We start from the raw sequence: 242,481 nt of genomic DNA, 5'->3' as shown, positions 1-242,481 counted from the left end.
ACTGCTCAGTGGTGGGAAACACACCCACAAACCTGCCGTTGCAAGTGCCGTGTGCTACCAGCTGAGCCACACGGGGTTTGCAGCCTTTGTTGCCATTAATGTCCATTAGTTGATTAGGCCTACATGCATTGATTTCAAATGCTGTTTGCAGTGGTGATTTTGCATGTAAATCTTGTTGGGGCAAACCACAAAAAATGTTTTTAGACACATGCCAGCAAAGCCACTACACAACAGTAAACAATACATTAATTGCACTATAACGATGACAAACGGTGCCCACATGGCCTACTTAAAGCTGTCCCCGAAAGCAGAGCTTTCTTTTCAGCACCATGTAGTGTACAGTAACACTGCCACACCTGGCTATCATCAGAGCCTTGTGTGGCAGCGAAACTGTTCATTCAGCCTCATTTACTGCTTTTTTAAAAACATAGCTGATATGGCTGACTTGCTCAAACAAATGTTGTTTCTGCTGACAATTGAGATGCACAAACTATGGCATAAAGGGACGACAAGCGAATAAGAGGCAATCCGTAATTTCAACAGAAATGAGCGAGCTACGACGGACGCAGTCAATATAACTATTTGCTCAGTACTTTGAAATGCACAGCGACAGAATTCAGAACATTGGCCATTCTTACACTATTCTCCCTGTATACCAAGTCAGAACCATAGGATAAATAAAGAGGGCATATAAGCAGACAACAAAAGCTCTTACAATATTCAATGATTACATTTCTTGAAATGTCTTTAACGGGACCAAATTATTAGGGTGAGGCATATGGGCTACTAACAGTTTACTACACACACTTAGTATTGCATTCTTATCTACAGTATATATATCTCCCTGGCATATTGCATAATTTATGCAGCAGCATACAATACATTTTTTGACTCACCTTGTTGTCCTTTACTCACTTGAACAGGAAGGTGTTGCGGCGGTCCTTCGTGGGCAATTACTGTCATGAAACTTTGTCATCAAAGTCGGGCAGTCCCTGGATTTATGGTGCTTTCAAGACAACTGGGAACTCTGAAAAAACAAGGTCAAATCATGAAGTCAGTGATCTTCAGGTTGGAGCTCTAAAAAAGAGGCCTGAGTTCCTGACTTGGAATTCCAAGTTAGATGACCATATTTTCCCAGTCGGAGCTCGTTTTTTTCTGAGTTCCCAGTTGTCTTGAACTCACTGAAGTCTGAGATTTCCCAGTACTGAGTTTCCAGTTGTTTTGAACGCGGCAGAAGTCATGCTGGATTGACAGCATGGCCAATGTATTCAACCTTTTATGTCCCATGATGTTGAATATTTATCCTTTTAAACTTGGAAAAAAGACCCTTAAACCCAGACTTGGACCACAAACCCACTCCACTGAATAGCAGGCTAGTAATTGATGGTGAGATGGCGCCGACAGATAGAGCAGCCGTGCTACAAAATCATTCTTAGCCAAGAAATGATTTTGTATTATTACATACAATCTGAAATAACTTTAGGATATGCGAGCGGCGGTATCTCACCAGCATTAGCAGCATTACAACCAGGAATACGAATTTCCCGAATTGGATCCTTTGTTCATACCCCCCAGGGAAATGTAACTATTCCAAAGGATCATCAAAAACAACTCCGGCAGAGAAGAGGTTCTCTTTCCAGAGCGACATCAGGGATTGTTACATACTCTGTTTCATGGAAACATGGCTCTGTTGGGATATACTGTTTGTGTCAGTACAGCCAGTTGGGTTCCAGTTCATCGCGCAGACAGGAAGAAAGATCTCCCCGGGAAGAAGAAGGGCGGGGGTATTTGTTTCATGATTAACTACTCATGGTGATAACATACAGAAACTCAAGTCCTTTTGTTCACCTGACCTAGAATACCTCATAATCAAATGCCGACTGTATTACCTCCCAAGAGTATTCTCTTCGGTTAGAGTCACAGCCGTGTATATTCCCCCTCAAACTGATACCACGACGGCCCTCAAAGAACTACAAACTGGAAACCACATATCCTGAAGCCGCATTTATTGTAGCCAGGGATTTTAACAAAGCTAATCTGAGGAAAACGTTACCAAAGTTCTACCAACACATTGACTGTAGCATTCGCTCAGAGAAAACATTGGACCACTGCCACTCAACTTTTCGAAATGCCTACAAGCACCCCCCCCCCCCCCCTTGGTTACTTTGAGGGATAGGTTGTTATTTTGGCACCAACCGGTCAGGTCTCTGACCTCTCCCTATAGGCTGCCTCGTCATTGTCAGTGATCTGGCCTACCACTCTTGTGTTGTCTGCAAACTAAATGATGGTGTTGGAGTCGTGCCTGGCCATGCAGTCGTGGGTGAACAGGGAGTAAAGGAGGGGACTGAGCAAGTGTTGTTGAGGATCAGTGTTGAGGATCAGTGTGGCAGATGTGTTTCTACCTACCCTCACCACCTGAGGGCGGCCCGTCAGGAAGTCCAGGATCCAGTTGCAGAGGGAGGTGTTTAGTCCCAGGATCCTTAGCTTAGTGATGAGCTTTGAGGGGACTATGGTGTTGAACGCTGAGCTGTAGTCAATGAATTGTCATGTTATGTATTGTCCCTGTGCTTTCTCTTCTCTTCGTTTCCCCCTGCTGGTCGTATTAGGTTACTATCTCTCTCTCTCTCTATCGTTCCGTTCCTGCTCCCAGCTGTTCCCCATTCTCCTAACGACCTCGTTTACTCTCTCACACCTGTCTCCTCTTTTGCCCTCTGATTAAGTCTCTATTTCTCTCTCTGTTTCTGCTTCTGTCCTTGTCGGATTCTTGTTTGCTTTGCCCTTGTCCCGTCCTGTCGTAATCTGCCTCTTCATCAGATGCTGCGTGTGAGCAGGTGTCTCTGTCCTCTACGGCCCGCGCCTACCCAGAGGGACCTGCAGTCTGTTGCCGCTAGCCCTGCAATTCTCCTCTACTACTAGAAGGAGGACTCTCCTGCAAAGATAGAGGATTTATGTTTTCCCTGTTTGGACATTAAAAGACTCTGTTTCTGTTGAATCGCTGTTGGGTCCTCACTCACCTGCATAACAGAAGAATCCGACCAAGAATGGACCCAGCGACTTCGGATCCTCTCTACTCAGCCGTCGAGATCCAGGGAGCGATGCTAGGCAGACACGAGCAGGAATTGTCTGCTGCTCAACATGCCGTTGAGACCCTGGCCGCCCAAGTCTCCGACCTCTCGAAACATATTCACAATCTCCGCCTCGATCCACCGGCTACTTCCAGGGCTTCCGAGTCTCCGGAGCCCAGAATTAATAACCCACCGTGTTACTCTGGGGAGCCCACTGAATGTCGCTCGTTCCTCACCCAGTGTGATATTGTGTTCTCTCTCCAGACCAACACGTACTCCAGGGGTACAGCTCGTATCGCCTACGTCATATCTCTCCTTACTGGACGGGCTCGTGAGTGGGGCACGGCAATCTGGGAGGCAAGGGCTGAGTGTACTAACCAGTATCAGAACTTTAAGGAGGAGATGATATGGGTTTTTGATGTTCAGTTTTTGGAAAGAAGCTTCCAGGGCCTTTAAGGAGGAGATGATATGGGTTTTTGATCGTTCAGTTTTTGGAAAGAAGCTTCCAGGGCCTTGTCTTCCCTATGTCAAGGTAATCGATCCATAACGGACTACTCTATAGAGTTTCGCACTCTTGCTGCCTCCAGTGACTGGAAGGCCGTTGTTTTATGTTGCTCGCTCGTTTTCTGGAGGGTCTCCACGCGGAGGTAAAGGATGAGATTCTCTCCCGGGAGGTTCCTTCCAGCGTGGATTCTTTGATTGAACTCGCTATTCGCATAGAACGACGGGTAGATCTTCGTCACCGAGCTCGTGGAAGAGAGCTCGCGTTATCCGTTTCCCCCTCTCCGCATCACTACCATCTTCCTCTACTGGCTCAGGTGCTGAGCCCATGCAGCTGGGGGTATTCGCATCTCGACTAAGGAGAGCCCCTGCGTGGAACGGAGAATCACCAACCGAACTGCTCTTTCAGGCATTAGTGAATGATGTACGCCATCCGCTTAGCCCTAGGCGAATGGCGACAGTGGTTGGAGGGGCGACCGTTCCTTTTGTCGTTTGGACTGACCATAAGAACCTTGAGTACATCCGTTCTGCCAAACGACTTAATGCGCGTCAGGCTCGTTGGGCGCTGTTTTTCGCTCGTTTCGAGTTCGTTATTTCTTATCGTCCGGGCTCTAAGAACACCAAGCCTGATGCTTTGTCCCGTCTCTTCAGTTCTTCAGTAGCCTCCACCGACCCCGAGGGGATTCTCCCTGAGGGCGTGTTGTCGGGTTGACTGTCTGGGGAATTGAGAGGCAGGTAAAGCAAGCACTCACTCACACTCCGTCAAGCCGGTCGTTTCCGCTAGGGAGCTTTGATCTCCTCAAGAAGCTGTCCTAGGAACCTTCTTTTCGTTCCCGTTCCTACTCGTCTGGCCGTTCTTCAGTGGGCTCACTCTGCCAAGTTAGCCGGCCATCCCGACCATAAGAACCTTGCGTTCGGGGTACGCTTTCGCTTCTATTCGCCAGCGTTTCTGGTGGCCCACTCAGGAGCGTGACACGCGTCGTTTCGTGGCTGCTTGTTCGGACTGCGCGCAGACTAAGTCCGGTAACTCTCCTCCTGCCGGCCGTCTCAGACCGCTTTCCATTCCCTCTCGACCGTGGTCTCACATCGCCTTAGACTTTATTACCGGTCTTCCTTCGTCAGCGGGGAAGACTGTTATTCTAACGGTTGTCGATAGGTTCTCTAAGGCGGCTCATTTTATTCCCCTCGCTAAGCTTCCTTCTGCTAAAGAGACGGCACAAATCATCATTGAGAATGTTTTCAGAATTCATGGCCTTCCGTCAGACGCCGTTTCGGACAGGGGTCCGCAATTCACGTCTCAATTTTGGAGGGAGTTTTGCCGTTTGATTGGGGCTTCCGTCAGTCTCTCTTCCGGTTTTCACCCCCAAACTAACGGTCAAGCAGAACGGGCCAATCAGACGATTGGTCGCATCTTACGCAGTCTTTCCTTTCGAAACCCTGCGTCTTGGGCAGAACAGCTCCCCTGGGCAGAATACGCTCACAACTCGCTTCCTTCGTCTGCGACCGGGCTATCTCCTTTTCAGAGTAGCCTCGGGTACCAGCCTCCTCTGTTCTCGTCCCAGCTCGCCGAGTCCAGCGTCCCCTCCGCTCAGGCTTTTGTCCAACGTTGTGAGCGCACCTGGAAGAGGGTCAGGTCTGCACTTTGCCGTTATAGGGCGCAGACTGTGAGAGCCGCTAATAAGCGTAGGACTAAGAGTCCTAGGTATTGTCGCGGTCAGAGAGTATGGCTCTCCACTCGTAACCTTCCCCTTATGACAGCTTCTCGCAAGTTGACCCCGCGGTTCATTGGTCCGTTCCGTATTTCTCAGGTCGTTAATCCTGTCGCAGTGCGACTTCTTCTTCCGCGACATCTTCGTCGCGTCCACCCGGTCTTCCATGTCTCCTGTGTCAAGCCTTTTCTTCGCGCCCCGTTCGTCTCCCCCGTCCTTGTCGAGGGCGCACCTATCTACAGGGTCCGGAAGATTATGGACATGCGTCCTCGGGGCCGTGGTCATCAGTACCTAGTGGATTGGGAGGGTTACGGTCCTGAGGAAAGGAGTTGGGTTCCATCTCGGGACGTGCTGGACCGTTCGCTGATCGATGATTTCCTCCGTTGCCGCCAGGTTTCCTCCTCGAGTGCGCCAGGAGGCGCTCGGTGAGTGGGGGGGTACTGTCATGTTATGTCTTGTCCCTGTGCTTTCTCTTCTCTTCGTTTCCCCCTGCTGGCCCTTTTGGTTACTATCTCTCTCTATCTCTCTCGTTCCGTTCCTGCTCCCAGCTGTTCCCCATTCTCCTAACGACCTTGTTTACTCTCTCACACCTGTCTCCTCTTTTGCCCTCTGATTAAGTCTCTATTTCTCTCTCTGTTTCTGCTTCTGTCCTTGTCGGATTCTTGTTTGCTTTGCCCTTGTCCCGTCCTGTCGTAATCTGCCTCTTCATCAGATGCTGCGTGTGAGCAGGTGTCTCTGTCCTCTACGGCCCGCGCCTACCCAGAGGGACCTGCAGTCTGTTGCCGCTAGCCCTGCAATTCTCCTCTACTACTAGAAGGAGGACTCTCCTGCAAAGATAGAGGATTTATGTTTTCCCTGTTTGGACATTAAAAGACTCTGTTTCTGTTGAATCGCTGTTGGGTCCTCACTCACCTGCATAACATGAATAGCATTCTCACATAAGTGTTCCTTTTGTCCAGGTGGGAAAGGGCAGTGTGGAGTGCAATACAGATTGCATCATCTGTGGATCTGTTTGGGCGGTATGGAAATTGGAGTAGGTCTAGGGTTTCTGAGATAATGGTGTTGATGTGAGCCATTACCAGCCTTTCAAAGCACTTCATGGCTACGGACGTGAGTGCTACGGGTCTGTAGTCATTTAGGCAGGTTGCCTTTGTGTTCTTGGGCACAGGGACTATGGTGGTCTGCTTGAAACATGTTGGTATTACAGACTCAATCAGGGACATGTTGAAAATGTCAGTGAAGACACCTGCTAATTGGTCAGCACATGCCCGGAGCACATGTCCTGGTAATCCGTCTGGCCCCGCAGCCTTGTGTGTGTTGACCTGTTTTAAGGTCTTACTCACGTCGGCTATGGGGAGCGTGATCACACAGTCGTCCAGAACAGCTGATGCTCTCATGCATGCCTCAGTGTTGCTTGTCTCGAAGCAAGCATAGAAGTAATTTAGCTCGTCTGGTAGGCTCGTGTCACTGGGCAGCTCACGGCTGTGCTTCCCTTTGTAGTCTGTAATAGTTTGCAAGCCCTGCCACATAAGACGAGCGTCAGAGCCGGTGTAGTATGATTCAATCTTAGCCCTGTATTGATGCTTTGCCTGTTTGATGGTTCATCGCAGGGTATAGCAGGATTTCTTTTAAGCTTCCAGGTTAGAGTCCCACACCTTGAAAGCAGCAGCTCTGCCCTTTAGCTCAGTGTGAATGTTGCCTGTAATCCATGGCTTCTGGTTGGGGTATGTACGTACAGTTACTGTAGGGACGACGTCCTCGATGCACTTATTGATAAATCCAGTTACTCCTGCCTTTCTATAGGCAGAAAGTCAAACAGGAATTACCTGTGCTACAGAATATTCAACGGTGGTCTGACCAATCCATGCTTCAAGATTGATTTGATCACATGGACTGAGATATGTTCTGGGTAGCCTCTGAGAATAATATCAACAAATACACAGATACGGTGACGGAGTTTATCAGGAAATATATAGGAGATGTTGTTATCACTGTGACTATTCAAATCTACCCAACCAGAAACCTTGGATAGATGGCAGCATTCGCGCAAACTGAAAGCGCAAACCACTGCATTTAACCATGGTAAGGTGACTGGGAATATGGCTGAATACGGATTCCCTCCGTAAGGCAATCAAACAGTCAAAACGTCAGTAGAGAGACAAAGTGGATTTGCATTTCAACAGCTCAGACACGAGACGCATGTGGCAGGGTCTACAGACAAGACACTGATGTCTTGCTTCCGGACAAGCTAAACACCTTTAATTCGCCTGCTTTGAGGATACACAGTGCCACCAACGTGTTCAGCTACTAAGGACTGTGGGCTCTCCTCCGTGGCCGACCTGAGTAAGACATTTATTAAGCGTGTTCACACTTACAAGGCTGTCGGCCCAGAGGGCATCCCTATTCCTTCAGAGCATAGCAGACCAGCTGGCTGGAGTGTTTACAGTCATATTCAATCTCTCCCTATCCCAGTCTGTTGTCCCCACATGCTTCAAGTGGAGACAACCACTCTTCCTGTACCCAAGAAAGTAAAGGTAACTGAACTAAATTAGTATCGCCCCGTAGCACTCACCTCTGTCATCATGAAGTGCTTTGAGAGACTAGTTAATGATCATATCACCTTTAACTTACCTGACACCCCTAGACCCACTTCAATTTGCTTACCGCCCCAATATATTCACAGACAATGCAATCGCCATGGCACTGCACTATCTGATCTGGACAAGAGGAATGCCTATGTAAGAATGCTGTTCATTGACTATAGCTCAGCATTCAACACCATAGCACCCTACAAACTCATCATTAAGATTGAGGCCCTGGGTCTGAACCCCACCCTCTGCAATTGTGTCCTGGACTTCCCGATGCACCATCTTCTAGGTGTTAAAGGTAGGAAACAACACCTCCACTTCGCTGATCCTCAACACTGGGGCCCCACAAGGGTACGCGCTCAGCCCCCTCCTGTACTCCCTGTTCACCCATGACGGCATGGCTAAGCACACCTCCAACTCAATCATCAAGTTTGCAGACAACACAACAGTAGTAGGCCTGATTACCAACAATGACGAGACAGCCTACAGGGAGGAGGTGAGGGCCCTGGGAGTGTGGTGCCAGGAGAATAACCTCTCACTCAACGTCAACAAAACAAAGTGGCTGATCGTGGACTTCAGGAAACAGTAGAGGGAGCACCACCCTATCCACATCGATGGGACCGCAGTGGAGAAGGATGAAAGCTTGAGCAGGCATGATCCTCTGCGTATAAATCACTGACAAACTGAAATGGTCCACCCACACAGACAGTGTGGTGAAGAAGGCGCAACAGTGCATCTTCAACCTCAGGAGGCTGAAGAAATTTGGCTTGGCACCTAAAACCCTCACAAACTTTTTCAGATGCACAATGGAGAGCATCCTGCCGGGTGGTATCACCGCCTAGTACGGCATCTGCACTGCCCGCAACAGCAGGGCTCTCCAGAGGGTGGTGCAGTCTGCCCAAAGGATCACTGGTGGTGCAAACTACCTTCCTTCCAGGACAACAACCACTGCCTGTTCACCCTGCTATCATCCAGAAGGCGAGGTCAGTACAGGTGTATCAAAGCTGGGACTGAGAGACTGAAAAACAGCTTCTATCTCAAGGCCATCAGACTGTTAAATAGCCATCACTAGCACATTAGAGGCTGCTGCCTATATACATAGACTTGAAATCACCTGCCACTTTAATAATGGAACGCTAGACACTTACATTTTTTTAAACATACATGTCTTTTGCATTATTCATCTCATATGTATATACTGTTTTCTATTCTACTGTATTTTAGTCTAAGCCGCTACGACATTGCTCATCCAAATATTTATACATTCTTAATTCCGTTCCTATACTTTAGATGTGCGTGTATTGTGTGCATTTTTTTAAATTCTCATTTAAAAAAATATATATGTATATCTGTTTTAACCTTTATTTAACTTGGCAAGTCAGTTAATTAAGAACAAATTCTTATTTACAATGACGGCCTACCCCGACCAAACCCGGACGACACTGGGCCAATTGTGGGCCGCCCTGTGGGACTCCGAATCACAGCCAGATGTGATACAGCCGAACCAGGGACTGTAGTGACGCCTCCTGCACTGAGATGCAGTGTCTTAGACAGCTGTGCCACTTGGGAGTATTGTGTGTATTGTTGTGGAATTGTTAGATATTATTGCACTGTTTTGGATGAGTGTAATGGGGGCAACTCGCCCCCACTTACTAGGGGGTAACTGGCTGCTGGGGGCTAGTTGCCTCTTTATGGTTGTGAATGTTTTTCTACCTGTCATTTAGACAATGACTAGCCCAGTTAGCGCTAGTTTATGCTAACTTGCTAGCTAGCAAATTCACTAGCAGTAAATGCTAGCCAGCTAGCATAAGTTGCTAGGAGTGCTAGTTAGCAACCTTAACTACCAGATCGTCTGATGTAAAATACATTAAAAAGATAATGTAACTTAATTGCAGTTGTAAATGTTTCCACTAGTGACTGATAGCTTTAGAGTTAATGTGACTTCATAGCCTTTTAGCTGTTTTATGCAGAATTTTCAGAGACCAGCAAGATTTACTGGCCAATGATGAGGAGTGCTTATGAGCCGGTTCCAATTACCAAGAGCTGTTCTTTTGGATCTGTGCTGTACTGGGCCCAGCTTTACAGAGAAGCACCCGCAGAAACCAAGCAGTGCTTGTCCCACTTCAACTCCTTGGCAACCTCGTTAATAGCGTCAATGCGTTTGCAGGACTGCATCTGTGAGGACGCACGAGGTGCAGTGGAGATCCCGGGGCTGGGCGCACTCAGCTCCTGCTCAGCTGCAGCACCACCCCCCCGGTGGAACACTCAGCTCCTGCTCAGCTGCAGCACCACCCCCCCGGTGGAACACTCTGCTCCTGCTCAGCTGCAGCACCACCCCCGGTGGAACACTCAGCTCCTGCTCAGCTGCAGCACCACCCCCGGTGGAACACTCAGCTCCTGCTCAGCTGCAGCACCACCCCCCCGGTGGAACACTCAGCTCCTGCTCAGCTGCAGCACCACCCCCCCGGTGGAACACTCAGCTCCTGCTCAGCTGCAGCACCACCCCCCCGGTGGAACACTCAGCTCCTGCTCAGCTGCAGCACCACCCCCGGTGCAACACTCAGCTCCTGCTCAGCTGCAGCACCACCCCCGGTGGAACACTCAGCTCCTGCTCAGCTGCAGCACCACCCCCGGTGGAACACTCAGCTCCTGCTCAGCTGCAGAACCACCCCCGGTGGAACACTCAGCTCCTGCACCACCCCCTGGTGGAACACTCAGCTCCTGCTCAGCTGCAGAACCACCCCCCCGGTGGAACACTCAGCTCCTGCTCAGCTGCAGCACCACCCCCCTGGTGGAACACTCAGCTCCTGCTGAAAAAAAAAATCTTGCTTCAACCTCCCCTACAAGAACTTCCATTTCACACTGGGTGAAATTTCTTTTTTTAGCCTTTCTGTAGGGATTTGCCGTCACTGTCTTCGTGCAGTCAGTATGGATGAATATTAATTAGGGGCGTTTCACTGACTATTTAGATGAATTCTGTGGTAGCCATGCAGGTTAAGTGTGCCTTGAATTATAAATAAGTCACTGACAAAGCACACCCACACCTCCTCCTCCATGCTTCACGGTAGATCTACACATGCAGATATCATCCATTTACCTACTCTGCATCTCACAAAAATACGGCTGTTGGAACCAAAATTCTAACAATGGGACTCATCAGACCAAAGGACAGATCTCCACCGATCTAATGTCCATTGCTCGTGTTTCTTGGGCCAAGTAAGTCTCCTCTTTTTTTTAGTAGTGTTTTCTTTGCAGCAATTTGACCATGAAGGTCTGATTCACACAGTCTCTTCTCAACAAATCAAATCAAATCCAATTTTATTTGTCACATACACATGGTTAGCAGATGTTAATGTGAGTGTAGCGAAATGCTTGTGCTTCTAGTTCCGACAATGCAGTAATAACCAACAAGTAATCTAGCTAACAATTCCAAAACTACTACCTTATAGACACAAGTGTAAGGGGATAAAGAATATGTACATAAAGATATATGAATGAGTGACAGTTGATGTTGAGATGTATCTGTTACTAGAACTCAGTGAAGCATTTATTTGGGCTGCCATTTCTGAGGCTGATAACTTTAATTAACTTATCCTCTGCAGCAGAAGTAACTCTAGGTCTTCCTTTCCTGTGGCGGTCCTCCTGAGAGCCAGTTACATCATAGCGCTTGATGGATTTTAAAAATTTTTCCGGGATTGACTGACACAGAACCCAAACCGGCTGTGTGCGTGCGCTACCATGCATAAATGTATTTTGTCCCCCCACACCAAATGCGATCACGACACGCAGGTTAAAATATTTAAAAAAACTCTGAACCAATTATATTAATTTGGGGACAGGTGTCACACCCTGACCTTAGAGATCCTTTAAATTCTCTATTTGGTAGGTCAGGGTGTGACTAGGGTGGGAAATCTATGTTTATATTTCTTTGTTGGCTGAGTATGGTTCCCAATCAGAGGCAGCTGTCTATCGTTGTCTCTGATTGGGGATCATACTTAGGCAGCCCTTTTTCCCACCTTCTGTTGTTGATCTTGTCTTTGGTTGTTGCATGTGTTTGCACTCCTAGCTTTATGTTCATTGAGTTGTTTATTGTTTTTGGTGGAACATTTATAATTAAAAGAAAATGTACGCCTACCATGCTGCACCTTGGTCTTCATTTAATGACGGACGTTATAACAAGTCAAAACGTATTAAAACTTTATGGCAATTTAGCTATCTAGCTTGCACTTGCTAGCTAATTTGTCCTATTTAGCTAGCTTTCTGTTGCTAGCTAATTTGTCCTGGGATATAAACATTGAGTTGTTATTTTACCTGTAATGCACAAGGTCCTCTACTCCACCAATTAATCCACACATAAAATGGTCACCCGAATCGTTTCTAGTCATCTCTCCTCCTACCAGGCTTTTTCTTCTCTTGACTTTATATTGCGATGGGCAACTTTCGTAAATTAGGTGCATTACCGCCACCGAGCTATTTCGCCTTTCAGTCACCCACGTGGGTATAACCAATGAGGAGATGGCACATGGGTACGTGCTTCTATAAACCAATGAGGAGATGGGAGAGGCAGGACTTGCAGCGTGATTCTATTTTAGCCCTTGGTATCGCAGACGCTCGTTGGCTTGCGTGAGCAGTGTAGTCTGCCTGGAACTTTCATGTCTTAAAGTAACGATGGACTGTCGTTTTTCTTTGCTGTTCTTGCCATAATATGGTCTTTTACCAAATAGGGCTATCATCTGTTTACCACCCCTACCTTGTCACAACACAACTGATGGGCTCAAATGCATTAAGAAGGAAATACATTTCACAAATGAACTTTCAACAAGGCACACATGTTAATTGATATGCATTCCAGGTGACTACCTCATGAAGCTGGTTGAGAGAATGCCAAGTGTGTGCAAAGCTGTCATCAAGTCAAAGGGTGGCTACTTTGAAGAATCTGAAATATAAAAGTTATTTTGATTTGTTTAAAACTTTTATTTACTATATGATTCCATGTGTGCTATTTCATAGTTTTGATGTCTTCACTATTATTCTACATTGTAGAATGAGTAGGTGTGTCCAAGATTTTGTCTGGTACTGTACATTTGAACTTACTCTACGGGTTGGCTGCGTGGTTGGTCCTTTTGTGGTTAGGGATTTGAGACAATATATACACAGGAAAGTATAATTAAACCGAATTTTCAACGAGTTGGTTTCAGCCATTGGAGTCAGACACGTGAATGGTAGGCTACGCCATGTCAAGTTTGGGCTGACTTAAATAGTAGCTAAATAAATCAGCTTAAGTGTGAAATGACACTAAGCCAAAGTATATTTTCTTATTTTTTTATTGGATCTTGATGGCATGAATGCAGTTGTGATTACTCTCTGCACCTTTAGGCTATTCAATAAATCCCACACCAATTGCAAATCATCTAGCCTCCCGTGACTATCAACTCCCTTAGTACTGAGACACAGTACCCTTTGACACAAAGCATGCTGCTTCCCATCTATTCACAGAGCTAGATACCTGCTTTTACCATCCTCACCCAGGCCAACAACAATCCTTCATTGTTTAATTAGGCTTCGAATTACTTCATAAACCTCTGACAATTACACCAGCCCATCCTGTAGGCATGTAGGCCCATTGTCTGTCGTTGTGGTCCCTATCATTGATCAGTTACATTTTATAATGTCATTTTTTTGTCTGCAGATGGCGCACTAAGACACACTTGCAAGGCCCTACGGCCATTCTGTAACATCTCAATTATCGCCCACCCTCGCTGTATCCCGACACGCCCATGCAATTATTTTGATAACAGCATGTGTCACTGTGAGCTCATTCCCCAGAGCGGGTGTCCACAGGTGATTTCACATTGGTTCTTTATCCAATAGTCCCCAGCAATAGAAGTGCAGTTCAGGTGTCCAGAGCATTTGATCTAATAATATAGCAGCACGAATCGCTCTTAGAGGCATATGAGATTCCTGTGGGCGTTTTGGGAACAGAAAGAAGGAAACATTAACTTCATTCTGCTGTATTTTTGGAAGCGATTCGCGCGCAAGGGGTGGAGTGTTTCTGGTCCTGCGCTCTTTTCGGGTATTTTGGTGGTGTCGCCTATGAGTTTTTCACTTGAGATATTCTTCAGGAGAGCACCGTTGTTGGATCTGCAGGTGTACGGACACAATTCCACTATTACTGATTGCTGATCAACTGCCTTGATTTAGGTAAGGTTTAGGTAATTGCTATAGGCTACTTATGTGAGTCTCTCATTTACCTGTCAGTTCACGCTAATAATAGGCAACATTAATTTCATTCAATTATTTGGTAATTCATATTATTTACTCAAACAATTTTTAAAAATGTATTTGAATTTCTGCAATTTTTAAAGGCCTATACCTATGAACATTGGATACAAGGGTTCTTGGTGATGTTGTCAAATTGTCTGTACACCCTGGTTGATATAATTATTCGCTTGATTGCTACTTTTAGTTGCCCTAGCCATCTGAACAGGAACATTTTTGTTTTGTGTATCTTGGATTTATACCCAAACTCATAACAGCCTTGCCTCTGTCTTAGACCCTCATCAGTTTGTTTGACAGTTGGTTTGCCAGGAGGAATAGTTGCCACCAACAACATTATATTTCATTATGGCATGGACACACATTAGGTGGGTGAAACTGTGGATGCAGTGATGCAGTATGATCATGATGGATGCAGTGATGCAGTATGATCATGGTGGATGCAGTATGATCATGGTGGATGCAGTATGATCATGATGGATGCAGTGATGCAGTATGATCATGGTGGATGCAGTAATGCAGTATGATCATGGTGGATGCAGTATGCAGTATGATCATGATGGATGCAGTGATGCAGTATGATCATGGTGGATGCAGTAATGCAGTATGATCATGATGGATGCAGTGATGCAGTATGATCATGGTGGATGCAGTGATGCAGTAATGCAGTATGATCATGATGGATGCAGTGATGCAGTATGATCATGATGGATGCAGTGATGCAGTATGATCATGATGGATGCAGTGATGCAGTGATGCAGTATGATCATGATGGATGCAGTGATGCAGTATGATCATGATGGATGCAGTGATGCAGTATGATCATGATGGATGCAGTGATGCAGTATGATCATGATGGATGCAGTGATGCAGTATGATCATGATGGATGCAGTGATGCAGTATGATCATGATGGATGCTTGGTACAGTAGGATCATGATGGATGCTTGGTGCAGTAGGATCATGATGGATGCTTGGTACAGTAGGATCATGATGGATGCTTGGTACAGTATGTGTTCAATGTAGCATAATGTACTTCCATGTTGACTGATGATTACGAAGGGAAATTAACTTAAGATCCCACGCTTCACACAGTGCATCACCGAAAGCCCTGCCTTCCACAGGTGAAACCCGAGGCACGGATACATTCATTAAATTCTTCCACTCTTCACCTCGAGCTGGGCAGAACAATTCACACATTTCTTCAAAAACAAACATTGGAATGCAAGATGTGCCAGGCTTTACTCCAACTTAAATGGATGCTTTGTCCTCCTGGACATTTTGTGGTAAAGTTTGGAAACTATTTTTGTGAAGTTCCCTACAAATGTGTTAGTTATTCGTTTGCCTGTTTAGCCACACTAACTGATTGTAAGTAAGATGACTAGCACGAACAAAGGCTGTTAAGCTGGGGTTCGAGTTCACAACCTTGCCCACAGTCATGCGGTTTCACCATATTTTTGAATAATATTCATTTTTATTTATTCATATTTTTTTTATTTCACCTTTTATTTAACTAGGTAAGCTAGTTGAGAACAAGTTCTCATTTACAACTGCGACCTGGCCAAGATAAAGCAAAACAGTCTGACACAAACAACAACACAGAGTTAAACATGGAATAAACAAGCATACAGTCAATAACACATTAGAAAAAAAGTCTATCTACAGTGTGTGCAAATGGCATGAGGAGGTAAGGCAATAAATAGGCCTTAGTAGCGACGTAATTACAATTTAGCAAGTTAACACTAGAGTGATAGATGAGCAGATGGTGATGTGCAAATAGAAAAACTGGTGTGCAAAGAGCAGAAAAGTAAATAAAAACAATATGGGGATGAGGTAGGTAGATTGGGTGGTCTATTTACAGATGGGCTATGTACAGCTGCAGTAATCGGTTAGCTGCTCAGATAGCTGATGTTTAAAGTTAGTGAGGGAAATATAAGTCTCCAGCTTCAGCGATTTTTGCAATTAGTTCCAGTCATTGGCAGCAGATAACTGGAATGAAGGGTGGCCAAAGGAGGTGTTTGCTTTGGGGATGACCAGCGAGATATACCTGCTGGAGCGTGTGCTACGGGTGGGTGTTGTTATCGTGACCAGTGAGCTGAGATAAGTTGGAGCTTTACCTAGCATAGACTTATAGATGACCTGGAACCAGTGGGTCTGGCGACGAATATGTAGCGGGGGCCAGACGACAAGAGCATACAGGTTGCAGTGGTGGGTGGTTTAAGGGGCTTTGGTGACTGCATCCAGTTTGCCGTGTAGAGTATTGTAAGCTATTTTGTAAATGACATCGTCGAGGATCGGTAGGATAGTCAGTTTTACGAGGGTATGTGGGTGGTGTGAGTGAAGGAGGCTTTGTTGCGAAATAGGTAGCCGATTCTAGATTTAATTTTGGATTGGAGATTTTTAATATGAGTCTGGAAGGAGAGTTTACAGTCCAGTCAGACACCTAGGTATTTGTAGTTGTCCACATATTCTAGGTCAGAACCGTCCAGAGTAGTGATGCTAGTCGGGTAGGCGGGTGCGGGCAGCAAACGGTTGAAAAGCATGCATTTGGTATTACTAGTGTTTTAAGAGCAGTTGGAGGCCAGTTGTATGGCATTGAAGCTTGTTTGGAGGTTAGTTAACACAGTGTCCAAAGAGGGGCCAGATGTATACAGAATGGTGTCGTCTGTGTAGAGGTGGATCAGAGAATAAACCGCAGCAAGAGCGACATCTTTGATATATACAGAGAAAAGAGTCGGCCCGAGAATTGAACCCTGTGGTACCCCATAGACTGCCAGAGGTCCAGAAAACAGGCCCTTCGATTTGACACACTGAACTCTGTCTGAGAAGTAGCTGGTGAACCAGGCGAGGCAGTCATTTGAGAAACCAAGGCTGTTGAGTCTGCCGATAAGAATACGGTGATTGACAGAGTCAAAAGCCTTGGCCAGGTCGATGAAGACGGCTGCACAGTACTGTCTTTTATCGATGGAGGTTATGATATCGTTTAGTACTTTGAGCATGGCTGAGGTGTTCCTGTGACCAGCTCGAAAACCAGATTGCACAGCGGAGAAGGTACGGTGGGATTCGAATTTTTTTTTTTAATTATTTTTTTTTTTACCTTTATTTTACTAGGCAAGTCAGTTAAGAACAAATTCTTATTTTCAATGACGGCCTAGGAACAGTGGATTAACTGCCTGTTCAGGGGCAGAACGACAGATTTGTACCTTGTCAGCTCGGGGATTTGAACTTGCAATCTTTCGGTTACTAGTCCAATACTCTAACCACTAGGCTACCCAGTGATCTGTTTATTAACCTGGCTTTCGAAGACTTTAGAAAGGCAGGGCAGAATGAATATAGGCCTATAACAGTTTGGGTCTAGAGTGTCACCCCCTTTTGAAGAGGGGGATGACCGTGGCAGCTTTCCAATCTTTAGGGATCTCAGACGATACGAAAGAGGTTGAACAGACTGGTAATAGGGGTTGCAACAATGGTGGCGGATAATTTTAGGAAGAGAGGGTCCAGATTGTCTAGCCCAGCTGATTTGTACGGGTTGAGGTTTTGCAGCTCTTTCAGAACATCTGCTATCTGGTTTTGGGTGAAGGAGAAGCTGGGGAGGCTTGGGCAAGTAGCTGCGGGGGTGCAGAGCTGTTGGCCGGGGTTGGGGTAGCCAGGAGGAAAGCATGGCCAGCCGTAGAGAAATGCTTATTGAAATTCTCGATTATTGTGGATTTATCGGTGGTGACAGTGTTACCTAGCCTCAGTGCAGTGGGCAGCTGGGAGGAGGTGCTCTTATTCTCCATTGGACTTTACAGTGTCCCAAAACTTTTTGGATTTAGAGCTACAGGATGCAAATTTCTTTTTGAAAAAGCTAGCTTTTGCTTTCCTGACTGACTGCGTGTATTGGTTCCTGACTTCCCTGAAAAGTTGCATAACGCGGGGACTATTCGATGCTAGTGCAGTCCGCCACAGGATGTTTTTGTGCTGGTCATGGGCACTCAGGTCTGTAGTGAACCAAGGGCTATATCTGTTCTTAGTTATGCATTTTTTGAAAGGGGCATGCTTATTTAAGATGGTGAGGAAACTACTTTTAAAGAACAACCAGGCATCCTCGACTGACGGGATGAGGTCAATATCCTTCCAGGATACCCGGGTCAGGTCGATTAGAAAGGCCTGCTCGCAGAAGTGTTTTAGGGGCCATTTGACACTGATGAGGGGTGGTCGTTTGACCGCGGATCCATAGCGGATGCAGGCAATTAGGCAGTGATCGCTGAGATCCTGATTGAAAACAGCAGAGGTGTATTTGGAGGGCAAGTTGGTCAGGATAATATATATGAGGGTGCCCATGTTTTAGGGTTGTACCTGTACCTTCATGAGTGTTGTCTTGTATGTTTTTGGCTGGGTGCATGCTCAGGCAGCCCTGGATCGAACCATCTTGTGCGACCACTATCGCCTGCTGTGTACAAGCTCTCTCAAGAGGCGTGTGGGACTGAGTTTGACTTTCCTCTCCTGGGTGCCTGTACCTTTGGCGGAGTCTGAGTTGCAGGATACGGGGTTGGATCTGGGCTCGTGGTTTGATCCCATTGAGCTATCCTCCCAGCATGGCGATATAGAGCCATCTGATATCGCGTCTCCTTCGGTGTACTGGGCGTGGCGGCCCGGTCCCTGAACACAGTCACAATGCTGCAGGTTTACCACACTGAGTTGTTAGTTGACCTGGCCACGATTCTGTGGATCCCCACGCAGAGCTCCTAGATGAGATTCGTGCTACGGCTGATTTCGTCTCTTGCATGTCCTGTTGCATCGTCTCAGAGCTCGGGAGAAGCATGGGGGCTGACTTTGGTTCACTCTGTTGTAAGTTCCGGAGAGAGACAGGCTGTTGTACATGGATTAGCCGATTTCTCCTACGGGGTTGTTTGGCTCGGCCCTGGAGTCTGAGCAGTCAGAGGCCCAGGATGGTTGGTACAGACAGTATTTCCTGGTTCTCAAAAGGGGCAGGACTTTGTGTCCCATTTTAGAGCTTGTGCCCTAAACAAGCAGATCAAGGTTTAGAAATTCAGAATGCTAATGTACAGCCGGTTGTTACAATCAGTGCGCCCGGGTGATTGGTTCCCCTCCATCAACCTGATGTATGTGTACTTTCATGTGGCCATATCCCTCTCACAGAAAGTTGTGGAGGTGGTTTTGGCACCTATGAAGTGTCTGGGGCTCAGGATAATGGACTACCTGGCTGAGTCGAGGGAGCAGGTGGTGTTACACACATCCATGCTGATTTCCCATGTTAAGTCTCTGTTTGACTCCATCTCAGTGGAGTGCGTTCTTGCTTCGCCCAATGCAACGAGTATCCCTGGGTGCCCAAACACAGGTGCAGCTCTGCTATCCAGGGTGGGGCCTGCTCTCGGGAGTGGAGGTTGCACCCCTAAGTGGTCTCCTAGATATGGGAAATGTTTGGCAAGGCCAACGTAAATCTTTACACATCGTGAGAAATGCACGATGTCGGCTGTTTTTCTTGATAAGGGGCCTGAGCGTTGGGAATGGATGCTCTCGTGCACCAGTGGCCTCAGACCCTTCTTTACACATTTCCTTCTGTGGAGCTGATTCAGTCCACGCTTGGGAGGGTACTTCGAAAGGGCTTGTCCTTGATCCTTGTGGCTCTCTGTCTCGCATCTTATAGTTGGGGACCCGTGGCAACTCCCGTTGCACGTTCATTTCCCACCCGGAAGGTGTATATGGCAGCTATTTCAGTGGGAATTGATGGTGCCACTTCAGGGGCTCATCCCCTGGAGGTGTCTTTTTTAAATGTTGTGTGCCGTCAGGCCAGTTTCTTATCAACCTTTTGTGCCCATTTGGATCTGTCTTCGGTATTGAATGTGCTGTTTGAGGACCCCTTTGAAGTAATGGAGTCTGTGGATCTGAAGATCCTCTCCTACAAGACCGCTCTGCTTATGACTTATGACATTAGAGATCTCCACGCGTTCTGTTCACTCCTCCTGTATAAAGTTCGCCCTTGGCGACTCTAAGGTGACATTACGCCCTAATACGGTCTTCACCCCTAAGGTCATGACTATGTCCTACAGGTCCCTTTTTGTCTCTTCCTCCTTCTGAGGATCATCGGAGGTTACATTCACTGTGTCCGGTACAAGCGTTACGCATTTACATTGAGCAGACCAGGGGTGTCTGTTTGTGTGATCAACTTTTTGACTGTTTTGCTAATTCTGCTTGTGTTAGAGCGCTTTTTTAAGCAGCGTCTCTCCCACTGGCATATGGCAGGAATGACCTAATGGTGTACACGCCCACTTCAGCAGGGTTCTGGCAGTGTCTTGGGCGTTGTTGAAAGGGTTGCCTGTAGGATATATTTGTGCTGCTGTGATTTGGGCATCACCACACACTTTTGTGATGTTTTATCAGCTTGGATGTCACTGGCCCCAGTGTAGCCCACATTGAGCTAACGCCTGGGGCAGGACAGGGTTGTTAGGCAGCATGTAGATTGCTCAATATCCGGGTACCGCAGGTGTTCCTGTCAGGTTCGAACTCTGGGTGGTGTGTCATTTCATTCTGTGTCAGCTGGGGTGGGCATGGGGCGTGATTTCATATCCCCATTGCTGTGTAGTGCTGAATTTACAGACTGAAAGGGAACGTACAGTTATGATAATAAATACTGCTCGCTGAATGAGCAAAACAAGTTACAACACCTGTTCAGCCCTGTGCCGCCAGCTCGGTGAAGACTGGTACTTTATTGAAGGAATTAATACGTGCCTCGGGTTTATCATCTGTGGAAGGCGGGGCGTCCGGTGAGGCAGGGTATTCATTGTCCTTGTCTGGCGTGATTCGAATGTTCTTCAGTAGAGGGTGATAGTGCGCAAACCCCCCTGCAGCTGTGTTGTACCTTGTTTCCCTCCTTCAGAGAACAGTAGTTATAGTCATAACTGCATTTTTTTTAGGGGTACAGGTTTTTAAAAAACTATAAAAGAGAAGAGCACAAAGATAACTCCAACCCATTGCCACCCTCAGTCCCCATCCACCCGCCCGCATCCTCTCTCCTCACCCGAAGAAAGAATGCCTTCCACCCCTTCACATCCCAACCAGCAACCGAGGTTGCCCATCAGTCCCCACCCCCCTTTAAACCTTAAAATGTATCACAAAATTATAATCTTGAGAAATGACTTTGTCAAACCAACAAAATAACTAGGGCTTTACAATGATGGTGCAAACTGGGATAAATGAGGATGCACAGAGGCACATGTCAAAAAGCAGAATTTTGGCACTTTAGCAAGTCTTTATTCATATTAAAAATCACATGTATTGAATTTTTATTGGATCTATATTAAAGGGCACTTCATGTAATATAACAGGCTTTTAAAGTGCAATATTTGTGCACAATATCTACATAAAATATCAAAGGGACACGAAAGGCACTCATTTCCAAAATTAAATCTAGAATGGGCTTCCTATTTCGCAACAAAGCCTCCTTCACTCATGCTGCTAAACATACCCTCATAAAACTGACTATCCTACCGATCCTTGACTTCAGCGATAGCATTTACAAAATAGCCTCCAACACTCTACTCAGCAAACTGGATGTAGCCTATCACCGTGCCATCCAAAGCCCCATATAGTACCCACCACTGCGACCTATATGCTTTCATTGGCTGGTCCTCACTACATATTCGTCGCCAAATCAACTGGCTCCAGCATCTATAAGTCTATGATAGGTAAAGCCCCGCCTTATCTCAGCTCACTGGTCACCATAGCAACACCCACCCGTAGCACTTACTCCAGCAGGTATATTTCACTGGTCAGGTCACCCCCAAAGCCAACACTTACTTTGGACACCTTTCCTTCCAGTTCTCTGCTGCTAATGACTGGAACAAATAGCATAAATCACTGAAGCTGGAGTCATATCTCCCTCTCTAACTTTAAGCATCAGCTGTCAGAGCAGCTTACTGATCACTGTACCTGTAACACAGCCAATCTATAAATAGCACACCCAACCATCTCATCCCCATATTATTACTTACCCTCTTGCTCTTTTGCACCCCAGTATCTCTATCTATCATTCCAGTGTTAATGCTAAATTGTAATTATTTTGCCTCCATGGCCTATTTATTTCCTACCTCCCTACTCTTCTACATTTGCACACACTATACATATATGTTTCTGTTGTGTTATTGACTGTACGTTTGTTTATGTGTAACTCTGTGTTGTTTTTGTTGCACTGCTTTGCTTAATCTTGGCCAGGTCGCAGTTGTAAATGAGAACTTGTTCTCAACTGGCCTACCTGGTTAAATAAAGGTTAAATTAAACACATTTGTGGAACGACCCTGTGGCTCAAGTTCAAGCCAGCATCTCAGGAATGTTTCACCTCTAATATGCCCAAACCAAGCCATTCAGACAACTTGGATTGAACCTGTAATGTGCAGACTATTATTTGGTATTTTGAATGGGTGGGAAAAAGCTTTCCCAGGACTCACGTGCTTCCCAAGCACCATTCAAATCCCGGCCCCTATACCCCCCCCCCACCCCCACCCCCTGACTGCCGTTTGTGCTGCACTGTACCAGTACCTCTCCATTGTTTTTGTTCTCTGCAACCTTCCATGTGCCTCTTGTTTTCAATTGTGTCTGTTTCCTGATGACTCTGCTGTTCTGGGTGTGCTGGGCCGTGGCACCACAAACAATCCACAGACTGAAACAGACCACTGTAATTTTGGACAAGTAATAGCGTTTTTGAGAATGCAGGACAATGGCCAACGAATTTAGCTGCTCGCGACTTTGTGGAAACATTTGATTTGTTTGGCCATTCCTCTTGTTTTTTCAATATGCTAACCATGCCTCTATATTATTGGTATGGTTTGAATAAGGACGTTTTCTCCTGAGCCCTTACTCAGTTTGTTATATGCTCTTTTGCATAGGGCTTTTTCTCTGAATCACAAGGAGAATCATGAACTGGTATGCTGTTGTTCTGCCGGAAGTTACACTCCGATACAATCTGGTGGAGTTTGTATGATGAAAGCTTCACTGTTGCTTGTTTTCTTGTTTCTGATAGCTTTGTGGTTTTCTCAGTGTCTGTCTTTGACGAGACGGATGCGTGTCACTGGATGACTGCCTCATGTCGAGTCCTTTTCACATCTAGTTTCAGTTCAATATACATTCATAGACTTTCTATGTGGCTCCTTTAATAGCACAGTTCCTGTTCTCTGTAAGATGTCTCCCAGTAAGAAAAATAACATTGAAAATACATCTTTTAGAGGTATTTTCCAGATGTTGACATCATGTCCATTTCAAGCGCTGAATGAAAGGTTGGAAGATGTTTTTGCCGGACGTCGAAGAGATGTCTTGTGTCTGGACTGCACCCCCCCCCCCCAAAGAAAAATTAAGACTCTGTTAGTAAATGCTTAGTGGGCAGTAATGATGTTTCACAGTCATGGCTGCCATCCCATTCATGACACCAATGTAGCGGATGACAAATTCGGGTCGTGTCGTGAAAGGCAAACACCCTACTGGACCAATTATAGATGTCTATATTTGGGCCAAATCAAGGCCGGACCGGACCAAATCTGATCCAATCAAAAGGCATCTTTTTGGGGGCCAAATTAACGCTAGCACGGACTGGACCAAATCTGGACCAATGGACGTCTGTTTGCCAAGTTTGAACAGCACAGTATATGATTGGTTCAGATTTTGTCCGGACCTGATCAAATCTGAACCAATCATAGATGTCTATGTTTGTGGGTTTGTGGATGTTGACATGAAGGCCGGCCCAGCCCAAGTCAAATCTAAACCAATTATAGACGGACCAAAAATCAACGTCCGGGGATAATGCTTGATGGTAAATGCTTAGTAGGCTGCTCTGCTCAGTGTTTGTGTGACCATTGGGACCATTGCCTGAGATGGCTTTAGAGTTTGAATGGGCTGCGGAGATACATCATTGCAAAACAATTTTGAAAACGTGCATGTGATGAACATGATAAAGCAGTGGTAAACGTTCCTGTGTCTCCCTCAGTGGATCTGAAGGCTTAATGGCCCGCGTAGGGGATGTGGTAAGGTGGCCTGATTGCTGTGCGAAGTGGGGAGTCTGTCTGAATCTGCTTAGTGCTAACACCAGTAACATGATCCTCATACGATGCTGTTGAGAGAGAAGTGGAGCCAGTTCTTTCTGAAGCCACACCACTGACATAACCATGGCTAATGTACCTAGTAGTAACAACCGTAACAATAGCTTCTATTGTTTTGACACTATTGCCACAGTTTTGATGACAAGATATAAAGAACATATTTTATCCAATAATTAAGTCCCTTTCATAACCGGTTCAATTAATGATTACATTGAAATCAATGAAATGCCAGAGCTAATTTATTAGAGAGATATATTAGCGTATACATTTAACCTGTCACTTTTTCCTTTTAAGTGTGAGGAACCTGCAGCTCATTCTTCGACGATAATAGTAGTCTCGCAACCTAGGAACGTCTCAGTCACTCATCTTCCTTCAACAACACCCCATTCTTTTAATATCGCATCTGTTATTGTCATCACCTTAGTGATGGCAGTTTTACTTGATCAAATCACTGTGTGGTTAGTGTGAGAATGTTATTCCACATCATTTAACATGGGGAGAGGCTTTCCATGGCATTCCTCTGTCTATTCAGTGGGTGTGTGACCGGGCAGGCAGCAGGACAGGTGTCCTATCAACCACATTCCTCCTCACGAAAAGGAGTGTGCTTGGAAACATTATAGGGCATAGCCATCAGCCAAACAAGAGCACTCACAAAAGCTATGGAAGTTCAGAGCTAAATGGCCAGAAGCAAGAGATTTGTAAAGTGTGAATCATACACAGAGCATTCCGCTGCAACCACAACAGTGGATGGTGTGTGTTTCCTAAAGTTCAGGCCTGGGTATAACCTGGTTCTGCAATAACCAGGTGAAAGGTGAAGAGTGTGAGCTGAGTATGGTACATAAGCAGACATGTTCATATCCAGGCCTGGCATCTTCTCTGTGCCAGCCAGCAAGACTTGTCTTCAAAGCGCATAATCAGAGTAGAGCAACCCTGCCATAATTGTGGTTTAGCGACACGCATGAAACCCAAGACTCACCCAAGGGTGTGTTAGAGTAATCTTACTATGCTTACCTATGCTAAACTGTAGATGATTTCACAGACCTGTTTTAGCAGGTCTCACACACACATTCACAATTACGTAGTTTGAAGTGACGGTTAACAAAGGAGAATGTACAGCGAGATGAGGCTAATTGACTGTAATCTGCTTGTCTGTTGAACACTGCTGGCACCATGCGTGTTTGAGCATTGAGCAACAGTCTGGAACCCAGCACCTGGATACGAGAGCTGTTCTCCACTCTCCTCTGTGTTTCTCCCACCTTTACCCGAAGGGGCTGCTCTCTCAAAGACATGACAAGTGCCTGGGGGCTTTTTCATGTATGACAGTTTGAACTCTCCATAGAGATCATTCTCCACTTGGAAACTGAATGCAGCCTTCAAGTCTGTCTGTGCAATTGATTTCACCAACCTTAATCAAAGTCATTATTGCTTCATTCACCTTTGATACTCTAGATTTCACAACTGAAACTCTGGATGATAAAGTGTTGTAAAGTAGATCATGGCAATATACGGTATACCATGATCAAATATTTATGGTATTAGGTAGACCGGTGTAGCACAGCGGAAGTGAGAGTATTTGACTGGACCGACCAGTTTCTAGTTCTTCTGAACTGTGGTTACCTGATGTGTGGAGACGTGAGCCAGATGGAATACCTACTTGATATAATTTCTCCTCATTGTGTGGGTGTGTTTTATTGTGCTGCCATTGCTGCTTGGTAGCCAAAGCAACGAGTTCTCACCAGAATATAATCCACCACTGGGCTCAGTTTAAAACATGATTTTTTCCCCTATGCATTTGAAATATGGACCTATACTATTACACATTAATTATATTGTGTTTCATCGCTTATTTTTTTAAGCTCCATTTAACACCTGGTGCAAATGTATTATCATAGTGATCTGTTTGGTAACAACTGGAGAGTTTCAGGTCAATAGCGCTCTTCCAAATGTAAGCAGCTTTCACCCTTACATTGCCTGACAATAAATAGCAAGCAGCTTTACAGTGATAACAGTTGTTCCATAAATCATAAATTAGCGCTGTGCCTTGTTGATAATGATTCCAGTTAAGCAGGAGACATGCTGATCCTGGCCCATTGGACTAATTAAACAGCCCAGAAACCGAGAACGTTAGGGTGTCTGTCTGTCCCCAGAGATTACAGCAGGAACAACAACTGGCGCCTCGGCTGTTTCTCATGTCCACAGCAATTAAGGGCGGTTAATGATGGTGAGCCTGGTAACCACGCTAATTGCCTGAATGTGCTAATGACTGGGTGGGTTTGTGCTGATTGTTCCAGACCCTTGTGGAATGTACAGACAGACGGCTGTAGATGGCTGAAATGGGCCAGTGTAGAGAGGGAGAGATGTCCTAGATCCTGACTGGGTTCACTGTTTGCTCTGTTTCTGTATGGATAGCTGTGGAACCAGCCTTGGGGCCTAACGGTAGATGATCCCTTCAATTCTAACACTATGGTGTATGGAACTAGACGGATCATATTTACAGGAAGATTTAAGACCAGTGAGAGCATGTCCAGTCACAGTGCATTCTCCACCAATGATCAGTTCTTATTCCAGATTCGTTGCCTATGACGATAAGATTAAGCCTGCGGCCATGTGGTGCACCAAGGTTCAGTTATTGATATGACCAAGTATGTTTTGTCTCAAACTCTGACCTACATATACACAGTAATGCTGGAAAGTTACATAACAGGGGCCTGTGAAGACAGAATTGGGAAACATCAGCTTTTTGTTGTAGGATCTGTCAGCATTTTCTTCTTGGTCAAACATGTTTTGTCAGAAGTTCACAGATTTCAACAGAGACTCAAACCAGATAACGTCTTCATTTCTCAATACATATTTGCGAGACTGAGCATGCTTTCAATTCTATATTTACCTTGATGTTCTGCAATAAGGCTGCTGTCAGATATGTGAAATTGAATTAATTGAGCCTACACTAAATAGACTTAATAACGACACTATTTCCCTTTCTGTTTCTCTGTTTTCTGCAACAGTGCTTTCCCTTATTTTATGGTGTGTTGTGAATAGTTGTATGGTTGTGGTAGCACTTAACCAGGTATTAATAAGAGCATTGCTGTGTAGTTGCAGTGCCTCTCTACTAAAGCAGCAGCAGCAGTTTGTGTGAGAGCGAGAAAGAGAAACTATGCTGCCCTGTGGTGGGGTCTGTGTGTCTGCCGGTCGGGCCGGAGTTCCACCTCCTCCTCGTCTCCTCACCACAGCATGAATTACCAAAGAGCAGGAGAGCTGTCAGTGTCTCAACACAAGCACATGTGCAAATGAAAAACACTACAGCCAACACTATGCATGAGAAGGGCAGAATTATGGGGGCCAACTGTATACTGTACCCAGCTGACGCATAGACCTTACTGTAAAACGGACACATCCTAGCAGCATCCTGTGCTATGATCCCAATTAAAATACAAGGGAAGTCCATGGTTAAAAATGAGTTACACTATATATACAAAAGTATGTGGACACCACTTCAAATTAGTATATTTGGCTATTTCAGCCACACCCGCTGACAGGTGTATAAAATTGAGCACACAGCCATGAAATCTCCATAGACAAACATTTGCAGTAGAATGGCTTTAGTGAAGAGCTCGTTGACTTTCAACGTGGCACCAACAAGTCAGTTCATCAAATTTCTGCCCTTCTGGAGATGCCCCGGTCAACTGTAAGTGCTGTTATTGTGAAGTGGAAACGTCAAGGAGCAACAACGGCTCAGCCACGAAGTGGTAGGCCACACAAGCTCACAGAACAGGACCGCTAAGTGCTGAAGTGCGTAGCGCTTACAAATTGTCTGTCCTCGGTTGCAACACTCACTACCGAGTTCCAAACTACCTCTGGAAGCAACGTCAGCACAATAACTGTTCGTTGGGAGCTTCATGAAATGGGTTTCCATAGTCTAAGATCACCATGCGCAATGCCAAGTGTCGGCTAGAGTGGCGTAAAGCTCGCCGTCATTGGACTCTGGAGCAGTGGAAACACGTTCTCTGGATTGATGAATCGCGCTTCACCATCTGGCAGTCCGACAATCTGGGTTTGGCAGATGCCAGGAGAACGCTACCTGCCACAATGCATAGTGCCACCTGTAAAGAGGAATAATGTTCTGGGGCTGTTTTTCATGGTTTGGGCTAGGCCCCTTAGTTCCAGTGAAGGGAAATCTTAACGCTACAGCATACAATGACATTTTAGATTGTTTTGTGCTTCCAACTTTGTGGCAACAGTTTGGGGAAGAAACTTTCCTTTTTCAGCATGACAATGCACCGTGCACAAAGCGAGGTCCATACAGAAATGGTTTGTTGAGATTGGTGTGGAAGAACTTGACTGGCCTGCACAGAGCTCTGACCTCAACCCCATTGAACACCTTTGAGATGGATTGGAACGCCGACTGCGAGCCAGGCCTAATCGCCCAACATCAGTGCCAGACTTCACTAATGCTCTTGTGGCTGAATGGAAGCAATTCCCTGCAGCAATGTTCCAACATCTAATGGAAAGCCTTCCCAGAAGAGTGGAGGATGTTATAGCAGCAAAGGGGGACCAACTCCATATTAATGCCCATGATTTTTGGAATGAGATGTTTGACTAGAAGGTGTCCACATACTTTTGGTCATGTAGTGTATGTGGATCTACTAAACATAAATGTTTGAATATTATTTTACTGTGGTATAATACAACTTTTTTGGGGGTGTGTGTTTTTTTTTTCTCATTTGGACTTCATGAAATTGAGGGTGTGCAAGAACTTCAATGTCGTGGCAGGTAGCCTAGTGGTTAGAGCATTGGGCTAATAACCGAAATGTTGCTAGATCAAATCCTTGAGCTGACAAGGTAAAAATCTGTCATTCTGCCTCTGAACAAGGCAGTTAACCCACTGTTTCTAGGCCATCATTGTAAATAGGAATTTGTTCTTAATTAACTGACTTGCCTAGTTAACTAAAGGTTAAAAAAATATGGTTTAATCTAGTCATGTGTCGTTGGTTTTCAGATTCCTCCCATTTCTTTTATATCAAGAGGATCTAATCAAGTAGGAGATAAAAGGCAGACGTTGCAGGTGACCTCAGTTCTAACGTATTTATCTTATATAGTCACTGCAGCAAAAAAAAGCATGACTGATGACGGAATCTCTCTCTCCCTCTCGCTCTCCTTTACAGGGTTTGAGCAGGCAGTCGGTGGCGACCTCTGGTCACGTGATGGCGCTGACAGTAAACCTGATTGGTCCGTCTCCATGGGGCTTTAGAATATACGGAGGAAGAGACTTCAAGAAGGTGATAACCGTTTCCAAGGTAATCGCTAATGACCTTAATGCTCAGTCACACCATATCCTCTGTAAAGGAAAACATGCAATGCCTACTCAACTTCCTCAGTCTCTGCTGTACTTCTCTGCTCCTCTCATTGTTTCTCAATTGGCTGCCTTCTACCTGTTTCCTTAACAACTGTATCCAGTCAGATTGGAGTAAAAGCTGCATCAGGAAGAAACCAGTTATTACAGTTAGGGTTGAGTGGTGTGCCGTGTGTGTGTGTGTGTGCGCGCGTGTGTGTGTGTGTGTGTGTGTGTGTGCGTGCGGCGCATGTGTTAGTGCACATGTTGTTTTACTATTCTTGATTTTCTAAGCTTGTGAGGAAACAACAGGAAGATCGAGCTGTAGAAGGCAAGATATTAGCAGTTCTACTCCGTAAACAGACTCAGGATATCCAGGGCAGACTGCTCCCTGCCACAGCCACTCTGAAACCCAGGGAGACTGCTCCCTGCCACAGCCACTCTGAAACCCAGGGAGACTGCCCCCGCCACAGCCACAGACAAAAATAGCTGTTTTCTTGTGATGATGGGCATTCCTTCTCATTCACTCCCTCTACCATGTAGCCAACAACACCAGCATGCAGGGAACACTGGGAACTGTGTCTCAAATATCAAACAGTCTCATAGAAGAAACAGAGGTCCATGCTGTGCGGGGAGACCTCATCAGTGAAAGTGGTTGTAAAACCCACTTGGAGAAGCAACATGTTTCCCTCCCTTCCTCCACCTCCCTCCTTCTCTTTGGTTAAGCAGCTATGGCTTTGGACTGTCTGAAGTGGTTGCATCTTGGCACTGAAACAACATGGATGCCCCATCTTTTCCCATTCTGTTGGCCTGAGAAGAGAGCTTCCCAATGTTTTTGCAGGGCATAGCCCCCTGTAAAAATCTGCACCCTTAGTTTATGTGAAGTGAGGCGTGCCCTGATCAGAAAAGGCATGTATCATTGTGGGTTGCCAGAGCAACGCTTAATTGCCACTTGAGTAGACCCACAGACATGACACCTCTGCCATCTTGCTTCGCAAAAGGGACAAACGCCTTGTAGCCTGGCATTCTCTCTGCAATCTGCCATGTTTCTGTTGGAGATGTGTGAAGGAGACCTCTTCATCTTCACTGATTGTGTCTTTTTAATTTTCCTCTTTCTGTTTTTAATTTTGGGCCAGCCTTGTTGATGCCGCTCTTAAAGGGTAGGTAGCATAAACGTAACCACATGTAATATATGGTTTTGCATTAGAATACATATTAAAAGTCCCAATGCAAAGTTATACCACACTATTATATTTGAGTTAGTGCATAAAACTGATCAGTTTCAATAAAATCTTCAGCCCACTTACAAACAAATACTTTGAATGTATTATTACAAGTCAGCTTGCAAGGTTGCTAGCCAACTAGTCTGCTAATGTTAGCCCTACTGGCCTGCTAATGCTATGTTAGCAACTGGCTGACTCAAGCAGTGCCATCAACACCTAGCTTACAACTACATCAAATCAAATCAAATTGTATTTGTCACATACACATGGTTAGCAGATGTTAATGCGAGTGTAGCGAAATGCTTGTGCTTCTAGTTCCGACAATGCAGTAATAACCAACAAGTAATCTAACTAACAATTCCAAAACTACTGTCTTATACACAGTGTAAGGGGATAAAGAATATGGATATATGAATGAGTGATGGTACAGGGCAGCATACAGTAGATGGTATCGAGTACAGTATATATATATGAGATGAGTATGTAAACAAAGTAAACAAAGTGGCATAGTTAAAGTGGCTAGTGATACATGTATTACATAAGGATGCAGTCGATGATATAGAGTACAGTATATACGTATGCATATGAGATGAATAATGTAGGGTAAGTAACTTTATATAAGGTAGCATTGTTTAAAGTGGCTAGTGATATGTTTACATAATTTCCCATCAATTCCCATTATTAAAGTGGCTGGAGTTGAGTCAGTGTGTTGGCAGCAGCCACTCAATGTTAGTGGTGGCTGTTTAACAGTCTGATGGCCTTGAGATAGAAGCTGTTTTTCAGTCTCTCGGTCCCAGCTTTGATGCACCTGTACTGACCTCGCCTTCTGGATGATAGCGGGGTGAACAGGCAGTGGCTCGGGTGGTTGATGTCCTTGATGATCTTTATGGCCTTCCTGTAACATCGGGTGGTGTAGGTGTCCTGGAGGGCAGGTAGTTTGCCCCCGGTGATGCGTTGTGCAGCCCTCACTACCCTCTGGAGAGCCTTACGGTTGAGGGCGGAGCAGTTGCCGTACCAGGCGGTGATACAGCCCGCCAGGATGCTCTCGATTGTGCATCTGTAGAAGTTTGTGAGTGCTTTTGGTGACAAGCCAAATTTCTTCAGCCTCCGGAGGTTGAAGAGGCGCTGCTGCGCCTTCTTCACGATGCTGTCTGTGTGAGTGGACCAATTCAGTTTGTCTGTGATGTGTATGCCGAGGAACTTAAAACTTGCTACCCTCTCCACTACTGTTCCATCGATGTGGATAGGGGGGTGTTCCCTCTGCTGTTTCCTGAAGTCCACAATCATCTCCTTAGTTTTGTTGACGTTGAGTGTGAGGTTATTTTCCTGACACCACACTCCGAGGGCCCTCACCTCCTCCCTGCACAATTGAGAGCATCCTTTCCAAAGTTTTCCAAAGTTTTGGAAATGCATAATGCCATCCATCTAAAGTTAGTTGGCTAGGCTAGCTAGCATGATAAAATAACTAACTAGCCAACCACCACGGTCTGCATAGCTAAGTAGTAAGCCAGAGAACAACTAGTCTAGCATAGGCAGAAAGCCACAGAACACGCACACAACAACAAAAAAGCCAACGGAATAAAGTAGAGAGTGGAAACTTACCGATTGACTGCTGAGTTAGCTACCAAAGTCAAAGAAGAGACAAGGAGAGGCCTTCAGAGGGAGAGTCGGCTAGCTAATCCAATAGCGATATAGTGAGGTAAATCCACATTGAATTTACCCGGTTTATTTCCATCATTGCTGACACTTACGATCTGCCGGTAGGTCGGGAGAAAATTGAGGTTGCAGGTATCACATTCACGCTCCGCACAGCACCTGATTTGAGTCTCATTTCGAATCCTGCCTTCCACTGGCCTAGTGGTTAGAGCGTTGGATCAGTAACCGAAAGGTTGCTGGATTGAATCCCTGAGCTGACAAGGTAGAAATCTGTTGTTGTGCCCCTGAGCAAGGCAGTTTAGCCACTGTTCCCCGGGTGCCGAAGACATGGATGTTGATTAAGGCAGTCCCCCGCACCTCTCTGATTCAGAGGAAGACGTCATAAATGTGGAAGACACATTTCTGTTGAAGGCAATCAGTTGTACAACTGACTAGGTATCCCCTTCCCTTAAACTGAGCTATCGAAGTCCTCCAGGGTGAAATGAGCATCGCATACAGTAGACATGCGCATGGTTCCCATTCTCCAATCTGCTTGCTTCAACCGGACAAACCATTCCAACTTCAAAGCTTGCTTCTTATTTTTGGGCCACAAAGGATTGGGCATCGAAATTAGTCATAACCCTGTCCTTGTGGGTATTACTGCACTATCTACAAATGACGCTCATTCGACTATAACTACCAAAAACGCACAGGAGAAAAAGATTTACAGTTTTTCACATTAATTTATAGGGTTTCTTTATCGTGGATGTACATAGTAGTTCACCAGTGCAAACACTTGGTTTGAAATGCATTTACATGCTAGCATGGCTAGTACCTAACATTAGCCAGCTGGAACTAGCTAGGTAGCACCGGTTCTCCATATGATGTTGAGAAATAGTGCATTGTGGGTAGTTCCAATATATCCAGAAACAAGTTTATAAATATGCTAAAACATAACTGTTTGTAGTTATAGGTAACCAGATCGTGACTACAACTAAGTTGCTAAGTCTTTGACCACACTGTCAAATAAAATGTTATTGGTCACATACACGTGTTTAGCAGATGTTATTGTTGGGTGTAGTGAAATGCTTGTGTTTTCAGCTCCGACAGTGCAGTAATATCTATCAATTTCACAACATATACCCAATACATACAAATATAAGTAAAGGAATGGATTAAGAATATATAAATATATGGATAAGCAATGTCAGAGCGGAATAGACTAAGATACAGTAGAATATAATACAGTATATGCATATGAGATGACAAATGCAAAATATGTCAACATTATTAAAGTGACTAGTGTTTCATTTATTAAAGTGGCCAGTGATTTGAAGTCTATGTATATAGGCAGCAGCCACTAATGTGCTAGTGATGGCTATTTAACAGTCTGATGGCCTTGAGATTGAAAAACAACTTCTGTCTCTTGTTCCCAGCTTTGATGCACCTGCACTGACCTCGCCTTCTGGATGATAGTGGGGTGAACAGGCAGTGGCTCGGGTGGTTGTTGTCCTTGATGATCTTTTTGGCCTTCCTGTGACATCGGGTGCTGCAGGTGTCCTGGAGGGCAGGTAGTTTGCCCCCAGTGATGTGTTGGGCAGACCGCACTACCCTCTAGAGAGCCCTGCAGTTGCGGGCAATGCAGTTGCAGTACCAGGTGGTGATACAGCCTGACAGGATGCTCTCAATTGTGCACCTGTAAAAGTTTGAGGGTTTTAGGTGCCAATCAAATTTCTTCAGCCTTCTGAGGTTGAATAGGTGCTGTCACGCCTTCATCACAGTCTCTGTGTGGGTGGACCGTTTCAGTTTGTCAGTGATGTGTACGCCAAGGAACTTGAAGCTTTCCACCTTCTCCACTGCGGTACCGTTGATGTGGATAGCGGGTGCTCCCTCTGCTGTTTCCTGAAGTCCACGATCAGCCCCTTTGTTTTGTTGATGTTGAGTGTGAGGTTATTCTCCTGGCACCACCCTTAACTCCTCTCTGTAGGTTGTCTCGTCATTGTTGGTAATCAAGCCTACTACTGTTGTGTCGTCTGCAAACTTGATTGAGTTGGAGGTGTGCGTGGCCACGCAGCCATGGGTGAAGAGTATTGTGGAGAGGAGTGCAGGAGGGTGCTGAGCACTCACCCTTGTGGGGCCCCAGTGTTGCGGATCAGCAAAGTGGAGGTGTTGTTTCCTACCTTCACCACCTGGGGTGGCCCATCAGGAAGTCCAGGACCCAGTTGCACAGTGTGGGGTTCAGACCCAGGGCCTCAAGCTTAATGATTAGCTTGTAGGGTACTATGGTGTTGAAGGCTGAGCTATAGTCAATGAACAGCATTTGCACATAGGTATTCCTCTTGTCCAGATGGATGGGGCAGTGCGATGGCGATTGCATTGTCTGTGGATCTATTGGGGTGGTAGGCAAATTGAAGTGGGTCTAGGGTGACAGGTACGTTAGAGGTGATATGATCCTTGACTAGTCTCTCAAAGCACTTCATGATGATAGAAGTGAGTGCTATGGGGCGAAAGTAATTCAGTTCAGTTACCTTTGCTTTCTTGGGTACAGGAACAATGGTGGCCATCTTGAAGCACGTGGGGACAGCAGACTGGGATAGGGAGAGATTGAGTATGTCCATAAACATGCCAGCCAGCTTGTCTGCGCATGCTCTGAGGACGCAGATAGGGAATGCCGTCTGGGCTGGCAGCCCTACGAGGGTTAACATGCTTAAATGTCTTACTCGCGTTGGACACGGAGAAGGAGAGCTCACAGTCCTTGGTAGCGGGTCGCGTTGGTGGCACTGTGTTATCATCAAAGCGGGCGAAGGTGTTTAGCTTGTCCAGAAAGCATGACATCGGTGTCTGCGACGTGGCTGGTTTTCCTTTTGTAGTCTGTGATTGTCTGTAGACCCTGCCACATACAGTACATCTCGTGTCTGAGACGTTGAATTGTGTTGTTACATTGGTGAGTAGAAACTCATGCTTCCTACCCTTTAAGTGCTCACAAGTGCTCAATTATCCTGATTTAAACTCCTAATTTGGGTTTTTGTGTTTGTATGGTGTGGTATAGTGTTTGTGTGTGCCTGAGAGAGACTGAGTGAGTGTTGCTGGTGTGTGTTTGTTCCATTAGGCTGGAATTCCCCCTAATGCAGGCAGTAGACCATTGGCATGTGGTGAGGTTGGAGGCAAAGGTCAGGCCAGAGTGGTCAACCCCACAGTCTCACTGATGACTTTTCCCTCAAGGTGTCATGAATCCTCACACTGTCAAGGTGTGCCATGTGGTGTCTGTTAACGTTTATTGCAACCAAAATATAATGTAATCACCAGCTAGAGCCCTGTAACAACTGATTGACACCTGGCAGGCAAACTGAAGAAAACAACCCATCTCTTCATCACAGTCTCATGTTATTACAATCATGTCTTCACTGTTTTGTCATAGTGATTGTTCATCAGTGTATCTGTCAGCCCTTGACAAAAATTCCAACACTCGATATGCAGCATTTCGTTCAGGCTTGCTGGTTATTTACGTTGCTGATAGCATCATGTCTGCACCAAGTCCACAGGCCGTAGAGCGAGTCTGACTGCATCTCTTACCTCTGGCCCACAGGTCAATGGGGGCAGCAAGGCCGAGTTGGCCGCCCTGCAGCCTGGTGATGTCATCCTGGAGATCAATGGAGAGAACACAGTGGACATGCTCAATGTGGAGGCCCAGAACAAGATCAAAAACTCCAAAACTCAGCTGCAAATGCTGGTGGAGAGGTAGGGTTCACTACAGTGCACAGTTCAAATCAAATTGTATTGGTCACATACACATGGTTAGCAGATGTTATTGCGAGTGTAGTGAAATGCTTGTGCTTCTAGTTCCAACCCTATTGTACTGTATCTAAACCCAGCAAAAAAAGTCAACTGCGTTTATTTTCCGCAAATTTAACATGTGTAAATATTTGTATGAACATAAGATTCAACAACTGAGACACAAACTGAACAAGTTCCACAGACATGTGACTAACAGAAATGGAATAATGTGTCCCTGAACAAAGGGGGGATCAAAATCAAAAGTAACAGTCCGTATCTGGTGTGGCCACCAGCTGCATTAAGTACTGCAGTGCATCACCTCATGGACTGCACCAGATTTGCCAGTTCTTGCTGTGAGATGTTACCCCACTCTTCCACCAAGGCACCAGCAAGTTCCCTGATGTTTCTGGGGGGAATGGCCCTAGCCTTCACCCTCCGATCCAACAGGTCCCAGACGTGCTCAATGGGATTGAGATCCAGGCTCTTCGCTGGCCATGGCAGAACACTGACATTCCTGTCTTGCAGGAACTCACGCACAGAATGAGCAGTATGGCTGGTGGCATTGTCACGCTGGAGGGTCTTGTCAGGATAAGCCTGCAGGAAGGGAGGAGGATGTCTTCCCTGTAAAGCACAGCGTTGAAATTGCCTGCAATGACAACAAGCTCAGTCCGATGATGCTGTGACACACCGCCTTCTCATTTTGTAGCTGCCTTACTCAAGAGAGTATGCGGCTTTATTAACTCAATTATATTTTTTACATTGTTTGCAAACTGATATGTAACAAGAATTAATGTCAAAATATGTTTTTTAGCTAAACATTTGGGGCTCTGCCTCACCTGCCCTGAATGACGGGTCGCCACTGAGATGGGGTCACCACACCATGGCATACAGACCACATCTGTGCTCTCTGGTCAGCTTACATCTGCTGATTGCTTATATTTGTGCTAGTGCCACAGTTGCCACATCCTCTCTGCCACTTTCCACAATTATAGTGTTTGTTATTAATGTCTTAAGATGTCCCATCTCTCTCTCCCTACAAAGGACCTGTGGCTTCATTCTGGGGGAATACCAGAATGGGTCATAATTATCTTGCCAAGATGAACTGTTTGTTCCATTTCCCATGTTAATAAACATTGTTTAAAAGTTAGCTGAGAACTTTTTAGGGTGGCAGAGAATTGGCTCCACAATGGACCCTTTCCTGTGAAGTGAGGGTATTGGTTGGCGAGTCCTTGCTCTGTCTCTGTCTTTCTGTCTCTGCCTCTCTCAGTGAATTCTCACACTAAATTCTTCATACACACACACACACACACACACACACACACACACACACGCACGCTTCCTCTTTGCATGCCCCAGGTCGATGTGAGTGGATTTTTCCCTGCTGACCTCATGTCTCCTTCCGAGCCAGAAACAACTCTGTGACTCCCTGGCTTCCCAGGACAATGGCACTCTATCTCCACCAGCCACTCTGCTCCATCTGCCCCTAGACCCACTGTTCTACTGGCAGAGGCAAACAGGATAGGAAAGGTAGTGAAGGGTGGTTTGCACTATCAAGGTCCTACTGTCTTTAGATGGCAGGCAGAACCATGTCTCTCTTATCAATACTAGTCCAGCACCCCTCTAGCCACCTCCAATCAACTACAGTATTTCGCCCCGTGTTGGTCAATCTGCAGCATTATGCAATGTGTTGTTCTTAACAGTAAATTAACTCCCATGAAGAATCATGAAAACTACACACGTAATGTCTGATGATCTGAAGTATAGTGTAAGAGAGGAACCTGGTAAATGGGTTTACAGCCCTGCAGATCACTGCAGCTGGATTACAGCTGGGTTTGCCCATGGGCAGAAGTTGGCATCAGCTCACCCTTAGAATAAGAGTGTTGGTTAAGGTGTGCCTGTCTTAAACTGAGGAACTGCACCAAATACCCATATGTACAATAACCTGACTTGTGCACTCTTTGAGGTACTTTTTGATTTCAGATTGATATCTGCAGCTGAGTGGAGATTTTACTGTGACACTAAAAAGAAAAACACCAGCAGTATCTTGTCATTCATACTGTCATTTATCCTCCATTGTCCTCAGCTGCCTCTTAATGAATCCATTGTTCACTGACCATGTGGGCATGATGTCATGTCCCTCTGATCTTATTGGTCCTTGTAATGTGATGTTACTGAGCAACTGCAGATGGGCATTGGGATATTGCCCAATGGCACTTACAGTGGGGCAAAAAAGTATTTTGTCAGCCACCAATTGTGTAAGTTCTCCCACTTAAAAAGACGAGACCTGTAATTTTCATCATAGGTACACTTCAACTATGACAGACAAAATTAGAAAAAAAAATCCAGAAAATCACATTAGGATTTTTTATGAATTTATTTGCAAATTATGGTGGAAAATAAATATTTGGTCACCTACAAACAAGCAAGATTTCTGGCTCTCACAGACCTGTAACTTCTTTAAGAGGCTCCTCTGTCCTCCACTCGTTACCTGTATTAATGGCACCTGTTTGAACTTGTTATCAGTATAAAAGACACCTGTCCACAACCTCAAACAGTCACACTCCAAACTCCACTATGGCCAAGACCAAAGAGCTGTCAAAGAACACCAGAAACAAAATTGTAGACCTGCACCAGGCTGGGAAGACTGAATCTGCAATAGGTAAGCAGCTTGGTTTGAAGAAATCAACTGTGGAAGCAATTATTAGGAAATGGAAGACATACAAAACCACTGATAATCTCCCTCGATCTGGGGCTCCACGCAAGATCTCACCCCGTGGGGTCAAAATGATCAGAACCACACAGGGGGACCTTGTGAATGACCTGCAGAGAGTTGGGACCAAAGTAACAAAGCCTACCATCAGTAACACACTACGCCGCCAGGGACTCAAATCCTGCAGTGCCAGACGTGTCCCCCTGCTTAAGCCAGTACATGTCCCGTATGAAGTTTGCTAGAAAGCATTTGGATGATCCAGAAGAAGATTGGGAGAATGTCATATGGTCAGATGAAACTAAAATATAACTTTTTGGTAAAAACTCAACTCGCCGTGTTTGGAGGACAAAGAATGCTGAGTTGCATCTAAAGAACACCATACCTACTGTGATGCATGGGGGTGGAAACATCATGCTTTGGGGCTGTTTTTCTGCAAAGGGACCAGGACGACTGATCCGTGTAAAGGAAAGAATGAATGGGGCCATGTATCGTGAGATTTTGAGTGAAACCCTCCTTCCATCAGCAAGGGCATTGAAGATGAAATGTGGCTGGGTCTTTCAGCATGACAATGATCCCAAACACACGGGCAACGAAGGAGTGGCTTCGTAAGAAGCATTTCAAGGTCCTGGAGTGGCCTAGCTAGTCTCCAGATCTCAACCCCATAGACAATCTTTGGAGGGAGTTGAAAGTCCGTGTTGCCCAGCAACAGCCCCAAAACATCACTGCTCTAAGAGGAGATCTGCATGGAGGAAAGGGCCAAAATACCAGCAACAGTGTGTGAAAACCTTGTGAAGACTTACAGAAAATGTTTGACCTCTGTCATTGCCAACAAAGGGTATATAACAAAGTATTGTTATTGACCAAATACTTATTTTCCACCATAATTTGCAAACAATTTCATAAAAAATCCTACAATGTGATTTTCTGGATTGTTTTTCTTCTCATTTTGTCCGTCATAGTTGAAGTGTACCTATGATGAAAATTACAGGCCTCATCTTTTTAAGTGGGAGAACTTGCACAATTGGTGGCTGACTAAATACTTTTTTGCCCCACTGTATATAGGCTACTATATAGGCAGCCCTATTCAGTCATGTTTCTTTCTAATCTTTGGCACCACATTCAATGTCTCAGGTCTGTGCATACTGTACAAGTGAGAAGGTACGTGCCTTGGTCAATGTGAACAGTGTGTGAATGGAATTCAAGATAGCTATAAGACAAGACCGTGGTATGTTTATTCTAATAGTTCACTGTATTGTCACTGTTCTCTTCTATTAATCTGCTCTGTTTTGTTTTCATCATTAATCTGAAGGTCAGAGGGCAGACAGAATAGATTGCATAGATTCCTATCTGTCTCAAGAATGCTTGGCAGGCAAACTCCCAGTACCCAATTATGACAAAGATCAACATGCTGTTCCTTTGCTGATCGGTGATGTTACGTCCCTGTTCCATGCAGAGATCAGACAGCTCTCTAGAGGAGAGACGAGCATCTTCACCTCTCCATGGTTTATGACAACAGCCACTCCTCTCTGCCCATGCTCATCCATCTACTGCTGTACATGAGGCCTGTGACAGAAGGCCATGGTTAAATTACAGGTCACATTATATAAGGCCTAGTAGTTAACCTTGTATGCATCTCATTGTCGGAAGGACATAAGTTAACTTTATCCTCATCTCTCTCAATCAGAGGAGCTGAACTGGATACACATAGCGGAAATGTTACTTTAATTTGTGAATTCCAAGTGAAAACACAGTCATTTCCTTACAGGGAAGTTATTTTGAAGCCCAATTAACCATCCATTATGTTCTGTTTTATCCATTAAGTTTCACATCTTCTCACTGCTGTAGCACAGGGAGCCTGTTTTCCTCTTCCAGCCGTTCTCCTGGTTGGATGTGCCCCTGCAGCACATGTGGAGTATTCAGATACTGTTCAGCAGGGCCAAGGTCTGGGCTGTTAGAGGTGTGTTTCTGGGCGATTTACCACAGGCATCCAGGGCCTTCCTGTGCGCCTCATTACCCTGTACTGAGGCTTAGCTGAGAGGAGAGGCAGGCAGTCCTACAGCCCTACAGTGAGGGGGGACACTACTGTAGTTGTTTACATTGGGTCATACAGTCCAAAATGTTCCACTCAGAACTGGGTATAAGTTTCATTAAAGTGAGCACAGTGAAAGAGGTTTGAACGATGAGGCTCTGCTAGGAGAATCATGTTAAAGAGCTTGAATTGTTTTGAAAGTTCTCTTGAGATACCAGAGGTTGTACTGACAGTACTTTGGCGTAGGGGAACCAAAAGTAGGGGAACCAAAATAAGGTGTCTGATTCGAAGATTCTTTAGACTTTTGCCAGTGTGCACTTACATATCAGTGTTTTCTCACACTCAGGTTTTCAGTCTCACTCTTATCTCTTGTGACTTGATATATATATATATATATCAAGTCTCACTCTTATCTCTTGTGACTTTATATATATATATATATATATATATATATATATATATATATATATATATATATATATATATCAAGTCACAAGAGATAAGAGTGAGACTGAAAACCTGAGTGTGAGAAAACACTGATATGTAAGTGCACATATATACACACACACATATATATATATATATACACACACACATGTCCTCCGGCACTCACATAATATCTGAATTGAAAAGTGTACGTGCATATTATGTCACGAGATCTAACAATGACGGAAAACCTGAGAGTGAGAAAGCACCGATGTGCAAGTGCACACTGGCAAAAGTCTAAAGAATCTTCGAATCAGACACCTTATTTTGGTTCCCCTATGCCAAAGTACTGTATGTTGTTTTGATTTTAAAAAATAACCTTCAAAACAATTCTTAAGCTCTTTAAAACTTCTTGATGCACCCATCCCGTTAGCGGGATCATTTACGTCAACATCAGCTGGATTGCAGCGCGCCAAATTCAAATTAAATTACTACAAATATTTAATTTTCATGAAATCACAAGTGCAATATAGCAAAACACAGCTTAGCTTGTTGTTAATTCACCTGGCGTGTCAGATTTCAATAAAGCTTTTCGGTGAATATGTAAGAACATCTCTCTCCGTAGACTAAATATTACAAACAGCTGGCGGCTAATTCCAATATATCAACCGGGTCTTTAGCTTCGTCAATAGGAGAGAGAGACACAATGGCTGCTCCAAACTGTTGTGCAAGCAAAACTCTGGGGACACCCAGCTATACACTGACGTGTTCTCGCTCATTTTTCAAAATAAAAGCCTGAAACTATGTCTAAAGACTGTTCACAACATAGGGAAGCCATAGGAAAAGGAATCTGGTTGATATCCCTGTACATGGAGGGAAGGCATTCAATGGAACATGGAGCTTTCAAAATAGAGGCCACTTCCTGGTTGAATTTTCCTCAGGTTTTCGCCTGCAATATCAGTTCTGTTATACTCACAGACAATAGTTTGACAGTTTTGGAAACTTTAGAGTGTTTTCTATCCTAATCTGACAATTATATGCATATTCTAGATTCTGGGCCTGAGAAATAGGCAGTTAAATGTGGGTACGTTTTTCATCCAAAAATCAAAATACTGCCCCCTACACTCAACATGTTAAAATGATTCTCCTAGCAGAGCCTCATCTTTCCAACTCTTTCACTGTGTATAGTGATATAGCCAAATCAAATCAGACCATTCTACTCGACATGTTAATGAATAATATGAGACATTACATAAAATTATGTTATCAGTGCTTCCAAGCTATCATTGTAGGGAATACTTTGACATGGTTCAAGTCATCTAAGAGACCTGATTAGAATCACTGGTGTAAGTTACTGTAGTTGACCTTGGTCCATGTCTTTTGAAGTACAGCTTGGTCTATAATGTGTGGTTTTGGCTTGTATCCTTTAATGCAGTAATGTCTGCAAGCTTTCTTACTCATGGTTTTAACAACTAAGGTTAAGCAATCATGATTTTGAGTATTTGTTTAGGGCGTGACATAGGTGAATTATGTGGTACTGAAGACAATGTTTCTCTACTGGGCCAGTCTTGCCCTCTCCTAGGATGTGGCGACCATTCTCCTGCTTGATTAAAGGTTAGGTATGCGTTTGTTCATGTGTGTCGTCCATTAAACTCCAGTGTGTCTCTTTTTCTACAGGCCTGAGCCCCCCATCCCTGAACAGACCAATGGAACCACCACCCCAGAACAGCTCACTGGACACTTCCAGGTCAGTCACCCATGCTCTCTATCTATCTCCTTATGCAGGAGCTTCCATCTTTGGTCTGTAAATTCCCTTTGGGACAGCTTTCATGCTGAAAAGTTTCACTATAATGTTATTTAAACACTTCATTTGTGAATCCGCACTTTGTTGATGGGCATATGATGGATGTAAGGCCTATTAAAAGTCCTTAGGCCTTCATTGAGTGACCTTTGGAGACATTATTTGATATAGTTTTTATCCCAGTATCCTCTGGTATTTTGTTACATCAGCATCATATCTCTACATGATTATTCCTGTCTTAATGTTTTTGTTTCATGGCTGATGCCTGAGAGCCATGCAGACGCTGGGTCTGCTTCATATTCACAGATTGCATGGTGTCTGCTTATCAATGATTTATTAGAGGTCCAGATGAGCTGGAATGAGACATCCTAGTGTGACTGTAGAGATATTCCATAACTCTAGGATAACTCTGTGGCCCTGTGACAGTGGAAACATGGGAGAGGAACCAGGGGATGCTGTAAATCAGCTGATGTTCCTGTGTTTTATAGGGCGACAGAACTACTGCTGGATCTCCGTGGTAACACTGGCAGAATACAAGCCCATGCCAGGCCCAAGGCTTAGGAAAGAATACTGACTCGTCATTCTAACATGGGGATATTACATACCTGATTTCCACAAACCTGTATTGACTTACCTCAGGATGTGCAGCTCTAACATGACTGTACATTATACCTGATGTGTATTGCCCTCTTTTTGAAGAGTTTTATGAAGCATATACAGTACCAATCAAAGGTTTGGACACACCTACTCATTCAAGGGTCTTTCTTTCTTTTTACTATTTTCTACATTGTAGAATATTAGTGAAGACATCAAAACTATGAAAAGACCCATATGGAATCATGTAGTAACCAAAATCTATTTTATATTTGAGATTCTTCAAAGTAGACACCCTTTGCCTTGATGATAGCTTTGAACACTCTTGGCATTGTCTCAACCAGCTTTACCTGGAATGCTTTTCCTGACGGAGTTCCCACACACCACCTCCTAGCTTCCCACTGCACTGAGGATAGGAAACTCTGTCACCACCGACAAATCCACTATAATTGAGAATTTCAATACGCATTTTTCTACGGCTGGCCATGCTTTCCACCTGGCTACCCCTACCCCGGTCAACAGCACTGTACCCCCCACAGCAACTCGCCCAAGCCTTCCCCATTTCTCCTTCTCCCAAATCCAGTCAGCTGATGTTCTGAAAGAGCGGAAAAATCTGGACCCCTACAAATCAGCCGGGCTAGACAATCTGGAACCTCTCTTTCTAGAATTATCTGCTGAAATTGTTGCAACCCCTATTACTAGCCTGTTCAACCTCTCTTTCGCGTCGTCTGACATTCCCAATGATTGGAAAGCAGCTGCGATCATCCCCCTCTTCAAAGGGGGGGACACTCTTGACCCAAACTTTTACAGACCTATATCCATCCTACCCTGCCTTTCTAGGGTCTTCGAAAGCCAAGTCAATAAACAGATTACCGACCATTTCGAATCCCACCGCACCTTCTCCGCTATGCAATCTGGTTTCAGAGCTGGTCGTGGGTGCACCTCAGCCACACTCAAGGTCCTAAACGATATCTTAACCACCATCGATAAGAAACAATACTGTACAGCTGTATTCATTGACATGTCAATCACCACATCCTCATTAGTAGACTCGATAGCCTTGGTTTCTCAAATGATTGCCTCGCCTGGTTTACCAACTACTTCTCTGAGAGTTCAGTGTGTCAAATCGGAGGGCCTGTTGTCCGGACCTCTGGCAGTCTCTATGGGGGTGCCACAGGGTTCAATTCTTGGGCCGACTCTCTTCTCTGTATACATCAATGATGTCGCTCTTGCTGCTGGTGAGTCTACGCAGACGACACCGTTCTGTATACTTCTGGCCCCTCTTTGGACACTGTGTTAACTAACCTCCAGACGAGCTTCAATGCCATACAACTCTCCTTCCGTGGCCTCCAACTGCTCTTAAATACAAGTAAAACCAAATGCATGCTCTTCAACCGATCGCTGCCTGCACCTGCCCGCCTGTCCAGCATCACTACTCTGGACGGTTCTGACTTAGAATATGTGGACAACTGCAAATACCTAGGTGTCTGGTTAGACTGTAAACTCTCCTTCCAGACTCGCATCAAACATCTCCAATCCAAAGTTAAATCTAGAATTGGCTTCCTATTTCGCAACAAAGCATCCTTCACTCATGCTGCCAAACATACCCTCATAAAACTGACCATCCTACCGATCCTCGACTTCGGCGATGTCATTTACAAAATAGCCTCCAATTCCCTACTCAATAAATTGGATGCAGTCTATCACAGTGCCATGCGTTTTGTCACCAAAGCCCCATATACTATCCACCACTGCGACCTGTACGCTCTCGTTGGCTGGCCCTCGCTTCAGACTCGTCCCTCCAGGTCATCTACAAGACCCTGCTTGGCAAAGTCCCCCCTTATCTCAGCTCGCTGTCACCATAGCAGCACCCACCTGTAGCGCGCACTCCAGCAGGTATATCTCTCTGGTCACCCCCAAAACCAATTCTTCCTTTGGCCGCCTCTCCTTCCAGTTCTCTGCTGCCAATGACCGGAACGAACTACAAAAATCTCTGAAACTGGAAACACTTATCTCCCTCACTAGCGTTAAGCACCAGCTGTCAGAGCAGCTCACAGATTACTGCATCTGTACATAGCCCGTCTATAATTTAACCCAAACAACTACCTCTTCCCCTACTGTATTTATTTATTTATTTTGCTCCTTTGCACCCCATTATTTATATCTCTACCTTGCACATTCTTCCACTGCAAATCTACCATTCCAGTGTTTTACTTGCTATATTGTATTTACTTCGCCACCGTGGCCTTTGTTTTGCCTTTACCGCTCTTATCTCACCTCATTTGCTCACATTGTATATAGTATTTTCTACTGTATTATTGACTGTGTTTGTTTTACTCCATGTGTAACTCTGTGTTGTTGTACGTGTCTTGGCCAGGTCGCAATTGCAAACGAGAACTTGTTCTCAACTTGCCTACCTGGTTAAATAAAGGTGAAATGAATATATATATATATATATATATATATATGCTGAGCACTTGTTGGCTGCTTTTCCTTCACTCTGCGGTCCAACTCCCAAACCATCTCAATTGGGTTGAGGTTGGGTGATCTGATGCAGCACTCCATCACTCTCCTTCTTGGTCAAATAGCCCTTACACAGTCTGGAGGTATGTTGGGTCATTATCCTGTTGAAAAACAAATGATAGTCCCGCTAAGCACAAACCAGATGAGATGGTGTTTACAAAGACAAGCTGGTTGGAACCAAAAATCGCAAATTTGGACTCATCAGACCAAAGGACAGATTTCCACTGGTCTAATGTCCATTGCTCGTGTTTCTTAGCCAAGCAAGTATTTTCTTCTTATTGGTGTCCTCTAGTAGTGGCTTATTTGCAGCAAATTGACATCGAAGGCCTGATTCACGCAGTCTCCTCTGAACAATTGATGTTGAGATGTGTCTGTTACTTGAACTCTGTGAAGCATTTATTTGGGCTGCAATCTGAGGTGCAGTTAACTCTAATGAACTTATCCTCTGCAGCAGAGGTAACTCTGGGTCTTCCTTTCCTGTCGCGGTACTCATGAGAGCCAGTTTCATTATAGCACTTGATGGTTTTTGCGACTGCACTTGAAGAAACTTTCAAAGTTCTTGAAATGTTCCGGATTGACTGACCTTCATGTCTTTAAGTAATGAGGGACTGTCATTTCTCTTTGCTTATTTGATCTCTTTGCTTATTTGTTCTTGCCATATTATGGACTTAGTCCTATTTGGTAAAAGACCATCTTCTGTATGCCACCCCTACCGACACAACACAACTGATTGGCTCAAATGCATTAAGAAGGAAAGAAATTCCACAAATTAACTTTGAACAAGACACACCTGTTAATTGAAGTGCATTCCAGGTGACTACCTCATGAAGCTCGTTGAGATAATGCCAAGAATGTGCAAAGATGTCATCAAGGCAAAGGGTGGCTGCTTTGAAGAGTCTCAAATATAAAATATATTTAGATTTGTTTAACAATTTTTTTGGTTACTACGTATTCCATGTGTTATTTCAATGTAGAAAATAGTAAACATAAAGAAAAACCTTTTGAATGAGTATGTGTTCCCAAAATTTTGACTTCTCAAACACCTTATCAACAACGTCTGAACACCCACTAAAAGTGCAATGAGACAAATGTTTTATTTACATCGTGAATCCATTTCTTAAGCATGGTTGCAAGACAAGTTATTTTAGGAATATGGATTAGCAGTTTGTCACAGTTTTGTGTGGATAAATACATTAAATTGATCATGCAGACTGTGTGTCATGCCCTGTTCTGTTGTAGGAGGCGGTGCTGGTGAGTCGAGATGAGAACCAGAACTACAGAGGGTACTCCATCTCCAGCCCAGCCTCTCTGTCACCTGGACTCTACTCCCCAGAGGCTCCGTCCAGTCCTGAGGGAAAGAGAGAGAGGCTCACACCCACCGGCACCAAGAGGTATGCTACAGCATCCACCAGCACCACAATCTGACCTCCCTCTAAAGGACCAGGAGATGCATGTGTTGCTTGAGAATAGAAGAGTGAATACCTGAATGGATAGTCAGTGATAGTAGGTTTCCACAGTTATCCAGGTGCTTTTAAATAAGTTGGAGATGGGGGTAGGGTAGACTACTAGAGCATCCACTTATTGTAAGTGCTCCTTTGAGTCCCACACAGGACCAGAGTGAATAGGTACAAGAGTAACTGGCAGAAAATGGAGCCATGGGATTGTGTGGTAGTAACAAAGGATGTGCACAGCATATCACATTCCCCTCTGTTAATTTACAGCAACAAAGGGCCAGGCTGTGGAACATTCACCACCCTGCTCTGCTCTGTCTGTAGGCCTAGCTTCTATTCTCCTGAGTCACTTTGTAGGTCACAGTTCAAACCTTACCTCTGGGTCAATTGAATGCCTGACAAACTACCCAACGCCTTGACATCTTCCCCCTCTCTCCAAATGAAATCCTGTGACTAGTGAGGTCCGGCCCCCGACAACATTCCCGCTCGACTCATCCCCTCCTCCCTTCTCCAGACCATCTCTGGAGACCTTCTCCCATTCCTCCCTCTGACTTCATGATGGCCTGAGCTGCTCCCCCACTCAAGAAACCAACACTTGACTCCACTGATGTCAAAAACTACTGACCGGTATCCCTTCTTTCCAAAACACTTGAGCAGGCTGTCTCTGACCAACTCTTTCACTATGTCTCCGAGACTTATCTTCTTGACCCTAATCAGTCAGGCTTCAAGATGTGTCACTCAACTAAGACTGCTCTTTTCTATGTCATGGACCCTCTCCTCAATGCTCCTCTGTTCTCATCCCCCTAGATCTATTTGCTGCCTTCAACACGGTGAACCATCAGATCCTCCTCTCCACCCTCTCAGGGCTGGGCGTCTCAGGCTCTGCACACTCTTGGATTGCATCCTACCTGGCAGGCCGCTCCTACCAGATGACATGGAGAGGATCTGTGTCTGCACCAAGTACTCTCACTACTGGTGTCCCCCAGTGCTCGGTTCTAGGCCCTCGACTTCTCTCTATACATAGTCACTCGGCACCGTCATATCCTCACATGGTCTCTCCTATCATTGCTATGCGGATGACAATCAACTACTTTTCTCCTTCCTCCCTTCTGACCCAGGTGGCAACACGCATCTCTGCGTGCCTGGCAGATATCTGAACTTGTATGTTGGCCCACCACCTCAAGCTCAACCTCGACAAGACAGAGCTGCTCTTCCGCCCGGGGAAGGCCTGCCCGCTCCAAGACCTCTCCATCATGTTTGACACCTCCACGGTGTCCCCCTCCTAGAGTGCAAAGAACCTTGGCGTGACGCTGGACAACACCGTGTCGTTCTCATCAAAAATCAAAGCATTGACTTGCACCTGCAAGTTTATTCTCTACAACATCAGTAGAGTACGACCCTACCTCACACAGGAAGCGATGCAGGTCCTATTCTAGGCACTTGTCATCTCCTGTCTGGACTACTGCAACATGCTGTTCGCTGGGCTCCCCACTTGTGTCATCAAACCCCTGCAACTTATCCAGAACCCTGCAGCCTGCCTGGTGTTCAACATTCCCAAGTTCTCCCATGTCACCCCGATCTTCCTCACATTCCACTGGCTTCCAGTCGAAGCTTGCATTTACTACTAGACCATAGTACTTGCCCATGGAGCAGCAAGAGGGACTGCCCCTCCCCATCTTCAGACTGTGCTCACACCCTACATCCCAACCCGATCATTCTGTTCTGCCACCTCTGGTCTTTTGTCCCTCAGCAGCGCCCGCTCAGCCCAGTCCAAGCTCTTCTCGGTCCTGGCACCCCAAAGTTGGAACCAGCTTCCCCCTGAAGTTAGGATATCAGAGTCCCTGCCCATTTTCTGAAAACCTGAAACCCTACCTCATCAAATACTTTCTTAAATAATCCCAAAATACACATAAAAAGCCTTTGTGAACACTCGCACTTTACTTTTCCCCCCCTTACTAGCACTTTTATTGGGGAAAAATGTACTTTCTATCACTGTGATATGTGAACACACCAACTGTAAGTCGCTCTGGGTAAGAGAGTCTGCTAAATGACTAGCATTTCAATGTAAAAAACAAATTAAGGGCTGTTCGACTATCCTTATCTATTCCTGTTCTAGTAATCTTGAGTCCTAGTAAATATGATCCCATGACCCTAAACACGCACATTTTTATAAATTAATATGAAAGGTAATGAGAAGTGTTATACCATGTTTATGTTATCCATTTTTAAGCACTTTTTATTACATTTTGGTCAAGTATTTCGATTGAGACCATTCTGGTTATTTTGGAAGAGATGGCAAACACCATTATCAGTGTAATCTTTCTCTGTCGTTTCATAGCATCCAGCTGCGTTCGTGGTCTCCAGAAGAGAAGACATCGAGTCACAGACTGTCCAGACCACTGTCACAGGTAGGTCTGTCTCATACTAGGGGACAAGGTCCCATAGCAGACCCTTTCCTTCCTATGTTATTTCAACGTACGTAACCCATCAGTGTGAACGTAGACCTCCAAAGAACTGCACAGCTTGATGATTGAAGTTTCCAAGGCCATTTGGACGTTACAATGTAGACACTCCACAGCAAGAAAGACAGGATGCAGACATCATTTGATATTTTTCATTGCCGGGGGAACTGAAAGGTCACTTTTTAAAGATCTGACATTACATTGGGATACAATCTGGAAATGGTTTGTTCAAATAGCAATGTAAGGAAGAGAATGATTAGCTCGCAGGGAAACAATATACTTGACCTTTTTAGTGGTTTGCTACAGTATATTAGACTCATTAGTGCAATATTCACTTGTCTCACTAGCAGTAAAATATGGGGTTGGGATATAAGCTGATTTCTTCATGAATTCACTCTGCTTATTTACTATTCCAGCAACTAAAAGAGGCGTCTGGAAAGTGAGTCAAAGGAGAGCGAATGTTGTGGGAAAGTTCATCTTAAGATATTCCAGCTATGTATAACGGCCCCAGTCCTAAGTATTGGCCTTACAGAAGACACAACATGGGAGATGACAGAGCAGGAAAAACAGACAAGACCTTTAATGGCTGGGAGACGGGGAATGGAATTCCATTCATTTTATAAGTTCTGTGAATATTTCTTGGAGCTAGATAAATATGGTCTCTTTGGCCTGGAAAATGAAGATTGAACTCAGCTCTTCATCTAAGGGGCAGATGACTTGAGCAGAGGCCACTCTGAAACTTCTGATCTGATATGGGATATTCTCTTGAGTTATTTTAATGATGAGTCTGGTCCCATCGCTGCCAGCCAAGTAACTTGTACTGTTCAGTATACTCTAATGATCTCTCTGAGAGCACATAGCTGACAGATGTTACAATTATCATCACTATCAAGCTGTCTGTCAACACTCCTTTGGGGTGTCTGGTCAATCCTCTCCCCTTTTGTGGTTTGTCTGTCCTATTTCTAGAACAGGAGTTTTTGACTGGGAAATAAATCAGCTTATGTTGCAAGCTGCATTCCTTCAATTTCAGTCAAATTCAGTCACTCTATCTTACGTGATTTAAGAGTATTAGCTGTGCATGTTGGCATACTCCAAAAGGTTGTGCTGAGCAGGGGAGGGGTGCAGAGATGCCTGTCTGTGCAGACATGAATCACTTTCCTGATTGGATCACCATGCAGAGCAGACCGTTCCTAAGGACACTGTTTTGTTATGAGATGTTCTTTGTGAACATTAGAAGCTATGTATCACAGACGCCCCAGGCAGACTGGGGTGTCGACTATTAAGAACTATTTAGTTGTCTGAGATCTTTATCTGCAGCCTTTAATGAAAGCACTGACTTACATGCTCCTCTGTCATTCGTGGCTCTCTGAGATGACCTTACATGTATGTGGTATTTATGAAGGCAGGTGGGCCAAAGGGTCTAGAATCTTTACTCAACTTTTTCGGACAATTTCAGGATAAGCTCACCCTTTTCCCTCATTCTTCATCTCAAGTTTGGAATCCATTTCCCCTCTCTCACCCCCTCTGGGTGCCATCACATTCCTTCTGTCTCACTCCAGTATCAACTTGTTTCCCCCCCCCCCCCTGTTTAACCAAATGTTTGGAGTCACACACTACCGTGTTTTTGAACTGAAGAGACATGACATGCTAGATACATGTTTTTGGTTGTTTGTCAGACCTGTAAATGTAACACATGTTAACAGTATTAGTGTCCTCTCCTTGCTGTGGTTTGACAGGGCTGACCTACTGTTTACAGACAGTACCCTGGGAGCCCTCATTCACCACTTCACCCACTCCACCTCCACTGTGGCTTGGCTGGAGCCTGTCTTGTAGAGCTCTCTCTGTCCTCTCCTCAAAGCCTGACAGCTTGCTGTTAACTAGGATCCACACCGGTGGATGAGAGGGGATTTTGGTGGGGCTCTTCCTCCAGTGGAGGCCTCTCTGGTCTGAAAGAGGAGACGAGCCTCCCACCCAGGATGTGGGATTAGTGAGTGGAGCCCTTTCAGTATGCTCGGCGGGTATACGGCTGGGAAGAGGACTGCCCTGCCTGCATGGACACACTGTGTTGTAGTGTTGTGCTGCTCTCGACTTGCTGGCAGGAACACTGCAGCCCTGTGAGCAGCGGGGCCTCCGCTCCCCTGACAAGGACCTCTGTCCCGCCTGAGAGGTGCAGAGTACTGCTGTATCAGGTGATCAGCCACTCTGAAAAGCGTCTAAAAGGCTTTTCCACCCATGTTTTGGCTTTCCAAGTGAGGAAACTGGGATGTGCTGGATCGCCCATTTACCGGAGTGTTGGATATCCTGAGAAAATGCCCTGTACAATAGTGGCTCTAATGGCAGGGCCTCTGGGAGGCTGGTGTTGGCTTTCCCCAGCCTTACAAGGCCTGCCGTTGTGTGATGGGGCACTTGGGGAGCTCTAGGAGATGGGCAAGGAAGGTGGAGAGAGGCAGAGGGACACTTGGGATATGGGAGGGCCTCTGCCATTCCCAAACAATTCCCCAGAACCATCACTCCCCTCCCTTATACGATACAACCAGCTCCAGCACAGAGATACCCATTGTACCCGACCCAGAAACCCACACTGGAACGATGAGGAGACTGAGCAGAGTTGACAGCATCATACGTCACTCATGCACAATGGATTCAGAACATAGAGCACAGTAGCTGTGTATAGGCCCATATTCAGCCACCATTACTGATGACAATAGCCTTCCATTGAGCTAGATAATGCGCTTGATAAAGATCTCAAATGTACAGTTATGTTAATGCACAAAAAAAGCTTCATTTTGTTTTGGGTTGGATGATTCATTAGCCTGGCTCCCAAATTGATGGGTGGAGATAATTTCCATGTATTGAATTACAGAACATGGAAAGTTGTTCCTGCAATCTAAGTATCTTATTTTGCCACATTTTGTCATGGTGCATGACTGCTTTTGCCCTGTGCTAGCTACTAGCTAGCCAATCTGCTGGACCAGCACACCATGACAAAAGGAAGAGACCAGCCTACTAAAGACGACAGTTGGATCAGGTCCCGGATTCCTCCCAGGATACCCTGAGCCAAGCCTGGAGCTGTTGAGTTGGCCCCGCTGCTGGCCACCTCCAGGAATCAGTAGGAAGCAGCATGTCTGTTCATAACATCAAGTGACCACAACAGCATCCCTGTTGGGACGAGCGAGGCCAAAACCAAGCTTCTTTTTCAGAAGACATGGCTCGTCATTGGGCCATTAGGGGCAGGATCACCGGTCTGGGTTTCCAGTTCTACACTCTGCGGTTCCTGAGGGTAGCCTTGGTGGGCTGCCTCATCCTGTGTCAGGGACGGGATGGTTACTGTATAAACCATCATACTGGGGGATGGCCAACTGCACTGTGACACTCACCATGTTCCCCACTAAACTCTTTATCCAGGGGAGGAAAACCCCTGCATCCTCCCATCCCTCCATCTATCTGTCTATCCCTCCTTCCACCCATACTGTACGTCCCGATGGGCAGACAGGCTCGCAGCAGCCCAGCCTTCACACAAGCCACTGGTTTCACCCCAGTCTATTTTGGGGGGTGTGGCAGGTTGGAGTGCAAAGTTGTGGTTGTTGCTGTGGAGCAGAGAGATGGCGGCTTGGCATACAGCAGTAGGAATGTCACTAGATGTTGTTCAAGTCCAAGGTTTTTACTTGAAATGACTCTCTCTGCTTTCTTTAGCCTGAGATAATAAAAAATAAAAATCAGAAAGCGCTCTTCCAGATCAACGTCTAAAATATACCTTTGCCAATCAGTCTCCCCTCTCCTCCTTGCTGTCTCCCCCAGTCTCCCTGCTCTTCCTCCCCACCACCATATCCAAACAGATTGAGAAGACATCGCTGGGACTGATGTGCTATTTCAGGTCTGACATGAGCAGAGCTGCTGTCTGGTTTGGCAGGCCTGGGGTGTGCTGTCTGACGGGCAGGCTAAAGCTAGTGTGGGGGTGGTGGAGGCAGGAGAGTGGAGTACGAGGGAGGGGGATGTTTTCTCTTCTCCACAGAGTGAGGGCTGTGAGCTGACAGAGCCAGGCCTTTTCACTTGGGCTCTGGCCGCTCTGCCCATTAAGCCAGGGTCCATTGTGGCCCCTCGGCGGGCAGCATGCCTCTCCACATCCCCACTGATTGATCAGCGCCATTGTTTTTCTTTCCCCTGAAGTGGAAAAGTTAACTGGGACACTTCAGATTCCCCCTGTCTGCCTCCCAGGCCCCTAGGCTGGGCTCACTCTCCACCGAGCCGGGGACGATGCAGGCCCCACTCGCTTTATGGGGGGATTTTGGCCAGGAGAGATGGACCTTTTTATTAGTTGGTGCGGTTTGCTCAGGCGTTCAAATGGTATGTGAACATTCCGTAAGTTGTTGTCAAGGTAACCGTGTGGATAACTGCCCCTTGCTCCAGCAGAAACTGACACGTCAGCATATATTCTCTAGTTTACGCAGGATATCAATTTGAATTTGGGATAAGGGTTGTCATGGATCCATTTGTTTGTCATAAATCATAATTGTTAGTCTGGTAAAAGTGTCCCTCCAGGTACAAATGTAAAGCACAACGTTGCTGTAGTCATACTGTAAATGTCTGTCCAGTTGAATACTAGCCATGGGATTAATGAGGAAACAGCAGAAATATTGATTTATGAAGATCGCTCCAAATTATCCACTCATTAAAATAGGTTATTTTAGAAGTAATGGGATATAGAACAATATGAACATTTCTTCAACTAAAACATTCAGTGGAATCTCCCAATACATGAGCACAATTCTGTTTTTCCAAGTCTTAAATTGGTATGTGCATCTTGTTTTTTTTCTTCAGTGGTGCCTCTCATTGTTATGCAGTGTACAATTTGTTTTTTTTCCCTCATCAATCTACACACAATACTCCATAATGACAAAGCAAAAAAATTGAAATATAACATTTACATAAGTATTCAGAACTTTCACTCAGGACTTTGTCGAAGCACCTTTTGCAGCGATTACAGCCTCATGTCTTCTTGGGTATGACGCTACAAGCTTGGCACACCTGTATTTGGGAGGTTTCTCCCATTCTTCTCTGCAGATACTCTCAATCTCTGTCAGGTTGGATGGGGAGTGTCACTGCCCAGCTATTTTCAGGTCTCTCCAGAGATGTTCGATCAGGTTCAAGTCCGGGCTCTGTCTGGGCCATTCGATGACGTTCAGAGACTAGTCCGAAGCCACTCCTGTGTTGTCTTGGCTGTGTGCTTAGGGTTGTTGTCCTGTTGGAAGGTGAACCTTTGCCCCAGTCTGAGGTCCTGAGCGCTTGGAGCAGGTTTTCATCAAGGATCTCTGTACTTTGCTCCATTCATCTTTCCCTCAATCCTGACTAGTCTCCCAGTCCTGACTAGTCTCCCAGTCATCCCCACAACATCATCCTGCCACTACCATGCTTCACTATAGGGATGGAGCCAGGTTTCCTCCAGATGTGATGCTTGGCATTCAGGCCAAATCTTGGTTTCATCAGACCAGAGAATCTTGTTTCTCATGGTCTGAGAGTCCTTTTGGTGCATTTTGGAAACTCCAAGCGGACCATCATGTGCCATTTACTAAGGAGGGGCTTCCATCTGGCCACTACCAGATGGATTGCTGCAGAGATGGGAGAATCTTCCAGAAGGACAACCATCTCCACAAAGGAACTCTGGAGCTCTGTCAGAGTGACCATCGGGTTCTTATTCACCTTCCTGACCAAGGCCCTTTTCGCCCGATTACTCAGTTTGGCCGGGCGGCCAGCTCTAGTAAGAGTCTTGGTGATTCCAAACTTCTTCCATTTAAGAATGATGGAGGCCACGGTGTTCTTGGGGACCTTCAATGCTGCATAAACTTTTCTGTACCCTTCCCCAGATCTGTGCCTCGACACAATCCTGTCTCAGAGCTCTACGAACAATTCATTTTGACTTCATGGCTTGGTTTATGCTCTGACATGCACGGTCAACTGTGGGACCTTCTATAGATAGGTGTGTGCCTTTCCAAATCATGTCCAATTGAATCTTCCACAGGTGGACTCCAATCAAGTTGTAGAAACATCTCAAGTATGACCAAAGGAAACAGGATGCACCTGAGCTCAAGTTTGAGTCTCGCAGCAAAGGGTCTGAATACTTCTATAAATAAGAATACTGAATACTTATATATTTCAGTATTTTGGGGGCAAAATAAAAACAACTTTGCATTTATGGGGTAGTGTGTAGATTGATGAGGATGTTTTATTTAATCCATTTTAGAATAAGGCTGTAACATAACAAAATGTGGAAATAAGGGGTCTGAATACAAATGCACTGTATATGAAAGGATGGATTCTGACGATCATTGATTGCCGATCATAAATTAAATGTCCAACGATTTAACAAAACCATAATGAGCTCCAGATGAGTTTGATATGCAGCTTCAGTTGGAGCCTTGTGGGGAATTTAATAGGGTTGAAAAATGTGTTGCTCATAGCTCCCTCCAAGGATAAATAAACTCTCTCTCGGCCTGCCTGGCATCGGTTTTCTCACTGTATCTGGGCCTGTTGGTGGCAGCCCGGCTAATGGCTGGGTGGACTGCTCCCCTTATGAGACCAGTTACAGTATATGAGACCACCTATGATCTCACCATAACATTTACATTTACATTTACATTTAAGTCATTTAGCAGACGCTCTTATCCAGAGCGACTTACAAATTGGTGCATTCACCTTATGACCTCCAGTGGAACAGTAGTGCATCTAAATCTTTTCAGGGGGAGGGGGGGTGAGAGGGATTACTTTATCCTATCCTAGGTATTCCTTGAAGAGGTGGGGTTTCAGGTGTCTCCGGAAGGTGGTGATTGACTCCGCTGTCCTGGCGTCGTGAGGGAGTTTGTTCCACCATTGGGGGCCAGAGCAGCGAACAGTTTTGACTGGGCTGAGCGGGAACTGTACTTCCTCAGTGGTAGGGAGGCGAGCAGGCCAGAGGTGGATGAACGCAGTGCCCTTGTTTGGGTGTAGGGCCTGATCAGAGCCTGGAGGTACTGAGGTGCCGTTCCCCTCACAGCTCCGTAGGCAAGCACCATGGTCTTGTAGCGGATGCGAGCTTCAACTGGACGCCAGTGGAGGGAGCGGAGGAGCGGGGTGACGTGAGAGAACTTGGGAAGGTTGAACACCAGACGGGCTGCGGCGTTCTGGATGAGTTGTAGGGGTTTAATGGCACAGGCAGGGAGCCCAGCCAACAGCGAGTTGCAGTAATCCAGACGGGAGATGACAAGTGCCTGGATTAGGACCTGCGCCGCTTCCTGTGTGAGGCAGGGTCGTACTCTGCGGATGTTGTAGAGCATGAACCTACAGGAACGGGCCACCGCCTTGATGTTAGTTGAGAACGACAGGGTGTTGTCCAGGATCACGCCAAGGTTCTTAGCGCTCTGGGAGGAGGACACAATGGAGTTGTCAACCGTGATGGCGAGATCATGGAACGGGCAGTCCTTCCCGGGAGGAAGAGCAGCTCCGTCTTGCCGAGGTTCAGCTTGAGGTGGTGATCCGTCATCCACACGGATATGTCTGCCAGACATGCAGAGATGCGATTCGCCACCTGGTCATCAGAAGGGGAAAGGAGAAGATTAATTGTGTGTCGTCTGCATAGCAATGATAGGAGAGACCATGTGAGGTTATGACAGAGCCAAGTGACTTGGTGTATAGCGAGAATAGGAGAGGGCCTAGAACAGAGCCCTGGGGACACCAGTGGTGAGAGCACGTGGTGTGGAGACGGATTCTCGCCACGCCACCTGGTAGGAGCGACCTGTCAGGTAGGACGCAATCCAAGCGTGGGCCGCGCCGGAGATGCCCAACTCGGAGAGGGTGGAGAGGAGGATCTGATGGTTCACAGTATCGAAGGCAGCCGATAGGTCTAGAAGGATGAGAGCAGAGGAGAGAGAGTTAGCTTTAGCAGTGCGGAGCGCCTCCGTGATACAGAGAAGAGCAGTCTCAGTTGAATGACTAGTCTTGAAACCTGACTGATTTGGATCAAGAAGGTCATTCTGAGAGAGATAGCGGGAGAGCTGGCCAAGGACGGCACGTTCAAGAGTTTTGGAGAGAAAAGAAAGAAGGGATACTGGTCTGTAGTTGTTGACATCGGAGGGATCGAGTGTAGGTTTTTTCAGAAGGGGTGCAACTCTCGCTCTCTTGAAGACGGAAGGGACGTAGCCAGCGGTCAGGGATGAGTTGATGAGCGAGGTGAGGTAAGGGAGGAGGTCTCCGGAAATGGTCTGGAGAAGAGAGGAGGGGATAGGGTCAAGCGGGCAGGTTGTAGGGCGGCCGGCCGTCACAAGACGCGAGATTTCATCTGGAGAGAGAGGGAGAAAGAGGTCAGAGCACAGGGTAGGGCAGTGTGAGCAGAACCAGCGGTGTCGTTTGACTTAGCAAACGAGGATCGGATGTCGTCGACCTTCTTTTCAAAATGGTTGACGAAGTCATCTGCAGAGAGGGAGGGGGGGGGAGGAGGATTCAGGAGGGAGGAGAAGGTTGCAAAGAGCTTCCTAGGTTAGAGGCAGATGCTTGGAATTTAGAGTGGTAGAAAGTGGCTTTAGCAGCAGAGAGAGAAGAGGAAAATGTAGAGAGGAGGGAGTGAAAGGATGTCAGGTCCGCAGGGAGGCGAGTTTTCCTCCATTTCCGCTCGGCTGCCCGGAGCCCTGTTCTGTGAGCTCGCAATGAGTCGTCGAGCCACGGAGCGGGAGGGGAGGACCGAGCCGGCCTGGAGGATAGGGGACATAGAGAGTCAAAGGATGCAGAAAGGGAGGAGAGGAGGGTTGAGGAGGCAGAATCAGGAGATAGGTTGGAGAAGGTTTGAGCAGAGGGAAGAGATGATAGGATGGAAGAGGAGAGAGTAGCGGGGGAGAGAGCGAAGGTTGGGACGGCGCGATACCATCCGAGTAGGGGCAGTGTGGGAAGTGTTGGATGAGAGCGAGAGGGAAAAGGATACAAGGTAGTGGTCGGAGACTTGGAGGGGAGTTGCAACGAGGTTAGTGGAAGAACAGCATCTAGTAAAGATGAGGTCGAGCGTATTTCCTGCCTTGTGAGTAGGGGGGAAGGTGAGAGGGTGAGGTCAAAAGAGGAGAGGAGTGGAAAGAAGGAGGCAGAGAGGAATGAGTCAAAGGTAGGCGTGGGGAGGTTAAAGTCGCCCAGAACTGTGAGAGGTGAGCCGTCCTCAGGAAAGGAGCTTATCAAGGCATCAAGCTCATTGATGAACTCTCCGAGGGAACCTGGAGGGCGATAAATGATAAGGATGTTAAGCTTGAAAGGGCTGGTAACTGTGACAGCATGGAATTCAAAGGAGGCGATAGACAGATGGGTAAGGGGAGAAAGAGAGAATGACCACTTGGGAGAGATGAGGATCCCGGTGCCACCACCCCGCTGACCAGAAGCTCTCGGGTGTGCGAGAACACGTGGGCAGACGAAGAGAGAGCAGTAGGAGTAGCAGTGTTGTCTGTGGTGATCCATGTTTCCGTCAGTGCCAAGAAGTCGAGGGACTGGAGGGAGACATAGGCGGAGATGAACTCTGCCTTGTTGGCCGCAGATCGGCAGTTCCAGAGGCTACCGGAGACCTGGAACTCCACGTGGGTCGTGCGCGCTGGGACCACCAGATTAGGGTGGCCGCGGCCACGCGGTGTGGAGCGTTTGTATGGTCTGTGCAGAGAGGAGAGAACAGGGATAGACAGACACATAGTTGACAGGCTACACAAGAGGCTATGCTAATGCAAAGGAGATTGGAATGACAAGTGGACTACACGTCACGAGTGTTCAGAGAGTTAAGCTTACGTAGCAAGAATCTTATTGACTAAAATGATTAAAATGATACAGTACTGCTGAAGTAGGCTAGCTGGCAGAGGCTGCGTTGTTGACTAAGTAGGCTAGTTGGCATTGGCTGCGTTGTTGACACTACACTAATCAAGTCGTTCCGTTGAGTGTAATAACATGAGTGGGCTTTGCCTAGAGACAAGAGTTTTAGGGAGCTCAAGTTCTGTGTGTATGAGAAGCTAGCCACAAAGTTGGGGGTGAAGTTCCTATTTAAAGTAATCATCCCCATAAGGACTCTGTGACTATGATATGAAATGCCCTTTCTTCCTCAGTCTAATGATGCTACTTTGCTGGTGGTAATGGAAAAACATACACTCCTACAGCTCACACAGTCTCTGCTAGAAAGTTTGTTGGCCCAGAGAGATTGCAGTGCATCACTCAGGTGGGTGTTAAGCTTTTGAGTCCATCAGCCTCTTAGACATGTTCTCATTGTGACTAGGCAGGGTCCTGTCAGAACCAATTATGTATATTTACCCTGAATTGCTGATGCTATGTATTGACCACTGAGAGACTTTGAAGCCACCATGGTGACTGTGATATTGGAATTGACACCCCACAGTGTCCGAGCACAGCCAGAGTCAACCAGAGTCGACCTCCTACTGAGACTCAATCAGCCATCAGCAGTCAGCCCCCGCCATTATCACTAGGGAATGTCTGACTCTTAATGTATGTTATTATATGTAAATATTGAGAAAAACTGACATTTTATTTCACCTTTATTTAACCAGGTAGGCTAGTTGAGAACAAGTTCTCATTTGCAACTGCGACCTGGCCAAGATGAAGCATAGCAATTCGACACATACAACAACACAGAGTTACACATGGAATAAACAAAACATACAGTAGAACATTTTTTTTTAAAGTCTATATACAGTGAGTGCAAATGAGGTAGGTTAAGGCAGGAAATAGGCCATGGTGGCGAAGTAATTACAATATAGCAATTAAACACTGGAATGGTAGATAGAGATCGAGATACTGTGGTGCAAAGGAGCAAGATAAATACAGTATGGGGATGAGGTAGGTAGATAGATGGGCTGTTTAGAGATGGGCCATGTGCAGTGATCTGTGAGCTGCTCTGACAGCTGGTGCTTCAAGCTAGTGAGGGAGATATGAGTCTCCAGCTTAAGAGATTTTTGTTCCAGTCATTGGCAGCAGAGAACTGGAAGGAAAGATGGACAAAGGAGGAATTGGCTTTGGGGGTGACCAGTGAGATATACCTGCTGGAGTGGGTGCTTCTATGCTTCTATGTTTACCAGTGAGCTGAGATAAGGCGGGGGTTTACCTAGCAGAGACTTGTAGATAACCTGTAGCCAGTGGGTTTGGCGACGAGTATGAAGCGAGGGCCAACCAATGAGAGCGTACAGGTCGCAATGGTGGGTAGTGTATGTGGCTTTGGTGACAAAACGGATGGCACTGTGATAGACTGAATTCCGTTTGTTGAGTAGAGTGTTGGAGGCTATTTTATAGATGACATCACCGAAGTCGAGGATCGGTAGAATGGTCAGTTATACGAGGGTATGTTTGGCAGCGTGAGTGAAGGATGCTTTGTTGTGATATAGGAAGCCAATTCTAGATTTCATTTTGGATTGGAGTTGCTTAATGTGAGTCTGGAAGGAGAGATTACAGTCTAACCAGACACCCAGGTATTTGTAGTTGTCCACGTATTCTAAGTCAGAGCCGTCCAGAGTAGTGATGCTGGACGGGTGAGCAGGTGCGGGCAGTGATCGATTGAATAGCATGCATTTAGTTTTACTTGCGTTTAAGAGCAGTTGGAGGCCACGGAAGGAGAGTTGTATGGCATTGAAGCTTGTCTGGAGGTTAGTTAACACAGTGTCCAAAGAGGGGCCAGAAGTATACAGAATGGTGTCGTCTGCGTAGAGGTGGATCAGAGAATCACCAGCAGCAAGAGCAACATCATTGATGTATACAGAGAAGAGAGTCGGCCCGAGAATTGAACCCTGTGACACACCCATAGAGACTGCCAGAGGTCCGGAGAACAGGCCCTCCGATTTGACACACTGAACTCTAACAGAGAAGTAGTTGGTAAACCAGGCGAAGCAATCATTTGAGAAACCAAGGCTGTCGAGTCTGCCAATAAGAATGTGGTGATTGACAGAGTCGAAAGCCTTGGCCAGGTCGATGAATATTGCTGCACAGTAATATCTCTTATCGATGGTGGTTATGATGTCATTTAGGACCTTGAGCGTGGCTGAGGTGCACCCACGACCAGCTCTGAAACCAAATTGCATAGCGGAGAAGGTACGGTGAGATTCGAAATGGTCGGTAATCTGTTTGTTAACTTGGCTTTCGAAGACGTTAGAAGGACAGGGTAGAATAGATATAGGTCTGTAGCAGTTTAGGTCTAGAGTGTCACCCCCTTTGAAGTGGGGGATGACCGCGGCAGCTTTCCAATCTTTGGGAATCTCAGACAATACGAAAAAGGTTGAACAGGCTAGTAATAGGGGTTGCAACAATTTTGGCAGATCATTTTAGAAAGAGAGGGTCCAGATTGTCTAGCCCGGCTGATTTGTTGGGGTCCAGATTTTGCAGGTCTTTCAGAACATCCGCTATCTGGATTTGGGTGAAGGAGAAATGGTGTGGGCATTGGCGGTTTGCTGTGGAGGGTGCCGGGCAGTTGCCCGGGGTAGGGGTAGCCAGGTGGAAAGCTTGGCCAGCCGTAGAGAAATGCTTATTGAAATTCTCAATTATAGTGGATTTATCAGTGGTGACAGTGTTTCCTAGCCTCAGAGCAGTGGGCAGCTGGGGGGGAGGTGCTCTTATTCTCCATGGACTTTACAGTGTCCCAGAACTTTTTTGAGTTAGTACTACAGGATGCAAATTTCTGTTTGAAAAAGCTAGCCTTAGCTTTTCTAACTGCCTGTGTATATTTGTTCCTAACTTCCCTGAAAAGTTGCATATCACAGGGGCTATTCGATGCTAATGCAGAACGCCACAGGATATTTTTGTGCTGGTCAAGGGCAGACGGGTCTGGAGTGAACCAAGGACTATATCTATTCCTACTTCTAACTTTTTTGAGTGGGGCATGCTTATTTAAGACTGTGAGGAAGGCACTTTTAAAGAATAGCCAGGCATCATCTACTGACGGGATGAGGTCAATGTCATTCCAGGATACCCCGGCCAGGTTGATTTAGAAAGGCCTGCTCGCAGAAGTGTTTTAGGGAACGTTTGACAGGGATGAGGGGTGGTCGTTTGGTCGCAGACCCATTACGGATGCAGGCAATGAGGCAGTGATCGCTGAGATCTTGATTTAAAACAGCAGAGGTGTATTTGGAGGGCGAGTTAGTTAGGATGACATATATGAGGGTGCCCATGTTTACGGATTTGGGGTTGTACCTGGTAGGTTCATTGATAAATTGTGTGAGATTGAGGGCATCAAGCTTAGATTGTAGGGTGGCCGGGGTGTTAAGCATGTCCCAGTTTAGGTCACCTAGTAGCACGAGCTCAGAAGATAGATGGGGGGCAATCAATTCACATATGGTATCGAGGCCACAGCTGGTGGCAGAGGGAGGTCTATAGCAAGCGGCAACAGTGTTGTTGTTTCTGGAAAGGTGAATTTTTAGAAGTAGAAGCTCGAATTGTTTGGGTACAGACTTGGATAGTAATACAGAACTCTGCAGGCTAGATTGCAACAAAGCCCCCTTTGGCAGTTCTATCTTGGCAGAAAATGTTATAAATAGCGATGGAGATTTCAGGGTTTTTGGTGGTTTTCCTAAGCCAGGATTCAGACACAGCTAGGACATCCGGGTTGGCAGAGTGTCCTAAAGCAATGAGTAAAACAAACTTAGGGAGTAGGCTTCTAATGTTAACATGCATGAAACCAAGGCTTTTACGGTTACAGAAGTCAAAAAATGAGAGCACCTGGGGAATGGGAGTGGAGCTTGGCACTGCAGGACCTGGATTAACCTCCACATCACCAGAGGAGAAGTAGAATAAGGGTACGGCTAAAGCCTATACGAACTGGCCGTCTAGCACGTTTTGAACAGAGAGTAAAAGGAGCAGGTTTCTGGGCACGATAGCATAGATTCAAGGCATTATGTACAGACAAAAGTAAGGTAGGATGTGAGTACATTGGAGGTAAACCTAGGCATTGAGTAATGATGAGAGAGATATAGTCTCTAGAGACGTTTAAACCAGGTGATGTCATCGCATTTGTTGGAGGTGGAACAACATGGTTGGTTAAGGCATATTGAGCAGGGCTAGAGGCTCTACAGTGAAATAAGACAGCAATCACTAACCAGGACAGTAACGGACGAAGCATATTGATATTAGAGAGAGGCATGAGTAACCAAGTGAACATATGGGTCCAGTGAGTGGTTGGGCTGACTGGGGACACGGCGATTCAGACAGTTAGCAGGCCGATACTAACAAGCTAACAGTTAGTAGGCCGGGGCTAAACAAGCTAGCAGTTAGCAGACCGGGGCTAAACAAGCTAGCAGTTAGCAGACCGGGGCTGGCAAGCTAGCAGTTAGCAGACCGGGTTAGCAAGCAAGCATTTGGCAGACCGGGGCTAGCAGTTAGCAGAGCGGAGCAGGTAAGCTAGCAGTTAGCAGACCAGGGCAAGCAAGCTAGCAGTTAACAGACCGGTGCTAGCAAGTTCGCCTTTGGGGGACGTCGCGATGGTGGTAAGTCTGTTTTTGCCTCTTCGTGTGGTGACGTCGATAGACCAGTCGTGGAATTAGTAGGGTTCCAGGTAGCTCTAGGTAGCTAGTAGGCCGCGGTAAGCAGAATGGGCCTTCAGCGGACGTCGTGCCTGAGGGGCCTGTTGGAATCCTCGGGCAGATTATGTCGGTATTCCAGTCGTAGAGGATCGGCGGGGTTCCGCCCTGTACCGGCAGTAGAAGGGGTCTGGATATTGTAGCCCAGGAGTGGGCTTCGGTGGTATCACAGGAGCCCTGGCCGGGCTAGCTTCAGGCTAATTGGTGCTTGCTCCGGGATGGAAATGCTAGCCAGGAGTAGTCACCCGGGATTGCGATTAGCTAGTTGCGAAGATCCAGATGAAAATGTTCAGAGTTTGAGGTAGGAATCCGGGGATATGGGGGGGGAAAATAAAATAATAATAGGTACGTTGTGCTCTGGTTTGAGTCACGTTGTTCGAACTGGCGAGAGCTTTCTGAGGTAAAGTTTAGCTGATGACCGCTAGCAATGGTTTGCTGACTGATAACTGGTAGGTAGTTAGCTGGCTAGCTTCAGTTGAGGGATTCCAGATCCGAAGTAAATAGAAATACTTTAGAAGAAAAAAACAGCTCCACACCACATTGAGTGAGGCGGGTTGCAGGAGAGTATTTAGAAGTTGAGGTTTAGGAAAATATTTTTAAAAGATATGCGAAGAAAAGGATGTAAAAAGATATATACAAGGGACACGACAGGACAAAGATGTCTGACTGCTACGCCATCTTGGATTGATGGATTGCCATCTATTTCTTTCAAATACTTAGGAGTATCATATATCTTATTTAGCTCAGTATGGTGTTTTGGTACAGTAGTTCACCTCTGAATACTGTAACCGTAATAACAGAGTTGAGGCAGTGGTGACGGAGGATAAAAAGCAGGTTAGTCTGCCTCAGGTGTTTACAGGAGACCTCCATGCATAGACGGTACACATACTGCAGAATATATACAGTACGCATATATCTCCCTTCAAACCCGAGGACTCCTGCCACCCCCTGGATAATTGTCCCATATTTATGTTCATGTAAAGTGTTTTCATACAGCAGTCCCCAAAATATAGTTGTATCGTCTTCTGTGTGTCATCTACCCCTGTCTGCTGGCCCATGCCCTGTATTTGAAGCTGCATGGTGGTATTAATGATGATGATGCTCAGTGGCCCCGATTGGAGCCAGACAGAGAGCTTCTCCTCTCCCAAAATGTAAAAGAGATGCCAATTTCCCGTGTCTCCCATGGGCCCTGATCTGAAACAGCTGCCCCTGCTTCCAATTCTCCATTTCCTGTTTGTTTGTGTCTCCAATTCCAGACTGAGGCATGTTTGTGTCTCCAATCCCAGACTGAGGCATGTTTGTGTGTCCGATTCAGAACTCTCTCTTTTGTGCTCTCTCACTCATGCTTTTTCTTCCTCTCTCTGTCACTCTCTCTCTCTTTCTGTCTCTTTCTCTCTTTCATTTATTAATTAATTCACTCACTAACTCCATCCTCCTTCCATGTCCTGGGATTGAGATATGGCTTGGCCCTGGATTGTCTTTCTTCCTTAGGTTTTTCCTAGAGCATTTGGAATAAGCACATAACTGTATTCGCTGTAGTTGATTTCTTTAATCAAATATGACAGCAGATTTCAGTGTCAAAATTGAAAATAGCAGCAAGACGAGAGTGGCATCGTCTGAGTGGCATGTAGATTCAAAAGTTAACTTCAAGTTCAAAGTTTGGCTTTGAAGTGTAATTTGTCCTGTGCACAACTCGCTTTGTGCAACAGGCAGGCAGGCTCTTTGATGACCCAGAGCTAGTTAAGAGCTTATGATCACAGTTCAGAGCAGGTCTAATCAGGGAGGGCTTCCTCCCCAAATGTTATGTTCCCCTAGCTTTTGACATTCCCAAAACCATTCACCTTCTCCAAGACAAATGTGCCATTGTGCCCGGCTGGCGGTACCCCTCTGCCAGTGAGTGGCATCCCCTGGGGCATCCGCAGGGGGATTCGCTGCAATCTGAGGTGACATGGCTGCTTCTATAAAAGGTCAGGAGAATGGAGGGAAATGGAGCGGTGTTGTTGATGCCCAAACTCCACTACTTCTCCATACCAAGCTGCCGAGCCCATCTATGGTCAAACTCAATCACAGCTGCTTAGTCCCTGTCGTCGTCCAACCTTTGTTTTTCCTTGCCTGTTTGTTGCTTTTGTTGAACTTTTTTCTTTATTCCTTCTTTCCTCTCATGCCTCATGGATCACAGCTGTAATTAAAGTGCTCACTCACTTGACTAGCTAAAAAAACTTGTTTCTGAAAACATGGCTTCAGTTGGTATCTGATACTGACAGGAGACTTCATCGAATCTCAGAGGAAATAACGATGTTCTCTATGATGTAACGCTCCCTGATTTGGACTCTTACTTCTTCATTAGCAAGATGTTTATAAAAGTACAACTACAGGTTAGCCCAAGATGACATGTAGCCGTTAGAAAGGATTTCAATAGGAAAAGACTGACATTTTGACTGCTGTAGCCAATAGTAGGAGGAGAAGGGAGAAGTTTTCTGCACTTTTTCAAAGATGACATGGAGAAGGTGACAACTAACAATATCTGGCCCTTGTTTCTGGGGAAATAATGACCCTGAGAGGAATTACAGTGAGGAATGCCACTGATCGTTCCGGGTAAAAGCTTCCTGGCATAGAGCAGTGAGCAGTGATCTGCACAAGCACTGGAAAAATAAATGGAAAACTGGACCGATTGAGAGCAGAGCCATTGTTCAAAGAGCTGCTGAATTGGAAGCGGCTGCTGGTGGTTATGGAGACAGAGAGTCCCTGGCTCCACCAGTGCCCATGCCTCAGTCAGCTTCAGGCCCCAGGCCTGTTCTGTTGCTGAAGTGGAGAGGGGTGGGGTGGAGACGCAGCTTTTCCTGGGATGGGTTTGTGGGGGCATTGATGCCAACTGATGACGAGGATGGAAAGGGAGTCACATAAATAATAATAATTAGGTGGGCGCTTATATTTGTCCTATTTGACATTATACAGTGCTTTCAGAAAGTATTCAGACCCATTGACTTTTTCCACATTTTGTTATGTTAGCCTTATTCTAAAATGTTACGTATTTTTTTGTTTTTTCCTCATTAATCTACACACAATACCCCATAAGGACAAAGTGAAAACAGGTTTTTAGAAAAAAGTATTCAGACCTTTTGCTGTGAGCTCAGATGCATCCTGTTTCCATTGATCACCCTTTGGATGTTTCTACAACTTGATTAGAGTCCACCTGTGGTAAATTCAATTGATTTAACATGGTTTTGAAAGGCACACACCTGTCCATATAAGTTCCCACAGCTGACCATGCAAGTCAGAGCAAAAACCAAGCCATGAGGTCGAAGGAATTCTCTGTAGAGCTCAGAAACAGGATTGTGTTGAGGCACAGATCTGGGGAAAGGTACCAAAACATTTATGCAGCATTGAAGGTCCCCAAGAACACAGTGGCCTCCATAATTCTTAAATGGAAGACGTTTGGAACCACCAAGATTCTTCCTAGAGCTGACCGCCCTGCCAAACTGAGCAATCGGGGGAGAAGGGCCTTGGTCAGGGAGGTGACCAAGAACCCTATGGTCATTCTGACAGAGCTCCAGAGTTCCTCTGTGGTGTTGGGAGAAGGACAACCATCCAACCTTGGTTCCAGAAGGACAACCATCTCTGCAGCACTCCACCAATTGCGCCTTTATGGTAAAGTGGCTAGACGGAAGCCACTCTTCAGTAAAAGGCACATGACAGCCTGCTTGGAGTTTGCAGGCACCTAATGGACTCTCAGACTATGAGAAACAAGATTATCTGGTCTGATAAAACCAAGATTGAACTCTTTGGCCTGAATGCCAAGTGTCACGTTTGGAGGAAACCTGGCTCCATCCCTACGGTGAAGCATGGTGATGGCAGCATCATGCTGTGGGGATGATTTTCAGTGGCAGGCACTGGGAGACTAGTCGGGATCGAGGGAAAGATGACCGGAGCAAAGTACAGAGAGACCCTTTATGAAAATCTCCTCCAGAGCGCTCAGGACCTCAGAATGGGTCGAGGGTTCACCTTCCAACAGGACAACGACCCTAAGCACACAGCCAAGACAACGCAGGAGTGGCTTCAGGACAAGTCTCTGAATGTCCTTGAGTGGACCAGCCAGAGCCCGGATTTGAACCCCATCTCTGGAGAGACCAGACAATAGTTGTGCAGCGAAGCTCCCTATCCAACCTGACAGAGCTTGAGAGGATATACAGAGAAGAATGGGAGAAACTTCTCAAATACGGGTGTGCCAAGTTTGTAGCGTCATACCCAAGAAGACTCCAGGCTGTAATCATTGCTGAAGTACTTTGTTGAAACGACTAAGTGAAGGGTTGTATACTTATGTAAGTGTAATATTTCAGTTTTTGACTTTTAATATATTTGCCAAAAAAATCACTGTTTTTGCTCTGTCATTATGGGGTATTATGTTTAAATTGAGGGGTAAAAAACGATTTAATACATTTTAGAATAAGGCTGTAACGTAACAAAATGGGGGAAAAATCAAGGGGTCTGAATACTTCCTGAATGCATTGTTGTTTATTTTGCTCTGAAAAATTGAGGGGCCAAATAAAATCAGCCATGGGACAAATTCACCCCGTGGGACGCCTTTTGGTGAACCCTGATCCTTATTCTAACCCTAACCCTAACCATAACCCTTACCCTAACCATAACCATAACCCTAACCCTAACTCTAACCATTACCCTAACCCTAACCCATACCCATACCCTAACCCTTACCCTAACCATAACCCTAACCCTTACCCTAACCCTTACCCTTACCCTAACCCATACCCATACCCTAACCATAACCATTACCCTAACCTTATCAAGCAGTTGCTTATCAGCATATAGTTTGATGGTATGACCATCTGTAGAGCATAAATAAAGTGACTGATCTTTTTTGTAGTGTTCACTTTTCAAGCTTCATTTCACATTTGATTTAACTGAATACCCCATAGAAAATAAATATTTTGTTGCGTGTCTGAGAGACTTTTAGAATTGGATCTCAGGTGGTCACAGTTAGATGCAGTGCATAGCACTGTAGTAAAATCGAACTGTTTTCTGGGATTCCTGACAGTAAAAGTGTCTGGGCTGAGTTATGAGTTGCTCAGAAGTGGACCAGGTGTGTGCACTGTGTTCTGGGTGCCCCATGTCCCTGGGGTGAAATTCTCTTCGAACCGACACCACATAGGAAACGCATAATACCATTAAACTTGCACACGTGTGCATACCAAACGCACGCTCAAACTCATGCATACACACACAGCCATTCAGTCCCATGTTTTCAGGATCTCTAAGGATCTACTGCTTGGCTGTAACCAATGATGTCACTCTAGCTCCCTCTTGTGGCTTAATAAAAGCAGTAGCTAGAGACCGAAGAGAAGGCGAGACATCTCACAGGCTCATTTTTGGGCAGGTGTTATTGGGCAGTTTCACATTGAAAAAAATCCTGTCTGTGTCAGTGGGTGTTCCCTTTCTCTAGTGAGCTTGCCAGAGATTATGAAGGAACTGTATGTTCACCCGAAGGAAGGATAGACCGCTTACACAGACGGGAACCTTGACCATTTTCTTTCAATGGTAAACGGCCATAATGAGACACATTCATAATCCACCATCATTGGCAGTAGCTTCCTGCCAAGCTGGTACTCTAGTAGTGAGCAGTTAGGTAATGGAAGTAGGAAGCATTGTCAGTAAACCATATCATGCCGAGGTGAATAAGTTGCTAAAGTTTGGCATTTGCTCTTTCCCAATGCGGTATAATGGTTTATAACTGCCATGCATAATTGTAGGACATCTGGCGTCCACGATGGAAGTACACGTTGGCTCTCCCCTTCTATTCAAACAAACAAGAGAGCCAATGCCAAACATCTGTTACCATGCGAACAGCATCTCCGTCATCAGGCCTGTGGGCTGAGTCCCAGCTTAGATATAAATAGCAATCAAAAGCTAACAAGGTTGACAAAAGCGGGCAGGCAGGCAGCCTGCACGTGGAGTTAGGGCTGGGAGATAAATGAGAGCTTGATAAGGAGGGACGAGTTAGGTAAAGGACAGGAATGCTGGGAGTGTCTCATGATCACTCCATTGAAACCCGCAGTATGGGAAGGGCAGGAGGAAAACCATGACAAATCAGCCTTTATTAGCACCAGTCATGGTGACTGTAGCAACCTTCCGCCATGGCTACCAGAATTAGAACTGTTAGTTCATTACTGTACACAAATAAGGTTGAGGAAGTGTGTGTGTGTGTGTGTGTGTGTGTGTGTGTGTGTGTGTGTGTGTGTGTATTCTGAACATCTGGGGTGTATTCAGTAAGGTAAAAACTTAACAGATACTGTAGAATGAAATTAATAGAGCTGACTTGATTCTACATGACAGACAATCCGCACAATACATTTCATCATTGTATTTTCTATCAGAAAGTAAGCCTTGAGTTTTGTAGATCGATGCATTGTGCTCTTTTTATCTTTAAAGCCCTCTTACGTAAACTTCTGCCATAGCTTTACCATAGCTTTGTTAACCTTCAGATGTATACGTTACCAGACCCCGGACTCAGGGATGGCTAACCCTGGAGATCTCTTAAATTTCCACCAAGTTAGGTAAATCTGCTTTGTGGATTGATCTCCAAAAGTCCTTAAAGTCGGTGCCACTAGGGCAGGGGTCATCAACTAGATTCAGCCGCGGGCCAATTTTTTTTCTTGAGCGGATGGTCTGGGGGCCAGAACATAATTATAAATCATTTGTACCCTGCAAATTAACCCAAGACGCCCACAAATATATTGTATTTGACAAAAACATAATCATTTCAAACCTTTACACTGGTACATGATCATTGCACCCAACTGAACTGGCCCCGGGAGGTCATTTCTGTCACCTGTTCACATAGAGCCCTCCCTTTCTGACCTTGACTGTTCCTATTCATGTGGACCTGTCCAGCTCTTTGTCTGTCTATTCGCTTAAAGAACGCTTTCCCCATCCAGGCTCATCTCTTTCTTTAGTTGTTGTGATTCTTCTGAACATTCTCTTCAATGCCAATCCACCCTTGATGAAGCAACGTTTTTGAAACAACATGAAATAAAATCCAGTAAGTGAAAGGAATATAGCCATTTCTTTATCTGACTTCTTTATTGAGATATTGCATCACATGGTGCTTTCTTTCTCATGGTCTCATCAGGTTTCTCAACTCTATAAACTCGTTCCACTCTATAAAGTGCATGTCTGGGTTTCAGCATCTGCAGGTGGTTTGACCGAGCAGAAGGAGATGATCCATGCAGATCAGACCAGTCTGACCTGTACATCTCTTTGTCTCCACAGGAGTTCTCTTCTCCGGACTTCAGGACTAACTCTGTGACCAGCCGAACCCCCACCCCTCCAGGACATTACTCGCCCCACAGCCCTATTGACCGCGAGCTGTCTGTCTCCCCCAGACGCAGGTATGAACATTCTCAATCCTCGGCTCCTCTACAGATCTACCATGATGTACAGTACAAATTTACCCACTCTAACGTATGTTGATGTTGTGTATTTTGAATATGTGATTATGACTTACTACAAACAGGCTTAGGGTAAAACAAACTCCTGTAGCAATTCAGTAACGTGTAAAAACGCATAACGCAGCACTTAGTTAACCAAAACAGATGTGGTTGATCTTGGAGCTACAAGTCAGACTATTAGTGTGCATTGAAGGGTTCAGCTGTCTTCATCAAACATTGACTTAATTGATTCGACATTTTGATTGTACCTTACTCTGAGAGTCAATGCTCTCATACTGTAGTGCTATTTACTCAACAGCCAAAAAGAAGAAAAGTAGAGATTTTTCAAACCTGTTCCTTACAAAGCCTCTCAGGTAGTCTGTTTTTAGTGTTCCTCCCTTCTGGAAAGGTTGGGGTGTGTCTGTGTGCAGTTCTTAAAGAGCCTCACTTTTCTGCTGGTCATGTGACATGTCAGAATATGGCATCAGACCCATCCACCTCAGGCTCTTACTCTTATCCCCCAAAATGTCTTATTTCACTTCTTCCCTTAATTGCCCCCCCTTTCTGTAGTCCCCAGGCTTCACATCAAGCCCCCCTCTGACTCAGCCAATCACAGGCTAAGAGACACCCCCTGAGACGCTTCTTTTCTCTCCAGGCCAATGAGTGGCAGCCGAAAGGCACACTTTTCAGTCCGAAACTCAATCTTCTCCTGCTCCTGTTTGGTGTGTATATAAATATATATAGGTGTGTGCCTCTGCGTGTGTTTGCTGGGTTACCACAGCTGAGGATAGACGTGCAGCCAAGAACAACTGTTACATCTGAAAGCAAAGATTATCTAGTTGTAAAGGAATTCTCCTCTTTGTTCCCTCTTTATTTCTGAGGTGAGTTATTTCTGACTTTTATTGTATTTGGTAATGAGTTTAGGGGCAACTGGCTTTAATTAGTATGGCTGTGTTTTTGAATGAAGCAATGCAAACAACACCAACATCCCTATTGTTCTCACACTGGAGAATGCTGTTGGAGCTGGCAGCAGTGATAGCATCTGTTTTGACTGAGGCTTGTTTAAAGACATGCATTTTCACTCGAGGAAGATCAGGTGTTCTCTGTGGCTGTGGAAACATGAAAAGGACGCTTTTTCCATGTGCACATTTCTCGAGTGGTTTCTTAAAAACATTCTGACTGTTGTGGAGTCTACAAAGTACTTACTGGAAAGCCAACTAACAATATTATTTCCAGATACTGTGTGTTATGTGTAGCCTATTCCAGTTGTACTCTTCTTTTGAGTATGCATACATGCAGTATATTATGATATAGCTTAGTTATGGCTGTTTTTGTAACAGATTTCCCTCCATCTGTAAGTTTCTGCAGTTCACTGTTCTGCCGTTATGTTTGCTTTGCTCCCATGCTTTTGTGCTCTTAGTACATTTGACCCAGTATGCCCATTGGTTTGAAGATGTAATGTGAATGAGGGGGAAATGGATTTAGCAGGGTGGAGTGGAGCACGATGAAGACTTTGAGGGTGTGTTGGAGAGTCTGTTTTCAATTTAAACCATGTTCTATAATGCAAAGGAAAGAGTTTAAGCATTGAGGTTTGTCTCATCGTTTTGCCATCTCCTGTTTCAGCTGATGAAAGGCAGGCACGAACTCCAGTCCACATGAATGCATGCACACACGTCTCTCCATTTCCATAGTGCCTTCAACAGGATTAGCCATGTGAATGATTATTATTTTCCATGGTGTTGTCTTAGATTAGATCAGCACAGGGGGAATTTATACAGTCAGTGTTTTTGACAGATGTGCTATAACCTGGCATATGATAACACAGAGAGAGATCCAGCTGATGAGAATTGGCAGACTTTTACTGACAGTTTAGCAGGGATGTTCTGCTCAATTCTCTGAAGGTGAATGGCAATACACCACACCTGTGGACTGAGTGTCTGTCTGACCGGTTTCACACACAACCTGACTGACTGAAATGCTCCCTCCAGGCAAACAATGTTGACTACAGTATTCTGTGCATAGGTCCGTGTGTACATTTGACTGTCATCTTTCTGTCCATTTTTTTTCTCTCAGTTGTTGCTAGGCAATGAAAATATAACAATGGCAACCACACACAGTTGCTGTTGAATGAACAATAAAGTGAACCACTTTTTCAATCCACCACCCCAGTGGCTAAGAATGTGGTGCTCATAAACCTGTAAGTGCAGTGCTACTGTGCTGCTTGCTAGTCTGCTAATTAGCTAGGCAGCAGAGAAACTACCCTGATGGGTTCACTCTTAAGACTATGTCCCATCACAAGCACTCCCATTGGTCCAAAACAAAACATGCATTGGCTTGAGTTGCCTCATAAGTTATCTTGCCTCAAAGCTAAAAGGTGTCCATTGGCTCCAGTGGGTCATAAATGTAATGATGGCATGAGAGAGGGGTAGTGGTACATGATAGAAATGACACGTCTCTGTCATTTTCCATCCAGGAATGCCTGGAGTCAAACTGCAGGATTGCCCACTTTATTTGGCCAATCATGGCTGCTGTGGTGGTGGGTATCTGGAAAGCTTTAGCCACAGTTCTACTTTACTAGCCATAAGCTAGAATGTCTTCACCTTAATACCCAAACACTACACCAATAATGTATGCTACTTAGTTGATAACATGGCACCGTCTACTCTACACAGGCGTTTTTCAATATGTGTTCTTTACCTTGCCTGCAGGACATTTTCAGACTAGAGCAGTTGCTGCTGTAAGTGGATAGCAAGGTGATCCAGTTCGGTTGTGAATGTTTGGACTGAGATTGGAGGATGGCTTTGGCGACTTTCCTGGGGGTATGCAATGTAGACTTTGGGCTGGAAGGTCAGTCACGAAGCTGACTGCTGCCCCCATCTTAATTTCCTCTGGATTCTCTCAAACTAACCCCACATAAGTTCTCCACAATGTACACATCACCTTGAACATATGTGGACATTATTACACCGTCTACCGTACACGGAATGTACACATGTACAGTATGTAGATAGAACATAGATTGTACATGGAATGTATATGGATATGGGTCGACTGACCAGTCTATTTATCAGAGTGGTTACGTAATAGGTAATAGTTACATCCCCTCCCTCTCCCACTGCAGTTCTGGCTCGGACTTTGCCATGCAGCGGTTTGACCGGGATTCAGAGGTCTACAAGATGATCCAGGAGAACAAGGAGTCTCGCACGGCCCCTCGACAGTCCAACACCTTCCGCATGCTGCAGGAGGTTCTGGAGTCTGATGAGAAGGGTGAGCAGATCCTCCCATAAACAGACTCGTCTTCACTCTCTCTCTCTCTCTCTGTGACACGCTGGTCTAATAAACAGGTGTGTAGGATGTACTGTCCCGTTTGAAACCTATTTAAGGGTCAACTGGATGTCAACTCTGAGGTCGATAGAGGTTATTTGTAGATAACTGTTATTGTCAAATTCAACACAATTTACCACAATTTTACTCAATTGTTTCATCAACCTTGTATTCTTTTCTGGCTACTCAGACAGTTATTTGATATCGATAGAAACATCAGGCCATCCCCTGGTTCAGAGCAGTTATAAAGTCCGATAAAGAAACTCTTGCATAGAAACTCTGACTTAGAGCATTGTTTTCAATGGACAGCAGAGTGTGAGTGTTGTTTTTACTTTTACAAGCGGAGATGGTAATAAGAGTTTTATGAAGTGATAACAACCAGCATATGTCACTGGTGTCATGAAGTGTGTGACCCGGATCATAAACTGGTGGTGTTCAGACAAACGGTGTCGGCTCTGTCTGACTCTGCTCTCCTGTTGCTCTCTGGTTTGTTCTATGCAGAGGCAACTGTGCGGTTCCCAGGACTCTCGCCCAAACCCACCCCTCTCAAGCCCACATCACCCGGGGGCGGAGTCCCCAAGTACCACACCTGTGAGAAGTGTGGCACCAGCATTGTGTAAGAGTCACCTCATGTCACATGCTGTCTCCATGTCCACAGGGGTAATTGTGACATGTTCTCTCTGTCCATAGGGGTAATTGTGACATGTTCTCTCTGTCCACAGGGGTAATTGTGACATGTTCTCTCTGTCCACAGGGGTAATTGTGACATGTTCTCTCTGTCCACAGGGGTAATTGTGACATGTTCTCTCTGTCCACAGGGGTAATTGTGACATGTTTTCTCTGTCCATAGGGGTAATTGTGACATGTTCGCTCTGTCCACAGGGGTAATTGTGACATGTTCGCTCTGTCCACAGCGGTAATTGTGACATGTTCTCTCTGTCCACAGGGGTAATTGTGACATGTTCTCTCTGTCCACAGGGGTAATTGTGACATGTTCTCTCTGCCCACAGGGGTAATTGTGACATGTTCTCTCTGCCCACAGGGGTAATTGTGACATGTTCTCTCTGCCCACAGGGGTAATTGTGACATGTTCTCTCTGCCCACAGGGGTAATTGTGACATGTTCTCTCTGCCCTTAAGGGTAATTGTGACATGTTCTCTCTGCACGTAGGGGTAATTGTGACATGTTCTCTCTGCACGTAGGGGTAATTGTGACATGTTCTCTCTGTCCACAGGGGTAATTGTGACATGTTCTCTCTGCCCACAGGGGTAATTGTGACATGTTCTCTCTGCTCACAGGGGTAATTGTGACATGTTCTCTCTGCCCACAGGGGTAATTGTGACATGTTCTCTCTGCCCACAGGGGTAATTGTGACATGTTCTCTCTGCCCACAGGGGTAATTGTGACATGTTCTCTCTGCCCACAGGGGTAATTGTGACATGTTCTCTCTGCCCACAGGGGTAATTGTGACATGTTCTCTCTGCCCACAGGGGTAATTGTGACATGTTCTCTCTGTCCATAGGGGTAATTGTGACATGTTCTCTCTGTCCATAGGGGTAATTGTGACATGTTCTCTCTGTCCACAGTGGTAATTGTGACATGTTCTCTCTGTCCACAGTGGTAATTGTGACATGTTCTCTCTGCCCACAGGGGTAATTGTGACATGTTCTCTCTGCCCACAGGGGTAATTGTGACATGTTCGCTCTGTCCATAGGGGTAATTGTGACATGTTCTCTCTGCCCTTAGGGGTAATTGGGACATGTTCTCTCTGCACATAGGGGTAATTGTGACATGTTCGCTCTGTCCATAGGGGTAATTGTGACATGTTCTCTCTGCCCTTAGGGGTAATTGTGACTTGTTCTCTCTGTCCATAGGGGTAATTGTGACATGTTCTCTCTGTCCATAGGGGTAATTGTGACATGTTCTCTCTGTCCACAGGGGTAATTGTGACATGTTCTCTCTGTCCACAGGGGTAATTGTGACATGTTCTCTCTGCCCTTAGGGGTAATTGTAACTTGTTCTCTCTGTCCACAGGGGTAATTGTGACTTGTTCTCTCTGTCCATAGGGGTAATTGTGACATGTTCTCTCTGTCCACAGGGGTAATTGTGACATGTTCTCTCTGCCCTTAGGGGTAATTGTAACTTGTTCTCTCTGTCCACAGGGGTAATTGTGACTTGTTCTCTCTGTCCATAGGGGTAATTGTGACTTGTTCTCTCTGTCCATAGGGGTAATTGTGACATGTTCTCTCTGTCCACCGGGGTAATTGTGACATGTTCTCTCTGTCCATAGGGGTAATTGTGACATGTTCTCTCTGTCCACAGGGGTAATTGTGACATGTTCTCTCTGTCCACAGGGGTAATTGTGACATGTTCTCTCTGTCCACAGGGGTAATTGTGACATGTTCTCTCTGTCCACAGGGGTAATTGTGACATGTTTTCTCTGTCCATAGGGGTAATTGTGACATGTTCGCTCTGTCCACAGGGGTAATTGTGACATGTTCGCTCTGTCCACAGCGGTAATTGTGACATGTTCTCTCTGTCCACAGGGGTAATTGTGACATGTTCTCTCTGTCCACAGGGGTAATTGTGACATGTTCGCTCTGCCCACAGGGGTAATTGTGACATGTTCTCTCTGCCCACAGGGGTAATTGTGACATGTTCTCTCTGCCCACAGGGGTAATTGTGACATGTTCTCTCTGCCCACAGGGGTAATTGTGACATGTTCTCTCTGCCCTTAAGGGTAATTGTGACATGTTCTCTCTGCACGTAGGGGTAATTGTGACATGTTCTCTCTGCACGTAGGGGTAATTGTGACATGTTCTCTCTGTCCACAGGGGTAATTGTGACATGTTCTCTCTGCCCACAGGGGTAATTGTGACATGTTCTCTCTGCTCACAGGGGTAATTGTGACATGTTCTCTCTGCCCACAGGGGTAATTGTGACATGTTCTCTCTGCCCACAGGGGTAATTGTGACATGTTCTCTCTGCCCACAGGGGTAATTGTGACATGTTCTCTCTGCCCACAGGGGTAATTGTGACATGTTCTCTCTGCCCACAGGGGTAATTGTGACATGTTCTCTCTGTCCACAGGGGTAATTGTGACATGTTCTCTCTGTCCATAGGGGTAATTGTGACATGTTCTCTCTGTCCACAGTGGTAATTGTGACATGTTCTCTCTGTCCACAGTGGTAATTGTGACATGTTCTCTCTGCCCACAGGGGGTAATTGTGACATGTTCTCTCTGCCCACAGGGGTAATTGTGACATGTTCGCTCTGTCCATAGGGGTAATTGTGACATGTTCTCTCTGCCCTTAGGGGTAATTGGGACATGTTCTCTCTGCACATAGGGGTAATTGTGACATGTTCGCTCTGTCCATAGGGGTAATTGTGACATGTTCTCTCTGCCCTTAGGGGTAATTGTGACTTGTTCTCTCTGTCCATAGGGGTAATTGTGACATGTTCTCTCTGTCCATAGGGGTAATTGTGACATGTTCTCTCTGTCCACAGGGGTAATTGTGACATGTTCTCTCTGTCCACAGGGGTAATTGTGACATGTTCTCTCTGTCCACAGGGGTAATTGTGACATGTTCTCTCTGCCCACAGGGGTAATTGTGACATGTTCTCTCTGCCCACAGGGGTAATTGTGACTTGTTCTCTCTGTCCATAGGGGTAATTGTGACATGTTCTCTCTGTCCACAGGGGTAATTGTGACATGTTCTCTCTGTCCACAGGGGTAATTGTGACATGTTTTCTCTGTCCATAGGCGTAATTGTGACATGTTCGCTCTGTCCACAGGGGTAATTGTGACATGTTCGCTCTGTCCACAGCGGTAATTGTGACATGTTCTCTCTGTCCACAGGGGTAATTGTGACATGTTCTCTCTGTCCACAGGGGTAATTGTGACATGTTCTCTCTGCCCACAGGGGTAATTGTGACATGTTCTCTCTGCCCACAGGGGTAATTGTGACATGTTCTCTCTGCCCACAGGGGTAATTGTGACATGTTCTCTCTGCCCACAGGGGTAATTGTGACGTGTTCTCTCTGCCCTTAAGGGTAATTGTGACGTGTTCTCTCTGCACGTAGGGGTAATTGTGACATGTTCTCTCTGCACGTAGGGGTAATTGTGACATGTTCTCTCTGCCCTTAGGGGTAATTGTGACATGTTCTCTCTGCACATAGGGGTAATTGTGACATGTTCGCTCTGTCCATAGGGGTAATTGTGACATGTTCTCTCTGCCCTTAGGGGTAATTGTGACTTGTTCTCTCTGTCCATAGGGGTAATTGTGACATGTTCTCTCTGTCCATAGGGGTAATTGTGACATGTTCTCTCTGTCCACAGGGGTAATTGTGACATGTTCTCTCTGTCCACAGGGGTAATTGTGACATGTTCTCTCTGTCCACAGGGGTAATTGTGACATGTTCTCTCTGCCCTTAGGGGTAATTGTAACTTGTTCTCTCTGTCCACAGGGGTAATTGTGACTTGTTCTCTCTGTCCATAGGGGTAATTGTGACATGTTCTCTCTGCACATAGGGGTAATTGTGACATGTTCTCTCTGCCCACAGGGGTAATTGTGACATGTTCTCTCTGCCCACAGGGGTAATTGTGACATGTTCTCTCTGCCCACAGGGGTAATTGTGACATGTTCTCTCTGCCCACAGGGGTAATTGTGACTTGTTCTCTCTGTCCACAGGGGTAATTGTGACATGTTCTCTCTGTCCACAGGGGTAATTGTGACATGTTCTCTCTGTCCACAGGGGTAATTGTGACATGTTTTCTCTGTCCATAGGCGTAATTGTGACATGTTCGCTCTGTCCACAGGGGTAATTGTGACATGTTCTCTCTGTCCACAGGGGTAATTGTGACATGTTCTCTCTGTCCACAGGGGTATTTGTGACATGTTCTCTCTGCCCACAGGGGTAATTGTGACATGTTCTCTCTGCCCACAGGGGTAATTGTGACATGTTCTCTCTGCCCACAGGGGTAATTGTGACATGTTCTCTCTGCCCTTAAGGGTAATTGTGACATGTTCTCTCTGCACGTAGGGGTAATTGTGACATGTTCTCTCTGCACGTAGGGGTAATTGTGACATGTTCTCTCTGTCCACAGGGGTAATTGTGACATGTTCTCTCTGCCCACAGGGGTAATTGTGACATGTTCTCTCTGCTCACAGGGGTAATTGTGACATGTTCTCTCTGCCCACAGGGGTAATTGTGACATGTTCTCTCTGCCCACAGGGGTAATTGTGACATGTTCTCTCTGTCCATAGGGGTATTTGTGACATGTTCTCTCTGTCCATAGGGGTAATTGTGACATGTTCTCTCTGTCCACAGTGGTAATTGTGACATGTTCTCTCTGTCCACAGTGGTAATTGTGACATGTTCTCTCTGCCCACAGGGGTAATTGTGACATGTTCTCTCTGCCCACAGGGGTAATTGTGACATGTTCGCTCTGTCCATAGGGGTAATTGTGACATGTTCTCTCTGCCCTTAGGGGTAATTGTGACATGTTCTCTCTGCACATAGGGGTAATTGTGACATGTTCGCTCTGTCCATAGGGGTAATTGTGACATGTTCTCTCTGCCCTTAGGGGTAATTGTGACTTGTTCTCTCTGTCCATAGGGGTAATTGTGACATGTTCTCTCTGTCCATAGGGGTAATTGTGACATGTTCTCTCTGTCCACAGGGGTAATTGTGACATGTTCTCTCTGTCCACAGGGGTAATTGTGACATGTTCTCTCTGTCCACAGGGGTAATTGTGACATGTTCTCTCTGCCCTTAGGGGTAATTGTAACTTGTTCTCTCTGTCCACAGGGGTAATTGTGACTTGTTCTCTCTGTCCATAGGGGTAATTGTGACATGTTCTCTCTGTCCACAGGGGTAATTGTGACATGTTTTCTCTGTCCATAGGCGTAATTGTGACATGTTCGCTCTGTCCACAGGGGTAATTGTGACATGTTCGCTCTGTCCACAGCGGTAATTGTGACATGTTCTCTCTGTCCACAGGGGTAATTGTGACATGTTCTCTCTGTCCACAGGGGTAATTGTGACATGTTCTCTCTGTCCACAGGGGTAATTGTGACATGTTCTCTCTGCCCATGGGGTTCTGACATGTTCTCTGCCCACAGGGGTAATTGTGACATGTTCTCTCTGCCCACAGGGGTAATTATGACATGTTCTCTCTGCCCACAGGGGTAATTGTGACATGTGTCCTCTGCACAGGGGTAATTGTGACATGTTCTCTCTGCACGTAGGGGTAATTGTGACATGTTCTCTCTGCACGTAGGGGTAATTGTGACATGTTCTCTCTGTCCACAGGGGTAATTGTGACATGTTCTCTCTGCCCACAGGGGTAATTGTGACATGTTCTCTCTGCTCCACAGGGGTAATTGTGACATGTTCTCTCTGCCCACAGGGGTAATTGTGACATGTTCTCTCTGTCCCACAGGGGTAATTGTGACATGTTCTCTCTGTCCATAGGGGTAATTGTGACATGTTCTCTCTGTCCATAGGGGTAATTGTGACATGTTCTCTCTGTCCACAGTGGTAATTGTGACATGTTCTCTCTGTCCACAGTGGTAATTGTGACATGTTCTCTCTGTCCACAGTGGTAATTGTGACATGTTCTCTCTTGGGGTGACATGTTCTCTCTGCCCACAGGGGTAATTGTGACATGTTCGCTCTGTCCATAGGGGTAATTGTGACATGTTCTCTCTGCCCTTAGGGGTAATTGTGACATGTTCTCTCTGCACATAGGGGTAATTGTGACATGTTCGCTCTGTCCATAGGGGTAATTGTGACATGTTCTCTCTGCCCTTAGGGGTAATTGTGACTTGTTCTCTCTGTCCATAGGGGTAATTGTGACATGTTCTCTCTGTCCATAGGGGTAATTGTGACATGTTCTCTCTGTCCACAGGGGTAATTGTGACATGTTCTCTCTGTCCACAGGGGTAATTGTGACATGTTCTCTCTGTCCACAGGGGTAATTGTGACATGTTCTCTGCCCTTAGGGGTAATTGTAACTTGTTCTCTCTGTCCACAGGGGTAATTGTGACTTGTTCTCTCTGTCCATAGGGGTAATTGTGACATGTTCTCTCTGTCCACAGGGGTAATTGTGACATGTTCTCTCTGCCCACAGGGGTAATTGTGACATGTTCTCTCTGCCCACAGGGGTAATTGTGACATGTTCTCTCTGCCCACAGGGGTAATTGTGACATGTTCTCTCTGCCCCCACAGGGGTAATTGTGACATGTTCTCTCTGCCCCCACAGGGGTAATTGTGACATGTTCTCTCTGCCCACAGGGGTAATTGTGACATGTTCTCTCTGCCCACAGGGGTAATTGTGACTTGTTCTCTCTGTCCATAGGGGTAATTGTGACATGTTCTCTCTGTCCATAGGGGTAATTGTGACATGTTCTCTCTGTCCACAGGGGTAATTGTGACATGTTCTCTCTGTCCACAGGGGTAATTGTAACATGTTCTCTCTGTCCACAGGGGTAATTGTGACATGTTCTCTCTGCCCTTAGGGGTAATTGTAACTTGTTCTCTCTGTCCACAGGGGTAATTGTGACTTGTTCTCTCTGTCCATAGGGGTAATTGTGACATGTTCTCTCTGTCCACAGGGGTAAATGTGACATGTTCTCTCTGTCCACAGGGGTAATTGTGACATGTTCTCTCTGCCCTTAGGGGTAATTGTAACTTGTTCTCTCTGTCCACAGGGGTAATTGTGACTTGTTCTCTCTGTCCATAGGGGTAATTGTGACATGTTCTCTCTGCACATAGGGGTAATTGTGACATGTTCTCTCTGCCCACAGGGGTAATTGTGACATGTTCTCTCTGCCCACAGGGGTAATTGTGACATGTTCTCTCTGCCCACAGGGGTAATTGTGACATGTTCTCTCTGCCCACAGGGGTAATTGTGACTTGTTCTCTCTGTCCACAGGGGTAATTGTGACATGTTCTCTCTGTCCACAGGGGTAATTGTGACATGTTCTCTCTGTCCACAGGGGTAATTGTGACATGTTTTCTCTGTCCATAGGCGTAATTGTGACATGTTCGCTCTGTCCACAGGGGTAATTGTGACATGTTCGCTCTGTCCACAGCGGTAATTGTGACATGTTCTCTCTGTCCACAGGGGTAATTGTGACATGTTCTCTCTGTCCACAGGGGTATTTGTGACATGTTCTCTCTGCCCACAGGGGTAATTGTGACATGTTCTCTCTGCCCACAGGGGTAATTGTGACATGTTCTCTCTGCCCACAGGGGTAATTGTGACATGTTCTCTCTGCCCTTAAGGGTAATTGTGACATGTTCTCTCTGCACGTAGGGGTAATTGTGACATGTTCTCTCTGCACGTAGGGGTAATTGTGACATGTTCTCTCTGTCCACAGGGGTAATTGTGACATGTTCTCTCTGCCCACAGGGGTAATTGTGACATGTTCTCTCTGTCCATAGGGGTAATTGTGACATGTTCTCTCTGTCCACAGGGGTAATTGTGACATGTTCTCTCTGCCCACAGGGGTAATTGTGACATGTTCTCTCTGCCCACAGGGGTAATTGTGACATGTTCGCTCTGTCCATAGGGGTAATTGTGACATGTTCTCTCTGCCCTTAGGGGTAATTGTGACATGTTCTCTCTGCACATAGGGGTAATTGTGACATGTTCGCTCTGTCCATAGGGGTAATTGTGACATGTTCTCTCTGCCCTTAGGGGTAATTGTGACTTGTTCTCTCTGTCCATAGGGGTAATTGTGACATGTTCTCTCTGTCCATAGGGGTAATTGTGACATGTTCTCTCTGTCCACAGGGGTAATTGTGACATGTTCTCTCTGTCCACAGGGGTAATTGTGACATGTTCTCTCTGTCCACAGGGGTAATTGTGACATGTTCTCTCTGCCCTTAGGGGTAATTGTAACTTGTTCTCTCTGTCCACAGGGGTAATTGTGACTTGTTCTCTCTGTCCATAGGGGTAATTGTGACATGTTCTCTCTGTCCACAGGGGTAATTGTGACATGTTCTCTCTGCCCACAGGGGTAATTGTGACATGTTCTCTCTGCCCACAGGGGTAATTGTGACATGTTCTCTCTGCCCACAGGGGTAATTGTGACATGTTCTCTCTGCCCCCACAGGGGTAATTGTGACATGTTCTCTCTGCCCCCACAGGGGTAATTGTGACATGTTCTCTCTGCCCACAGGGGTAATTGTGACATGTTCTCTCTGCCCACAGGGGTAATTGTGACTTGTTCTCTCTGTCCATAGGGGTAATTGTGACATGTTCTCTCTGTCCATAGGGGTAATTGTGACATGTTCTCTCTGTCCACAGGGGTAATTGTGACATGTTCTCTCTGTCCACAGGGGTAATTGTAACATGTTCTCTCTGTCCACAGGGGTAATTGTGACATGTTCTATCTGCCCTTAGGGGTAATTGTAACTTGTTCTCTCTGTCCACAGGGGTAATTGTGACTTGTTCTCTCTGTCCATAGGGGTAATTGTGACATGTTCTCTCTGTCCACAGGGGTAATTGTGACATGTTCTCTCTGCCCACAGGGGTAATTGTGACATGTTCTCTCTGCCCACAGGGGTAATTGTGACATGTTCTCTCTGCCCACAGGGGTAATTGTGACATGTTCTCTCTGCCCTTAGGGGTAATTGTGACATGTTCGCTCTGTCCATAGGGGTAATTGTGACATGTTCTCTCTGCCCTTAGGGGTAATTGTGACATGTTCTCTCTGCACATAGGGGTAATTGTGACATGTTCGCTCTGTCCATAGGGGTAATTGTGACATGTTCTCTCTGCCCTTAGGGGTAATTGTGACTTGTTCTCTCTGTCCATAGGGGTAATTGTGACATGTTCTCTCTGTCCATAGGGGTAATTGTGACATGTTCTCTCTGTCCACAGGGGTAATTGTGACATGTTCTCTCTGTCCACAGGGGTAATTGTGACATGTTCTCTCTGCCCTTAGGGGTAATTGTAACTTGTTCTCTCTGTCCATAGGGGTAATTGTGACTTGTTCTCTCTGTCCATAGGGGTAATTGTGACATGTTCTCTCTGTCCACAGGGGTAATTGTGACATGTTCTCTCTGTCCACAGGGGTAATTGTGACATGTTCTCTCTGTCCACAGGGGTAATTGTGACATGTTCTCTCTGTCCACAGGGGTAATTGTGACATGTTATCTCTGTCCATAGGGGTAATTGTGACATGTTCTCTCTGTCCACAGGGGTAATTGTGACATGTTCTCTCTGCCCACAGGGGTAATTGTGACATGTTCTCTCTGTCCACAGGGGTAATTGTGACATGTTCTCTCTGTCCACAGTGGTAATTGTGACATGTTCTCTCTGCCCACAGGGGTAATTGTGACATGTTCTCTCTGTCCACAGGGGTAATTGTGACATGTTATCTCTGTCCATAGGGGTAATTGTGACATGTTCTCTCTGTCCACAGGGGTAATTGTGACATGTTCTCTCTGCTCACAGGGGTAATTGTGACATGTTCTCTCTGCCCACAGGGGTAATTGTGACATGTTCTCTCTGTCCACAGGGGTAATTGTGACATGTTCTCTCTGCTCACAGGGGTAATTGTGACATGTTCTCTCTGCCCACAGGGGTAATTGTGACATGTTCTCTCTGCCCACAGGGGTAATTGTGACATGTTCTCTCTGCCCACAGGGGTAATTGTGACATGTTCTCTCTGTCCACAGGGGTAATTGTGACATGTTATCTCTGTCCATAGGGGTAATTGTGACATGTTCTCTCTGTCCACAGGGGTAATTGTGACATGTTCTCTCTGCTCACAGGGGTAATTGTGACATGTTCTCTCTGCCCACAGGGGTAATTGTGACATGTTCTCTCTGTCCACAGGGGTAATTGTGACATGTTCTCTCTGCTCACAGGGGTAATTGTGACATGTTCTCTCTGCCCACAGGGGTAATTGTGACATGTTCTCTCTGCCCACAGGGGTAATTGTGACATGTTCTCTCTGTCCATAGGGGTAATTGTGACATGTTCTCTCTGTCCATAGGGGTAATTGTGACATGTTCTCTCTGTCCACAGTGGTAATTGTGACATGTTCTCTCTGTCCACAGTGGTAATTGTGACATGTTCTCTCTGCCCACAGGGGTAATTGTGACATGTTCTCTCTGCCCACAGGGGTAATTGTGACATGTTCGCTCTGTCCATAGGGGTAATTGTGACATGTTCTCTCTGCCCTTAGGGGTAATTGTGACATGTTCTCTCTGCACATAGGGGTAATTGTGACATGTTCGCTCTGTCCATAGGGGTAATTGTGACATGTTCTCTCTGCCCTTAGGGGTAATTGTGACTTGTTCTCTCTGTCCATAGGGGTAATTGTGACATGTTCTCTCTGTCCATAGGGGTAATTGTGACATGTTCTCTCTGTCCACAGGGGTAATTGTGACATGTTCTCTCTGTCCACAGGGGTAATTGTGACATGTTCTCTCTGTCCACAGGGGTAATTGTGACATGTTCTCTCTGCCCTTAGGGATAATTGTAACTTGTTCTCTCTGTCCACAGGGGTAATTGTGACTTGTTCTCTCTGTCCATAGGGGTAATTGTGACATGTTCTCTCTGTCCACAGGGGTAATTGTGACATGTTCTCTCTGCCCACAGGGGTAATTGTGACATGTTCTCTCTGCCCACAGGGGTAATTGTGACATGTTCTCTCTGCCCACAGGGGTAATTGTGACATGTTCTCTCTGCCCACAGGGGTAATTGTGACATGTTCTCTCTGCCCCCACAGGGGTAATTGTGACATGTTCTCTCTGCCCACAGGGGTAATTGTGACATGTTCTCTCTGCCCACAGGGGTAATTGTGACATGTTCTCTCTGCCCACAGGGGTAATTGTGACTTGTTCTCTCTGTCCATAGGGGTAATTGTGACATGTTCTCTCTGTCCATAGGGGTAATTGTGACATGTTCTCTCTGTCCACAGGGGTAATTGTGACATGTTCTCTCTGTCCACAGGGGTAATTGTGACATGTTCTCTCTGTCCACAGGGGTAATTGTGACATGTTCTCTCTGCCCTTAGGGGTAATTGTGACTTGTTCTCTCTGTCCACAGGGGTAATTGTAACTTGTTCTCTCTGTCCACAGGGGTAATTGTGACTTGTTCTCTCTGTCCATAGGGGTAATTGTGACATGTTCTCTCTGTCCACAGGGGTAATTGTGACATGTTCTCTCTGCCCACAGGGGTAATTGTGACATGTTCTCTCTGCCCACAGGGGTAATTGTGACATGTTCTCTCTGCCCACAGGGGTAATTGTGACATGTTCTCTCTGCCCCCACAGGGGTAATTGTGACATGTTCTCTCTGCCCCCACAGGGGTAATTGTGACATGTTCTCTCTGCCCACAGGGGTAATTGTGACATGTTCTCTCTGTCCATAGGGGTAATTGTGACATGTTCTCTCTGTCCATAGGGGTAATTGTGACATGTTCTCTCTGTCCACAGTGGTAATTGTGACATGTTCTCTCTGTCCACAGTGGTAATTGTGACATGTTCTCTCTGCCCACAGGGGTAATTGTGACATGTTCTCTCTGTCCACGGGGGTAATTGTGACTTGTTCTCTCTGTCCACGGGGGTAATTGTGACTTGTTCTCTCTGCCCACGGGGGTAATTGTGACTTGTTCTCTCTGCCCACGGGGGTAATTGTGACTTGTTCTCTCTGTCCATAGGGGTAATTGTGACATGTTCTCTCTGTCCATAGGGGTAATTGTGACATGTTCTCTCTGTCCACAGGGGTAATTGTGACATGTTCTCTCTGTCCACAGGGGTAATTGTGACATGTTCTCTCTGTCCACAGGGGTAATTGTGACATGTTCTCTCTGCCCTTAGGGGTAATTGTAACTTGTTCTCTCTGTCCACAGGGGTAATTGTAACTTGTTCTCTCTGTCCACAGGGGTAATTGTGACTTGTTCTCTCTGTCCATAGGGGTAATTGTGACATGTTCTCTCTGTCCACAGGGGTAATTGTGACATGTTCTCTCTGCCCACAGGGGTAATTGTGACATGTTCTCTCTGCCCACAGGGGTAATTGTGACATGTTCTCTCTGCCCACAGGGGTAATTGTGACATGTTCTCTCTGCCCCCACAGGGGTAATTGTGACATGTTCTCTCTGCCCCCACAGGGGTAATTGTGACATGTTCTCTCTGCCCACAGGGGTAATTGTGACATGTTCTCTCTGTCCATAGGGGTAATTGTGACATGTTCTCTCTGTCCATAGGGGTAATTGTGACATGTTCTCTCTGTCCACAGTGGTAATTGTGACATGTTCTCTCTGTCCACAGTGGTAATTGTGACATGTTCTCTCTGCCCACAGGGGTAATTGTGACATGTTCTCTCTGTCCACGGGGGTAATTGTGACTTGTTCTCTCTGTCCACGGGGGTAATTGTGACTTGTTCTCTCTGCCCACGGGGGTAATTGTGACTTGTTCTCTCTGCCCACGGGGGTAATTGTGACTTGTTCTCTCTGTCCATAGGGGTAATTGTGACTTGTTCTCTCTGTCCATAGGAGTAATTGTGACATGTTCTCTCTGTCCACAGTGGTAATTGTGACATGTTCTCTCTGTCCACAGTGGTAATTGTGACATGTTCTCTCTGCCCACAGGGGTAATTGTGACATGTTCTCTCTGTCCACGGGGGTAATTGTGACTTGTTCTCTCTGTCCACGGGGGTAATTGTGACTTGTTCTCTCTGCCCACGGGGGTAATTGTGACTTGTTCTCTCTGCCCACGGGGGTAATTGTGACTTGTTCTCTCTGTCCATAGGGGTAATTGTGACATGTTCTCTCTGTCCATAGGGGTAATTGTGACTTGTTCTCTCTGTCCATAGGAGTAATTGTGACATGTTCTCTCTGTCCATAGGGGTAATTGTGACATGTTCTCTCTGTCCACAGGGGTAATTGTGTAACTGATGACAAATAATAAGTAATAATAAGCTGCTGACAAATACAAGCCCTGACATTGATACCTTTCCCTAAGGTGCAGGTTATTCCTCATAAATACAGAGGAGCTGAATTAATAAGCCTTCCTACAGTGTTTGTGTGTGTAATGTACAAAGATTAAAATATGCAGAAACAATGTTTGTGTTGAGTACGACTGTGTCCATCTGTCTGCAGTACACAGGCGGTGCGCATCATGGACGACCGCTTCCGTCACCCAGCGTGCTACACCTGTTCTACACCAGAGTGCGGGCTCAACCTGAAGATGCGAGGTCACTTCTGGGTGGGAGAGGAGATGTTCTGTGAGAAGCATGCCCGCCAGAATTACCAGGGCCTTGGCACTGCCCCCTGTGCCACCGTCTCACCCGGCCACTGAGGCTCAGAGCAATAGACCATGGGCTGGGGAACGGGAGTGGGAGTGCCGACACATCAGAGGTTGTGCCTTTTCTATAGCATTTAACTATTCTCTCCAGTTTTCTAATTCAGTTACTATGAGGTTTGGATGGAACTTTTCTTTTGCCAGGCCCTCCCGGTTTAGCCCTTATAGATGTATTGTTATCGCTAATGTACAGCTGTATCAGGCGGCAGGTAGCCTAGTGGTTAGAGCGTTGGATTAGTAACCGAGAGGTTGCATGATCGAATCCCTGAGCTGACAAGGTAAAAAAACTATTGTTCTGCCCCTGAACAAGGCACTTAACCCACTGTTCCTAGGCCGTCATTGAAAATAAGAATTTGTTCTTAACTGACTTAGTTAAATAGTTGCTGCCTAGTTAAATAAAGGTTAAAAAAGATATAGATATAATATCTCATTCAGACAACTTAGTGGGCTACTACACCTGCCACATTTACACCAACTTATTACAAAACAGAACTGGTATATGAATCAGATCAATGACAGAGCGTAACATTTTAATCCTTTAAACAGCATTGAGTCTCCTGCTGACCTGTTCGGGGGAAGGGAAATAAACTCTTCATTTGAATTCCAAGGCATTTGAAAGACAGAAGACATAAATATGCAAAGGGAGAACTTTCATCTGTGTCAAAATTTGTACTATATTTGTGGTTGTGTGCATTTGTGTGTGCGTGTGTGCTTGCGTGCGTGTGTTTGTGGAATTCAACTTGAGTAAGAGTTTTGATCATTCCTTTTGAAGTGATGGTTTAAGTGCCTGCGTTGCTGCCATTTCTCCCTGCTATTGGGATCACTATTGAAAGGTTTCAGTGGATTCAGCTTTAGAATGTCAGGCCGAGCCTGTTGGGTTTGTTTTTGCCTCGTGGGAGCACATCAGTTTAGTTGGAATTATGAAATGCGTATTTGCTTTATTGCTTTTTAAAATTTGAAATAAGGGAATATAAAGATGTGATGTATAAATAAAAACATTTTTGTGAATGTTTCTTTTATAGAACAATATATAGTACCATATCATATGACGTGTATGCATAGGGCTGCATGACTTGTAGTACTGTTTTAGTGTGAAGAGGTTTGCTGATGCTATTGCTGTATATTCTGTTTCTTCACAGCAGCACCCACACTAAGACAGTGTCACACTTCATAAAAACACATCAATGTTTTTGAAAAATATGTAAGGATAAAACTACATGTATCTTGCTTGGCCTTTTGTATAGTTAGCTATGCAATTGTACCATCAACAGCTTGTGTTGTTGAAAATGATGTCATGTAGGCTAAACCTTCCAGCTCCCTGGACAATAAACACCATGTGGATCCCTTCTCATCCTGTAGATCATCCTATAGATGGGTACATTTGGCCTACTGGTCCCACCTCTGTCTATCTACCTGGGAAATCATTGTGGACACACAGTCAGGTTAATTTGTGCTATAACCTGGCTGTACTGGGAACAACATTCAGAATTTATAAAACAAGCTTGGAAGTAGGTCTTCTATTCTCTGTAAATTGGTGATAATGCAGAAAAAAATCTGCTCATGTTTTGTAAGAATAAATTGTATCTTTGATGCTCTTGAAATTGGGTTTTCAGTAGATTTGGTCATTTTGTGTTACCTACAGATCCTAAAATGGATCTCATGCTTGTAAGATTTCTTAAATATGTAATGCATGTAGACTCAAATATCCTTAGAGCTTTTGCATGAACCATGTGGCCAAGTAATTGTGATTATATATGAAAAGTTATGCAAATCTAATATAAACACACATATTATCTTTCCTCAAATAAAAAGGTACATCAGTGAATCAAAATAAAATATTGGCTTTTATCCCACACATAAAATGGCTATGACTTGAAGGCAGTAAGCTTTAAAGCATTCCTTTGGGCACTGTGCTCCGTCTGTCATTTACAGAGATACGGGAAGTAGTTCATTATCTGTACAACATAGTTCATCTGATAATACTTGTTGAATATATTTTCCCGATTTTTTTTTATTTATACTTTGCAAATGGACTCATTTCTATGTGAAAACAGAAATGGTCTATTCATTCCTTTTCAGTAGACGCTCTTATCCAGAGCAATTTACAGTAGTGAGTGCATACATTTACAGACTGGTCCCCTGTGGGAATCAAACCCTAGCACCATGCTCTACCAACTGAGCCACATCATCACAAAGCACTTGATGTCTCACTGTACTCAATTACTGTCTTGTTCATTGATCTTCTTCATGGTGATGGAAATTCTACAGGTACAAACCTAGATGACCAACCTATGTACAATACAGTAATGTACATTGAGTGGTTTGTAAGGATGGTAAATTAATACTGTGTAAAAAGTGGATGTTTTCCATGTTATTTGACCCTCAGCCTCTCTACTTCCTGTGACTATGGTCATTTATACTTCAGACTGTTTTTCACAGGTACTGCTGTTTTATCTTCCTCCCAGAAGGGGGCCACGTTGTCACAGTTAAAGTTTTGCATCATACTGAGGCTCTCCGACATATCATCTTTGGTATGTATTGTACTGGGGTTTACAACACAGTATGCTGATTCTGTGTAGTAGGACTTGTACTGGGGTTTACAACACAGTATGCTGATTCTGTGTAGTAGGACTTGTAAAAAAAAAAACTCAAGTAAATAACTTTAAAAGACCAACAGATTCACAAAAATGTATACAATCCAATACCTTCAAGTACTGTACGCTACTGTACTACACTATTTTACTTATTTTTTGTGCAATAACTTCAAGGCAGCCAATGATGAGATGTCCACAATGAAGTTATTTAATAGATAGTGGTTATAAAGACATTTTGAAGTATTAATATGTATTGTTTTTAGCAACTGGAATAATCCCACAGATTCAGTGGTCTAGGTTGAGGATATATGGGTGTGGTTCCTGTGGGTTTTGCATGGAAGTCAGCCATTAGCAGCTTCAATGTTGTCATTGAATCCACCATTAGATGTCATCGCTTCCTCAAGAAAGGAACAACATCAGACCTCATGATGATACAGTACAGCAGTAGTTTGTATTTAGTTTTACACTGTAATGGTTACCACTGGTAGTAATGCTAAGATCATTTCTACCTTATTTTCTTGAAGATACTGTATCTAGTTAACTTGTTTTGTTACGGCTATAGAAACCTGTGATTGTGTTAGCCACTTTGAATACGACAGTGCTCGTTGTACTGGTGTGTAATGTGAGGTTGGGAAGAGCCAGTGGAAATGCCCAAGAGGGATCATCAAATTCCTACTCCATCCTGACGTCACTTCCACCCGACCTCTTTCAACACTGAATCTCACTCTTCTCTCCTCAGATCTTCAGCTTCTCAGTTGGTCCCTCCACCTTTCCTTCCTTCCGTTCCCCCTCTTACCATATTCCACCTGGAATGGAGTCCAGATGTGGAATGGAGAGAGGGAGAGATTGCAATTGGGGGGTATGCAGAGAGAATCTTGGAACGACATTAAAGTTTGTCTGGATGCCATTAAGTACAATTTGATGTTATGTGCCGTTTGGGATGTGAAACTGTGCTCTCCAGATGAGAGAGATTTTTGGGCTGGTGAGCGGGAGTTGGAGGGGGTGTTGTTCTTGAAGCCTTATTTAACGGCTTGGATAAATAGCCCTCTGTTTCATCGCTGAGCAGGCACCCATCCACTCTTTCTGGTTTCCTTAAGAAATCATGCTGTCTCTCTGAGCCTGCTCCAGTGTACAGTATCACATACAGGAATAACAAACCGGGGATCTGCAGGGTGGGTCAGAGCACACTGCACCATTGTACGACCGGGCATGCTAGCATGACTTGAGGTGCCTGCCTTTTGGATATGTCTGTGAATACATGTTACCGGCCAATTGCACCAAGACCCCTTTCAAATACTCTCCTGGTTCACCTTTTCATATTTCAAAATGCACTCCAGATTTGAAACTGTAAAGATTCATTCCTCCCCTGCCTCTCATACTGTATATCAGCAAGTATTTTTAAACAGAGTTGCAGCACTGTTGGGATTTTTTAAAGACAAAGACAGACTTGTTGAAATGGACGCCTGCAGAAAGTTTCATGTTTATTTTTTGAGTGTTCAAAATTTCTTTAGGATAGAAAAAGTCTTACCGGGCTCTATAACATTTTATTCTTTGCTCTCAGCAAAACATCCTTTTAGAGTTGGAGGAATTGTAATGGCATTGCCATGGAATCTCGATTTCAACCCATCAGGATCAATAACCATCACAACCTGATATAGTCTACCTTGAAAGCAACTGCAAAACGTACATTTATCTGTAACTTTTAAGCTATGCTTCTTTCTCCCACAAAAATTATTCATCTTTCTTTAGATAGGTGATCAATGTGGTTGCCCTTACAATAATGTGGATAACGAACTAAAGCAGACACTTTCATTGGTGATGGGCATAAGCATTAGTTGGGGTCATAATGCTATGAAAACAGTGCCATGAACTAAATCACAACTGCTCACTGGAAGTAAAAGGGACCATCTATTTCAATGACCAGTAGTATAGTAAGTACTACTGCTTGCTCACTGGAATGACCAGTAGTGTAGTAAGTACTACTGCTTGCTCACTGGAATGACCAGTAGTGTAGTAAGTACTACTGCTTGCTCACTGGAATGACCAGTAGTGTAGTAAGTACTACTGCTTGCTCACTGGAATGACCAGTAGTGTAGTAAGTACTACTGCTTGCTCACTGGAATGACCAGTAGTGTAGTAAGTACTACTGCTTGCTCACTGGAATGACCAGTAGTGTAGTAAGTACTACTGCTTGCTCACTGGAATGACCAGTAGTGTAGTAAGTACTACTGCTTGCTCACTGGAATGACCAGTAGTGTAGTAAGTACTACTGCTTGCTCACTGGAATGACCAATAGTGTAGTAAGTACTACTGCTTGCTCACTGGAATGACCAGTAGTGTAGTAAGTACTACTGCTTGCTCACTGGAATGACCAATGGTGTAGTAAGTACTACTGCTTGCTCACTGGAATGACCAGTAGTGTAGTAAGTACTACTGCTTGCTCACTGGAATGACCAGTAGTGTAGTAAGTACTACTGCTTGCTCACTGGAATGACCAGTAGTGTAGTAAGTACTACTGCTTGCTCACTGGAATGACCAGTAGTGTAGTAAGTACTACTGCTTGCTCACTGGAATGACCAGTAGTGTAGTAAGTACTTCTGCTTGCTCACTGGAATGACCAGTAGTGTAGTAAGTACTACTGCTTGCTCACTGGAATGACCAGTAGTGTAGTAAGTACTACTGCTTGCTCACTGGAATGACCAGTAGTGTAGTAAGTACTACTGCTTGCTCACTGGAATGACCAGTAGTGTAGTAAGTACTACTGCTTGCTCGCTGCCTTTTCTTATTTTTGTTTTTGTTTAAAGCATACGGTGACTCATGGATAAGGCCCCATAATATTGCTTGCTATAGCAACAGGCAATTGGCAGTAGCAGTACAGTCATTAACCTGTAAAACTCTCTAAACACAATGGTATAGTATTCACTAGGAATATAATGTTTGCAATAAAAGCAATGTTCACTCAACATGTTATTTCAGTTGCAAATATCCAGTCATGTATAGACCTACAGTGGCAAGAAAACATATGTGAACCCTTTGAAATTACCTGGATTTCTGCATAAATTGGTCATACAATTTGATCTGATCATCTAAGTCACAACAATAGACAAACACACTGTGCTTAAACTAATAACACACAAATTATTGTATTTTTCTTGTCTATATTGAATACATAATTTAAACATTCACAGTGTAGGTTGGGAAAAGTATGTGAACCCCTGGGCTAATGACTTCTCCAAAAGCTAATTGGAGTCAGGAGTCAACAAACCTGGAGTCCAATCAATGAGACGAGATTAGAGATGTTGGTTAGAGCTGCCTTGCCCTGTAAAAAACACTCACACAATTTGAGTTTGCTATTCACAAGAAGCATTGCCTGATGTGAACCATGCCTCAAACAAAAGAGATCTCAGAAGACATAAGATTAAGGATTGTTGACTTAAATAAAGCTGGAAAGGGTTACAAAAGTATCTCTAAAAGCTTTGATGTTCATCAGTCCATGGTAAGACAAATTGTCTATAAATGGAGAGTGCAGCACTGTTGCTACTCTCCCTAGGAGTGGCCGTCCTGCAAAGATGACTGCAAGAGCACAGCACAGAATGTTCAATGAGGTTAAGAAGAATCCTAGTGTCAGCTAGACTTACAGAAATCTCTGGAACATGTTAACATCTCTGTTGACAAGTCTACGATACCTAAAACACTCAACAAGAATGGTGTTCATGGGAGGACACCACAGAAGAAGCCATCGCTGTCCAAGAAAAACATTGCTGCACGTCTGAAGTTTGCAAAAGTGCACCTGGATATTCCACAGTGCTACTGGCAAAATAGTCTGTGGACAGATGAAACTACAGTTGAGTTGTTTGCAAGGAACACACAACACTATGTGTGGAGGAAAAAAGGCACACCAACATCCAAAACGTATCCCAACTGTAAAGTATGGTGGAAGGAGCATCATGGTTTGGGGCTGCTTTGCTGCCTCAGGACATGGACAGCTTGCGCTCGTCGATGGAAAAATAAATTCCCAAGTTTATCAAGACATTTTGCAGAAGAGGCTGTCTGCAAATTGAAGCTCAACAGATGTTGAGTGATGCAACAGGAAAACTAAACCAAAACACAGAAGTAAATCAACAACAGAATGGCTTCAACAGAAGAAACTACGCCTTCTGCAGTGGCCCAGTCAGAGTCCTGACCTCAACCCAATTGAGATGCTGCGGCATGACCTCAAGAGAGCGGTTCACACCAGACATCCCAATAATATTGCTTTTACAATTTATTTATTACAATTTTATAAAGAGGAATGGTCCAAAATTATTCCTGACCGTTGTGCAGGTCTGATCCGCAACTACAGAAAACATTTGGTTGAGGTTATTGCTGCCAAAGGAGGGTCAAGAGTTCACATCCAAGAGTTCACAAACATTTTCCACCCTGCACTGTGAATGTTTACACGGTGTGTTCAATAAAGACATGAACACGTATACTTGTTTGTGTGTTATTAGTTTAAACAGACTGTGTTTGTCTATTGCTGTGACTTAGATGAAGATCAGATAAAATTGTATGACCAATTTATGCAGAAATCCAGGTAATTCCAAAGGGTTCACATACTTTTTCTTGCCACTGTACCAGGCCAATTTATCTGACCCATCGAGAAAGGCTGATTTAAGCTCCTCAAGCTGTGACCTTAGCTTCTAACATGATAGCCCTCATAACATTATGGCCTCACTACATTCTTCCTAAAGCTGGGAGGAGTTGATTTATGTGAATATGACCTCTCCTGATGGGCAAAAGCAAAAGATCAGAAAACCCTTTTGTATTGTAAGAAACATGTCAGAATCATCTGTTAACAAGTCACGTTTAGAGGTTTCTTTTGCACTCATAACCCATATGCTCATTGAAGCAGTCTTCTATAACCCTGCTCACACACAAGATCTTGGGTGGATTGAAGTCCATGGGAAACTTGCAAATGAGCACTAGTGCCCAAAGATTGGTAAGGGGAAGATGCATATGAATGGCCAGCTTCTTCTTACCGCATGTGTTGAAATCCAGCAGCAAGGCAAATCCCTGGATGTTGGCTTGTATAAATACGACATCTACTGGCAAACGTATTCCAGCAACAGGGGATCATGCATAATCAAATGCATCGTTATTAAAAGAGTGTAGTCAGTCAGAGAGTCACTTGTACATCTGGGGTGTCGTTTGCAAGTTTTTGTTATCTATTCATCACCTGATAACCAATACTGTAGATCTACTTTTAAAGACAAGTATTGCATTTCTGCTGTACTTCAGAGCAAGCTACACTGTGGGATATGGTAGTTCATGAAGTATTTGATGTGTGAGTACTGTATTGATGAAAATATAAATTGTCATTGTTAATTAACTAAAGGCTTGTCTATGACTATTTATGTCATATTGATATTACAGTTATCAATTGAACTCTTCTTTACAAATGTCAATTTATGGCACATGAAAATGGATTATCCAGCCTCGTTTCATGTCATCGGTAGTCCTTCATATGTTTATGAACGTCAGTGCACCCCCTTCAATTGCAGATCTACTTTCAGACAGACTGTAGTCTGGCTACCATAGACATTAAGGCTGGCTACCGGTGACACAAAAGAATTGAGAGCAGACAAGTTAAACTTTCAAGAGGTATCTGCGCTAGGACCCTGCGTATCAGCGCGAACAGGCGACGGAATGCGCGCGCTGGGGTAGTAACTGAATTTCAGTGTGACAGAGTGGCAAGCAAAACCGCTAGATTTTGTGAATACAGAGTATCCGATCAGGACCAGTTCTACCGTCTTCCAAATTAACTCAGTTACTAATTTAAGTTGACACCCGGAGATATCTTCAGAACATCGTGCCAAACGTATTTCTACATCTATGAATAAACTTAAACGGTGGAGGGCATCAGATCTTATTCAATTCAGTATGGAATTTGATTAAAACCACTGAAGTTTGGATATAGGTGGCTTGGACAGATAATGGTAACCAAATTATATTTGTGACAATCAAATCCAGTGTTGACGCGTCGAAGTGTGTATCAAGGAGATACAAAGTGACGGAAAATTGGACAAATACTTAATCTTCATCTCGAATCTTCACATTTCAAGTAGAGTTTTAGTTCAGGACAACTGAACGGGGTGAGCTTTACTGGTATTTTCTTATAGATGAAAGCCACATAGCACTATGCGCGCACGAACTTGACATGGCATAATGGAAAGCTAGAATACTGGGAATGCCTTATTACTAGTAAGTTTCTAGCATCTTTGAATTTGAATTTAAACGGAAATTGGCAATTTGTCACACATTTGTAAAAAAAAAAAAAAAAGTTTAAAAAAAGCTGTTTTCTTCCTGTCATCGCCCCAGGCACCTTCGGTGGTGGAGAAATGGGATGACAGGGGGCAGATGAGGTGAGACTGATAAGGACAATGATTGTGCCCGGCGTTGGCATCCCGCTCCCGGAGCGTCTGTTGCTGATGTTGGTCCTGCTGTCTGTCTCTGAGTCGAGGCTCACTCAAGCTTGCCCTGGGCTCATCACTAGTGGCTGCAGCTGTACCGATGACCGCTCCAAAGCACACTCCACTCAGACTGTTCGGAAAAGAGTCCGCTGCGGTAACGAAGAACTTTCTGAAACTCCAGAGTCCGGTCTGCTACCGAACCAGACCGTTACTTTGTAAGTCATACATGCTTATTTTTTCCCCGCTTAAAACTGTGAATTTAAAATTAAAATCAATTTGATCCAAACGGAGGAGATGTGGTCTGGGCATCATGAGTGTCCAAACCAAAATTCCAAACACTGTAGACTGATGTATCACTAGCATGATGTAGATAATATATAAAATAATGTTGATAGGGCTACATCTTCATCATTAAGAAACTCAGTTGGGCTTTATTATAGCCCAGAACTGAGTAAGAAAAAAACATTTGAGAAAATAATTCTAGAGGATGATAGACGGGGCAAAGTGCCCATGTGTAAATGGATTATGGGAAATCTACACCTTAGAGGATAGTTGAAGTTGTGGCAAATGTTGGTATCCTATTCATCTTAACAGTGTTATACACTGACTATAACTGAATATACACATGAGAAAATACTTTATAAACTAGTGTTCACATGCTATGGTAGTATCCACCTTTAGTAGTTGCTGGACCCTTGACATTATGAACATTTGAACACTTTATGCATGGCATATGCCGATAAACCCTCCAAACCTGACCTTGCAGTCTCAGTTATGATGGTATTTAATGACTGCCTGAGATCATGGACATGGTTTCGGCCCATAAAGACCATAAGTTTACAGCAGCATAGTAACAGACCACATGAGCTGAAAGCTCAAGTCCAATGTCAGTTGTGTCTCTGAAAAGCACAATGTAGGGAGTCTGGTCTGGACTGGTGTGGATCCTGACAGAAGACTTTGTGAAGTAAAGCCATAATCTGACCCTGCCCCTTTGTCACAACTCTGTCACTTTAAATCTGCTTCTGGCGCAAGGAAACACACTGGGGTTCAGTTCCCTCCTCCCTCCTCGCTCCCCATACCCACCCCACAATCCAGCTGACTTGGCCTTGCTAAACTAGAATAAACAGAAACACATTTCTTCTCTTTTTATCCTCCCTCTCTGTGCTTTAATGGCGGCTTGGCTCCTTCCTTTAATATCATAACTTCCCAGCAATCTCAGACAGCCGCCTCACAATCGCCTTCTGTTCAGGAAGGAAGGCTGACTGACAGACCGTTGTCCAGCCGACCGGCCCATGATGAGACCTCACACTGCTGTCTGACACTTCAATCATCCTGTATTACTGTTAGTCTGATAGGCTATTCATGTATGGCAGACAATCTCAATTGCTATGATCGATGTGTCTATTCACCATCAAGGGTGGATTTACATGAGTAAAATATGTCTTGTGAGATCTATCTCGCTTCAACATCAGATTTGCAACTTTTCATTTTACACAAGCCTTGGATGTGTTGTGGCCATAGCCATATTCCTGCTTAAGACGTCCACATACAGTGCCTTCGGAAAGTATTCAGACACCTTGCCTTTATCCAAATGTTGTTATGTTGAAGCCTTGTTCTAAAATGGATTAAATAAAAAAAAATCCTCACACAATACCCCATAATGACAAAGCAGAAACAGGTTTTTAGACATTTTTGCAAATGGATTAAAAAAACTAAAAAACGTTTTTTTTTAACATATTTAAATAAGTATTCAGACCCTTTGCTATGACACTCGAAATTGAGCTCACGTGCATCCTGTTTCCATTGATCATCCTTGAAATGTTTCTACAACTTGATTGGAATCCACCTGTGGTCAATTCTACATGTCCATGTAAGGTCCCACAGTTGACAGTGCAAGTCAGAGCAAAAAATAAAAAATAAATACATATACAAATAAAATATACAAATAAAATAAAACCCATGAGGTCGAAGGAATTGTCTGTTGAGCTCTCAGACAGGATTGTGTTGAGGCACAGATCTGGGGAAGGGTACCAAAAAATGTCTGCAGCATTGAAGGTCCCCAAGAACACAGTGGCCTCCATCATTCTTAAATGGAAGAAGTTTGGAACCACCAAGACTCTTCCTAGAGCTGGCTGCCCGTCCAAACTGAGCAATCAGGGGAGAAGGGCCCTGGTCAGGGAGGTGACCAAGAACTCAATGGTCGTACTGAGAGAGCTCTAAAGTTCCTCTGTGGAGATGGGATGTCACGCTCTGACCTTAGTTTTCTATGTTTTATGTTTTATTTTGAGCAGGTCAGGGTGTGACAAGGGTGTGTATGCTTGTTTACCCTGTCTAGGGTTTTTTGTATATCTAGGGGTGGTTGTTAGTCTAGGTTTATTATAAGTCTATGGTGGCCTGAATTGGTTCCCAATCAGAGACAGCTGTTTATCGTTGTCTCTGATTGGGGATCCTATTTAGGTTGCCATTTTCCATTTTGGTTTTGTGGGTTATTGTCTATGTGTAGTTGCATGCCAGCACTCGTTCTATATAGCTTCACGTTCGTTTTGTTGTTTTGTTAGTTTGTTTAGTGTTCTTTCTTTACTAAAAGAAGAATGTATTCATATCACGCTGCGCCTTGGTCTCCTCTATACGACAAATGTGACAGAATAACCCACCAAACCAGGACCAAACAGCGTGAAAAGGAGGAAAAGCTCTTAATGGGGAAATGGACCTGGGAGGAGATATTAGTTGGAGCAAGACCCTGATCGCAGCCGGGGGAGTATCGCCATCCTAAGGAAGAGATAGAGGCAGCGAAAGCGGAACGGCGATACTACGAGGAGAAATACCGGAGAATAAAGCTACAGCGACGATATGAAAGTACACGGCTAGCACGGAAGCCCGAGAGGCAGCCCCAATAAAAACAATTTTGGGGGCACACGAGGAGATTGCATGAGTCAGGTCGGAGACCTGAGCCAACTCCTCGTGCTTACTGTGGGGAGCGTGTTACTGGTCATGCACAGTGTTATGCGGTAGAGCGCACGGTGTCTCCAGTGCGCTATTCTAGCCCGGTGCGCTCTATTCTATTCTATTTAAGGTGAACGCACCAATTTGTAAGTCGCTCTGGATAAGAGCGTCTGCTAAATTACTTAAATGTAATGTAAATGTATTCCAGCTCCTCTCATTGGCCGGGCTAGAATGGGCATCCAGCCAGGAAGGAGGGTGCCGGCTCAGCGCTCCTGGTCTCCAATATACCTCTTTGGACCCAGATATCCTGCGCCGGCTCTGTGTACTGTGTCTCCGGTGAGTCCGCACAGCCCAGTGTGTCCTGTGCCAGCAGGGCGAAAATAAACATCCAGCCAGGACGGGTTGTGTCCGGTAACAGTACCCAGTCCAGAGCGTCCCGCGACAGTACCCAGACCGGAACCTCCAGCGACGGGCCACAGTCCGGAACCTCCAACGACGGGCCACAGTCCGGAACCTCCAGCGACGGGCCACAGTCCGGAACCTCCAACGACGAGCCACAGTCCGGAACCTCCAACGACGAGCCACAGTCCGGAACCTCCAACGACGAGCCACAGTCCGGAACCTCCAACGGCAGGCCACAGTCCGGAACCTCCAACGACGAGCCACAGTCCGGAACCTCCAACGACGAGCCACAGTCCGGAACCTCCAGCGACGGGCCACAGTCCGGAACCTCCAACGACGAGCCACAGTCCGGAACCTCCAACGACGAGCCACAGTCCGGAACCTCCAACGGCGGGCCACAGTCCGGAACCTCCAACGACGAGCCACAGTCCGGAACCTCCAATGACGGGCCACAGTCCAGAACCTCCAACGGCGGGCCACAGTCCGGAGACTCCAGCGACGGGCCACAGTCCGGAACCTCCAACGGCGGGCACACATTTCAGGAGTTTCTCCCATTCTTCAACAAAGTACTGAGTAAAGGGTCTGAATACTTATGTAAATGTGTCATTTCTGTAAAAATGTTTTTTCTAAATTAGCTAACATTTCTAAAAAACTGTTTTTGTTTTTTAATTATGGGATATTGTGTATAGAAAAACGATTTAATACATTTTAGAATAAGGCTGTACATTTTGAAAAAGTCAAGGTGTCTAAATACTTTACAAAGGCACTGTACATATATTTGGGTTGCTCCTAGCAGAACTAGGCAAAGGGACCATCTGTGCTCTCATACTCCCTCAGGGATGGTTAGAAATGTACAGAATGGGGCCCTGGAGGAAAATGGGGTCATGCTTTTTCAATTTCAGTCAGGGGGAGGGTTTAGTCTTTTTTTTACATCTAGTCCAGTGGAGGGTCATGTAATGTAATTTGTAATTCATGAAATTCCTATATTTCTCAGTGTTTTAGAATTAGTTGCTTATTAGTCTATATATACAATATATCGATGTGTGCTAGGGGCGCAATATCAAGTGTGTGTATTGGCTAATTAGTGTGGTCTCAATCAAATGATTAATATCAATTTCTATCTATCTGCGTGCGATTATGATTTTCATATGCACATTTTCGTGGAACAGATTTGTTACAATAATAACGTTTTAATTTCGCAAAATCATTGTCACGTGGTTAATCATAAAAAAATGAATTAAAATTATGAAAATCTACAAATCTACAAATTCGGCTAATGTGACCATCAGCCTCTGCCATGTGGACACATTGATACACCAAGTGCCATTGGTAGCTAAAGAAATGAGCGCATGGAACTCAGAGATAGTCTATAGGCCAAGGCAGCAGTAGTCCTATAACTTCCATTGTCAACTAAATATCCTAATGAAAATCTAGGTTCATTCAATCGCATTCATCTCTCTACTCCACCTGTCTGCCTCCCTTTCTTTCTATCTTGACTAGCTATTGCTTGTGAAGTGCAATTTTTTAAATCAAATCAATCAACTGAGTTCAGCCCGAAGCTGTTGCTAGCAAACTTGCAACAATGTATCAACTAGCCTGTTCCGGGCCCTCAAGACTTTCCCATGCACACTGCTGTGAGAAGTGTTGAACTATTTTATCACGTTTCCACTAGATATATGGGATCATCAGAGCATTTCATTTGGCTCTTTCACACCAAGAATTGTGATTATCAAGGGCGAGAGTTTTGGAAAGATTTTTCAAATAGGCTACTGTAAGGAACTATTATCATGAGCAATAGATGTAAAAAATAAATATATATATATAGTGTTGAAGTCGGAAGTTTACATACACCTTAGCCAAATACATTTAAACTCAGTTTTCCACAATTCCTAACATTTAATCCAAGTAAAATGGCCCAGTCCACCTGGCCGTGCTGCTGCTCCAGTTTCAACTGTTCTGCCTTATTATTATTTGACCTTGCTGGTCATTTATGAACATTTGAACATCTTGGCCATGTTCTGTTATAATCTCCACCCGGCACAGCCAGAAGAGGACTGGCCACCCCACATAGCCTGGTTCCTCTCTAGGTTTCTTCCTAGGTTTTGGCCTTTCTAGGGAGTTTTTCCTAGTCACGGTGCTTCTACACCTGCATTGCTTGCTGTTTGGGGTTTTAGGCTGGGTTCCTGTACAGCACTTTGAGATATCAGCTGATGTACGAAGGGCTATATAAATACATTTGATTTTGATTTGATTTAAACATTCCCTTTCTTAGGTCAGTTAGGATCACCACTTTATTTGAAGAATGTGAAATGTCAGAATAATAGTAGAGAGAATGATTTATTTAATATTTTATTTCTTTCATCACATTCCCAGTGGGTCAGAAGTTTACATACACTCAATTAGTATATGGTAGTGTTTCCTTTAAATAATTTAACTTGGGTCAAACATTTCAGGTACCCTTCCACAAGCTTCCCACAATACATTGGGTGAATTTTGGCACCTTCCTCCTGACAGAGCTGGTGTAACTGAGTCAGATTTGTAGGCCTTCTTGCTCGCAAATGCTTTTTCAGTTCTGCCCACACATTTTCTATAGGATTGAGGTCAGGGCTTTGTGATGGCCACTCCAATATATTGACTTTGTTGTCCTTAAGCCATTTTGCCACAACTTTGGAAGTATGCTTGGGGTCATTGTCCATTTGGAAGACCCATTTGCGACCATGCTTTAACTTCCTGACTGATGTCTTGAGATGTTGCTTCAATATATCCACATCATTTTCCATCCTCATGAAGCCATCTATTTTGTGAAGTGCACCAGTCCCTCCTGCAAAAAGCACCCCCACAACATGATGCTGTCACCCCCGTGCTTCACGGTTGGGATGGTGTTCTTCGGCTTGCAAGCCTCCCCCTTTTTCCTCCAAACAAAACGATGATCATTATGGCCAAACAGTTCTATTTTTGTTTCATCAGACCCGAGGACATTTCTCCAAAAAGTACAATCTTTGTCCCCATGTGCAGTTGCAAACTGTAGTTGGACTTTTTTTTATGGCGGTTTTGGAGCAGTGGCTTCTTCCTTGCTGAGCGGCCTTTCAGGTTATGTCGATATAGGACTCGTTATACTGTGGATATAGATACTTTTGTACCGGTTTCCTCCAACATCTTCACAAGGTCCTTTGCTGTTGTTCTGGGACTGATTTGCACTTTTCGCACCAAAGTACGTTCATCTCTAGGAGACGAAACATGTCTTTTTCCTGAGCGGTATGATGGCTGCGTGGTCCCATGGTGTCTATACTTGCGTACTATTGTTTGTACAGATGAATGTGGTACCTTCAGGTGTTTGGAAATGGCTGGATGAACCAGACTTGTGGAGGTCTACAATTTGTTTCTGAAGTATTGGCTAATTTCTTTTGATTTTGCCATAATGTCAAGCAAAGAGGCACTGAGTTTGAAGGTAGGCCTTGAAATACATCCACAGGTACACCTCCAATTGACTCAAATGATGTCAATTAGCCTATCAGAAGCTTCTAAAGCCATGACATTTCTCTGTAATTTTCCAAGCTGTTTAAAGGCACAGTCAACTTAGTGTATGTTAACTTCTGACCCACTGGAATTGTGTGACATAATCTGTCTGTAAACAATTGTTGGAAAAATGACTTGTGTCATGCACATAGTAGATGTCCTAACCGACTTGTCAAAACTATAGTTTGTTAACAAGAAATTTGTGGAGTGGTTGAAAAACGAGTTTTAATGATTCCAACCTAAGTGTATGTAAACTTCCTACTTCAACTGAATGACTTTGATGACTTACTGTGTGAGGTGAAGAAGAAATGACTGAGAAGCTCAGCTTATTAGTGGTGGATGTGGTGAGTTAAGACAATTAGAAATCTGACCTCCCCAAAAGGGCACGTTCCTACATTTGCATGCAGCAGGCCAGGTACATCTATGCATGCTCAAGCACTCACTCCATCAACATTAACAGGACAGAGAAACCAGATACATGCTCATTGCTCACATAGAGCACTCCAAACAAAATAATAATAATTATGTATGAAATAAACCTAAACTTGTTTCTCACAGGTGTAGCAGGTTGTGAACTTTGCAAACAACTTTTCCACTCTGAGAATGAGAACTGTAAATTACTGTAGGCCTAATTAATACATGCTTTAACTGAAATGAATGCACAAAATGACAGGGAGTAATGGCACATGTACTACTGGTGGCATATATAATGGGGAATTTATCAAATATGAACAAACAAAGGCCAAACAGTTCACACAATGAAACAATGAATGCGCACGGACTGGCGAAAGACAGCTAAGCACATTCTGAAGAGCTGAGATCATTCTGGATTGAAACATGACTGTATCTTACCTACACACATCTTCTTGTCTCAACTTTGTAAATTATACCCAAGACACATTACCTTCACATATGTTTTAGATTATTTTCTCTGACAGCCACAACTCAATAATCACCTAGGCTGTTTGTCATGCACGCTGCCCAAATTGTGGGCTCCCCAACTAGGCAAAGGCCTACGTGCTTGTGATTTGAAACAATCCACAGCATTTTTTTTAAAGGACCTAATGATCCTCTGTGGCTAAGTCATGCTCTCTGGAGAAGTATTTTGAATTATTTTATAAAAATTTACTAGGGGAAACTAAGTTTGGAGTTATGTTTATAAGAATATGTACTTCCATCCCGAGTCTTTTGCGCAGCTGGGATGGTGTAAATAAAACTGGGCTGCATTACACACTGTTATGGGTATTCCAAGGAGATCAACTTTGATGGCTTGCTATAATTGATTTGAATAAAAACAATATGTTTCTTGCCCATGAGGTATTTATCAGAGTTATTGACCTCACAAAATGCCAGATTCGAGTAACCTGTGACTTCTGTGTCTACACAGGCAGCCCAATTCGGATCTTTCTCCACTAATTGGTCTTTTGACCAATCAGATTGGATTATTTACCAATAATTGGGCAAAATATCAGAAATTGGGATGCCTGTGTAAACGCAGCTATTGTGGTGCTGAAACTTAAAGCGGCAGCAATCATTAGGAATTGGACAGCTCATGGTGCTGAAAGTAGGCAAGTTCGAGTAGGCATAATTAATTTAAACCGTGTTCATTTTCATTTGACTTTACAAACACCAAGAGGGCTTTGTGTTGGAGGTTACTTCTTCCTATTTACGTAGGTAGGCCTACGTGTTTGACAGATGAATTTAGGCTATAGGTTGGTAGCCATAGATTTGTTGGTCAATTCCTTTACCCACCATGCACTCTTTAAATAGCCTACTGTACCTCTGTGTCAGTGAAGGGCTGTTAAAACCACAACTCAAATTGAGGGGGTATGAGAGAGTATGCCATAGGCCTACCTTTTATTAAAGAACATTGCATTGCATTGCATACCCATTGTTAAATAAAGATTTGGAAGGAGATTTAAGAGATCAAATTATATAAAGTCATTTATAGAAGCGCTTTGGGTCTGCGATGCTTTATGCTAGAAACAAGCTGTAAAATGCGTTGGAAAGATGTGACTCCGATGCATATGGGGATATCGTTGTTTAGTTTCTTTGACATTCAGAAGCTGAGCTACAGCTTCTATAGCCAAGGAGCCAAAAATGTACTTTGCTTGGGAAGTAATCTCATTCTGTCACTGTCAATTGATTAAGTTGTTCGCTCTCTGTACAATAGAAGATGATCAAACCCAGAAAGCTTTTAGGGACTTGTGACCTTCTCACAAGGTGACCTTCTCTTGTTGGGTTAAGCCACGGAACAAGAGTAGCTAGCAGTTAAAGCTTACATTTTTCTGTGTTGGTAGGCCTACTCTGTCTGGGATGGAAATTACATCTCAGATTTAATTATTTGCTAACAGGGAGAGTTTCGTTGCAAACAAGACACAGTGTTTTGGTACTGGAGAAATATGATAAGATGAACGCATATGCCAAGATGAACGTCTCTCTGTCCATTTTTTGCCTATAATTTCAGTAATTTCTGTGGTATTCTGCTAAGGTCTCCAGACATAAAATTACGTAGAATTGCATGAAATGTATATAAAAGGAAAATATGATGATAGATTCAGTGCTTTTACTATAAAGGAGATTTTTCCATCATTACTCTTGTCCATGGTGGTCTACGAACCCACATGGTGGCCCGCAGCACTGTGCGCTATCAAAATGCCTGTGTTGTCATGTAATGCTTACAGTAGGAAGAACAGTTTCTAAAACTGTGCAAGTGATATAAAACACAAAATATTCATTGATATGCTGTAATGTGTAAATACTTTACCAAGTAGCCAACCTGCTTGAACCAAACCCTTGTAATTACAGTAAAATACTGTGAAATGCAATAGGTAGGTAGCCTAGCAGTAGGTAGCCTAGTGGTTAAGAGCGTTGGGAGAGTAATCGACCTGGACCCATTGCTGCTGACACGGAGCCCCGCAGATCCATCATGACTGGTCTGCCGATGTAACCGTCCGAGGGGGTTTTAACAGGCTCTTCCGTTCCGACGTCCCCCTGAGGCCCATCTGCTAGCCTGCTGCTATCCCCGGCCTGCTAGCTGTCTAAATCGCCGTGTCTTCAGCTCGCCTAGCTACTCACTGGACCCTATGATCACTCGGCTACACATACCTCTCCCTAATGTCAATATGCCCTGTCTATTCCTGTTTTGGTTAGTGATTATTGTCTTATTGGCTTATGGTACCTCTAGAGACAAAACCTCTCTCATCGTCACTCAATGCCTAGGTTTACCTCCACTGTACTCACATCCTACCATACCCTTGTCTGTACATTATGCCTTGAAATCTGTTCCTTTAACTCTCTGTTCCGAATGCACTAGACGACCAGTTCTTCTAGCCTTTAGCCATACCCTTATCCTACTCCTCCTCTGTTCCTCTGGTGATAGAGGTTAACCCAGGCCCTGCAGCCCCCAGCATCACTCCCATTCCCCAGGCACTCTCATTTTTTGACTTCTGTAACCATAAAAGCCTTGGTTTCATGCATGTTAACATTAGAAGCCTCCTCCCTAAGTTTGTTTCATTCACTGCTTTAGTACACTCTGCCAACCTGGATGTCCTAACCGTGTCTGAATCCTGGTTTAGGAAGGCTACCAAAAATCCTGAAATTTCCATCCCTAACTATAACATTTTCCGACAAGATAGAACTGCCAAAGGAGGCGGAGTTGCAATCTACTGCAGAGATAGCCAGCAGAGTTCTGTCATACTATCCAGGTCTGTGCCCAAACAATTCAAGCTTCTACTTTTAAAAATCCACCTTTCCAGAAACAAGTCTCTCACCGTTGTCGCTCGTTATAGAACCCCGCCAGCCCCCAGCTGTGCCCTGGACACCATATGTGAATTGATCGCCCCCCACTATCTTCAGTTTGTACTGTTAGGTGGCCTAAACAGGGACATGCTTAACACCCTGGCTCTCCTACAATCTGAAATAGATACCCTCAATCTCACACAAATTATCAATGAACCTACCAGGTACAACCCTAAATCCATAACCATGGGCACCCTCTTAGATATCATACTGACCAACTTGCCCTCTAAATACACCTCTGCTATCTTCAACCAGGATCTCAGTGATCACTGCCTCATTGCCTGCGTGCGTAATGGGCCCCCGGTTAAACAACCCCCTCATCACTGTCAAACGCTCCCTAAAACACTTCAGCGAGCAGACCTTTCTAATCGACCTGGCCCGGGTATCCTGGAAGGATCTTGACCTCATCCCGTCAGTAGAGGATGCCTGGTTGCTTTTCAAAAGTGCTTTCCTCACCATCTTAAATAAGCATGCCCCGTTCAAAAAATGTAGAACTAAGAACAGATATGGCCCTTGGTTCAACACAGACTTGACTGACCTTGACCAGCACAAAAACATCCTAAGGCTAGCTTTTTCAAACATAAATTTGCTTCCTGTAGCACTGATTCCAAAAAGTTTTGGGACACTGTAAAGTCCATGGAGAATAATAGCACCTCCTCCCAGCTGCCCACTGGACAGAGGATAGGAAACACTGTCACCACTGATAAATCTACGATAATCGATCATTTCAATAAGCATTTTTCGACGGCTGGTCATGCTTTCCAGCTGGCTACCCCTACCCCGGCCAACATCTCAGCACCACCTGCAGCAACTTGCCCAAGCCCCCCCCCCCCTGCTTCTCCTTTGCCCAAATCCAGACAGATGATGTTCTGAAAGAACTGCAGAATCTGGATCCCCACAAATCAGCTGGGCTAGACAATCTGGACCCTTTCTTTTTTTAAATTTCCTCCCCCAAAAATACACCACTATTACTCGCCTGTTCAATCTCTCTTTCCTATCGTCTGAGATCCCCAAAGATTGGAAAGTTGCCGCGATTATCCCCCTCTTCCAAAGGGGGAGACACTCTAGCCCCAAACTGTTATAGACCTATATCCATCCTGCCCTGCCTTTCTAAAATCTTCGAAAGCCAAATTAACAAACAGATCACCGACTATTTCGATTCCCACCGTATCTTCTCCACTATGCAGTCTGGTTTGCGAGCTGGTCATAGGTGCATCTCAACCACGCTCAAGGTCCTAAACGATATCATAACCGCCATCGATTGGCTTCTCAAATGGCTTTCTTGGCTTCTCAAATGACTGCCTCATCTGGTTCACCAACTGCTTCTCAGATAGAGTTCAGTGTGTCAAATCAGAGGGCCTGTTGGTCAGACCTCTGGCAGTCTCTATGGGGGTGCCACAGGGTTCAATTCTCGGGCCAACACTTTTCTCTGAGTACATCAATGATGTCGCTCTTGCTGTTGGTGATTCTCTGATCCACCTCTACGCAGACGACACCATTCTGTATACATCTGGCTCTTCGTTGGACACTGTGCTAACAAACCTCGAAATGAGCTTCAACGCCATACAACACTCCTTCCTCCAACTGCTTTTAAATGCTAGTAAAACTAAGTGCATGCTCTTCAACCGATTGCTGCCTGCACCCTCCCGCCAGACTAGCATCACTACTCTGGACGGTTCTGACCTAGAATATGTGGACAACTACAATACCTAGGTGTCTGGTTAGACTGTAAACTCATTAAGCATCTCCAATCCCAAATTAAATCTAGAATCGGCTTCCTGTTTCGCAACAAAGCCTCCTTCACTCACGCTACCAAACATAGGCTCGTAAAACTGACTACCGTTCCTACCGATCTACAAAATGGCCTCCAACACTCTACTCAGCAAACTGGATGTAGTCTATCACAGTGCCATCCGTTTTGTCACCAAAGCCCCATACACCACCCACCACTGCGACCTGTATGCTCTCGTTGGCTGGCCCTCACTACATATTCGTCGCCAGACCCACTGGCTTCAGGTCATCTATAAGTCTTTGCTAGGTAAAGCACCGCCTTATCTCAGCTCACTGGTCACCATAGCAACACCCATGCGTAGCACGCGCTCCAGCAGGTATATTTCACTAGTCATCCCCAAAGCCAACACTTCCTTTAGCTGCCTTTCCTTCCAGTTCTCTGCTGCCAATGACTGGAACGAATTGCAAAAATCACTGAAGCTGGAGTCATATCTCCCTCTCTAACTTTAAGCATCAGCTGTTAGAGCAGCTTATTGATCACTGTACCTGTACACAGCAAATCTGTAAATTGCACACCCAACTACCTCATCCCCATATTATTACTTACCCTCTTGCTCTTTTGCACCCCAGTATCTCTACTTGCACATCATCATCTGCACATCTACCACTCCAGTGTTAATGCTAAATTGTAATTATTTTGCCTCTATGGCCTATTTATTTCCTACCTCCCTACTCTTCTACATTTGCACACACTATACATAGATTTTTCTATTGTGTTATTGACTGTACGTTTGTTTATGTGTAACTCTGTGTTGTTGTTTTTGTCGCACTGCTTTGCTTAATCTTGGCCAGGTCGCAGCTGTAAATGACAACTTGTTCTCAACTGGCCTACCTGGTTAAATGAAGGTGTTCTCAACTGGCCTACCTGGTTAAATGAAGGTGTTCTCAACTGGCCTACCTGGTTAAATGAAGGCGATATAAAAAATAAAATAAATTGACCAAGGCACTTAAACCTATTTGTAAGTTGCTTTGGATAAGAGTGTCTGCTAAAATGTCAAATGTAAAATGTAAATGTAATACAAACCCCTCCCCTCAATTCATTTCATTAATTCATCCATCCATTCATTCATTAATGATTATAGTAGCATTTACTTTTTTACCGTATAATACAGTCAATACACAGTAATTGTTTTTATACCGTATTTATATTACAGTAGGTGCACTGTAATATTAGATACCGAATTTTGTTTTCCACCGAGCTGCCTCCAAAGAACACAATGTTTTTACTCATTTAAGTGTTTCCCAAGGTACTCCGCTCCTCCACAATCCCACAATACTCCTTTTCTCTGACCCAGTGGGAGCATCACTCGCCTTCATATGGCGCAGTAAAACCTCATACAGGGCCATTGGTGCATGCAAAGGAGGTACATCCAGAGGATTTATGCCAGAGGGAGCCCAAGGCGGTTAGCGGTCCATTTATAGGGCCTTGTGTTTTTGCTTAATAAAGGCAGCATAAACATCTGCGGAACACGTTTCTCAGAACTAGAGGAGAGGAAAGAATTTTAAAAATTGCCTAGGTGGCAGCAGTGGAGGTGATTGAAGATAATATCGCATCCCTGCACCTACTAATTTCACTTTATTTGTTTTCCTACACATGTTTAGCATACTGTGACACTTTTATGTTGTTGTGTATTAGGAGCAAACAATTCCAAAACTGTCCAAGGCCATCCTTACCATTTCTTTACTGAAATACGAGGTGACTGGTAAGGTAATTTACCAGAAAGCTTATAATGAATTGCTCCAAACACTGATGCTCTCATCCTCGCCCATGACATTAGCTCCAGATGAGGAATGTGAAAAGTCGTGTTGATATTCCTGTTATTCCTGACATTCCTTACTCTGTGCAGACTGTATCCTAGGTGCAGTAGGGGGGCTCAGCCTTTGCCTGCTCTGCATCATTCCCTCCCCAGATTTGGTTACCTGTCACCCAGGCCCTCTCCTGGGGCAGGTTAGAGGAATATCCTGCTCCATGTTTCCATGCAGCCAGCGGTGGACAGGGCTATGGTGCTAGAGGACACCAGGCCTGACCCAGGTCTTCTGGGGCTGACTGCTACGTTTAATGCAGAACAGCTGGCCCTCATGAACATTCCAGCTGAGGCCGCTCAGCCCATGGGAAATCCCAACGGGGGTTTGTTTATTAAAAGTATTAGTTGGATGTTTGTTGTTCCTGTGGAGCATAAAGGAACAAACTGTGAGCCTAACACTGTCACCTCCTCCTGCGACTCACCACACCTTGTGGGCTTTGGATTGGTTGAACATTGTGTGGGAAATTTAAATCAGTTAGGTTGAAGTATATCATATAGCATTGGATATCCTCCATTGGTGTACGTTAAAATATTTTAAATGGCTGCCCTTTGGTACATTTTTCATTGACTTACAACTTATCAGTGGTTTAGGGTTACAATTCTATTCCCAGCCTATTCCCAGCCAATTCTCCATGAGTTAGTCATCTTTTCCCTCATTCTCTCTATCTCTCCCTCTTTCTCTCCCTCCCTCCCCACCCCTCTATCATGAGTTCATCCACACACAGTAACTCTCAACATAAATATTTAGCCGTCTTGGTAGGATACTGCCATGTCTAAACTCCTTCCAGATGTGAGCCTGCTCAGGGCTGGGCTGTGTTTAGGGCTAATTGCACACGGCTGTGAAGGCGAGGGATAGCAGGGAGAGGGAGAGAAGAGGTATAGCAAAGGGAAGAGGGGAGAGAGGGAGAAGAGGTAGAAAATAGGTATAGCAGAGGGAAGAGGGAAGAGAGGGAGAAGAGGAAATAGGGGAGAGAGGGAGAAGAGGAAATAGGGGAGAGAGGGAGAAGAGGAAAGAGGGGAGAGGGAGAAGAGGTAGAGAAGGGCGAGAATGAAGGAGAAGAGAGAGAAGAGGTACAGCAGAGGAGAGAGAAAAATGGTAGAACAGAGGGAGAGAGAGAAAAGAGAGAGGGAAAGGCTGAGTCTACAGGCTTGGCAGCATTGTCGGTCGGTGCCGTTTAAGATTAGGGAGGACAATTTGTTTTTAATGAGCATGGCCTTATTTCTATTACTGGATGATTGTCATTCATATTCCATTCACCTAGCTCAATGTAACTACGTGATACTCAAACTTGCCCTATACCCATCAGGAAGTTTACAACGTGGGTGCACAGATCGAGAGAACAATTGGAGTAATCAAGGTGACAGACAGTGACACATTCAATAACGCCTTGCACGCTCTTGCCTGCATCTAGCTGAACTGGGGTGTCAACATAGGTCCAAAAAGTTCAAATTCAGGTAGGTCCATCCCCGTTTTGTTCCGTATGCGTGCGTTTAAGAAACGTTTTGCAACAGAATCGACGGAATTAATACGACCCTGATCACCCGCACACATAGTTCACTTTCAAAGCAGCCACATACAGCATCATCACTTTGCTAGTAGTATAATTCCTTCTGGCATCTACGCACTGTCCTCGTCTCACCTTTTCCCTTCTCTTGTGGACTTCAGTGCACTACACAACAGCTGTCTGTGACCAGACAAAAAAATCTCTCCAAGCCAAACTTTCCTACGATAACTGTTAACCGCTACACGTCCTACATCGTTGTTACCATATTAGCCAACGTCATTGTCAACACAATCCAATCCATGTGTACAATCACACAGTGCAGTGTACAGCAAGCAGTTTAGCAGTTCATAGGTGGGCCCCGGTGGCAATAAATTAATAAAACCAAAAGATTACCTTGACTGGCTGTGTTGGATAGCCTTAGACAGCTAGCTAACATAAAGACCTTTGTGGAAGTTGTCATAATTACTATGTAAGTCTAAGGAAGGGCCCGTGAACCATGATGCGCTTAGGTTTGGTTTTGAAGTCAATGTACCCAGAGGAGGATGGAAAATATATGTCCTCCAGCTACACCATGGTGCTACTCTACAAAGTGCTGTTGAAGTTACTATAGACCTTAATTGCAAAACAGTGTGTTTTAATAGTTACTTGGTGATGTGGATATATTTAGTTTAGTTTTATCTAAAAAAGGATCACTTTTTGTACTTTTCTTAAATTCACTGAGTAGAATGGTCCTCCCCTTCCTCCTCTGAGAAACCTCCACTTATTCATAGGGATGTGGCCCAGGAGGCTGACTGCTCCCCAGTCTCTGCCTCTCTCTTTGCCCACCGGACCTCAGGCACTGGGGGAAGAGCCAGGGAAGAGACTAAACCTATAGTATAGTTTCGATACAGTAGCATCATTTCATGAAAAGTAATTTGACGTTAACCACCCGGTAATTAGTATTTATTTATTTATTTTGTCAAATATTAGGACTAGTTTTGGGAACGTGTGTGTGTTTGGTTGTGTGTGTGTGTGTGTGTGTGTGTGTGTGTGTGTGTGCGTGCATACCTGTGTGTTATGTAGTTTAGCACTTTGTGAAGGATACGTAGCACTGAGTTGGTGAAAACACATCTTCAGTGGGAGGGAGTGTACTGTCTATAAGTCTGGGTGGTTGTAATTTATGCTTTTATAAAATCCCCTCCTTTGCCATTTGTTTTCACTGTTGCCTGTTACTGGTGACCTTGGTCCAGCAAGTGCCAACCCAAAGGAGTGGCCGCAGATGTGAGGGGTGGCAGGCTGGGCGGCACCAATGCCTGTCCTTGGCCGTCAGCAGGCACTGAAAGGAATGTGTAGCAGCAGGACACCCCCTCAGACAGCTGCAGTGAGGCTGCTCTCTGCCTGCGAGGGCACAGTAGGGCCTAGGTTCTGTCCCTACTGTACACCACTGTCTATATGGATTCTAATGGGAGTGTTATAGTGTCTCCCATCCATCCAACATTGTGATCTTCAAGTTTAAAGTTTTATTTGTCGTATGTACCATCGTCGGTCACGAGTCATGAAGGTAGTCAAATTCCACATGACCTTTAAGTCATGGTAATTATGCTTCTCCAAGCTCTGATGCTCCTGATGGTCAATAGTAGCCTACCAAACTTTCTAACTGCCTGGTATTCAGCACTCTATTGTTCCTCTAATCACTCTGACATCACTGCAAATGTCATCAAAAATATAATCAAATACTTCATGAGAGCCTATGAGCTCATGTTGCGCAACATTTCAATAGGCTATGCAATTGCACGAGAAAACAGAGTGATGGTATCACATTTCAGGTAAGACCCAAATGCAGACTTTGTTGAAGTAACAATGTTTATTACAGCAACAGGGGCAGGCAAACGACAGGTCAAGGCAGGCAGGGGTCGATAATCCACAGTAGTGGGTCAAAGGTACAGGATGGCAGGCAGGCTCAGGGTCAGGTCAGGCATAGGTCATTAATCCAGAGTAGGGGCAAAGGTACCGGACAGCAGGCAGGCTCAGGGGCAGGCAGAGTGGTCAGGCAGGCGGACACAGAGTCAGGACAGGCAAGGGTCAAAACCAGGACGGCGAGAAAAAGAGTTGAACAAACAAGACAAACTGGCAAAAGACAAACAGAAAACACAGGTATAAGTACCCAGGGGATAATGGGGAAGATGGGCGACACCTGGAGGGGGGTGGAGACAAGCAGAAGGACAGGTGAAGCAGATCAGGGCATGACAGATGGCCTCTACTAAAAATTGGAGGATCAGCTTTTTATAGGCTAGGCCTACCATATTTATTTCTCAACTTTCCTAATATTAAGCTCATTTCTTATATGTACAACAGGAGTATAGCCTACCTGGCTGGCATGAAAATATACCACTGGGAAAAGTGTCCTCCACTTGTTATTTAAGTGCATATATTCCTTTTGTTTTTATTCCCACTGACCCTGTTTCGATACAGGTGCTTGATAAAGGTCCATTCTAAATCAAAACAAATTTCAAACATATATTACTTAATATATGTAAAGACAAGATTAAATCAAGAATAGTCTGATGGGTGAAAATATTAGCCTATCACATGTGAATTAAATATTATCACTTGTGAATGATTCCCAGCATAAGAAACAATGTATTTTTTTGGGCAACTTTTTCAAATCATAGCCGCACGCACACCTCACGTAGCCTAGCTCATAGGCCTATATATTTTATAAAGGTTTGTATCACAACTAAAGTGGCCAAATAACTTTTTTAAATTAAGCACATTCGCTTTACAAGGGGTGTAGAGCCTAACTGGCATGCACGTGAGTTTCAAGTTTTGGAAGATCATTTTCACCATAAAAATGTATGGGGAAAAACTTGATAATGGTGTTTTCCACTAATGGAACATTCGTGCTTATAGCCTACTACCATGTGCGCATTTCTGTGCTTGTAATGTGATGAAATAGCCTAATAGTCTATCAACATTTTAAGCTAAATGTTCTGATCTGTTGCGTCAGCCACATTGCGTAAAAAAGTTTTTGTTGATGCTAGTGGTTGTTGTATTAATTTAGGATCTATTGCATCCCACAACTGTCCCAGACTGTTTGGAACATTTATTTCTCGCATAGAATAGAATAGCTGAACCTTTGTACTATGAGGGATAGTAGATTGACATAGGCTAGTGTTTTTGCTGTTCTTTAGGCCTACTCATCTTGTTGGCTGACGAATAGTAAATGTGGACAGTTCTTCTAATATCTTCAATATGCACCTCGGAATTGGACAAGGACGCAGGCAGTTACATCCCCAATGTGTCTGTCTTCACTTATAGCCTGTGTGAAAGACCCGATCATGTGATGGAGTGTGCAGAACTCAGGGAGAAGTGCACAATGGCCACTGGCCGCAAAAGGCATGGATTTCTTTTGAATGTATTACGGCCCCACAAAGTGGTTGCCGCCGGGAAATTCTAGGCATTATCAAGTGCTTGTCAAATTGGGAATGAGTGACTGTTGTAGTGTGTACAGCCGGCGCAAAAAAACAATGCAGAGCTCATGTCTTCCAAGCGACTTTTTTCAAATCATCATTAGAGTCACATCAGGCAGCCTTACAATGTATTAAAACCCGGCTGACGAAATTGTGTGACCACCACAGCCCTAGGTGGGGCACTGGTCAGCAATAAATAAAAACAAAGTCCTGACACTGGATACCCAGGGCGCTATGTACAGCCTCAGCACCTGTCAATGCCACACATACCCTGGACCCCTGCCTGACTGGGGGCTCAAGGGAAAAGTCACAGCTCTAGAAATAACACTTCTTTGATATCTACTGTATATTTCCGTTTATCCATCTCTGATGAATTCATACATTTACATTTTAGTCATTTAGCAGGCTCTCTTATCCAGAGAGACTTACTGATAGTGCATTCATCAGCTAATTCCACCATTGGGGTGCCAGGACAGAGAAGGTCTTTGACTGGGCTGAGCGGGATTTAACCTCCCCGTAAGGGTGGGATGGCCAAGAGACCAGAGGTGGCAGAGCGGAGTGCTCTGGTTGGGGTGTAAGATTTAAGTAATAGTCAGGAGGGAAGAAGTTCCCCTTGCAGCTCCATAGGCAAGCACCATGGTTTTGTAGTGGATGCGAGCTTTGACTGGAAGCCAGTAGGAGGACTTGGGAAGGTTGAACACCAGACGGGCTGCGACATTCTGGATAAGTTACAAGGGTGTACATAGTTCATTCATCACTTGAGATTGTTGCTCAAAATGCCACGATCTTCAGACTTGACAAAAACAGAGAAATATGTTGTCATGGCAACATTACACCCTTGATTGACTTTTGTTATTATAGTGTTTCCTTTCATACAGCTCCTTCTTATCTTACTCCAAAAAGTAAATGACTCTCTGGTTATTCTTCTCCAGATATAGCCCCCACCCGTCTGTCTGTCTTCCCCTTCCCCTCTCTTCCCCGTGCTGAACCACAGAAATGGCCTCCAGAGTTTCTGTTTTGGGAGCAGTAGACTGCAGACCCACAGAATAAGGCGGTGGGTGTCCGTGCTGAGAATGCATGCAGTCACAAGTTTGTGTGTGTGACCACTTCTGTGTAAGTGTTGTGTGATACTGAGTATTGATATCTGAAGATAGTAAGAATATCCACCCGTATGTTTAGTGTTGGACATATTTCAGATAGTTCTACTTAATTTGCCAAATGTTTATAATATGTCAAAATGTACCCTCATCAGTTCTGATTTACTGGTTGAAATGAATCATTGAATTAGTGAAAAAGAAAACGATGCATTTGCTCTCTTTTGAACTAAAACATGATTATGTTTGATAAATGGGTTAAATGTGTCATAAAAACAAATGGTTCTTCGACTATAATGATACAAACTGAGATATCATCGTTGTAAAAGCTTTACACTAAGAACATCTTTCTGGTGGATTATATGAGAACCATTTGCATGGTGTGAAAATTGGTCCAATTTAACAAATTCTAAGGGAACAATGGCTTTACAGACGCCTGTTTCTCAGTAATTGGAGTGGAGTTCTGAAACCTGTTGATTGTATTCCACTTTACGTTACAGAGCCACTCAATAAGACAACACCCATTTCTACTGTAGATATTTATTGCATGAAACAAACAGTGTCTAACTCACCATCTAGCCAAACAGCATTGTTAAGTTATTTGGGTCAGAATGATTTTGGCCCTATCCTTTGTAAAAGCAAACCCATTTCCCAGCAGTCTTTGCATTGGAGCAGAAAACAGAGCTTGGTTATGAGACAGAACAATGAGACAATGTTAGTCAGGCATGGACCACATTCCACTTGTTTGAAAAGCCTAGATTCACTAAATTGCCTCATTAAAAGAACAAACTTTACACAGTGATGGAGTTGCTGACTTGATTAGACTTTGCAGTTTGTTACATTCTCTTGTGTAAATCTTAGTTATACTTTCATCATTTACTTGCTGTGTTTTACCCTTGATTGTTAGGATTCTAGGCAGCCACTGGCTTACATTTTTCATCTTTCAGTCTTTGTTGGATGCCCAGGTTTAAAATATGTTGCGCAACTAAAAGGAAATACTGAATAAAAACTATGTAGAATTAAAAACCCACATGTCATAGAAGTTGCTTTCTCATTAATTGATAGTGTTGCTGCTTGAATTGTCCTGAGACTGTTTCCATGTGGGAGACCATCTCTGAACACAGGAGCCATGTGTGTGTGTGTGTGTGTGTGTGTGTGTGTGTGTGTGTGTGTGTGTGTGTGTGTGTGTGTGTGTGTGTGTGTGTGTGTGTGTGTGTGTGTGTGCTTGTGTGTGTGTGTGTGTGTGTGTGTGTGTGTGTGTGTGTGTGCTGTGTGTGTGTGTGTGTGTGTGTGTGTGTGTGTGTGTGTGTGTGTGTGTGTGTGTGTGTGTGTGTGTGTGTGTGTGTGTGTGTGTGTGTGTGCGCACATGCGGGAAGGGCGTGCACGGCCACAGCATCCAAAATAGTATTCCATCCTCCCCTCTCTAATTAGAGACTGTTTATAAATCCCCAATTATCATTTTAGACTGAGGAATTGCTGAAGGACTGCTTGCCATTTTACACACACACATACACTCAAACATATGTATATGCTGTTGCATACATCTGACTGTCTCTCTCTCTCTCTCTCTCTCTCTCTCACACACACACACACACACACACACACACACTCACACACACACACACACACACATGCAACCACACACACATGTAACCACAAACCATAAAGACTCCCTTGCCCTGCCTGGTTACCCAAGCACAATGCAGTATACTCTATAATAAGCACTTCTACAATACAAATCATATGAAAAAGCTCACTACACTATCCAGCTTCAAGATGAGACACATTGCAATCAACTGTCACAATATAGTTTCAATTTTATATTCATCTTTAATTTCTTTGTTTTCCTGAGTCTTGGAAAACAAATATTGTACATAGCATCTTAGATATACACTATTTGGATGTACACTATATAACTCTTTCTGGTTTTCACAGCCTTTGACTGCACACCAAGAATGACCCTGCTCAACTCTGAGAACAAGCAAACTCGTCAGAGATTCTGTTCACTTTTCCATAATGCTTGAATAACTCAATCAGTGCCTGTGACATGATTTTACAAAAACATTTGACGTGCAATTACATGGATGTTCATGTACATGACAGGAGATCAATAGGACTTGTAGTCTGGCAAAGCTCCCTGTTCCCTGCTGGAAGCACACTGATGGCTTAGGGACAATGGACACATTCACGGCTCAAGATGCATTTACAGCTAAAGTGCTTGTTGTGCTCAAGGGCCTTCAGTGGCCTGCTGCATTCAGTGTGGTGACCCAGGCCTCTGAGGGCAGAGCCAGTGCCCCTGGGCCACACAGAACTGCTTCCTGTCAGAGGTAGCTTAGTTTTCTACCACTGAGTGGTTGTGGAGTCTCCCTTGTCCACCTGATTCTCCCTGTGATGGGTCTGGAACATTGGCAGACCAGGGCACTGAATGGTGATTCAAGGGCACTCAACTAGCCATCAGGATAGAGCTACCGGTCCAGTGCAGAAGCACTGGAAGACCTGCGAATGAAAAGAGGCCCTTTAATATTGGGAAGGTCTATCGTACACACACGTTCTCTCTCTTTCTCCCTCTTTTTCTGTCTCTCTCTCTCTTACCATCTCACTCTCTCTCTCTCACTCACTCACTCACTCACTCACTCACTCACTCACTCACTCACTCACTCACTCACTCACTCACCACTCACCACCACTCACTCACTCACTCACCACCACACCACACACTCACTCACACACACCACTCACTCACTCACTCACCACTCACTCACCACCACCACTCACTCACTCACCACTCACTCACTCACTCACTCACCACTCACCTACACTCACACACACACACACACACACACACACACACACACACACACACACACACACACACACACACACACACACACACACACACACACACACACACACACACACACACACACACACACACACACACACACACACACATGCTCCTGCTGAGATGGGGCTCCTGTGGCTAAAAGCTTACAGCAGTAATTGGTCTGGGCCTTCATTAGTAGCAGGACTGAGGACTGTGACATGTCACAATGAAAGTGTGTGTGTGCAGGTGACCAGACTCCCTCCCTCATTAGCCAGCTAACAAGTGAACACACCCCTTAACCTTATAACCAGCTTCGTGTGTCTCTGAAACAGACCTGCTCCTGGTCCATAACTTGTTGGCCAATGCAGAAAAAGTGGATTGTCATTGCAAACCAGACGCTAAGCTGTTCAAATGGTCCCCAACCATTCAGAAAGTCACACCCATCCAAAGATGCTGCTTCACTGATTCATTCCTCTACCACCCAATGATCAAACATCATGTTTTACAGTGTGTATACATACTCACACACACCTTACAGTAGTTTTTGTTGAAGACAATTGCCCCTTCTCCCAGTAGAGAGAGGGGCAGGCAGCCTTTGGCTAACTCTTTGGCTGGGGCTTGCCTGTTAGAGTCCATTGCATGTGTATGAGGTGAGGTTGGAAGGTGCTACGTAATGTGCTGGAGTTTGGTAATTGCTTTTGATGTGTTAAACGTGGCACTTGGAAAGACTAAGACATCTTGAGAAACTTGTTAACAGCCAAGTTAAGTAATGGAGTTTTTAATAAAATTGTGGGTTCACCCGCGATATTCACAGACCTGATCTGTCTGTCACCATCAGTCCAAGTTCCAACCTTGTGATGTCTTTATTGAAAAATAGACTGCCATGTCTCTACTTTACAGTAACTGTTCTCCTATGCATTGCCAGGACGCTAAGATCTAAATCATGCATGAGTATGAAATTACTAATGCTTAAATAAAGATGACTCAAATATTGTTTTAATTACATTGAAGCTACAGTATTCTAGATAAAGTGTCCAGACTGAGAATGTACCCATGCTGCTTTAGCGTTGAGAGACATGAAGTCACTTCTTCCTTCTTTAAAAGCCTCATTCGCTTTCCTCTATAAAATGACTTTCAATGGGTTATTGGATTTAAATGGCTACATTTTGCTGTGACACAATCTGATGCTTTCAGTATAAAATCACCATGCAGATTAAACTGGTTTGAATTGGATGCTCAGAAACTCTCAGTGAATCATTTTCTTATTGCGGCTGCTATTGGTCTTTTAATCTCTGAGCTATAGAGCCTTGTGTCGTGTGCCGAGTTTGTGGCGCTTTACCAAACTCTTTCAGGGGTTCTTGTCTTTCACCTCGCGTGTGGTCCTTTAGCGAAGAGGTCCATCCAAAGTTAAATGATGTTTAAACAGTGGCGTGTTTAGTTGTTTTGACTCTCTTTATTACATTGAACCTGCACCTCTCTTTGTTTGCCTTGGTCTGGGTGGGGTTGGGCGTGTCGTGTCTAATCTGTACTCATATCCTCATGTTGTTCCATTGGACTGTGTCTCCACAGTGTGTAGTAGGACAGCCCACAGCCATGGCTGATCTTTGAACCTCCCTCCCCTCTCCCCTGTCTCCTGCACCCTGGTTTCAGAACGACTCTGGGGATGATCAGTGTTATGATAGAGAGGGAGATTGTTGATGTTATTGTTGTAATGAGATGCTGGGTTGGCAGGTTAGAGACGGTTAATGAGAGTGTAGAGTTTAGCCTGCGGAGGGATTCTTATTAAATAGAACCCCCTCCTTAAGACTGTTGTCCTACTTTTGGTCGGCCGTAGGATAATGCAACTAAAATCAGTTGTTCCCTCTGGAGTGGAGACGGGGAGAGAGAGGCTCCAAGACGACAGGGTATTTGGGAAAGCAGTGGACATCAGGGAAATGGGAACATGGGACTCTTCATTCATACATTACACATCTCAAACGTCTGCAGTAAGCCATGGAAGACAAAACTGTCATCTAGTTAGTCTTTTGTTTGCTTTTGTTTGTTTCTTTGTAACAGCCCTTCTTTTCTTTATGTTTGATTTGATTTCAATAATGATAATGATGATAACATGATGAATGTAATTTATTGGGTAGCATAGTTATTGAAGAGAGAGAAGGTCTCCAAACGAGGACATGATTAGAAAGAGAGCGAGACAGTGGAGCAGAATCAAAACTTGTTTTTTACAGATATGTGCGATTTGAAAGAGAGGATATCCTTGTTTGAGAAGGATTTTATAAAGTGGAGCCTGGAGACTCATCCTAAACCAGTTTTTCTGCCCTCAGCTGTCATTTGAATAGCTGAAAGGTTTCTCTTCCTCTGTGTACAGTGTACGTACTGAACATTCTTTAGCATGCCTTCAGATTACCACCAGAGGAACAATTGTTCACTAAAAAAAGATTACTGGCAGAGGAAGACCTGAAACCCAGTGCAGCTGCAGGCAAGCATGCACAAATACACAGAGAGACACACAGAGACACAGAGACACACAGAGACATAGAGACAGAAATATACACAGACTCCCACACATACTCTCTCTTTCCCACACACACTCCATCTGCCCACTCTTTCACACCTGTGTGAGTGTGTGCTAATGTTGGAGTTGATCGGATCCATGATCCACCCAGCTGTTGAGGTTCAGTCTGAAACAGACAGTGGCCTGGAGTCACCATTCATCCTCTCCTCTCACTAGAGAGGAAGGAGCAGAAATTAATCAGTGAATGAATACAATTTGAGACATGCTGACATGCCCCCATCTCTCTCTCAAAGGCTTTGTGGGTTGAGGAAGCAAATTGAGCAAACCAACAAAGTGAGTGGCACAGCCCAGGGAGGGGTTGCTGTGGTTTGTATTGCTGGGACATGGCTCTTTGTCTGGCAGTCAGTGTGCATCTCCCTGACTTACTGTCTCAGCCGTGCAGGGAGGACTAAGGTATAGGCTACCAGCAGTTTCTATTGTCTTTCTGCTTTTACAGTAAACTCTCCATCTCTCAGAGGTGAATGTATCCGGTTGAGTAATCCCAGCATGATACTGTATCCCTATTAGGAGAGAAACGAGAGGAGATGAGAGGAGTATGTGCACCTGACCAGAGCTGTGATCGGGGTTAAGGCCATTAACCTGTAGACACTCAGCCTCTATTAACAACATGCCTACTGCTCCAACAGCTGAATCCTCTTGGATGACCTGGCTCTTATCATTGGCCCTGCTAATATTTGATCTTCACTGAATGGCCTTAGATGAAGTGTCTTTGTGTGTCCCCCCATGCTGACCTGCAGCCCTGGTTTTACACACAGCTGATATAGATTCTATTACTGGCTCTGATCTCTGATAAGCCACTGGTCTGAAAGGGCTAAATTAATGAGGAGGCTAATGCAGTGCTGCTGTACCTTAGAGGGCGTCTGGATTGAGTTAGTGCACTTTTCATTTTGTGCACCATAGAGCTGCAATTGTATTTGGAGGCAGACTAACTCAATGTGCCGTCTGTCATTGGGGCAGTCAGTGTGGAGACGCAGCAGGCCATTCAAACAACACAGGCCACTCTATCAATTTGAGGGTGAGCAGTAGTGTTCCCCTCCTTCTCTTCACTTCAGTGATGAATGCTGTATGTGATCCATGCTTTTTCAATTAAGCTCAGACTTCGCTCATCTCCAGGGCTTCTGAAAATACACCAATTCTCTATACAGCCTTTGTGTACTCTGATGTAGGAGTTTAGGTTTCTCATATCCCTTGCTTGTTCTCTCTTCCGGTCGCTCCTGTCTTCCACCTGCTCATGGACAGTGCTCTGCTCTGTGCTCTCCTCCTGACCCCTGACCTCTGTCAGCCGCATCCTGAATAAACAGCTAATTGGCTGGTTTCCTGTTTAGCCGGTTGGGAGGGAGCATCCAGCCTATTTCAGGCTGTTTACAGAGCTCTGTCTCACCTTCACTCTTTCTCAGAGTCCTACTCTGTATTGTTTGTGTTGATCCGGTGAAAGAGCAATGTATACTCTGCTACAGACATCAGAGATACATGGGTGTACTAGAATAGGAAAATTACATGCTAATGTCCTGAATCGCCAGACCTTTTGTTTTCCTGGAAATGAACATATTATGTTTCCAGACAGTGGGTTCAATGAACTTTACTTGATCATGTTTGTGTATTTACTGAAGTGAGCTTTCCAGTTCTTCTGTGCAACGTAGAAAATAGGTTTCATTATTTTCTGTTCAAATGGATGCGCTTGAGACTAATAGTTTTAGATTATGAGCTGATTGTCTCACTTTTCTCTCTCACACAACACACGTACTGTACACAATCACGCAAAAAGAGCAGGTTGATGTTTATCATGAGTCTTGTCATGGAGGGAGAACTGAGTGATTTCCCCTTAGATAGGCCAGCTGCAAAGTCAAAATTGGCTATATCGTACAAATCAAAACAAATCAAAGTGTATTTGTCACGTACGCCGAATACAACAGGTGTAGACCTTACAGTGAAATGTTTACTCACAGGCCCTAAGCAACAGTGCAATTGTTAAGTAAAAAATAGGTATTAGGTGAACAATAGATAAGTAAAGAAATAAAAAACAACAGTAAAAAGACTGAATAAAAACAGTAGCGAGGCTATATACAATATGTACATGTAGGTATGGTTAAAGTAACTATGCATATATGATGAACAGAGAGTAGCAGTAGCGTAAAAGAGGGGTTGGCGGGCGGTGGGTGGCGGGACACAATGCAGATAGTCCGGGTAGCCAATGTGTGGGAGCACCAGTTAGTTGGGCTAATTGAGGTAGTATGTACATGAATGTATAGTTAAAGTGACTATGCATATATCATAAACAGAGAGTAGCAGCAGTGTAAAACAGGGGTTGGGGGGGCACACAATGCAAATAGTCCGGGTAGCCATTTGATTACCTGTTCAGGAGTCTTATGGCTTGGGGGTAAAAGCTGTTGAGAATCCTTTTGGTCCTAGACTTGGCGCTCCGGTACCACTTGCCATGCAGTAGTAGAAATATTGATTGCAAAAATGTAATTTAAAGGTTAGGGTTAGGCCTTATGGTTAGCACTGTGGTTAGGGTTAGGTGTAAAATCTGATTTTATGACTTTGTGGCTGTGCCCACTAGTGACCGCTCTGCAGAGCAGCTTTCAGAACAAGATTCATTATGAAAAAAGCTAACCTGCGCAAAAAGATGAACATGAACACACACACTGTCTGTGTTGAATTAAATGGCTTGTTGTTTTGCCAGACCTTACTTTCTCCTCTGCTATCTGTATTGAATTATTCAGGCAGTTCCGGATCTTCTGTAGCTTTCATCTCAGGCCTGCATCAAGTTATATGAGAGATACTGTGTCTAACTGACGCATGAGACCTTAGGACTGGGAGTCACAGGTTCAAGTTCAGTTTACGCCCTAGGACGACCACAATACACAAGAGTCTGCATTTTCTGCTCATTGTTATTTGCATATGGATTTGAATATAATTTGGTTCAGCAAAAAAGGAAGGGAAAACAGCATATAGTTTAAGTAGACGGATAGATAGCTCTAGACACTTTGCAGGTATATGTCTACCAAATATATACTTCATTTCTTACAGTGCTGATTTAGTGACTAATGACCAATGTATTCATTATCAACCCCTTAGCTGGAAATGTGACCGGTTGGTGCTGCTCATTACATCTGCTCATTAAGTGAACTAAAAGGTGAGGAGGTGAAGGCTGAGGGTTGTATTTGTATTAATGTGGCAAGAAAGGCTGTTCACAGTCAGCTCCCTCTTTTAAAGACACACACACACCCGTGCTCCGCTCGGTTCTGTTCCTCAGCTTCGATTAAAAACACACTTCATCTCACAAACAGCCCATTAAGTGCCCCGGGGAACGAGGAGAAGGCGGCGTGAGGCTGGGGGGCGTGTTAATGATGGGGGCTGTCGCCTGAGCCGGGCCCCTGCTGTACCCTGCTACCCCACTGAGGGGCCAGGATCACAAAGACATGGTGTTGCAGACACACAGCCAACCTGACAGGACCCATGACACACAACCAACCTGACAGGACCCACGACACAGGGGTTTGTAGGGTAGTAGGGGTACAGGCTTCAGGACCAGGGACTGTGTCTCCTGAGCAGGTTATACCGATAGGGAATGTCACAGTGGACCCTGTGAAGGCCTGGCTGTGTCTGGGGCTAGGCTGGCGGGCTCTGTTGTGGTGTAGCCTCTCTGTCCATCTGAGCTGGTCCGTATGGGCTGGCTGATCACTGTACATTCAGTTTCCTATGATGCCCCTTGAGACAAAGCAGATCTGCTCTGCTCAGTGCAGGATGGTTCTAGAAAGCCCCTCACACTCTTGCCTGATAAGGGCCCTATAAGCCTAATGATTTGCCAATAGGGAAAAGGGTAATTGTCATGATGAGCACAGACTTTCCTTTGATGTGAACGCCGTTGGCTTTTGATGTAAAAATGTATCCAGGATGATTATCACAAGCTTCCTTCCCCCCCAAACCCCAATCCCAATCTCTGTCTCCTATTTAGTCCTTAGGATGAATTGGAAACAGCTTTGTGTAATGCCTCTGGCCAGGGTGGTCACGTGTGACTGCTGCTCATGCAGTGTATTTATCCTCTCATGGAGATTCTGACCCTCTTAGAGGAGTCATACTTTTATCTGAAACCCATTTTCTGGGCAACTGAGTTGTTGGTCGTCTCTTTCTCTGATATTGCCCTTTCTCCTTTCATATTCTATATGGGTCTGACTAATACAACTCAGGTAGGCTAAGTATGAGATGAACGTGTGTCCTTGTGATTTTTTATGTTTTGTTGAAGCACAATACTAATGATATCTTGGTTTGCTCCTTTTTTTTAACAGAATTTTGAGCAACAATCGCATCAGGGTTCTGAGAAATGGATCCTTTGTTGGACTCTATGCCCTGGAGAAACTGTGAGTAACGCTTGTGATTTTCACTCAATCTGAATGAGTCTGTCCTGGGTTCTCACTCATTAGGTTTAACATGGGCAGGTTTAACACCAGCAGGTTGGGTGCTTGTAGCCCATATGGCCTTGTACTGCGGAGCCCACAGTCCCACAGAGACAGGGTATCAGGGAGATCTGTGCTTCTCGCAGCTCTGCTATCCAGTGGGCTGGCTTCCAGCAGGGAGGATGAAACACTCAGTGTGGTTATCACAGAGTTATGTGGAAGAGATCACATAATTACCCCACCATTCGTCATTATCAGAGAAGCCCTGCTCTACAGGACAAGATAAGAGGTTTCCATGGGAGGAGGAGGCTGTTGGCGCTGCCTGCACTGCCTGTAGCTCAGATTGAGGCAGGCGGCTGGCTGGCTCTACCCTGTGGATGTAGGGTCCCACTGCCTAGCTGGTCCACTGGCTGTTTCTTATTGTTTCTTACAGTTTAGATGACATTTGAGTCCTCTGAGGATTTCAGCAGTGGCACAAACTGTCCCTGCTGTTGTAAACATAAGAACACAAATATAAATGCTGAGTGATACTGAGGAAGGGAGTTTTACGTTGCGTCAACAAAAGGATAGCCTACAGTGGTCTTCCAGTGTTGTAGTGTACAATATGGAATGGGGCCAACTCTTGCCTGTGTATGTCTAGGAGGCAGCGGGGGGCTTAAGCAATATTAGTTCCACATGCGTCTCTGAGCTGCCACCAATGAAGTTAACAAGCTTTACCGAAATGTTGGAAGATGGACAACTATGGTAATTTGCTGCAGTTGTTATCTTGTTAGTACCTACCTATTGGAGCTCAACACAGACATGACAGGTCTGAAAAAAGAGCTAAATCTGTTGAAACTGCTTGACCCTCTTTTATGTGAGCTAAACCGGACAAGAACACTCCTGTGGGACAGTGTTCTTACCTTCTTCTTACTCTCTCTACTAAGCAAAGTTAGAGCCTCATCTATTCAGTCTTAGTTTGATCATCTTTATGACCAGTATTGTTAGATCGGGTGTAGCTGAGATTTGATTAGTGGTATGGGGCTTTGGCAAACTAGGGGCTTGGGCAGAATTGTTTGTTTGATGTAAAATGAGATGGTATTACTTGTTTTTGCAAGTGCAGATAAGGCCCCCCAGAATGCCATGGGGTTTTTGGGTGGGTAACCTGAGCTTGGCCACTATAGCAGGCCCTTGTACCTGGGACAGTAGTAAAACTAGTAGGGGGTAGGGGTGGAGCAGGCTTGCAGTGCTAAAACCATGACCTAGTGAGAGGGACACAGAACAAGAACCCCCCGCACACAATCACGCACACACACACACACACACACACACACACACACACACACACACACACACACACACACACACACACACACACACACACACACACACACACACACACACACATAGAGGACATGATGTAAATCACACAGGACTCGTTTCACTCCTCTGCTCAGACCTCCACCAACCCTCTGACACACTGCACTGGAGGTCTGCTCACTCATCTTGTGCTCCACACTCTGTAATTGAGCATTTCACGACTTACAATAAAAAATGAGCTCATGGGAAAACAACTATTTTCATATTAAAATATACCAACTTGATATAATAAAAATCAAACTGGGCAAAGATGGATAGATGTGAAGTAAAAAAACACAACTGCAAGATTAATTTAGCTTTTTTGTCCACCTACTGTGCTGCTCCCCCTGCGAGTTGCTATGTTGTTTTGTTTTGTCTCTAGCTTGGTCACCGTTCAGGTCTTTCTCATTATTTCCAGCCTGTTGTCGACATGTGCTTGTCATTTGGTCCAGTGGCGAGCAGTTACTCATATATGTGGTCAGTGCTGTAGAAGCCAGCCCAGCTAGCACATTGAGTTCCTCGGAAGTTGTAGGAACGTACGTTTATGTTTTCCCATTGGTCCTGGGAACAAAGCCATACGTTTCCTGAACGGCAAAATGTTCTGAGCACAGACGTTAACATTTTGTCTGTTCTGAGTTTTAGGTTGCAGGCCGGTTCTGAGAACATTTTACAATGGTTCCCTGAAAGTCTTCCTGGGAGGTTTAATTCATGTTCTGAGAATGGAAATGATAGGTTATTTGAAAGTAATGTTCTGAGAATGGAAATGATAGGTTATTTGAAAGTAATGTTCTGAGAATGGAAATGATAGGTTATTTGAAAGTAATGTTCTGAGAATGGAAATGATAGGTTATTTGAAAGTAATGTTCTGAGAATGGAAATGATAGGTTATTTGAAAGTAATGTTCTGAGAATGGAAATGATAGGTTATTTGAAAGTAATGTTCTGAGAATGGAAATGATAGGTTATTTGAAAGTAATGAAATAACGTTCACAGAACATGTTTCAATAAGACTGAATAATGCTGTTAGTTCAACTGTTCTGAACTCCAAGCACAGATAGGACACATGGAGATTCCTTTGCTTAGGCATTAACCATGCAAACACATTTCTTATTTATTGTGTCACTGAGATTCAAACCTATGATCTTATGTTCTCTATCCATGTAATGAGTCCACTGCGCCACCAGGATGCAGCTAGCATGCAGTTTTTTGGGAACTCATACAAAGCTGTTCATTTTAGTCTATTCAACCGGACCCCATCTAAATGGAAACAAGCACTCATTAAAATCAGGTGTAGCCAATTAGTGGGTGTGGTTAACACACCTTAACATACTTAACAGATAGAGGATAGTTTTGTTGATGCTGAAAATGGAATGGATCTGGGGGGTTTTTAAACTTTCTTAAAATGTTCTTTGACCGGTACTAATGTTTTCTTGTGTTTTCTATTGAAAGTTCTCTTAATGTTTTGAGAAAATGACTTTAAATTGAACCATGACTAAACCTGCAGAAAACATTATGTTGAAGTACTGAAATTCCAACAGAAGAACGTTGTTTCTTAACATTCTCTGAACAATTTGAGAATTACTTTATATAGAACCATGAAGAAACCTGTAGAAAATGTTATGCTGAAGTACTGAAATTCCCACCGTAGAAACATAACAGCTAAGATTTGTATGTATGCTGGGTATCCTACACCATTCCCAGAACATTGTGGGAAGGTTGTATTAAAAATAACCATAGGATAACCACGCTCTCACCAATCTCTAAGAAACATATGGTTCTCAGAATTGTATGTGCTAGCTAGGAGCCCACAAGGGCCCGGCTGAACACACACCAGGGAATAACACCACAGCAACCCCTCCCCAAAGTCAGGAGGGCAACCAGACAGTCAACTGCACCCACACTTTCAGTGGATCTCAGTCTCAACTTCAATGTCTGTCTGTGTGTGTGTCCTATTATGGGCATCCCAAACTCCTCCATGCATAATTGTAAGAAATAGATGTCTAAACAGAAAGGATGTCCCTCTCAGCCTACTCAGCCATGTTTGAAACAGTAGTCCAAGCAGAGGCAGAGCTGAGTATAATCAGAGCTTTGCTGTTATAAGTATAAAAGCACAGCTACAGGACAGGAACCCCTTCCTCCAACCAGAGCAGAGCAGGCCACACTGTGGATTCCTCCACACAGTTAGCCCTTTCATTGGGCTAAACCTCCTCAAAGCCGCTGTTGCCTTCGTAAACTGTCATGCCACCCAAGAGCAGAGAGCAATTTAGCTATGTTTGTTCTGCCCTCTTATAAGGACATCTTCAGCGTTCCAGTGTACGACACTTAGCGTTCTAGTGTACACACATACACACATACACACACCCTCACACACACATTCTCACACACCTTTCCTGGTACCTCCACCTCCTCGCAGCACACCCTCTCTGATGGGAGCTGACGCAGGCCCTAACAAGGCTGGTCCACTAACGAGCAGGGACCTTTATGAGTTGTGGACAGATCCCAGTGGCCTGTCCTGCACTGATTTGAGGCGAGGTAATGAGAATAATGAGCAGAGAGGGGGTCTGGCTCCTGTCCAATCGGGCCCCACTGCACCATGGGACACAGGACAGCCAGGGCATAAGGGTCCCTCATTACCAGGCTGCTCACCCTACAGGGAGAGATGGAGCACAGAAGTGGAGAGTGAGAACAGAGGGGAGAGATAGAGTGGATAGGTGAAGGAGCAGGAGCACTGTGGTGGACAGGTAAGGAAGAGCTAAGTTAGCTGCATGGGATTGGGACCGCCAAGCAGGATGGGGCCAGCTCACACACTTGAAAGTTGTCCAAAAATACTCACTTTTGGATGTGATTCTTCCGGAACCTATACATTTCCTTCATAGCTATTTATAGCTATTCTAACCATGGTTCAAATCAAATCAAATGTTATTGGTCACATACACATGGTTAGCAGATGTTAATGCGAGTGTAGCGAAATGCTTGTGCTTCTAGTTCCGACCGTGCAGTAATATCTAACATGTAATCTAACAATTTCACAACAACTACCTTATACACACAAGTGTAAAGGAATGAATAAGAATATGTACATATAAATATATGGATGGTTTGTGTGTAAGACATGTTTGGTTTGCAGTTGGCCTTTTTTACCTCCTTTTCCCTTCACTTCCTGCATAGTTAAAGCCACTTCAGCTTAGAACAGGAAATACACACTGTTTGTGATGTATATAGAAGGCTAAAAATGAGGGAATGTTTGCATTGAAACTCCTGGTCATCATAAGTCAGGAAAGGCATGGGAATTTGCAGATGTGGAGAGGGAGAGTTTAGCAGAGGGTTAAAGTCCTTGATAACATAGAAATAAGTCTACCGCGTCTCTGAAATACTGTGTCCTATTCATTCATATTTACCCTGATAAAATCAGTTATGTAAAGTAGAGACGGGAGCTTCTCAAGTTGTGCTTGAGCCCTGCTAAAACAGACCTTGAAATCGTCTCTGCCATTCTGAGAAGTTAGGGTTAGGAACTAGGCCAACTTAAACAATTTTACCACACGATGCAGGGGAGGAGACGAGATGGCTAAAGATGGTATGAAGGCTGTTGGGGAAAGAGAGTGAGTGCACCAGCAGTTTCCCTTATATAAATATAAACCCAACATGTTAAGTGTTTGTCCCATGTTTCATAAGCTGAAATAAAAGATCCCAGAAATGTTCCTGATGCACAAAAAGGTTATTTCCCGCAAATGTTGTGCACAAATGTGTTTACATCCCTGTTAGTAAGCATTTCTCCTTGGCCAAGACAATCCATCCACCTGACAGGTGTGGCATATCAAGAAGCTGATTAAACAGCATGATCATTACTCAGGTGCACCTTGTCCCGGGGACAATAAAAGGCCACTCTAAAATGTGCAGTTATGTTACACAACACATTGCCACCGACGTCTCAAGTTTTGATGGAGCGTGTAATTGGCAAGAATGTCCACCAGAGCTGTTGCCAGATATTGAATGTTCATTTCTCTACCATAAGCCACCTCCAATATTGTTTTTAGAGAGTTTGGGCAGTAATCCCAACCGGCCTCACAACCACAGACCATGTGTATGGTGTTGTGTGGGCGAGTGGTTTGCTAATGTCAATGTTGTGAACAGAGTGCCCCATGGTGGCAGTGGGGTTATGGTATGGGCAGGCATAAGCTACGGACAACAAACACAACTGCATTTTATCGATGGCAATTTGAATGCACAGAGATACCGTGACGAGGTCCTGAGGCCCATTGTTGTGCCATTCATCCTCGCCATAACATCATGCATGATAATGCACAACCCCATGTCGCAAGGATCTGTACACAATTCGTGGAAGCTGAAAATGGCCCAGTTCTTCCGTGGCCTGCATACTCACCAGACATGTTACCCATTGACTATGTGTACGACAGCGTGTTCCAATTCCCGGTTTTGTCCAGAAACTCCGCACAGCTATTGAAGAGGAGTGGGACAGCACAATCAGGGACAGGTCACAATCAACAGCCTGATCAACTCTATTCGAAGGAGATGTGTTGCGCTGCATGAGGCAAATGGTGGTCACACCAGATACTGACATTTTTTTCTGATCCACGCCCCTACCTTTTTTTTAAGGAATCTCTGACTAACAGATGCATATCTGTATTCCAAGTCATGTGAAATCCATAGATTAGGGCCTAATGAATTTATTTCAATTGACTAATTTCCTTATATGAACTGTAACTCAGTAAAATCTTAGAAATTGTTTCATGTTGCATTTATATTTTTTTTCAGTATATAATGTTGTTTTCTTTAGTGGGGGAGGTGAACATTATTTCCACAGGGGCTAAGCAAATGACCTTGATGAGGGGGAGCAGTGCAGAGGTGGGCTCTACTTTGCTATGTAAATCTGTCTAAACCCTGTCTAAACCCCTCTGGACACAACAGAGCAGAGTCCATATCCAGGTTGCAGGAACGCTCTAATTGAATCTGTCCTCCCAAAAACAACCTGAACTCCTGGCTGGAGCAGCTAGGGATGGCTGGACATGGGACTCTCATTTCGCACAATCCAAACAAATGACCGTTTGTGTTGTACTTTCTCCTGCATACGGTTTTGAATGGCCCCTGTGAGGCAACGGTCACTTAATGAGTGTGTGTGACATGAGGGGTCGAGTGAGGAAGGGGTTAAGCGTGCTAGAGAGTGGAAACAGAAGGGGGGGGGGGCTGTTGGAGTTGATAGACTCCAGATGTGTCTGGGAGATAAACTGAAGGAACGGGGAGTGTTTGTATTGCAAGCTTAACCTAATCGTGGCTCTAGGCGTTTATTGAAACAGCGAGCAAGCCCTCTCATAAGCTCATTACTAAACAGAATTCCTTATATACCAGTGGTTCTTGAATGCACATGCAGCAAACCTGACATGATTTCAATGGCTTTTTCCTTCATAAGTTCTTGAGGTTTCTCCCTGTTCCCTTCCCCCCACTTCCATTCTCACTCCTTTTCTGCTTTCCTCTTTGCATCTACCGGACGGTCCCACCCCCCCTTTCTCTCACTACTCCTCTCTTCGCTGTAGTCCGCCCACTGGATGCATATTCACACATCGCCCATGATTGCCCTCCTTTTCATTGATATTTTGTATGAACAGCATTGTTTGCCAGTTCGCTGGTAGAGTTGGCCCACTCCCAACCCTGAATGGAGTATTTCCAAACTACTGTATGCAAGCTCGTTGGAAGAGAGATAGAGGAGGTGGCCTTTTGCTGGCTTTGTTTTTATCGGCTTTTTAAATAAGTTTATGGATTTACTACACTTTCATTATCTTTTTATGGGGGGGGGGGCTTCTGTTCATTTACTGCTGAAAACTATTGAATATGAGCTGGCTGGTTTTTAGGACGAATATCTCCATACTGTTATGATAGTTCTACATAGAGGGACAGCTGTTCATGAACAAACAGCAGAATAAACATGAATGGGCTCTACATTGGTGACGTAAAGTGAATTGTGGTCAATTCCTGAGTCTTTCCTGGTTGAAGTTGTGTATAACAGTGTTGCTACCCGGACCTCATGCATACTAATTGCAATCAAAAGAACAGCCAAAGTGGACATCACCTCCTTTTTGTCATCTAGCCCTGTTCCTGCCAGAACTCAGAGTTGGAGTCAGTAAGTCCATGGTTCCAGAGTTTTCCTTGGCAGAATGATCTCCAGTACCCCTAACAGCAGACTGTGGAAACATATAATCAACCTAGGAAATGTTACACTTCAAATAAAAGTATAACATGGCTATTTCAGTCCTTTCATCCTTTCCCCAACTAGCGTGCAGTTGGTACCACAGTTTAAATTAGTGCCAGTCTTGGCCAGAGCTGTGGCCATTTTCCTTCAAGACAGTTCACTCTAGAGCTCTGTGGCATGACATGGTTGAAATTACCCAGTGTTGGAAGAGGCTCCTTCTTAGTTGCACCCAACATCAGATGTGCCCATATGTTCCTTCAGGTGAAGCGCTATTTACCATGAGGATTTTAAATCACCTGGATGTTTTTTAATGGTATTTCTAACTGAGGGTTTTGTGTGTGGCCTATTTTAACTGAATTTTCCAGAGTAATGATTGGCTTGTTTCTAATGTATCATTATTATTAGGTGATTATTGCTATGAAAGAATAGGCTGCATGCAGTGGTTAACAACTGTAGCTCTGGAATGGAGAATCAACCGACAGGGCTAAAGCAAGTGGTTTCCAGATGCACACCAGCTAACGTAGATTAGAGATCCAATCTGAGGGGAACCAGGAAAAAATGTAAGAAAATAATCTGTGGAAGGGGCAGGAAAGCAGGAAATTAGTAGAAAAACAAGACCTCAGCAGATCCTGGTTTCCTGTTTTGGGGGGAAGGCAGGAGTAGGTTTTGGGGGCTGTGTTACAGAGCCCCCATTGTGAGCAAGTGTGTTGAGGAGTGGGGGGGGTATCGGGGGCCGATTCTACTCAATTCCCGAATCCCCCCCCCCCATCCCCACCTGCCCCTCCCTACAGGGGAAAAGCAGCTCGTAAAAAAAAGAGAAACTGTAAAAATAAACGAGCAAGGACCTCTATTCTGGAGACACCAACGAGACAGGAAATGACACGCGGCACAAAAATGGTCTCCACTGACCTCTGGTGCCAGTTAACCATTCAGTCCATTTCTCTTTTTTCTCTGTCTCACTCTGCACACCCAAACAAACGCTTGTTTCATACCGTGGTTTTTGATTGTGTGAACTGTGTTGTGCATCGCAGCTAGGTACAGTATAGAACATGGGAAATGGAATGTCCTTTCTCTCTACTTATAAAAAACCCTATCCCTAATCGAGTGAAACAGGAAATTCTTGATTCCAGTCTGGCGATAATAAGTGGCCGTTCCCTGGCTTCAGTCCTTCTCCCAGCATTCCCCAGGGCTATGGTCTGAACAATGTCAATGGAGCACTCCATCCCCTGCCACTGTGGGCCTGATAATGGAGCACTCCATCCCCTGCCATTGTGGGCCTGATAATGGAGCACTCCATCCCCTGCCACTGTGGGCCTGATAATGGAGCACTCCATCCCCTGCGTGCCTGATAATGGAGCACTCCATCCCCTGCCACTGTGGGCCTGATAATGGAGCACTCCCTCCCCTGCCACTGTGGGCCTGATAATGGAGCACTCCACAGTCTGGAGCGCTATACAGCAGTCGACTTAATTATAACCCTCTTGCTGCCCTGCGAGCATGTCGCTCCTCTCTCCTCCTCTCATCTCCCCTCCTCTCCTTTCCTGCCTGGGCCCCAGGTGCTTGTGCCCCGTCCCGTCCCAGACAGGAATGACTCTTCAGAGCAGCAATAGATGTTCCCCATTGATCGGGAGAAGGCTTAGAGAAGAAAATATAGTCTTTAATGGCAGATCCTGGTGTCAGGCCCAGCTGAAGAACACAATGGCTCTTTTTAGACTGGCATTGGGTTGGATGCTGTCAGGGGCCGCCAATCATATGGGCCGCATGTGGTACAGGGGATAAAGCACTGGGCTCAGAGGGATGTTGGTTACAAATCAATTTGAGGAGCAGTTATTTATTTTGAACAGTAAAAAAACGTTTTGATGCTGTCTGGCCAAGGTACTGCTGCCATACGTCATTTAGAAGTGAGGCTTGTGAATATCACATCAGAAGTTAGATTTTCCATTCATTTCAAATATGTTTGTGCTGCAACTATAAGGGATGATAAGTGGGAGTCAATATAATATAAGGGAGGGAATTGACTACAGAATGTATGGTTTTTGTGGTTGAGATGCCAATGATGAGAACATACCCACCATCAAATGTCAGATTCATATAGGACATAAGGCTGCAATTGCATGCCATTATGTTTCAAGGTGAAATAAAAGTACCTTGAGGATATGCATTTGAAATTCCTTCAGACGTTGTGTATGCTGCTCCTCTTCTCTGTTGACAGCTGCTGTCATCAGTGTGAGGGCCAGTGAGTTGTGAAGTCGTAGCCTGGGAGAGTGCTGCCTCAGAGGGCAGAGGGGAGTCATTGCCTGGGTGTGTGGCCTGCATGGGGCTGCATGGAGCTGGGGCTGCTGGCTCTGTTGACTCTGGTGCTCTCCTCCACATTCCCCAGCTCAGTGATAAGAGAGTGTATCGGAGTGCCCAACTGTTGATATTCATAGGCCTAAGCACACATTGCTCTGCCCTTTCCGGAGATGTGAATGAAAGGGCAGATTGTGGAGAGTACAGATATGTGGGTGCATATGGAACTTGATTTTATCTCAAGACTTTTGTTGACATATTGGGCATCAGATTCATCTTCTGAGAGGGGACGTGTGCTGAGGCTTAAAGGAAAACTCCACCCAAAAACGATCTGTTGGTATTTGTTTCATTAGTCCATTCTTAACATAGTCCCAAAATGTTTTGCATGTCAGTAATCAAGTATTCAAGATATATAACTTTCAAAATACATAAATACGCGATGAGGCATTTTCCATCATATGATGCTGTGTTTTAAATGCATCATAACGGCTGTATTTTGTAAATTATATATCTTGAAAACTTGATTACTGACATACATAACATATTAACAATGGACTAATGAAACAAATACCAACAGATAGTTTTTGAGTGGAGTTTTCCTTTAAGAGGACCCAAGTACCTGACTGCCTGTGTGTCTGTGTGGTACAGAGTGTGTGTCTATGTGGTACAGAGTGTGTGTCTATGTGGTACAGAGTGTGTGTCTATGTGGTACAGAGCTTGTGTCTATGTGATACAGAGTGTGTGTCTATGTGGTACAGAGTGTGTGCCTATGTGGTACAGAGTGTGTGTCTATGTGGTACAGAGTGTGTGCCTATGTGGTACAGAGTGTGTGTCTGTGTGGTACAGAGTGTGTGTCTGTGTGGTACAGAATGTGTGTCTGTGTGGTACAGAGTGTGTGTCTATGTGGTACAGAGCTTGTGTCTATGTGATACAGAGTGTGTGTCTATGTGGTACAGAGTGTGTGCCTATGTGGTACAGAGTGTGTGTCTATGTGGTACAGAGTGTGTGTCTATGTGGTACAGAGTGTGTGTCTGTGTGGTACAGAGTGTGTGTCTGTGTGGTACAGAGTGTGTGCCTATGTGGTACAGAGTGTGTGTCTATGTGGTACAGAGTGTGTGTCTATGTGGTACAGAGTGTGTGTCTATGTGGTACAGAGTGTGTGTCTATGTGGTACAGAGTGTGTATCTGTGTGGTACAGAGTGTGTGTGTCTGTGTGGTACAGAGTGTGTGTGTCTGTGTGGTACAGAGTGTGTGTCTGTGTGGTACAGAGTGTGTGTCTGTGTGGTACAGAGTGTGTGTCTTTAGCATGGTAGTGTGTCTATTGTAGCACAGAGCTAATATGTCTCTACGGCACAATATGTGTGTGTGTGTGTGGTACAGTAAGTGTGTGTCTGAAACACAGTAGTCACCATAAGGGAGGAAGTTGTGGGCAGTGCCCCGTCTTTCATCACGGTGTTAACGAGACCCGGGACACGCCAGGCCGGAAACATTATCATTGTTCTCCCCTCCCTGGTTAAGAGCTCCAGCTAGGCTTCTGACTCTCTCTCTCTTTCTCTCTCTCTCGCACGCACGCACGCACACACACACACACACACACACACACACACACACACACACACACACACACACACACACACACACACACACACACACGTTGTAATTTGCACTCTAATACACTCAGATGTTTTCTCAATGCAAGTGATGTCTTGCCCTCTCTCTCTCCATACATGCTGACTACTGTTTGTAGGTCAGCGTTGAAGCACATGCCAAACAGACATGGGAAGTTAACATAGTTCTGTGAGCACTTTTTCAGGGGAAAATTCCACATCTGTAAAAAGCAGTGAAGTTGGTGCATCAGTGGGCTGGCATACTGTGCTGAAAGATCTGGTCTGCTCTGTCTAAGGCTGTCTGTCTTACTCCTTTCAGATAGACACATCTGTCTCTGGTCCAATCAGTCACAGCCAGAACAACACTACATGAGACCAGGTCCATCGTTATGTGCTGGCTTAGATCATTCTGATATGAGTAATGACCAAAACACATCCTGACCAATGAAACCCCTGCCTGTATCTCACTTTGTTCTAGCCATACATCATCTCTCTCTCTCTCTCTCTCTCTCTCATATTTACTCGAACCCATTCTCAGAATTAATCTTCCCTGATTTGGTCAAAATAGCTCATCTCTTGGACGGAGGACAAGAGTGCGAGAGGAGATGTCTGAGGTTTGAGGTGGCTCTCATTTTATTAAATGGTGTGAGGCGGTGTGGTTAGGAAAATAGATCTGAGATAATGCATTGTGGGATAGTGGAACAGAAAGACCCTGAAGGTTCTGGCTACCACAATAGCATGCTGGGAAGGATTGGAATGGGGGGGGGGGGGGGGGGGTTGATGTCTGGGAGCTTCTGTAAGGAAATCCTTCTCTGTTACTGTTCCTTTGGGAGCAGGCGTTTTTCATGCTGTAGGAACAAGGATCACATTGCCTCCACACGTCAGCTTTGTCCTGCCTGAAACGCTTTTGTCTGATGACCTTCTCCAACATTGCTATTCCCACCTGACCAATAAAGAGCCTCCCTGAGTTTCAGAGGTTAATTCTCCGGCAGGTCTGACTACAGTCGGAGAAGGGCATGTGGCTGAGTGGTTTAACACATGGGCATGGCTGGGCAAGGCACGGGAAGAGTGTGCTGTGAAATGTGGTGGGTAGTATGAAATTAGCTCTTCAAAGCCATTCAAAGAAATCAATATTTATGGTTTGGTAATAGCCAGAGTAACTTTATCGGGGGAAGAGATGCTTTCAAACTATTCGATTCCTGCTATGTTTTCTTTGGTGAAGTTTTTGCATCCTTGCTTGACCCAAGCCCAGGTGGCTGTTGGGGTAAGATTTCCAAACCATCTGAATGCAGATATATCCTTCTGTGTCTGACTGGCGGGGTCATGTTTGGGGCCTAGGTATCCACTCCCAGTCATTTTAAAGAAACCTCTGTATTGGGGATCCAGGCTGAATATTGTGTCCAGCTATTCACCGTTCATATTTACTAACCATTTCTAATGAACCCCTGGTGATTTTCCTACCTGTAGCCTTAGTTTGGGGATGTTATGGGCCAATGTTTCAACTAGTTCTGTGCAAGGCCCTAGTTCTCCTCATTGCCATGCAGTCTAATGTCTTGTGTAAAATATTTCTTTCGCTCTCCCCTCAGAGACCTCAGGAGCAACCTCATCAGCACCATCATGCCTGGAGCCTTCCAAAGTTTATCTGCTCTTCGGAAGCTGTAAGTGCTTATCGCCTCTGTTTTCATTATGTGCGTTGTAAACAGTGATATTGCATTAAAAAAATATATTTTAGTTGCCACAGTTTCCCTATTTTATTCGTAAGCAGCACACAGTCATAACGCTTTATGATACAGGTCATACCATACCATATCTTCTCAGTTTTAGTGTCATCATAAAAGCCTGGCTGGCTCAGCTATATGTTGTGGATAACTGTGTTCAGTGTATATGCTGGTCTGTGCTAATCTCTGTGGGGCCTGGGATGACATGTCTGGTGCCCTGCTCTGCCGCCATGGAAACCTCAGGACCGCGCAGAGGCTCCTCACACATCATTGGATGTGACAGGGCAGCAGTTTGCGACCGCTTGTTGCTCACTCATTGTGTGTTTGGACCATGAGGTCTGGTTACGTCGCGGTCGGCTCCGGTCCTCTGCCCTGCGCCGCATGACTCTTTTCCCCTCCCTGTACTGCTTGTGTTTTCCCTGCAAGGTCTGGGGCTTTTCAAAACAAACAGGGAGAGATAAACACACGCTCTCGGCCGGGTTGTGTCAGGGGGACAGTGGAACAAGGCCCTCTCTGACACTGTCCTTATACCATGCAGACACAGCATGCAGGGGCTACAGAGGGCTTTTGCTCCGTCTTTGGTGATAAGGCTTGACAGGAAGCTTCATGGTCTGTTGATAAGGAACATTCACAAGTCATTAGTGTTGCAAATCCTGCTGTGTTACACTCTGGCTAGCTGTATGAATGGAAATTGTGAAAGATAGGCCTACAGGCCAAGAAAGCCTCTTTGGATAATACCGTGTTATTGTAAACAAATGAAAATAAGAAGCAAAAGTCTATTGGCCAATGTGCTGGAGAAGGCAGTCTTTCCCAATGAAATCACAAAAACAACATACAGTGTCAAGATAGCCCAATCTGTACTTTCTAAACGATCTTGATAAACCTATAAGCTTAAGAAATGACCATTATTCACCGCTGTGCCCTCACTCTCTGTGTTTTCTCTCCTAGTGACCTGTCCAACAACCGCATCGGCTGCTTGACTCCCGACATGTTCCAGGGACTCTCCAACCTCACCAAACTGTAAGCAGGCTAAATGACTGTTCATTAAGCGTGTCACGTTGAACACATCCTAGTGTACTATTGTGGGTACTGTACCTAGTACAGTGATTGTGATTGAGCATCTGTCTGTTTTCTGCTGTTAGGAACCTCTCTGGAAACATCTTATCTACCTTGGACTCGGGGGTCTTTCAGGAGCTCCACTCTCTTAAGCAAGTGTGAGTACAGTTCTCTGCTTGTAACAGTCATCACCGTTGTCCCTGTTTGCTCCAGACAGATGTTTGTATAAACTTAGTAAGTGGTATGAAAGAAATCTAGGCAATCTGATCACATCTCCCTATAGGCTTAGTTCAAGCAGTGTATAGCCATTTGTCACATCTGACATGTTGATCCTATAATGTACCATCAGAGAATACTGTAGATATTAACTGATGGGGAACATGTGCCATTAGAGGGAAAGTGCACCCGCTCCTCAGTGTAATCTCCCATGATGAATGGTATTGTAAAACACCCTGCTTTTTCTCACCAGGAACTTCAACTCTGACTTCCTGTCATGTGACTGTGGGCTGCGCTGGGTGCCAGGTTACTTTCCTACCAGTAACGCGTGGCTGGGGGACGAGACCGTCTGTGCCTTTCCCAAAAGCCTCCATGGAAAGCCTCTGCGTGGACTGAGGGAAAGTCAGCTGAGCTGTGGTGAGTGTCTGACAGGAAATGTAATGCATATGAATGAGGTGGTTCACCACTATCCCCCCTCAAATAGGATGAAAACTTGAGTATGTAAATGACAGAGTCATTGTTTTCTCATTATGATATTGTTTTTCGATGTCCCATATCTATTAGGTAGGTGTACAGTATGTGAAAAATCACTAGCTGTTAGTGACCATTAAATGAAAAAAGAGGTTCTATTGAAAAGCAAAATATCCTTGTTTTGATATCTCTAATTGTCTGCTGTCTATAGTATTCCTGCAGGATAATCTAGTTCCCTTTCCTCTTCAGTGGGGTTATTTCATCTTCCACTCAGTGGGTTTATTTCCTTTTCTACTCAGTGGGTTTATTTCCTCTTCTACTCAGTGGGTTTATTTCCTTTTCTACTCAGTGGGTTTATTTTCTCTTCTACTCAGTGGGGTTATTTCCTCTTCCACTCAGTGGGTTTATTTCCTCTTCTACTCAGTGGGGTTATTTCCTCTTCTACTCAGTGGGGTTATTTCCTCTTCCACTCAGTGGGTTTATTTCCTTTTCTACTCAGTGGGTTTATTTTCTCTTCTACTCAGTGAGTTTATTTCCTCTTCCACTCAGTGAGTTTATTTCCTTTTCTACTCAGTGGGTTTATTTTCTCTTCTACTCAGTGGGGTTATTTCCTCTTCCACTCAGTGGGTTTATTTCCTCTTCTACTCAGTGGGGTTATTTCCTCTTCTACTCAGTGGGGTTATTTCCTCTTCCACTCAGTGGGTTTATTTCCTCTTCTATTCAGTGGGTTCATTTCCTCTTCTATTCAGTGGGTTTATTTCCTCTTCTACTCAGTGGGGTTATTTCCTCTTCCACTCAGTGGGTTTATTTCCTCTTCTATTCAGTGGGGTTATTTCCTCTTCTACTCAGTGGGGTTATTTCCTCTTCCACTCAGTGGGTTTATTTCCTTTTCTACTCAGTGGGTTTATTTCCTCTTCTACTCAGTGGGTTTATTTCCTCTTCTACTCAGTGGGGTTATTTCCTATTCTACTCAGTGGGGTTATTTCCTCTTCCACTCAGTGGGTTTATTTCCTCTTCTACTCAGTGGGGTTATTTCCTCTTCCACTCAGTGGGTTTATTTCCTCTTCTATTCAGTGGGTTTATTTCCTCTTCTATTCAGTGGGTTTATTTCCTCTTCTATCCAGTGGGTTTATTTCTTATTCTATTCAGTGGGTTTATTTCCTTTTCCACTCAGTGGGTTTATTTCCTCTTCTACTCAGTGGGTTTATTCATTCTTCTACTCAGTGGGTTTATTTCCTCTTCTGCTCAGTGGGTTTATTTCTTCTTCTATTCAGTGGGTTTATTTCCTCTTCTACTCAGTGGGGTTATTTCCTCTTCCACTCAGTGGGTTTATTTCCTCTTCTATTCAGTGGGTTTATGTCCTCTTCTATTCAGTGGGTTTATTTCTTCTTCTATTCAGTGGGTTTATTTCCTCTTCTACTCAGTGGGTTTATTTCTTATTCCACTCAGTGGGTTTATTTCCTCTTCTATTCAGTGGGTTTATTTCTTATTCTATTCAGTGGGTTTATTTCCTCTTCTACTCAGTGGGTTTATTTATTCTTCTACTCAGTGGGTTTATTTCTTCTTCTATTCAGTGGGTTTATTTATTCTTCTACTCAGTGGGTTTATTTCTTATTCCACTCAGTGGGTTTATTTCCTCTTCTATTCAGTGGGTTTATGTCCTCTTCTATTCAGTGGGTTTATTTCTTCTTCTATTCAGTGGGTTTATTTCCTCTTCTACTCAGTGGGTTTATTTCTTATTCCACTCAGTGGGTTTATTTCCTCTTCTATTCAGTGGGTTTATTTCTTATTCTACTCAGTGGGTTTATTTCCTCTTCTACTCAGTGGGTTTATTTATTCTTCTACTCAGTGGGTTTATTTCTTCTTCTATTCAGTGGGTTTATTTATTCTTCTACTCAGTGGGTTTATTTCTTCTTCTATTCAGTGGGTTTATTTCCTCTTCCACTCAGTGGGTTTATTTATTCTTCTATTCAGTGGGTTTATTTCCTCTTCCACTCAGTGGCAGGGTAGCCTAGCGGTTAGAGCGTTGGACTAGTAACCGCGAAGGTTGCAAGTTCAACCCCCCGAGCTGACAAGGTACAAATCTGTCGTTCTGCCCCTGAACAGGCAGTTAACCCACTGTTCCTAGGCCGTCATTGAAAATAAGAATTTGTTCTTAACTGACTTGCCTGGTTAAATAAAGGTAAAATTTAAACAAAATTAAAAATAAAAGTGGGTTTATTTCCTCTTCTATTCAGTGGGTTTATTTCTTCTTTTATTCAGTGGGTTTATTTCCTCTTCTATTCAGTGGGTTTATTTCTTCTTTTATTCAGTGGGTTTATTTCCTCTTCTATTCAGTGGGTTTATTTCTTCTTCTATTCAGTGGGTTTATTTCCTCTTCTATTCAGTGGGTTTATTTCTTCTTCTATTCAGTGGGTAAATTTCCTCTTCTATTCAGTGGGTTTATTTCTTCTTCTATTCAGTGGGTTTATTTCCTCTTCTATTCAGTGGGTTTATTTCTTCTTCTAGTCAGTGGGTTTATTTCCTCTTCTATTCAGTGGGTTTATTTCCTCTTCCACTCAGTGGGTTTATTTCTTCTTCCACTCAGTGGGTTTATTTCCTCTTCTAGTAAGTGGGTTTATTTCCTCTTCTGCCCAGTGGGTTTATTTCTTCTTCTATTCAGTGGGTTTATTCCTTCTTCTATTCAGTGGGTTTATTTCCTCTTCTATTCAGTGGGTTTATTTCCTCTTCCACTCAGTGGGTTTATTTCCTCTTCTAATCAGTGGGTTTATTTCCTCTTCTACTCAGTGGGTTTGTTTCCTCTTCTACTCAGTGGGTTTGTTTTCTCTTCTACTCAGTGGGTTTATTTTCTCTTCTAGTCAGTGGGTTTATTTCCTCTTCTACTCAGTGGGTTTGTTTCCTCTTCTACTCAGTGGGTTTATTTTCTCTTCTAGTCAGTGGGTTTGTTTCCTCTTCTAGTCAGTGGGTTTGTTTCCTCTTCTACTCAGTGGGTTTATTTTATCTTCTAGTCAGTGGGTTTGTTTCCTCTTCTAGTCAGTGGGTTTATTTCCTCTTCTAATCAGTGGGTTTATTTTCTCTTCTAGTCAGTGGGTTTGTTTCCTCTTCTAGTCAGTGGGTTTATTTCCTCTTCTAGTCAGTGGGTTTATTTTCTCTTCTAGTCAGTGGGTTTATTTTCTCTTCTAGTCAGTGGGTTTATTTCCTCTTCTACTCAGTGGGGTTATTTCCTCTTCCACTCAGTGGGTTTATTTCCTCTTCTATTCAGTGGGTTTATGTCCTCTTCTATTCAGTGGGTTTATTTCTTCTTCTATTCAGTGGGTTTATTTCCTCTTCTACTCAGTGGGTTTATTTCTTATTCCACTCAGTGGGTTTATTTCCTCTTCTATTCAGTGGGTTTATTTCTTATTCTATTCAGTGGGTTTATTTCCTCTTCTACTCAGTGGGTTTATTTATTCTTCTACTCAGTGGGTTTATTTCTTCTTCTATTCAGTGGGTTTATTTATTCTTCTACTCAGTGGGTTTATTTCTTATTCCACTCAGTGGGTTTATTTCCTCTTCTATTCAGTGGGTTTATGTCCTCTTCTATTCAGTGGGTTTATTTCTTCTTCTATTCAGTGGGTTTATTTCCTCTTCTACTCAGTGGGTTTATTTCTTATTCCACTCAGTGGGTTTATTTCCTCTTCTATTCAGTGGGTTTATTTCTTATTCTACTCAGTGGGTTTATTTCCTCTTCTACTCAGTGGGTTTATTTATTCTTCTACTCAGTGGGTTTATTTCTTCTTCTATTCAGTGGGTTTATTTATTCTTCTACTCAGTGGGTTTATTTCTTCTTCTATTCAGTGGGTTTATTTCCTCTTCCACTCAGTGGGTTTATTTATTCTTCTATTCAGTGGGTTTATTTCCTCTTCCACTCAGTGGCAGGGTAGCCTAGCGGTTAGAGCGTTGGACTAGTAACCGCGAAGGTTGCAAGTTCAACCCCCCGAGCTGACAAGGTACAAATCTGTCGTTCTGCCCCTGAACAGGCAGTTAACCCACTGTTCCTAGGCCGTCATTGAAAATAAGAATTTGTTCTTAACTGACTTGCCTGGTTAAATAAAGGTAAAATTTAAACAAAATTAAAAATAAAAGTGGGTTTATTTCCTCTTCTATTCAGTGGGTTTATTTCTTCTTTTATTCAGTGGGTTTATTTCCTCTTCTATTCAGTGGGTTTATTTCTTCTTTTATTCAGTGGGTTTATTTCCTCTTCTATTCAGTGGGTTTATTTCTTCTTCTATTCAGTGGGTTTATTTCCTCTTCTATTCAGTGGGTTTATTTCTTCTTCTATTCAGTGGGTAAATTTCCTCTTCTATTCAGTGGGTTTATTTCTTCTTCTATTCAGTGGGTTTATTTCCTCTTCTATTCAGTGGGTTTATTTCTTCTTCTAGTCAGTGGGTTTATTTCCTCTTCTATTCAGTGGGTTTATTTCCTCTTCTGCCCAGTGGGTTTATTTCTTCTTCTATTCAGTGGGTTTATTCCTTCTTCTATTCAGTGGGTTTATTTCCTCTTCTATTCAGTGGGTTTATTTCCTCTTCCACTCAGTGGGTTTATTTCCTCTTCTAATCAGTGGGTTTATTTCCTCTTCTACTCAGTGGGTTTGTTTCCTCTTCTACTCAGTGGGTTTGTTTTCTCTTCTACTCAGTGGGTTTATTTTCTCTTCTAGTCAGTGGGTTTATTTCCTCTTCTACTCAGTGGGTTTGTTTCCTCTTCTACTCAGTGGGTTTATTTTCTCTTCTAGTCAGTGGGTTTGTTTCCTCTTCTAGTCAGTGGGTTTGTTTCCTCTTCTACTCAGTGGGTTTATTTTATCTTCTAGTCAGTGGGTTTGTTTCCTCTTCTAGTCAGTGGGTTTATTTCCTCTTCTAATCAGTGGGTTTATTTTCTCTTCTAGTCAGTGGGTTTGTTTCCTCTTCTAGTCAGTGGGTTTATTTCCTCTTCTAGTCAGTGGGTTTATTTTCTCTTCTAGTCAGTGGGTTTATTTTCTCTTCTAGTCAGTGGGTTTGTTTCCTCTTCTAGTCAGTGGGTTTATTTCCTCTTCTAGTCAGTGGGTTTATTTCCTCTTCCACTCAGTGGATTGTATTTCCAAGTGCATGTGCCTGTGTTGACAACTCCTCTGCGGTCTGCCTTTATGAACTGGGGCTGTCTGCATCCAATATTCCTAAAAAAACTGACTCATAATGCCTTCCTCATAAGCATTAAGCTGAGGTTGAGTAATGAGAGAGCAGCATAAATAACCAGAGTGATTTTTTATGGTCTCATCTGCCTTCCCTTCCCCTGACTGTGCTGTGTTACTCTCCTCACTCAGATGGGCCTCTGGAGCTGCACACCCTGTCGCTCCTGCCCTCCCAGCGCCAGGTGGTCTTCAAGGGGGACCGAATGCCCTTCCACTGCACTGCCGCCCTGGTGGACAAAATCACTGCGATGCACTGGCGCCACAACGGCCAGCTGGTGACCTCTGACCCTGAACAGGGCGTCAGTCTGGAGGCCAGCGTGGTGCATGACTGCACCTTCATCACCAGGTAACGTTACAGTACTGAGGGGTCTGCTCCCAGCACTCAAATTCTTCATTTTATTGCGACCCTCAGTTGTTTTATTTTCACTTATTTATTATAAAGGTTTAAGTGAAATATGACACTGTTTGTTTAGTTTCTGCTGACAGGACATGCGGTTTAGTGTGCTGTGCTCTATGTGGTGACGGCAGTGAATGATGTGCTGTCTCCTCGGTGCAGTGAGCTCATCCTGTCCAACGTGCATGTGGAGGCCAGTGGAGAGTGGGAGTGTGTGGTGGCCACTGGGCGGGGCAACACTTCCCGCAGTGTGGAAATAGTGGTGCTGGAGAACAGCGCCTCCTTCTGTCCGGAGGAGAGAGTCACTAACAACCGGGGAGAGTTCAAGTAAGGAAGAAAACAATAATTCCCCTCTCCAGAAACAAAATCCACAATAAAAACAGACTTTCTGATTAAACATGCTTCCTCATTATTTCTGGGTGTGGTTCCTAGGTGGCAGAAGACCCTGGCAGGTATCACCTCCTACCAGTTCTGTCTCCAGCTGCGCTACCCCTCCCTGTCCATGGGGGGTGGTGTGGTGCAGAAGCAGGCATCACGCTACTGTGACCGCTCAGGGAGCTGGGAGGAGGGAGACTATGACAACTGTCTCTACACTAACGACATCACACGGGTCCTACACACCTTCATCCTGGTCAGTGCCAGAGGCTGTGCTTGGGCTGTCCCAAGTTATTTTTGTCCAGTACATATAAAATCAAAGTATGATGCATGTCTTATGGTAGTAACATGTAAATAGCCTGAAAGGTAAATGTGTAAAAAGTAACAAAACATATGAGTTATGTTTTGTTACTAAACAAATAATCATACTATCGCTCCCTCTTTTTCCAGATGCCCATCAATGCCTCTAATGCGGCCACTCTGGCACGTCAGGTGCGTACCTACACTGTGGAGGCATCCGGTTTCACTGACACCATGGACGTGATGTACGTGGCCCAGATGATGGAGAAATTCATGGAATATATCCGACCACTGAGAGAGGTAGGGCGATGAGATCTTTATACCCTCAATGCATGTCTTTGTGGTTTTATGTTGTGTCTTTTGACTGGATTCCTTTGTTTCTTTCTGCCCCCTGTGTTTATGTGAATGCCTGTTTTTGTATGTGTCTGACTCTGTCCTCATGTCTTTACATGTGTATGTATGTGTCAGCTGTCAGAGATGCTGGTGGACATGGGCAGTAACCTGATGCAGGTGGATGATCAGATCCTGGCCCATGCCCAGAGAGAGAAGAGAGCCTGCAGCTCCATAGTCCACTCTCTGGAGACCCTGGCCTGGCCCCAGCTACACAGCCATGCCCAGGACCTCTCCATGGTACTGTCAAAGTTGAGCATGTTTTTATGTACAAGAATTTTGATTTAAAGGTTGAATTATAATCAAAGTTGTTTTTTCCCTACAAAGATCTCCAGGAACATTGTGATGGAGGCCCACCTTATCCGTCCGGCCCACTTCACTGGAATGAGCTGCACAGCCTACCAACGCAGGGAGACGTTGCTAGGCAACCTGGGCATGGAGGGGGCAGAGCCCACCCACGAACAGCAGCTCCGCTTCCGCTGCACCACTGGCACCCACAACACCTCCCTAAACAACTTCCCCATGAAGGTGAGCAATGTCTCCGTCTCCCTCACCCAGACCTGAACCTAACCTCACCCACTAACAGGACTGTGGTTGTGTGTCTGTGGTACAATGGCAGACAGTGCATACGGTTGTCATTAGAGGGAACACACCTCAGTTCGTGACCTACTGGAGATGTCATGGAACCGCATTTAGCACAGTCATTTACAACAGCTGACATGAAAGAGGGAGAAAATCCAAAGGTTTTAGACTTTGTAATTTAGTGTTTGAACATTCTGTTGCCTATTCCATTGTGATAATATGGCCAAATATATTTGAAAGTAGGAAAGTAAAGGATCTCCCTCCCCCCTCCTTCTAGAATGCTGTAGCCCTGGCCTCTGTGGTTCTTCCTGCCTCTCTGTTCCCCCCGGACGCCCCGTCAGACTGTAAGCTCCAGTTTGTGGCGTTCCGTACAGGGAGGTTCTTCCCTTTCTCTGGGAACTCCAACGGTCCTGGAGAGCACGTCCGCAGACACAGTATCAACAGCCCAGTGGTCTACGTAGGCTTGGGTGAGGGAACTGGCTGTTTGGAGCAGTTATTATACTATTATTACACAATTCATCTCATTCACAGAGACGGGTCAAAACATGTACATTTTTTAATAATAAAAAAACAGTTGGTGATGGTTATCTCCTCCTTTGTTTGGCAGACGGGTGCAGTCTGTGGAACCACTCGGAGGCTATCCTGGTGTCCCTGCGTCACTTGACCCCAGGCAGCGAGCCGGTGGCGGCCCACTGGAGCTTACAGGCACTGCTGCAGAAGCAGGGGGGGTGGAGCCAGGAGGGCTGCCAACTAGCCCACACGGACTCTGCCACCTCCACCCTGCGCTGCTCTGTGCTCAGCAACTACGCTGTGTTGCAGGTAGGGTATCCTGGGATCACTCACTCTCAGATATTCATGGTGGATGTAATGTAATGAGGACTGCACTGGAAGAATGTTCTCTTCTCACGATCTCAGGATTTTATACCAAGCCCCACAATGTGGCCGTTGCATTCATATATATATTATTTTCCTAGGAGGTTCCTGACTTCCCCCACTCCCCACCCATGTCAGTGAGGGTGCTCCACCCTGTGGTTTACACCTGTACTGCAATCCTCCTCCTCTGCCTCTTCACCATCATCATCACACACATACTACACCACAGGTACTGTGTGTTTGCGCGTGCATGCTTTATTATCTGACATAACCCACTGTCTTTTTTTCACTGCTAATGTTCATCTTTGTTTTCCTCCTGTAGTTCTATAAATATATCCAGAAAGAGCTGGCACACCTTACTCAATACCTGCTTCCACATCGCTATGACCACAGCTGTGTACACAGGAGGCATCACCCTGACCAGCTACCCAATGGTGTGCCAGGCAGTAAGTACCTCTCCTCTCAGACCCAGCTTATGCTCTCTACGTGTGGTGTGTCACGGCTGACCCGGTGTGATTTGTGTCAGGTGGGCATCGCTCTACACTACTCCTCCTTGTCTACTCTGCTGTGGATCGGTGTCAGCGCCAGAGTCCTCTACAAAGAGTCTGTCTGGAGGATACCACGGCAACCAGAGGGAGAGTCTCCTGTTCCCCCTACTCAGCGGCCTATGCTCAGGTCAGTGATGTCATCAGGGCGAGACAGAGTCGACTTTTATATGAGAAGGTTGTGAGTCATTGTCAAACAGGTCAGTGGTTGAGTTGTGAGCTCATCGTGGGGCGGTATTTTAAATGACTGTATTCATGTGAACAGACACCCAAACGGTGTCATATCAAAGACCACCATTGTGTTTAGAAGCAAGGCTCTTCTGTTTTAGAAAACCTTGGAGGGAAAAACAGTAGACTACTGCCAAGGCACAGAAGAGTGGTAGTGACAGATGCAGAGAGCTGAGCCCAGAGCGGAGGAGGGGAGGAATATACGAGCGAGGGATAACAGAGGTTGAGGAGAATATTGTAAATCTGTCCAGGGTGATGGAGGGGGCGTACTGTCCCCTCATTACTGCGCCACTCCCCTCCCCATGTTCCGTTCTGCCCTAGTGCTCCCTGGCTGGGATCATGCACTGTACTGCTGACCTCTCTGGCTTTCCCAAACCCCTTTTGTCGACCACCGCCGCATGTGGTCAGCCCTCCAATGACACCTGGCCCTTTGATGAATCACAACCCCGCTGCAGCCTACTGCCCACTGTTACACTGTATCAGCTAGCTGCCCAACTAACAGCTCAGTTCAGCTCAGGAGATCACAGACATCTAGCCTAGGGATCACTACAGCTGTGTGAAGTGTATGTTTGCTGAAAGAAAAAACAAAGGAGCAAAGACCCTAAATATCATATGGAATACACAGAAACTATTTGTCATACAGTTCTTGGGTTTTGGTTGTTGTTTCCAATATTATAGACTTGTATCTCTCACATGATACTTCACTCCTAAATAAGTTCACTGTTATTCACCGTTACTTCCTTTTTCATACAAATTGATTTGATCCATCTAATTTGTTTTTCCTGAATACAGGTTCTATCTAATAGCTGGTGGTGTTCCTCTCATCATATGTGGCATCACAGCAGCTGTCAACGTCAACAACTATGGGGACAACAACCCTTAGTGAGTGCTTCACATTTTACTATTGACCCATTGGCCCTTCACACAGTATATTTTGGTTTAGTGCTTATTCAAGAGAAAAAGTTGACATTTTTATGAGATTTTGAATACATAGAGGTGTCCTTGTTTTGCTATGACCTTACTGACTTTTTTATTGCATATTCCAGCTGCTGGTTGGTGTGGCGGCCCAGTTTGGGGGCCTTCTTTGTCCCCGCAGGCTTGGCGGTATTGGTGACCTGGATTTATTTCCTGTGCACTGTGTTTCGCCTGAGGCACCGGGTGTCCAAAGAGTGCCCAAGATTCTCCCTGTCCTCCCCTGTGCCTGAGAGCCAGCCAGCCCTGGGTGGCAGCACCAGCCTCCTGTCCACAGACTCTGTGGTGGGGACCATACATGCTGCGTTGACGCCAGAGGACCAGTACACCCTGAAAGTGCAGTTCCTGGTGCTGGTAGCCACCCACTTCCTGTTCCTGGCCCTGTGGAGCTGTGGAGCCATGGCCATGTGGCTGACAGGGCGCAGCAGCCTATTGTTCAGCTGTCTCTATGGAGTAGCTGCCACCGTGTTGGGGGTGTTCCTGGTGGTCCACCACTGCTTCCGACGCCTGGACGTGCAGGCCTCCTGGCTAAGGTGTTGTCCAGGAAATCGGCTCTCCCAGCCCATACCAGTCTACACGCACACCTGCACCACTGTGAGTGGGGTGCAGACCACCTCTGAACAGGGATCCCAGCTCTTCATTGGCTGCCATCCTCCAGGGGATCCCCACAACACCTCATCAGCCAGGTCCTCCTCCACCCCCAGTGGGATCAGCAGTGTGGGCCCTGGGCCCTGTAAACTTACCAACCTGCTGCAGGTGGCACAAGAAAATACCAACAATGCCACTCGTGCCCCAGCAGGCATCAACACCAGCACCAGTACAGACAATAACAACAAGCAAGCTAACAACCTGCTGCCCACACTAGGCTCTGTAGCCCCTGTCCAGCCTCAGAGGAGAAAGGTCAGTGGCAGAACTAAACAAGGGAGCAGTCAGTATCACCACCGAGGTGAAGGCAGAGGTCACTACCGTCTCAAAGCCATGAGGACTGGTGGGGGAGGGGGCAGTATGGGAGCACTGGGACCTACAGGTATAGAGCAGCACAACACTGCCCATCCAGCCCACAAACAGGCCACTAGTGAGAATGGCAGTCTCCATCACAGCCACTCTGAAAGCCCAGCCAGCCCGCTAACCAACGGTAATGGTAGGAGAGTGGGGGGGACAGTGACCACCAGCCCCTCAGAGGGTAGCGACGGGGGCAGCAGTGGCAGCCGTAAGCCCTTCCCTCTGCTCCCCTCTGTGGCCAGCAGGGTGGCCATGCAAGGTAATAGGTGCAGCGCCAGCCGAGACAATCTGAAACTGGCAGTGGCTGCAGAGCGGGAAGCTAAGCGCTGCTCCTACCCTCTGAACAGTATCACTACCACTGTGCCAGGGGCTGCCCCTAACGGCATCATCAAGAGCTCTGTGATAGAGCTGGAATTGGACACAAGTTGTACAGACCATTCCCAGAGCTCTGTGGGCATGAAAAGTATGTGGAAGAGTGAAACTACAGTGTGACACTCACTCTCTCCCAGCAAATGTCCACAGTGGACCCTGGCAATAGTTGATATGACTGCTGTTGTTGTAGTGTCCTACACCTATAGAGACAAATCCTGATCTGAGATCCATGTGTGTAATTCCCCAGCTAGCATACAACGTTCTGAGAACCATATGTTTCTTATAGAGCTTGGTGAGAGCATGGTTGTCCTATGGTTATTTTGTATAAAACCTTCCCACAACTTTCTGCAAATGGTGCAGGATAGTTGCTTGTCTTTGGAACATTCCCAGCACATTCAAGGAGCTTGACCAAAAAAAATGTTTTTTGTTGGTATTTCATTACTTTAAGAGAACTTTCAAACATGGTTACATTTAATCAAAATGTTGGTAATGTTCTAGAAACTGGTTTGACATTTGGAATGTTCTCAAATAGTTCAGAGAACTTTAAGAAACAACGTTCTTCTGTGGGAATTTCAGTACTTGAGCATAATGTTTCCTACAGGTTTCGAATAAAACATAATTAAATCTAAATGTATTTGTCACATGCTTCGTAAACAACAGGTGTAGACTAACAATGAAATGCTGACTGACAGGTCCTTTTCCAACAATGCAGAGTTAAAGATAAAGATAGAAAATCTAAATAGTGTCATGGCTATATTTAAGGTCATGTTCTCAAATTGTTCCAAGAACGTTAAGAAACAACGTTCTTCTCTGGGAATGTCATTACCATAGAATAACGTTTTCTACAGGCTTCTTCAAGGTTCTAATTAAAGTAATGTTCTCAAATTGTTCCGAGAATAATAAGTTAACTTTCCATAAAAAAAAACAAGAAAACTTTAGTAACGTTCAGAAGAAGTTTTAAGAATGTTATTTAAAAACATATATTTCCATTCATCCGCATCAATGAAACTCTTTCTATCCTTTATCTTGTATCTTGTGTGTTCAGGTGTGTTGGCCTTGCCCACTAATTGGCCATACCCGAGTGCTTCTTTCCCTGTAAAATGGGGTCCGTTTGAATAGACTAAAATTAAAAGCTTTGTACTCGTAAAAAAAAACATGGCATGCTAGCTCCATCCGGGTGGCGCAGTGGACTAATTCCATGAATAGAGAACGTAAGATTATAGGTTTGAATCTCACTGATACATCACAATAAAAAATACATGTTTTTGCATGATTAATTCCTAAGGAAATGAATTTCCATGTGTCCTATCTGTGCTTGGAGTTCAATAAAGTTGACTCAAAATAAGCTAGTTGTGTTGCTAAAGGTCTTATTGAAACATTCAGTTAATGTAATCCAAAAACCTCCAGATCACTTATCATTTCCGTTCTCAGAGCGCTGGGTGAGACTTTCGTACATTTCATTTAAATAATTGCAAAGAACTTCAAGTATCACTTGTGGATCTCAAATTGGGATTCAGCTCATGAAGAGGTTTTATTTTAAATATGTAAAGGAGATAGATCATGGGGTTGGAGATAGATCATGGGGTTGTGTTGCTTCTTACTTTTGCTTCCATCACAGTGATGGTATGGGAAGTGTATTTTCATCTCTGTCACTTATGAACTGTTTGTTGGGTTTGCCAGGAATTCAAGGCCTGTCTTTTGTGTACCTAAAATACTCATTTATTCACAGGAAGTTTTACAAGCTAAGTCTAAAATTGACATAAGATGTTGATTTTGGATACCTTAAAGGGACAATTTGCAGTTGTATTCTTATTCTGTGCATATCAACTATAGCATGAAATGGAATCTGAGATTGTCCATTTCTACAGTACGGCTGTGCATTGCCTCTGTGAAGAATCCTTTTGCTCTTATTATGTTGACATGTATTAGTGTGTGTGTGTGTGTGTGTGTGTGTGTGTGTGTGTGTGTGTGTGTGTGTGTGTGTGTGTGTGTGTGTGTGTGTGTGTGCGTGTGCTTCCGTTAATATGTGTTTGTGTGTGAGATCCTTAATCTAGGATGAGAGAATGCAGTTTGTAAAATAATATGTTTTTACTAAAACTCGGATTCAAATACGCATCAGCACTGAGAGGGAACTTCTCCCCTTCATGAACAGGTTGGACAAGTATCGGTGTTTGGATAAAATGAACTGAGAGTAACGTTTCTTTGACCCTGGCATGTACTCGGAAATGTTCCTGGTTATTTTTCATATGAACTGCCACATCCTTCTTCCTTTTTCCGTTTTCCCTTACTGGCCTATGTTCAGTTCGGGATAAAAACGTACTGTAACATTCAATTAAACGGAAACAGTGCTGTTCTGAATGACCAGTTCAAAAACAGGGAGGGATTGGGTTGTGGGCTGTGGAACGCTGTCAGCATGGCCGCTACCCTTTAAATATGTCACTCACTGCTTCAAGCCACACCCCACCAAACGGAGAAAACGTACCTCAAAGTCTGTTCAAGAACGTTGAAGAACAATTTGGGGAAATGTGTCATTCAGTACAAGTGGTTACACAGTGTACCAAATGTTCAATCGAACTGAACGCACCCCTGTGCTCTCACACCCTCGGAGTTTCAAATCTCTGGATTTACACTTATCTAAACACTGCCCCCTCCAGGATTTCAAACATCATTGTTCATGCGCTGACAAGTCAAGGGGATGCATCAGTAAAACCATGTTCAGTTTGTCATCTGCATCAGGAGACTATGTTAACACTTGTTAAATTATGTGGTAAATGGCTCTGGTTTCTAACACATTAATCAAGATACAGTAAGTGCTTACTGACCCCCCACGCTCCCCACACATACACACACACACACACACACATTTACCTCATAAACTAATGGCTTAGAAGCTTGTTAAAGTAAAAATCAACTACTTCTACACTTTTTTTTTCTATTAATGTACAAAGCTCAGAGTAAAGGCAAAATAAATGATGACAGAACTGATTCATGTTATCTACATAATTGCCTCATGTTTCTTCACACACTTTATCATCCAATATTGTGTAAAACCATATTATGCTATTTTGATCTTGAGTATTCTTTCAGTGTGTGTAAGAATGCAACAACTCACTGCATCTTAGATAAGCTCCTCTAAACAACTCCAATGTGTTCAGGGAAATTATTATGCCAAAGAATTTTGTAGAATAGGAGAGCTTACCTCAATATCAGTGTTTAGCAAATTGGATGCATTTCATAGATTGTATCCTTATTCTAGGTCCTGAAATCTCCCTTTGGGTTAATGTTAATAACTCAAACTCACAAAGCTCAGATTTGTGATAAGTACAAAGCAGTGGTATCACATACGTGAATACATGTATTGTATTTAATTGTTGAGGGGATGTCAAACTGCTAAACCTGCAGTAGTGGCTGGTCACAACATGTTTATATAACCTGTGTCTGATATTCATGAGTTTACCTTCTACAACACGTTGTCACTGGAAGAAAAAAAAACGTATTATTCCACTTATTTACATTAGGTATTACATGTCAAAATGTGCAAGAACACAATGATAAAATGTGTCATCTTTTCACTCATGGTTACTTAGATTTACATTTCATCCATTTACTAACATTCATCACATTGGTGACAGGTCCCTAAATGAATTCCAAGTTTTGTGTCCACTTTCATCTCAAATTGAAAAAGGGAGATTTCAAAATGTTGTATGTATATTTATATTTTAATTTGTCACAGTGACATCAGAATGAAATGATTGTGACAAATAACTGTTTTTAATTCAATAATATATTGTTCAAGAAATTCAGACTGTGCCTTATAGAAAAACTGATGCAAAATAAAAAAAAATACAACTTCGTATCTTGTCATTGTTCTCATACTGATGGTGCAATTATGATTCTCTGATATGAGCATGAGATGAATGCGAATGAAGAAGTCTGAGACAAACTCAGTTATTGCTGTCTGCAGACTGTCTGAGTATCAGCTGTCTGCAGACTGTCTGAGTATCAGCTGTCTCTGAGGCCTCCGTTAATATCGTTCTGGTATAATTTGTGACCTCTTTACCCTGTCTGTTCAACAAAGCTGAAACCTTTGTCACATTTTTTAAATTTTTTATGACAATTTGTTCCGTTTAGTTTACCAAGAAACAGAGCAAACGACAGAAATTCAGTAAGGCTGAGGGTGTAGGAAGGTCATCATCGTCCTGGGGATTCAGGGATTGTAAACTGACCCTAGACCTGTGCCTAGTGTCGATTAAAAGACTGCGTAATTCACGTTACAATGGCACCAGCACAACTGTCCAATCACGGTAGGTCTTTCATTTATTGACGCAAATCCTTACCAATCAGATAGGTTGTGGGAGAGTATGGGCGGTAACAATGGTTGATGAGGAAGTTTATTGTTCAACAATGAAACAAGTCAAAACAAGAAGAGAGATGCTGTGAAAAGCAAGTATTGCAGTCAGTGGATAGCCGTTGTATTAGTATTTTACCTTTCTATGACATAGCAGAGTATAATTTGATTGTAGAATAAAATATTATACGATGGTCCTTGCGAAACGTCTGAGTTTGTTTTGGGGGGTACGTTAGCAAGTTCTTGGTGACATTTAATCTTTAACTTGTTATAGTAGCTAGATACCCAGTAACGTTAGGTTAGTAAGGACAAACACATGCGTGCATTAATTGACCCTGGTAGCTATATAAGGTCGGCTACATTATTCAGACTATCCTTGGCATAGTCACGGTGTGGCCTACGTACGTGGACGGTGTTGTACAGTGAACTGGGGAGGCGTGTCAAGTGTTACGACATAATCAGCTAGAGTCGACGAGCTACCGTTTGGTGAGTCAGTCTCTTGAAGTGAGAACAAAGTCGTTGTGATATCTTAAAACCTGCAAAACTAGTATTTTTGTAAAAGCTTAAAGCTTTGAAAATGTCTTTGGCTGACCAAAGTCAGCAGTGGTATCCCACAAGCGTACAGGTGACCGTGTTCCAAGCCAGGAATTTGAGGATCAAAGGAAAGAATGGAACCAACGATGCCTATGCCATCATGCAGGTGGCCAAAGACAAGTTTTCTACCTCGGTTGCCGAGAAATGTGTCGCACCGGTATGGAAGGAAGAGGCAACGTTTGACCTGCCACTGTTCCACCATGGCAATGCTGAACGCTGCACACTATACATCATAGTAATGCACAGAGCTCTGGTGGGACTGGACAAGCTCCTGGGACGAGCTGTGATCAACCTACTTGATCTACACGATAACAGCGCCCGCAAAAAGACCGAGTAAGTAACTCATGTTGATTGAAGCAAAAAGATCTGACTGTGTGGAGTCATGGAGCTGGTGGGAAAGCAATCTGATTATGTTGAGTCAAGACAGTGAATAGCCTACTTGAGTTGATATCTGAACCCAGCCTAATTATTAACCTAGCTGTTTGAGGAATTCCCTCTAAAAAGAGTGGAAGTAGTTGGGAAATTCCAGCTCATTAGTGTTAACTGTGAAGCCTACTGTATCTCTGGCATTCACAGCTGGATCAGGTAATGCTTATGGTCGGGCCATATCTCATTAAGAGGAATATTGACCAGTGTCTACATTCCTGACATTCCCCATGTTCCTACAATGTTATTTAAAGCAGAGGGTTAATCACACCATCACACTGACATGTTGTTGAGCTGGGATCCATGGATGACATTCACAACAATTATGGGATAGGCCCATCATAATGGGTGTAACGAGCTTCACAACAAAACATGGTAAACCATGAATAATTCAAGAAAAATGTACACACCCTTGCCTTATGTAATAGTGTTAATTTAAAAGCCACTGTTTTCTAGACCGAAGGACACTGATTTTAATATTTAAGACTGCTGGCTGGCTTTTGAATTGTAGGCTATTTGTCAATTGCTGTTGTTGAGGGTAGTGAGTGACTACTAGTCATATGGTTGTATCTTCCTGTGTAAAATGTTCTCTGTTTAGGCTGCCACACGGGCAGCATTTGTACTGTACTTCCATTACCTAATTCACTTGCTTGTTATACATTCATATCTGGAGCCTTATCTAGATTTGACTAAATCGGTTTGTATAGTTTTTGATGACAAAGTTCTCTCTACTAGTCTTTACTTTCCTTCTCACTTGCCTTTTCTTGCTCCTTCTCTCCAACACAAAAAGGGTATTGGATGTTGCTGTTTGTTTCCCCTAGCAGTGCATGGTGTTATATTACTGACCTACTTTAGTGTAATGCTGGGGCAGCAGGGTAGAGCGTTGGACTAGTAACCGGAAGGTTGCAAGTTCAAATCCCCGAGCTGACAAGGTACAAATCTGTCGTTCTGCCCCTGAACAGGCAGTTAACCCACTGTTCCTAGGCCGTCATTGAAAATAAGAATTTGTTCTTAACTGACTTGCCTAGTTAAATAAAGGTAAAAATAAACATTAAATGCTGATAGGTCAGGGTTTGATGTTGAAGTAAGGCACTAGGATCTCCTGCATGGGAGCTTTTTGTCCTCTCTCACAATGTAGTAGAATATTTTCTCAGCATGAGACAAAGTTAAATGATCTGACACCAAATAACACACCATGTTACTGATCATGTTCTGGGTATGGCTCTGAACATGCGCCATCACTGTTCTTAGGCCTATTAGTTGAAAGAGCAAGTTCCAACTTGGATATACAAAAATGTGGAGGCACTACTGACAACGGTATTGGCCTATGTTTGGTGTGTCCTTATCCACATTGGAAATTGGCTTAGCTGTAGGCCTGTTTCATGTTCATGAGATGTCTAAAATATAATTAGGCTATTTATCAACACCAACTTCATCATGAAATGGTCCTATGTAATTGTGTGCGTGACTCAAGAGGTTTACTCTTTATTTTTTTAAATTTAAAAACATATATTTTCTGTATTTCTCTCAAAGGCACACAACCGATCTTCTGTCAATAAACAAATCCATACTGTTTAGTCTGTCATGTTAGTCATTGGTAGTCTTGGTATTTGGAAATAGCCACGGGATGTTTTTCAAAACTGTCAATACCATTGACACTTTCTTTGCAGTTTTTCAATACATTTTCATAGTTGTAGTTACTTAAGTAAATACCTGCAGTTAACTTGTGCAATATGTTAGGAATACGTCTTCATTTGACCTGTCACATTATTTTACATTTTGAAGCTTACCACAGTTCCCTAGAACATTTGAGCCAGTCACATGTTTGTAAATGGCACATCAGGAGAAAGCGGGACCAGGTGAATCCAGCTGTGTAGACTGGGGTCGCTTTTTATATTCAAAGTCAAGTTTTCCTTCACAGAAAATACATTGGTGTAACACATTTGGCAGAAAATGGCTTCATTTTAATCAGATGACAACAAAGAGCAATGCCATTTGGCTGGCAGCCTCACAAGTAAATGAGTTTACAAAGAAACAGAAAGGTCTTTTGGCAAAAACTATGCATGGCCATCATATTTCTAATGTTTATCATAGAAAGAATGTAGCCAGCTACATTTCCTAATGTCTTGCTTAGTTTCTCACATTTTACCAGAGAAGTATGCGGCTACACCGAGTAAAGTAGTTACAAATCAGTCCAAGCGCTGTCTGCTGATAGAATGCCTGTGAATTCTCACCTGAGAATATTAGTCTGATGATGAGCAGACATGAGACAGAAGTATTTTTAGGTCTGTGTTTGCTAAATGCAGCAAGATATATATTTCTTATGCATTTTTTGGGGGATTTAATGCAACCCTTAAGTTTAACTTGTTACTAATCTAAGTGGATTAGTTAAGGTGACTCTCATTGGCCTGTTTGTTCCTCCCCCCTCTACTCAGAGCAGGCAGGCCCATTGCCCTAGTGACTCCAGACTCCACACAGGGTATAAGCATGCTGCTCCAGAGCCAATACTGTTCTTTCTTCAGACTAGCATCTATCAACTTTTATTTGCACAACGTCTCTCGTTCATATTCGCTTAACTCGCCAACAATGATATTCGGTAGCTCGTGTGTATGTACAGTACCAGTCAAAAGTTTGGACATACCTACTCATTCAAGGGTTTTTATTTTTTACTGTTTTCTACATTGTAGAATAATAGTGAAGACTTAACTATGAAATAACATTTACATTACATTTAAGTCATTTAGCAGACGCTCTTATCCAGAGCGACTTACAAATTGGTGCATTCACCTTATGACCTCCAGTGGAACAGTAGTGCATCTAAATCTTTTCAGGGGGAGGGGGGGTGAGAGGGATTACTTTATCCTATCCTAGGTATTCCTTAAAGAGGTGGGGTTTCAGGTGTCTCCGGAAGGTGGTGATTGACTCCGCTGTCCTGGCGTCGTGAGGGAGTTTGTTCCACCATTGGGGCCAGAGCAGCGAACAGTTTTGACTGGGCTGAGCGGGAACTGTACTTCCTCAGTGGTAGGGAGGCGAGCAGGCCAGAGGTGGATGAACGCAGTGCCCTTGTTTGGGTGTAGGGCCTGATCAGAGCCTGGAGGTACTGAGGTGCCGTTCCCCTCACAGCTCCGTAGGCAAGCACCATGGTCTTGTAGCGGATGCGAGCTTCAACTGGAAGCCAGTGGAGGGAGCGGAGGAGCGGGGTGACGTGAGAGAACTTGGGAAGGTTGAACACCAGACGGGCTGCGGCGTTCTGGATGAGTTGTAGGGGTTTAATGGCACAGGCAGGGAGCCCAGCCAACAGCGAGTTGCAGTAATCCAGACGGGAGATGACAAGTGCCTGGATTAGGACCTGCGCCGCTTCCTGTGTGAGGCAGGGTCGTACTCTGCGGATGTTGTAGAGCATGAACCTACAGGAACGGGCCACCGCCTTGATGTTAGTTGAGAACGACAGGGTGTTGTCCAGGATCACGCCAAGGTTCTTAGCGCTCTGGGCGGAGGACACAATGGAGTTGTCAACCGTGATGGCGAGATCATGGAACGGGCAGTCCTTCCCCGGGAGGAAGAGCAGCTCCGTCTTGCCGAGGTTCAGCTTGAGGTGGTGATCCGTCATCCACACGGATATGTCTGCCAGACATGCAGAGATGCGATTCGCCACCTGGTCATCAGAAGGGGGAAAGGAGAAGATTAATTGTGTGTCGTCTGCATAGCAATGATAGGAGAGACCATGTGAGGTTATGACAGAGCCAAGTGACTACATGGAATCATGTAGTAAGTGCCTTGATGGCAGCTTTGCACACTCTTGCCATTCTCTCAACCAGCTTCATGAGGAAGTCACCTGAAATGCATTTCAATTAACAGGTTTGTTCAAAGTTAATTTGTCGAATGTCTTTCCTTAATGTGTCAGTTGTGACCAAGGTAGGGGTGGTATACAGAAAATAGCCCTATTTGGTTAAAGACCAAGTCCATATTATGGCAAGAACCGCTCCAATATGCAAAGATAAACGACAGTACATAATGACTGACCATGTCTTAAAGTAAATCTGGAAAATGTCAAGAACTTTGAAAGTTTCTTCAAGTGCAGTTGTAAAAACCATCAAGCGCTATGATGAAACTGGCTCTCATAAGGACGACCCTACTCTGCTGCAGAGGATAAGTTCATTAGAGTTACCAGCCTCAGAAATTGCAGCCCAAATAAATGCTTCATAGCATTCTGCAGCGATACGCCATCCCATCTGGTTTGCGCTTAGTGGGACTATCAATTGTTTTTCAACAGGACAATGATCAATCACACCTCCAGGCTGTGTAAGGGCTATTTGACCAAGAAGGAGAGTGATGGAGTGCTGCATCAGATGACCTGGCCTCCATAATCACCTGACCTCAACCCAATTGAGATGGTTTGGGATCAGTTGGACCGCAGAGTGAAGGAAAAGCAGCTAACAAGTGCTCAGCATATGTGGGAACTCCTTCAAGACTGTTGGAAAAGCATTCCAGGTGAAGCTGGTTGAGAATGCCAAGAGTTTTCAAACTGTCATCAATGCAAAGAGTGGCTACTTTGAAGAATCTCAAATATAAAATCTATTTTAATTTATACAACACTTTTTTTTTTTTTTTTTACATGATTCCACATGTGTGTGTTTGTAGTTTTGATGTCTTAACTATTATTCTACAATGTAGAAAATAGTAAAAGTAAAGACAAAGCCTGTGTCCAAACTTTTGACTGGTACTGAATGTGTATAACTTGATGAGCTGGATTGCATGTCTTTGCTATTTTTGTTTGCATTTGTTAGCATATTTAGCTACCAGCCTTATTGGAAATGTGATTTACTTGTGCTAATTTTATTACTATTCTGGTAATAGATGCTCAATTGGCATTTTTGAGTTTACATTTAACATTTACATTTAAGTCATTTAGCAGACGCTCTTATCCAGAGCGACTTACAAATTGGTGCGTTCACCTTAAGACATCCAGTGGAACAGCCACTTTACAATAGTGCATCTAAATCTTTTAAGGGGGGAGGGGGTGAGAAGGATTACTTTATCCTATCCTAGGTATTCCTGAAAGAGGTGGGGTTTCAGGTGTCTCCGGAAGGTGGTGATTGACTCCGCTGTCCTGGCGTCGTGAGGGAGTTTGTTCCACCATTGGGGGGCCAGAGCAGCGAACAGTTTTGACTGGGCTGCGCGGGAACTGTACTTCCTCAGTGGTAGGGAGGCGAGCAGGCCAGAGGTGGATGAACGCAGTGCCCTTGTTTGGGTGTAGGGCCTGATCAGAGCCTGGAGGTACTGAGGTGCCGTTCCCCTCACAGCTCCGTAGGCAAGCACCATGGTCTTGTAGCGGATGCGAGCTTCAATTGGAAGCCAGTGGAGAGAGCGGAGGAGCGGGGTGACGTGAGAGAACTTGGGAAGGTTGAACACCAGACGGGCTGCGGCGTTCTGGATGAGTTGTAGGGGTTTAATGGCACAGGCAGGGAGCCCAGCCAACAGCGAGTTGCAGTAATCCAGACGGGAGATGACAAGTGCCTGGATTAGGACCTGCGCCGCTTCCTGTGTGAGGCAGGGTCGTACGCTGCGGATGTTGTAGAGCATGAACCTACAAGAACGGGCCACCGCCTTGATGTTAGTTGAGAACGACAGGGTGTTGAGTTCTTTGGCACCCCCTTGTGTACCAACCCGGTAATACCGTATATCACAGGATGAGAGAAGGACAGTATGACTGTATCAATCGGGATACTGCCCAACCCTAATCATTAGATTGTGACATGTTAATCATTGTACTTCAGAGAAGTCTGTGCCTCTACCACTTTCTCAGAGAGAACCGGTCCAACAGGACAGACCACCACTCCTCTATTAGGGCCAGGGTTTTCTATTTCTCTGTAAACACTATCACATGTATCTTGTCAACTCGTTGTTCCTTTTAAACTCATAACATCCCTTCACTGATGTGTTCAGTCCAACTAGTACTACATAAACAGAAGTTGGTAGTTGCTGTTTTACTTGGCATGGCCCATTTTGGGAAGAAGATTCATGCTTGGAGAAGTTTTAGCACAGCTTTCATTAGCCTACAGTTTAGGAGTCCTGTAGTGCTCTGCTGAGCTTTATGGAAGGTGGGCTAGGTTTTCTCCCATGCATGTTTCCTGACTTTTCCTGCAGGATCATGTCTGGTCATGTTTGTTTTAGTACACCAGTAACCGGGTAATGTTGCACTGATCTTTTACATGAACCACATAGACTGTCTGATTTTTTAAAATAACAGCTACTCTTTGTTTAGCTGTGCATGGTCACTACAAATGACCAACTAACCTGTACCCCCCCGCACATTGACTCTGTACCCTCTGTATATAGCCTAGTTATACATTCACAGTATTAGGCAAGACTGCCTTCTCTTGTGCACCAGACGCATGGAATAATCTATGATCCATGCTTCATCTAGATAATTAAAAATATTGATGAGAGTCTGTTACAGAGGAGTGTAAATGCTTTTGTTTTTAGGCTGGATCATGTATGTTTTATCTATTGCATCGATTGTTGCTGCTGCCTTGGCCAGGTCTCCCTTGAAAAAGACTTTGGTTCTCAATGGGATTTTCTTAAATTTATTTAACTTCTTTCTGATTTGATTTTTACTTTAGTTTATTTAGTAAATATTTTCTTAACCAACAATGCAGTTCAAGAAATCAAGTTAAGGGCTTGTAAAGTAAGCATTTCACGCTAAGGTCTAAAACTGTTGTATTCGGCGCTTGTGACAAAATTGATTTGATCACTTGATTGATCACTTTTGCCCAGCAAAGTACAGAACTTCAGCTGAATGCATCCTAAATGTAGGCACATAGGCTAATGATCTACCATGAGTAAAATGTGACCAGCTGCTGTCTTTTGTTTTCCTTGAACCTTTTCCTGCTTATGGATGGATGGATGGATGGATGATGTCATCAGGGAAGAATGTGTGTACTGCTCACTAGAGCCCCAACTTATCTATCACAACTCTGACCCTGTGAATGCTTTCCTGGTCTCAGCTGACCTTAACCTGGAGGTTCAGTGATTACACTGGATTTAACCAGGGAGTTTTAGCCTCTATTGGCTGCCTTTTTTATAAGCCAGTCCAAAAAATGTTTACTTCCATTTTATATGATAACTTAATTAAATATGCGAAAAGACTAGGGGCATACTGCAAGTCACTGAATATGCTAAACAAATAAAAGCTTATTGCAAGAGACTTGCACTAAACTTGCTCCAGGATGGATTGGATGTGTTTCTCTGGTCTTGGAAAGGTGAGAACTCACCTGGGGGACAGTCTGTGAAGCTATACTTTGCGTTACCTGTCTACTAATTTACCAACAAATCTAGCAGTGCTTTTGTTCAGTGCAGTCTCTGCAATCACAGAGACTCAGTGTGACAGGGCATACTAATTGCTTGTTTTGTCATGGTTATGGAAAAGGCTCTCAAACACTTCTGCCTTTCCCTTGTTCTGAGTAGGCATAAACAATGTGCTCAACAGGGAGGAGATGAGGGCAGAGGCAGAACAAAGGAGTAATTGTCTGCTTTATCTGTTTGGCCCAGTGGTTGCTGGAACAGGGTGCATGCCAGTCAATGGCATGTATGTGTCTGGTCTTCACTTAAGAGACATGTATACACAAAGCAAAGGACACTTATTTGAACTGCAATTCGTTTACAGCCTATTTACGTCAACACTAGAGGAGCTAGATCTTCTAGGTCCTGACCTCAAACTGTTAGAAATGTCATAGGTCTGTCCTTTTTTTTATAGTTCCGCAATTTTTATCATATGTTTGACCACAATTTCTGTATATCTGATTTCCTGGCAAATCGTGATGTTGTTGAAAAGGTTTTACCTAGGGGCTAGGCTAATTCAAATGTCACTGGTTGCGTAATAAACAATTCCGGTCATATTTGACCTTCAGTAGTTTTAATTAATTGAACAGGAGGATCTAATCTTGTTATTTCTCTGACTGTCTCATTTTCAGTTGGTACAAACTGCTGGATAAGAATGGGAAGGAGGACAAGGTCAGAGGGGAAGTGATGATGGACATCCATTTCATGAGAAACAACTTAACAGCCAGCATGTTTGACCTTTCTATGCAAGACAAACCACGCTCCCGCATCGGAAAGCTCAAGGACAAAGTGCGTGGGAAAAAAAAGGACAGCTTCTCTGACTCGGCCTCTGCAATAGTGCCCTCTTTCAGCCAGGTAGTCACTGACAGCGAGGGAGAGGCTGACTCCCACTCAGTATGCCCAGAGTCCCCTGGGGCCAAGAAAAAATCCAAGCTCAAGTCCCTCTTTGCCCCTAAATCCAACCTGCAGCGCAATGTCTCCCAGTCCATGTCCACACTGGGCACTCTTCCAGAGAAGAACGCATCCCTCGGTGGCAGTCGCTCTTCTGGCCTCAATGTGGATTCTCCTGATGGTGAGCTCCTTCTATTCAGTTAAACATTTTGACTATCTGCTGACCTTTTCATATTTGAGTAATGATAATTGGCATATGCAGTAACCTCTTTCTATCTACAGTTAAAAAGAAGTTCAAGTTCCTGGGCCACAAGCGCACAGGCAGCAATGACAGCAAAGTGTCTACAGGACCTTTTTCTCTTCTGGGCAGATCCAAGCAGAAAGAAGACCCGAACAGCACGTGCATCAACGGCAATCATGTATATGCAGAGGAGGTAGAACCCATGTCTGGGTCCACCCTCAGCCTTAACAGCTCTGGTCAGGGCTCAGTGGAGGATGTACGAAGCCACAGGCAACCATCTGACGCCGCCGTAGACTCTCTCAAGGGCGCCCCTGTCAACACCTACAGAAAGGAGTCTGCAGATAGGGATAGGGCTCTGCTGGAGCAAAGGCGCCTTCAGGAAGAGGGAGAGAAGAGGCAGGCTGAGGAGAAGAGACATAATGAGGAGAAACAAAGAGTGCAGCTCAAGGTACTGCAGGAGGAGGAACGCAAGAAACAGGAGGAGCAGGAGAGAAGGTTCCAGGAGGATGAGGCAAGGAGGAATAAGCAGCAGGAAGAGGAAGAGGACCGGAAGCGGCTAGCGGAAGAAAGAAGGCGGCTGAAGGCGGGTGAGCTTCAGAGGCTGGGGGAGGAGCAGAGGCAGCAGGAGGAGGCCAAGAAGGCAGAGGAGCAGAAACAACAGGAGGAGGCCTCTGTGACTGAGAGGCTGTCCTCTCTGTTTGGTATGATCAGGAAGAAGGAGGAGAAGAAGGAAGAGCTGCAGCAGAGTGTCGCCAATGAGGTGAGGCACAACCCGTCTCCCAGTCACAGCACCAGAGATTTGGAGGTCCCTGTTCCTGCCCCTCGCCATGCTGCCAACCCACTCAAGGATATTCTCCTCAGTCCAGACCCTCCAATCCCATTTGAGGAGAGCCTGGTGGACCACCAGAAGGGTGTTTGCGGCACCAACACCCCGAGCGCTGCAGTCTTCAACTCCAACCGCACTGCCAAGGTGTCTGCAGTCAAGCCCAGGTAGGTGTCAGTCTTGTTCTCATGCACTTACAGCTCTTTTCTAACTTGAGATCTGAATAAGTATGTCCAAACATTGCTCAAATCTCCCACCAATGCATGATTTTAATAGTACAGATCTCAAGTTAGGATTTGGCCTTCTATCTGCTGTGAGTTTTGATGTCAGCCTACTAATGTAATGTAGGCCTACCTGATGTTCTGCCGGAACACAATGGTAAGTGGGGCTACTATATACACAATGTATTTCACTACTGATCTGGTAACACTAACCAATAACCTTTTTCTGTCTCTGTAGTTTTCATGTTATTTTTAAATATTTAGTGGTGGAATTTTTGACCTCAGAGCCAGCACATGCAAATGATTACAATGACTGCCTTGGTAGCCTTTATCACCCATTTTCCAAACTGTCACTACTGAACTACTGCATTCTTATAACTCTCTTAAAATATATTTTTTTCATGGAAATTACTGTATATTGTCCAGATTGAACAGCTGTGGTGCGGTTTTCCTCGCTTGATATGATATACAACTGAAGTTAGTAGTTTATTATTCTCAGTTGCAATTGGTTGTCTGGTGACTTTAGTGATCAAATGGTGGTTTGGTTCAGGATGAACTAATCTGTACACCAGACCATGTCTCCAATCTATGCTGGCTGCAATTAGTTTCATCTCTTTGTTCCTCTTGATTGTCTTAAGGCTCTTAAAAGCCTGAAAGGAATTCCATTTGGCGCGTGATGGACCTGTTTGGCCGGTGTGCTGATTGGTCTGTAGTGTGGAACCTGTGTGTGTGTCTGAAACGGGATGGTATGGTGCAGAACAGGTTGGAAGTGATGACGTGCGCTCGCACAGGGTGACTAACTACACTGAAAATGTTTGCTGGGGAAAACAAGGCTTTGTTTTTCCACTCATCTATTTCTGTTTACTGGATTTATTTGAACCATTCTTTCCTAATGGTGAGTTGTCCACTCAATATAGCCCAATTCCTTTAAAGGAGGAAATACTTAGTTTCACTATAGCCTACTCTTATTTGAAATTCAGACATTCTAAATCTGGATTTGTTTACTAGCCTATGTTTTTGAGCTTTTTACAAGAATTATTAAATGGTCCATCCTAAAGTAAATGTATTATGTTTTCTATAACTACCTTTTTAAGTGTTTTTAAAAGAAAGGCAATTGTGGGCATTCCAATATTTCCAAATTGTTGAATTCCATCAAGACCTTACCAGGTGTGATGACGTAACCTTCTCCTTTCAAGAAAAGAATGTCAGAATGTTTGAGTGGGTCCCTGTTAATTTTCGCAGTTTCAGACAGGATAGGATATTTTTGTCATAACTGGATTGTTCTTTAATTTTGAAACAAATGAATACGAACATTTGAAATATCAGACAGAAAAGGCTCTGGGTATATACAATTATCATCATTAGGGCTCCAAATGAAGAACAAAGAATAGAAAAGAACCGAGACAGCCTGGAAAGAGCACACATTTTTCTGACATTCTTTTCTTGGAAGCATTTGGGGTGCATCATCACATGTGAAGATAAGATCTTGATGGAATGAAACACCACACAAAGATTAGGCTAACTCATGAGAGGTGTGTTGACTATTTCAGCTGTGCTGGGCATGCTCATAACTCTGGTATATTGTGACGGTCAGACACTGACCTCCAAGCATTGTTTTCACTCCTTGGCAGATTGGTGGAGTCTCTGAAGCAGCCTGAAACCCCCAACTCAGACTCCCATAGGCAACAATCTCCCTCCCTGTCCTGCACCGAATCCCCTCTCTCTAGCGTCCCTTCTGAGTCTCCTGATATGTTCTCCAACCTTCACTCCTCCCTGGCTCCACCTAAGACACGGAGGAGCACCTCTGAGTCCCCCTGCAGCAGCACTGAGAACCTGACTGCCATAGGATCTTCCCCTATCGGATCTGAGAGGAAGCGGCAAGCTCCTCTGTCCCCCAGCCCAATGGAACTGCATGGAAATCCCAATGCAGGCTCCAGAAGTGTGTCTGCTAATTGTGGCTCTCTTGTGTCAATTAAGGAGGTTGAGGCCAAAAGACCTCCTCTACCTCTTCCTGACTATGATCGCCTGTTCCCACAGAAGAGGCATGGAGTACAAGGACAGACTCAATGGGACCATATCATTGCAGAAGTGAATCAGAGACAGCAGGAATACACATCTCAGCTCATTGGAGAAGAGATGAGCGTTGATGGCCCAGGCCTCGACTCCCCAGCACCTCCACACAATGACAAATATTTGTACTTGAAGGAGAGGGCAGCAGAACGCCTTAACCAGCAACGGACACAAGTTCAGGAAGTTCAATCTTCATCTTGGAGGAGAGTGGGGCCCAACAGTTCGCCAGCGCTCATCCCCCCTCCCAAACCTGGAGCTGCAGCCCGCCCTAGACTAGTGATGGACTCAAACAAAAAGCAAGGCCAGAACACTGCACAGGCTAATCAATCTGTTGAAAGACACAACGCCTTCGTCTCCAAAGTCTTGGGCTCTACCATTCCTATGGCTCAAAGCAGCAACGTACCCTCAGTGAAACCTTGGGAAGATGCAAGGAAGGTGCCTAAAACATCAGTTGCTTTAGCCAGTGAAGGCCATTCTGTTCTCCCAATAGAAAAGCCTACTAGACTTACATTAACAGAAGTTTTGGTGTCAAGTTGTACAGATGAACGTAAAGGACTGCCGAACGCTCTCAAAGAGATCCCCGCAACCAAACCCAGACAAAGGTTAACCAGCAAAGAGCCAGTGAGACAAGTGGATCCTGAGCCAAAAGCAGCAGAGTCTACTACCAATGTACAGCAGGAGAACAGATCAGAAATGAGGGCAGCCTCCATAGACATGAGAGTGAGTAGTCCAGTCATGGCAAAGAATACTGAGGTAACTGCTAACAGTGAAAAGCAACCCTCACCTGACTCTGTAGAAGGCGACAATAACAAAAAACAACTGGAACGCTTTATGAAAGAGACATTTTCTGAACCTGACCCTTTTCCCATTGCGGAGGTCCTGCCTAAATACCCATGGGCTCAACCAGAGCAGAGCCACAGTGGAGATGACCTGTTCTCTGGAGGACCACAGAAAGGGGACAAGCTTGAAGAACTGGGAATGAAAACTGATGACTTGGTTAAACATTTTACGCCAAACAATTCAACAGATCCGTCCTCCAGCTGTAATGACAGTGACTCAGAAAAGCATCCAGAGGAAAAACCAGAAGAGCCCAGTCCTACTTCTCAAAGGGGATTTTCACAAAGGAAAAAGGAACGCGCAGACTTCGACTTCCCAGCACCTCCACTTACTGACAAATATTCCTACTTGCAGGAGAGGGCAGCAGAACGCCTAAACCAGCAACGGACACAAGTTCAGGAAGTTCAATCTTCATCTTGGAGGAGAGTGGGGCCCAACAGTTCACTAGCGCTTATCCCCCCTCCCAAACCCCGTAGACTAGAGGCCGACTCAAACAAAAAGCAAAGCCAGAGCATTGCACAGAATAATCCATCTGTTGAAAGACACAACACCTTTGTCTCCAAAGTCTTAGTCTCTACAAATCCTATGGCTCAGAGCAGAGATGTACCCTCAGTGAAACCTCGGGAAGATGCAAGGAAGGTGCTTAACACATCTGTTTCGTCAGCCAATGATGGCAAATCTGTTCTACGACTAGAAAAGCCTAATAGACCTACACCACAAGTTTTGGTGTCAAGTTCTACAGATGAACCTAAAGGACTGCCAAACACTCCCAAAGAGATCCCCTCAGCCAAACCCAGACAAAGTTTAGTCAGCAAAGAGCAAGCAGATCCTGAGCTAACATCAGCAGAGAATACCACTGTACAGCAGGAGAACAGATCCGAGATGAGGGCAGTCTCAACCCCGGACATCATGGAAAGTAGTCCAACGATGGCTAAAGCTACTGACTCTGTAGAAAGCGACATTCACAAAAAACAACTGGAACTCATTATGAAAGAGACGTTTGATGACCCTTTCCCCATTGCTGAGATCCTGCCTAAAGACCCATGGGCCCAACCAGAGCAGAGCCACAGTGGCGATGACTTGTTCTCTGTAGGACCACAGAAAGACGACAAGCTTGAACAGAGACTGACAACTGACGATTTGGTTAAGCTTTGTGTGCCAAACAACCCAACCGATCTGTTCTCCAGTTGTAATGACAGTGACCCAGAAAAACATCCAGAGGAAGAAAAACCAGAAGGGCCCAGTCCTGCTTTTCAAAGGTTATTTTCTCAAAGGAAAAATAAACGAGCAGCACCTCAGCCTCCAGCTAATTTGAGCAATAAAGGAGCCATGGGAAAAGGTGAGCTGGTTAAACAAGACCCTTCACCCAGAGAAAACGAAACAATCAGGTTAGCCACTACAGGATCTGTGAAACTTGAGCTGCAACCCAAAAATACTAGACAGAGAAATCTCTATAGTAGAGAAAAGGTAGAAACCCAAGCCAGGAAAGAGAAGTGGACAGCAGACCCTTTTACCTTCTCCCGCATGTCTTCTGACCTGACTTCTCCTGAGCCTCCCCAGTCAGTAGGTGAGCCCAAACCCCAGGCAGGGGCTGAGGGTAAGACCCTGCTACGGGCCTGGGTCTCAACCTCTGAGGCGCAGCCACTCACTGTTCTGAGTAGCAATGGAGATCGGCCAGACTTAACACCACTCAGGTGAGCCTGAACCCCTCTGAGGTCATAACCAGCCCTTAGCCCTTCAATGATTGTATGCATTTCACGGCATGGGGGATTTTCTTCTGTTCAATCAATCAATCAATTTATGTCTGTGTAATGGGCAATAAGCCTCAAGTCTAGTCTAACAATTGTGTATTTTGGAGAGATTTTAAGTGTCAAATGTCCAACATTGCTGGTACATTGGCTCAAAGGGAATTGTGTTCGTATTTTTGGTTTTGGTGTGAGCATGGGATATGCTATTGAGGTCTCTTTTTTTAAGTTTTTTGATATATATATATATATATATCTTGGGGAAAGTCTTGGTTGTCAGTGCACCTATTCTGATTCATGATGGCACATTGGGACAGTTTTTGTTTGTCATTTTCCCTGGTTTCTGTAACTGGAGTCTAACTGAAATAGACCTCTGTTCATTCCATTTCCAACTAATCTCTTGACTTCCGTGAACAATTGTTATGCTCCACCCTCTTAGTGTTTTCTTTAATCTTGTCTTTCCAGGCCTCACCCAGTGAAGCCCATGAGCTCCATGGAGAGCCATGCTCTCAACACCCCAGTGGTGAGGGAGATGAAGACCTATGACAGCTCACTGGGAAATATGAAGGTACTACATGTTCATATGTCTATTTACCTTTTGAAAGCAGTGATAGAATGCTAATATCTGTGACTCTGTTTGCTCCATCCTCAGGCACCAGGTAAGGTGGAGAGTGGGCCATACACCCAGCTGACCCAGGAGGAGCTGATTACCCTGGTGGTGAAGCAGCAGACGGAGCTCTCCAAGAAGGACTTCAAGATCGTTGAGTTGGAGGAGTACATAGACAACCTGCTGGTGCGTGTCATCGAGGAGAAGCCCAGCATCCTGCAAGGCCTCAACTCTCCCAAGCAGGCCCTGTAAGGTGTGAGGAGTGGGCCAGGGAACTGTAGGAGGGAAAGATTTAGGCTTCTACTCCAATATTCTGTTTAGTTTGTGTGGTTTTATATTGCTGTCACTGTGTTGGATCAAGAAATCTCTATGAAGGTCTTGTTTCCTTTGCTCATATGCACTTTTGTCTCCATGAGGAGTCAGGCTGAGATTCAATTTCCAGGTTTCTTTCAGAAACCGGGATGCATGCTGGAATCCAGCATGGGATGCATGCTGGAATGCTTTTTTTCTAGAACTAATTAATGAATCATTCCAGGCTACTATTATTTGACCAGCTTTTGCTCTTGTTATAACACTACGCTACTGGAATTCCTTTTAATACTAATTTACCGTATGCGCACATTTCTTGTCATTGGGTTGGTACTTTTTTAATCAACTTTTTAAATCGGTCTCCTCTTCAGGCAGAATAGAACTGGATGCCCTCGGTATGTTGATGTCCATGTCACTGATGAAATGTATCTGTCCAGGCCTTTGCACAGTGACTCCATGGTGCCTACAATTCAGTGGACTTTAATTAGCTACTTATACTTTGATATCTGCTCATCCCAAAGCCTTAACACAGCGCTTCAATAATAAGATGCTTGTGTTTTGTTTCATTCTTAAAACTTGATCTTCTTTCATTGTTTTCTAGGGTTATGTTTGTCATTCCTTTCTTTACATTATCATGACTTGCCTTGGTGCTGCTATACTACTTGGTGTAATCACAGGAGTTAATCTAATACTAAATAAAATGGATAATTATTGTGGGGCTAGGTACAAGTATCACACCTTAATCAGAAAGCCCATGTTGTGTGGTAGGAACATGTCGGATAAACAATGGTCTTAGTGTAGTTAGCGCATTATTCAACCTGTGATCGGATTCTCCTGGTTTCATTGGAAACTCTCATCAGTCAACATTCCTTACTTCAGTTTCTTGCATTAGTTACCTTATTACTTTAGTTGTTTAGCCTACCGTCCCCTTGTTACATTTTGAAGTCATGGATAAATGTGGTTAAGAGCGTTTGGCCAGTAACCGAAAGGTCACTGGTTCGAATCCCTCAAGGTGGAAAGAACTGATCATGAGCAAGGAGAGACCTGATTCACTTTTTAAAATGTATTTATTTTTATCTACTGCTGTTGAATCACTGATGTACCCACTGTGCATTTTCTTTCTATTGTAAAATATTTATGCAAATATAAGTGCAGACACCATGTCAAATATTTATGCAAGAGTAACTAAGAGTAACTTTGAGTAAGAGCTTCCAATATAATTACATTTTATATGGAAATTGAAAAAATGTACAACTTCATATTCATTTCCAGCACAACCCCAGCATCAACAAACAGTATGTGAAAATCGTGTTTCCTATGTTTTGTAGTAAAAATGAGAGCTAAGTGTTTCCAATTACATCAAACAATTAGTAGGCAATGCCAAATAATTGGTGCACAATGATGTCATTGGAAACCATCTTCCTCCATCTTTACTACAAAACATAGAAACGTGCCATTTTCACATGTTGATGTTGGGGAGCTGCTGGAGATGAGGAATATGAAGTTGAAATTTCAATTTTTAAGCATTATGAATGTTTCAAAATGAACCTTGTCCATGTTAGTTGTAATGCCTTTGGCACTTTGAAGTGCTTATTAAGCGGTAGGTTTTGACACTGACAATGGCCTTACAACTTGTGTAAGTCAATGTAAATGTAATGTAATCTACTCAATGCATCTTCTGCAACTATGCCTTCGTGTAATGTCATAGCAATAAGAAATCTTGTGAAATATTCACATGTCTATGATTGTGCCTTCAAGGGTTTTACACCTAAGAATTTACTTTTTGTGATTACTGTAAGTCTGGATTCCTTAAGAGCTTTTTGTTTATACTGCTTTTAAATTCAGAGTATTGTATACACTTTGATCGTTCCAATTGAAATAAAGTATAATGAATCTTAATGTTTTGTCATGTATGTTATTAAGAAAGCTTGAAGACTTCTAATAGCTGTAGGTCTTATGCTCCACTGACCTAGACATTTTTTAATTAACTGAGAAATGACTTGTGTATGTGCAGGGAATATATGTTTGGGGTCTGTTCAATAAATGCATTACTACCTTAATGTTTCTCACAGGTTATTAGTAAAAATATAAAATGTTGACTACACATTCTGAAGAATTAGGTAAAACTTCATCTCTATGATAACATTGTCTTGCCTGACCTTTAGAGCAGTGGTTCTCAAACTGTGGGGAGGACTGGGTGCGTGTTAAAATATAGAATTTAAGGAACTCAGTCCGGCTTTCAACTTACTCTTGAAAGTTGTAATCATCGAATTTTGAAATTGGGTAGTGCATCTGTTTTTGTCATGTCAGTCATTGCATACCTTAGTGCTATTTAGAACTAGCCCATGTCAGGTAACATTTTTACTAGGTTTCTTAACCAATAGATTTCATGTTTGAGTCACTCGTATCACATGACACATTATACATGGCAAAATGTATAGAATTGAAATTACATTTGCTTTAAAACGGCAACGTTTTCTCTGCACCCCATGACAATGTGTAGAACTACAGGAAATAAGCTTTAAACCTGCAAAATGTTTCATCTGCCTACAAGAGGGGTGTGAATCGTTTGTGTCATGAACAGCGCTTGTGCCCATAGAAAGATGTGGTGCACGCGGGATGTTGCCCTGCTCTCAAGTATATTGTAGTGTACTTTCAGACACGTAAAAAAACAAAAACAATAGGTGAGAAATCATGGTAATGTGGTCTCTGACCCACAGACAAGAATTCACAAATAACCACAAACCTGTGAATAGAGTGTCCCTCACCATCTCGAGAGCAATGGTCCAAACAAATGCATGTAGTGCAAGCTTTCTCATTAAATGTTGAAATTGTACAAACCAGACTGCAGACACTGACAAAACATTTACCTTCAAAAGTATGTGGACACCTCAAACATTTCATTCCAAAATCAAGGGCCTTAATATGGAGTTGGTCCCTCCTTTGATGCTGTAACAGCCTCCACTCTTCTGGGAAGGCTTTCCACTAGATGTTGGAACATTGCTGTGGGGACTTGCTTTCATTCAGCCACAATTGCATTGGTGAGGTTGGGCACTGATGTTCGGGGGTTAGGCCTGGCTCGCAGTCGGCGTTCCAATTCATCCCAAAAGTGTTCGATGGAGTTGAGGTCAGGGCTCTGTGCAGGCCAGTCAAGTTCTTCCACACCAATCTCGACTAACCATTTCTGTATGGACTTCCCTTTGTGCATGGGGACATTGTCATGCTGAAACAGGAAAGGCCTTCAACGAACTGTTGCCACAAAGTTGGAAGCACATAATTGTCTAGAATGTCATTGTATGCTGTAGCGTTAAGATTTCCCTTCAATGGAACTGAGGAGCCTAGCCCGAACCATGAACAGCCACAGACCATTATTCCTCCTCCACCAAACTTTACAGTTGGCGCTATGCATTGGGGCAGGTAACGCTCTTCTGGCATCTGCCTAACCCAGATTTGTCCATCGGATTGCCAGATGGTAAAGCGTGATTCATCACTCCAGAGAATGTGTTTCCACTGCTCCAGAGTACAATAGAGGCGAGCTTTGCACCACTCCAACTGACGCTTGGCATTGCTCATGGTGATCTTAGGCTGTGTGCTGCTGCCCGGCCATGGAAACACATTTCATGAAGCTCCTGACGAACAGTTTTTTTGTGCTGACGTTTGGAACTCGGTAGTGAGTTGCAACCTAGGACAGATGATTTTTATGCACTTCAGCACTCGGCGGTCTCATTCTGTGAGCTTGTGTGGCCTACCACTTCGTGGCTAAGCTGTTGTTGCTCCTAGACGTTTCCACTTCACAATAACATCACTTACAGTTGACCGGGGCAGCTCTAACAGGGCAGACACTTTACAAACTGAGTTGTTGGAAAGGTGGTTGAAAGTCACTGAGCTCTTCATTACTGGTCATTCTACTGCCAATGTTTGTCTATGGAGATTGCATGGCAGTGTGCTCGATTTTATATACCTTACAGCAACAGGTGTGGGCAAAATAGCTGAATCCACTAATTTGTAGGGGTATCCACTTACTTTTGCATATACAGTGTACACCATTGAAAACGCCATAACCAACCTGAGAGAAAAACAGGAGTCTTGAATGTGTATGTGATCATGGCAATAATTATTCTCCTCTTCAATCCTCTCTTTTTCAAATGTTCTTCAGGAGTCAACTCAAATGCCCATTTATTATTGAAACAGTTTGATGAACCAAAAAATGTAATTAATGTCATAATATATAAATTATGTTTGACTGCCCTTTCATACCAACTTCAGACTTGCTTTACCAGACAATAATCTGCATTTTAATAACTTGATTTGGGTGATGAATCCTAACCTATTTGTTTCTTTATATATTTAAATACAAAAATCACCACATCAATATGGGAAATAAAGAATCCATACTTCAAATTACATTTACAAAGATGTAACATGCATGATGCAACATGCATGATGCAACATCAACGCGGTCACATTAACCCAGAAATGAAAACTACTATACCGAGGAGTGTTTTAACCATGCAATTGATCAAAAATGGAAACCAGGTTAAATGGAATAAATTACAATCTTTCTCAAAATGACCAAATAATGTGTTTCATTTTGTGTTAGTGGTTGAGATGAAAGCTATCATCTTTGTCACCAAGCCAGGACTGTCAGTCACAGCCTTGAGGTTGTAGAATTCAAGTAAACACCAAACAAAGGACATATATTATTAAACCATCACTGTGTTTGTATCATGGGAATAACCTGAACAATAAAGAACATTCTTATTTAAAACAGCATATACAGTGGGGCAAAAAAGTATTTAGTCAGCCACCAATTGTGCAAGTTCTCCCACTTCAGATGAGAGGCCTGTAATTTTCATCATAGGTACACTTCAACTATGACAGACAAAATGAGAACAAAAACAATCCAGAGAATCACATTGTAGGATTTTTTATTAATTTATTTGCAAATTATGGTGGAAAATAAGTATTTGGTCACCTACAAACAAGCAAAATGTCTGGCTCTCACAGACCTGTAACTTCTTTAAGAGGCTCCTCTGTCCTCCACTCTTTACCTGTATTAATGGCACCTGTTTGAACTTGTTATCAGTATAAAAGACACCTGTCCACAACCTCAAACAGTCACACTCCAAACTCCACTATGGCCAAGACCAAAGAGCTGTCAAAGGACACCAGAAACAAAATTGTAGACCTGAACCAGGCTGGGAAGACTGAATCTGCAATAGGTAAGCAGCTTGGTTTGAAGAAATCAACTGTGGGAGAAATTATTAGGAAATGGAAGACATACAAGACCACTGATAATCTCCCTCGATCTGGGGCTCCACGCAAGATCTCACCCCGTGGGGTCAAAATGATCACAAGAACGGTGAGCAAAAATCCCAGAACCACACGGGAGGACCTAGTGAATGACCTGCAGAGACCAAAGGGGACCAAAGTAACAAAGCCTACCATCAGTAACACACTACGCCGCCAGGGACTCAAATCCTGCAGTGCCAGACATGTCCCCCTGCTTAAGCCAGTACATGTCCAGGCACGTCTGAAGTTTGCTAGAGAGAATTTGGATGATCCAGAAGAAGATTGGGAGAATATCATATGGTCAGATGAAACCAAAATATAACTTTTTGGTAAAAACTCAACTTGTCGTGTTTGGAGGACAAAGAATGCTGAGTTGCATCCAAAGAACACCATACCTACTGTGAAGCATGGGGGGTGGAAACATCATGCTTTGGGGCTGTTCTTCTGCAAAGGGACCAGGACGACTGATCCGTGTAAAGGAAAGAATGAATGGAACCATGTATCGTGAGATTTTGAGTAAAAACCTTCTTCCATCAGCAAGGGCATTGAAGATGAAACGTGGCTGGGTCTTTCAGCACGACAATGATCCCAAACACACCACCCGGGCAACGAAGGAGTGGCTTCGTAAGAAGCTTTTCAGGGTCCTGGAGTGGCCTAGCCAGTCTCCAGATCTCAACCCCATAGAGAATCTTGGGAGGGAGTTGAAAGTCCGTGTTGCCCAGCAACATCCCCTAAACATCACTGTTCTAGAGGAGATCTGCACCAAAATACCAGCAACCGTGTGTGAAAACCTTGTGAAGACTTACAGAAAACGTTTGACCTCTGTCATTGCCAACAAAGGGTATATAACAAAGTATTGAGATAAGTATTTGGTCAATAACAAAAGTTTATTTCCACCATAATTTGCAAATAAATTCATTGTAGGATTTTTAATGTGATTTTCTGGATTTTTTTTCTCATTTTGTCTGTCATAGTTGAAGTGTACCTATGATGAAAATGACAGGCCTCTCATCTTTTTAAGTGGGAGAACTTGCACAATTGGTGGCTGACTAAATACTTTTTTGCCCCACTGTACATACAGAAGATGTCCATATCTTGCTCGTCCATATCTTGCTCAACCAACTTCTGATATTTCCACATGTCTGAAAACTTCTAATGCAGTACGCATTTTTGCAGCAGCCTTGTTTGTGGCACAGTTTATTGCAATGAAAAACCACTTTATGTTCCAGGACCAAATACCTCAGGACATTCTCTGAACACATCCAGTGAAAGGTGGGATGAAGTGGTTCACAGCACCACGCTGTTTGTGGCACAGTTGTTGGCAGGGATGCCGATGCGGCGGTGGCAGGTGAACATCTTGCGCAGTTCGGCGCGAAAGCGGTCATGTAGCCAGGCGTACAGGAAAGGGTTACAGCAGGAGGAGCTCATAGCACACAGGTGGCACAGCAGTTGGATGAGCAGGAAGAAGCGCTTGTCAATCAGGTCAATGTCAATGTCCCGCAGCACGTTGAATACACTGATGGGCATCCAACACACGCCGAAGGCCGCCACCACCAAGGTGACCAGACGGAAGGTCTTACGCTTGCGGGTTCGCTGGGCCTCGGCCTGGCTCTTGGTGCGGTGGCCAGGCGCCACACAATTACGCAGCTTGACAGAGATACAGAGGTAAGAGATGCAGAGGGCAGAGAGAGGCAGGACGTAGGTCATGAAGAGTGTGCTGTAGGCGTAGGCCAACCTCTCTTTCTCTTTGCCCATCCAGAACTCCTCACAGATGGTGAAGCCCTCATTCTTGAACTCCACATGGTAAGTGTGGGCTACAGCCGGGGCCACAAGCCCACAGGAGAGCAGCCAGATCCCAGATAGGAGGTAGGTACACGCCAGCACTGAGATCCGCTTCTTCAGAGGGTGAACTGTGGCATAGTACCTAGGAACAGGAAGTAAAAGAGATCTACTTAACAGCTCATTTACAAGCATGAAAAAAAGTGTGATTTGGGTATGTTTTTTGCTTTTTGATCTGACAGTAATTGCACTGTGTCGCACTGATATCACATGCTTGTACTGTTGCTGTAGATTATTGGATTTATTGTTATTGACGTGAAGTGGAAATTAAATCATCTTCAACTGACTTGAGCTATAGAAGAGTCATATTATGGTGCTGAATAGAGCTGTTAAGAGTATTTTATGTTACAGACCTTGAATGTATACCTAATCATCATTCTGTTACAGCCGCAAATACTGAAACACCATGGAGGAAATGTCAATAGAGGATAAATGATCAAACCTGTGGCGGAAATTAAATGACGTAATAATAATAACAATTACATAGAAATGTAATAGCAATGCGTTCAATTCTACCCAAAATAAAAATGTTTTGTCTAGACTGACTTAGATGAAGGATAGTTAAAGCTACCTCGACCAAGGCTTACCTGTCAACACCAATAGCAGTGAGAGTAAAAACAGACACATAGACCGTTACTGGCTGGATGAGGTAAACCAGGTAGCACATGAACCTCCCAAACACCCAGCCGCGGGGGTTGAAGGCATAGGCCAAGGTGAAGGGGACACATGTGGCACACATCAGCATGTCGGAGAAGGCCAGGTTCCCTATGAAGAAGTTGGTGACATTGTGCATCTTGCGGGTGCGGCAGATGACGTAGAGCAACAGGTAGTTGCCGAATACCCCGATCAGCACCACCAGGGCATAGCAGGGGATGATGAGCAGCTTGAAGGACTGCGGCAGCTCCACCCCCACAAACTGAGGGCTGCGTTTGGACGAGGAGGAGTTCTGCAGCGCCACCTCAAAAACCTGACTGCTGGTGTTCCCCTCCATGCCAGCCACACACGGCCCAGGAGAGGCCAGATCTACAGCCCACCCACTGCCACTGCCCTCCATCTTAGTCGGTCAAGCACGTCACACTGTAGAAAGGGCCAGAGGTGCCTAGAGAGAAGATAGAAAAAGGAAGACTTAGCTTATCAGTCCACTTGTTTTTGTTGGGCTCAATGGATTCTGATGTTGTGTCAAGTCTATTGAAATTCTTCATATCCAAACTAAATAACAACCTAAAAGCCTGTTTCTATTATAGCACTGTGGTGACAGTGAACATATCTCTGAGAGGTCTGTGCTACCTGTATCCCTTGATTGGACTGATTGTTCTGGATGATACTAGCATCCACTGAATAACCGTTGGGTTGGAACAGTTGGGTTGGAATCTAATAATTCTCTTTGGCGCCTAGAGTGAATAAAACATGCATAAAATATATTTACACAGCACATCAACCAGCTGGCACATTTGGTTCCTTGGAAGATCTGGGAACATATATTTTTGGATCCACATTGGTTGTGGGAACGAAACCATGTTTCATGACCTGGATGGTCTTTTTTAAATGTTCTGAGAACAGAAGTGAAAATGTCTTTAATACTTTCATTGAATGTTTCAAGACTTTTAATAACACCGTATTTTGGGTTAACAATTTTTTTACTCCAAGCACAGATAGGACACATATATTTCCTTAGGCATTAATCATGCAAACACATTAATTTTTTTATTGTGCCATGGCATTAGTGAGATTCAAACCTATAATCTTGTGTCCTCTGTCCATGGAATTTGTCCACTGTGCTAATTTAATCTATTCAAACAGATCCCATTTCAAAGGAAACAAGCACTCATTAAGATCAGGTGTGGCCAATTAGTGGGCGAGGCCAACGCACCTGAACACACTTAACAAGATAGAGGGTAGAAAGAGTTGTTGCTGCTGAGAACGGAATGTACATGTTTTTAAATAACATTCTTAAACATTCTCTGATCGATACTAAAGTTCTCTTGTGGTTTTTATGGAAAGTTTTCTTAACGTTCTCGGAACAGTTTGAGAACATGACTTTAAATAGAACCATGGGGAAACCTGTAGAAAACGCTGAAGTAGTGAAATGTCCACAGAAGAACATTGTTTCTTAGCGTTCCCTGAACTATTTGAGAACGTTCCTAATGTGAAACCAGTTGGAGAACATTCCTAGAACATTACCAAAAGTTAAATGAAATGTAACCATGTTTGAGCTTTCAGGAAAAGTCCTGTTAAAGTAATGAAATACCAAGAAAATACAATTTCTTTGTCAAGTTCCTTAAATCTACTGAGAATGCTCCAAAGCCGCCAAGTAACTGTCCTGCATCATTCCCAGAAAGTTGTGGGAAGGTTGTATGCAAAATATCCATAGGAAAACCACGCTTTCACCAAGCTCTAAGAAACATGGTTCTCAGAGCATGTTGTGCTAGCTGGGGCAATGTCTTTAATCATTGAAATTATAGTAAATCATTCAGAAATCTATTCACTTTATACTATGAATTGTGCTGCAAATGAGCAGCACTCAGACAGTGACACATGAATGACACAGAAATATGCTCTTTAGTTCAACAAGCCTCTAAATGTGTAATCATATTTTGCTTGTTGATTTGTTGTTGTGACCTCATTTCAGCATTTTTTGCTAAAGGAGTCACAGGATCAATAGGGTATGACTCTATAGATGACTGCATTACATTCAGCATCTTACTGTGTTAGCAGTGGTTCAACAGAAACTCATGTTGAGAACAGGTACACAGATGGTATGAGTTGAGAAGTTGAACCATGTTCATGAGAGACACTGTGCCGGGTAGGGAGGCCAAACCACCAGAGCCAAAACGGTTTTACCCAATCACATCTACAATCTTGACTGTCTCTCAAACGCTTTTGAGACATGGATTAGTCATGCTTAAACAGGAAGCACACAGTGCAGTTGATGGACAGATGGATCCAATTTTAGCACTTACACTTACTGGGCACACACTGGTTGAATCAATGTCGTTTCCACATCATTTCAATGAAATGACGTTGAACCATTGTGGAATAGACGTTGAATTTACATCTGTGCCCAATGGGTAGTATGTGTCTTTCTCTATTTTGAATTCAGCCACATTATGCAGCAAAATAGGGTAATGGACTTTTGAGGTCCTCTTCAGATTGCAAAGCAATGGCTGTGCACCAACAAAATAAAATGTACTCATGACTCCCGCTGGTCAGGAAAATAGGTGGAACAGAGCTGTGAGTGTTTAGTCAGAGAACCCACCCCACTGGGCACAGATGTCAGTTTCAACATCTAGTTTTGATTTACATTTGGTTGAGTCCCCATTAAGGTGAATTCAACAACAATGTCACTGTGTCATTAGATTTAGTTTAAAAGTTGGGTGAAAAAAATGTGAAATGCCTTTTTTTTGTTGCAAATCCAATCAGTTTTCCACATTTTTTGTTTGACATTACATGGAAACAACATTGATTCAACCAGTTTTTGCCCAGTGGGACAGGTTGTCTAAACATTCACCCACTCTCCTACTGGGAGACAGACAGGGCTGGAACACTAAACAATCTATATCCCTGTCAGTCAATATCTGTTCCACTGGCCTCATACTCAACCAAGGACAGAACATATTAACAAAGGGAATATCTGATTCAATATGATCTCAATGGATGAAAAACACAGGACTCAGTATAATAGAGGCACATTGTGCACATAGGTTTCACTCTCTGCAAAGTGCTGCAACACATTAGCTTGGAACATTTTTGTCTAATAATGCCAGGGGATGCTCCCAGGCACGCAAACATTTCACGTGTTGTTCACCTCTTTCTGAGAATGCATTTGAATGGCAGCTAATACAGGTCTTTATCTTGGTAGTGCTGATGGATGTCAGCCTGTTAGACACCCTGTCTAGGTACAATCTCTGGTTATTAAAGACCATATAAGTTCTACTATAAAGCATTTGTCATTTTACCTTATAACCACATCCAAATACATCTTATTTAGTAAACATATAGCATACTAAAACTTAGGTTATATAGATTCTGACAAAATATTCCCTTATTTGGAAAACATTGTAAAATGTTCTACCCAAATGAATCCTAGAAATATATATTCCCAGGAAATAAAATGTATTCTAAATTTGCAGTGGCACAAAACTGGCTCTGATTGAAATGATTGTAGAATGCAAATGACAGAGGCTATAGGAAAAGTGACGTTACTAATTTAATATTTTCAGAAAAACGGTTGTAAAATGATTTCCTATAGCCTACTAAGCCTAGAAAACATGAAAATTCACATTTTAAACCTTACCTATTCGGCAAGAAGAGCAGGTGTCCACGTTTCAACTCCTCCAATATCAGCGGAGACTGACAGTGAATCTGACTGTGACTGTCAACTTATCCACATTGGAGAATCACCAAACTGAGCGCATCAACGGTCCCCACGTTTCCCACTCCAGAGAGAGGAGCAGAGTGAAATAAATAACCCTTGAACGCTCTCAGCTGTTTTACAGCATAGCCTTCATTACAGTAGAGTAATTTGTGAAATTGTGCACCAAATCCTCAGTGGGCTGCCTGCAGTGTGCACAGCTGCCTCTGATGAGCACCTGCTTGTATGCAACAGGTACTGGACAGAGGGTCTGTCGCATCCTATACAGTAGCCTATTTGAATGTAACAGTTGGCCATTTGTGATGGCTTTATCAAAAAGCGCATCATTGATGGATTCATACAGTTACTCATATCAATCTATGCATGTCTACATCACCTTGGATTACATTGTTTTATTTTTGGAAGTGGATATTGGAACGGCAGAATGGGGGGGTTAAGCATAGGGTTTAAAATTGAATTTATAGCAGTATCACGTAGTGGATACGCAACAGTAACTATTCAAATGGATCTCCTCAAGCATCCTTATTTTATTTGTCAATTAGACTGGGTTGTAACGAAATTTGTCTTCCTCTGACGAGGAGTATGACAGATAGGACCAATGTGCAGCGTGGTAAGTGTTCGTCGTTTTTTAATGAAAAGTCACTGAACACAAAAATACAAAATAACAAAGTGAAAGACAGAAATGAAAAAATGAAACAGTTCTGTATGGAGGAAACACAGACACACAAAACAGTCACCCACCACTCAAGTGGGAAAAACAGGCTGCCTAAGTATGGTTCTCAATCAGAGACAACGATTGACAGCTGCCTCTGATTGAGAACCATACCAGGCCAAACACATAGAAAACCAAAACTAGAACAACACATAGAATGCCCACCCCAACTTACGCCCTGACCAACCTAAAATAGAAACAAAAACAAGGAACTAAGGTCAAGACGTGACATGGGTTGATTACATGATCCCTGTTTTTATGGCCAATGAATGTAGAGAAAAGCCTTCCTCTTCCAGTATCTCTAGGTTTTAATCAATGGCTGTCCATGTTGGAGGGAATGACTATCGATTCTAAATAATTGGCTATTCATTGAATGCCTATTCATTCTAAATCATTGACTGTGATTTAAGAAGACCAGGGCTACGTGCCAGGCCAGGGGCGACCAGGTGTTTCATTCGCTCTGACAGTTGCATTCATTAAAGCATGGGGCTGTTCATCATAGAACACATAGTAGTGAGATCAATAGATGTTAACCTCCCTCACCTACTCGTACAAAACACTGCTCCTGGCTGTGTCAGCCACCTGGGAAGTGAGCCATAGTGACAATGTGGTGTTAAATTGGAGTGGTGTGAAGGCAGTCTGTAGGCAATAGGCAGGTGTCTAAGCAATGCTACAGTATGCACAATGTAGCCGGTGGCAGTTTTGACAGCTGCAATTGCATATTCATGACTCACTGTGATTGTTGGGAGCTGTAAGCTCAACTACAACAGCAAAAATGATTTTGTTGGTCCTGTTTTGTCTGCTCTCTTACAATTTTACAGATCGGAAGGGATGGATAGTAAAGTAATGTACTTGTACTGGGTTCAGTTGTTTCGCTCTCCATATAATTAATTATTTTGTTACAGCTTCACCAAGCAAACCTAATGATTATAAATAGATGTTATTTTCAAATGGGAACTGGTATTTGATTCATTAAAGTCATGTCCTTGATGTTATCCTCATAAATAATCCTGATAGGTATCAGTCTGGTGTTTTCTGTAATGACCTTAGTGATCACTGTTTTACAGCCTGTGTTCGTAATGGCTGCTCAGTGAAATGACCTGTCCTGACTTGTCATAGATGCTTGCTAAAAAACTTTAATGAGCAAACCTTCCTTCATGATCTGGCCTCTGTAAATTGGTATAGAATCCCCCTCTGTCGAAAACGCTTGGACCTTCTTTTTGATATTGTCAGAAGTATTACTAACAAATACGTGCCCATAATGAACATTTGAATTAAAAAGAGGTTCAGCCCCTGGTTCGACCGTAATCTGGCAGAGTTACTCCACCTCAAGAATTACATTTGGCAAATTGCTCGGCACACGCATGCTGACTGGCTCTCGTTCAGGCAAATGAGAAATAAGTGCACTCAGGCTATCCGGAAGGTCAAAGTTAGTTACTTTAAGGAGCAGTTCTCTCTCTTGGTCTAACCCCAATAAGTTCTTGAAAACGGTTCAACCCTGTGGCCTCATTTATAAAACGGACTTACGATAAATGTTGATCTTAATTAACATTACATTTACATTTAAGTCATTTAGCAGACGCTCTTATCCAGAGCGACTTACAAATTGGTGCGTTCACCTTAAGACATCCAGTGGAACAGCCACTTTACAATAGTGCATCTAAATCTTTTAAGGGGGGGGAGAAGGATTACTTTATCCTATCCTAGGTATTCCTGATTAATTAAGTATGACTTATGCAGAAAACCATGTATAAGTAGTTATTTATAAAAACCTCACTTTGATGTGGAAATGATCTTGTCTCTACGCAAAGTCTAGACTTGACGTTAGTGAATTTCCTGCTGGTTGTGTAGGGGTATTGCAGTTTGGGAAGCATATGCGTCCAAGCCTGTGGTGAACTGTGCATTAGCTTTATGAACAATTTGTTAGGAATGATCAATTAAAGGTGCGAGGAATTAATTGCCAGAGGCAATGTGTTTTGAATTAACAACAGGATGAAATGTTCTATATCACAGCCATCATTCAACCGCATCCTGCCACAAGTGATCGAGGCGATGCTACACGTATTGTCCAGGAGATACATTAGTTTCCCTTTTACAGCCGACGAACAGGCGCGCCTCAAAGCCGAGTTTGTGCGCTCATTTAATTTCCCAAGGGTCATAGGTGCAGTTGACTGCACGCATATTGCCTTACGTGCACCATCTACAGATGAACATGAATATGTTAACATCAAGAATTTCCATTAATTGAATGTTCAGATCATCTGCAATGCCTGTATGCAACTTCTCAATGTATGCTCTAAGTGGCCAGGGTCTACCCACGACTAATTCATTCTGCGCCACAGCAGAGTAGGCCTGCATCTAGAAGCTGGTGAGAGTGGAGGCGGGTGGCTTCTCAGTGAGTTCTTTTCTTTTCAGTGTATAATAGCCTATTAACCGTGCAAAATAATGTAACAACGGTTTTACCCTATTAGGTGACAGGTCTATCCACTGAAAACGTGGCTTCTCACTCCCTTTGCCGATCCCCGAACAGCAGAGGAAATGCGCTACAACTTGCCACACAGCAGAACAAGGTCGGTTGTGGGGCGCACCATTGGACTGCTGAAGGGCAGGTGGCTTTCCTCTATAAGCTAGAAAATGTAACTTAATTTAATAAAAATGTGAAACTTTAATTTAGTTTTAAAATGGGTCAACTTAAAACAGAAACATCTTATATTTAGCATTTTATTGAAATTACACACCCAAAGGTTCTGGCCAAATAGCTGAAAACAGTTTTTAATTTGGCCCTGCAGCTACTGAGATGTCACCTTGAAGCAACGCTAGTGTAAACGAATGGAATCAGCTGATTCCTATCATTTCCACTAGCATTGCAACAAAATGCAAACATATTTCCAGGGGACATCTCAGTAATTGTAGTGCCTGTTTGTTTGTTTGTTTGACAAGAACACCTAAGTATAAAATGTTGGCCCATTTTAAGAACGAATGGTTTTCCTCCCCAATCAAAGGTGAGAGGCATAATACTGGCATGTGGTGTGCTCCACAACATAGCCCTGAGGCATGGTATTAGAATGGACCCCCAAGAGCCTTCTAACCTACCACCCAATTGAGCACCTGCCCCGCCTGATGCAGTGAGGAGGCGGGAGCTCATACAGAGATTGGTGGTAAGAAACAGAATGCCAGACAATATACAAAGAGTTTTTTTTATTCATGTTGTGGAAAACGTTCAACAATTGCATTATGTAAATTATTCAAAAGCCTGCGTATTCTTCCGAGTTCAGTCACAATCTGCCCAACCACTGTGTTCAACTTGTTCTGGGTTTGCAGGACTGAGGCAGTCAACACGCGAACTGTAGACGTGGACGCAGACATGGATGGACCCTCGACACCAGTGGCAAAACATTCCCCCTCACTCCTGGCACCTGCGGGTCTGCAACGCTGGGGAATTCATCCCGGCACACGGACACAGACGGACCCTCAACACCTGTGGCAAAACATTCCCCCTCACTCCTGGCACCTGCGGGTCTGCAACGCTGGGGAATTCATCCCGGCACACGGACACAGACGGACCCTCAACACCTGTGGCAAAACATTCCCCCTCACTCCTGGCACCTGCGGGTCTGCGACGCTGGGGAATTCATCCCGGCACACGGACACAGACGGACCCTCAACACCTGTGGCAAAACATTCCACCTCACTCTTGGCACCTGCGGGTCTGCGACGCTGGGGAATTCATCCCGGCACACGGACACAGACGGACCCTCAACACCGGTGGCAAAACATTCCCCCTCACTCCTGGCACCTGCGGGTCTGCGACGCTGGGGAATTCATCCCGGCACACGGACACAGACGGACCCTCAACACCTGTGGCAAAACATTCCCCCTCACTCCTGGCACCTGCTGATTTGGGAGCCTCACGCACTTTATCCCTGGGGGGAGGGCACACGGGCTGCAAACCTCCCTTGGTGGAGGGGGCACCCTCACCCGGCACACGGGCTGCAAACCTCCCTTGGTGGAGGGGGCACCCTCACCCGGCACACGGGCTGCAAACCTCCCTTGGTGGAGGGGGCACCCTCACCCGGCACACGGGCTGCAAACCTCCCTTGGTGGAGGGGGCACCCTCACCCGGCACACGGGCTGCAACGCAACTCCACCCATTTCCATGTGAATAAAATAATAAAATAAATCAGTGCATGTCTTGTATATTGTATATTACAATGACTGACAACCAAGTTTCACATTCTCTTAATTACTTGCTGTGATCCAGTGATGTAGTCGTGGGGGTTTCGTTGCCCGACTTCACAGTTTCCGATGTTACTGCTAAACGATGTAAAAGTTGGGATAAACCCAAAAATTTAAATTGCGCTTTCCACAATGATTGCCCCGATGCGCTGGTCCATTTGGGAGAGCTCCGGCGTTCCAGGCCCCCCTCCTGTTGCCTTAATGCGGCGGTTATATACGACTATTCTTTTTTCCCTTGCAGTTTAAGGTCATACCATTTATTTTTCACATCAGCCACAGTTCTGTCTTGCTGCCCCACCTTGTTCAATGCAGCAGTGACACACTCCCAAGCTACCTGTTTGGCTTTGCTGGTCAACCCACTATTTAGTCCACCGAATAAACGTGTTGCCTGTCTTCAATCTCCTCTACCATCGCCGTGATCTCGCCTTCCAAAAAGTTTACTTTTCTTTTTTGGGCCATGGCTTTTCCTGACTAAACCCTCATTTGCGCTAGCATTCTATAAGGGGAAATTGCTGATTGTAAAGGCACGTTCAGGTGCAGTTAATTTGAGATATATAGATCACAGGTGTGTAAGTCACAAATGGGCTTCTTAGAACCTGCGTAAGCAAGATTTATTTTATGCTCAGCATTTTTATGAATCGAACTTAAGCACACTGTCGGAAATTATCTTACGACTAAGTTCAAGTATAAATCTAAGAACATTTTTATAAATGAGGCCCCTGGAGAATAAAGCCTTCTCCTCACAGCCATGTCCCTTAATGTTGATGTGGTTGTTACTGACAAGGAGCACATGGCTGAGCTCTTTAATCACCATATCAAGTCAGGATTCCTATTTGGCTCTGCCATGCCTCCTTTCCCATTCAACAATTCTTCATCTCCCACCCCTTCTAATGCGACTATCCCCGATGCTCCTCCCTTTTTCCCCCCCTGCCCCGCTACAAAGTTTCTCCCTGCAGGCGGCCACTGAGTCTGATGTGCTAAAGGGGCACCTCAAACTTGACCCCAAAAAAACATCTGATTCAGGTGGTTTAGACCCCTTCCTCTTTATGGTTGCTGCCCCTACCATCGCCAAGTCTACCTCTGACCTTTTAACCTCCTCTTTGGGGAGGTTCCCATTGTTTGGAAGGCAGCCAAAGTGCATCCTGTATTGAAAGGGGGATATCAAGCTGATCCTAACTGTTATAGGCCAGTTTCTATTTTGCCCTGTTTATGAAAAGTGTTGGAAAAACTTGTCAATAATCAACTGACTGGCTACCTTGATGTCTATAGTATTCTCTCTGGTATGCAATCTGGTTTCTACTCAGGTTATGGACATGGTCCAAAATTATTTTAACCTATGCCCTTGATTCTAAGCAATGTTGTGCTGCTATTTTTAATGACTTGGCCAAAGCTTTTGATATGGTAGACCATTCCATTCTTGTGGGCCGGCGAAGGTGTATCTAAGGGGTCTTTGGCCTGGTTTGCTAACTACCTCTCTCAAAGAGTGCGGTGTATAAAGTCAGAACATCTGCTGTCAGCCATTGCCTCTCACCAAGGGAGTACCCCAAGGCTTGATCCTAGGCCACACACTCTGAGCATAGCTCAAGCAAAATTAAGCATAGCTCAAGCAGTAGCTCATCCATTTATATGCAGATGATACAATCTTATACTCAGCTGGCCACTCCCTGGATTTTGTGTTAAATGCTCTACAACAAAGCTTTCTTTGTGTCCAACAAACTTTCTCTGCCCTTAACCTTGTTCTGAACTCCTCCAAAAACAAAGGTAATGTGGTTTGTTAAGAAGAATTCCCATCTCCCCACAACTGTGATTACTACCTCTGAGGGTTTAGAGCTTGAGGTAGTCACATCATACAAGTACTTGGGAATATGGCTATATGGTACACTGTCTTTCTCTCTGCACAAAGTAAAGCTGCAGGCTAAGGTTAAATCTAGACTTGGTTTCCTCTATCATAATCACTCCTCTTTCACCACAGCTGCTAAACTTACCCTGATTTAGATGACCATCTTACCCATGCTAGATTACGGCTACGTAGTTTGTAGATCGGCAGGTAAGGGTGCTCTTGAGCGGCTAGATGTTCTTTACCATTCGGCCATGAGATTTGCCACCAATGCTCCTTATAGGACACATCACTGCACTCTATGCTCCTCTGTAAACTGGTCATCTCTGTATACCTGTTGCAAGACCCACTGGTTGATGCGTATTTATAAAACCCTCTTTGGCCTCACTCTCACTCCCTATCTGTGATACCTACTGCAGCCCTCATCCTCTACATACAACACCTGACACATTCTGTTAAAGGTCCCCAAAGCACACACATCACTGGGTTACTCCTCTTTTCAATTTGCTGCAGCTAGCGATTGGAACGAGCTGCAAAAAACACTCAGACTGGACCGTTTTATCTCCATCTCTACATTCAAAACCTAAATCATGGACCTTCTTACTGACAGTTGTGGCTGCTTCGCCTGATGTATTGTTGTCTCTACCTTCTTGCTCTTTGTGCTGTTGTCTGTGCCCAATAATGTTTGTACCATGTTTTGTGCTGCTACTATTTTGCGCTGCTAACATGTTGTGCTGTTGCCATGTTGTATTGCTACCATGTTGTTGTCATGTTGCTACCATGCTGTGTTTTCATGTGTTGTTGCCATGCTACGTTGTTGTCTTATGTCTCTCTTTACGTAGTGTTGTGGTGTCTCTTATTGTCGTGATGTATGTTTTGTCCTATATTTTTATTACATTTTTAAATTTTTAATTTTTAATCCCAGCCCCCTGCAAGAGGCCTTTTGACTTCTGTTAGGACGTCACTGTAAATAAGTATGTTCTTTAAATTATGCTGATATTGTAGTCTGTTAACCTCTTGCCTCTACTTGGGACGCTTGCGTCCCAACTAGAGCTCTGGAAATGCAAATGCGCTACGCTAAATGCTAATAGTATTAGTTAAAACTCAAAAGTTCATTAAAATACACATGCAGGGTATCAAATTAAAGCTACACTCGTTGTGAATCCAGGCAACAAGTCAGATTTTTAAAATGCTTTTCGGCGACAGCATGAGAAGCTATTATCTGATAGCATGCACCAATACACTACAACAGAAAAGCACAGCAGGGGACGTAAACAAAATAATTAGCATTTCGGCGTTACACAAACCGCACAATAAAATAGAAAACAGTCATTACCTTTCACCATCTTCTTTGTTGGCACTCCTAGATGTCCCATAAACACTATTGGGTCTTTATTTCGATTAAATCGGGCCATATAAAGCCAAGATATCGTTATATGTAGACTGTGTGATAAACGAAAAAAACAGCGATTTCACAACGTAACGTCATTTTTAAAATTCAAAAAGTAGACGATAAACTTTCACAAAACACTTCGAAATACGTTTGTAATGCTACTTTAGGTATTAGTAAACGTTAATAAGCGATAAAAATCATCCGTAGGCGATGTAAATATCATTAGCTGTCGTCTTGGAAAAAATTTCAGGAGAGAGCTCTTCCGGAATGATCTGGGCGGAGACCGGAGGTAAGTCGTGCCCCTCTTTCGGTTCAACCAAGAATCAAAGATGATTCAATTCACAAGACTCTAGACAACATGGGGATGCTGTGGGAGTTGAATGCTCGGTCTTATCTAATTCGGCTCACTGTTAACAATTGCTGGAAGTGGCGCAAGGATATTTATTTCCATTTTCTGTGATCAGGTTTTCCTGCGCTTTCCGATGTAACGCACGTTATGTAATAGCCACAGTCGTGATTTAACCAGTTTTAAAAACGTCCGAGGGTTTCCTATCCACACATTCTAACCATATGAACGTACTATATTCCTGGCATGAGTAGCAGGGCGCTGAAATGTTGCGCGATTTTTAACAAAATGTTCAAAAAAGTAGAGGGTCGACTGAAGAGGTTAAGCACTTCCGGCGCCGACAGAGATGACCACCTCGCTTCGTGTTCCTAGGAAACTATGCAGTATTTTGTTTTTTTTACTGGTGTTATTTCTAAAATGGGTATCCCAGGTAATCTTAGGTTTCATTACATACAGTCGGGAGGAACTACTGAATATAAGAGCAACGTCAACTCACCATCATTACGACCAGGAATATGACTCTCCCGAAGCGGATCCTGTGTTTTGCCTTCCACCCAGGACAATGGATCGGATCCCAGCCGGCGACCCTAAACAACGACGCTGTAAAAGGGGCAAACGAAGCGGTCTTCTGGTCAGGCTCCGGAGACGGGCACATCGCGCACCACTCCCTAGCATACTACTCGCCAATGTCCAGTCTCTTGACAACAAGGTTGATGGAATCCGAGCAAGGGTAGCATTCCAGAGAGACATCAGAGACTGTAACGTTCTTTGCTTCACGGAAACATGGCTCACTCGAGAGACGCTAACGGAGTCGGTGCAGCCAGCTGGTTTCTTCACGCATCGCGCCGACAGAAACAAGCATCTTTCTAGTAAGAAGAGGGGTGGGGGGGTATGCCTTATGATTAACGAGACGTGGTGTGATAATAACAACATACAGGAACTCAAGTCCTTCTGTTCACCTGACTTAGAATTCCTCACAATCAAATGTCGACCGCATTATCTACCAAGGGAATTCTCTTCGATTATAATCACAGCCGTATATATTCCCCCCCCTCAAACAGACACATCGATGGCCCTGAACAAACTTTATTAGACTCTATGTAAACTGGAAACCACATATCTTGAGGCTGCATTCATTATAGCTGGGGATTTTAACAATGCTAATCTGAAAACAAGACTCCCTAAATTCTATCAGCATATCGATTGTGCTACCAGGGCTGGTAAAACCCTGGATCATTGTTATTCTAACTTCCACAACGCATATAAGGCCCCCCCCGCCCTCCTTCTGGAAAAGCTGACCACGACTCCATTTTGTTGCTTCCAGCCTACAGACAGAAACTAAAACAAGAAGCTCCCGCGCTCTGGTCTGTTCAACGCTGGTCCGACCAATCTGATTCCACGCTTCAAGCCTGCTTCGACCACGTGGATTGGGAGATGTTCCGCATTGCGTCCAAAAACAACATTGACGAATACGCTGATTCGGTGAGCGAGTTCATTAGAAAGTGCATCGGCCATGCTATACCCACAGCAACGATTAAAACATTCCCAAACCAGAAACTGTGTATTGATGGCAGCATTCGCACGAAACTGAAAGCGCGAACCACTGTTGACCGGAAACATGACCGAATACAAACAGTGTAGCTATTCCCTCCGCAAGACAATCAAACAAGCTAAGTGTCAGTATAGAGACAAAGCAGAGTCACAATTCAACGGCTCAGACACAAGAGGTATGTGGCAGGGTCTACAGTCAATTACGGATTACATAAAGAAAACCAGCCCCATCGCGGACCAGGATGTCTTGCTCCCAGACAGACTAAATAACTTTTTTGCTCGCTTTGAGGATAATACAGTGCCACTGACACGGCCCGCTACCAAAACCTGCGGGCTATCCTTCACTGCAGCCGACATGAGTAAAACATTTAAACGTGTTAACCCTCGCAAGGCTGCAGGCACAGACGGCATCCCCAGCCGCGTCCTCAGAGCATGCGCAGACCAGCTGGCTGGTGTGTTTACGGACAGATTCAATCAATCCTTATCCCAGTCTGCTGTTCCCACATGCTTCAAGAGGGCCACCATTGTTCCTGTTCCCAAGAAAGCTAAGGTGAGAATGCTGTTCATCGACTACAGCTCAGCATTTAACACCATAGTACCCTCCAAACTCGTCATCAAGCTCGAGACCCTGGGTCTCGATCCCGCCCTGTGCAACTGGGTACTGGACTTCCTGACGGGCCGCCCCCAGGTGGTGAGGGTAGGTAACAACATCTCCACCCCGCTGATCCTCAACACTGGGCACCACAAGGGTGCGTTCTGAGCCCTCTCCTGTACTCCCTGTTCACCCACGCTGAGTGGCCATGCACGCCTCCAACTCAATCATCAAGTTTGCGGACGACACTACAGTGGTAGGCTTAATTACCAACAATGACGAGACGGCCTACAGGGAGGAGGTGAGGGCCCTCGGAGTGTGGTGTCAGGAAAATAACCTCACACTCAACGTCAACAAAACTAAGGAGATGATTGTGGACTTCAGGAAACAGCAGAGGGAGCACCCCCCTATCCACATCGACAGGACAGTAGTGGAGAGGGTAGTAATTTTTAAGTACACATCACGGACAAACTGAATTGGTCCACCCACACAGACAGCATCATGAAGAAGGCGCAGCAGCGCCTCTTCAACCTCAGGAGGCTGAAGAAATTCGGCTTGTCACCAAAAGCACTCACAAACTTCTACAGATGCACAATCGAGAGCATTCTGTCAGGCTGTATCACCGCCTGGTACGGCAACTGCTCCGCCCACAACCGTAAGGCTCTCCAGAGGGTAGTGAGGTCTGCACAACGCATCACCGGGGGCAAACTACCCGCCCTCCAGGACACCTACACCACCCGATGTCACAGGAAGGCCATTAAGATCATCAAGGACAACAACCACCCGAGCCACTGCCTGTTCACCCCGCTATCATCCAGAAAGCGAGGTCAGTACAGGTGCATCAGAGTAGGGACCGAGAGACTGAAAAACAGCTTCTATCTCAAGGTCATCAGACTGTTAAACAGCCACCACTAACATTGAGTGGCTGCTGCCAACATACTGACTCAACTCCAGCCACTTTAATAATGGCAATTGATGTAAAAATGTATCACTAGCCACTTTAAACAATGCCACTTTATGTTTACATACCCTACATTACTCATCTCATATGTATATGTATATACTGTACTCTATATCATCTACTGCATCTTGCCATCTTTATGTAATACATGTATCACTAGCCACTTTAAACTATGCCACTTTATGTTTATATACCCTACATTACTCATCTCATACGTATATACTGTACTCTATACCATCTACTGCATCTTGCCTATGCCGTTCTGTACCATCACTCATTCATATATCTTTATTTACATATTCTTTATCCCTTTACACTTGTGTGTATAAGGTAGTAGTTGTGGAATTGTTAGGTTAGATTACTCGTTGGTCATTACTGCATTGTCGGAACTAGAAGCACAAGCATTTCGTTACACTCACATTAACATCTGCTAACCATGTGTACCGACCGGTATGTGACAAATAAAATTTGATTTGATTTGATGTGTCTATTTTAACTAGACGTTCTAATGAAGTGTTCTAATCAAACCAGTTTGAGCGTATGCTGCAGGGACCACTGTAGAATGATCACAACCATGTACTTGTATGCGTCAAAGGGTTAGCTAGCTAAATCCTGTGTAACGCCTAGTAATTACATTGTAGTACATGCACTCTCTGGTCGTGTACTAGTGGGTTTATCCTCCCACTAATGGGTAACATACACTGAGTGTTTAAACATTAGGAACACCTTCCTAATATTGAGTTGCACCCCATTTTGCCCTCAGAAAGGCCTCATTTTGTCAGGGCATGAACTCTGCAAGGTGTCAAACACACCTTGCAGGGATGCTGGCCCGTGTTGACTCCAATGCTTCCCACAGTTGTGTCAAGTTGGCTTTTCAGTCCTTTGGGTGGTGGACCATTCTTGATACACATGGGAAACTGTTGAGCGTGAAAACCCCAGCAGAGGTGCAGTTCTTGACACACTCAAACTGGTGAGTCTGGCACCTACTATCATACCCCGTTCAAAGGCACAAAAATATTTTCCAATTCACATACACACATACACAATCCATGTCTCAATTGTTTCAAGGCTTAAACATCCTTCTTTAACCTGTCTCCTCCCCTTCATCTACACCGATTGAAGTGGATTTAACAAGTGACATCAATAAGGGATCATAGACTGACCAGGTGAAAGCTATGTCATGTAAAGTGCTGGTGTTCTTAATGTTATGTGCTGGTGTTCCCTGTGTATATTTATTAAATGAAAATAACTCCAAAATACATTTTATATAATTTATTTCCCTGAGCCTCCTGTTGCCCTTGAAATGCTGTCTGATTGTGTGGGCGCTAGGAAACAAATTTGAAGATAATTACATATACAGCCCTAATTGGTTGATAGGATGGTCTAGAGCCCACCCCCTTACTCAGATGAACAGTCTTTTATAATCAGATCATATTGCGATGTCATGATATGGACCAAAAGTCCCACCTGAACAGGCTGAAATTCCAGCATTTACTTTTCAAAAAGGGCATTATCATAATTTTCACAATTTAGAATGATATTTCTCCCACATAGTTTGGAAATATGATTTAAAAAACTGGATAAGCATGTTTTTAACTGCACTGCCCCTTAAATAGATCTGCCTGTACATGAGTGTTGTCAGTGTCAGGAAGCACCGACAGGTATGACGATGTTCCTGTGGAGGTCATTTACTCAGTAAACCTTGTTTTCTTGTAACTGGGAGCTGTGATCTGCTATGTACACAGAGTCTTTTGTTGTGGACATATATCTTGGTTTTATATACGTGGGTGATATTAATGGCAGCAGAGAGGCTGCCATGGCTGGAGAGCATCTTTGCGTGTTTCAGTAAAAGATTGATGGGTGCTTGCCTGGAGCTTATCAGCTCCTATTGTTTTCCTCGGGTTGTTTTTTTCCTTTTGATTTAACATATGATAGATTGTGTGTCTAGAGGCACAGACTGATGTTTGCAGGTATACAAATTACATGACCAAGCACAATACCGTTCAGTTAGACTGTCTTCTCTGTGATGTTAGGGATTGTGTATGATTATGACATCAGCTGTCTATCTGTCAGCTGTCTATTATGACATCAGCTGTCTATGTATTATGGGTTAAGCTCTGACATCTGTGATTATTCTCTTATTCATACATTCATAATGATGTGGCTATGTCAAATTTATGAAATCAAAAACATATTTAACTAGGCAAGTCAGATGGAATTCTTACTGGTTGGTAGGTGATCAAATACTTATGTCATGCAATAAAATGCAAATTAATTACTTAAAAATCATACAATGTGATTTTCTGGATTTTTGTTTTAGATTCCGTCTCTCACAGTTGAAGTGTACCTATGATAAAAATTACAGACCTCTACATGCTTTGTAAGTAGGAAAACTTGCAAAATCAGCAGTGTATCAAATACTTGTTCTCCCCACTGTATACAATGTATAACAGTAATATTTAAAATGACTAAATCGGGTAATTTTGTATACATTTATTTAAATTTGTATCAGGCCGCTCCTGGGGGGATTCTGGTAAGATGTCAGCAAAGTGGGCTGAATTACGGTTGATGGAAAGGGCCCGATGTACTTGGGCCAATTCTGGGCAGTCAATCATTTTGATTCCGGGTCGAGTCCGACACCCGATTCTGGGACGATTCAATCAGTTCTGGCCCTCCGGAAGTGGGCCGCTTCCTCATTGCTAGCTGGGTAGTTGGTTTAGCCGTGATTGGCTGAGATAATGAGTGGGCTGGACATACCAAGAGATGAGTTCTGATTGGTCTGCCATGTAGTATGTTTCTGTCTATAACATGAGCTGGTCAGTATGTGTAGGTAATCCTTTCTAACACAGCTTTTTTGAAAGATATTATGTAGTGGAACTACATAAGTGTTGCTCTCCACTTTCTGGAGGACCGAGTTTTGAAATCTTTGGAATGCACCATGGAATTAGAGTACGATAGCTAAGGAGATGGAGACAATTATTGCGTTAGTTTGCAAATTATGCAGACGAGTCAAAAAGAGAACACACTGAAGTATGTTGTATAAAATACCTGTCTCCGGATTACATCTTCAAACTAAGGGCAACCACGGCATCCGTGACAGAGAGGGCGAAGTGTCCATCCATGTAGAGTAGCCTAATTGGCTACATTTTTCATATTAGACCTTTCTAATTTTGTCAGAAAGCTTTTTTCATTTCAAGTTAAAGTGTACTGTTAGCTAGCTAGCTAATGTCAGCCGGCTGGTTCACTAGCTAACATTACGTGTATAATCTATGTAGTTATATTATTTGTATGTCAGAGCCATTTGCATTGCTAGTTATAGCCTAATTATACCTGATTGGTTAGCTACCTGCAGATTCATGCAGGGTAGTAACGTTATGAGTTGGGGTTGTGGTTCATTGTTTAACTAGCTCGCTACATGTCTAAACAAAAGACTCCACTATGCAAGTAACCATTTCAATAGAATGTTCATGATAACATTGCGACAACTGCCGATAGTCGTAGCTATTAAATACTCCGATTTCAGAGCACTCTAGTCTGAGTGTGCCAGAGCACAGAATAACTGACGAATGTACGAACACTCAACACCCGGTGAATATGGACGGTGTCCGAAAACGTTGGCAAAAAATGTAACTAAATTGTTGCCAGAAACACAGTAGCAATCACCAACGCTCTGGATAATGTAAAAACAGCCTAACCAGCTCTGCTAGGGCGAGTAAAATGATCAGAGTGATGTGTCTCTCATTTGTGTTTAGAAGTATCTAGCAAGCTAGCCAACTTTAGCCAGTTAGCTTGGATGTTTGACTGCTGTTGTTAGGTCAGAACGCTCGGATCAACCCTACTCCTCGGCCAGAGCGTCCAGTGAACGCTCTGAGAGCGAAATGCTCTGAATTTTCCAAAGGACAATCTGACAACGCTCTGAGTTTACTAATGCCCAGAGCACACTCTGAGCACACTCTGGCACTCCAGATTAAATATATTAATACACACGTTGTATAAACCAGCCTTTAGTCTTTAAATCTTTGGTTGTTTAGTACATGGCCTCACACGTGAATCCTTAAAGAGATGGGTGGGGATAAGGCTTTAGAGGGTGTGAATGATGCTGAACGGTTGTTGACAAAGACGAGCTCTCCAGCAGGTGTACCAAAACATTCCCAGGGCCATTTTCTCTAAAGTGAGGTAATAATTGTCAAAGGATAATTACTTTTCCATTGTTCCACAACAGTCGAGTATGATATACCGTTTTCTAGCTCTGAGTCTCTACTTTGATCTAATATAAAAAACTTTTTGCTACATAAGACCGAATATAGCCGGTCGGTCACGTACAGTATCATGCGTTTTACAAATTCGTAAGATATAATAAGAACTGTAATTCATAACATATCATATGAAATGGGTGATGGACATCCACAAATGAATACATTTCATACGAAATGTAACATATCATATTAAATGGGGTGTCTCAGATTTACATACAGAATAATACAAAATGCTCTGAGACCAGGTTGGGACCAGAGGAAAGAGTGCTCCTTACTGGACCATCACACCACAACTACATGCCTCCAGCTATACTACTGTATTTCTCCAGCTATGCAGATAATAATTCATATTCCCTATCTCTATTTGAAAGCTTGACATTACACTTGGTTTCAAATTATAACTAAAATCCATTTTCCTCATGCGTTCAGCCCTCATTCGTTTGGTACTCTATGTGACATAAAGATTTACATTACATTTAAGTCATTTAGCAGACGCTCTTATCCAGAGCGATTACAAATTGGTGCGTTCACCTTAAGACATCCAGTGGAACAGCCACTTTACAATAGTGCATCTAAATCTTTTAAGGGGGGTGAGAAGGATTACTTTATCCTATCCTAGGTATTCCTGAAAGAGGTGGGGTTTCAGGTGTCTCCGGAAGGTGGTGATTGACTCCGCTGTCCTGGCGTCGTGAGGGAGTTTGTTCCACCATTGGGGGGCCAGAGCAGCGAACAGTTTTGACTGGGCTGCGCGGGAACTGTACTTCCTCAGTGGTAGGGAGGCGAGCAGGCCAGAGGTGGATGAACGCAGTGCCCTTGTTTGGGTGTAGGGCCTGATCAGAGCCTGGAGGTACTGAGGTGCCGTTCCCCTCACAGCTCCGTAGGCAAGCACCATGGTCTTGTAGCGGATGCGAGCTTCAACTGGAAGCCAGTGGAGAGAGCGGAGGAGCGGGGTGACGTGAGAGAACTTGGGAAGGTTGAACACCAGACGGGCTGCGGCGTTCTGGATGAGTTGTAGGGGTTTAATTGCACAGGCAGGGAGCCCAGCCAACAGCGAGTTGCAGTAATCCAGACGGGAGATGACAAGTGCCTGGATTAGGACCTGCGCTGCTTCCTGTGTGAGGCAGGGTCGTACTCTGCGGATGTTGTAGAGCATGAACCTACAAGAACGGGCCACCGCCTTGATGTTAGTTGAGAACGACAGGGTGTTGTCCAGGATCACGCCAAGGTTCTTAGCGCTCTGGGAGGAGGACACAATGGAGTTGTCAACCGTGATGGCGAGATCATGGAACGGGCAGTCCTTCCCCGGGAGGAAGAGCAGCTCCGTCTTGCCGAGGTTCAGCTTGAGGTGGTGATCCGTCATCCACACTGATATGTCTGCCAGACATGCAGAGATGCGATTCCCTACCTGGTCATCAGAAGGGGGAAAGGAGAAGATTAATTGTGTGTCGTCTGCATAGCAATGATAGGAGATACCATGTGAGGTTATGACAGAGCCAAGTGACTTGGTGTATAGCGAGAATAGGAGAGGGCCTAGAACAGAGCCCTGGGGGACGCCAGTGGTGAGAGCGCGTGGTGAGGAGACAGATTCTCGCCACGCCACCTGGTAGGAGCGACCTGTCAGGTAGGACGCAATCCAAGCGTGGGCCGCGCCGGAGATGCCCAACTCGGAGAGGGTGGAGAGGAGGATCTGATGGTTCACAGTATCGAAGGCAGCCGATAGGTCTAGAAGGATGAGAGCAGAGGAGAGAGAGTTAGCTTTAGCAGTGCGGAGGGCCTCCGTGATACAGAGAAGAGCAGTCTCAGTTGAATGACTAGTCTTGAAACCTGACTGATTTGGATCAAGAAGGTCATTCTGAGAGAGATAGCGGGAGAGCTGGCCAAGGACGGCACGTTCAAGAGGTTTGGAGAGAAAAGAAAGAAGGGATACTGGTCTGTAGTTGTTGACATCGGAGGGATCGAGTATAGGTTTTTTCAGAAGGGGTGCAACTCTCGCTCTCTTGAAGACAGAAGGGACGTAGCCAGCGGTCAGGGATGAGTTGATGAGCGAGGTGAGGTAAGGGAGAAGGTCTCCGGAAATGGTCTGGAGAAGAGAGGAGGGAATAGGGTCAAGCGGGCAGGTTGTTGGGCGGCCGGCCGTCACAAGACGTGAGATTTCATCTGGAGAGAGAGGGGAGAAAGAGGTCAGAGCACAGGGTAGGGCAGTGTGAGCAGAACCAGCGGTGTCGTTTGACTTAGCAAACGAGGATCGGATGTTGTCGACCTTCTTTTCAAAATGGTTGACGAAGTCATCTGCAGAGAGGGAGGAGGGGGAGGGGGAGGAGGATTCAGGAGGGAGGAGAAGGTGGCAAAGAGCTTCCTAGGGTTAGAGGCAGATGCTTGGACTTTAGAGTGGTAGAAAGTGGCTTTAGCAGCAGAGACAGAAGAGGAAAATGTAGAGAGGAGGGAGTGAAAGGATGCCAGGTCCGCAGGGAGGCGAGTTTTCCTCCATTTCCGCTCGGCTGCCCGGAGCCCTGTTCTGTGAGCTCGCAATGAGTCGTCGAGCCACGGAGCAGGAGGGGAGGACCGAGCCGGCCTGGAGGATAGGGGACAGAGAGAATCAAGGGATGCAGAAAGGGAGGAGAGGAGGGTTGAGGAGGCAGAATCAGGAGATAGGTTGGAGAAGATTTGAGCAGAGGGAAGAGATGATAGGATGGAAGAGGAGAGAGTAGCGGGGGAGAGAGAGCGAAGATTGGGACGGCGCGATACCATCCGAGTAGGGGCAGTGTGGGAAGTGTTGGATGAGAGCAAGAGGGAAAAGGATACAAGGTAGTGGTCGGAGACTTGGAGGGGAGTTGCAGTGAGGTTAGTGGAAGAACAGCATGTAGTAAAGATGAGGTCGAGCGTATTGCCTGCCTTGTGAGTAGAGGGGGAAGGTGAGAGGGTGAGGTCAAAAGAGGAGAGGAGTGGAAAGAAGGAGGCAGAGAGGAATGAGTCAAAGGTAGACGTGGGGAGGTTAAAGTCGCCCAGAACTGTGAGAGGTGAGCCATCCTCAGGAAAGGAGCTTATCAAGGCATCAAGCTCATTGATGAACTCTCCGAGGGAACCTGGAGGGCGATAAATGATAAGGATGTTAAGCTTGAAAGGGCTGGTAACTGTGACAGCATGGAATTCAAAGGAGGCGATAGACAGATGGGTAAGGGGAGAAAGAGAGAATGACCACTTGGGAGAGATGAGGATCCCGGTGCCACCACCCCGCTGACCAGAAGCTCTCGGGGTGTGCGAGAACACGTGGGCGGACGAAGAGAGAGCAGTAGGAGTAGCAGTGTTATCTGTGGTGATCCATGTTTCCGTCAGTGCCAAGAAGTCGAGGGACTGGAGGGAGACATAGGCTGAGATGAACTCTGCCTTGTTGGCCGCAGATCGGCAGTTCCAGAGGCTACCGGAGACCTGGAACTCCACGTGGGTCGTGCGCGCTGGGACCACCAGATTAGAGTGGCCGCGGCCACGCGGTGTGGAGCGTTTGTATGGTCTGTGCAGAGAGGAGAGAACAGGGATAGACAGACACATAGTTGACAGGCTACAGAAGAGGCTACGCTAATGCAAAGGAGATTGGAATGACAAATGGACTACACGTCTCGAATGTTCAGAAAGTTAAGCTTACGTAGCAGGAATCTTATTGACTAAAATAATTCAAATGATACAGTACTGCTGAAGTAGGCTAGCTGGCAGTGGCTGCGTTGTTGTTGTTCTATCTCTCTATAGTGCTGTTTCTTGTATTATGGTCTCTTGTTTCTTTAGAGCAGTGGTCACCAAATTACGGCCCGCGGGCCGGATACGGCCCGTCAGCACATTTGGCCCGGCCCTCTGAACAATACCAGAGACACTATCGAATTTTTTTCCTATTTGGCCTCCAGAAAAAAAATCCTAGGCCCAGCCCTGTCAAAGAGAGAACGGAATAATGGCGAAAAGGTTAGGTAAGAGAAAAATTGATTCAGAATGCAGGGTATTTAACCTGCAGTGGACAAACGATTTTTTTTTTGTTCAATGCAAAGAAAAGGCTGTTTGTCTCATCTGTCAAGAGACGGTGGCGGTATTCAAAGAATACAATCTTCGCCGACACTATGAATCCCGTCACAAAGACAAGTACGATAGCTTGCAAGGCCAAATACGAGCAGACAAACTCTCAAAGCTACAAAGTGGACTACTATCTCAGCAGAATACATTTGTACGCCAAGCTCTGCTGAACCAGGCATCCGTTCGGGCCAGCTTTCGGGTTGCTAAACTGATAGCAAGAAGCGGTAAGCCTTTCACTGACGGAGAGTTTGTTAAGAAATGTATGGATGCTGTCGCGGAGGAGGTGTGTCCCGAGAAGAAAGATGCATTTAATGCCGTAAGTCTGTCGGCGAGTACAATCACCAGACGCGTTGAAGAAATCGGGAGTAATGTATATGCCCAGCTGCAGCAGAAGACGAAAGAATTTGACTTTTTTTCATTAGCACTGGATGAGAGCACGGACGTGCAAGACACAGCGCAACTGCTCATTTTTATTCGTGGAGTTAGTGCAAACTTTGAGATATGCGAGGAGCTGGCAGCCCTCCAAAGTCTCAAAGGGACTACAACGGGAGAGGATATTTTTGACAAAGTGTGCCAAACCATGGAGAAGTTGGACCTGGACTGGTCAAAGCTAGCTAGCAGTTTTTGGCAGCACGTATATCTGCGAGAAAACCTTTTCTCGCATGAAACTGCTGAAAACCCAGATGAGATCAAGATTGACAGATGAACATTTGCATCAGTGCTTGAGACTGGCTGTAACTAGAATGGAACCTGATATTCAACTTCTCACCAGCCAGATGCAGGCCCACAGTTCACACTGATGAACATACATAGGTAAGCTCACTTTTCTGACTTGAATGAGTCATTCTGAGCATAAACAAATATAATCATAATAAAATCTACTGGGATAAAATCCATCTTTACAACCATACTGGTAGTGAAATGTATTGTGCTGTGTAGGTGCTGTATCACTTAGTTCAGTTTCTCAACCTGCTTCTTTTGTGGTTTTCACAGGGAAGTTGATGAGAGAGAGCTGCAAACAGCGGTGTCTACAAGCCTACTGGAACCTACAAAAGGATTATAAGGAAGGAACACAAGAACTTTAAGAGACTGCTCATATGTGTCAGAGAGATTCTGCTCTGACAACTGAGCTGAACTTTTATCTGTTAAGATTGTGCATGGCACGACAGAAAGTTAATGTTCCATGGCTTTTTTTTCTATGAAGAACCCAGAGAGAGTTATTTAGTTATTATTTATTTCCTGTTTTTTCTGTGAAGAACTCAGAGAGGGTTATTTAGTTATTATTTATTTAATTAATAGTGTTATTATTTGTTTCCTGACTTTTTTTCTGTAAAGAACCTGGAAAGGGTTATTTGGTTATGTGTGGCTTTCTGGAAAACAATAAATTTTTTAAGCTCCCCTACGATCGTCACACTTTTTCTGTTACAAACTGACACCGGCCCCCCATCAGAGAAGGGAAAAGTTATGTGGCCCTCACAGGAAAAAGTTTGGGGACCCCTGTTTTAGAGGTTTCACTTTGTTGTCCTTTTTCTTTTCCTTTTTCTTCTGTCCTTATTTTGTCTTCCTTTCTTCTTCTTCTTTAAAGATGCTTCCTTCACAGGATTTAGTCAAGCTGAATAAGAGTTTTGTAGAGGTTGTCACTATAATGCAATGAGGCCCCGGACTTCAGAAGACAGAGGTCAATGCAAGTCGGATGGACTCAGCTACGTAGTCTAGGTTATTGCTGTTGATAGCACTCACATTCAGATAGCCATTGGGAAGCAGGTAGATATGTCTCCTATTTTCCATTAATTCCACTTGTTGGACTAAAGGAGACAGGGGAAGAGGTCATAATTGAAGATCAAAGAAAATACATTTTATACATGGAACATAGCACTTATTTTATTTTACATCATTTACTGGTACCAGGTAGTGTATTAGTACAAAAGAACTGGCAATTATTATATTGAGTATTGTGGACATGGACATAATACTGTATATTATGTCATTTATCAGACGCTTTTACAAAGCATGACTGCTCCAACTCAGCTCGGCTAAAAGGGGTTAAATTCAGTTCAAGAAAACTGTAGAGCATCATTGAAATTGGTATAATGAATATATTTGAGAATAATGTGGACAAACTAGACATGGAAATTGTGTGAGAAAAGTGCTGACAGCAAAGGCTAGGTAGAGAATGCTGGTTCTTTAAAAGCAAAGAAATAAAAGCAACCTGTCTTGATGTTTTCAAATGCTCTTAGACTTTCGACCAATTCCACAATCAATGTAGACCGGAAGTTGCAATGCCTAAATGGAGTAGCTACATTGTTCTGTTTGAATTGGTCAAAAGATGACACATTTTGAGCTTGACTAAGATGGTTTGCTCACCATTCAGCCGAGTGCAGCAGTACAGTCCACCATGCTGGATCAGGTGATCCCAGCTGCCAGGACATCCCAGAAGCCTGAGCTTCTCTCTCAACCTCTCTCTGACCAGCATGCCTCTCTCCACCATGCTCTTCACTCCCTACTGCCTAGGACAGGGATTTGCACAGAGGTCCATTTAGCTTATCATGAATGATTAGGCCTGGGACTGAATGGCTAGCAGTTTGGAACTCTGCTTTAGGGCACATAAGATGTGCCCAACCCTCTCGACTGCAGTAAGGACAAATTGAGGATGCCTACTATATAAGACAATGCATTTACCTACAGAGATTAACTGTCAGTCTACTGTATGTCCTGGGATCTTGCAATCGTCACATTCGATGAAAGATACACTGAGAGGCAAGTGAACCATTGACGTGACTCACCGTAAAGCCCAAAGCTGTAGGAGAAGGACAGAAGCTCCATCCCTAGAGAGGCACACTGACACACTGGCCAGGAGTCTTATTCAAAGACCCCGTGGCATGGGCCCTGTGCAGGCAGAAGGAAGACAGCGAAAAACCTACTCCTCTGGGAGTGTAGAAGAGAGAAAGATTCAGAGAGAAGAAGAGAAAGAGAGCACGAGGAGACTGAACAGGACTACAAGAACGACAACCTCCAAAGAAAATTTCAAAAAAACATTGATAACAGCCATCATTACTAAAGACTGTAAAAACATTTGGGTTATGGAGCAGTACCCACCATAAACTCTGTGAGGACTAAGTCTCCAGTGCTTCTGGGAGAGGTCTGAACCAGTAGGGCAGTGAGAAGAAGCAGACAGAACAATGACACTCTGCTCTGGAGCCATCTCCAGATCCTCCATCATTTTCTGCACACCCACACCCCTCTGCTCCATATCCCAATACAGGTACCAACGGACATCCTGGATCCCTGCTGCCTCACAGATACCAGCCAAGGAGTCTGCAAAAAGGAACAGGATCACTATACAGTTTCAGCACTAATACTGTCAGCAATACCAATACTATTCCTCTACCTTTTTTTGATTGTGCTTTTTACTATGCACATGTTTCTTTTGTGATAATAGTTTGCTAAGCCCCTACTTACCATCACAGGGGGAGGAAAGATAGACTGGCACACACCAGACACCGCTCACATTGTACCAGTGCTTCAAGAGCTCAGCCCCCAGATGAACAGCCCCCAGTACAGCCCAGTCTGCACACACAACACTTACAGTATTATGAGCACAGGGGAGGTCGGTACAATCAATTCAGTCACAGTCATCATTCATTATCCGATGCCACTTACAAGCTCATGTTGATTGGTTATATAAAAAGTAGTGTGTGGCTAGGGAAGGGGTGGCCAAATTGCAGAGTATGCTGCCGTTGAGCTTGTGATAGGCCTATCTGTGTGTCCAGGTGGCTGTTTGTGACTGGTGTCTGGGTGCAGTGCTTGTTTAATTTGTTTTTCGGCTATAAATCAGCAAGCCATCTACAGTATGAGCAAACTGTGAGGATCACGTGAGGTAAAGTTGATCGATGGAAGATATACAGTAGGCAGTCAACATTACTCAGTTCTCAACAATGGCATGGCAGTCCCTGCCCGAAGCCAATTCTGTTGCTCTCCTGGTGAATTCTGGAAGGCCACAGGATGATGGATACTCTGGACAGAGAGAGGAGTCTGTACTGATCTGTTGCTTTATTTTCCCAATGAGTGGGAGCACTGACTGAGGTCTGACCATCCTCAACCTCATCGAGATTAAGCTGTAAAATAGTAATTTCACATGGAAATTAAATAATAAAAGAAATATTATTTCATCACTACTAGTGATATTCTTGCATTTAGTATAGTTGAAAATGAATCATTGGCAAACTCAGTCCGTGGTTCTTACTCAAAGCAACAACTTTCTAAGGGGGCTACTGTGCTGGCTGGCCCACACATTGACAACAAACGCTAATGTCTGAGATGCATTGAAGTCAGCCACCTGTTCACACGCAGCTCAAGCTGACTCATCGCTTCCCACTAAATACACCTTGCTGAGATAAGTATTTTTTTTAACGTCAGGATTCGGTGCAGCAGTAGGAGTGTCAACGAATATGGAGAGAAAAGTAATTCCCTGCACTTGAACATTTCCAGTGGTAGTCTACCACGCCACAATCAGTATTACAGGTTTGCTTTTTTGACTCAGCACACAGCATGCTCCCAAGCCTTAGTGTATGGTTGTTGCTTAGCTGCACAACATACAATTTGTTACTCTGTATCTTGGCAACGTCTGTGATGAATGCTTTCTTCAGACTTGCTTCTTTCTACTTCAGGCAATGATTTCAAGTCATCATGACCTCTGCACAGAAGCTACACCCAGTAAGCAAAATTACATTGAAAATATGAATTTTAGATTCGTATTTTCCAGACATTCATTAAATGTTCTGAATAAAAGGTGAACATATGTATTTTCCTGACGTTTAAAATAAGTGTTTTCCGGATGTTGAAAATGTATATTTACCGGATTAAATCAGGTTCCTTTTCAGTTCTGAATTAAAGTTGAAAAGACACAATTTACAGACATTGACAAGATGTCTTTTTTGGTCATTAATTTCCAAATAATGGCCAAATTTCTCAATGAAGTAAGCATTATATAATAATAATAATTTGTAAATCCATTTAATATAGGAAAGGGGAGCCAACTGAAGATTGGAGCTGTAATACATATTCTATTTTACAATCTTTAAAACAGCATGAATTTCAAAGTAGTCAAACATGATATCTAAGAAGCCCTCATCCTCCACATACAGTACAACACCCGTTCTGCCAGTCACATTCCCCAAGGCACACACATCCATAGGTTGCCTGTCTTTTCAGTTTGCTGCAGCTAGTGACTGGAACAAGCTGCAACAAACACTCAAACTGGACAGTTTATCTCAATCTCTTCATTCAAAGACTCAATCATGGACACTATTACTGACATTTGTGCCTGCCCTGCGTGATGCATTGTTGTCTCTACCTTCTTGCCCTTTGTGCTGTTGTCTGTGCCCAAAAATGTTTGTACCATGTTGTGTTGCTTCCATGTTGTTGTCATGTTGTGTTGCTACCATGCTGTGTTGTCATGTGTTGCTGCCTTGCTATGTTGTTGTCTTTGATCTCTCTTTATATAGTGTTGTGTTGTCTCTCTTGTCATGATGTGTGTTTTGTCCAATATTTATATTTTTTATAAAAATATATATATTTTTAATCCCAGCTCCTGTCCCTGCATGAGGCCTTTTGCCTTTTGGTAGGCCATCATTGTAAATAAGAATTTGTTCTTAACTGACTTGCCTAGTTAAATAAAGGTTAAATAAACATCCTCAATAACAGTCTCTCTTGTCATGATGTGTGTTTTGTCCAATATTTATATTTTTTATAAAAATATATATATTTTTAATCCCAGCTCCTGTCCCTGCATGAGGCCTTTTGCCTTTTGGTAGGCCATCATTGTAAATAAGAATTTGTTCTTAACTGACTTGCCTAGTTAAATAAAGGTTAAATAAACATCCTCAATAACAGTTGCAGAAATATTTTTTTCTTGCCATGGCTGTGATATGTTGTTTATCTATCTTAGCACTGACTGTGTGTCGCTCTGAATAAAAGTGTCTGCTGAATGACCAAAATGTAAATGTTAAACAAACACTTGTAAAGCATGCTGGGTATTATTCGAATGAGCTCAGTCCCCAAACAAGACCAAAATCTGAACCAAGCATAGACGCCTATGATCAAGACTGGCCCTAAAAAAGACGTCCAAAAGACGTCGGCGTCGGTCCATGCTTAGTGGGATGCATCCACACAGAGCTGCAATTTTCCAGGAAGTGCGCCAGAACAGGTAAACGTGGCATTTACTTTACTGTAATACAAGTGTGTAATTTTTACTTTAAGGCTATATAATAAATAGGCCTACTAAATGACATATTTGTTAAGGACTATTCATAATATGTATGTATCCTACCTACCTGTTGTGACCCAATGGAGAGGGTTCCCACTTTAGGTAGCTTCATGTGACTCTGTGACTTTTCACCATCATTGTACAGCCCTGGGTATTTGGTTGCTTTGACAAAGTAATTTCATCCTTGTTATGTGATCTGAGCTCTCGTTTAAATATGGGGAAAGTATTCCTTGTAAATATTTTTTTCAAAAGAAACATTGAGATCTAATAGTGAAATCATATGGTACAAGCAGGTGAGCTGGTTCTACTGTTTTTGCCAATTCTTCTGGTGTTATGTTATGGAAAACTGAGTGGGCCGAGCATAAAACTTCAACCCTGTTACCCATAGACAGGCTAGAATCATTTTTTACATGTATTTTTTTTGTGAAGCTTGTATTCCATTTCGATGCCCTGTTGCACACAACAAGCTTGCATCCCCCCTGTCACAAGTAGATTTATGGCTGATTTAACATGCAATTGTCAACCCTGTTACTTTATTTGGCACGTAAAGGGCACTTACAATAGTATTTAATTTATTTAAAGGGGCAATCTGCAAGCGCTACATCCATTGTTGGACTAAATTAATGATATACTGTATATGTACCACCCATTGATTGTTGAAGAATATAAATTATAAACGCTTCATGAACTGTCATACCCCATCAGAACCCAATATATAAGCTTGTTTACTCCAATGTTTGTAAACAAAGTAAATATAAACAAACGCTGAATAGCATCAAAACAAGTGGTTACATTTCTCCATCCCCATCCCTAAGCTTTTTAGCAAAACAGTGGCAGGGAGAACTTTGTTCTTGTTTCAACTGCTGATTGCCATCTCAAGAGTTTAACCTCATGAGATGGGACATGTGGTTTTATGAAGTTGAACATGTGGTCCTTATGACAGAACGTTAAAATTAGGTGAAAACTATTTTTCTCAAAAGGCACAGAATTGGTGGAATGACCCCTAACACTAATCTCTAGGAACAACACTGTCCCTCGCTATAAAATAAGCTTTAAAAACACGTTTTTATCCAGGATCTTCCATGTTCCAGTTTTTATCCACATGTTTTTAACACTTATTTGACAGCGTTCACTTAGGGGTGTACTCACTTTTGTTGCCAGCGGGTTAGGCATTAATGGCTGTGTGTTGAGTTATTTTGAGGGGACAGCACATTTACACTGTTATACAAGCTGTACACTCACTACTTTACATTGTAGCAAAGTGTCATTTCTTCAGTGTTGTCACATGAAAATATATACTCAAATATTTACAAAAATGTGAGGGTTGTACTTTTTTTTTTTTTTAATTGTGGGACATAAAATATTGTAAAAACACCAGCAAATCAGCCCAAGTGATTTTAATTTGGGAAATCTCTTCCAAAGTATTCCCACACATTATAGAGAGATACTGTGCATTCGGAAAGTATTCAGACCCCTAGACTTTTTCCACATCTTGTTACAGCCTTATTCTAAAATGTATTAAATTATTTCTACAGTCTACACACAATACCCCATAATGACAAAGCAAAAACATGTTTAACATTTTGGAAAATGCATGAAAAATAGAAAACAGAAATACCTTATTTACATAAGTATTCAAAGCCTTTGCTATGAGACTCGAATTTGAGCTCATGTGCATCCTGTTTCCATTGATCATCATTGAGCTGTTTCTACAACTTGATTGGAGTACACCTGAAAACCCTTTTTTAAAATGTTTTAGATACCATTCCACCTATTCTGCTCCAGTCATCAGAACGAGCCCGTTCTCCCCAAATGTGTTGTAGCGTCATACCCAAGAAGACTCGAGGCTGTAATCGCTGTCAAAGGTGCTTCAACAAAGTACTGAGTATAGGATCTGAATACATATGTAAATGTGATATATACGTTTTATATTTTTAATACATTTGCAAAAACCTGTTTTTGCTTTGTCATTATGGGGTATTGTGTGTAGATTGATGAGGGACAAAAACAATTTCATCAATTTTAGAAAAAGTCTGTAATGTATCAAAATGTGGGAAACGTCAAGGGTTCTGAGTACTTTCTGAATGCCCTGTATACACTGAGTGTAATATTAGGAAAACATTCCTGATATTGATTTGCACCTGCTTTTGCTCTCAGACCAACCTCAATTTGTCAGGGCATGGACTCTATAAGGTGTCGAAAGTGTTCCACAGGGATGCTGGCCTATGTTGACTCGAATGCTTCCCACAGTTATGTCAAGATGTCTGGATGTCCTTTGGGTGGTGGACCATTCTTGATACACATGGGAAACTGTTGAGTATGAAAAACCCAGCAGCGTTGCAGTTCTTGACACATTCAAACCTGTGCTCCTGGCACCTACTACCACACCGCGTTCAAAGGCACTTAAATATGTTGTCTTGCCCATTCACCCTCTGAATGGAACACAGACACAATCCGTATCTCAATTGTCTCAAGGCTTAAAAAATGTTTTTTAATCTGAGACGGAAGGGGAAGCGAAACATCTCACTCACTCCATTGTTTGGTTCATATACAGCCGTTGAACTAAGCAGTCCAGACTCTGCTAATGCATTGGTGCCTATGGGAGAGCCACCCCATAAGCAGACCGGAACCGTGACCATTTGTTCCAATTTTCCCCTTGATTTACAGGGACAGTCCCTGATTTTGGTTGCCTGTCCCCAGTTAGAGCTGTGCCCGGAAATGTCCCCGATTAGCACTCAGAAAGAAAAAAGCATCTCTGTAGTTAAATTTAGTATAATATTTCAAAATTCAAATGCTGAATCATATCAAATTTGAAAATGTTATATGTCCCTGTACCAAACTCGTTTGCTCCCGTGGCTTCACCGCAGACCTTTTATGAGAATTTTCAGGCAAACGTTTGATTTATACATTGTAACCACTCCATTAACCATGCCCTTGGCCAGAGAGTGTTGCATCCAGCATAGGCTACCCAACTTTAAAATTACTAGATAAGCAAAGAGGGACAATCCATTTCTGTGTTATAATTACTAAAAAGTATTTGCAAGGACTATAGCGAACATCTATTAAAAATGTTCCATTCCTTTTTTTTCGCACACATTTCTCACTGCACAAGTGTCAACATTGTGCCCATCACCACAAAGCAAGTAAAAAGCTTATATCGTTGGTCACTTACAACATTTAAGGCAGATTGTTCAGACTCAGCTGTTACACTAGGTGGCACTGCATGTTTAGGTTAATAGTTGCTCTCCATTTGCAGAAGGTATACTTACTTGAGCCCCTGATTCTTGTTAGAGCCCTTATTCACTGAATATAACAAATGTGCACACTTTTGATATTGATGGGCAATGTGAATGATGAAACTCATGTTCGTTCTCTCTTAACAATGCCAAGAGTCGCAAGATCCCATTGCATATTTGTACCCATTTTTGATTAGTGAACATAATTCGTTGGTCATCTAGTACGCATCACTGTTGTAATTATGAGATGGCCTCTTGAATACTCCCCCTGACCTACTGTTTGACTGCATTCCACTGTGTGAACACATTCTTGTTTGTGTGTTATGCAAGCTAATAGTTGCAGAGAAGCTGCCTGTCCTTTAGGGTTGTCAGATAGGTATCCCTTTCTGTACAGAATGACTATCTGGTAAGTGTCTGATAATTGATCTCATCAGTGGTTATGTGACCATAGCATCATAATTGTCCTTGCAGAACATACCAAACTGTATTTTGTTTGTACTTGTTCATTGGTGTTTATAATCATATTGGCTAGACACCCTAACTTTGAAAAACAACAAATGGCTCAATCCTGGCTTTGTCATTGGGTTAATCTGTCGTCTACACCACAGCGCCTTGCTTGGCTTTGGCCACCTTTGATATACTATGGCCTGTATAGTAGTAGTGTTATAAAACACAGTAGGTTGTGTTGTGATTAATGAATACTTTACCGGCCTGCCACTTTTAAAAAACCCAATTGTAACAGGAATTACCTGATAGGAATCGAGTTGAACTCCAGCCGGATAATTGTTTCCATCCCAAGGAGTTGAGGTTGAGGAGATAAGGATATTTTTGTAGCAAGACTGTTTCCAACCCCACGCAGTTACTGTGAGCATTATGCGGTCCAGGGTTTATTCCCCTATAGTGAGAGAGAGTCCAGGGTTTATTCCCCTATAGTGAGAGAGAGTCCAGGGTTTATTCTCCTAGAGCGAGAGAGAGACTCTACATCTAAATGTATCTCTCTTCATAGTCAAGATTCTGTCTCTCAGTCTCTCACTCACTATTTCTTTGACCCTCTCTCAGCCCATCTTCTCTGTCTGCCCTCCCTCCCTCCGTCCGTCCGTCCGTCCGTCCGTCCGTCCGTCCGTCCGTCCGTCCGTCTGTCTGTCTGTCTGTCTCTCTCTCAATTTGATTCTCTCTCTCGCTCTGTTATGTCTCTAAATCTCTGTCACTGTCTGTCTGTCTGTCTGTCTGTCTGTCTGTCTGTCTGTCTGTCTGTCTGTCTGTCTGTCTGTCTGTCTGTCTCTCAATTTGATTCTCTCTCTCGCTCTGTTATGTCTCTAAATCTCTGTCACTGTCTGTCTGTCTGTCTGTCTGTCTGTCTGTCTGTCTGTCTGTCTGTCTGTCTGTCTGTCTGTCTGTCTGTCTGTCTGTCTGTCTGTCTGTCTGTCTGTCTGTCTGTCTGTCTGTCTGTCTGTCTGTCTGTCTGTCTGTCTGTCTGTCTCTCTCTCAATTTGATTCTCTCTCTCGCTCTGTTATGTCTCTAAATCTCTGTCACTGTCTGTCTCACTCACTCTTTTTCTCTGTCTCTCAGTCTGTCCCTCTCTCACACAATGACAAAAGTGAGAAGGATCATGGAAACCTTGTCATTTATTTCAGTTGTACAGTCATATGTTTAGTGAAAGGTTTGTAGAGGTACACATTGTCAGAATTCATAATGACTTAGTTCATGACAATATTCAAGGTTCTTTTTTGGAATCACATCAATCTCATTCACTGCTTCGTCATCACACAATAAATAAGTTATGAGCTGCATGAGATGCAAGGGATGATTACTAGATCTTCTGGGTCAAAGCAATGTCTGTCGTCAGTGACTTAGGGCAGAGATGCAGATTTTTCTGCTGTGTGTACGAAGTACAATGAGGATGTATTTGGCTGTATGTCAGTACACCTGATGATGGTACATTTTGTGTGGCTGATGCTCCAAATGGTCTTAGCTTTTCATAGGTTGACATTGGTAGTCCTTGACTTATATTCATGACTGTTTATTGCAAACAATATCTTGAGTTACATAATCACTTTTAATAAAATAGGGACAGTACCAGTCAAAAGTTTGGACACGCCTACTCATTCAAGGTATTTTCTTTATTTGTACTATTTTCTACATTGTAGAATAATAGTGAAGATGTCAAAACTATAAAATAACACATATGGAATCATGTAGTAATCAAAAAAAGGTTAAACAAATCAAAATATATTTTATATTTGAGATTCTTCAGCCACCCTTGATGACAGCTTTTAGCCACCCTTGATGACAGCTTTTGCACACTGTTGGCATTCTCTCAACCAGCTTCATGAGGTAGTCACCTGGAATGCATTTCAATTAACAGGTGTGCCCTGTTAAAAGTACATTTGTGGACCTACATTTCATTCCTTAATGCGTTTGAGCCAATCAGTTGTGTTGTGACGAGATAGGGGTGGTATTCAGAAGATAGCCCTATTTGGTAAAAGACCAAGTCCATAATATGGCAAGAACAGCTCAAATAAGCAAATGGAAATGACATTCCATCATTACTTTAAGACATGAAGGTCAGTCAATGCGGAACATTTCAAGGACTTTGAAAGTTTCTTCAAGTGCAGTCGCAAAAACCATCAAGTGCTATGATGAAACTGGCTCTCATGAGGACCGCCACAGGAAATGAAGACCCAGAGTTACCTCTGCTGCAGCCTGAGGAATTGCAGCCCAAATAAATACTTCACAGAGTTTAAGTAACAGACACATCTCAACATCAACTTTTCAGAGGAGACTGTGAATCAGGCCTTCATGGTCGAATTGCTGCAAAGAAACCACTACTAAAGGACACCAATAAAAAGACGAGACTTGCTTGGGCCAAGAAACACGAGCAATGGACATTAGACCGGTTGAAATCTGTCATTTGGTCTGGGTCCAAATTTGAGATTTTTGGTTCCAACCGCTGTGTCTTTCTGAGATGCAGAGTAGGTGAACGGATGATCTCCACATGTGTGGTTCCCACCGTGAAGCATGGAGGAGGAGGTGTGATAGTGTGTGGGTGCTTTGCTGGTGAAGCTGTCAGTGATTTATTTAGAATTCATGACACACTTAACCAGCATGGCTACCACAGCATTCTGCAGCGATACACCATCCCATCTGGCTTGCAGTTAGTGGGACTATCATTTATTTTTCAACAGAACAATGACCTAACACATCTCCAGGCTATGTAAGAGCTATTTGGCCAAGAAGGAGAGTGATGGAGGGCTGCATCAGATGACCTGGCCTCCACAATCACCCGACCTCAACCCAATTGAGATGGTTTGGGATGAGTTGGACCGCAGAGTGAAGGAAAAGCAGCCAACAAGCACTCAGCATATGTGGGAACTCCGTCAAGACTGTTGAAAAAAAAGCATTCCAGGTGAAGCTGGTAGAGAGAATGCCAAGTGTGTAAAGCTGTCATCAATGCAAAGGGTGGCTACTATGAATTTGTTTAGATTTGTTTAACACTTTTATGGTTACTACATGATTCCATATGTGTTATTTCATAGTTATGATATCTTCACTATTATTCTAGAACATAGACAATAGTAAAATAAAGAAAAACTTTTAAATGAGTAGGTGTGTCCAAACTCTTGACTGGTACTGTATGTTAATGGATCTGGTTATTACCAGTGTTATAACCAGATCACTTGATAAGAACACTTATATTTCAAGTGCAGTTAATTAGGTTGATTTGGCAGTGAAGAGGTTAATGACATGAACACTGAATAGAAAATGTGTTGCTACACTATGGACATTACTGGAGAGTAAAGACATTTAACATGATATTCCTGTGTTATGTTGACACGTTTTGCATGTGCAGATAGTGAGGATATAATAAATAAATAACTTTGCATTAGATAATGTACACCATTTATTCTGACTGCCCACTTTACACCAGAGGTCACACACATTGTGCATGAATATCTATGGTGTATTACTGTTACACATCTGCAATCATTCCTGGTTGTAAAAAAAAAAGAGTCCATCCTATTGTACACAGTATGCTGTGAGCGTGTTGGTGGCAGACAAAGCCAGGATACCTCAGTCCATGATGATGGTTTAATGCTGGGTTGCAGTGAACCGTCTTCCTCAGGGTGCTGTGTTGACACAGTTAGTCTTCAAGTCTTGTGATCTGGACCTTTAAACTGGTGCCGCTCCCAAACATCCAGGCCAGCCAACCCAAACTGCCCAGTCCAGTTCTCCTCCTCAGGGTTTTGTAAATCTTCCTTGCCCATATTTACCAGGGCCAGTGCATCTGCATTATTAGGTTGTTCTTTGTGCAGTCTCATCTTAGTCATTCCAATCTCTGCTCAGTCAGTTGTGAAAGTCACTGCTGGGGTTGGCCTTTTGATGTTTTTCATTTCTTGAGATTTGTTTCCAAATCTTTCACCCATCCTGTAATGTGAAACTGAGTGAATAAGGATAAATTAGAATTTTGGGGCTCATATTCCTGTCATTTTCATATTCTGAGACACTGTCATATTCCAGACTTTGTTAAAGCCTATAATTCACTGTGAACTAAGAATGTCATTTTGGTTAATGAGAATTTATTTAGAGGAATGTTGATGCCCTATTAGCCAAAATATACAGTGAGGGAAAAAAGTATTTGATCCCCTGCTGATTTTGTACATTTGCCCACTGACAAAGAAATGAACAGTCTATAATTTTAATGGTAGGTTTATTTGAACAGTGAGAGACAGAATAACAACAAAAAAAATCCAGAAAAACACATGTCAAAAATGTTATAAATTGATTTGCATTTTAATGAGGGAAATAAGTATTTGACCCCTCTGCAAAACATGACTTAGTACTTGGTGGCAAAACCCTTGTTGGCAATCACAGAGGTCAGACGTTTCTTGTAGTTGGCCAATAGGTTTGCACACATCTCAGGAGGGATTTTGTCCCACTTTGCAGATCTTCTCCAAGTCATTAAGGTTTCGAGGCTGACGTTTGGCAACTCAAACCTTCAGCTCCCTCCACAGATTTTCTATGGGATTAAGGTCTGGAGACTGGCTAGGCCACTCCAGGAACTTAATGTGCTTCTTCTTGAGCCACTCTTTTGTTGCCTTGGCCGTGTGTTTTGGGTCATTGTCATGCTGGAATACCCATCCACGACCCATTTTCAATGCCCTGGTTGAGAGAAGGAGGTTCTCACCCAAGATTTAACAGTACATGGCCCGTCCATCGTCCCTGTGATGCGGTGAAGATGTCCTGTCCCCTTAGCAGAAAAACACCCCCAAAGCATTATGTTTCCACCTCCATGTTTGACGGTGGGGATGGTGTTCCTGGGGTCACAGGCAGCATTCCTCCTCCTCCAAACACGGCGAGTTGAGTTGATGCCAAAGACCTCCATTTTGGTCTCATCTGACCACAACACTTTCACCCAGTTGTCCTCTGAATCATTCAGATGTTCATTGGCAAACTTCAGATGGGCATGTATATGTGCTTTCTTGAGCAGGGGGACTTTGCGGGCGCTCCAGGATTTCAGTCTTTCACGGTGTAGTGTGTTACCAATTGTTTTCTTGGTGACTATGGTCCCTGCTGCCTTGATATCATTGACAATATCCTCCCGTGTAGTTCTGGGCTGATTCCTCATCGTTGTCATGATCATTGCAACTCCACGAGGTGAGATCTTGCATGGAGCCCCAGGCCGAGGGAGATTGACAGTTCTTTTGTGTTTCTTCCATTTGCGGATAATCACACCAACTGTTGTCACCTTCTCACCAAGCTGCTTGGCGATGATCTTGTAGCCCATTCCAGCCTTTTGTAAGTCTACAATCCTGTCCCTGACATCTTTGGAGAGCTCTTTGGTCTTGGCCATGGTGGAGAGTTTGGAATCTGATTGATTGATTGCTTCTGTGGACAGGTGTCTTTTATATAGGTAACACTCCCTTTAAGAGTGTGCTCCTAATCTCAGCTCGTTACCTGTATAAAAGACACCTGGGAGCCAGAAATCTTTCTGATTGAGAGGGGGTTAAATACGTATTTCCCTCATTAAAATGTAAATCAATTTGTAACATTTTTGACATGCGTTTTTCTGGATTTTGTTGTTGTTATTCTGTCTCTCACTGTTCAAATAAACCTACCATTAAAATTATAGACTGATCATTTCTTTGTCAGTGGGCAAACGTACAAAATCAGCATGGAATCAAATACTTTTTTCCCTCACTGTACTAAGCACAATTTACTGTAATGGTTATAAAAAAGAGCAATTCAGAACCATCAGAAAGTGGTTCTTGTAAGTAATGGTGAAATATTGACTATACCACCAAAAATACATGACAAATAAATTACATTTCAAAGCTTTATTTGATTTACACTGACCCCCTAAAATAATACAATTGGTTTTGTTTTTCCTGCCTTGGGGAAGATGAAAACATTTTTACATTGATATGACATTTTTGGGAAATGTATATATATTTTTTAAATAATGGAATTGGAAATCATAACATTGAGATCCAACCCTGAAATTGTCTTATGTGATTGTGTCACTTGTGATTTAAATTTGCTTTGCAATATCAGACTTGTTGTTTATCCCATCTTCCCATGAAATCCCAAGCACATGTTCTTTACTATTAAAGCATCTAGACAAGAAGGCCAACTAACTGTCTCATCAGGAGATGATGTGTTTGTTTGACTTGGCAAATGCACATTGGAAGAGATGACTCTAACATGGTGGAAGGAGGTTGAAATGTGTAACCCACATTACCATATTGAACAATAACAGTTCGTTTTACTGCTTATTTGATTTTGAGCTTTTGAATGTGTCTATCCTGATTGATTAATGTCCTTCCTATTCCCATCAATCACTTCACGGTAGTGTGTACTCTAAGGTTTCTCTTTCCCACAAACATACTCCCTGCTCAACCAATAATTTTTTCAAAATGCCAGAGATTCGGATCCTATCAACTGTACAGTACATGTCTACACAGGAAAATATAAACAATGCCCACCATTGCTTTGTTGGAGAAATCTAGAGAAGTACCCTCATCCCTTATACAGCAAGTATTGTACTTTCACGTGGACTTCTGAGGGAAAGAATTGCCTGTGCAGTTTAAAACTTTGTTAAAATGTAGCTTTCGCTCCATCCCAAAGTCTCATGCAGAGAGACATCCATCATTTGAGTAAAGTGTATTTTCTTTTACAGTACCTGTCAACAGGGTAAAGTGTACTTTGTGGTCAGAAAGTGAGGTATGGCCCTTGGGAGGTTTGGGGCCAAAGGGATTATTTTGTAAAAATATGTTGATTCCAATGATTGATGGCATTAAAATATTTCAATCAAGTTGTTTGCAGTTTCTTAAGAACCACCTGGAGCACATATGGTTCCTTAAAATTAAGAACCTTCGAACGCGTAGATCTTTCTCTCCGGTCATTACTATCAATGGTACAGTAAGTATGAAAGAAACAATCGATGAGATAAAGTTGATTTAAGTTACTTGCCAATTTCTTTAAACTTTACTCAGCTGTAGACAGCAAAGTAAAACTTTGGCTTAACATTTGGATTGGTCCCATAGTGAACTGCTTACTCGCCTCCCACCATTTTCTTCTTGATGCTTTAGATGTAGGATTTGATCAGATACTCACATTACCATGCTCCTCTTATCCTGTTCCTCGTTTTATGTTCTCCGAGGTTTGATCCCATCCTAATCCAACAAAAGACTCCTAATCGATATTGTGCAGGTCTCAGTTATTGTCAGTGCTCACATATAAAAAGGGTCATGCTTGGTCTGTCATGGTCGTCTGCACATATAAAGAGCTCTTTGAGAACGATATTAACATTTTGCAATTGTTCTTTGTATGGAATCCTGACCGTACTTTTGATATACAATACTTGTCACTCGCTGTAATCTGAAAAAGTGACCATTGTGTTAAAGATTGTACAATGTGATTTATTTGAGACAGAATGGAAAGGCTTAGCCTTAGTGCATTCATCTGTCAGCAGATCAATTTCCTGTTTCACTAGTTATTTTTTGTGACTATCCTGCATGCCTGTAGTATAACTAGAATGTATGTGTAGTGTATTTCATGCAGCATTGATCCTGTCACGAGAAAAATCCATTAATATATTAACTGTTATGACTAGCCTTTCTAAACATTGACTGTACTTACAATGGCATTTTACAGTTGATAATGCTGTTTAACTGACAAATGATCTAAAATAGAGTACAATGTATTTGTTTATTCATATCAATACAGCGCTGCATTCCAGTCTACAGGAGCAGGGATGTAGATTTCACACTTAGCTGTGTGGCATTACACACTCAGCATGCAGTTCTATTAAAGGACTCAGGCATCACCAATGTCTGTTAAAAATAGTTCTGGTGGCACCTAAAGTGTGTATAAATGTTTTACTCAGTCATTTGGAGTAATAAGCCAATTTTGGCAGGTGCTCTGAGTCATTCAGTATATTAGGCAGGCCTGCAGATGGACATATTTCCACCGCCTCTACGCTTGGTGGATTCTATCCAAAAGCTATTTCTTGCCTGATATAGTTGCCATGCCAAACAAATGGAAGCTGAAAGTTCAGAGGGGGAAAAGTGTAATGTGTCTGAGCAATTCAATTTGCTTTGAACATAAGCATTTGAGAGTTGAGTTCACACTGCCACAACATGTTGGCCTTCATTACTTGTTGTGATGCCTCGTGAGTGCTATTTCACAAAAGCAATTACTGAACTGAATATAGGTGCTGCACAGAAACTTCTTAACCTAGGATTTCTGTGGATTTCATGTGATATCCATGCGATGTGAGTTCTAGGAATCTTTCATCTGCTGTATTTTGGGAGTGAGATTTGATAACCATGCCTGACACACTACATGTTTCTTTTGAGGGACGTGGTGTTTGGATCATGCCTCAGTCTCAGTTGCTTGGTAGCATACAGAAAGAGAGTTTACTCCATCAGCCATCAGATGGACATTACTGTTCCAGACACAGACCACAAAGAATTTCCACAGAAAGCTGCAATAGGTTCCCTTTTTTAAAGCCCTGGTATGACTCTGTCAGATGGCAATTTAAGCCATAACCTTTTAGTGCCTGGGCAAACACAAAAGTCAGTGCCACCAACCTCTCTTCTAACATTGAGGCTCTGAATTTTTTATGCTTAATTAGTATGATAATCAAACATGACATTTTTTGTGATAACGGCGTCTTTCTATTATACAGTCTTCCTCCTTTTGTCCCATGGCTGAACTGAACTATTCTATCTCAGTTTGGCTCCGGTGTTAACAAAACAGCTATGCACTCTTTGCTGAATGGTTCAATTGCAGATAACAATGAAATGGTGCTCCAGAAATCAAACTTGCAATATTGATTGTGTTGGCCTTGTATAATCAAACAATACAACAATACATTATTATTATTTTTTTATATTTTATTGTACCCCCCTTTTTTCTCCCCAATTTCGTGGTATCCAATTGTTTAGTAGCTACTATCTTGTCTCACCGCTAGAACTCCCGTACGGGCTCGGGAGAGACGAAGGTTGAAAGTCATGCATCCTCCGATACACAACCCAACCAAGCCGCACTTCTTCTTAACACAGCGCGCATTGAACCCGGAAGCCAGCCGCCAGAAACACCAGAAACACCATGCACCTGGCAACCTTGGTTAGCGCGCACTGCGCCCAGCCCGCCACATGAGTCGCTGGTGCGCGATGAGACAAGGATATCCCTACCGGCCAATCCCTCCGACGCTGTGCCAATTGTGCTTCGCCCCACGGACCTCCCCGTCCCGGCCGGTTACGACAAAGCCTTGGCGTGAACCCAGAATCTCTGGTGGCCCTTAACCACTGCACCACCCGAGAGGCCGTATCTTTATTTTTTTCAGGCCTAAGCCTTTTCTCAAATATAAATAAAATCAAACCCTGCTCTAGAATTCTAAAGTTCTTCATGGCATTTAACTTCCAGGAGTTGACAACTATGGCTGCATTTACACCTGCAGCCCAATTCTGTTCTTTTGCCACTAATTGGTCTTTTGACAAATCAGATCACATCTTTTGCCAATCATTGGTCTTTTGACAAATCAGATCACATCTTTTGCCACTAATTGGTCTTTTGACAAATCAGGTCACATCTTTTGCCACTAATTGGTCTTTTGACAAATCAGATCACATCTTTTGCCAATCATTGGTCTTTTGACAAATCAGATCACATCTTTTGCCAATCATTGGTCTTTTGACAAATCAGATCACATCTTTTGCCAGTAATTGGTCTTTTGACAAATCAGATCACATCTTCTGCCAATCATTGGGCAAAAGATCAGCATTGGGCTGCCTATGTAAACACAGCCTATGTTGCTTTTCTATAATCTGTATGTTGGGAGAAGTGTTGACTCAAAATGAATCACTATTTTTTTCTGAAAACAAATACCCCACTGCCGTGCTTAAAGATAAGATTGACACATAGGAATGTGTGTTCTATCACTAAGTGTTTTCCTTTCTCATTACAGTCTTATCATCTTCCCCCTGACCCATACCGAGCAGGCCACTGCAGGCCACTGCTTATGAAAGAGAATCAGTGTGTGATAACTATTACAAGAGGCTGTATGTAGCGCTGCCTCTCCAAAAAACATTACTGTTTGTTGTGAGAAATTCTGAGGACATAAACCCATTTGTTTATTTTGCTGCTATGCGTGCTAGTTAAAAGACTACCGTATGGAATTAACAATTTCCATGTCCTATTCCGCAAATGTCCTATTCCTATACTACATGTCCTATTCCTATACTACGTGTCCAATTCCTATACTATGTGTCATATTCCTATACTACATGTCCTATTCTGTACATGTCCTATTCCTATATTACATGTCTTATTCCTATACTACATGTCCTATTCCTATTCTGTACATGTCCTATTCCTATACTACATGTCCTATTCCTATACTACATGTCATATTCCTATACTACATGTCCTATTCCTATTCCGTACATGTCCTATTCCTATATTACATGTCTTATTCCTATACTACATGTCCTATTCCTATTCTGTACATGTCCTATTCCTATACTACATGTCCTATTCATATACTACATGTCCTATTCCGTACATGTCCTATTCCGTACATGTCCTATTCCTATACTACATGTCCTATTCATATACTACATGTACTATTCATACACTACATGTCCTATTCCGTACATGTCTTATTCATATATCTTACATGTCCTATTCCTATACGACATGTCCTATTCCTATTCCACATGTCCTATTCCATACATGTTATATTAATATACTACATGTCCTATTCCTATACTACATGTCCTATTCCTGTACTACATGTCCTATTCCTATTCCACATGTCCTATTCCATGCATGTCCTATTCATATACTACATGTCCTATTCATATACTACATGTCCTATTCATACAGTAAATGGAATTAATTAAATGGGGTAAGCCTAACGGAAAACGTAGAAAACATCCACCCAGACAACATGATGCATACGTGACAGAAACTCAAAGTAATCCACTGTGCCTACTTATATGGGCAGCCGATTGCGTGCCTAGAGATCTGTCACGTAAATAAAACATCTGTTGATGACAGCTAACCTACACAACGCTGCACTGCTATCTGTTGCTCTGTGTTGGGTGCTTATCTTTCTCTACCCCGTGCTCAGCACTATCAGTATCACATTTGAGAGAACAAATAATTACCATGAATTGCCCATGTGGCATCGACTTTGTCGAGAACAATGTATAAGCAGTCATTTGTACAAAGACTATTCCCTACTTAGGGCTGTTTGTCATTCACTTTAATAAGAATAGTTATTAATTGTTAGTATTGTCCCACTGACATTTCAAAGACCTCTCAACCATTATGAGACAGTGAAGTACCCCTCATGTGCATTTTATCAGTAGGCCTATGGTCTCATGAGTCTTCTCAAGTACCCCCCTGTGGATAGGACAGGTACCCTCAGGGGTTCTAGTACCCCGGTTGGGAATCAGTGTCCTAGCCTAACCACAGATCCCTGATTCATGCCGTGTCTTAGCCTAGCCGCCCTGCCTGCCGAGGTAATATGGTGCACACGCTTTATCATCCACATTCGATATACTGTCAAAGCCACAACCCAGTTTGTCTGAGACACATTGATCTTCCTGACATTATCAAATCTATCTCAAAGCATTGCAGTGCCGGTGTGAGTAGTATTACACTGAGCTATAGCCTTCTTTCTCAGGCTGAACTGGACAGGCTCTGCTACTTTTAAGGAATACTTTATATGCTCTTAAAATGTCTCCCATGTTCCTGCCCAATTGATTGGCTCTATCTGTAAAATACCTCAGAGATGGGAGCATAAAAAAAGCGTCTGCTAAATAACATGTATCTAGAAACAAATGTGACGATACAAATGAACTGTTTGGATAAATAAAATTGTAATTTCATGTCACCAGCCTATACATATTAGTAGACAATCGTCAGCTCTGTAGCTTTTGAAGTAATCTTTAGATCCAATAGTGCATGTGTGAGAAGAAAGTGCATTCATAACGAGTCCTAACTGCCCCCAAACCCCCGCTGGAGATCAGTAAAGATAATATAGCCCACTACCCTTCAACTGATGCAGACAGCCGTGAGGGCCCGCACTTGCTATGTGTTACACCCGCCTCACTCTCTGTGTTTGTGCTTTTATTTTCAGATTGGGGACAGGTGGAGCTGATTGGGTCGTTAAGGTGACAAGTTGCACCTGGGTTTGGGATCAACTAGGAGATAAAAGTTCCTGGTGCCCAGTCTTGGCTCTCTCTCTCTCCACAAGCACCATTTTGTTTTGTGCTCTGGTTGATTATGTTTTTGGATTAGGTGCACCCTTCAAGATTACACACATTTTACCTTCATCCATGCATCTCCATTACACCCCTCACATGCCTACTTTCACACTTCACAGGTTAGTTTTCCTTTGTAGTTTTATACTTTGTTATTTAATAAATATTTTTTGTTATTCAATTGCCAATGTGTGGACTCCCTTGCTTGTCACCATCTAAGAGCCAGGTTGTGACATATGGTTGAAGTTGTTAGAGGGAATTGGTAGTCATTAAAAAGGAAACCTGATCCCAGCATCTGTATAGTGTATGGAGTGACTCTGCAAATTGGATTGGTTTGGTAAGACATGTTTAGCAGTCCAACTGTAACCAAACCGTGTGCTCCCTTCACCTATTTGTCTTCTAAATAGCTTCTCCCAGTGAGTGGAAGTCTTGTGGCCCAGTGATAAAGCTTTATCAGCTGCGGGTGGTGTTGGACAGGCTGCAGAGGGGCCCCAGCAGAGGCATAAAAACCACTAAACTATTGGGAAGCTTCTCTATACAGGCTAAACATTGATCAGCTCATGTTGCTCTGCATGAAACATTCACACTTTAATTTGGTAAAGTTTGGCCATACTTTACTGTCGTGTATTTTTATAATGCAGTCCTTTTTCATCAGAGATGTTATATTCATGTTTTCTTAGCTGTATTAACCTTCAGGTTCTAAATTGATAATCAACTGGTAGTTAAGGTCCCACAACACATGTGGTGGAAAAGAGCATGGTAGCGTACAGCTACATATGCAAATCAAATCTTATTTATCACATGCGCCGAAGACAAGTGTAGACCTTATCATGAAATGCTTACTTACAAGCCCTTAACCAACAGTGCAGTTCAAGAAGAAAATATTTACCAAATAAAGTAAAGAGTAATCAAAAGTACGAGGCTATATACAGGTGGTACCAGTACAGAGTCAGTGTGCTGGGGTACAGGTTAGTTGAGGTAATTTGTACATGTAGGTAGTGGTGAAGTGACATAGATAATAATTAGTGAGTAGCAGCAGTGTCAATGTAAATAGTCCGGTGGCCACTTGATTAATTGTTCAGCAGTCTTATGGCTTGGGGGTAGAAGCTCTTAAGGGACCTTTTGGTCCTAGACTTGGTACTCTGGTACCAAATCAAATCAAATGTATTTTTATTTCAAATCTAATCAAATTTACCACTTGCCATGTGGTAGCAGAGTAAACAGTCTGTGACTTGGGTGACTGGAGTCTCTGACAATTTTATGAGCTTTTCTCTGACACCGCCTATTATATAGGTCCTGGATGGCAGGAAGTTTGGCCACAGTGATGCACTAGATCGTACGCACTACCCTCTGTAGTGCCAAGCAGTTGCCATACCAGGCGGTGATGCAACCGGTTAGGATGCTCTCGATGGTGCAGCTGTAGAACGTTTTGAGGATCTGGGGACCCATGCCAAATCTTTTCAGTGTCCTGAGGGGGAATAGGTTTTGTTGTGCCCTCTTCAGGACTGTCTTGGTGTTTGGACCATGATAGTTTGTTGGTGATGTGGACAACAAGGAACTTGAAACTCTCGAAACGCTCCACTACAGCCCCGTCAATGAGAATGGGGGCCTGTTGCGCCCTCCTTTTCCTGTAGTCCACGATCAGCTCCTTTGTTTTGCATTGAGGGAGAGGTTGTTGTCCTAGCACCACACTGCCAGTTCTCTGACCTCCTCCCTATAGGCTGTCTCATCATTGTCACTGATCAGGCCTACCACTGTTGTCGTCACCAAACTTAATGTCATGTTTTAGCCACGCAGTCGTGGGTGAACAGGGAGTACAGGAAGGGACTAAGTACAACCCCCCGAGGGGCCCCATTGTTTAGGATCAGCATAGCAGACATGTTGTTGCCTAACCTTACCACCTGGGAGCGGCCATTCAGGAAGTCCAGGATCCAGTTGCAGAGGGAGGTGTTTCAATGAACAGCATTCTCACATAGGTGTTCCTTTTGTCCAGGTGGGAAAGGGCAGTGTGGAGTGCGATTGAGATTGTGTCATCTGTGGAACTGTCGGGGTGGTATGCGAATTGGAGTGGGTCTAGGGTATCCGGGAGGATGCTGTTGATGTGAGCCATGACCAGCCTTTCAAAGCACTTCTTGGCTACTGACATGCTACGGGGCGGTAATCATTTAGGCAGGTTACCTTCGCTTACTTGGGCACAGGGACTATGGTGGTCTGCTTGAAACATGTAGGTATTACAGACTTGGTCAGGGAGAGGTTGAAAATGATAGTGAAGACACTTGCCAGTTGGTCCGCGCATGCTTTCAGTACACGTCCTGGTAATCCGTCTGGCCCCGCGGCTTTGTGAATGTTGACCTGTTTAAAGGTCTTTCTCACATCGGCTACTGAGAGAGTTATCACACAGTCATCCAGAACAGCTGATGCTCTTGTGCATGCTTCAGTGTTGCTTGCCTCGAAACGAGCATAAAAGGCATTTAGCTCGTCTGGTAGGCTTGTGTCACTAGGCAGCTCGCGTCTGGGTTTCCGTTTGTAGTCCATAATAGTTTTTGAGCCCTGCCACATCCGACAAGTATCAGAGCCGGTGTAGTAGGATTCAATGTTAATCCTGTATTGATTTAGCTTGTTTGATGGTTTGTCTGAGGGCATAGCGGGATTTCTTATAAGTGTCCGGATTAGTGTCCCTCTCCTTGAAAGAGGCAGCTCTGGCCTTTAGCTCGATGCAGATGTTGGCTGAAATATGTACGGTCACTGTGGGGACTACGTCGTCGGTGCAATTATTGATGAAGCCGATGTCTGAGGTGGTATACTCTTCAAAGCCATTGGATAAACACGGCTGCATATACAGTTACATATACAGCTACATATACAGCTACATATACAGTTACATATACAGCTACATATACAGTTACATACAGTATACAGTTACACATACAGCTACATATACAGTTACATACAGTATACAGTTACACATACAGCTACATATACAGTTACATACTGTATACAGTTATATATACAGCTACATATACAGTTACATATACAGCTACATATACAGCTACATATACAGCTACATATACAGTTACATACAGTATACAGTTACATATACAGCTACATATACAGTTACATACAGTATACAGTTACATATACAACTACATATACAGTTACAAACAGTATACAGTTACATATACGGCTACATATACAACTACATATACAGCTACATATACAGTTACATATACAGCTACATATACAGTTACATATACGGCTACATATACAACTACATATACAGCTACATATACAGTTACATATACAGCTACATATACAGTTACATATACGGCTACATATACAACTACATATACAGCTACATATACAGTTACATATACAGCTACATATACAGTTACATATACGGCTACATATACAACTACATATACAGCTACATATACAGCTACATATACAGCTACATATACAGCTACATATACATATACAACTACATATACAGCTACATAGACAGCTACATATACAACTACATATACAGCTACATATACAGCTACATATACATATACAGCTACATATACAGCTACATATACAACTACAGAAGCACAAAATTACTGATGTGGATTTGATATTTGTTTCTTAGAGAAAAACCGTGGACATCTGATAGTAATTTGTATAAGGTTGACATGAGCTGGATTCAAAGATGGATTACAGGTAACATAATATGGTACCAGCAACTAGTTAATCTACCGTGTTACTACTTTGATATTTATGGATCAAGATAATGGAAATACGCATATTACATTTCACATTATGTTCCAATGTTATATTCCCACATCAGCTTATCTTTGAATATGTAAGCATTGAGTGTATTTATTGTACATGGTTCTGCCAAATCTATTTTAGTCGGACACAGCACCTTGATGTATTCAGAACATATCCAAATATGGATTCTCCCTGATATTCAACATGCCCAGTGAGCTCTATGAAACATGTGAGGGAAAGATTCAAGAGATTGTTTGATTTCCAAAAACATTTCCCGTTTCCCAAAGGTATACCGCTAAAACTACAGATACTATCCTAAACATGCCCTCTGGATTGCAGCAGTTCAACACCCCCCTGATGTGATTGTATTCTTCCATTTTTATTTTCATTCTTAAATAGAGATGTATTGAATGATTGACAGTACACACACACACACACACACACACACACACACACAAAACGTGTAAACACTTGTAAAATGCTTATTTAACTTATGGTAGTGTATTGCAACAATATTACAGGAAAATATCAGGTATCAATAGGCCTACATTGAAAAGACAATTAGGACTAAACTGAAAATGTATAGCATCTACATAATTTATATTCCTGTACTTTGGTTGATTTCATTTCATTGCCCATACTATTTGGTCTGTCTTTATTTTACAAGCAAAACTTTTCAGTTCAGAGCTTGCGTTGGTTTACAGTATGCTTGCATTTTTTTTGTCATAAAACTGTCATCTTTAAATCACTTTTAAAGTAGTTTTCTCTTTAAATCTTAACTGAAATAATATTATGTCACTCAACTTTTTTTTCTCATTTTGATACGGGAGGGTTGAGAATTAGTCGCCTTGCATGACAACAAAAAGCTTGTCTTTCACAGTTTTGGGATTTCTAAACTTTAAAAAGGTTCCTCTGACAGTATTTGATGGTATTAAGGGAGAAATATGGATATTTGAAGTTCAGAGTGTCTTACTTAACAAAATATCTGTTGTGACTTCTCAGATCATTCTTCACAGCTGTAGACCGCTAAAGATAAGAGGAGCCCTAATGTTTAAGAAAACAATTTAATGCTCACATGTCAGACCACTGATGCAATATTTTTCTTCTACTACCACAGACATTACACATTTCCAAACATACTGCCTGTCTTAACTGTGCCTGAGCTGTCCTGTGGGCAATAGACTAAAACCTTCATCAGAGCTAAAAATGTGCACAAGCATTTCATTTTGACCACACTGAGCACCTTACATGACGTAAGCACATGTAGACATGGACCATAGTGTCGTCTCAAGATTATCATTACCAAATCTAATAGTGCAAATGCTGAAACGTGAAAATGTGAGTCGGGTCGTTCCACAAAATGAGGGACATTCGCATCCCTTTGATCTTTTAAGCAGACATTGTGCCCCAATATTGAATTTTATATTCAATAACGTTCCCTTTAAAGACCCAGCACAGTCAAATACTAGATTTGTTATATTTCCACACTGAGGTTGGAATTTAGTGTGAGGGCTGTTTGAAGATTGGCGCTCAGTAATGTGTTGTATTGGATTTGCACCAAACATAACACTTTGTATTCAGGACAAAACAGTAATTGCTTTGCCACATTTTTTTGCAGTGTTACTTTAGTGCCTTATTGCAAACAGGTTGCATGTTTTGGAATATTTGTATTCTATACAGGCTTCCTTCTTTTCACCAATAGTGGAAAAAGTACTCAATTGTCATACTTGAGTAAAAGTATAGATACCTTAATAGAAAGTTGCTCAAGTAAAAGTGAATGTTACAGAGTAAAATAATATTTGAGTAAAAGTCTAAAAGTATTTGGTTCTAAGTATACTTAAGTATCAACAGTAAAATGTGTACATCTTTTCAAATTCCTTATATTAAGCAAAGCAGACGGCACCATTTAATTGTTTTTCAAATATACGGATAGCCAGGGGCACACTCCATCACTCAGACATAATTAACAATAGATGCATTTGTGTTTAGTGAGTGCGTCAGATCAGAGGCAGTAGGGATGACCACTTATTCTCTTGATAAGTGTGTGAATTGGACCATTTTCCTGTCCTGCTAATCATTTAAAATGTAACGAGTACTTTTGGGTGTCAAGGAAAATGTAGGGAGTAAGAAGTACATATTTTTTTAGGAATGTAGGGAAGTAAAAGTAAAAGTTGTCAAAAATATAAATATTAAAGTAAAATACAAAACCCCCCAAAAACGACTTAAATTGTACTAAGTATTTCTACTTAAGTACTTTACGCCCCTGCTTTTCACTCAGTCAATTAAGTTAGTATTGTGGATTAACTACAGTGTTGTTGATCCATCCTCAGTTTTCTCCTGTCACAGCCATTAAACTCTGTAACTGCTTTAAAGTCACCATTGGCCTCATGGTGAAGTTCCTGAGCAGTTTCCTTCCAAGTGTAATGAATAACTTCACCAGGCTCAAAGGGATTTTCAATGTCTTATTTTCTTAGTTTTTATCCATCTACCAATACTGTAAGTGCCCTTCTTCACGAGGCATTGAAAAACGTGCCTGGTCTTTGTGGTTGAATATGTGTTTGAAATTCACTGTTCGATTAAGGGACCTTACAGTATGTGTGTGGTAAAGAGATGAGGTAGTCATTCAAAAATCATGTTAAACACTATTATTGCACACAGAGTGAGTCCATGCAACTTATTATGTGCTACTTGTTAAGCAAATGTTTACTCCTGAACTTATTTAGGCTTGCCGTAACAAGGGGTTTAATACTTATTGACATTTAAGCTTTTCATTTTTATTCATTTGTAAACATTTCTAAACGTCATTCCTCTTTGACATTATGGGGTATTGTGTGTAGTTATAGTGATACAAAAACTACATTTAATCTATTTTAAATTCAGGCTGTAACACAAGAACATTTGGAACAAGTCAAAGGGTGTGAATACTTTCTGAAGGCACTGTATCTCAAAAGCCACTGAATTGGTGGAAAGACCCAGTTATCTGTGCAATTATTTTTTTTAAATGCATTGTTTATAGTATTTTACTGCATGGAATGAGAAAATGTAGTGTGCAAAATTTGAAATCATAACAAGAAGAAACTTACAATTAATTTTCTGGTTCTGAGAAGTCACTGAACTGTGTGATGCCGTTGGAGTGTGGGGGTCCTGGGGAAGGTTCCAAACTCTTATAGCTGCTCTGACTGCTGGCCATGCTCTCATCACCCTCAGGCGTGGCAGCAGCAGGGGGCTTCTGAAAAGAGGCCGCCCCTGCCTCAGCCGAACCCAGGAAGCAGGGGCATCGTGTCCGCAGCTCCTTGTAGAAGATGTTAAATCGTGGGGTGGAAAACCAGGGGCAGCCCAGTAGGTTCTTGAAAGCAGTGCGGAACTCAGGGCTCCTGCAGTAGATGATGGGGTTGAGGCCAGAATTGATGTAGCCCAGCCAGTTGAGCAGGCGGAAGATCTCTCCAGGGGGCACATTCCTGTCAAACACGTTGATTATGTTAGCCACAAAGAAAGGCAGCCAGCAGAGGGTGAAGGTGCCCATGATAATGCCCAAGGTCTTGAGGGCCTTGTGCTCCTTGATAACCGTTAGCCGTGAAGGCCTTCGCCTGGAGCTCCTCTTGCGAGCTGAGCTGGTGCTGCTTCTGCTGCAGGAGCCTCCATAGCCCAAGGGTAGGATGTTGTTACTGTGGTGGCTCAGCTGTTGTGCCTGGGGGACTGGGCACTCACTCTGGAAGCGCAGACGGATCTTGTCTATGAGCTGTACCTGTCGTGTGGCTATAAGGAAGACTTTGGCATAGACAAATATCATTATGAGCAAAGGGATGTAGAATGACACTACAGAGGATATAATGGCAAAGGTCCGGTTGATCAAAAAGTCACAGCAGGCAGGGTCCTGATAGCACAGCAAGGCCTCCGGGTCATCCTCTGCTCGCCAATACTGGTTCATGATGGGCACAAAGGATATCAGAGCAGACACAATCCAAACCACACACACTATTAACCGGGCACGCCACTTATTAAGCAGAACCTTGTGCCTGAGGGGCCTTGTAATAGCAATATAGCGGTCCACTGCAATCACGCAAAGAGTCTCAATGCTAGCCGTGACACAGAGCATGTCTACGGAGGTCCAGAGCTCACAAGAGGTGTCACTCAGCTGCCAGTTCCCTGTCAGCACTATGGTGGCCCCCAGAGGGACCACCAGAACCCCCATGATAAGGTCAGCACAGGCCAGGGACATGATGAAGATGTTAGTTATAGTCTGTAACTGGGATGTGCGTGCTATAGCGATGATGACCAGCAGGTTGCCCACCACGATGGTCATGATGATGATCACCAGCAGTAATAAACTCCAGGGTCCCGCTGCAGGATGGTAGGGTCCTGTATTGTTGAGGAAGGGGGTCACAGTGCTGTTGACCGCATAGAGCACTGTGCTACTCAAGTTGAAATCCATCTTCATAAGCAGAGAGATACACAAAGTGAAAATATATTTTTCATGTATTACGGGTAAAAAAATACATTTTGTACTAGCATTTTTAAAGTCACACTCACAAGAACTTGGTCTCTCTATGTCACATCCTCTCGCTTCTATTCATTCAAAGCAAACGTAAAACAGCTTTCATGTATCACTGGCCAGTGTCCAGATCCTCCAAACACTACCAGTGGTTTATGGATGTCTGTCTCCAAAGACAAAAAAGGTTGGTGAGAAGTTCCTCTAATGTCGCTGACAACAACATGTTGTCTTGTCAGTGCAATGCATCCAAAATGTACAAATTAAAATAAAAAATACTTTACAATCCTTTTTGCTTATTTTGCCTTAGTTTTATACATCCATGGAGAGGATAGTGAAACAAACAACCAATTCAAGAAGTAAAGAAAAACTTTTCAAAAAGAAGGCCAACCCTTATACCTGTGAAATAAATCCAATCATACATACTGTGGTATTTGGCTGGAGCGCTTTTCGCTGTGTGTAATATGAGAGTGATGCCACACTGTCGAGAGCAAGTAGCTGTGACGCTGCTGCAAGAACCACAAAAGTCCACCAAGTAGCTGCCCCTCCCTCTTTGAGTGTTTCTCCCTCCCTATCTCTCCACCCTTCTCTCTCTCTCTCTCTCTCTCTCTCTCTCTCTCTCTCTCTGTGCACTGGCTTTAATCACACCCTAGCTGAGGGAGGAGCTGTGAAGCGTGCCTGCCTGTGTGTACTGAGACACTGCTAGTCAGGGAGCAATCTGCTCATACTGTACAGTCACTACCACATACTCAATCCCCACTGGGCACACACCGGTTGAATCAACATTGTTTCCACATCATTTCAATGAAATAACGTTGAACCAATGTGAAATAGATGTTGAATTGACGCCTGTGCCCAGTGGGTAGAATTTGAATTAAACCAATCACAGGCGATTCATGCCTGGAAAACACTCTAAGATACTCACTTTCAAAGCCTAGCAGGTAACTATTAGTTAGTCGACCAATTCTTGTATGAGGTAAGGTTTCCTTCAGTGTGATCAAGTGCTGCAGCTACTGGTGTTCCTTTTTAGTCTTGATGGAGCATTGCCGGAGGTTACGTGATTTTACTGTAGGTTAACCCATGGCTTTGCTGACATCACCTGATAGTGCCCACGACTTGACAAGCTCGTTCTTGCTGGCCCCATTAAGATAGACAGCTCCCTTTAATTCTGTGGCCTTTCAATTATGTAACCAATGAATCACTGTCACTTGCATGCTGCACAGACCTTTTTGAGTTGTTCTATATATTGTTACAGATGGTATTGGAATTACCCAAAAAACGTACAAAAGTTCACATATTGTTTGTCACACTTTCAGTCCTTCCTCATTCACTGGAAAATTCATACCATCAATTCTAATCCATGAGGAAAATTGATAGGTTTCTTGACTGGGCATGTGCTTCAGTTATTTGTTGACACACTAACACAATTTGTGGTAACGTTTCTCGAACAAGTGTAGACCGCAAGTCAGGACACCCCCAGCTGAAAAGGAAACCAGTGCCCTCCTTCTGACTTAGTACACCAGCACTAAAAATAATAGATTGTTATCTTGACATGACTCACGCCAGCTAGTACATTGAGGAAGAACAATCAAGCAAATGCCTGGCATGCCATCCACCTCAGATAGCCGTGGGGGTGCTATGGGGTGTTGTCATCGTAGTTCCTTCTATGGACAGTTCACTAACAGAAGTTTCAAAATGCCTTTTACTAACTCAGTGTGTATCTGTCACAATGATAATGTCATTTCTGTTTCTCTAATTCAATTGGGGTGAGAACAGTACTGTGCCTTGCCTTTTTGTACTCCAAAACATAATAATGTTTACATAAATCCATTGCTAATTAGGAACTTATTTCTAGGAAATGAAAACCAGCTTCTGACTGTTATTTATCTTGGATAAACATTTTGATTTATGTTTGAATTATTCAAACGTTCAGAGGAATACAAAAGAGAACATGAGGGACTCCTCTGCTAAAATGGTCATTAATAATGATAAGAAACATGAACTATTTACCTATGACTTTCATAGATCACGATCTTCCCTGACGCAGCAGCTTAGTTTAGGTACCTTGGTCAAGGACATGGCTGTAGGATCGATCCGTCTGCAGGGATCATTTAAATAGAAGCTGTGTCAAACCAGAGATCAGATTGACTGGCACCTCTTCTTTTGGGATATTACGTCCTTTATTCCATTCCAGTATAACAGTACTGTATGTTTATTGATTTGCCTTTATTAACCATAGTTGAAGAAAAAAAAGGTGAATTAGATTTGTACAGTGTATGGCTGTCTGCATTTGTTCTCATTTGTTTATGGGTAATAAATGCTCTCTCTAAAGTAAATGTTCCAGTAGGGTCATTCCACCAATTTGGTGCCTTTTGAGAAGTGTGGCTTTTTGATTTGACCTAATTTCAACATTCTGTCATGAAGAGCACATGTTCAACTTCATAAAAACATGTTTATATATTAAGTGTTTATTAAGTGCCAAATAAAGTAACAGGATTGACCGTAATAGGGTTGACCATTTAAGCTTAAATCAGCCATAAATCCCCTTGTGACAGGGGGAATGGAAGCTTTTTGTGTGCAACAGGGAGTAGCAATTCAATTCAAGCTTCACAAAATTGTTTTTATTGTTAAAACACTTTTAGCCTGTCTCTGGGCAACAGGGTTAAGGTATTATGCTCGACCTGCTCAGTTTTCCACCACAAAACACCAGAAAATGGCCAAAAACAGTACAACCAGCTCATATGCTTTTATACTGTGATTTGACTGTTAATGTTCAATGTTAATTCAGAAATAAATATTTAATAAATGAATAATTTCACCATATTAAACTGAAAATTCAGTTCACGTAACAGGGTTGACCTTAAAATGAGGGTCAGAAGTAAATGAATCACAAATCTCTTGAAATAAACAATAATCTTCAGGAATGACTTTGTCAGAGCAACAAAATAAATACATTTTACAATTAATTTTACAATGAAGGTCAAACTTGGAGAAATTAAGGGGGTTAAATGGATTAAAATCTTCCTAGAGGTGACACAGGGTTGACGGAGAGACATGTCAAAATACAACATTTTGGCACTGGTAATAGATCACTTGTTGTATTATTTGTGAGGCACAGCTGAGTGAGCATAATAATATGATTTTTTTTACTGGATTGATGCCTGCATCTGATGATCAGTCTGAGGGGAGGAAGGGAACAGTGGTGAGGCTGCCTCTCACCCGACTCACCGTCCCTCCTCTCTCCCGCCCTCCGATAAGAAAAGGGGACGATGTCTTCCAGCTGATTGGCAAAGATCACGATCGACCGGTTGGTGACCACTGTTTTAGATGTTTACCGGTATTTGAATTGTAGTTAAAGCATGTACTGCTCCCTGTCACCATGATGCATTACCACTAACTCTCTCAGTGCCCTCTCAGGAGTGAGTCCCTCCCTCTTCCCCTGTTCCCTCTAATGTAATTCTTTGTCCAAGGCTCTGTGGTGCTGTACGGCTCAGAGAGGAAGCAGGGTAGTCGGGAGGGCAGAGGTGCAAAGGCAAGAGGAGACAGAGCACTGAACACAGTGCTTAACCTTGGTTTTGGCAGAGAGGCCGGTTTCAAAGGCATCAGGGGAGAGACTCAGTGACACCGAGATGACAGCTTGACAGCCACTCATTTGTCTTTGCGTGAGAATATGCCATGGATGAATCCAGAGCTGGTGCTAGTCCAGTGGGGCATGGTGACTGGCACAGTCTGAGGTGTTGATTGAGGAATGGGCCTGATATGGGTACAGCTTTCTCACCCTTCCACACTGGACATGCTGTTTACATTTCTGGAGACTGCATGCCCCTATCATGGCTGTGATGCATTTCAAACAAATGCCACTTGGGCAACTTGTGACATGTAGCCTAAGCCAAAGATAAATAACGGAACATAAATTACTTAAATGTATCTGTTTTATTGTGTTGACCTCCCCCCTCTTTGCAGTGGACTTATTTTTAATTGGGTAATTCCAGAGTCATTATACTGAATTAAGGCCTTCACATAAACATAACCTTTCCAACCAACTAGTAACATATTGTTCAAGCCTTTTTTACTGAATAATGTGTTTGTTTCATGTTTTATTTTACTGACATCTTATCCAGAGTGACTTACAGTAGCTAGGGCATACATTTTAATTTGTACTGGTCCACTGTGGGTATCAAAACCACAACCCTGGTGTTGCAAGTGCCACGATCTACCAACTGAACCACATGGGATCATATGATCGTGTTTTGCTTTTCGTGTTTGCTTTCATGTATGGTATAATTTATGTGTATATACTGTACAGTGCCTTCAGAAAATATTCATATCCCTTGACTTATTCCACATTTTGTGTTACAGCCTGAGTTCAAAATGGATCAAATACTTTTTGCCCTCATCCATCTACACACAATACCTCATATTGACAAAGGGAAAACATATTTTTAGAAATGTTGGCAAATTAATTGAAAATTAAATTCAGAAATATCTTATTTACTTAAGTATTCACCCCCCTGAATCAATACTTTGTAGAAGTAGATTTTGCCGCAATTACAGCTGTGAGTCTTTCTGGGTAAGTATCTAAGAGCTAAGAGCTTTTCTCTAAGAGCTTTTCAAAATTCTTCAAGCTCTGTCAAATTGGTTGTTGATCATTGCTAGACAACCATTTTCAGGTCTTGCATAGATTTTCAAGTAGATTTAAGTAAAACTGTAACTCCGCCACCAAGGAACATTCACTGTCTTCTTGGTACGCAACTCCAGTGTAGATTTGTTCTTGTGTTTTAGGTTATTGTCCTGCTGAGAGGTGAATTCTTCTCCCAGTGTCTAGTGGAAAGCAGACTGAACCAGGTTTTCCTCTAGGATTTTGCCTGTGCTTTTAGCTCCATTCCATTTATTTTTTTATCCTGAAAAACTCCTCTGTCCTTAACGATTGCAAGCATACCCATAACATGATGCAGTGACCACTG

General features: G+C 43.9%; 5 protein-coding genes and 1 pseudogene across 9 annotated transcripts; 3 read left to right on the top strand and 3 right to left on the bottom strand.

Annotated features, from left to right (window-relative positions):
- Positions 1-13,677: 13,677 nt before the first annotated feature.
- LOC115111598 (PDZ and LIM domain protein 2-like) lies at positions 13,678-91,438 on the top strand. Of its 2 annotated transcripts, XM_029637811.2 has the most exons (11): positions 13,678-14,064; positions 29,223-29,288; positions 29,389-29,520; positions 36,000-36,151; positions 43,030-43,099; positions 47,510-47,661; positions 50,060-50,129; positions 72,023-72,141; positions 75,302-75,447; positions 76,006-76,120; positions 89,632-91,438. In XM_029637811.2, exons 3-11 carry the CDS (start codon positions 29,428-29,430, stop codon positions 89,828-89,830), a joined length of 1,116 nt encoding a protein of 371 aa, XP_029493671.1. In that variant the 5' UTR covers positions 13,678-14,064; positions 29,223-29,288; positions 29,389-29,427; the 3' UTR covers positions 89,831-91,438. The 2 variants fall into 2 exon arrangements, with proteins under 2 accessions (XP_029493671.1, XP_029493670.1); XM_029637810.2 differs by lacking the exon at positions 29,223-29,288.
- A 6,717-nt stretch (positions 91,439-98,155) lies between these two features.
- Positions 98,156-158,961, top strand: LOC115111597 (adhesion G protein-coupled receptor A2-like). Of its 2 annotated transcripts, XM_029637809.2 has the most exons (20): positions 98,156-98,667; positions 98,785-99,091; positions 128,868-128,939; positions 141,997-142,068; positions 143,077-143,148; positions 143,271-143,342; positions 143,654-143,817; positions 149,207-149,420; positions 149,631-149,795; positions 149,901-150,099; positions 150,294-150,443; positions 150,612-150,773; positions 150,861-151,061; positions 151,393-151,582; positions 151,723-151,934; positions 152,090-152,217; positions 152,311-152,434; positions 152,515-152,663; positions 153,554-153,643; positions 153,808-158,961. In XM_029637809.2, exons 2-20 carry the CDS (start codon positions 98,847-98,849, stop codon positions 155,225-155,227), a joined length of 4,101 nt encoding a protein of 1,366 aa, XP_029493669.2. In that variant the 5' UTR covers positions 98,156-98,667; positions 98,785-98,846; the 3' UTR covers positions 155,228-158,961. The 2 variants fall into 2 exon arrangements, with proteins under 2 accessions (XP_029493669.2, XP_064867624.1); XM_065011552.1 differs by having other exon boundaries at positions 98,156-99,091.
- A 518-nt stretch (positions 158,962-159,479) lies between these two features.
- LOC115111596 (rab11 family-interacting protein 1-like) lies at positions 159,480-177,459 on the top strand. Of its 2 annotated transcripts, XM_029637806.2 has the most exons (6): positions 159,480-160,382; positions 168,449-168,888; positions 168,990-169,938; positions 171,624-174,593; positions 175,110-175,212; positions 175,297-177,459. In XM_029637806.2, exons 1-6 carry the CDS (start codon positions 160,033-160,035, stop codon positions 175,501-175,503), a joined length of 5,019 nt encoding a protein of 1,672 aa, XP_029493666.2. In that variant the 5' UTR covers positions 159,480-160,032; the 3' UTR covers positions 175,504-177,459. The 2 variants fall into 2 exon arrangements, with proteins under 2 accessions (XP_029493666.2, XP_029493668.2); XM_029637808.2 differs by lacking the exon at positions 171,624-174,593.
- LOC115111038 (prolactin-releasing peptide receptor-like) lies at positions 177,025-185,114 on the bottom strand. The gene is made up of 2 exons (XM_029636922.2): positions 183,279-185,114; positions 177,025-182,776 (listed from the first exon to the last, which is right to left on the bottom strand). The coding sequence occupies exons 1-2, from the start codon at positions 183,743-183,745 to the stop codon at positions 182,140-182,142; spliced, it is 1,104 nt and encodes a 367-aa protein (XP_029492782.2). The 5' UTR covers positions 183,746-185,114; the 3' UTR covers positions 177,025-182,139.
- A 23,551-nt stretch (positions 185,115-208,665) lies between these two features.
- LOC115111200 (aspartate aminotransferase, cytoplasmic-like) lies at positions 208,666-211,550 on the bottom strand (annotated as a pseudogene).
- Positions 211,551-218,109: 6,559 nt separating this feature from the next.
- LOC115111595 (beta-1 adrenergic receptor-like) lies at positions 218,110-238,012 on the bottom strand. Of its 2 annotated transcripts, none has more exons than XM_065011551.1 (2): positions 236,112-238,012; positions 218,110-220,940 (listed from the first exon to the last, which is right to left on the bottom strand). In XM_065011551.1, the coding sequence occupies exon 1, from the start codon at positions 237,464-237,466 to the stop codon at positions 236,114-236,116; it is 1,353 nt and encodes a 450-aa protein (XP_064867623.1). In that variant the 5' UTR covers positions 237,467-238,012; the 3' UTR covers positions 218,110-220,940; positions 236,112-236,113. The 2 variants fall into 2 exon arrangements, with proteins under 2 accessions (XP_064867623.1, XP_029493665.2); XM_029637805.2 differs by having other exon boundaries at positions 218,110-220,927.
- Positions 238,013-242,481: the final 4,469 nt, after the last annotated feature.

The sequence above is a fragment of the Oncorhynchus nerka genome, linkage group LG27 (genome assembly GCF_034236695.1).
Source record: "Oncorhynchus nerka isolate Pitt River linkage group LG27, Oner_Uvic_2.0, whole genome shotgun sequence".
Taxonomy (NCBI): Eukaryota; Metazoa; Chordata; class Actinopteri; order Salmoniformes; family Salmonidae; genus Oncorhynchus; species Oncorhynchus nerka.
The sequence above is the reverse complement of the archived record's forward strand: the minus strand, read 5'-3'. Positions and strand labels throughout refer to the sequence as shown.

Bases quoted from the DNA above. Each gene is read 5' to 3' on its own strand.
- LOC115111598 (XM_029637810.2), top strand. From the start codon at position 29,428: ATGGCGCTGACAGTAAACCTGATTGGTCCGTCTCCATGGGGCTTTAGA. The intron at 43,100-47,509 runs GTCAGTCACCCA...GTTCTGTTGTAG, and splicing joins AGCTCACTGGACACTTCCAG to GAGGCGGTGCTGGTGAGTCG. The intron at 50,130-72,022 runs GTAGGTCTGTCT...TTGTCTCCACAG, and splicing joins TGTCCAGACCACTGTCACAG to GAGTTCTCTTCTCCGGACTT.
- LOC115111597 (XM_029637809.2), top strand. From the start codon at position 98,847: ATGATTGTGCCCGGCGTTGGCATCCCGCTCCCGGAGCGTCTGTTGCTG. The intron at 143,818-149,206 runs GTGAGTGTCTGA...CTCCTCACTCAG, and splicing joins GGAAAGTCAGCTGAGCTGTG to ATGGGCCTCTGGAGCTGCAC. The intron at 152,664-153,553 runs GTCAGTGATGTC...TCCTGAATACAG, and splicing joins ACTCAGCGGCCTATGCTCAG to GTTCTATCTAATAGCTGGTG.
- LOC115111596 (XM_029637806.2), top strand. From the start codon at position 160,033: ATGTCTTTGGCTGACCAAAGTCAGCAGTGGTATCCCACAAGCGTACAG. The intron at 160,383-168,448 runs GTAAGTAACTCA...TCTCATTTTCAG, and splicing joins AGCGCCCGCAAAAAGACCGA to TTGGTACAAACTGCTGGATA. The intron at 168,889-168,989 runs GTGAGCTCCTTC...TTCTATCTACAG, and splicing joins CAATGTGGATTCTCCTGATG to TTAAAAAGAAGTTCAAGTTC.
- LOC115111038 (XM_029636922.2), bottom strand. From the start codon at position 183,745: ATGGAGGGCAGTGGCAGTGGGTGGGCTGTAGATCTGGCCTCTCCTGGG. The intron at 182,777-183,278 runs GTAAGCCTTGGT...TCCTGTTCCTAG, and splicing joins ACTGCTATTGGTGTTGACAG to GTACTATGCCACAGTTCACC.
- LOC115111595 (XM_065011551.1), bottom strand. From the start codon at position 237,466: ATGAAGATGGATTTCAACTTGAGTAGCACAGTGCTCTATGCGGTCAAC.